The sequence below is a fragment of the Chroicocephalus ridibundus genome, chromosome 10 (genome assembly GCF_963924245.1).
Source record: "Chroicocephalus ridibundus chromosome 10, bChrRid1.1, whole genome shotgun sequence".
In the NCBI taxonomy this organism is placed as follows: Eukaryota; Metazoa; Chordata; class Aves; order Charadriiformes; family Laridae; genus Chroicocephalus; species Chroicocephalus ridibundus.
The window spans coordinates 15028443-15316800 of record NC_086293.1 but is presented as its reverse complement, the minus strand read 5'-3'; the positions used below and the strand labels follow the sequence as shown (position 1 = coordinate 15316800).

The 288358-nt window shown below is 40.7% G+C and overlaps 1 protein-coding gene across 1 annotated transcript; it reads left to right on the top strand.

Moving 5' to 3' along the window:
- Nucleotides 1-51080: 51080 nt before the first annotated feature.
- TAFA1 (TAFA chemokine like family member 1) lies at nucleotides 51081-283734 on the top strand. Its single transcript, XM_063348017.1, has 5 exons — nucleotides 51081-51940; nucleotides 54059-54179; nucleotides 233312-233452; nucleotides 274796-274920; nucleotides 279829-283734. Exons 2-5 carry the CDS (start codon nucleotides 54062-54064, stop codon nucleotides 279844-279846), a joined length of 402 nt encoding a protein of 133 aa, XP_063204087.1. The 5' UTR covers nucleotides 51081-51940; nucleotides 54059-54061; the 3' UTR covers nucleotides 279847-283734.
- The last annotated feature ends 4624 nt before the right edge of the window (nucleotides 283735-288358 follow it).

Sequence of the window (288358 nt, the reverse complement as noted above, 5' to 3'; positions counted from 1 at the left end):
AGGCCACTATGTTGTCTCTGACAGTCCTCAAAACCTGATACCTGGAAGGGGCATATATGTGATTCTCCTCTCTAAACTCTTGCCAGACTCCACCCATTCTCAGTATAAGTTTTTAGTAAACCTCAATGGATTTTGATTCCATGAACTTTCCAGTCTTCCCTCAAACCACCCTACCTTAGCGTCCTCAATACCCTTTGACAGAAGGTTTCACAGACCACATGCCTGTTGAATGAAGTACCACTTAGCTTTGTTCTAAGCCTGGCTCAGAATTTCCTATTTCCCCTTTCCCCCCCCTCCCAATTTGAAAACAGCTTATAGCATTTCTATGACCTCTTTCCTTCTCTCCCCCATCTGATAGTATGTAGCTCTTTGTACTGCTCTTACCTTCTCAACTCCAGCTTCCTGCAAATATTCTACATGGAATTAATAACCAACAGCCAACGAACACAGGATCTTCAAAAATGTATCTTGCTTAGGTGGTTCTCCTCCTTTAGCTCTAATAGGATACAGGTATTTAAGTACGGAATGTGAAGTCTATGTCTTTGAGGGTTGTCATTTCACCAGGACATGACGAATAAGATCAACTTGTTCCATGGTGGTTTGGTTTTTTTCTGCCACTGAAAGCATTGGAATTAGCTTCTTATCAGCCATTCAAAGACTATCCTGAGGCATTTCAGAAAAATGCATTGGAATGACTCAGCAGTAATAAAATATTACAGGCTCAGATGCAAAGCCAAATGCAAAGACATTTCAGCTTTAACTAAAGCCTTGGAAAGAGCATCCTAGTTAGGAGCTGAACTAGGCTACAGGTTTCTATCTAATTACTACGGTCTAATGCTTTTTCAGCTGACTCCAGTAGTATGTCTGACATTGCTTTGAGCACACACGGTACTTTGTGATACTGAAGAGGCCACAGTGGCATATTTTGTTGTTGTACATATTGGTAAATACTATTCAACTACCTTAGAATAATCCATTTGATGTCACCAACTCCCTACATTCCTCTCTCCGTTTAAAGGGGCTATCCTTGGTTATTAACCTATGGACACTCTGAATCCCAAGAATTTTGGAAGCTTGTCACATATATAAATATGAAGTCTGCAGGAGTAGAAGAACTAAGTATTTAGCTGTTGAAAGGGCTAGAGGAGCAGTTAGCTGGCAGGAGTGCACATGCAAACTGCAAAGGCAACCGCATAATGGTTAGGAAAGGGTAGAGAAACCAGAAGTGGGGAGTTGATTGCCTGAAAAGAAAAAGCATAGCATAAAAGTATATATGAAGGCCCTTAGCATCACAGAAGTCATATCGTCAAAGCCACTAGAGGAAAGATATAGATGTGAACTTTCATTTTACGCTTAGCACACAGTGAATTCTTTGGATTCCTCGGTGTTATGAAAAATACAAACAAGAAGCCGAACTTTCACACAAAATATGACCAACAGAGAGAAAGTCATGGTGCTCACAGTAACATAGAGAAGCTTAAAATTCCCGTTGAAGTTATTTTTCATGGTCACTTGAGTAGGAGAGAAAAGCAATCAGGAAGTGTCTAAAAGGCTGCAAGCCTATCTTATTTCACACCTCTGTCTCCAAAGTAGGTGTTTCCTCTCCAGTGAACCAATGGAAGGAGCCTGGTACCCCTCTGTCTGATCTTTCCTGGCTCAGCTGACATTCCTAAGGTCGTTCATAGTTTGGATTCCATGGGGAATGGAAGGGGAAAGAAAGTTCAGGGACTCATCAACAAGTTTCATCAACAGGTTTAATAGAATTCAGTATCAAACACAAAAATTAAATCAGGGCTATTCTGTATGCAAAAATTGTAAGGATTGTCCTTTTGTGATCAATAGGAAATACTTTTTCTGATACTTGGCTGAATGTTTTGCTGTTTCTGTTTAGTTAGTCTAGTTATCTGACCTTGGGAATGGCTGATAAAGATTGCTATTGGACATAGCAATCCTATTTCATCCAGGCAAGTGGAAACTCTCTGGATCTGGACAAATATCTGAATTCTTAAATACTTCATTCTTGTGAAACTTTACATAAGAACTGATACCCTAAACAGTTAAGCTAGCTGAGTTAAAGCTGGAAGAAGGCTAGAATGGCTATCTCTTAAAGTCCTTAATTTATTACTGGATGTTTATAACTGCAAGGCAAAGTTTCCTAAATAAATGGGAATGAAGGCTATCACTTACAATTCATCAACTTATACTGATAACATATCACTGTATTTATTATCCAACCTTACAGAGAGCATTCAATTCATTTGGTAGACAGGAGAGCCAGATGCACTGTCTTCCGTTAAAGTTGTGAGTGTTAAAATGTCACTCATCTTTAAAAAGAAAACTACTGAATGTTTTTGCATGTTCACCAGTTTGCTGCAGTCTTGTATTACTTGTGAAACTTAAGTGATGGCATTTCTGGGACAATCCTGCATGCAAGAAATTCAGCATTTCCATCTTCTAGAAGAGGCACATCCAGTGGTGACATTAACAATAATGCATAAAACAGCAATGATGAAGTAGGCATTACATTTCCTAGTCTAACTCTGAGTGATTATGCTTTGCGAGGCACCTAGATTTCTTCAGTTGTTTCTATAGCATCTTTGTATTTGTGTATAAAGTCTGGGTGTGTGTAGTTCCAAATCAAAGCTGATGAAGGTGGGAGGAATATAGAAAGATGGAAGAGTAATCTTTGCAGGATCTGAAAAAAGGAGAATTTCACTTATCTGGACAGCTGGATTGCTGTGGAAGGCAATATTTGATGAAGACCCATGCAAATGTCAGGCAAGAAAGCAATACATTCTGACAGCTATCAGAGATCTTACAGAAAGATGCCTCTGAAAAGTAAAAAGTGAACTTCTACAGCAGCAGCATCTTCAGCGTTTTCTGTAGAGTGGAGATGTGGCAGGTAAGACAGAGTAGAAATTGGATGCTTTGGTACATTTCTAAATTCTGTCTGAAACTGGACAGCAGGGAGGGGAATTGTTAAGCAGATTTTTTGCAGATCTACCAACCAGATATTTGAGCCAGACATTGTACAGCAAAAAAGGATACAATTTCTAGTGAATTCATTGCTTTTACATATTACTCAAAGCTTGAATAAGCAAGTTGTCAACTGTAGCTCACAGGGACAGTGAAGAAAAATGGAAGACAAGACTATGACAGGTTGGGGCGTTAGGACTGAATACAGAAAGGGAGGACATCATGTGAGCTGAATTTGAACAGAGTCCAGGCAACTGAGATGCAAACGTGTCACCTCTCAGTCTCTCTGCACAAAGGAACTTACATGGTCAAAATCATCTGGTACTGCAAAGAGGTGCCCTATTACTGCAGAATGGTTTGAAGAGGTATGCTGTTATGACCTTTCTACTTGGGAAGTCTGATACAGATATAGTAGCTCCCATTGCTGCAGTCATCCTTGTATCAAAAATAAATCAAGATTCATGCTTATCTTTCTGGATAACAGTTTATATTGTAGTGGGAAGGCCTCTGTAAATTAATCATGCTTCAAAGACCGTATCTCCTTGTTTAGTCCATTCTCCTAGGTAAGTAATGGACAGTATAATGCAGTCCCTGCAGCTTCTAAAGGATCAGAGAGCCTACTTTCCTGATTGTAGGCAGAGGGCAGCGTTTCTTTGAGTTCTAAGCTTGCTTTTTTAGGAAAGGAAGGGGCAGTATGAGTGAAATATCTAAGATGTTAAACTGGAGGAGGATTTTTATCACATGTAGACATGCTTCAGATGGGATAAGAGAGAAATTCTCAGTCTTGCCTACATAGGGAAGTATCAGAACCATAGATTTAAGGGAGGAAGCATCTATCTAGCATAGGTGCATTTCCTGGAATTTTAATTTTATACCTACATAAATTTCTGAGTGCTTTGTATGTAACTGTTTGCATGTACCCATCTGATTAACCTTTGGATAACTTTTACCTACAAGTGCAGCCAAGAGGGTAACTATTTAGAGCAGCACTTTGCATCAACACTCTGCAGTTTAGCAATGAATGGGTACTGTGTAGATTCTAAGATGTAGGTCAGATTATACTACAAGATTATGTCAGATTTTAGGAATTCAGGGATATAGTCTCAAAGCATGTGAATGTTTGAAAAACTGACTGAAAGTATAGTGCTGCCGTCCATCTAAATTTCCATCACTGGTCATCCAGGGTACTTGGTAATATGAAAGTCTGGCCGATATTCATGGTTTTTCATTTTACTCTTGAACCTCTTATCCTTTGAAGAGCATAAGAAGAAGAGGTTAAGCAGAGATTACTAGCTAGTTTTTCTGTCAGGTGGGCTACCATGTTATTTATACCAATTTATCCTGACCCCCTGTCCATCCTCAATTACATCATCCCTCAATTAAAGATCACTGTTAAATAGTATATTTTTATAACGTGAAGTAAGAATGATTGTTACCTGGCCAAGTGGAACCAAAATGAGATCCCACAGTTTGTGATAATAGCTTCATAGTGTGTGGGTAGAACTGCTGAGCCAGTGCAGTTCTATTGATTTCAGGATATTGCATACAAGTTCTTAAAATGTGTTATTAAATAGGATTTTCTCCTGTTATTTGTTATAAGTAGAATGTGGAACACCCCACAGAAAGTCACAGTGGAAGGACAGCTAAGGAGGCAGGTTAGTATGACTTGAGTCACTATAATACGGATGATGCCCACTTTATTCTAATGGAGCCGGGTTTGTGTGAAACACAGCCATAGCAGTTCACAGGTGGACCTCTCAATTTTGTTGCATGCCAAGTTCATACTCCTTTGACTCTTTCTTGAGATTTTTAATCCTGCAATTTAAAGGAAATGAATTTCAGCCATTGGCTTTTGCATTGCTTTCTAATAACTGTAAAATTGCCCAGGTTCTTTGGAAATTGCCCAAGGATCATGAACTACAACAAACCTTTGGAAAATATTGTTATAAGTTCCAGATGCTCTTAGGAGGGTTTCCAACAGCATTTAGTGATAAAGCCTGGAAACTGTCCAAAGCTGGTAAATGCATCTAATTCCCTCCAGGTCCAATAGCTACTACAACCTCCCGTGGAGCCTTGAACCATAAGCACACTGTACTTTTGTTGGGTAACTCAGACTTCCGTTTAGCAGATGATCAGAATGTAATCATGTTAGCAGTGAATTTTACATTAAAGCAATCCCAAAAATACTACCAATCATTTTAAGTTTATGAACCACATCTCTCAGAAATGAACCTGAGTAACAGGAATTGTGTAAGAGTCAGATAACCCTTCCAGCTGCAGAGAACTCTGCTAGCAATTGTTTTAAGCTGTTATTGGGGGATGAAAGCACTGCTTTAGCTGTCGAACGGTAATAAATGGGGCTTTTTCTTACACAGCACTTTTTTTTTCTCTTTTTTTCTGGCCATCACCTGATCAACTGTGTATTTTAATCTGATGCTTTAATGATTTACCTCAGTTTTTCTCTTACTGCTTTTCAGGCCAGAGGCATTTTACTTCATTTACTCACATCCTCTAACACTTCCCTGTTATGTATTTCCCATTATGATGATCACTTTTGTTTTGAATGGTTCCTGATCTGAAAGGTACTGCAATTATTTTACCCACATGAGTTTCAGCCTTGATGGGGTACAGAGCAGGATTGCTATTTTGTGTAATAGTAGGCTTTATATATTGAATCCTTTCCTTTGACCTGTACCATAGAGCATTCAAAACTAATAGCTGTAAAAATATTTGTCTGTGGGCCCATGACTGACTGTATTCTAGTTGTAACAGCTAACAGAGTCCACCTGCCCAGCCAAGGCATAGCTGAGGACAGTTATATCAACTCTGACGGCTCAGTCCAATTGGACTATCTGTTGGGAAAATATCTGTTCAGCTTCAGAGCTCAGCTAAGCTGTAGCTGCCAACCTGAGGTTTTACTCACTGGATGGGCCAACCTAGGCAGTCGTAGGTTTGTATGTGTGCAAGTCTAAAACATTCAGTAGAGGCTTCAACAGTCATCTGGGGGATTAGAATTGGATTGCAAGTGCACCTAAACCTTCCAGCTCTCTGCCTGATCCTGTTTGATTTGTGTTTTCCTTCTATTTGCAGGGACAGCACAACATTGTATGAAAGACTCCTAAAAGTATTCTATTTACAAGTCAGCGTGCTAAGTGAACCAATCTCAGGTTATCTAATAGACCAAACAGAAAACTACTGAGTCTGATGGTTCCTCACACGCCATCCAGTTATCCCCACAATGGTGACATCTACCATGCACGTGACAGGTGAAGAGCTGGGGGCAGTGACCTCTTGGTCAGGCAGAACAGAATCCACCCTGTTGTGTGGGGAACAGCCCCATGATTTACATTGACAGTTTAGGGGGTTGAGCATCCATGTAGAAAAACTTCCAAACTTATAATCCATAAGGGATCTTTTTCAGATCATGGGTTATGATCAGTTTCCTTCTAAAGAATTTGATCTCTGTGCATCTGCATGAGATTGTTGAGAGGTTTTCTTGCTTCAGTGCCTTTTCTGGCAGAAACTTCAGGACAATAAGATGATCTAGCTCTAGTTTTATCCAGATGCTATTTTAATCTCTCCTTATAGGAGGAATCTCAAAATCACTAAATGTTAGGAAAGGAAATAATGGGAACTTAATTCTTTTAGCATAACTTTTTAGGGATTTTTATTTTCACCTGTTTCCAATAACTCATTGGTACTTGGATTATCAGGCTTTGAAGGTGTGTACTTTGCCTGGGATTTAGGTTCCAAATATGGACAGGCTTCAAAATGGAGTGTTAGACTGCATCAACAATGTTTTTCATCACACAAAATCTAAACTTTGTGTGTATAAGTATTTATTTTTTCTTGCAATTTTTCTTCAGTGTTTGTGGTGACTGTAATGTCACCATCTGTTCAAGAAGAAACAGAATAAGGTGCCAGCTCAGATGTGTCAGAGAGATGAAAGCCCTTTCAAAATTTCATATTATGATACATCTACTTCATTTCATTTAATATATGTCTATACTGGTTATTGTTTATAGTCAGAATGCACAACTGTAAGAGTCATACGTGAGAAGCTCAAGACTGACTGGATACTTGGGGTGAAATCTTGGCTCTAGAGAAGTTGAAAGCAGGTTTTTTTCTGACTTCACTTTGCAATGTTTCTGAAGTCAGCTGTAAAAATTACCTGCTAATTTTGTGCCTGCTTAATAAAACACTTCAGTTCAGAACAGATATTGCCTTGGCAGATCAAGTTGTGTTCGATCTAGTCCTGCATTTCAGCTGTAGTGATCATCAACATTTGATGCTTCAGTAAGAGCGATGCTTCTATTTTACCCTTGTCTGAGACAGTCTGGCAGAGACAGGATTATCCTAGGTGTAAAGTCTTATACCCTGGCACATGCAGTTTTCAAGTCCAAGTGTTGCGACTAAACAATTAATTGTGCACACTTGTTTTATCTGGTGACTTTTGGGTGGGTACTGACTCCTCTGAAAAATTAATCATAGACAGTTTTTTTCTGCAATAACTTTCTATTATTAAAATATTTATAATGGGAATTATTTAAAGAAGTCCCTTTATGTGAAGGGATATTTGCCAAACAGATTGCACAGGAAGCAATGATTATGAGATCTATATGCAAGCTGCTTGTTTCTGTAAAAATATCCAACAGGACTGGATGTCCCCTTTGGAAACAATCAAACCAAACTGCAACCTGTGGGGGGACCAAATCCGACTACATTTTGACAGGATCCTCTTCTGGCATTCAGATCCATTAATCTGTATAATCTGATAGCTTCTAAACCCTTCTACTCATTCAGTGTCCAAAGCACATATGAGATTTCTTCTGCCATGAAGCATTCTCTCCTCTGACAGTGAGGATTAGCTGAATGCATTCCCTTGCCAAGGCTCCAGAATTTGTCACGTTAAATTTCAAATGACAGAAAAGAATGAAACTGTGGTAACGTTGATGCTTTCATCAACAAAGAATGCTGTCATCTCTGTGCATCTCGGGAAGTTCTCAAGGACCTCAGGCTTCAAAGCCTTATTAGGATCTTCCTTGTTCTGTCCCAAATAGAGTTTCAACCTGCACACTGTGATGTTGAATACATTCTCCTGTCAGCATGGAGCTAGTGCAGCTGCTGCAAGTTGAGAAGAAATTGTAGACAGCAGAACAGGGCGTGAAGGTCTGACTGAGGAACTGTTCAGCCTTGCAGATATTTTTAGATGGCTGAACATCTCACTTAGTGTGACTTTTAGAAATACTTTTAAGGAGATTTACATAATAGTTCACTTCTGTGTGCAGAAGGAATATTTCTCAAGATTAATGTTGCAGAAGTTACAAGCAATGCCTGCACTGACTACCTAATGATGACAGCCAGTGAAAAGTTTAGTGTTCAGATTATTCCAAGACTCTTCTCAGAAGTGTTTTCTTGCCTTGTCTTCTGAATCTGGCCATTGTTGGATAGAAGAATCAGACCTATTATAGGAAAGCCTATTCTCCTAAATACTGACGTGACCAAATAGAAATTGAAAAGACACAAGAAAAGAAATAGGCTCTCACATCTAATGGAGATAAGCGAAGTATTTGTCAGTAAGCACCTCACTAGAAGTTATCATATGTTGTCATTCTCCTTCAATAAACAGTTTAAATTTAAGGTTTGAATTCAAGAAAGGTTTAACAAAACTTCCAAGCACTGAATAATATGAAGATTTGAATCAAGCGTAGCTAGGTAGTAAAATTGCTTAATTTCACTCCAGTGTAAACCAGCCATCAAGTTAATAAATGCATGTAAATGCATTAATTTTCCTTCAGGCAACTAGGCCAATTTGTGAGAGTGCTGTCTGGTAAGAAACGGATGTATCTTGATAGCATGTACATGGTATCAAAATAGTTCCTTTTTTTGTGTATATAGCAGATGCAGCAACTACTCTGTGTAAGAAACCTGGTATGTACTCTAGAATCAAACATTATTTGGAGAAGTAGTTATGTTTTAGAACATAACTTCTCACTTTGAAGAAGAATCAGTACAACTCAAATGATCATTCTTTCTAGCTGGACGATAGGGTTAGCACAGTCCTGGTGAAAGGCAGCAGGTGGGATTCAAACAGCTTGTACGGTTTGGAGGGCAGGAATGCTCCTGAGATACTGCATCATGGAAGATTTTGTCTTCTCCTCTATTAAAACAAACTAACAAAGAAAAAAACCCACCGTAGCAATGCTAATAAAGTGCAAAATCTGTATGAATTGTGGTATTTAAAGTTGAATCTGAAATATAAATCATGCTTTGGTAGTTTACATTAAATGCTTTGATAGTTTACATTAAATGTAATACTTCAAATCCAGATACTTTAGTATCTCTGCAAAATAAAAGTAGGAAATTATAATCCTTAAAATTCCTAAGGCTACTTTTTTTGAGCATTTGTAACCAAGAGCTTAATCAGTACAAGGAACTGGGTGAAAAAGGCTTTAGGCATGTATAAGACAACCCAAAACTCATAGTGACAAATCTCATGAAATGGACAGGATCAGATGATACGTACAACCCTGTCAAAATCCTTCTTTACACTGAATGAAACAGAAGCCTCTGGGCATATGAACTCAAGCATGTGAAGAAGCCAGCAAATGTTTCTAGAGCAGTTTAGTTTTTTCATAACCTGTTGAGTTTGTTCTTTTAGTTCACTTTAGAGTAGGATACCTGTAGCTGTGTCAAGTACAAAGTAAGGGTACTTAAAAACTGTTGAGTATAGAGAAGACAAGAAGTGAGGTCAGATCTCTACATTTTAAAATAGTTTTGTCTCCTGTCTTGCTGTCAGTCATATCTCTATTAGTGGTTGGTACCTAAAAGCAGAAGGACTGAATAAAAAGTATAATGGTGTAAGCCAGTTGTCCCCTGATGTAAAAAGGGGGGAATTAATGTTTGACCCCTGTGAGCTGACTGGCATATGTCTGGAAGTATGAGATTTAATTAAACAGATGGTAGCATACATTACTGCTTTAGAAATGTGATTAATCATTATAAATGTTCTAGGTCCTTTAAAAGAACGACTAGAGCATCTGGCTATCCACACTGAAACAGTGTACACCCACCTGACAGGAATCCATCTCCATAACGTAGATGATACTTGTGTTTATGTTAACTACTTTGCATCTTTATGTTTCATGTGAATGGACAAGTGCTGGCACATTCTTTTAAATGAGGCAGATCCATTCTGAAGTTAGGCTGCATTTAGATTCTATCTAGTGTTGAATCTTAGCATCAACAAAAAGCATGAAGCAAAAAAATCCAGCCTTAAACCACCAGTTTTCAAGAAGCCTGGAGATAAAATTTGATGTAGACTTTTAGACTAGGAAAAGGCAAAGTGCTTTTACCTGTTGTGGGGGTACTTTTCTTCACTTAATTGTCAGAACAGTTAGGAACCGCATCACTCTAAATCCCAGGCAAGTGCAGTGACATTAGTCCTAATGTGTTCTAGTTGACATGCCTACCAACTCATTTCAAAATAGCCCTCATGTTACACATACATGTGATCCAACTTTATCAGCAGTCCATGAACAGAAGAACTGCCTGTCTGAACTTCTCTGCTTTTCATGTATGTCATCCTAACACTCATGACCACAGACCAGGTGTCTTAGGAGTGTTCTTTATGCAGGTGCTTGGCAAGTGCCTAACAACTTGCCTCTGTTTTTCTGAGAGGACACAGCATGAACTCAGGACAGGCTTGCTCATGCCGGTCAGCCCCTGATGGGGGGTGAGTACCTTTCCTTGGCTGGTTACGAGTATGGTGATTTATTTGCTTCAAATAGATATTATATTTTTTAGTCATCTATTTTTATCCATGTTCTGTCATTTAGTTCCATCTGCTGTACATGGGAAACGGAGTCTTTATTTTAGAATGCAGTTCTGCAAACGGCTGTCAGCTTGAGGCTTTCAGAGATTCACAATGCTTAAAGCTGGACAGGACACTTGTTTTTAGTCTGTTCTCTAAAGTGCATGCCTCTTAACTTAATTCGTGTTCCCCGATTGCACATTGCTGGCTGATTTCCAAAGTGTATAGCAATCATGCAGGAGATGTTTGGTGCCCTGCAGGATGGGGATATTCCCATGCAGCTCTCTGAGGTTCTTCTTCTTGGGAACATTTCAATCATGCTCAAACAAGTATGAGATGAGACCAGCTTGAGGCCAAATGATAGCCGTCAGGTCAGTAGCCAGTGTTGCAAAACAAGGACTGTAGACTGAACTGATAACCTAACTATACAGGTTTCTATACACGTTTTCATTTGCTGAAAGCTACATGAAGACCCAAAGATACTTGGACAAGCCAGATTGCTCTGTTTCTCTTGTTCAGCAGATCAATGGAATCAATGGATTAATACTCTGTCATTTTCATATATAAGCCTCTGAAAGGCTTACAGAAATAAACTTACTTTAGAGGATTACCTTCTAGTTTCTGTGCATTTATAAAGACCATCTGTTCATATCTGAGAGCTGGGTGTTATGGTAACCTGAGTCTTTTAAACTTGAGCTAATTGCAGAGTACATGCCCATACCCATGGAGCACATATGCACGCGGGTGCTTAATGCTGGCATCAGGATGGCGACAGGGAAAATCCAGAATATGGGAAGCCTTTGAATGGATCTTGCCTGCCACTGTGGTCTGGTTGGAAGTAAGGAGGTCCTCTCCTCCACAAGCCCAGGAAGCAAGGAAGGCTATTTGTAATATATATAATAATATATATATATCTCATGCCCAGAGAGTGAGTAACAAGGGCTCTTCTCTTAGGACAGTGTAAATCAAACTTTGGGGAAAAGATGAGGGCAGGGCGGAAGCCTGTATGCTGAAATTTTCTTTTTTGTATAAACTTTTAGATTTTCTTGTGGGTAATTCAATGTGAAAGTGTCAACTCTTCGGTTCATTCCATCTGTACGAAGAAAAGCTCGTGATTACTGTGGCCATGGAGTGAATTTGAATCATCAGGCACACGACTCTGTGCATTTACCGAACTTCTTAGGTTATTCTTCATAGAAACTAATTTGGCATGTGTACACAACATTTTCTCAAATGACTTTTGCTCTTAAAAGTGTCTTTCAGCATGTGGCCATTTAGATCTAATAAAAGTTAATAAAACAATTTCACAAAGTTACACAGGTACACAGCCTCATTCCCTGTAGTTGACTGTGGTATTAACTAGTATTCTGCTACTGTTTTCCTGCTTTGTGCATCCATTAATTATGGATCAATTATTCAATTCTTTAGGAACTCAGGTGGTGCCTGGGCTACTGAGTTGTGAAATTAAAGCAATGCCACAGTGAACAGGAAAGAACATGCATTTACTTTAGAACTATCATCCTACGATACTAATATTCCTAGGACAAAAGCATTTTTCTTCAATCAATAATCAAGCCAATTTGTGTGAATGTCCCTTTCCCCACACTGCTTCTAACTCTTCTATTGTAATGTTTATCAACACCTTCTTTCTGAGTAACAATCTTTCCGCATTTTTTTAATGGCACAATCAAAATGTGAGAGCCAAATGCCCGTTAGGCATAATTCACTGTACTCTATATTTTTCCTAAATGAAGCACAGCACAATTACCAAAAGAACAACTGCTTTACAAAGTGAGTCTTGTAGTTCAGTAAAATGTAGCCACCGAGGAACAGCTCAACAAATAAAGTATTAATTTGCTATTTGACATGCTGGAAAAAGTGTCAAACCAAAATGAGAGCAGTGGCTTCTCAGCTGATGGGACCAGGAGGAATAGCACTCTCCAACACACTGCTCATTTTGCAGTCGGTCTCTTGCTTGTGATTTCACCTAGAGTCCTGTAATATTTAGCTGCTTAAGTCAGTTCCTCTTTACCTTTGGGGAGTGAAATTTCTGATGACAAGTCTTTTGTTAGTAAAAATTGTTTGCTTTTGAAAAATGTCCTCTAGTGTAAGAACCTGAGTAAAATCAAAACCAAATATATAAAAACAAGCTAACAAATAAAGATAATGGCCTGGTTTTCATTGCCTTACCCATTGTTCAGTCATCTACATCAATCAAATTAAGCAATTAAGCTAAACACAATAAAAAAATCTGACACTTTACGGATTTTTTACATGGGGCAGAAAGGGAAATTAAGCTGATACTGTTTTCAAATATATTTTGCTGAAGTTCCAAGTCTTTAAAGAGTACTGTATTCAATGCCCAGCCTCCCTGGCATCTACTGCTATATTGTAAATTCTCTTTAACAATGCAGTGCGAGTTCGTGTTTGTATATACAGGCGGGAAGGGTCTGCGTATGTGTCTCCATCAGGACTGAAGCTGGTGGCTGTCTTACCACTTTGCTGCATTTACCCTGAGTGTGTGATGTACGACAGACCACACAGATTGCCACTGGGGCGAGCACAGTAAAAACTGCGGCTCCTAGAAATGCTTGCAAGTACAGCTGGTGCCATTAACCCTGGGAAGTGTGGCACTGATGGCTGTGCTGCTGAGAACCAACCTGCTGGTGTCAGAATTCTTTAAAACCTCAGAACAACGGGGGCAAAACAGTTTGTGCCAAGATTTTCTCCAGTTCCATCACAAAACGCTGCTTCTGTGCTATGTAGTAAAGGGTCGTTCACACCACCCCCCTGAGGCTGCCTTGGGCATCTCAGCAAAACATTACTCAGAGCCCCAAAATCTGGAAGCCTGACCTTTCTCTGTAGTTAGCTCACGACACCAAAATTAGGTGCTTGATGCTGACTGGGTTAAAAACCTCTTAACTCTCTAAATCTCCCAAATGCACACATTTCTTGTTCAGCTTTTGCCAAATCTTTCAGCCTTCAAAAATATTTTTTAGTGCCAACTCTCTGACGTATAGTTTAAATTGATGACCCAGAAGGTCAAGCTTAAAAAAAATATCAATTTTCTTTTTTTCCTGCTAGGTTACCTGGAATTCCAACTTGAGTAAAACAGCTGTGGCCTGAAAGTTACATTTGTGATTCAAGCTTATTTAGAAATAAAAATAGTTTCTGGACTTTTTGTTTTGTTTTGTTTTGTTTTGTTTTGTTTTGTTTTCCAGAGAGGAGATTATGACCTTCTGTGGTGGGAAAAGTTGTCTTCTCTCATGTGATCTGTGAAGATGTGAAGTGTATAAAATGAAAGATCAAACTGCTTCTTTTTTTTCTTTTTTAGGTTTTAGCATTTTAAATGGCACGAAAACTTACTTCAGAGCAGTCACATGGCAATGATTTTTGGATCATGTAAGTAGACTACAATATTGTGCTGTTTTGGCTGGGCTTGTACATAAGAGGTTTTGGTGAGCGAGAAGCAACAATGTGTACTAGGAATTCAGAGCAACATTTTGGCATGCATGATTTAATGTAGAGTTACAATAGAGAGAAAGGATTGATGGGAAATCTTTAACCTTTGAAAAAGCCATCTTGGAACATTAGTTTGTTAATTTAGAAATGAAGGAGTGAGGCTTCTCTTACTTTCTTTTGAAAGCTTCAGCCTACATATATTTGCCAGTTCCTTCCGAAAAACACTTCTCAGGTATAATAACTGCCGAAGGATGGTGACATGGTGCACTGCTCAGGTGGTTATTCATTCATTGACAAACTGCCTGCGTTTGGCACTAGATTTATATGGCCATTTAAAGAGAGGAAATTCAGGACCTGTAGACTAGACAAGAGCATCATAACGTGCTATTTCTCCATCTAATGGAAACGTCAGCTTCCCTGGTCACTATTCTGCCCAAGAAATTCTGTACCTTTGAAGGGCACAGAAGATGTGTTTTATATAGGATGAATCTAATGAAAAGGGCTCTTTTTTGCCTCCTGATGGAATATTTTTTGTGTCCATGTGTGGAGCTCTCTAGATGGGGACAGACCTGGGCAGGGTCTGAGCATTTGTTCATTTCCATGGTCTGGCTGGAAGGAGCACCAGTGAGCTCAAGTCCAGTCCCCTTCAGATTTCAAACCCATATCTCCCTGAGGTGGATGCAGACATCTTCAATTTAACTGTGTCAGAAGGCATAACGATCCCATAGATGAGTTTGCCCAAATCCGCTCCCAAATCCAAAATTCATCTTGCAGCACAGACAAAGTGTAATCACCTTTGATGTGAAGTTGATTGTTCAGGAACCAGGAACTGCAGTCTTAGAAAGGCTGCATCTCTGGACCTCAGTTTGGCAGTCTTTTTAATGGGGCCAATAAAGTCAGCTTTAAAAAGCAGCAAGAGCAATTTAGATAAGCTATTTAGTAGAAAGTATTATTAATAGACTTTTTCTGACAGCCAAACAGGGATGACACTTCACTGCTATATATTAAATGAGGGGTTTTCCCTTTTTCATGATGAGTTGGAATAGTGTTAGCAACCATGTCAAAACGCATTTCCTGATTGCTTTTTCCTTTCTTTCTAACTTCAGAATACAGCACTTCAGGGATTGTGTATCATTTACTGAGTTGCTTCTGTTTGCCTCCCCCAGCCGCCGCCTGCTTTGTCAGCAGTCTGGGATCCAGTCGGTGACATTTTTCACTCCTTGTCTCGGAGGCACGCGGTACTAAGTCCTGCCCGGATGCTCTTGCACGCCATTCTGTAAAGTCTAATGATAGAGCTGTTCAACTGAGCAATACTCATAGCAAGAGGGGCAGATCTTGAGAAGGAAAATCAGACAAAAAGCAGGTTTGCTTCAGATGTTGAAAACAGTTGGGGAAGTACTTGATTTCCATTTAAAGGGCACTTCTGCTTTGCCAGTTCTGAAATGCAACATGCGGTAATAAGAGATGATTATGCTGCACAATAGTCTGAATATAGTCACGGAAGCAGGGTGAAATTAAAAAAGGTTTCTTCTTATAAGGCATCATGTAATGTTTTCTGTCATGCTTACAACCATAAATGAAAACAGCAATTCATTACACACCAAAACTAAGCAAATAGTTGAGGCTGCAGGTAGTACATAAGTAATAAAACCACAGGCAATCTAAGGACCTAGAGGCTGAGTGCATTTTCTACTTTATTTATTAGTTTTGATCTAGACCAGAATAGACTAGACTAGAAATTACCATCCACCTGCTCTGAGCACCCTGCCAATTATTTCAATCTACAAAACCAAAATGCAATATGAACAGCTCATTGCTTCTAGCAAAGTGCAATACCCACTCAGATATTCCTACCCCTCCTTTTCCACCAATGCTTTAATTCATTTCTCCCTCTCCCGGTGCCAGGTCACATAGATGCATATTGCAAGCACTGCTGATAGATGCAATAACAAACTATTCTTTTCTTTTCTTTGTTTTTCAATGAAAAGTAGGGAATGTTGCCTAAAGTGCAATGAAAACATTTTGCACTCTCTGTTTTTAGAAGCAGGCTTGTAAATTATTGGGCTTTTGTTCCTTGTTCTGACTCTTCTTAAGTGACTGCTTTTTCTGTTCTTTTCTGTGCTTGGCTACTTTATGTAATATTTTGACCTAACAACTTCCTCTCTTCGCTCCATTCTACCTTTTAACTTACTAAACTTGAGAGGATGAGTAGCAATATTGCTTTTAGTATGAGAAAGGTATATGAAAATCTGCCAATGTTCTAGCTATTTAACCATCATGTATTTATTTCTTTTAATCTCACTAGAGGTTATATTCAAGAGTAAATAATATATTATTCAAAAAGGATTAACAACTTAACAATTAACATTCTTAATAATAAATTTAACAGGTGTTTCTATTATTTAGATATAGATCAAGAATGCAGTTTGGTTTTCCCAGACACAGAAGAACAATTCTGTTTTACAACAATATTTGTGAAGCCATAGATGAAATCTTTGCACCCTGGAAATCAATGGCAGAACTTCCTAGAATGCCAGTACCTAGATTTTCAAACAAATTAAGCGCCCAAATCCCTCTGGAAATATCAAATCACTCACAGGCAATGTCATCTCAATATACAGATGGTTTGGGGTCTGTTGCCTCACTGTAAATCCAGAATTACACTGCAAGGTAACCTCACAGCAGTGAGAGCAGAATTTAGCAAAGGACCACCAAAAGAATTTAAGAGACTTAGATCCCCATATCCATGATTACTCCTTCCAGTCCTACCACAAATATTATTGGCTCATGCCTCATCTGACTCCCCACAACTGGGTGTAAGGCTGCAAACACACATTCTCTTCTGGAGCATCTGTGCTGCTTAAGGAGGTTATGCCTCCATCCCACACCCATCTGTCTCCTCTCCCTCTTGCTCTCTCTCTAGTTTTCAAGAGTCAGCTGGTATCCTCCAAGTCTTCCAGCTGTCTGTCCAAATCTCACTGCTATTAGCAATAGCCACTGAAGGCTGGGTCACAAAATAGGAAATGAGGAATTCTTTCACTGAAAGGGAAAAATAATATTTTCCCTTTTCTAATCAAGGAAAGTAAGGGGAAAGGATGAGATGCATTTTTTCAGCCCAAAGTCCAAAACAAAAAGTGAATTTCTCATTGGCTTCACCTTGTAGTTTCCTTCATTTTTTGTATAACAGAAAAAGCAGCATGTTGAGTGTATGTTGCATTTCAGGTCTGCTCTGAGTTATGCTGCAGGGGAACCCACCCCTTCTCCAGTGGATGCACAGGATCCCCAGGGATGAGAGTCTCTGTATACCTTCCCCTCTCTCCCCCACTCTGTTAATGTATCCCTTAGGCTTTTGTACAATATATGTCATACAGGCTCTGAACTGAAACTTCACGTACATATTTTTTTTTCTCTTTCATTTCAGAACATGTGTTAGCTTGGTGCATAAATAAATCTGAAGGTGACTACTCCATACAAAATATTATTAAAAACTCCTCACTCCTGCTTCTACCATATCTTTGGTGAGTCTTTGCATCCAGGCAAACCAGCTAAGTGACTCTCTGAGCAGCAGCAGATGCTGCCTCTTCCCTTCTGGTCCCTCATAAGCCCCTGCTATAACTCCTGAGGCCCCGCTGGCTGCTCCCAGCAATCTTGGTTTCTGTGTGTGCTGCAGGCTCCTGGTGCTCTGCTGTGCACAGCTCCTTCTCGATCGCCACATGCTCTATTCCCTGAAACCTCTTTCTTGGACAGGAGCAATGTTCCCCTTCCCAAAATGGCCACTTGGCAATGGCAATGCCCTTTCAAAGGATCTTGCTGCACAGACTGAGAATAAACAGATGCTATTACTCACAGGAAACCTGAAAGCCTTTGTTTAAGCAAAAGGTGTAAAGGTATTGTACAGCCTGATTAATATTCATAAAATTGATTTTTAAGCATAATTCAGAGGGAGGTTTGATACACAACTTGCCTTATGTTTTATAAAAAGGCTGAAAAGTGCTTCTGCATTTCTAGACTGTTTCCTTCCATTGTTTTAGTGGCAGCAAACAGTGATGTGTTGCTCCAAAGTACCTTTGTTTGGATGCAAAACCATATTTGAAATGGCAGCGAGACCTCCTTTAGATACACTGGCAAATAAAAGGGGATAAAATCCAATTTATGGATGCAGATTCTAAAATTCCATAGTCAGTGCCCTTTAAGCATTGTGATCGTACGTTCTTGAGATTCCTTCCAGATATATTATCAGGCTTAGAACTGAGTAAAGATGAACTTTATTAAATAAGTTCATTATAATGGTATTTCATAGGTTTGGCCTTGCGATTAATGGATTGTAAATTTATACTTTAAGACTGGAAGAACATGATCATATAAATAGTCTTATTGAAATTAACGGGGCTGTTCTTTGAAGAAAAATGCCATTCAGCAGAACACTTAAATGTATACATAGCTCTAAGCATATATTTAAGTTTAAATGAAGTAAATCTATTTGGCTTTACGAGGGCTTGACTGTGCTTAGGTTCCTTGAAACATTTATAGTAATATATAGGGTGGCTGCTGCAGTAGCCTTGGGATGTCATTAATGTTTCAAAAACAACAGTCTTTCTAAGCATTCAGGACCATTAGCTAAAAGAACTACTAGTAGCTGGCAGACAGGTTAAGGCCTTAAAAACTGTCATTTGATATGTTTATTAAACTTTTGTATCTATTGTACAGATGCAAAAAGGAGAATTTAACTGTGTATCAGTTGCTGAAGACTAGTGCCTACTGCCAAATATAGTAGACAAAAAGTTGCCAGAGTGCAGTTCAAGAATGGTGGTAAGAAAAGGATTTGCTATTTCTAATTGTTCTGCCTAAATATTCAGTAAAAAAAAAAAAATGTGGATTTACTCTGGAAGTAATTTTCCTTGGGTTATTTTGGATTCTCCCTCTCCTCATAGCCTGTAATAGTACCTTCTGGAAGAATGGGAAAGAAATCTGGGGTAATAACTCTCTGTAGTGGGCACAGCATAGCACGATGCAGGAGCATCACTGGCACAGCAGCCACTTCAATGCATCTCCCTTACACCAAAAATCTGCACTGTATAAGGGTACTTTGAAGGTAGAAGTTCATTTATTATATTTCTGTAACAAAGATATCTAATGTCTTAATTACAAGAAATTGATACAGAACTAACAGGAACGTTCTACATTATTAAACCAGGGTACAGAGGTTGAATGTATTTTTTGCTCTATACACGTAGGACACTGTATATACAAAGGAAACTTTTAAAGTAAGCATTCCAAATCTAAATCTCAAGGTCCTTATCATCGGTAATCTATCAAGTAATGCAAAACAAACAGCACGCTTAATCCCCCTGCTTCTTAAGTGTATCTGTGGGTTATTTGGCAGTGTAAAGCAATCACATGCTCCACAGAGTATCCTTTCCCTGATGGAGAGGAAATCATCCCATAATTTTTTTCTCCCCTTGATTTCCAAAGTAATTTTTACAAGAAACTCAAAGTCTTTACGTATTTGCAGCCACCACTCTCTACAAAACTGAAGGATACTGCTACTGTCCTATTGGTGTCCATAGTCTGGTTCATACCTTAAATTGGACCAAAACCTACAGGCTTCCCTGTAGTAAGGAGTTTCACTGACATCAAAGAGGTGTTATAATTCCTTTGGCCTTAGGGTCCTTCTATCTAAAGTAAGAATAATGAATGAAAGAATAGCAGCAGTGATGATTGATCAAATCTAGCCCCTTGATATTTGAGCAAACCTTCCTTTTGGCAATGACCAGGTACATTCATAAAACTAGAGAGAGGGCGTGCGTGTAAGGATATAACCCAGGAGTCCTTCCTTGCCATTTCTCATCTGTAGTGTGAACTATGCTATATAACGCTTGGTTGCTGTTGTCTTGAATAACAACATTCTCATTTATATAAATGGGATGATAATCTGACTTTTTTTTTAAGTTAACTCTTTCCCATAAATGCACAAAAGTAGCAGATTCATATCACCATGCTTTATGCTGGACACGAAATGGTGCAATTCAGAAGAAATTCAGTAGTGCCTCTTTTTTAAAGCCATGCATAGATATGCACGAATTGAAAATAGCTAAAGTCCTTATCTTCCTGTTGGTATTGAGATCCAGTACAATGGGTAAATGTTGATTAAATGTCAGATACACTACACTGGGCAGTGCTTTAATCAGTTGTTTCTTTGAATTAAAAGCTCAGAAAAAAAAAGAAAAAAAAAAGACAGTACTGCTGTCACCAATAGGATGTAGAGAAATACCAGAAGTCTCATTCAAACATTTTCAAGCTTTTGAAAGCAAAGCTATGCAGGGCTTAGAAAAATATAATATCAGAAATGTAAGCTTTTAACATTGCTGTTCTGTTCCAATGAATGGCCATAAATATGATAAAGTTTTGTGTTTGTCATTCAAGAATCCAACATAAACCCTATTAAGTCTATGATTAGAAATATATTCTGTTCCCTTTTCCAGCCTGTACTCTGGAAGTCAAGGTGCAAACTTTCTATCACACACATTTGACGATAAAGATGAAGGCTCTGTGCCAAATTAGGCCCACATTAACACCTCAATAACTTCAGTTCCTTTCATGTGCCTGCAGAAGACTAAAACTTATTAAACAGATTATATGATGATAGTGCAAAGGAGGTAACTTCCATTCCACTCTTACCTCTGATCTGGTTCTCAGGAGCTGAGAACAATCAAAATAATTTCTGTCATAACAGTCAGCAGGATAAGGCAACCAGTGTATGAAAAGGACATAGGACACAGAAAAAGTGGTGTTCTTATATGTTCTTTTCCAACTGGAACCACATTTTGACTTGTAGCGGGTACTCTTTTTTACCTATGCAGTAAATTCTCACTGACCTGGTGTAAAGGAGCCGTGAGCAAGTTATCCTCCATACATTAATATTTGGTTGCACATAGAAAAGTAGAAAGTAGCTGTAGTCTGCTAGCAGCTGACCGGTGAACAGAGCTGGCTAGTATTAATCCTTAAAATGCACTGTGGTATGCAAAAATTAGGCAAGTGTGATTTCCGTTCCTTTAATCAAGCAATATTGCATCCTCATGCTCACTACTGTCAAAGTTCAGAGTTGTTGTGCTCTAAATAATTTTCCAACAAAAAGATGTAGATAATTGTTTTGGACGATCACCTAGCTTAACGTTTGTCACTTTACTTCTTACTGGATCATTTGAACATTTGGGAATCAATCTACTGGGATTTTTTAAATTAAGGTTTACAGAAATAATCTAAGGTTGGCTTGTGAGTCTTCTGAGCGTTCTTTTGTTTTCAGTTCTTCCTTGAATTAAAAATAAAGTTCTCGTGAATGGAAATTTCCTCTGACGGTGTTTAGAGAAGCATTTCTCTAGTTGCAGCTTAGCATGGATGTTAAGGAATAACAGAAACTTTTTAAATTATAGAACTAATTATCTACATGCAGCTGATCAAACACTTTGCACTTCTAGCTGTGAGCACAACTCACCACATCTGTTGGCCTCTCCCTGGGTAAATCTACGCTGCAGTTGCTGCTGTGAATATTATGGAGTGGAGGCACACCAAAGGCAGCATTAAACTAACAAGCCTTGGATTTGTTAGCATGACAGCACAAAGATAGTGGTGGCTTTTTGCCTGGAGCCTTACCCAGTCACTTGCTGGGTGTTGGAGCCAACGGAGAGTTTGGGGGTGCCACAGAGCTGGGCAGCTGCAACTGCTCTTGGCTGTAAAGGCTAGTACCGCTCTGTCCTTCACAGTCTCTTTCCTCTACTGCTTTTTTTTTTTTTTTTAAATTACTTTAGTTATACAAAAAGCTCACTGAAGCTACAGATTGCACTTAGTGTTCTTAGAGAACAAAGGGATGACAGTGAATTGGCACAATGTGAAACAGGGAGAGTCCAATCCGTCTATAAAGTATTTTATCCCCCCATGAAAAAGTTGAGTATCCTTGAGTTCTAGCTAAGTGAATGAGGAAATTTGTTGGGACAGATACAGTGTTCTCTGGAATACATTGTATTGTGACTATTATTTAATATTCAAAATATCCTTTTCTTACTCAGATCATGAGGACTCACAGACTTGCGGAATATCAGCACTATTAATGTACAATGTATTCATCCTCGCCTATCACATGGATGGACTGTATGAATAGTCTTTCATACAGTCTTTCAGACTGCATGAATAATCTTTCTGCAAACACAGATTTCCACATGCAGGAGTGAAAACACTATGATCCATATTCCTTGGGAAACCCTCCACTCATATCTTCTGTACAGTCTCTGACTTGTGCTGTACGTTCAGCTTTAACTATGCAAAATAATAGTAATAGAAAGACATATGATGTTCCATTTCATCTTTATGTATAATAACAGTGCTAGAAAGGTGCATGATGCTCTGTGTTCTCTTTGCAAGCGGAAGTGAAGAAGCAGTTGAATCCTTTGTGTTCAGACTCATGCCATTTTTCACCTTTCAGGATCAGCAATTGTCAGCCCATTGTTTAAAAATCCCTTGTACTGGTTCTGTTCGCAGTGCCTAAAGAGCTTGCTTTCTCTGACTAACAAAAAGCTTCTTTTTATTATTATATTTTCCTCCACTGAATGAGAGAATAAGGCCAAGCAATTTTTGATTTAACCTCCTGCTGCTGAGTTTTCAAATTTTAAAGTGTTAACAAAAGGGACTGCATGTTTTCAGTGCTGAAGGCTCTGATTATACTACGGCACAAATTTATAAAAATAAAACACAGGCAGAGAACAGCAGGCTAGAGATATGTGACTCTTTAACTGCTGCCCTCCTATAATAGAAATTGAACTTCTCAAGAAAGAAAGCTGAAAAAAAGAGACTGTTTTACCAAGTCTTAGTCTGAATCCATTTTTGATAGATTTAGTTAACCTACAAGGGAACAACAGTATTGACATATATCACTTTGAAAAATGCCAGCTGAACGAAATATTTTTGTTTCCTGGGCTACATGCTGAAGCCATGTCATTTGTTCTGATTTTTTTCTGTCCCTGCTAACACACTCTGTTCCTGTATTTTTTGATTATATGCTCACTCTCTGAACTACCCCAGGGATATTGATTAGATTTTTTGGTGAGTGAACAGTATTTCAAACAGCCTATGTGAAACTCACTTTTCTTCCTATTTACATAATTGTTTGGACTAGAAATAGAATTAGATGAGTAAAACTATTATCCTAAAGAGCCTCTAAACTTGGCAAATAATTTTTGATGGGAAGACTTCTGGTTCCATAGTTTTCCTCATCTGACGTCACACATGAGAAAGAGTTGCCTCCAAAGGAGAAAACTGTTGAGATTAGTGAATTTTGGGTGTTGCATCAGTGGGTTTTTCCTAAGAATTAATCACTGCCTGGACCTGTGCTTTTCGAGTCTCCTTCCAGGAAGGATAATGAATAATAAGGAAAGGAACCTTTGGGTTTCTGAGTTTTCAGTAAAACTATGGATAAAGCTGCCTGCTGAGGCATCTCACAATGCAGTCCCAGGACTGGGATTTTAAAATTCAGATCTGTTAAGGTTCGGAGCATGACCAGAAAACCAAAATGGTATGGACAATGTCAGCACAGATTTTACTTACAGCTTGTTTGGTGAGAAGAGTTAGGGGTAGGCTTGTCAAGAAAGTTTGATGTGAACAAAGCTTTTACAACAGAATTGTTCTCTTTTTCTTTCATTCTCTTTTCTTCTATTTTCTACATGTACAAGGAGCGGACGTCTGTGTGGGCAAAATCTGCTCTCATTGCTGTTTGCTGACACCCCATCAAATTTGTGTGCACAAGGCACAAGCACTTGTATGATTCATGCTGGTGTGGCTCAGGATGCTGATTTGAGCTCACTACTCGATTCTCCCTTCCCGGGAAAGCCATCGCTTGTTATTTAGGGAGCTGATAGTGTTGATAGCAGCTCGGAGCAGCTTTGCTCCCAGGCCAGTGCCAGAAAACAGATGTGTGATGTGCCATATCCTTAACAGATGGACATGCCATATGCCATTAAAAGTCTTTATCCAACTTTCTTTCACATTGTGGGTGAACAGCTCTTCTCTTTTGCAACAAAGCCTTAACAGGCAAAAAAAGTGTTAGTTCCTAGGGGAGGTAAATAACTCAAAGGAAAATTTCCCAGGCATCTTCTAGAGTTTCTCAGTGCTGGACAGTTGCGTGCCTTTTAAGGGCCTGTCTACCTGAGAGTTTGCTGTGCCCATATTCCCGGCTGTGGGAGGTGTCTTCTCTGACTTGCAGTCCTGGGATTACACTAATCCGTATCCAAGTCTGGGCTAATTCACTTTACTTTTCCTAAAGCAGGCTCGGAGCCTGGCTAATGTGGTTGCAGGGCGTCAGGAATGCCTTGGCATACACAAGGAGTGAGCTCCCATCTCCATAGAGCACAGACAGGTCTTGTAGAAATAAACTTGGATATATAACTGAACTCCAGTTTCCTTCCAGGAAGGCACAGAAAGTTGCACAATAGGCTAAGAACAGCTACACACGTAATTTATGTGCTGGTTAGATATCTCCGTTAGGTGGGACACTTCCAGGCCATGCTCCATGAGTACGTAGGTACTGAACCACTCCTGTGTTTTAGGCTCACAGCTACCCATGAATGATGCTATGGCATCGTGTGCTTAAGTGATTTGATGAACTATTGTATAGGTTCTTCTTGATGTTCAGGAGGAAAAAATATTGTCACAGTAGTCACTTGTGGCCTTAACAAGAAAGCTGAGATGATCCCATTTTTATCATTTTAGGGTACGAACTGTATCGCATAAGGGACTAAACCCATTTTGATGAATGGCTGAAAATGTTTGTAATGGTAAAAAGTTGCAATTATACTGAGAAACATAGGTTTTATAAATATAATTTCTGTTTAAAAGACTAGCCTCCTATAAGAAGCATAGAGTTCTGCTGGAAACGTGCCAAAGCAAGACTGTTTCAAAGCTGACTGGCGCATCGGTTTCATTTTCCTTTCACTATAAATTTGGTTCATTCAGATGAATGACTGAGCTTTGGGCTCGTTGGTATTTTAAGTGGAGATAATACAAAATTGGAGTTGAGAGGAAAAGATTTGGGGAAAATCTTCATAGGTAAAGTCTTCTTAGACCCAAGCCAGGTCCTGAGAGTGGTTGTTTTTCTGTCGCAAGTTATTCAGAGCCCTGAAATGGAGGAGGATTACAATGAATGGTTTTGATTTGGAGAGTCTACAGCATAATGTGAGACGATGGCCACAATAAAACCTACATAGATTGAATAATGCAGAATCAATACATGAATGGAAGTGTGTGACAGGGGTTGCTATGGCATCTCCCTTATTTAATAAAGGAATAAATAAAGGAATGGAAATCTCCATAAATGGTCTCAGCACAAATTAGAGCTATTCCTAACAGCTCTAATATATGCAGTAGCATTTTTGAAAAATTAATTATCTTCTTCCATAAACAAGAATGGGGTTTTTTTTGATCATGCTTAAAATGACTTTAATATGTCTTAAATTTATGCCAATTCCAGTTGAACTGTCCCTGAAGCTTCACTCGGGGAGTAGGGAGGTTATGAAAAGAGAGGTCTGTACAAGTGTTTTGTTCAAATGCCTTCTGCTGTTTTGTGCTGGAAGTGTAAGAGGATAGGCATAAGTACACCCCGGAATGTAGTTCCTTGGAGAATATGCAACCTAAATCTGCAAGAACTTGAGCCCTAAATTTTATTACTTGACAGAGAAGGGACAGTAACAAATTTACTCAGTGTGGCAGAACCAGGCTGAAGGCTGTTCTGGCAGCCTACCTGTGAATCCCAAACTGGCTCCCTGGCCAGGATGCCCCTGAACTAGAAAACCCATACTTAAATTCCAGATGGAGCTGCCAGGCCACATCCTCACGTGTTTAAAATCAGTGTCCAAGGAATTAACAGGATGACACAATTTGGGTGTGGAGAGATGAAAGGGCAAGCAAGTTATATGCAAAGAATAATTAATCTATGAAGTTAAGATTTGGTTTTGCTTGTCAAACATTGATTTTCTCATTTAGCCTTACTAGGTCTTGATAATATCACACGTATTTGAGTAGTTTTGCCTGATCTGTAACTTTCAGGGTATGTTATTTAATTATGTGTTGTTAATCATGTGGTATAGTTCTTCGTCTTGAATAGGACAGTGCTGTGTGTCACATCTTGTAGGTGTTCAGATATGTAATTTATTGACAACAAATATTTTCTCAGTCACATTTCCTATTGGTAAAATCTCAATTGTTCTAACAGTTGCATGCAAATGACTATCAAAGGGCCATATTATGGCAAAAGTGAATATACAGAAAATTTTGATAAAACTTCTTAAAATGTTTTTTCTTCCATTTAAAGGTTGAGTGGAGGTTTCTCTGTGCTTGAGCATTTGTTACCCCTTAAATGTATCACACCCACCACATCTCCTACTGTTCCTGGAGAGCGTGTCAACCTTTAAATGAATAATTTAAAGCTAACTTAACTTTCCTGAGAGGGAGTCTAATGAATAGATGTAACTGATGCCCGCTAGTTATCACATTCCAGGGTAGTTGGTGAATAAATTATCTTTTTTTCCCTTAGCATGAAACAGTCCTAATTTGTGGAAATGTATTTGCTAGTCACAAATATCCCTCGAAAAATGCACGCAACAAAATAGTATTTGTTATGTGCAAAAGGCCTTCACTCACTTGAGTCACAGGCAAGTTTGTACTTCAACAACAAAAAGTAAATACCAAATGAGCAATGATTAATGTTTGCGTAGCAGAAAATGTCATTGTTTGCTTGCAAATTCAGGCATTTTTATGGACTTGATTTAGAGCCTACCAGTAACCTGAAAGTCTCCCACCTCGTGCAGGTCAGGCAGATGAAGAACATCTCTTTCCCCAGATTTTTGTGAAAAGAGAAAACAATTTATGGGGATATTTAAACGTAGTAAAAAGTAACAGGTATAGACAAGCAAAATAAAGATAATTCAAATAGCTTCATATCTCTTGCTGTTTGTCTCAGTTGCAATACAGGAGAATATAGCAAATACATAAGAAAACAATTCATCTTGTGAGCTGTGGGCCAATGTAGCATCCTGGTTACAAAGGGGACTGCGCTTTCAGTTACGTAGAGTCAATGAATTGCTGAAGTTAATTAAAAGTATAAATATTTTGCAATAAGAGGACGAATGGGGCTGGGAAAATTATTTGTCCACATATTGACTGCAAGTGCATTTTTCAAATTCCTCACGATGTGATAAATCCCACAAGTGGCAAAAAAATGTAGGCCAGATCATTAGCTGAAAACTCAGCACCATTTGCATTGAATTCAGAACTGCTGAACAGTTTCACCTGACTCCATCTCTGCTCTGTAAATCAGCAAACAAAATTTGGCATCTGAGTATTTTATTCTCAAGAATGGACTATACTTGAGAATGTTTGTACTTACTCTCTTCTGTGCATTTGCACAGCTACACTTTTCTTTGGCATCATGTCACTTTTCAGCCAAAATGTATTTTGAAATTTAACGAGAAGCTAAAGGATGCTTATTAAGTCATTAATTACTTTTCATTTATCCATTAGGCTGCATTTTCGCCTTTTTACAAGAAGATGTTTGAACACCTTTTGGCCAAAAATATACAGTAGGAAAGGTTATAGCCACCCTGATTCACAAGGAGATTTTACACGTGCCTCAGGTAGGGACAAATAAACAACTGTTTTCAGTATAATATCACTTCATGCAACTTTCTCTTGCCACTAGTTAGGCTTTAATATACTTAGAAGGTTGCTCTTCTAATTTGAACTGTGTGAGACTTTGGCTGGAGGCTGCTTCTGTGTCCCAGTGATAAAAGAAGACATAAAACAACCCAGTGCCTGATCGTTCTCCCTGGCTGTCAGTGAATCATGTTTAATAGCATCTCCATTGCAGTTTTGGCCAATTTGCTTGCAATGGCATCCTTTTCCATGGGCTTACTGCTCAGCAGGCCCTGAAGCAATCTATGAATAACTTCCCAACAGATGCTGTTTATGAATTGAAGCAAATGGCTTCCCTGTTTCTCTTTTTTCTCACTTCAATAATTTTCAGTTACATTACGATGAATATTTATAGTCCTATAGCAGTGCATAAAAATGGGAACAAGCAGACCTGTGCATTGTTTCATACGTGAGTGCTGTTCTAATGGGTTTTGGCTCAATGGTTTTAATAATGTTCTGTTGATGGACTGAAAAGAGAATGCAAATTGTAGATCAGTCACTTCCATTCAGTTTTAGCAGACTGGGCATTGATGGAAGACTATATTAGGAGCACATATAGTGCACCTTATCTTCTGGAAATAATACACCCCCTAATACAAGCCTACAATACCTTTCTGCTCAGCTTTATTTCCTATCAGTAATCCCAGCTAACTGCATTGTTAAATGTAGGATCTTACACTACTGCAGCCGGTCCTTACTGGGTTTATCAGACTCTGGATAAAATGTCATGTGATTTATGATAAAATGTTTAGTGGTAGAAGTAACCAGTGTTACAAGTATGGCATTTCTACAAACTAAGTTGAAAAGTGCAAAGGGGAAACTGATTTGTGATTAGCCATCTTTCTTTAACGGAACAGCGTAAAATTCTTGTTCGATGCTAAAAAAGGCCACTTTACCATATTTTATAATTCTCTAACAGTTCTTCAATGTTGTTTTGCCAAGAAAAGTGGTTAGATTTACAACTGTAGATGTTTATTGAGTTTTTTCCAAGGGAACTGTTCTGGGGGCTGCTTCATTCATCTCCAAATGTCTGATCTACTTGTCATTTCTATTAAACAATAGAGAAGCTAAAGAAATAATGCTTTTACTGCACAGTAATTCCAAGATTAATAAAGCCCTCTCACTTACTAGATACATTTGTGCAAACATATTGTCTATAAATATATACTAGGTACAAAGCACGCATATTTAAATACAGAATATGTCAAATTATTGCATTTTCCATTGCTCTATAATAAATTAATTTGTATTATAAAAATAATGGGAAATATGAATGACCACACACATTATTCACAGTACACATCTTTAATACAGCATTTTATTCCCGAATACAGAACTTCAAAACAGGAAACTGTGAAAAATTTCTTGTATCCTAATATGACGGCACTCATGTGGATTACAGCTTTTAAAAAAACATTGTAAATAGGGCACACTAAATAAATATGACTCTTGTGCCTATGGAACTCAGATCGTGTAATTTCATCACTTTTGGCTTCCCATGAATAAATAAAAAGCATATAGCATGTTAATTTATATTATCAATTGCCATCTCAGGAAAGTAAACTGAGACATGCACCGTGTCCTGAGTTCTAGGTCATTAAGTAGCAAAATAATACAATTACAACCACACCAACCTATACTTCTAGAAGCATTTCTTTAACATTCTGAAGTCTCTTCTAAAAGGCATGTATTTTAGAAGGTGGGGATTTCTAATTCACAGAATAATTTGACTTTTAAAAATTTGTAACTGTTCCATTTTCCATCAAATCAATAACTTCAAGAGTTGTCACGTTGGATTATTAAGGTGTCAGGGTCAGGTCTGGCTCCCCACGCTGGGAGCTGCTGGGTGGAGAGCACAGACCTGTGGCTGTTCATAGAATTTGGCTCCAGCCTTCTCTCTCCATCTCTGGACCTGCTCTTTTTCTCTAACCTGTGCCATCTACTACAGTTTCTTTTTAAGTTCTTGGCAATTATTTTCTGCTTCTTTTGCACCAGGAGAGTGCATGTACCAGTGTCTTTCTCACATCTTTGCTGATGTTTTTTCTGGTCTTTTCTGAGCAGTCCTGCATACAGCGTAGAATCATAAACGAGTCCTTCCCTTGAGACTAGATTTTCTTAAGAAAGGTACCAAGAAACAGTAACAGAAAGGCCTAATTTGAATTTTTCAGTATCTTTTAAAAATGAAAAAAATGCAATAAAATGTTGACGAGGTATTCACAAAAAAATGTCTCCTCCCTGTCAAACACCCACAGTGCTTTTTAATTTAATTATTCCATATAATTTATCTTCACAATTCCCTCTACAACTCATTTCCACAGCTCCTTGCTTCTCGGACAGGTTATTGATCTAATGTGTATAGAGAAGATATTTTAAAGGCAGTCTTTTAATAATAATCACCTATGCACAAAATCAAGGAGCTCTTTAATGTAAGCAGTAGTAAAAATTTAATCAATGTGAGCATTACAGCATTAGGCCTTAAATTAATTGTTTCAGCTTACACTTTAGGTAACTTTGACATCACTTCAATATCTGGTCTTTTCAGAATTTTATCATGTAGGAAACGTTATCTTCATAAATCACTGTCAACCAACAAACTTTGCTGGAGACATAAAATAAAGTAAGTGATCTGGACAAATTTCCAGTGGAAGCTGGGGACTGAACTAGATACTGGCCCTGGTTTCCAGCCCCATGGTAGTGATTTAATATCTCAAAAATCCCCAGGGAAAACAGTAATAAAGCTCCACCCAAAACATTTGACAAAAAGTTTATAATGTGTTACAGAAGCATCACTCATAACCTGCGATTGGGACACAGAAATTAGCTATGCTTAAAAGGAAGATTGGGTCTATATCTAAGAACTTTTATCTTTAATTCACCATACACCTTCCTGCTGAGGAATATTGATACCAATTAAGTTTCATTTTTTGTTAAATTGGGGTTTTTTTAAACCACTGGACTAAGATCAAAAGTGTAGACCCAGTATCCCCTCCTAATTAACCTCAATGCTTTCTCAAATTAATCATAAAGGATTGATTTTTTAAAAGAAGCACCTGAAGTAACATCTAAACAATGAACTGTGGGGGTCAAGTGGGAACACATTTTGGCTCATACACCAGCCAGCTTCCCACTGGTCCTCAGGGATCATCACTGCTGGTTGCGAATATCCTTTAGTAACAGGAATAATGGAGCAAGAGATGTAAGGGCAATGGATGAAATGAATGTTCTTTCCAGGAGGAGGAGATACGTACATAAATGTATGTATATTCCTTCAAAGGTATTTAATGATTTGCATGTAGTTGTGATTAGCTTTCTGTACATTTAAACAATTCTAATGCTTAGTGTTTCTAATAAGTTGTTTATTACTGTGGACCTTCAATTTACCATGTGCTGAGCAGGCTATAAATATTGCTTCTATATAAATTATTAATGAAATCAACGTATTTTATCACTTTCTTGCCTGACATAAAGTATGATGAGCTGAAAGTCCTACAAATGCTTTTAAGCTCTCCCCCTGGTACATATGAAGAAAATATTTGCTTTTATACAACAATGGAAGTGCTTTTTCTGTGGCTAGAATAAATTTCCTCAGTATTTATATAGTGGATACTAATAACCAAAGTGCCTTTGTTATTACCTAACAAAAGGCTAACATGCTTAACTTTAAAAAATTTTATCTCTCCTATTGTCCTTTTCATCTCAGCCTTGTTTTCTGCTATAGTTAATTATTTTTCTCATAGACAAAATAAACTCCATTAGTACTAACAAGGGAGATTCAGATTAAGGGCTCACAGAGGCTTGGATCTTAATGTTAACATTGTTGTGTGAGCAGGAATTTATCAATTTGGGATTAAAAATTAATCACCAAAAATGTTTTAAGAGCATGATTCATAGTCAAACCAAAATACCAGAATGTTTATTTGATTCCATAGAAAAGACAGATGTCTTTATCTTAACTCTATGGGAATTGCACTGGAAAAATAAAAAGGAGTATGTCTTTAACAAAGCTAAATTTGAGCCATCACATGTGATAATTTTATTCCTTTTTTTCCTTCTTTATTTGCCTTCCTCAGTGTGACATGACTCAGACAAAAATAGCAGGATGATATCACAGATGTTCCTTTACACCAATCACTGGTTATTGCTTATCCAAATGATGTTTTAATACAAACACACAACTGCTCCTTCTGTTTTATTGCTGTCAAAATTTTGTTTCAAATTTAATAAATGGAGAAGTGTGAGCAGATGTGTCATTGACAGTTTGCTTTCTTCACTGGGCTGCATGGCAAGCTAGACGATGTTAGTCACATCTGCATTTTTAGAATATTTAATTCTGTGCCTTTTTCACCCAGTCTGGCACTCCTCAGTTGGCTGTTAGGGCCAGTGCAAATGGGCTGTGGCTGTGCAGCAGATCTGGAAAGCTACCACAAACTCAGAGCTCTAAAAGTAGTCAGCACCCATCACTAGCTCCTGCCACCTCAGGTACTTCACTGGCTTCTTGGAGAGCATTGGGTAAACTCACTTTTCCAGCCACAGATGGTCCCCGAAAACCTATAGATGATTGCATTTATCCCAGTGTTTGACATACTCCCGTAGCATCCCTAACTGCTGCGTGACTTTGGTTACGGTCCCAGCTGTGCTCTGGTAACGCCCGTGATAAAACTGCCTGCCAAAATAAGATCAATGGAAGTCTGCAGCTTCTGGGATGTCTGGGTCAGCAGAGAAAGCGCAGTTCTTGTCAGGTGGAGGTGTCTCAGGGCATATTGCTGTATGGATGAGTTTGGGTAGGGAAGTCAGCTAGATCCTGGCTAGCAAGCGTCCCCCAGCCTACTGCAATGGCTCGCGTATGATTCTGGGAACCAGGCAGAGAGAAATCCCGAGGAAGAAACGATCTTAGTACAACAACAGCTGAGACCATATAACACTGTGAAATAAATATTCTTTATAAACATAAACTGAAAAAATAGTCCCTCACTTCCAGTTTTATGTGATTTATGTCTTTAATTTATTTAAATCAGTGACCCATCAAATGCAGACACAAAATTAGAAATTCAGCAAAAATTTCAACTGCCATAAGGAAATACTGAGTTTTTATTTGCTCTCCTCCTGCAGCTGCCTTTCCACGTTACATGAATTTATCTCAAAATGAAGCACGATGAGGAATCATCTTGCCAGAATATTATTGATCTGTGATTTGGGTACCAGGCTCTATGCACTGTGGACACAGATGTGAAAGAGACAATTTACTCCCCCTCACCCCCCGATTTTTCAGAGAGTACTTGGTTTCAGATACATAAATCTGCAAGCTTTTCATAGCAGTTTTGTGACCAAATATATGCCACTTATATTACTTACGGGATTTTTCAGTAAACCAAGAATGAGTCAGTACCCTTGTATTAATCAGACGGTCATGGTTTGAAAGCTGCTGATATCCGTGTCACATGGCCCAAAGGGGTCCACACACAGCAAGTCTGTTCTGTAAGGTACCGAAGTGAAGGGTTTCTATTTTATTTCTTTCTTCTTTTTTTTTCCCCATTGGTTACAGTGGGATTTGGTTCAAGCTCAATAAATTCAACAAGAAGTACCGGATCTTCAGCTGGTGTAAATTTCACACATTTGCTTCAAAAGCAGCCACTGCCTTTCACGGTGGGAATTTCCCTGCTACCTTGGGTATACACAATTTGCAAGTGCTGAAGTTGGAGTGTCCAGCTCTATAACTTTGAAAAAGATACTGAGATTTTCCATGCTTTACTGGTGGCTGTACTCTGAACAGTACTTTTCTCCTCCTTTTTACTGTCTTTGTTCTTGACTAGTAAAATGATTATTTGTACAGGCATCTTCCAGAACTATGTGACCAAATTGTGCCTGCAGCATTTGAGAATAACATGGTCCATATATCAGGACAAGGCCAAAAATTCACGGCATGAGATTTTCTTTAGCCAGCTGTGCTTGATTTTCTTTTAGAAAATCATCGTATTTGTAACAACCTGGCCCTCCCTACCAAAATAATCCAACTCTCTTTCAATATTCGCCAGGAAAGCTGTACCAATATATCAATCATTAATTGTAGGAAACCACGTCTGAGCACAGGAAAAAGGGAGAGTTTTAATTCTCTTCAAGATATTGATTTCTTCTGTGGTCTCTGAGAAGTCAATCAACCTGCTTGCCCCTGTCGTAGCCACTCATTCAGCACATAGGTGGTGCAGGAAGGAAGGGCTGATGGGGCAGACTGCGTATGGGCACATGGCTTGACTGAAGCACCTTTATAAATGGCTTCATAAATAAAGAGCCAGTTTGCTTTTGCAGGCTTGGAATCGTACAAGCACTACTTGGAAAAGCTCTCTTATCTTCCATAGAATGGGGTTAGTTCAACTCAAGAGCTTCCTTAGGAAGATATCTTTAGGATTAGGCTCTTTGATGTGCAACAAAGACAAGCTGCATTTTCTAAAGGCTATGACATTTTGTGGCCATTTAAAAGATTTTAAAAGTATTTTTGTTAATAAATTGAGTCATAAAGATGAGATAATGGCATTCAAATATTTGTCCTTGTTCCACAAATATTACCTTATTACATTATCTATGTCAAGGAAAAGCTCTCACATTCATGATGCAAATTTTCTTCAAGTGATTCTTTATAATTATGCTCAGCTCTATGCAAAGATAAGAGGCTTCTTGAAGGCCCGTCAAATTCTGCTGTGTGGCATTTTGTGATGGTCACAAAAATTTCTTCCTCAGCATGACAGGACAAGATAATAGGATGAAACTATGATGATTTCTGCAAGATAAGGACCAGTAACTGTTACCTGTTGTACCCTACCATACTGTATGGCATGTGAGTGGTTCCCTACTATTCTAGGTGTATCTGTGCAGTCTCAGTCTAGAGGTATGTGCTATAGCCAGTAAGAATGGTCCTCGGCAGGTCCTCATTACTTCTTATATGTAACCCATGCTGACAGCAACAGGAGACAGAAAAGGCGTGCTAGTTTGTCAGTTATGCCAAAAGATAACCCAGAAATATTTAATCCAGGTTCTAGCATGAGTTCGAGAATCTTCATGGGTGAAAGATGGGATACTGGAAAACACACTCTACCCTATCCTTATCCAGAGGGTGGTCGAGTAGTTGCTAGCAAGTCCATTGCCCTGACCTCAGGGTTTTTTTCTTTATTGTCTCAGAAGTTTTTCTGAATTTCCCTTCTGAAGATACACTATTCCCAGGCTTTCTGACCGCATGCTCCTGCTCTATTGCCTGGTGTCACAGTGCTGTGCTGACAGCTCCTTCTACAGCTCTGAGAGTGATGGTCAACCAATGTGGCATGCAGCTGTGTCTCTGCAATTGTTATAGCCAAGTTTAGATGCAGATTTAATCTGTATCAGGCATGGACACTCCCTGGATTTGTGTCTCATTTGCAAGATTCCCTGATAGACAGCATATGCCAGGTTTTTTTGAGTCTTGGGAAGATAGATGATACCAGTATAACATCAGATCCAACACAACACAAGAGAGAGATCCACGATATATGACCTACTCTTGGTAAAATCAAGCCCCACTCAAACTTTCTAAGTGAGTATGAACTAGTAGAGTGATTTTATACCAGACTAGCTCTTTACATTTTCATCTGTGATGCTTTTGACTTAATACTAGGACTTCAGAAGCTGAATTTACAGTACCATCAAACCATAGCTCCAAGAGGAGCCTATAATTCTCTTTCCAGTGTCGTCTCTACTGACCTCAAAATGAGACTTGCTTTTGCCGTACTCCGTGGATTATGGAGCCCTCTAATGTCAAGAAGCTGCACTGGGTGAAACGTGTCCTCCGCAGCTCAGCTCCTCACCTTTGAGCTCATTCAAGATGTGGATACTGGCAGATCCATTACACTGTGTTGAAACCCAAGATAATATACTTTATGAATGAAAGACAGGTCTTAGGTATGCTAACTCTACATAGAGACTCCCAAATTGTGCTCTGATACCTGCCGACTCCGTTGGTACTTAATCAGGCCTGAACACAGCATTGTACCTTTAAGAAACTGATATTTTTCTTATTATAGATGTTTTTACAGCAGTGGTGACACACACCATTCCATCAAGTACTGATTGGAAAATGAGGTAAATAAACACTCTATGTTGTTTGACAATTTTCTTCGCAGAATAGAGACGAAGCAAATTTCTGGAAGAAGCCAGTAAGTTAAAGTTAGAAATGAAATCCTGCCAAACCCTTAAAGTTAGGAAAAATATGTGGTTACCAAAAAAAGAAAAAATCTGAAAAGAGCACCATGTCACTGAACCTCAAACATTGTCCAATTGCAAAAGCAAAAGTAAGCTATATCAGTAATAGAGAATTTAGCATGTAACAATGAGAAAATCTGTAATAATAGCTTAAAAACCAGTCTAATTTTCCATGACCTTACATAAGCCTAGTAATACTCATTAGTGTCTACATGAATTTGTTAAACCTTCTCAGCATTGAGAAAACATGACTTCTTTCAATTTGGATTTTTTTGGCATCTAAAGTTTTTATATGCTGTATCTTTCATGGGAGTGACAATGACTTATATTTGAGGATTAAGGAAACGCATTATGTATTCCACATCTCAGTAAGAGCAGCTAAATAGTGTAATCCACCACATTTCTAAAAGCAGTCGAAGGGACAGATCCCTGCCCTTTTAAGTAAGCAAGGTTCCTGTAAAAGAAGCATTCTGAATTTCATAATTAAATGAAAAATTAGATGAATGCAAGTGAGGCAGCTTGATTGTAACAACAGGGTCATTAATAGTTATTAAAGATAACTGGGATAAACTGTCAGATATCATCCATGTGTAACTAGGTAGACATGAACAAATGAGTAATAAATGCGTCTTGAAGAAAAAAAATCCTTGGCTGAGACTTTGAAGAACTTGCAAGCTAGGAGAGTAGATACAATAAAAGACAGAAACAGGGCATTTTTTATTTTTTTTTTAATTTTGGATATACTGTATTTGAATAAGGAACATAGCATCACACAATGGCCTGCCATGGAAACAACGATACTACGGATTTTAGAAATAAGTTGCAATGAAATGCCTCTTTTGGCTCAGAAGCCTATATTCACCCCTGACTAATTTCATTATGCTGCTCAAGCTGACATACTGATTAAAAGAAAGTCATTCCATTTACTGCTCCTTTTAATCATTAGGTAAACGTAATACGGAGTGCTTGGTACATTTGGTAAATATGAAGTAGATCAGTTATTACTCCTCAGGTGCTGATAGTGCTATCATTCTGGATTATCTCCTGTGTTATCAGCACCCCATTCTGCCATATAGCAACTTCCTGAAATTGCAGCATTGTAAACAAGAGGCCTTTGGGTATTTGCTCTTCTCTCTTTCAAACATGCATAATCTCTCAGCAATACCAGGATGGTTAAATTATCCTTAGAGCCAAATGACTTTGAATTAGATTTCTTTTCTTAACTACATCAGTTCCCCCACGCACCAGTGATATCTGTGGAACTAATACACAAAAAGATCTTCTCTGCTGGGGCTAAGTTTTGCCATTCGTTTCCAGATCAAGGTGCATAAATAAATAAATAAATGCATAAAGCCCCCTTGGTATCTCATGCTACTGTCTGCAGAGTACATGCTTCTCCGAATTAAGAGACAGCTGAGTCTGCCCACACTGATGTTCATTTCATGGCTGTCAAAGAAGCTTCTCCTATGCCAATGCTGTTGCCCCTCACAGAGGAGGGACATTTTCAGCTTATGTGTTTGACTCACTGTGTTCAAGGCAGGCGAAGGTATTGCAACAGCAGGGTGGGATTTTGCTGCGTGCTGACGTAGATCTAGCTCTTCTAAAGCAATGGGAGGTTTACTATTGATTTCCATGAGAGCGGAATTAGAGTACAGCTTTCCAAACCTCTTCTGTGCAAAACATGCAGAACATATTTTAAAATTTAGGCATAATGTAATGAAGGCTAAGCTAAGCTGAGCTGGAGCACTCATGAATCTCCTTCCTGCTATCTCACTTTTGGCCATGGAGAGCTGCTCCTTTCCTTGCATTTGCACTGTCACCATCTGACCTGAAAACCCAAGGAAAGCACTGGGTAGGAGGCACAGAGGAGGGGGAGGAAGCATTATGGCGCCGGCAGTGTTTTTCCTTGGACATGGCTGATCCTTTCCTTCAGATCCACAGAAGTATGGAGCCTTGGTATGTTGCCTTGCAGGGGTACCACACAGCAGGATGTATGTCTAAGTCCTGGTTAACTCTACTAAAAAGAAACAGCCTCCAAAGGGCCATCGGGTAGGAGTTTTGAACAGCTCTAACTTTGCAAATTAGTATTTTTCAGGCAGCTCCTGTCATATTTATTATTGCAATTACTATTACTATTATTGGCATTTTTGCCTATAGTTGCTCATGCAATTTCACAGAGCAAGGATAAAATTGGAACCCAATTAATTTTTCCAATTCTACTCTCTCACCTCTGAAAACCAAAAAATTCAGAAGTTGTCACCAGTCTGCCTATTATTTTGTTTGCTGCTTCCCTCCTGAACAGGGACATCAAGATGAGCTTATATTTGATACCTTGTTGTCATTTCTCTTTGTTTTCTGTTTGCAAGATGCTGATGGCTCATTGCAAATTGGAGAAGGCTCCCGGCATCTCAGCTGTCTGGACAAACTGCAGGAGCAGGTTAGCCGGGAACAAAACCTCCCGGAGAAGCAGGTTTAATACTGTTTGCATGGCTTTCCCTCTTCAGTTTGCAATCACTCTGACTTCAAAGAAGTGTTCTACAAGTTCCTACATTCAGAGCATTGTAGAGGAAAAGTATTTGTTCATTCTTCCCATCAGCTACTCCCAGAAACAGTCTTACACAGTTGGTAAAGGGGAGGGAGGCATTTTATTGTTCTGATTCCCTCAAAGCATCAACACCTTGCAAAACTGCAGGACAATTATAGGTCCTGCAGTGTTTTTTTTCCTATCATCCTTCCTAGCTTGTGTATTCCAGTTTAACATGTCCACGCAGCTGTAATTTTCCATGGGCATAAACAATATTTTGCCTTCTGAACGCATTAAGATGCATTTGCTGGTCTGTTTAGAGGCTAAGCCAGGAAGCATATTTTCTCACTTGGTAACATTTTAATGTTCTTGAGGAACACCAATCTATTCGTTAAAATTTCGTTCAAATAGCACCTCAACCAAAATTGCTATAACTCTTTCACATGCCTTGTTTTAAGCATGAATTTTCTTCAGGGGCTGTTGTACTTACTTATTAGTTTATTATTAAGGCCATTGCAGATTGAGAAAAATAAGGGCAAGCAGGCAAACCTGCAGACTGATGAGCTGAGAGACTGAAATCCTAATAACAACGGGTGTAGGGTCTGTTGCTAAGAGAAAAGTCTGTCCATGAACAGTGACAAAACTCACATTGTCTTCAGAAAGATCAGCATTTCTGCAGTGTCTCTCTTTTAAGGGCAGAGGTTTTCCTTTGACTGAACCTCGTTTCTAATTAAGTCACTATCAACACTTTCTCTGATTCCAACCTCATTATGAACTTCAGCTATTTTTTCCCTTCCACTAAAAAATTAGACTTCTTAAAGTGAACTATGAATTCTACAGAAATATTCTGGTTTAGATAAAATTGCTGTTGAGTAACTAGGTATTTTTTGTCAGAAAGAGAGTAAGATCATGGCACTGATTTTACACTGGTGCTGAGAAAATTTACCCTTCAGGCCCATGTCTAAGTCTCCTGTTTGCTTGATTCATTGCAGATTTTTCTCTTACCAGGTATGTAGTTTCACCATTTGATTTTATTGCTGGTTTCTTTCCAGATGCCAGAAGTACTGAGTATTTAAATATATATCTGAAGTTCAGCAGGAAATTGAAAATTGATTCTCTACAGCAGTAATCTGAGATACGGTTCAAGTTCTTCCTTCAAGTTAGCCAGAGCGAAGAGCTAGAGCAGTCCCAGGGGACAGCCAGCTTGGCAGATATTCTGGGGTGATTTCTCTGTCGTCTTTGAAGAGAAATTCAGAAATTGTGCATTTTTTAAACAAGTCTCCTGTTTATTGTCAGCCCTATTAAATAAGCATGGAGCATAAGAAGAGAACAAAAAAAGATTTAGAATTACATGCATAATATGCAGGCACCTGTTAGTGGAGACATAGATGAAGAATTGTCAAATATGGTCACGATCAGATTATGATTCCTTTTGACTTTCTTTAGCTGTGCTGTGCCATGGCCACAGGCTCTAGTCACCGCTCAGCCTACTGCTGCTAAATCTCATACACGCAGATCCAAAGGAGGTGGCTTCTGCCCAAAGTACTAACCTACGGGTTGCAATTGGAGTCAGCGGGTTGGACAGGACAAAAAGATAGGAGGACACAAGATGACAGACCATTGCTGGTGCTTGGATAGCCATGGAGACAGCCATCTGGTGTGTAGATGGCTGTCCCTACATGCGCACATCCACTGCTAACTGGTTGAAGACTCTTGGCTTGACCTCTGCCCTGAGAGTGAATTTCCCCTCCTTTCGTTTTCCAAACAGTTCCCAAGGCTGCTGAGTACAGCTGAAACAGAGGAGTGCAGTCCAGTAAAGCTAAGTGCTTACTGTAGAAGTACGGGGCATGACATAAAGTCGTATTTTGACTAATGCTTCTATGAATATGATATAATAACAGAGCTGGACTGACTCAAAATGGTAACCTTTGTCTTTCTGAGTTGTATATAAATGAATGGTTAAACCAGCACTTGGGTGTAGAGTTTAGTGATGTTTTTCTCAGCAAAATCAATGAAACTAATCTTGGGCAAAACATTTGCAAGAATATAAAAGGGACTGAGACAGTTCTCTGCCTAAGCTTGAGCTTGCTTCAGCAGCACCTCCAGTGGTAGCCTGTTAAATGTTACCTGGGCTCCAGAAGCCGTGATATGTGAGAGAGCTCAAACCCCCTTTTCTGCTCTGGCAGGAGAGTGAGTGCAATAATGGTTCACTATTACAGGCCAGTGTTAGTTCAATACAGATTGATTTGGGTTCTGTTTCCTTTTGTTTAAAATGCATTTCCACACAATTGGGTCTGGTGTGTTCAAACTTCCTAAATAATAGTTCCAACAAAATTCTGTAATAAATAAATTACCCTCAAAAATCTACTGGAATTAAAAATAAATCAGCAGATTCTCTGTTCAGCAGAAGCAATAAATTCTTCCTCTATCACATCATACACTGTTTACATTTGCCTAGGGGCTCTAAAATATTATGAGATGAAATGACTTTCCTGTTCCTTGGTGTCTGGCTGCCATAGAATTTAAGTGTTTCATGAATTTAATTGTGAAGAGAACAGTTTAACATTTTTCAGGCCCCTGTGGGGAAATTGAAGGAGGAGCCAACTGGATATTATACTGCCTGCAAAATGATTCATATTTAAAATTTAGCTGTGATAGCTATATCAGGTGAGATTCAGAAGGCCAGCAAATGACCCCATGTCTGTTAAAGACCCGCACAAACTGTCAAGAGGAAGCTTTGATATCATAAGTAGGGCCTAGCCGCCTGCTTGTGGTAGAACTGCATTCCAGGTTGCATAAATATCTTTATGCAACATTAAGCCTATTTTCAGTATTTTCCTGAAAATCTATTAGTTGCTTTCAGGCTCTCTGAAAGGTATCATATTTCATTGCATGAGAATTCATCTGTCATACTTTGGAGAGGGAGTTTATATCTTTAGCAACTAAAAGCTTGCAAAAAGGGAGTCCCAATCCTTTGCTAGAGCATAGACAGAAGAACCAAAAACTACTACTGTTGCTTTGATGTAAAAAAATTAATTTTTTCAATGGAAAAGATTATCCTGGCTTACCCTGATTACTGAAATCAAGGAAAACATATAACTTAAGTCTACAAACCATTTTTGTACAATTTAGGGAATGAGAGGATTGCTGTTCAAGATGGAAAAAAAAGCAAAACTACTGGTTGTGCCTCCTTTAAACATACACCCCTTATAATTTCATTTTCCAATCTCTATTTTCTCTTCTTGGTTCTCTTTTATTCACTTTCATGCTTTACAAACAATATGAGAAGGATTTCCGTGCCATTGTGTATGCTCACTTATTCTGACTTCTCTGCTTGGTGCACAGAAGGCAGGGTGTGACATGAACAACAATTTGATGTACAGAGCCTACGATGCCAAAAGAATCTAGTATTTTATTCAGAAGCAAATGACAACAAAGTCTTTGGAAACCTGAGAAGAAGGTGGGGTAGTAAAAGGGATGTGTGGGAGAAGAGGAATATAAAAAAAGGATCAAAGCAGATAAATTTCAGCTGGCATGTGATAACATACTCCTCAGTTTCCTAGACTTAAATTTGTAGCTTCCAGTATATTTTAGTGACGGATCTCGCATAGGAAACTTAACCTAAATTATCCATTATAAATTTGTTTCCTAAAAAAAAAATATTTAGAATTAAATATAATCTTAAAAATTTTCAGAATGTGAAGCAAAATCAGCAGTAAGACAAAGACTACTGCTGACAATTTCAGTGAAGAACAAAATCAGTCAAGTATAATCTTTGTCATTCCTTATTTACTGTGATAATTAGATCCCAACATTCTGCACGGTGATGTGCATGGCTTGCTTTGTTCAAGATGTTACCCACATTATTTCTTTGGGAGTTGTCTTCTTCCCACGCCACCAGCTTAATACACACACTTTTGGTATACATCTACCGAAAATGAGTGCTTCAAAAGTTCCTCATCGGCCCAGCACCTCTCTACGTGCATAACAGATGACATGGAGACAAACGAATCTGCTTCCAGGAACACTGCTGCACCAGGCATTGCTTTGGTTCGTTAAAGCAAACGTCTGGGTACGCGTTCAATAGATGTTCTTTATTACTGAATATTAGCAGTGGTGTGAATGGGTCTCTTGAACTTTGTAACTACATACAGGGTTAAGAATGACAGAATCTGAGTGTTGGGAACTGGAAGAAACAAAAGAGTAAATCTGAAAACAGAACAGACTGGAGACTGGAGCACTCCTGCATCTCTCTTAGGGTGGAACTGTGCATTAGCAGATGGCAGCCTAAAAACAATATGTGCTGAGAGAGCTCGAGATATATGGCAAGATTTTCAACACCTACGCAAACGTTCAAAAGAGTATTGTCTGTCAGGGATGTAGGAATTTACAAGTTGCTTTTGTGTGGATTTCTGAAGCTATTATCTACATATGAACAGCTATGAGAAGTTGGAGGCAAATTCAAGGCAAATTTTTACAAAATGGAATACGAGAACTAGTCACAATATTAATCCATATGTTTTGATGTGAGCATTGTAAAACTCATATAAAACAGCCCAGACCCTTCTTATTGGTAGACCATGTAGCTGCGTTGCTTGTGAGAGGCAGCAGAAAATTGCAACTGAAGAGCAAATCATGATCTTGCCATCTGCCTGGAAGGAATTATTATATAGGGTTCGCTGTCAATCAACCAACCTGTTTTGAAGCAAAGGCAGAACAGTATATGATTTTTTCCATGCTCATTTCATGCACTAATTCCTTACTCAGTAACTAACCTTTTCCAGCACTAGCACAGCACACAGGGCTCTGGCTGCAGCTCTCTGCCCAGCCAGGCAAACAAGTAGATGAGGTGTGGAAGAGAGTGCTTGGAGTGTTTTGCTTAAATTATGACAAAGTGCATAGCTGTGACAAGGAATTAAACCTGAAGGTATTGTTTGCTAAAGCGATGGCATCAGGGAAGTATTGGCTGTGTATATCACATATTCATGCTGATTTTCACTTCTTTTTGCTCCAGTGGGAAAGCCTTCCCCAATCTCTCATTTCTACCTCTTTAAAGGAGTCTTTTGTGTTGCCTTCTGATTTTTTTAGTTGGTTGAGGTTTTTTTCCACGAACATATCTGAAGTCTGAAATTGTCCTTGTCTGCCTGCTTTATCTTTTCAAGGATTTTTCTACAAACTCTAGGCTATACTAATGCACACTAGTGTATTTTATCCATAACCAAATTTCCTTATGTAGATCCTCTAATCTGAGGATCTCCAAGTATGCTAAAATAGGTGTGTGGAAGCCACACTGTGTCCCTGCAGAATCCAGGGCATTTTAGAAGTAATAAACTGAAATATAATTTAAGATCACATAGTGAATCCATTCTAAGAATTCACACTGCAGGGGGCAAGTAGCAAAGAAACCTCTCAACTTGTTAATGTTTTTTCCACCACAGGCTTGCTACGTGATAAAGTGGAAGCAAATATGCAGGTTTGCAAATAAGCTATTTGGTCAATCCCCTCGTGTAACATCAGAGCTGAGATTTCCTCTGCAGCTGGGGCTGATGCAGAATTAGTAGACTTTAAAGTGCTATTTTCAGGGTAGCACCTGGAGTTACAAGGACCAGAAGTGCAACGCAGCAGAGCTGATTTGGCTCCTTGCATTTTTCTTTTGCAGAGGTGCCAGCCAAAGCTTTCTTTCCAAAATAAGACATTTCTGAGCACAGGTGCTGGGTTGTGCCAGCATGAGCATTGGATGTGTACTGGAGCACCCAGGTATGCCTGGAGACATTTCACAGCCAGGAGAGAGGCATTAAGCTCACGGCAGAGCTCCATGCAGCGTTCCCTGGCTCACAGCGCAACCATCCTGGCATATTTCCCAAATTAGCCTGGTTGTGCCTTGTCACTGGGATTTACTCTAATCAAAAAATACTTTACACCTGAGAGGTTTTTGAGCCTTCAAAGGGTGCACAACCTGGCACAGGGATGAGCTGGTTTGAAGGCTCAGGTGGTTTGAGTTTATAGAAGTTCCCAATCTGTAGGAGGAGGGGAGAAGAGTGGGGTGGGGTTATGGTGGTGATTGCTTCAGGAGTGGGGGCAGCAGCTGCTAAAAATTTACAGACAGAAGTTTTTGACTGGGAGAGTGGAGGGATACACAGAAAAGAGGAGCTAGGCCTGCCGGTGAGCTCAGACCTGTTATTTCAAGGTTGGTGCTTGGGAACTAGACTTTTGGGGCTGGAGGAGCAGGTTCCTGGCTGTGTTCATGATTTGGGCTTTCATGGTGTGTTAGGGAAGCTCTTTCTTTTCCCAGTGGGGAGGGGTGGGGGTAGCCAGGAAAGAGCTGATGTGTCTTTTTGAGCTTTGGTCTGTGTGGGAACCTTTCTGCTATGGCTCCTGGCTGCTTCTCCTACTAGTTTAGTATCCCTTTGGCAGGAGAAGGCGGGAGGCTGGCTGGGCCAAGGGAGAATCTGCCACAGCACAGCTGCGAAGGGGAGGGGATATTGAGCTGAGGGTGGCTTGCTGTGATGCTATGGGGAGGAATTTGTTTCCTAGAGAGCCCTATTTCTATGCTGATGTCTGAAATATGTGAACTTGAACAGAAGTGGTTTACCTTAGCTGCTGTTGAAGCCTCTTTTTTTTCATTACCTGGAGATAATGGAGACCTATTGTTTGTTAAGCTCAATGGAAAGGTAGGAGCACGGCAAGCCTAGAGGGAGCGAAGACAGCACAGTGACCATGTCTGAACTTACCAGAGTGAATTTGCCTCCCAGAGTGTCTCAATTTCTTTGCTTCTGTTGGTTTTATTTTATTTATGTTGTGAATATTGAAAACACTTGTACCTTCTTGTAAAAATTGACTTTTCAGTAGCTAAAGTAAATACTAAACCTGTGCTTGGGGACTTATATTTGACATGCTGAAACTGATAAATCAAATACCAAGTGTCCTCTCTGACTGTAGATATACTAATTTTCAGTTCATGCGCTCTGGCCCATGATTCGTCTGCTGTAGGTGGGCCTCACGTGTAATGTGGTTTTAGCTGGTCTGGAAAGGCAACTGCAGACTGAGAACTGTAATAGTTTGTTCTGAAACTAGGAATATTTCAATAGGATTCCACGTAATGGATTCAACTAGGCTACTGTAAGAATGTCTGGGCTGAAGGCTCCTGAGTTTATGCTGTGCTAAAGTTGAGAATCAATGAGGAGATTCTGGATTTTCAGATCAGCATGATCTCTCCAGCTCATGTATAGCTGATAAAGGATAACGGTGTCACTATTTGACAAGAACACTGTGACCGGCATTGCTCTAGGGCTGTTTTAACTTACATTTCTTTGCTTCTTGGTATCTGTGAACTGAAACTAAATAAGCAGCTTGTCTGCATTATATGAAGGTTATGTTTACCTGTCATGATATCCTGAGCGCAGCCGTGTTTTTATTGTTGTATTTTGAATATACTGACTGCTATTGAAATTTTGTTGTATGGTGATAATGTACTGCACAGATAATTTGTCTTGTTAATCCTTAGCAAGTACTGATTTTGTTGGCTAATGGCAAGTTATAGATAAGGGTTGAGGTTTTTTGTGCATTGTCCTACATACTTTAAAAATAACTAGGACGCAAACTTTTTGATATAAACTTCCTTGACAAATATAGATGTGGTCTTTTTTCCTTTCTCTCCTCTCTTAGGCATGGAAAAACTGTAAGAAGCGGAATCTTTGCCTCTCAGTAATTGTGAAAACTAGACATCCCTTTAACAATGAAGAGCAGCACCTTTAAGGTAGGCTGGGAAAAATAACTGTGAAAATCTTCCTTTTTGTGCTGTCCTCTCACTTGTCCCTGCTTTGGTCAATATTGAGACTTGTTATTTAGTTCTTTATTGTTTTCCAGTACAAGCTACTTATGGTGCTCTTGTGGTTTGTTTGGGTTTTTTTCCAATGGCTTTGGCTATGACATCTTGCTGGTTGGATCCTCCCTGTATGTTGAGGGGGGCAGGCGGGCAGCAGCAGACAACCCTGCTGCTTCTGCCAAGCAAAGCTGGTGTGGCTGAGGTAGCAAGGAGAGAGGTGCTGCAGTGATGTGGCATAAGACGGTAGGAAGGAGCCACCAGGTTTCTGGGTGCCAAGTGGAGTTTTTCCATTGAGTGTGTTGTGCTGTTCCCTGGTGTTGCTGTGTCCTTGGCCAGTCCCCTATACCTACATAGCTGCACCCATGTTGGGAACAGAGCAAATTTCCTGGCACCCTGTACTTGAGGTTGGACGACAACTGCCTGAACCAGTGCCTGGACTCCCATGAGAAACGGGTTCCCTGCACACGTTGTTCACTAATGCTTCTTTAGGCTTTTGGTGTGTGTAGTCTGTGTGTTTGGCCAGCAGAGGCTGTAGTTGCAGCCAGGAAAATCACTAAATCTCTTTGATGTTCTTCCTTCATGAAAAATTATGTACTTTTCTGGCTGAACTTTGCATGGTCATCATGGTTACCTTTAGAAAATCAGAGCACCTTCTCTTGCCATTGGAAAATAAAGGCTGACAATACAGACTGAAGGATTTAACGCTGTTGTAGAAGACATAGGAAGGAAAGGAAATAATTTCAGTTCAGTCACTGAGGTTGGACCAGACCTCCTTTGAGAAAGGAGGAAAAGTGGTGGGGACTGAGAAAGGGAAGTCTCAGGGCAGGGAAGGTTTTCCTGGGAATATATCAAAAGTGCTAGAAAGGAAGCGGAGCACCACTGTGAGCATCTGGCTGAGCACAGGGGATGTGCATGGAAAATGTCGAACTTGTATGCATTGAACATGGTATATAAGTGTTTGTCTGGGCAAATCTGTGTCCACAGCTGATTTCTAGGAAGCCCATAAATTTTGTGCTCTCTCTGTCCCAAAAGAATCCTGTTTCAGTGTTTGTGCTCCCTGTGCCACTGGGGAAAGAAACCAAGGGCCAGACACACACAGGGAGGCTTAAGGACTTGGATGAGGGTTGCTGCTCGGCTGGTTTTACTCTGGGCTTCATAGCTGCTGTTCTGGCTATTACATGTAGGCAGATCAATCTGCACACAGCTGCTGGTTTTCCATGTGGGCTGGTTTTCAAGGGAAGACAAGCTGCATGGGGAGGCTAGGGGGCCAAGCAAAACTTCTGCTCTGTCAGATTGTAAAAAAAGCTTCTATAAATGTTGTTGACATAAGAGAGTCAGTAATTTGGCTTTCAGTGGAAGTAAGGTAAAACTTGCTGTCAGACTGCGTGGTTCAGCTGGGGTAGGAGCATGTAGGTGCTGAGGAGCTGCAATGTGCACTGCCTGTTGCCCAGGCAGCAACCAAGACCAAGTTTGGGTCTATAGGAAAGAGCTTTGTAGGGTGGGTGGAAGCAGCTGGGAGGGATGGAGAACACAATCTGTGAAAAGCAAAGATTCATTGTCCCAGGAGCACTAGAACTAATGAGCTTTGCATTTCAAAGGTGGCGAGCCTTCTTCAGACCCTGTAAAATACACGCCTGGGATTTGTCATGTTAAATCTTTACATGGAAGAGGAGTGTGTGGAGGAGGTGGAGAGAGAGGCAGAGGAGGCAGCATGCAGAAAGTAGAGGCCAAAGGCCCTTATTTGGGTGCAAGTACCAATCTGCTGTCTGCATGAGTCTGCCTGAGTTGCATATGCTCTCCTTTTCTCTGTGCACAGAAAGTTGTGATAAATAGAGGTTGAGGCAGTGAAGAGCATTTATTTTTATTTGCCTATTTTTGTCATTCAGTTGGCATCTCTAGATGAATGATGGAACCAGGAGGAACAGGCTAATCTCCTTGTGAATCCAGTCCTCATGCGTGTGAGGCAGCCTGTCTCAAAACCAGTTTGATGCCTGCTGACTCCTCACAACCTACCTTCCCCTTAGAAATAGCACACCAGTGTAATGGTCTGCTTTTGGCAACCCTGCTGGCTACCTCACGGAGCCTTTCCACCAGAGCTGTGGATAGGCAGTTTTCCATGCTCTCTGGTTAGGGTAGCTCAGGTCCTTGTCTCTGTCCTTTCTTCTGTTTGCCATCAGCTATCAGAGTAGAGATGGAAGGACTTCCTTATGACACTGTACCCCTCCCAGCAGCCAGGTGTAGACCATGTAACACAAAGGCTGTTCTGCCCCTCTGCAGGGCCTGGATCCATCCTGCCCCAGTGCTGGAGAGAGCTGTCACTGCACGGGATGGTTGACACAATCTTTTGCCCCATCTATCTTTTTTCTAGGGACAAGCTACTTTCAGGCTTCGCTTTTGATGACAAAGGATGTTAAAATGTGCGGACTGTTTGGTAGTGTCTTATTTTTCCTTCCTATTTTCTTTCCACTGTGTCAGTTTTAGTAGCCCCACATTCAACACGTGGGCCCATGGGCACATGTAAAGCATCATCCTCTTCCTGTCAAAGCCAGTGACTCCTGAAGTGAGGAGGCTAACCAAAGCATCTGCTGAAGATGACACTGTGCCTAGCTCCAAGTGGGGTAAGAGAAGCTGTTTCATGTCTTGTTGGTCCATGAAAAGTTAAAATTGTCAGCAAAGACATCAAAGCAGGTGTGAGGATGCTTCTGCAAGACTTGCCAAGGACTCCTCTGTTCCTGTGTGATGCTGGGAGCCAGGGCAGGGAAGAGGCTGCAAGCGCAGTCTGTTTAATATTCTCTTCTGTCCCTCTGATCTCCCCCCTACCCCGCAGAAGCAACATGTCCCATGTTTCTGCAGAGCTTGTCCTGAGCAATAGCAGCATCTGTCAGGGGTTACAGTGGCATTAGCCTCATGGAGCTGGGAGTTAGCAGTGCTTGGCAGAGTGACAGTTCTGCTGTACCTTACATAAATCTGTATCTTGCATAAATCTGTCTCTGCCTACTCTGTCAAGGTGTGTGGTCACAATTTGTCTGATTCCTCCTGCTGTCCACAAGGCCTTTCAGTTTCCTAGAAGATTTTATTTGCTTCTTGAGGCCCCTCTCCCTCTTCTTTCTTCACACCTCCCCCTCTATGCCCTTTCTCTCATAGCTTTCCCACAAGTCCTAGAGGCAATGTATCTTGTTAAAGCAGTGTTATTTTAAAATAAATTCCCATCACCTGCCCCTCTCAGGTGCTGCAGAAAGCTCCCCATATTCCCATGGAAAGGGGGAAGGTCTTGAGCCTCCCTTTGGCAGCAAACCACAGCAGCCCCCCGCCCACCCCCTTCTTCTATGGGCTGCACCCGATCCCAGGTCCTCGTTCCTCACTCATTGGTACTTAATGGTACTTGGTATGCCTTGGTTGGCTCTTAAGAGCTTTCTTGGACACTTCTAGACCTTCTGAGGCCAGAAAGTGGCAGCAATTGCCCCAGTCCTTAGCTTTCTTCCAGTCTCCAAGGAAATTCGTGGGGAAAACAAGAAAGTCTTTATTAAACAGACCGTGCCATGCATTTTCGTACAAAGCACCTGAAGAAATTATGACCTCTTGGAAAGCATCTCTGGTCACCACAAGGCTTGTCCTGAGCCACCCTCTCCTCTCCAGGGCTGCTCAGGGACCTGATGGGAGCCATGCTGTGGTGGTGGCCTGTGGTGTAGGGAGGGTCCACTCACCAGTACTCTCTCATGTCACTTTGTCACCTCCCCAGCTGCGCTATTGTTTCAAGGCTGTAATAAAGAGCTGCTCTGAGCACTGTGGCAGAGACCAGCGTAATGTTCCTGTTGGTCTGCAGGGCCAATCTCTTAATATGTATTACCCAATAAAATACAGCGGCTCCAAAGGAGCGTATGGTCTGTCAAGTAAGCTCATTGCACCTCTCTGTGAGAGTCTCCACTGAAATATGTGTCCTTGGGTGCTGAGAAGGAGGTGCTTGAGAGTAAGGGTACTTATTACTGTTATTATTTACTATCGTTTGGTGTCTGGAGCTGATAAGTGGTGAAGGTAGTACACTCTTCTACCACACGTTATCAAGGGGGGGAAAAAAGCAACCCACGTTTTGTTATAGCATGCACCCTGGGCTCTTAAAATGGAAGTTTCTGTTTTGTCTCCAAGCTTGCTTTCTTCTGTATGCAGACGTGAGAGCTGTAATGCTAAGTGAATGGTATGTATTAAGTCTATACAATGGCTCTTTAAAAAATAATTACATATGGTACAAGAGGGAGAGGAAATAACTCCATTCCTGTAAATGGCCACTTAAGATGTGGACAATAAATAAATAACCGTAATAAATAATCTGGAGTATATGAGTTTAAGCATTTAGGAGGAGTAAATCAGCGTTCTTTCTCCATTGTCTGTTGAGATGATCAGAAATAGAGTTGGAAGTAAAGATTTCACTCAGAGCTGTGGCGAGGTGTTGGAAAGCCCATGGGCGTGTGTAGGAATCTCCTGCCCTCCCCTGTCTCTCCCCTGGTTTTTTGTTACACTTTCCCTGCACCACCCCTCCCTGTTCACAAGCATGTGCTGTGTGCTTGTGAAATGGAAGAGACTCTCTTTAAGTCTCACTTGCGAATAAGTGCAAGAACAATGCCTGGGGAATAAAGCTTCCGCCGGCAGAATTAAAGCATCTCCCAGATTGCTCATTGGGTGTTCAGTCCTTCGCCTCTCCAACGGCTTTGCCTTTCCACTGGCGCTCTTCCACCCTCCTCTGCCCATTCATACCTGCTCCTCGCAGACGAAACCAGCCGCTCTTCTGGCTCTGTGCGAAGTCTGAGTGTCGGTATTTAAATGCAGCTCCAGTTGCTAAGCCCCGGTGACTAGCGGAGTGCCTAGCTGGGGCTGGCAACCGAGGGCTGTGTCGCTTTAAGGCATGTGATACTTTCCCGAGCAGGGATGTATTGAAATAGGCTACGGTACTTACAGCATCGTATAGCAGTGTACGTACAGCTGCCTTACTCTGCACCGCCTGCGCTGGAGTGAGGCTGCTCTGTCCTTAAGCATAAACTGCTCCTCGTCCTTAAGTATCCTGGAAGCTGCAAATTATCTCAAGATCACTTCAAAGGTCTCATCAGGCAGAAGGTGATGCTAGGAGATGATTTAAAGGTGAAAATGAGAAGGTTTCCACCCCTCAAACCTTGGCCACTCTTCTGACGGCAGAGTCTGAGAGCTCAGATGTCTTCTTTACTCTGGGAACAGGATTTGTAACGAAAGAGATTTTTTTTTTTCTTTTAATCCTGATAAAGAAGATTATTGGGAAGCCATTAAAAATCCCTTATTGTGATACAGATGGATTTAAAAAAGTGTTAGATCTTTCCAATGAACACTAATAGAGTGCTCTGCTCTTGGTTGGATTACTCAGGTAAGGAGCTTCTTTAGGATTTAAGATTCAGAAAGCAGATCTGGAACTCATCAGATAATAACTGGAGGAATACTTGCTGCTGTGGGTTTTTTTTACTAATGATAAGATGATCTGTGTGTAAAAGTGTGCATGTGGCAGCAGTTTGCTGACAAACAAGTGCATGAAGAAATGTTTGTAAGAAATGCTGGGTTTTGAGCAAAGGTAGTTTGAAATAGCATAGCTTGAGAAAGACTTTTTTTTTTTTATTTTAATAAAAAAAAGGGGGGGGGGAGGAGCAGAGAGCTAATAATAAAGCCTGAGTGGGTTAAGTCAGTCTGCTGTCCATGTGGTTAAGAATATGATGCCCGAGGAAAGACAGAGGAACGTTTAGCAGGCTGTAGAAGTTTGGCTTTGCTTCCCTGTTTGGCTAGGATTTTTAAAGTTTGGTTTAAATAACGTGAATACCTGAAATATCCCTGTGTGAGAGTCACCTTTCCCTCTTACCTTGTATAAAAAGCATGGGAGCACCAAATATGACAAGAAGGCACTAATTCCTGAAGACACAGGAAGCCTGGGAGCTCCCAGATCTGAGGGGATTGAATCTATTTTGCAAGATAAATAGGTCTAAAAAGAGAGGAGAAAAAGTACACTGTATGCTGCAAACTAAGCAGTTGGAAATGAAATTAATTATATGCTAAGCAGTGCATCAAACAGTACAGAGAAAGGAAGAGCCTCATGCTAATCAAAATAATGTTTTGGTATTTTCTTCTAATTATACTTGTCAGTTTATGTGGTTCTTTTCAATCTGACTTAAAATGCTTCCCAAAGACCGTGCTTATTTTAAAATCAGGAGCAAAAACGTATTTTATATGCATATATTTTATTGCAATTTTAACGTTGTTAATTTTCCTACTGCAGTAATCCCCCTGCCATATCATATACAGACTTTTTAAAAAATTTTTTCTTTAAGGACATGATTCTTCTATGTGAGCGATTTAATCTTTCAAAGTCTTTCTTGCTCTGTGAAAATGATGTTCAGCTGATTGGATTATTAGATAGAAGACGGCATCACGTCATTGGCTGTGAGGAGTGTGCCTGAAGTTTTGATAAATTTGGCAATATGAAATGCAGCAGAAGGTGTTGTTAAGGGAACTGGACGATGTGTAGCGTAGCTGAGCCTTGCAAACCTCCCGATCCTTGCAGGCATTGAGAAGGAGCTGTTGAAGTTAAAAAGTCAGAGGGAAATTTAGCCAGTTACTATAATAATGAATACAAGTATGAAAAATCACAGTTGCCTATATCAGGTGGCCAAGTATGCCAGCACTGGGAGACAAAGAAATTGCTCTTTCCCTTTGCAGTAGGAATCTTTACAATTTTGACACAATCTGCGTTGTGAAAAGATCAAATCTTCTGTGGAGTACATATGAAATTCAGTCTGGCCGTGCTCCAGTCCCTTTACACGCACAGGTCGAACAAAAGGAAACTGATTTCATCTGGGGATTAGAATGTAATTCTGAGAAACAATTACTTTGTTTAGCAGACAGCATCAGGATTAAAAATTAATGCTAGTAAAACTCAAAAACAATAAACCGTTACCTTCTGGGTCAGTATTAGTCTTCCAGTCTGGGGGTGGGGTATTTTTGAAATGCATCTCAGATACCCGAGTATGTTGTATGCCTCTCTGTAGTGTCTTTAAAGTAGTTTTGATACTGTCTGGACATCACGTGTATATTTTTTTAGCTGGCAGTGTGATATATTTTTTTTTAAATTTTTATTTTTTTAACTCCTTTGTAAATTCAGCTATGGAACAGTGTGGGGATATTTTCCAGCCTTCTATTTACATTGGGTTTTTTTAGTCCTCAGATCATTACAGTTTCATTATTACCACTGAATTATTAAAGTCATCCAGGCTCCTGTGTTGACATCTCTTACCTCAACTGTCCTTTCCGGCCATGACCTTTGTTGTATGACGGTTGCATCCTGCAGGGGGGGAATAATAACACAGAGACAAAAGCCATTTAGCAAGAGGAGTAAAAAAATTTTTAAAAATAAATAATTAAAATACTGTTGTAATGGAAGCTGACTATTCTGTGTGCTGTAAGGCAATGGATAATAATGTCTGTCTAATATTTTGTTTAGAGAATGGCAGTGGTCTCTGCAATGTCCTGGGTCCTGTATTTGTGGATAAGTGCCTGTGCAATGCTGCTCTGTCAGGGGTCCCTCCATCACACTTTCCAGCAGCATCACCTGCACAGACCAGGTAGGACTGAGATCAGTTGTGAGATACCATAAGATTGCAGGCTTTCTGCCCATGCTTATGTTTGTCTTGATAATTGATTGAATAATCAAAAAATCTGTTTTGCTATTTAAGTTTTATGAGTTGCTTGCCTCTATATTGCACAGCATCTTTTTTGGGTTGGTCTAACATGTGTTGTCCTTTGCCAGTCTGATATTGGAATAGTCATCCTTTAATGTTGTCTTCTAACAACTTCCCAACACAGGAATCCCGTTTTGGATAACTGTTCAGTTTCTCTGTCTCTTTCTCTGTCCTTATTCTATCTCCCCTTCTCCGCATTTTGTGCAGTTCCGGAGTGGGTGTGTAGCTCAAAAAACATTGTGACAGCACAGGTTTGAGTAACTTTGCAGTTATCTGACCCAAACTGGACATGGGTTTGTTACTTAAATTAATGGCACCAAACATCACTCGGAGTCACTAGTGTTTACTGGAGGTCAGGTGTTTGCCTTTAGCATAAATGAGAGAGTGAGTTATTCTCAGGTTCTGAAGTTTACCTCTGAAAATTGATGGGGTTGCGAAAGTGCAGCCCAGAGGAGAATTTGGGACTGTCTTTCAATGGAATTCAATACCTGTAAAGTCAGAATAAATCCCCAGGTTAGCAGTGGAGAATGCACCTCACTTTGACTGTTGTGATCCACAAAGACTGCACACCAGTAGTTTTACTGTGTTTTTATTAATAGAAATGGATCACATAACTTCTTCAACTGTTAATTGAGCTTTGAAGAATATGTGCCATGTTAAAAATTAAGGGGTTGGCATATTCTAGCACAGTATTACCATCTGGTTAAAATTAGAGGGGCCAAGAATGTTGCTTAACAAATTTGGATCCAAAGAAAGGTGGGAGAGGTTTTAAGAGCTTTAGAAATGAAAGATGCAAAGTGTTAACTTGCAGTGATGAATCATTTAACAATGTGGCAACTAATACTTTAATAGTTTTTCTTGATGTAATGGCATACCTTCAAAGATGAACAGTCTTGAACCACAGGTCTTTAGCAAACTTAATGACTCAAAGCTTTTCCAACTACTTTCATTATCCAAAAGCTGTAGGTGTTGGCATTGTCTTGCTTTCTTTATAAATAAAGTATGCATAGTATAGAGGAATAGACCAAAACCTTCGATAGACCAGCTCTCGGTAGCTATGGTAGAGGACCAGATTAATTAATGGTGTTATTTTTACTAGCTGGCACTGAAAGTTTGAAAGTATTTGAAGTTTGAGTGGCAAGGTTGTTATTTGGGACTTGCAGAGAAATGAACAAAATATTTATTAAAATGCATCTGTAAGTAACGTTGCCGGTTACTTGAGTCTGCCCCCCAGTAAAGGAAGTTGGGGGGGGGGGTGGGGACAGCCCAGGTAAACAGATAGGTAAAAGGAAAATGTAATCTCGTTTTGTAAAATCAGTTGAAACAAGTGACATGATGAGAAAAAATGAGAGCTGGGCAGATTCCGAGCTCTGCAACATTTGCCTAAGCTTGAAAAATCACCTTTTTTATGAAGCAAGAACAGCAAGACACTGAATGCATACCAAGTGTTGGGGAAATGTGAAAAATGACAAAAATCTTTCACTCAGAGATGCGATACAGATAGAATGAAGGTTTTACAGCTGCCTCATCACCTACTTAGAAACAGCCAAGCTTTCCCTCTTGCGAGCCTTTCTCAGGCAGCTTCTCCGCACCCTACGTGAGTAAGATTGATGGTGTTCTGATCCCAGGCAGCCAATTTCAGTCTCTCAAGAAATAATCCACTACGTTGACAGATGAGTGGAATTTGACATGATGTTCACCTCAGATTCAGATTGTGCTGCACCTGGGAAGTACCAGCTAGTGAGCGTCCTTTAGGGAAACTGTTAGAGATTTTGGACAATTTCTGCTGTCACAACAGAAAATCAAGACAGTGTTTTTTATAAGGCCATGAATTTGCAGTCTGCCAACTGAATGTGAAAGGTTGTACATAAAAGGGATGGAAATATGTTAACTAGCAAACTGAGTGATTTTAATGTATTCAACTGCAGTCCCTGAGCACACCCTATTTTTCATATTTATAATATTAGGAATGCGTCATTTACTTTTAGTTAGTCACTGTGTAAGTAAGATTAAAATGTTCAGCCAAATAAAAGTGAATAAAAAATGGATGCAGATGAGCCAGTGCATAGTTTCAGTAATTTAATATTTGGTATATGAAATTTCAACTTATTGAATCATGGCAAATATAGTTGTAATCAATAGCATGCTCAGCATACCTTTTCCTTCAGTTCGTGATCTTCCACAGATAATGAGATCCTCTGAAATAAGAGATTTTGAGCTGCTCAACCCCATCATGGGGCTACTTTCGTACAAGATAATTAAAAAGGCAGGTTCCACCCCATCTTGTGCTTCTTATACTTGATGCATAGAAGAGTCTCAGTGAGCACAGGAAGCTGCAGGTAGAAGATAAAATCCTCGTGGAGTGTATTTAACATAATAAGCTTGAACTGAACTCGGTGGATTAGCACAGTGAATATACCCATCTGTACTACTGCGGTTAATCCAGTTTTGAAACACTGGAAACAAAGGGCAATATATGAAAAGGTTAGGTCATCATCAGAGATTTCTGAGCTTGCTCTTTTCTTCTGAAACTTTCTTAAGCAAGGGTCTGAATGGGTTGAAATAGATTTCTACGCACTATGTGCAATCACAAAACCTTAAAGCTTCCATTTGGTGTAGTATAACTTTCAGTTTTATAATTCAGTACGTCTTTGTTCAGTTAGACATAGCAGAAGGTACAAACCTGAAAACAAATGCAATAAACCGCTTTATGTGAAAGTATTTGTAATTGACTGTAGCTTTATTTTTCTCTGAAATGTTCACAGGTGGGCACAGATAGTAAGGGCATAATAAACACTGCTTGAATATAAGGTGGATGATGCTGTATTACTTGTACTTGTTCGTTCTTGTCTCATTAACGCAATGAAAAGTTTGAATGCTATTGTTAAGCAGCCTTAAGTATCGGTGGCTGTTCCTTTTGGCTATGATAGATGTGGAGGGTAGGGTACATTTTTAGGCTGCTTCACTAGGATCCAGAGGAGACCTCTGAAGTAAGCTAGCCGAACACCACTGCAGCGTAATTCCCCTTGGGTAATATGTATGGCTTTCCACAGTTTTTTTTATGATTATATTTCATTTTCATGAAAATTATGTTAGGCAAAAGACGTATGAAAGCATTCACAGGAAATAACTTTATGTGGAAACAAATCTCCATTTTTTTTCTTCAAGCATGTCATTTCTGTGTGATTTAATAAGAAAGAGCGGTAATAAGAAGAATTCCACATTGGCCGTTTTAGGCTCTGATATACGCACAGTTGTAGAGCTGTTGAATTGGCCTGAGGATTAGAGTGGACAGGTTGTGATTTGCAGAGTTAGCTGAGTGCCTGTGATAGTCCGTTGATCATCTGATTGATGGGATTGACCCTACCCAGAGGTAGGAAATGAAGTAGATGCTGGCATTTGGCAAGACAGCAAGATATTAACAAAGCAAAGGGTTCAAGTTTTAAAAAAAAAAAAAACCGCTCCCCAATCATGCAATTTTTACCAAATTTTCTGGCTTTGTTCCATAAATTAGGGATGTTTTTGCTCCTAGTGAGGACGATCACCTAATACTGGATCACAGTGGACAGCACTGGCCATGTGTTGGTAAAAAATACAGAAAGCACATTAGATTCACCTGTAAGTTGATGCGAAATAATTAGCTACACATCAAGGATGCTAGGTTAGTCTTGCATACAGTGTAAAGATGTGAGGCAGACATAAGCAGAAACACGTACCTGCTGTAGCAATGCTGACATTTGCAAATACGTTAATTAAAAATAGGCCTCCTCAGAGGAAGAAATCATGGACTGAATCAAGGCTGGAACTGCATGTCTACTAAACATGAAGTACCTTTTATTGTGACAGTAGTTAATGATGTGCCCATTAAAAATCATCTCAAGAAGTGATTCTCTCTACCTCATATTACAATGAGGAAAATCCATCTCAAAGCAATTCTGCACAAACTAACAAGCAATATCAACCTAAGGATGCTCTGAGCAGGTTTCTCAGTAGGCAGCATTTTGCAGAAGCTTGAGTCTGTGCCTGTGAGCGAAGTATTTCTTAGTTCTGATCTTGGCCTTCCCACTGTTTTTTATAGCCGTGGGGGGAAAACACGTATTTTCATATTTCAAAAGGTCTGCTATTTTCATATGCCCCATATATGTGGCTATTCAGTTCAAAACAGACTGGGAAGAATGTTGGTCTGAATCTAATTCTCAGAAAGTGTAAATAAAATATTGTCTTCACTTTGCAGAGCAACTGAGATCTGGAAGATGAATTCAACAGGATTTTTACTCTTGGAATTGATAGAGCGAGTGTAGGACTAGGTAGTTAATATATAAATGTATACAGCTTTTGTGATTAGCAAGAATTGTATTACATTAATCATACACTGTGAATGCAAACTCTTGCCTTTAGTACACAATGTCCAAATTGTCATGCAACAACTTAGCCAGTATCCAGTAGATCACCTCACGGACGTGAAAGCTGACAAATGGTATTTCTTGCTGTATTAATTAAAATGAACAAATTTATAAGCTCTAAAGGCTGATTTGATCTCACTGTGCACAGGAGGCACCATATATCCTGGTTTGTTCGCGATCAGAAAATCCAGTTCACAATGAGCTATTCCAGTTGCTCGCTGGAAATCATCTCTCTCATGATACCTTTCTGTCACATACCTCTGTCCTTCACAGTCTGTTCTTGAATATGTGAAACTACCAACTGCTAAGTAAAGAAATCCAGGTTGGAGGTGCTTACTCAGTTCCTGGTCACATACAAAATACACTTGGATGTACGTGGACAAACGTATGTATTTTATATAGGCAGAGAATGTATGTAATGAAATCAACACTTAAGGATGAGGTAGGATTACTAGCAGTGTGATAGCCAGGAATTGCCTACTGTGATTGTGTGGTACACTTGTTTACAACAGCAGACTTTATTAGAAGTATCGCACACTGTGATTTTTACTTATTTTTTTCCCCCTCTAAAAACATCCAAAAGAGAAAAAGCATGGCTATAGGGTGTGTTTGCAGCCAGAGGGTTAAGTATGTGTTTTTCTGGGGTCTGTAGCCTGTTACTTTAAGGGGCTCCCCTCTCTCAGGTAAAGGGGAAAGGGTAGGCAGGCATTGCCAAGGAGCCACCAGTACTCAGTGGAGGGTCAAAGGCACGAGGACACCTCTCTTCACAGGAGAAGGGTGCGTAGCTGGGAGTCTCACAGCTCGGTTGCAGGTAGAGGAAAGCTGTCACCAGTCATGCTGCTGAATGTGATGCCTTGTTGCTTCTGATCCAGGTAGACGAAGCAACCTGAGGGGGAGCAGGTGTTGCAGCTTGATGGACTGTGAAGAACAGCATGGCTAAGGTGCACGGTGGGGCACTGAGCAGACCGCTGTGCCCAGCGCGGCTCTGCAGGAGCTGCTGGAAGCGTGGCCGTGTTCCCTGCGATTGTCCCCGCCACACACCTTGTGCTAAAGTGCAATGGCAAGGTGCTACCAGTGGTATTTTGAGAGAAAGGACATGCCTTTTGCACATGCGGCTTGCACTGGCACTGTCTGGTGCTCTGGTTCAGTCCTTCCTCCCAACCCTGCTTCTGTCCCTGTCCCGTGCCACTTCAGCTCTCAGGGCCGTCTGCAGGCAGCCACAAGCAAAGCACATCCCTCTTTACGTGGCAGAAGCTGCTCTGGGGAAACAGAGACCAGAAAGCGCCTCTTGCTGCGATGGCCCCAGCAGGCATCTTCTCCTCCCACACCCGTGTGCCGAGCCTCCATCTCCTAGTGCAGCCTGGGGGCCTTGGTGAGTCATGGAGGGACCTTTCAGTGCACCGCACTATTTGTAGCGCTTGCTGTCATGGTATTAGAGACTGTGAGAATTCATGCTATGGTGGTTAAGTCCCAAGGAAAATTTGGCACCTACAAATATAAACCCCAAAGGCAAACTACATTGCTCTGCGCTGAAGTATTTCTGCTGATAACATCAGAAACCTGCCTTTAATGATTAGCCTACTTTAGTCCAAGGCTCATTTATATTTTAAAAGGCAATATCCAAGTGCATTTCCTCGTAAGATAGATGTGTTTTCTCCCATTAAGTTTCATATTGTTTTATCCTATCCCGCCTATAATCTTTGTATTTCCTTTTGAATGTTTTCTTTTCCACTCTGCTGTGAAATCAACCTTTGCTGTGAGCAAGGTTTATTTTCCTGATGGGATTCAGCATTTTTGCGATTTCCAGAGATGCTCTGTACAGAACAGTTCTCTCCAGCTAAACAACTTCTTTTTTGGTTTTTTTTTTTTGTATGGCGCTGGTGCTGGAGATTTCTTTTCATTGTGCTCTAGGCAGGGACCGCAAGGACTGCAGCACAGTTGGACTCTAAATTTATGAGACTCAGTCAATGATGCACAATGGGGAATTGAGGGTGTAAATTAAGCTGAATGAAGTTACAAAGCCTCACGTATGTATCTGTGACTCATATTTCTATGCTCTATTTAGAAGATTGTTATGTGACATCTCTCTCTCTTGCCTTCTGTATTCCTATCAGAACAACGGGTTTCCCCTCTTCCTTCACAGTGGGTGAAGAAACCAGTCCTGCCCTTCTTGAATGGCCACGTCAGTGGCAGCAGGTGCAGGGCCACTGTTGCTATCATATAATTCTGTCATAGTATTCCATTGTAATCCTTATTTTACTTTGAGAGAACAGCTTTGCTTGGGAACTGAATTGGTGGCAGGAATGGAGGATCGTACTAGTTCTTGGATGATGTGAAAGTGATTCCTTAAGGATCACCAAGTGAAGCGTGATTCGTGGACAATCTGTTATCTCAGATGGCTGAATTTCCTTCGACCAGGGTGCCCTCATTGTGGTGTCTTTGAGCTACAAGTAATCTGGGAATAGTCTGCTCTACATCAGCAGCTCCCACCGACAGTCACGTGTGCTGGGCGCTATTTAAAATTGTGCATAAATATTTCTTCTGTGAGCTGTGAAGTTTTAATGCATATCATGCGCCTTACCTCTCACTAAATGAACAGGCAATTAAAAAGCAGTTTAAATAGTGATCCTTGTCTCTTGATTATTAGGAGAGCTGCTGGTTCAGATCAAAATATGCATTGAATCTGTCCTCATGCATGATCGAAAACTACTATTGGATTAATTTTGTTTTCTGTAGATGACAAATCTGAATTGAGAGCCTTCATTGTGAATCTATGAAACACAATGAGCAAAAATCACTTCTGTAGTTAACTTGTGTGGAAGTGAAGGTTATATTGATGGACAACTTGATTGGAAAACTCCCATGAACATAATGTCAGTTTATTGGAGTGTGGGGAACTAGGAATTGTGATTTCCTTTGCTGTAAATATCAGCAGCCAACAGGCACTATATATCAGCCTGAGTCCAGGCAGGAGCCTCACGTTCTTAACTGCACACGCTCTGATAAAACTTTATTATCTTTTTTTAGTGTCCTCATTAATGCTCTTCAAAAATGCTGTTAAATATTTCTGGCAAGCAAAACTTCAGCATAATTTTACTGTATTGTTAAGGATTTATTAATGATAATCTTTTCTTGCAGAGTCTATTTATATTTGATCATGACATTAATTGGTTGCCAAAACAAACTACAGTTAATTGTGTTTAATTAAGTGGTTGGGAGCAAGCAAGGATAGTTTATTTGGGAAATCGGTTTCATTGATTTATATGTTTATTTTTTAGAAGAACGTGAATAAATGAAGGGAACCTATTGTTAAGCCCCTTTTTCCGTACATACTATCCAGGAATCATCAGTAACACAGTTGTGACTTTGGACAGGTTCAAGAGTGGAAAAGAATTTGTATTCTATATATTTGCCTATACAAATCTGTTAGGAAGTCAGTGTTCACTTTCTGAATCATTCTGAATTCAAATAAAGCCTAAACCCAAGCAGAAATAAGCTCAAGTGACACTGAAACTAACCAGAAGGTAGTGTTCAGAACAACACATGTTGAAAAAATGCATTGCAGAGGAAAACTTAACTTCATTTCAGGTTTGGCGAAAGGTGTTTTGGATAAGGAAGGTGTGATAAAATACAGTAAGATATGAATAGATAAATGTTTTCTATGATAATTATAGTAATACAGTGTATAGTTATATTGTATTTCTATGATACAGTAATTTCTATATTTTCTATCATGCATTTCAAAATCCACTAATTTTACACTTCAGAAGCTTTTGAACACCAGCCTATTTCATCTTGTAATGTAAAATCAGAACTGAGTGGAGAATCCGGAGGACATAATGTTTTTTTGAGGAGTCAATTTCCTAAGTTGAAACTGTAATTTAAGAAAAATAGTAGTTTGGTATCTTTGTGCATTCCTTGTTTCTGCCTTGATATTCCTTTTTTTTTTTTTGGGGGGGGGGGGGGGGGGGGGAATAATCTGCATAAGGTTTCTGTTATCCCAGCATCTACCTGAAAGAAGGCATCCTGATAAACGAATAAATCCTGTCTGGAAGCATATATTCAGATATGCCAGCAGCTGCCTCTTTTTCCCAAAAGAAATCGAGACCTCACAGACTTCAAATCCAATACCAATGCAAATATGAGGAAGGGTTTGTGTGTCCCCCTAGCTAGTAGCAGCTCTTCTTTTGGTTTGCAGCAGAACTGAAATTAAAGGAGAGGTCTAATGTTTTCAGAATTTGCCCTTTTTCCCCAAATCTCTGCTGATTTAATAAAAGGTATTTCCTTAACTTGTGGTTTAAGCAAGATTTTTGATATCAGGGCTACACTAATACTGTTTGCTGTGAGTATCGTCAACTCATCAAGTTGCTCCTCTTGGTTACTTGCATGAGACGCTTTCGAATTTGGGTGGTCAGTCAGCCAGAAGTCACTATTGTGTGTCGAAACAGAAACTCAAGGGATGAGCTGAAGATAAGAGGCTTTTGAGTTTGTGATTGGTTTCAGTGTACCAGGGCAGGATCTGACAGAGAATGATTGTGTCTAAGCCAGCTCCCACATCTGCAGTATAATTATTTCTGCAGTAATATCATATTTTTGTGAGGCTTTAAAATGGAGCTTCTGTGTCGTCTGTCCCACCCCACCCCCCCAAGTAATTAGAAACTGTCTTTCCGTGGCTAAAACCTCAGTGCCTTCTCCATCAAGTCAGCCGCCTGGGTGGTGTTTATCTTAACCTTGTTGTGAGTTTCTCCAACAAATAGATGACTCCTTTAGTTCTAATTTAGTTTCTCTTGGTATGTCTATTATCTCTTTCTAGTTGGCAGGCAAGGAAATCAGTTGTGCATCAAATGAAACCATTTGTCATGGATTAGTGCATGCAAATGCCTTGATAACAGCAATAGACAAAAGCTGGCAAGTGTCTGAACGCTAACTTCGGAAAAGAAAATTAATAAGGCCAAAACACCAGTGACAGCAGTCCCTAAATGAGATTATTCAATGCCTGAGAGCAAGGTGACTCTTCTATCCCCTTCCTTGCCATTTTTTTTCCTCTTACTGAAATCTTAAGACATCAGGGTATTGCAGTGACCCCTGCGAAGTGGATGAGTGTCCGTGGGAGCCCCTGGCTTTCCCAGGGCTGCTTGATGTCAGGACCTTCCCTCTGTCTATTCAAACCCTTCTGTATCCACAGCAGAGTCGGGAGACGGGATTCATAGTTGTGCAAAAGTAGAGAAGACCATTGAGCAGAAGATTAGAGCGTATATCCCAGTTTGTCACAGCACACTGGAATTCAGTAGAGCTGCCAGGCGGGATACCTAAGTGAATCATGTTGAAGTGGAATGGATCTTCCTCGGTGTCTTGGTTAGAAATATTTTGCATTTCCCTTTTCCCCGAGGACAGAATTGGGTAATTGTTTAATGCTGATCTCCTACAGTTGATAAGACACTGAATTGAATGAGTTGACAGCAGCTATTAGATATTTATCTCATGCTTGTGTTTGTTACTCCAGGTTTTTTTTACGAGCCTGGTTGGACTCTTTTCAGTCCTAAAATTAAGTGTGGGCTCTGCCAATTTCCCCACTCAAAGGATGGTGTGAGGAAGAGCTGAGACAGTTGTGGGAAGGAATTTTGAGATGCCCTGACTGGGAGCAGGCTATGGACAACAAGCGTCTTTTGCACATTTTATTTCCAGCCCCCCCAAACCACTCTTATGAGAGCACCAGACACAGACACCGTAATTTAGTGTAAGGACCACAATGTAGACAGATTACCTGCTGTCTTCTCCTGGGGTTTTACCATGTTTCATTCCCCCGCCCCGCTTATTCTATTTCTAAATCTGTCTCCCTTCCCTTAAATCAGTTTCCTTTATTTTCTTTTAAATCTTTCTTTATGTAAGCTCTTATGGCTCTCAGTTTTAAAAAAGGCTCTCTGAACCTCCTCCTCTTAGAGTCAATGTACCTTGATGTGCTGTTTTAGCAATAAAATGCCGCTTGATTTCATCCCAATTAGAACACAACCCACACTTTTATGAAATAGTTTCAAACATTGTTATTTGGAAATAATCAAAATGGAGCTATTTGATCAAAATATTTGAAATGTTAAAATACATTTTTCACTTTCTGATATTGACACCATTTCTAACAAAAACTGTGGAAAATATAAATTATAATCTTTTTCACCCATAGGAAAAAAATTATTTCTGTTGATCAGAATTTTCCAGTGGGAAAAATTTCACAGGTACTTTGTGCCTGTCTCTGCAGCAGGCTGTATGCAAGGCAATATACTATCGGAGTTGTTCCTGGGTTTTGTTGCCCCCCCTCTGCCCCTATGCTTTGATTTTGTGTATTTGTGCTGGAAGCAGACCTTTGCTATTTACACCCCCAAAGTTTATCTCTGTTTTGATGCTGTAGCGTAGTCAAGACACCTTGTTGAGCCTGTGATGTTGCCACAGACTAACTGTGTCGGTCAGATTGGGTAAGGCAGGCTCTGGAAAGCAAACTCTTGGCTGAACAGGACTAGTTCTGAAAATGAACAAATGTCGGTGATAAAAATAGGTGCAAATTAAAGGGAAAGGGATTTTTCCTTTTAGTGTGAATCATTTGATGGTTTCCCCTAGTAAAACAGTTCCTTGACTTTTTAGATTGGATTTGAATTGGCTTTGAGCTGCCTGTTGCTGTGTGGCATTTTGTGATGATGTACCTTCTATGAGCAGTGTGGGATCAAGCAGTTCTTTTGTACTAGTCACACTCTTTTGAGGTTCAGGCTATGCAAGTCCCCCCTGAACCATGTTCTTACGTAAATTGAATTATTTGCTTAGTGTTTTTGTTTTCTAATCTATCAAAGGTGCAATCTATAGTGTCTAGAGATGGAAAGAAATTACAAAGCGGTATCGTATTTATGCTGAAGTCCTTCTGATAAGGATTGTATGTCTTTAGTATGCTGCTCCCTGCATCTGAGCGGCTGTGCTCTTTAACAGGTAAGAGGAGATTATCCCTTAGTCCTGACAGAATCTGTGAATCAAATTCTGTAAGGGGAAATTCATACGGAGTTTAAAATGCAAACCCACTTTCAGATGTAACTAGCAAAATCATTTCCTCTATGAATTAGTACCTAAAGTTTCAGAGGTCATGCTGTCAGCTGTGTCCTGTCTGCTTTTAAAGTGCTTTAATGTCCAGGTTTCACAGAGGAACCAAGCAAAGATATGAACAACATTCAAATATGCCTTTGTCAGGAGGGATTTTTCTGTATTCTAGTAGCACATACAGATCTCAGAACATCAATATTTGCTATAAAGAAACCACAGTTTTACAGGACACCCGACTAACACCTGCCTTCCTGTTTCGTTCTTTTCTTTCTCTTTATGCCCAGCCGAGGGCCAGTCGATCCCCCTGTGCAGTCTGTATGCAGTGTCCAGCAGTGGAATATATCATCTGAGGAAACTGAGATCTCAATCATGAACATATGCAGGGCAGCTGAGATGCAAATAAGTGGGGCTTTGTTATTCTGTTCCTCACGTAGCCTCGTTAAGTGAGATTGGTGGCTGCCAGACACTGTCCACCCAGCTGGTACCCGCAGCCAGCATCCCATCCCTAGTGCTCCCGCCTTGGCATGGCTTGGTGTGCAAGTACAAGCATCGCTGTGAGCTGGGTGATGGATCATGGAGGCTCTTAGCTCCCTCTTTTCATGAAATCAAGTGCTTTCGTGTAAGCCAACTTCACGCTGGCTTAAACTTTCATGGTAGTTAAGCTACAATCTATCAGACTGCCCCAGCTGTGAGGTGTAAAGAGCCTTCACGTTCACTTACTGTTACTCAATTGACAAACAAGTTGTACCGTTGTAGTGAATTTTTTCCCCTGTGTCCATGTTCTCAGCTGAACCACAGGCTCAGCGCACGCAGACAGGCAGTACAGCGGCTGCTTCAAATGTGGAACTTCCCACTTTTAACTTAATTGCTTCCTTTAAAAGATGAGAAGCTTGGGCCTGTCTTTGGACAAAAAGGCTCACACTTCAAGTGTGTTTCTCAGTTGAAGGCTACGCTTCCCACCAGAGTTTTGTGCAGTGCTTCCAATCTTTCACAGGCAGCATAACACTGATTCTGCATAACTCTGAGTGTAATTTTTTGTAACATGTCTGACTTGCAAATCTTGTTAACTGCACGCTGTTATCTCAATATGCTTGCAGGCCAGCTACAGCAACATAAAAACTTGTGGCAAGATAAATCATGTTAATTGTTTTTAATAGAGGGGGAAAATTCAGATCTCCTGATTGCTTCTAAAGACACAGATTGCTGTGGGGAAGGACCTAGAAGATTGGTCCCAGAAGAGGACTGTGCTCTGGGGCTCCTAGCTGGAAAATCACCTGCGAACATGTGAATGCTGTGGTTGGGTTTTGAGCCAACTACAGAAGTTTTGCTTCTTGCTTGCTGGGACCTAGAAAACCTCCAAGCTGGGGAAAGGTCTTCTCTGTTATTCACTTCTGTTTTGCCAACAGAGAGGCTCAGTGGTTATACTGCTATTTACCAGTGTCGTCATGTTTCCTGGCAGGATTTCATGCTGTTGTAGAGGCACAGCAGAAATCCCATGTCTCGGTTTATGTGGGATCACCTGGTTGGACTTGGGAGTCCTGGCAAGGGATCCTCTTCCACAGGGTCCTTTTCCTCTCGTGCAATGAAAAGGTGACTGAGCTTCAGCTGATGTCCACTGCCTGCCTTGCAGAGGGTGTCTAGAGGCTCTTGTTAGGCCTTGAGAACCAAACTAGGACTTGATTCCATCTGTTTTGCTGAATTGATGTGAGAATTCCTCATTTTAACCTCTTGTGGTTATAAGCTTTTACGTGCTTGAAGAATTGTAGCAGATTTTCTTTTCTATTGTGACAATTGTTTGTTTATTTTCGTAGGCTGAAGGAATACAGGGCGACACTCTGCATTTTGCAAAGCAGTGTTTCTTTTGTTGTGTGACTAAAGCAGTGTAAATAATTGATTTTTATTTTTTTTATTTGACAGCCAAAGCAAGATATCAAGTGTTGGTTTGGTGCAATATTTACATTTTTAAATTAGTTTAGAATAACTTGATTGTTTTTCTTACTAACTGGGAAAGAAAAAAGAAAACAAAACCTGAAACAATTTGTCAGATTTCTAAACACTGAAAGAAAAGCAAGGAAAAGGCCAGATTAAATTAATAATAATAAAAAAAAAAGCCTAGAGAAGGTACTGCTTCTTTCCTTAAACAGAATTGAATCGGAGTATCTCTAATCAGAAGCTGTGCTCTGCTGTAGGTGTTGACCCTCCATCTTCTTTCTCCCAGAAATAGAGCTGTGGTGTTAAGATATTCCTGGTACCTCTTGAGTTTTCCATTTTGAATAAATAAGTAGGTAATCAGGAGAGCAGAGATGGGACATCAGGATATTTTTTCTCTCATTTGCTATGAGATGGCAAAAAAAGCCAGTCCATTGCTGACAGTCTTCATGGCTAATGTAGTGTTTTATGTGAGGTTGAATGGGCTTTGAGACAGGCCCTACCCCTGCCAAAAAGTGAAGAGGTGGAAGAGGCAGTGCTAAACTCGGCCGCTAAAACTGAGCATGCAGCTCTGCTCTGAGCTGGTGGGGGCTCTCGTATGGTGGTGGCAGAGGCTACTCATTGAGAACTAAATGCATGTGAAAAGGAGGCTTTAACAAACAAAGGATGGGTATTTTAAAAATACCTCGTTGCATGGTTTAGCCTCCAGGAAGGGCATCCTTTGGGTGTTTTGCTTTTCTTTCAGAAGGAGGAAGCTGAACCACAGCCCGCTAAATCTCAGCGTGGTGCAGTAGGCATAGATTTTCTGCCATTCTTCTGCTGTGTTTGAACGTATGGCTTGAACTGTGGCTTCCTTCACCCTGCTTGCAGTTTGGAGGAGGCCAAGGCTGTGCCCCAGCAGAGCACCACTCCTCGCCTCTGCTCATCCATTCAGAAAGAAGCAGGAGCCCACAGGGAGGGACAGCAAAGGTTTGACAAACTGATGTTTGTCTGTGGTGCTGTTGGAGTGTTTTGCTGACTTCTCAGTCATATCAAGATCTTTGCTAATTTAATGAGGCAATTTCACTCGTCAAGGTGACAGTTATCCATGTCAGAGACCAATACTCCTTCTCCTTTACAATACGCTTGTAGGAGTGATTTTGCTGTCCTTGAAGAAACACAGACTGGAATATCACTTTGAGAGATGCTTCTAGTTTGTTTGTTTTGTTGTTTTTTGTTTGTTTGGGTTTAACTTGATAGCATCTGCTTTTGTCATTTTTATGTAAACTCAGCTCTGCTTTGCAAAGCACCACTGTTCTCCTCTTCTGGAGAAAATGTAATCATCTATCAGCAGTGTCGCTATGTCTGTGTGCTCTCATACTAACAACTGAATCCAGAAGTTATTTAACCTGTATTTACTTGTGCCTTTTTCATGACAAGTTCTTGGGGGGTGGGAGGGAGTGTGGTGGGATTCATGAGTGGCCATATTGGATTTTAAGTAAGACTAATTACAGTAAATTAGTTAGGGATTATGTGGCAGAGACCTTTAGTGAAATACAGACTTGTAATAAATAAATAATTCTGGTAGGAACTTACTTGGCAGTTTTGTAGTTGTAGGAACCAAATTTTGGTAAAGCAGAATGAGAGAGAGGCTGAGATCTAAGGTTAAGACCAGGCTGGACGGGGCTTTGAGCAACCCGGTCTAGTGGGAGGTGTCCCCGCCTAGGGCAGGGGGGTGGAACTAGATGGTCTTTAAGGTCCCTTCTAACTCAAACCGTTCTATGAGTCTATGATCTTGTCAACAACATGGCCCGTGGTGTGGTGGTTTGAGCACTTCCCTGGAAGCTGATTCAGATGAAGGACTTGAATATCAGTCTTCCACTGGGTTGTTGAGTTTGTCTGAATTTTTCCTTTCCTGGGGAGAAAGTCTGATTTAGGCAGCAAGCTGCCCGTTCAGCACACAGGGAGCTGCGGCATAGCCTGGCAGCAGCACAGCATAAAGACCAAGGATTGTTTTTTTCAGCAGCACAAAGCACAAACTTCTTTCCAAAGCCTTGTGATTTTTGTGAAATTACCAGCCTATTTCTGCATGATGCCTTTTCATGTTGTTAGCCAGCTCAGTGGACGATCTGTAGCTGTCAAATCTTGCAGAGCCCAACTTTCTGCCAGCAGAAATAGAATGGGGTGTAAAACACTTAGGGTTGGTTTTGACAGCCCTTCATGTGGAATAGAAAATGTAGATTCACTTCATAACTGACAAAGAGCTGATTATTTATGTTTCTTAGAAAACAACTAAGAATGTCTAAGAATCTTTTTTTACCATTATTTATGACTTTCCATGTATTTTCACGTCGTTCTTTTTGAATCATGACAAACTGAGATTAAACAACAAACAGCCCCTGAGATCTGTCGTTTTTTTTCAATGATTTACATAGGATGGTACCCATAAACTACGGAGGCAGCTATCGGATACTGTGAATGAACAAGTACTTTATGGTGTAGTTTTGAGAAACATCCCATGAATTCTGTCTGCAGAAGGTAATGGTGCCATCCCATAAAAAAGGGGGCTTAATGTTTCAGGACACAAAGCCATGAGGCAAAGGTGTAAATTTTTAATTTTTTTTTAGCATTTTTAACATAATCCCATGAGGTTTTATGATGGATTATATCACTGTCTGCCTATCTCTTTTCTCATTGCCTTTACCATGTTTTCTAAACGTCAAAAGAACAAAAACCCACCTCCTGTATCATGAAAAGGATGAAGATTTTTCCGTCTTGGTCTGGTGCTCTGAATACTTTGATGTCTGTAATATAATTATTTTTCAGTAACTAATTTACCCACTTTTGGACACCCTCTTTTGTCTGAAGCATCTCCCTCTTCTGTAATGGGAAGTTTTGGAAAGATGTTATAAGAAAAAGAGGCTTAACTTTGTTCTGCTGCAAAGCCTTCGTATTTATGGCTAATGGTAATTATTTTATATGTTTTCTTTCATTACTGTTTGAGGAGGATGGAGGAAGGTGGCAATGTATCGTCTTCCAAAATGAGAATTTGTGGATATGCATATGGCCAGACATGTCTAACCCTTCTGTTCTCAGTGGTGCAGGCGTATTCACATACAGACCTCTGTGCGCTACCTCATCTTGTAGTGCAGAGACCCATTTGTAGTGTACAGAGCTGGATTCCGCACTCATTTTCTTCACGGAACATTGTGCTTTGCTCTTTCCGTATTTCTTGTCTTCTCAAAATAGTCCATAGTGGCGGTATTCAAAGTAGCAAGGTTTAGTCAGTCTCATGGATAACTAAGTGATAAATGTTTCCCATCAGCTGACCAGGTCTTGCAGTCAGTTATTCAAATAGTCACAAGGGTTTGTGGTTTGGCTGTATTTCTGCTGGATCTTGACGAAGACTGAAATATTCCCAGTTTTGCTGTTGCCGAGGGCATCTTTCCTCATTGTACAAGTGCCACTCTGGAACAAGATGCTTCCCCCAGGACTGTGGTTTGTCACGGGCCAAAGTAGCAGTGGCGATAGCATTGTAAGGGGCAGCAGAAAACCCCTATGCTGTATTGCCCAGGGGAAATGAATGTTTCTGCTGCTTTCAGACTTCTTTTTTTGGTCCCGCCCCCCCCCCCCCCCCCCAAGAGAATTTCTGCAGCTACCCTAATAGCAGTAAAGACATCTGTTTGCAGCTGCAGAAGCAAGATGTGTCAATAGCCGCGCTGGGCAGGGCAGCGGCAGCAGCAATGTCACTGCAATGCTGGAAGCTCAGCACACGCTCATTTTCCGTGTTTCTTGTCCGTGCACCCCCCAGGCCAGCCTAGTCCCCAGCGCACAGCCCTGTCAGACTGAAGTGGTGCTGGCGAGCTGCGGTCCTGGTGGAAGGGGTGGTATGCGTGTCTCCTGCCAGCCCAAGGCAAAATCCCCAGCTGACCTGGGGAAGAAAAGGTGTCGTCAGAGGCACAGGGCTTCTCTCGCTCTCTTCAGTTCATATGCACTTGTGATCTGCCCCCCCCCCCTTTTTTTTTCCCTGACAGTGAAAACCTTCAGAAATATCACTCCATTGACTGGAAATATTTATCAGACTCCCTGGATCTTTATTATTTGCTTTGTTGTCTGCCTACCTCCACCCTAAAGAAAGAAGATACCCTTTTCTAACTCTTTTTTTTTTTTATTTCTGTGCTCTGGTGGCCACATCTAGGCAGACCTCAATGCTTTCAGGGACTGTGTTTTCTAAATGGAGTACTTAAAATCATAAAGGATAAATGTATGAAACCTGGGAACAATGTCAATTATCCTGCCTTTCTTCTCTAGAAACATTTTTCTTATTATATTTCGAATTATGATTCCTGTAACTAACTCTAAAGTATATACCTATTGATTCAAGTGTAGAAAATGCCCAAAGTGTCATTAAGTTTGCTATGACTGTTTCTGTCAGTATTTAATATTTGGGTAAGTGCAATTCCTGCTGTAAACAAAGCCATGGTAAATTGGTGGAAGGTAGTGCCTGTATGTGTACACATCCATACCTTTACTGTAAGCCAACTCATTTCCCTATTTACATTCCCCACATTCATATGGATTTCTTTTGTGGGGGTTTCAGGCACTATACGCTTCTGTACGTGTGGTAAGATTCAGAAGCTTCAAATCCACAAACCCAAGCTGCTTGGTGATCTTCTGGTAAATAACACCTGAGAGTTTATTGTTTGTTCAGCTTTGTGATAGATCAGAATTTGGATTTACAGCCGTTTGCCAGCCTGGTGGGCAGAGGGGTGTAAATCTCCTCCCCTCCAGGAGCCTCCAGCCTGGCAGCACCCGTGTGTCGTGCTCGGAGCCCAGCAGCGAGGGGATGCTTATGACCTCCCTGGGGAGGGACCGGTGCCTCCCTGCCCCGGCAGCTCCCGTGGCTGCCCTGTGCTGCAGCTGCCGCTTGACGTGGGCTATAGGGATCTGGTACTTAGCAGAGAGTGGGGATTTGAGGTAGTAACAGGTTTTCTTTACAATAAGCTTGCCAAACATTTTGGTTTCATCACACTTCTGGCAGTGATAGATGTATTAATTAGCATTTTTATCACATAATAGTCTATAGCCTGAAAATGTCAAATTGTGAGCACATTTGTAGATTAGGTTTAGCTATTAGTGCTTTTCCAGGAATTATATATAGATATGTATTATTTCCTTATTGGCAATATTAAATCATCGTAGATGGAGAGCTATACATCTGTTCTTTATTCATTTTCCCCACCACCAGAAACATGCAGGCACGACAGCATCTCACCCAGCTGTCAGTATTTAAAGAGGTTTTCTCTTTTTAACTATAACTTATAATATGGCGGAGTGAAGGATATAAAGGTTTCATCAGTATGCTTTTCTGTAACTTAATTTATATTTATTATTTTCTCAAGGAGGGAAACTTCCACGCCGACGAGGAGAAAAAGAGGTAGACTATGAAACATCGTTCTTAATGGCAGCAGTGAAAGTGTTTCGTGCTTTGGAATGTTAGGGCAAGTCTGCAGGGAAATGGATTAGTAGGCCAGGAGAGGGTATTGTGATCAAAGTGCATAGTAAATTAATTTACCTCACACTCCTGCAATTTATCACGTAGATATCACCTCTACACATGAAAAGATACATGAGTATGGATGCAATATTGCTTTAGTGCTTATATCTTATTCCAGAACTTAAATAATTTAATGCTCCTGCTTTAACCTTATTGAAATATTAAAACCCTGCAATCCCTTAGATTTGCTTTTGTTACAACTTTAACATTACACTTTTGTGTCATTATGACACGGGTTCATAATTGCAGCCCAGACAGGTCTTTGGCCATTTGAATAGAGAGTAAAACTGGTTTTGACTGGTAAATGCTAAGCAATTTCACCATGAACAAGGACACACGTTATAAAGAAGGAAGAATTATAGATTCAGTGACATCAGGAGCCTTTTTTTAAATAACTTTTTCATTTGTTCACCCTTGCAACTTTTGGCTTGCGGTCATTTCCCATCTATATAACAGTTCTAAGTGATTTTTCAAGTTGCAGTAGTTACGCTTCACAATTAGACTTGCCTGGTAAACAGTTCATTAAAAATGCCTACTTCAAAGAAAGATGAAACAAATCTTTCAGCGGTTTTGATGGAGAATGGGACAAAATAAAGATCTGTCTATTGGTGAAGGGCCTCTAGGTTGGGGGGGTGTGTGCGTGCAGTGAAATTGAGCACGGAAAATGCAGTTATGTCCTGGCCTGAACTGTGGGGGCTAAGAGTTGTCATTTGCTACTCATGGTCCAGGAAAGTGCTCTGATGAGGGCATCTGTGCCTTTGACCAAAACCTGCCTTGCTCCTGGGCAACTCTTCCCCATCAAAATTACTGCCCAGTGGCTCTCCTCCTCAAAAAGTCCTCCAAAAGTTTCAACCGTACAGAATATGTGCTATTGGATTACAAAAAGATTTCCTAAAAAAAAAAAAAAGTCCCTGTTTGCTACAGTCACTGCACTTAATTGAATTTAGCTGAGCTGATCCCTGCTGCTCATGGAGCTGCCAAGCACAGTGTTGCGGAGGGAGAGGGTCTGCTCCTCTCCTGCCATCCCATGTCCTCTTGCAAATGATTGCTTGGCTCCTGTCTGCAGAGCCACCAACTTCTTTAGCTGGAATCCCTTTATTGCCTGGGTTCCTCTAATTAATTACTTATCTCCAGGTCATTTAAAAACTTGATAATTGGTGTATGTAGCTGTCTGTTTCCTCTAAAGTCTGAAACCATTTTATGTACAGCTTATCTAAGTGTACAATCAGCTCAATTAATAGTAATTGCAATTTCTGAGATTCCCATGAATTCTTCAGTTTCTGAAGAGCAAAGAGTTTTCTCAATGGTTATTTCTGGGTAGAGGTCACGAATATCACTGTATTAATCTTTTTTGATTACTGAAACCTGATAACTCAAGTTTCTTCTTCCTAAAGTATTTTTGGTTCAATTAATTTGCTTTTACTGCTGGATTTAACACACGTTCTGCCATACTAAGTAACCTGCTAGTGAAACTACATCTTTTTAAAATCAGTTCAGACTTGCTTGTGACTGTGATTGTTCTTGTCAGACTTACATTTGAGGAAAAACATGTACCTGAAAACTTATGGAAAAGTCAAATAAAAAAAATCCAATTATTCGCATATTTCAATTTACCTGAAATTTCTGCAGTGAAATACTGTTACTTCTAAATTTCTTGTGATTTTGACACCAACACAAGTGGGTTTAACCATCCTTTGCATAATTATTTATTTTTTTAGCATAGAATTACTAGTGTTTCTTGGAGGTCTTTTTCTGTTTACTGAAGTTGTAGGTCTCGCAGCCTTTACCTTCAGTATGAAAATACAACACACACCAGACATGGGGGTGGATATGCTAAGGGTGCTCTTTGCATCTGGCAGTGATGTCAGATCAGCCCAGGCTCTCATAGCTTGGCCACACAGAACAAGGCAGATGCAATCAGCTGAGATCGGCTGCAGGGAATTGTGCGGGAGACAAGCTACACCGTGAGGGTGGCAGCGTTTCCAAAAGCTCGTTGAATGAGGTGGTGCAAACATTGGAACTCAGACTCCAAAACTGGCAAGAAAAAGGTGATGGAAAAGTTGCTACTCTCATAGAGGAGGAGGAAAGCTTTCCAAAACAGGCAGTTGGCTCTCAGTTGAGTTTTCATCGTAGTGTTACTCCATTGGCAGAACGTAGGCACCAAGTAGGACCATATTTATTCAACGGTGTTTTACAAACGTTGCCCAAAAGACTTTGGGCAGTAGACAGCTGTTTTCTAGGGTTATGTATAAAAGCACCTTTAGACCCTCTTACTAAATGAGATTCATCAGTGGCTCATGTGAGAGATTTCAGATGAGCGAAGCGATTCATCACAGAAGGGAGTAAATGGTTAATCATGACATTTGATCTTAACTGGTGCAAAATTAATCTCTTCCACTGAGGTAGAAAATTTGTCATGACAACTCTTGTTCAGGTCCACAAGAGTAAGCAGTATGTAACTAGGTCTCCAGGTGACAAAGAAGTGTTTGGGTTGTCAAAAGGGAAGAAAGAGGCAGCAATCTTCTTAGATTAGATGAGGCCAAAGCTACAGAACAGCTTTGCAATGTGCTATTCTAATCACAAATCAACGATATGCTGGGATTCAAAAAACAGATTAGAGATTTTGATGACTAATGAAAACATCTGCAGATATATTCAGATGTTGTTAGTTTTTAGCATATAAACCCCATTTTAATAGTATAAGCTTGCTATTCACCTCTTAACTTCATGTCTCTGGTGCAAATCCTGGTTATGCCTGCACTAAAACCTGCACCTGTCTCTCTGATGTCTATGACATCTGGCTTTTAACTCTGATGCAATATAGCTGAACAAAATTCTAATCTTATGGCTAAAGCAGGACTCCTCATTGTGTCAAATCTCACTTTTCAGTATTGTCCACTGTGAATAATTCCATCCTGTCTGTAAACATGGGTGTCATCTTCAGCTCCTCAGTTTCTGTCATCCTGGCCACCTCTGAATCATACTGCATGAGCCATCTAAGATGCAATCGTTCAAGTTTACATGTGCAGCCAGAAGTTGTCTTAAGGCTCTTATCTCATGCCCTGATTATTTCTACCTTGATTTGTCTGTTCCTAAGTTTTGTTATACTGTGCTAGTGTCTATCTGAAATGATGAGGCAAAGACCATCCTTAACCTGATGTACCTCGTCTTCCTTCTGTCCTGGTATCCCCTTTGCTATTGTATCAATCATAAACTGCTTGTTTTGGTATTTTTTTTCTATAATAGCCTTTTTGGTCTATTCCCAGCAGATTTATTTCCTGTTTATTGTGTTGCACCTGCTTTCATGTGCATCTCGCATTGTGCCGGCTTTCATGTCGTTCATTCACATAGTACTTTGTGTATTTTTTAAAGTACCAAGCCACTGTAGTGTTAGCTGCTGTTGGGATAATGGATCAGATGTAACAATTGGTCTAATAATATATATAATAACTTCTCTATAACTGAAGAAAGGTCTTCAAAGATCTGTACTTAGGGTAACAAATAAATTATTCTTAAACTCGGGCAACCGTGTCTGATCTACAGAGGCACCTCCTGGGACATACTGCTTTAGGAGCCCAAATGCAGGTTTGTACCCACTGTGATTTTTTTTTCAGCCAGGAGTTTTCAGGCATCTGGTTTAAAAGATCAGTTGTGTAAGGATTTCACTTCAACGGGTCTTAGTCCTCTGGATATGCCTTTCATAAAAAGAAGATTCTAGGCATATCCACACGATGCAAAGGAAAAGAGAGATGTCCTACTTGGAGCCTGTACTATCTCCAGGGCCAACATAGCTGCACCAGGACTTACTAGCTTGAACTGATTGCCGTGTTCATTTGGTGCCCTTCTTGCCTCGCTGGGCTAGTTTCTGTACTGCTCCAGCATCACACATGATTAAAAATCTACCTTCTGTGCTATGTTTTTCAGTATAGACTAGTTTTAAGATCTTTATCAGTTTAGGTGCTCATAAAAGTCAATATTTTAAACTTTATCAAAGATTATCTTAATTACACACATGCGTACGTGTGCTATGTGGTTCTCAGATTTTGTTAACAAACTGACATTATCAACAAAAAATTATTAAAAGATGTAGCCAAAACTTAATATTGATTGAATCACTTATGCATGTGAATATGCATAATATGGAGCACCCCTGATTTAATAATCTGAACCAGACTATGCTGCTCTGCAAGAAGGAAGATGTTATTAAAGGGAAGTATATGTCTATGGCCAGGCTATTGCCTTCCAAACTGTGGTGATAAACCTTGAGGCTTAGGTACTCTTGAAAATATCCCCTATAGAGAAGTGCGTGCATTTGTTTATAAATAATAGTCGGAGACTTAGAACAGGATTTCTGCTGGTGTTTGTAGCCCGTGCCCTGGCAGCACTTAATTAGCATCTAAACCCAATGTTAGGGCCTCGAGGGTGACCTTCAGTAGAGGGGAGCAATCAGACACTTTTAATTTCCTAATTACTGAGTGGGGCTAATGGATGTATGGCGACATCAATTCCACAAAAACTATTCTTGTTCCTCTTGGGTTCCTCAGACTCCTTTACTTCTATCGATTGCATCTCTGCCCTGAAAAACGTATAGGCAGTGTGAAAGAAAGCTATTTTGGCTTGAGGTGCTGCAAGATCAACGCTGTCATAGTATATGTAGTGATTTAAATGTGATAGTCCAAAAAACAGGACAAGATACTGTGCTTGTCTCCCCTGAAATAATGGTTATTAATAATAATATGTTCTGTTTTTAAGGAAATAAATGTGGAACAGGGAATTCCCTCAGAGTTGAGGGGTTTAAATTGCTCCAGTCAATAGTACATATAATACCATCAGTAATAGTTATTAAACACAAACCTCCGGAAAGGAGAAACTGACGTTTAAAAACATCCATGGGTGCTCGCTACTTCTGTAGCTCAGCTGCTGGCTTACACCTACAGTGTGCTCACAAAGTGTCCCTTCTTCGCTGAGGATGGCTTCCTGAGCACGGGGACTGGGGGCTGGTGCAGAGCAGGCAGGTTCTGGGTTCCAGACCTTGCTGCAGGTCAGTGACCTGCCGTTGGGTTCGGTGGCCACACAACAAACTATTTCCTTTGCAGCGCTGGGCTACAGGGTCCTGCTTTCCCCTCTCTAGCTTTTCTTACACTTCTTGGTAGCACAGCTCAAGCTCGTGTAGTGACCTAGAACTAAATAATTACTGTGCATAAAAGTACACATATTTACTGGAGTAAAATACTAATAAGTGTGGCACATAGTAATTATGCCACTTCAAAATTACCCATCTAAATCAATTTGATATGTGATGTCTTTTAATGCTTTTCACCAGTTTTGCATTATGAAGAATGGTAAATAACTGCTTGGTCTTTCATGTCATCTGCTATTTTTTATGCCTTCCTGTGTCCCTCCCCTTTATTTGTTCCTGCTGGAAATGGAGTGTTTAAATCTGTTTAGTGCCCTTGATTCCCTTCTGTCCTTTTCCTAGTCTTTCTCTCTCTCTCCTGTTTTTCCTCCTTTGCCTTTTTTAGGGTGTGAGTCTTAAGTTTTACCCTTTTTTAGTATGATTTAATTATATTCCTTCTCTACTAATTTTTTCTAAGCTATTATTTTTCTAGCTCCCTAATTGTCTGACATTATGGCTGAACTACCTTTTTTTTTCCCCACCTGACATTGTTTACTTTAGAAATATCTTAGAGAAGGTACAGCTGACTGTTATGACTCGAAGTGGAATTGCATCTGTTCTGTTAACTCTTGTATAATTTAATGATTTTTCCTCCTTTTTTTAAAAAACAAAAACAACTGAAAAAAAAACCCAATTGAAATGCAGTTCAATGAATGAAAATAACAATTAATGTTGGCTTTCAAAGTGAAGCAGGGGGGAGTTAGTGCCGGTATTCCCTCCAGAGCCCCAATGCTATTTTTCTTCCTTTGATAATACCAACAAAGTGGAAGCAGCTTGGGCAGATTTGTGTGGGGAGGTGTAAAAGTTGTGGGAGTGTGGAAATAGCAAAATAAATTTATCTTCATCCCACTACAGTGTGTCATTGCAGCTGTTTATTTCAGTAGTTGTTCCACATAAAATACCGAAGCAGAGCCAGCTTCTCCGCTGCCTCAGACTGGCTGCAGTACATGGATATTTTCAGGTAATGGGCCAGTAGGCAACAACAGGCCTGAATGGTGCCCGTATTGCCACATGTGCCTTGGGCTAGATGCAGGTCCTGCTTCCCCATCAGTTGACAAAAAAAACCCCACTGCCAGGAACTGTGCCTGCAAATAGCAAAAAATGTGAAGCCCTCTGAGGAGGAGCTTGCGGTTGGAGGATGCTCTTGCCTCACAGATTTGGAAACCAATGTTCTGCCTCTTTCCCCCTCCCCCATGCCCTTGCTCCTGAAGGCCGCCTTCCTCTCACCAGGAAAGCGCCATAGTGATGGTTTTTGTCAGAGTTAGGCTGATGGTTGGACTAGATGATCTGAAAGGTCTCTTCCAACCTAGGCGATTCTATGATAGTGAGTCACCGTTGTTTTTTTTAAAAACAAGAGGTGACTCCAGGAGTGCCGCTGCCACTATTGACGGTATGTGGGGTGAGCTCCAACGTCACTCCGATGAGCCAGCATGCCTGCCTTTGCCGGGCTGTGTATTTTGGCTCTGCTATAAATTAAAGGCATTAGCACTTCCCCAGGCCTCCTATGGCACCTGTGAGTTGTTGCATTGGAAAGCAACCTCGCCGTCTGCTCCCAACTTCCCATCGTACCTGGCCAGAGACAAAGTTTTAGCTGAGGGGTGACTCTGGGTAGTAGAAAGGGGAGAAGAGACTTTGGACAATTAAATACAGATTCTTTGGTGTTTCTTAAAATATAGTAACTATCAAATTTAAATAGAAATATAGCTGTTGCAAATGCAAATTTTTTCTAAAGTTCAGCTGCTGCTAAATGAGATTCTGGTGCTCCTATACTTAGAAATGCTTAACATAAATTATGACCTAATTAACATTTGCATGGTAATCTAGACTTCCTACAGCTTATTCTGCTAATTAACACATGACAAATGATCAAGAATTAATATTTCATTGAAACATAAGTTGTCCAAGAAAGCCTATTAATGCTGTAGACAACACTTCATTCCCTTATAGTTTTATACCTGAAAAGTGTTCTGTTAGTTAAGACTATTTTATAATTGTTGTCATTAAAATTACTCGTTATTAGAAAAAGTACTGTAGTAAGGATGATTACAGGTGTTTCAATAAATTCTTCTCAGGTCTATTTGAAAATAAATAAATACATGTCCTGACATGATTCACTGGGCTGATGAGGGTTTGGGGTAGTTGAGATTCTTCTGTAATACCCCACTGGACTTCAAACAGTCAGCTTCAAACAGGTTGAAACAAGAAACAAGTGGAAAACGGTTCCTCTGTTCTCGTTTGTTTGTAATGTGATAGTACCAAAGGGTGATATCCATTCTGTGTAATGCAGTGTTATGAGCAGATCTGCAGGTGAGCTCCAAGCAGGCTAATATGAGCACAGCATAGTGGCACGCACAGCTACCAGCTTGGGTCCTTAGCTGCTGGTGCCTCATTCGCTCTATGTTTCGTGTTTTCCCCTTTTTAAGGCTGCAAAACATCCTTGTGCCTTATCGCTGCTGCAGCGGGGCCAGGCTTCCAGCACCTTCAGCGGGACCCAGCTCCTTGTCCTCGCCTTTCCTGGGGAGATGGCTCACCTCTTTGCAGGATGTGAAGGTCTAAGAGCTCCCTCTTAGACTTTCTCATCTTAAATGGATGGCAAAGTACGGCTAAAATGGAGCGCCTACTCTTCAGAAAAAATGTTTTCTTTCGATCCACAGGAAAGTGAAAAGTGCTGGAAGACTTCAGTAAATGTGTATAGGCTAAGGATAATTAATACTTAAATAATAATTAACTGGTAACTCATATAACCAAGAAACTGAAGTTTTAAATCAAGGTTGTAATTAGGATTACATGATCAATGCAGCGCAAAAATCCAATGAGTTCCTTGAGTTCAAAGTGATTAAGCATTAGCTGTTCTTACCATGTTTTTTTCAAGCATTCCTATTTCTGAGCACTGATTACCTAAAATTTGAATACAGATGTGTCTCCTTGGGTTGAAACAGTAAGTTTGATTACCCTTAAAAACCCAAAACTTAAAAATAATCAAATGAAAACAAATTATTTTCTTCTGCTTCTATTCCTACGCAAATAATACCACTAAAAGCATTAGGTATTCTTTTGCAGGAATGGAAGTCTTGTCTTCATTTTTTTCTTTTTTTTGGTCATCAGATACATCTCTACAGGCACCACTTGCTCCATTTCTTTTAGATAATATATCATCATTTGTTCACTAAGCAATAAATCCTTAGTGATTAATCAGTCAAAATGCCTATTGGTTTCAGAAGGAATCTCAACTGCTTGCAAATACAGGATCTGCTCTCTAAGGAAAGAGCAGAAAACATGCACATATTAGAGTAACATTTGCTTTGTTTTAAAGTCAAATTAATTTTGCCTTGCCTGAAGCTGAGAAGGAACTTAATCATATATAGCGAGTCTGTAATAAATCCTGCTTGACATATGGTATTTCCCAATGAGCTTCCAAGAAGGAGGGGGACACAGCAGATATGTTGTTGAGGGACAAAGGCCTGGTATTTCTCGAGCACCAGTTGAACTCCGACATTTTGTATTTGCTTTTGTACTCCAGTTGTATGCGCTTTTCTTGGAAAGAGCTCATAACTCAGTTTTGCTGCACATGGCTGCTTGGCACCAGTCTCAGACGCAGGCGCAATGCAGAAACATGTATCTGAAAAATTGGTTTTGTGAGTTTGTCAGAGAGCTCGTCTCCAATGTATAAGGTCAATGTCTAAGGTTTGAGCTTTATGGCTGTCATTTTACAATAACTTGAATACTTATCTAATTATAAATTACTCATTTTTAATTCCGCACAGAGCAGTAAAGATATTTGGGTCTGTGTTATCGGGTTATGAGTATCTATCTTAACAGTTCAACATGCCCAAACTTCTTCAAATTTAGAGTTAATGTCTCAGACCTCTGATCATGAGGAATTGTGACTGATCAGGTTGGGGAGACTTTTTTTCTCCCTCACTAAATGAAAAATGGAGTATAAGAATATGGGGCGTTTTGGACAAAAGGGGGAATTGCTAAGTTTGTGTCTGAATGGTGGCGTTACGGAGCATATCATTTTGACTGTCAAATGAATACTGAAATGCTGAGAATCCTTGTGCAGTCGTTCTCCCATTGCCTTCTTGGGAGAGGCCTTAGTGAGTATGGGGTGTAACCCATTGTGTAATTAACTGCTGTTGCTTTAATATTGTAATGATCTGAGTGTTAGCTGAGTCGTATCTTTGAATTTCTTGTAGGGGTTACTGTTAGAAGAGTTTGCTTTGTCCAGAGATGGGAGTGCAGATAGAAATTGGTAATATTGATCTGCCAACAGTGATATATTCTACAACTGAGTCTGAAGCATATCATCCCTTTGAAGCTCTCTTTCTTCTTTAACTCTTTTTCCTTTGTTCTAGTTATTTTTTATGTTCTGGCATTGATGCCCACAATGCTGAGAGAACTGAATGAAAAGCCCTTCAGAAATACAGCAGTTCGTGCCTGTTTACATTCTTCTGTTCTACATTAGATATTCAAACACATTTGACCCTGAAAAAAGGCTTCCTTTAAGGCTTTTGATTCACTGTGACATGTTAACGTGCGTCTGCATTATGAAGGTGGCATCATGGCATTTGCCCTCTACCATACAGCTGGAGGAGAGAAGTAATAACATAAAACTTTGTGTTGATCACTTCAACTGTAGGTGGCCTTTCAGTGCTCCCAAAACCCTGATGTACATAACTTCTCCCCCAACTTCATCAGAAACAATAGAAGGTTACTAGTATAGGAGTTGTTCTTGTATCAAAATATAGTACCGTGTTGTATGTTTTCTTCACCTAATAAACGGACTCTTGTGTATGGAGAATCTTTGAGTCTGCTCTGAAACTACAGATTTGCTACTGTTTCTCCACGACAATCCTGTTGAATTTCCTTTTCTTTGACATCCGGAGGTTGTCTGGGAATCTTGAATTTGCAGTAGTCTCTGAACCTTTGTGATTTGCAGATTTAAATGATGTTTTAGTGTTTCCCAAGAAGGATTGGCACCTGCAGCACAATACAGATGGGATGGACCATCCTTCTGACCTCAGGATGCCCTGGGTGCGGGACCGTGTCAATGCTGCTGATGTTCCAAAGGCCTGTCATATTTCCTATTTGGTTGCCATATTTTGCATAAATCTACATTTACCTAGGCTTGTGTTGCATCACGTAATTGAAGCAATCTGATTTGTGCAGCAGAGTAACACTGAAAGCCAGTGGCTCACTTTTAGAAAGTAGTTTCCTTTAAATTCAAAAGAAAATGTCTTGAATGTCTTTAATCTATGACAAAAGGTCAAAACTTTGAGATGCAGGAGATATTGCATGTTGCCCATGGATTTGGGGGCAGCAGAAATGTCAGTCAGGCTCCTGACTGTTTGGCAGTAAGAGTGATTTCATGTCTCCAGTGATCCTACATCCTCCAAATGCAGAGCGCCCTCGCACTGGTATCCTCCAGCTTCTTTACTTTGAACTTCTGAAGGGTGACTGTAACTTGGCCTACCGACTGAAATGAATCAATAATTAACTCTCTGCTTATATGGTTATTTTGAATCAAACAGACTCTGATTCGTGTAGGTTGCTCAGCTTTCTTTATGCCAGAGTTTGGGGATTGAACATCTTGACACAGTTTTATTTTTTTTTTTACATAATGAGCAGCAATCTCTCATTTCTGCATTTTGTTATATCCTAGCTCCATTACATCTGAAGGTAAAACCACAGCCCTAACTGCTGCAGAAGAGGCTTTACTACTTTCCAATTGTTAGAAACAAAAATCATTTGCAAATAAACAGCAAGTTGGTAACCGTGTTCTTTAAGAAATGACCGGTCAGTGCAGTATGGAAGGAACTGCTCTTCCAATTTGTCTGTCTAAATGCAATTAAACGCTGCTAGATTTGCCATAACAAACTGCTAAATTGTCACTGTCATCTACTGAAAGAGACACCTCAAGTTATTGAGGGCACTGTTCATTTCCTCCTGGCAGATAAGGGATCTGTCTGGCTGTCAAGTGTCAGTTGTCATCAGGCGATGCAGCAATGTGCCCGGACTTCAGAGCACGCACTGTGGTTAGTGCTTGGATGGCATTTTTACTTATTCTTCTGCTTGGGTTTGCCGCTTTGGGGGTGCATATGAACTTTCAGCTTCCCAAAGAATGACTTCAGGTTGTAATGAGTCGCGGGTAACTGCTCGGAGAAAGAGCAGAATGGGAGCAGCACTTAAATGGGTAAAAAATTGGGATAGTTTGGAGACAGGGCCCAGCTCAGTTCCCTGGCCGTGGTAAAGGAACAAGCTGTGGATTTATCATTTTGGGTCTGGCTGCGTGAACTGGTAATCACAAGGTTGTTTGGTTTTCCTCACTCAAACTCATGCTTTGTTCTGAGTATCTCCATTTACGCAGACCTTGCAGACACAGCAAAGGTTAAACTGAGGGAGAGAAAAGAGTGTTGTCGTTGTTGATTTGGCAGTGAACGCATCATTAGATAGGCTTTTCTTGCTGAGAACAGAGGCTGTACTACTTGAATTTGGTCCGTCTCTAGCATTGAACTCTGTTGCTCTAAGCCATTCTACCTTTTTGCATCTCATTTCCCTTTTAAAATGGGAAGACCCCACCAGAGCGTGTTTTCAGCATTAATTAGTTGGCATAATTTGAGATGCTGAAGAAAGTCATGACAGTTCAGACACTATTTTGGGCTACTGCCTCTTTTATTTGATGTTGCTTTTTCCTCACATACTTATTTAGTGGCGGGATAAAAACCCTCCCCTTTTTCAGTTTGACGTTAGACTGACTCTTCTTTCTGTCTTCTCCCATCCAAGGCATCTGGAGCTCATGGAAGCGGCTGCCTGCGTGCCAGGCCACTACCAAGCGAAAGTGGCTGTGCACTGATGCACATGTACGCTTCTTTCTGACGCGTTCAGCTATATTGGTGTTGGAAGGCAATATTTTGGCCGCTGGAGCTGGTATTTACATTTAGAGCTGAACTGTCAGTTTTCTTCTTGGTTTGGAGATGTGAGGTTGTACGTCCATAGACCCAGCGCGAGTGTCAGAGAGCCCTTCTGCTCATAAGGAACGCGAAGGGATTGCTTCGCAGTGAGTCATCCAGTCATATAATCAAAATGTTTATAGTGTTTGTGTCTTGGCAAGGCCGTCTGCAGTGCCCCAAACACAAATTCCATCAAACAGATTGTTGCAGCGCAGCCATGTGTATTAACTCTATTTATCAGATAATTAATTTTGGTAGCAGAGAGAAGGGATGACCATAATTTACAATGTGATTCAGGGCCACGTGCAAAAAAAGAACAATGCTGTAGTATTGTGGGCTGCAAACAGGGATTTTAAGTATTGCCTTAATATTTCAGTTAATATACGAAATGCATTAGGTAAACTTCTAACCAGAAGAGTGTCTGTATGGTAACAGGGGAGTCTAGTTCATGCCCTGCTTCTGGCAGGACAGGACTAATTTTCTTTTATGGGTGTCTTTGGTAAACGGTGGGGTTTGGTTCTTTTGTTTGGGATGTTTTTTGGCATTTTAGTGTTGCATTAGTCCTCAAGAAGAGATATTATTGGTTGTCTGGCAGTAGTCATATTTTAATGTTTTTAATCAATATGATGTTTATAGGCCAGCAAAAAGATTTGAAAATTATTTTAAGCCACAAATCCTGATTAGATTAGAAGGTGTGGAAATAAATTGTTCCAGACAGGGTCTGAACCCTATAAATATATAATGAGCCCTGCTGCTATTTCCTGATGCATTTTGTTGCCAAGCGCCCTACCAGGGCCTGTTAGATGACTTTACCTCTGTTTCCCAGCTCCTTGCCGGGAGAGAAGGAGCAGACATCACCTGTATCTTCTGTGGAGCACATGGAGTGCTTCTGCCTTCTATCCCTCGGCAGCAGTGCGGATCCGAGGCACAGGGGCAGGCAGGAAGCATATTTATCCTGGAGATCTCCGTATTCTCTTAGTATCGTCAGATGCCGAGTACGCCCATTTGACAAAAAGTGTACAACGTGCAAAGCTTCATCTGATTTTTTCATCGTTGGGGTGACGTCTGTTTGTCAACAGCTCAATAATTATTGATATTACATTTCCTACAGAGCAGGTAACATCTTTTAAAATCTATTTTCCTTCCTTACAGTCTTCCTCCATTTTCTAGCTAGAGGGGAGAGAACCAAAATGAGCATTCAGTTTCATTTTCCATTCGGGATCCTTTTTGTTCCTGCAAACGCAGGTCACGCTGCAAGCGCTAGATAAATGGCTTGTTTTACCTCATCGCCAAGCGAAACGTTCTTGCTCGCTTTTTTTCCATAGTTACAAGTGTTTGGTGTTGTTCCATTTGCAGCATTTGTAACAAGTTCCAGTCTGACGACCTCCTGAGATCCTCTCAGCAATACCTGCAAGTGGTGCATTGTTGTAGCAAAAGAGGGAATGGGCAAAATTTCCTTTAGTGCTGCATGACTCCTTTCAGAACTGCCAGTACCTTTGGAATATCCTGCATTGTCAGTTCGCCTTTTATTTTGAGTGGCTACGATCAGTTGCACCAACTGTTGTGAATGGCCGCGATGAGGCAAGGCTTGCACCGGTGGGGGTGTCAGCACTGAGAAGATGACTGTGCTCCACAGCAGGTCCTGGGAAGGAGCAGCCAGGTGGGATGCCCCAGGCTGGGAGGTGCCGTGGCTCATGCTCGTCCAGTGTTCCAGCTGGCTCTTCCCTCTTCCCCACCATGGGTGGTGTGTGAGTCTCTGCAGCCGCTCTCTTCCAACAGGATATCAGGACTTGTGCTGGTTAAAATCTGGGATTTTCATTTGTGGTTTTTTTTTATTTGAAATAGCTTTTGTTTTCCCCCTTTTTTCATATTTTATTTATTAATCTTGCAATGCTTTTTTGTGAGTGAGTAGTGGTTCAATATTTGAACTCATCTTTCATGTTGTATCTTCTTTCATGTTGTTTTGGAAATCGTTATTGCCTTGCATTGATCAAATCACAGTACCCTTTATGTAGAGCAAAGTGTCTGCTTTGAGATGCAATGTAGGGTAAGTTTGACACTTGTACAAAAATCATGCATGAAGGCATTTCAATGGTAAAGTAGTGCAAGATGCTACTACTGTCATGTTGGAAAATGTGGGCATAATAAGAACCACAGAAATAGTAAAATATATCAAATTATTTTAATACTCGACTTGAAATTTGGGGATTTTTTTTTTTTATTTTAAAGAATACGTGATTGGAATGTTATATTCCACAATATCTTTGTTGATGTTTGTATTGAATTCAATAAAATTTGTAGAAAAAATCTTTTTTTTTTTTTTTTTTTTTGACAAAGACCAGTACTTGGATCCAAGACCCTACAAACAAACAAACAATATATCATAAGGGTAAAAAGGCCCTTCATGACACCCGGATCCTCACCAGAAACTCCAGAAGATTGGTGCTCAACACACTTTTTATTCTTGCTAGCTTTTTCTCAATCAGCCTCTATTGTGGGAGAGAGGGAAGGAAGAGCTATTCTTTCCTAAAGCCCTTTCATGATGATCTGAAATCCAAGACACAATCAAGTCTTTATATACTAGACAAGTGGGTGGTAGATGTCAACCTAAATAGATTAGATGAATTATTAATGTGCATATTTTTGAGATTGACAATAATCGGTAGAAGATGACAAATCTATTTTTGTAAGTAGTGTGCCCCCAGACACAGCACCAAATTGAGGGTCCATCGGTTTGGAGGGAAGAAGATTGAGGGGGATATGGATATGGACATGGACATGGCTTACCAAATCACAAGGGCAGGAGAGACAGCCAATGTGGAGCTGTTCACCACGTCTTTAAAAATTAGAGCTATGGGCACCTAGTGAATGAGCAGAAAACTGATTTTAAATGGAAGTTTGTCCCCTTGAATGTCCCCAGTGCAGGGCTGTAGGTGCTGGGTTAGGATGAGGGGGTGGGATGGCACAAATTGGCAGAGGCTCACTTGCTCCCCCAAACAACACCTAATTGCTGCCATGGGAGAGGGAGCGCTGACCCACGGGGCAATTCCTATCCTAATATGTCATCTCAAAAAGTCCTCAGTCTTTCCTTATTTTCTTGCCTTTTCCATATATTCTGGGAAGATGGGAAGGGAAATGGGCATATGGATTTGAGCTGAGAGAGAGGGTGCTTTGGTTGTTTTCTCAAGTCCTTGGAAAGTACCATTGTAATGATAATGTGGAGGAAAAAAAATCCTATCCAAGTTTTCCAACTTTTCTCCTTTACTGCCTTGCTGACAACCCCACAGACCCAGCTCTGGTCGTCACCAGAAGCTAGGTTGCTGCTTATGAAGAACTGGATGAAATTTCAATGATATGGACAAACACTTTTGAGATTAGTTTGCAATGTGCTTAGCTTGTTTCCAGAGTCACTTAATCTCAGATTATCCAATATAAAAAATTAATCTTCTGTTTAGCGTTCAGTTTCGCTCTGTATCGTATGTTCAAGCTTTCGACAAGGTATGCAGCTTTTGAGGGTGTAATACTGTCATGGCAAATGTGTGCATAATCTATCAAACCTATTAATAAACAAATACTGAATTATGTTTACCAACATTTGCTGTGTATCCAAGCCAGTCTTTTCAACTCAATTTATATAGATCTTTCATCCTGATTTCCACCCTTCCGATTAGGTGTTTTTTCGACCCATTGCCCTTAATTTTGTCCTTTGGAGCTGTAAGAATGACAGAAGTGGTGCTATTGGGTTGCTCTTTGGAGAGCTGATGGTGACAGTGGTGGTAGCTTTCATTTCAGGTCACCAAGAATCTTCAAGTCTGTGACCGATAGTCCCATATTATTTTCTCTCTCAGGTCAATTCCAAAAAAAAAAAAAAAAAAAAAGGAGCAGTTAATCCAAAAACTCAATCATCCCTAAAATGAGAAGAGTGTAAAATAAAGGCATTAACAGTTGGTAGAGCAGACACCTCTGCTGCCTTTTAGAGCTTCTTATTTTAAATGACATGGATGACATGGACACAACAGCTTTACACGCTGATCAGAAACATAGAGGTTAAAATTTAATGCAATTGAACACTATCTCACTTGTAGGGTTGTCATGAGTAGTATCTGCAGCCTACAGAATGAGAAGGATCTCCTTGACAAGATACCCCTAAATCCCAAGGCTGCATTTACTTTCTTAGAGGTGGGATTCTCCGATGTTTGCACACATTTTCCAGTTTGGCACTTGTGACTTTAAGAACCGCTGAAATATTTATGTGTTGTGCAAATGGTGCTGCTTAGTTACTATTGGATACCTGTTGCAGTACAAGGCTGGAATCAGAATTACATGAAGTCTGAATCACAAGATGCAAAATGAACCCCTGAAAACAGCCCCATTTTGTTCAAAGAAGCTGATCCTTTAGTTTGAGGCTGAAGGAAATTCCTAATTCTGTCCATTTCCAGAGGGATTGTGCTTTTGTCTGGATTTGCTGTATCAGGAGAAAGATGAACGCTTGGCAACATGTTTTGTGAGAACAGTAAAAACACATCTTGGCTGGCGTATTATGTATTCTTAGATCTACTCCACAGGGAAGAGCAGGTCGAAGGGACCATCCTGCCGGCTTTTAGCTGAGTCTCACAGTGTGGTCATCAGTTAACTGATGAAGAACCACACTCTGCAAGATGCAAGGTATTTTTTAGGAAAGGGTGATTACCTTCTTTTTTCCCTGGGAGCTGAAAATGCCGAGCATCTCACGTGTTACGTTCAGTGCTTTACAGGACTAAAGGTGACATAAGTATCTAAGGGCTAATTTTAGGGGCAAAGACCCACAGAGAGGGGCTAAAAATCATGACACTGAGATGATAATTTCAGACCTGCAGCTGTCCTACAGCACCTGTTTAACTTCTTGGTCTTCTGTGGAGATTGGAGACAGGGCCACACATGCAGGCATTTATGTATGCATGTAAAATGCAGCAGGATGCTCCCAAAAAATCTCCCTGAATGTTTCTTCCCTATTATTAAATATATTGCTCTTGTCACTCTGGCCCTTAAGTTGTGGCTCTTTCTTAAGCCTTTCCAAGCCCTGCCTGAAATAGTCTGTCTTTGTGGAAGTGTTTTGAGTTGAATTTCTGAGTCATGTTTTCACTTTGGAAAGTTTTTGACATTTGTGGCTTGGGGTTTTTTTATTATTTTATTTTTTTAATACTGTGAATTATTTCCTGCCAATTCTGGAGTGTTGACTTTTTTTCTTTGGAGCCTTGCAAGACCGATGAACTTGTTGTCATTTGATAGATACGTACAACTGTCAGTGCCATTTGCTCATTCAGGGATGAAGAAACCTTTAATAATGATAAATGGTTAATAATACCAGCTTTTAATGTCTACTCTCTGGAATTAAAAATCTTATGGAAGCTTTTACTTGCTTCCAAATTGTGGTCATCTAGTGCTTTTCTACTTTTACATACTAGGAATCTAGCAACTATCCTCTTTGTGCCCGTTAGATACAGAACTACAGTTGTCTGACTTCAAAGTCGTTAGTCAGAATGAAAATGCAAAGATTGCTAGAGCTTTCCTAAGCATTTGCTTAAAGACTTATTTTCATTTATATTACTTGGTGATTCTAATCTTTGTTTCAATTACTGTAACATGATGATAATACGATACCTGGCTATGGATATAAACCAAAATGGATGTATATGTGAATTTAATAGGTAGATCTACCTCTTTATCTGATGCAGAAAAATTTCCATGGGTATTAGTTGTCTATACAAAGTAATACTCCTGCATAATTTGCAAAACCAATTAGTGCATGGTATTACAACGCACATCTTTGGTCACCTTCTCAACAGTCTGTCCACAAACTTGTTGGTTCTGGAATAATGCTGGGTAGAATCGGCCTCTTGTACCTTAGCTGCTGCATTTAAATGAAGCCACCCTGGAACAGCTCTCTGGTATCTCCGTCAGTGTGGAACAGCGGGTGGGATCAGTGTGACCATGGGCACGAGATCAGTTGCTTCTGGATTCACTCTTGGATCTATGGGAGGGCTGAGGTGCAGCCTCCAGTGTCCCTGCTGGATTAGCAGAGCAGATGGAAACAGGATCCCTCTTTCGCAGACTGAGAAGTCATTCCATCAGGCCCTAAACAGTCGTATGTCACCTACCCTAAAACAAATCACTGGCGTATGGAAAGTTTCGTACAAAATTGTTTTCTGAAGTCTTTCAAATGGGTGTCAATGTACCCCTGGTACTAAATTCGACTAGGTGTTTAGTTGAAGCAAAAGAGAAAACTACCACAGTTAACTTTAAAACACTTTAAACTTTTTTTTGTATTCAAGTATTTTGCTTCTTGTAGTATGGATTAAGGTACTCTAAGGAATTTGCAGACGTTTCTCTAGGATGACCTTCATAAGTTCCTTGGGAGTTTACTATCTGCAATGGAGACATCCCCAAGGAATGCCAATTAAATATTTATACCACAACATAATATTGCACAGGTACAGTGGTCACCATTAACATTTCAGAATTTGTTTACAGATGCTGCATTCTCACCACAGTTATTTGCTAATTCAGGCATATGCACAAACAAATGGTATCTCAAATAACTCTAACTGTTGGAGGAAATACTAAATTTTTAATTGTGAGCACTGTATATACATGTGGTGTGTATTGTTATTCTTAAGTAATTGGGCCCAAAAGCCCCAGCTGAGAATAGCAATCCATTGTACAAACTCATGTAGGAATCTGGCCAAGTGTCTTTGCAAGAGAAGAGAGGTGCCATTCAGAAGACCTTCAAAGATTTCTGGGTTAACAAAGGTACCTGCTAATTGATGGTAGACTGAGGGCATTCATTCACAGATTGTGTCAGAGTGTAGGACATGAATTTAGGTAACGGAGTGTTTCTCCAGTCATGTTAAAACAGAAATAATGCAAGGTGGAAAAAGTTACTTTAAAGCTAGTGAGTGATGTGTCCTTACGTAGTTTCTTCTCACTTTGGATTGAGAGTTAAATGCAATTTACAGTCCAGTGCTTGTAGTGGAAATGATGTTTCTTTTAAGTTGCAGTGATTCCTGTGCTTAAAGGGTACAGCTTAATAAAACACAACTTCTCTTTGAAATGTCTCTTGTCAAAACTAAACACTTCGGAAATTTTCGAACAAACATCAGATGAACTCGCTGTAATTGGCACTAGTGTGTTGAATATAAAGTACATTACTCTTGTAGGATTTGTTTCACTCTACATTCATTTCAAGATACTGGGTTATTCTGCACGTTGAAAATGTTTAGTAGCGAGAAAAATAAGTGATGAATGAATGTGACTAGTGGCGAAAACCTAAAATACGCTAGTAAGTGTGCATTCATCATACTACTATGTAAACTTCGAGTTGGATAGACTCAATTCACGCACATTTTGCTGAGCACTGATCAGATTCAAGATTTTGGGTATTCCCTGTCATGTATTGTGGCCAATGGAGAGATCACATCCAGCCTAGTGATGAGCAAGTTGCGAATACGCATGGCTCATTGCTTTTGACTCTGTTTTAGTCCTCCCTCCAGATTTCTCAACAACATGGGCATGGCATCACTCACAGAATCTCCTCTTGAGCTTCTCCGTTGTCAATGGGACTGCCTCCATCTCTGACTGTTGCAAGATGCTGTAAACTCCTGAGGGTTTTTTTTTAAGGTATTTTGAAGTACTGTCATACTGTTGGAAAAAGAAACACCGCGTATCTCCTGTCCATAGATCTACATGCAAACACAGATGGCAGTTCAGCGTTAAGACTAAATTGCCTTTGGTTTCATATATTTAAGTAGCTGCTATTACCTCTGGCTGTATGGCTTCCTGGGGAGAGCTGGGCCGCAGTGGAAGAGCTGAGGTCCATCTGCAGCGCCCAGAGAGGTGTGCCCTTAAGTGGACCTGGGGTATGGCACGACTGGGAAAGGGAGATAGGGTGTGGCTGAGAAAGGGCTAAAAAAATCATAGTGGAAAGAAAAGCAAAATAAATCAAACGAACACATAGAGAAGTGAAAAGAAGACATAGCACCCCAGAGGCAGGGACATAAGAACTAAAATTAAATTAAATTGCTGTAAAGTATTACACCTGAAATATCCCTATTATCTAGTCAAAGAAAGAAGCAGGCCTTCAAGGAAGGCCAGTACTGATATTGAAAAGGAGAAACAAAAAAGAAAACCTTATTTCCTGAAAAGGAAAGCCATGGCATGAACACCTCAAATGTTTCCCCTGTTGTAACTCAGACGAGACCATCTGTCCCTTCAGAATACAATTCAGAAGATTATTTTTTTTCCTTTTTTGTCTGAAAGGAGATGGAGGGAAATACCTGGGAGCAATGCAGTAAATAAAATTAGTGCTGCATACTGAAAAGCAAAATAGTTAGGTTGTCTCTTGATTTTTGCTTCAGCTTGAAATGAAACTAAACTCCAAATGCATTCATGCTTGGTGGTGCAAGTCACCTCCCAGAAAAATCTGATAGGTGTTGTTTTGGGGTGGGTTTGTTTGGGTTATTTTTCCGGAGCTTACTAGCCAGGCTGTGCAATTTATTTCTATAAAGAGGGTGCCCCAGCAGAAGTCACTGGTTAAAAGCCTTTGGCTGCGTAGCAGTCAGGTTTGACTTAACCAACACATCAGGAATCGGAGAATAAACTTGGTGGTTCATCTTGGTGGCTGTTGGTGGGTTTCTGCACCACAGCGATAACAAGCATTGAAGCTGCAGTGACATGGGCACTGTATGTCAGCCGGTGATGCCCTGCACTGCAGTGGTTGTTTCTGGTGCCTGATAAATCCCGATTCACTCCATAGGTTATGCGATAGGAGTGAAAATTTCCCCTGCTGTGCAAAGGATTGTCTCTTTTTGTTTTATTTTGGTTTGGTTTTTTGCAGATCTTTTTAGTTGACAATAAGCATAGCATCTGTGTCCTAACTTCACTCCAAATAGAGAGAATGGTTGTAGAATTGACCCATTTCAATATTGCTGGAGAAGTGGTGGTCTTTCATAAACGATGCTTGTGTTATCTTTACACAAAGAAGTTTCTGCTCTGCTTGCTCACTTCTAGCCGGTCTTTTCCCTCACCCATGGAGTTTATCACTCACAGCCCCAGTCTTGCTTCAAAGAGCCGTTGAGGGCAGGTACCCTTGTGGAGGCACACAGGCTCTAGCGAGAGCAGACAGACACCTGGGATGGGGGAGGATTCTTTCCAAATTGAAGATGCTTTGGTTTAGTGATGGTTTTGGTGGTGTTAGGTTGATGGTTGGACTCGATGATCTTAAAGGTCCCTTCCAACCTAGGCGATTCTATGATAAGTGAATTTAAACTTTTTTTTTTTTTGTAAATTTACCCTTTCTGAAGGACTGTAGGCCAGCTTCTAGATCCGTTCTCAGTCTTGCCACTGCTGTGGTCCTCAAGCAAGCGCTGTCTTTTCACTCTTTCCTCCCTGATACACCGTGCAAACAGAGTGCACGTAAGCCACACGCACTCCTGTTCCCAGGAGTATCTCTCCTTAGGGACAGACAGAAATATCAGCGCAACGAAACGCGACGCGTGTTGCTAAAGGTACGTCACAGGCCTCAGGAAAGATGCAATCCTGGTGGCTGTGTGTTTGCTAGCTTCAGCCTAGCTGACGTGGGGAAGGTGCAGCATAAATTTCAGCACTGCCCCCTCTGCTCCTGGTTGTGTTTTTTTGTTCCCGACCTGCGTCACTGAGCTGCCGGGGTAGAACGCCCTGCTCTGCCCCGGGTGCAGAAAGGCACCGTGGGAGAACGGGGCTCTCTGTAAGAGCCAGACACAGCAGAGCTGAATGAATTTCACTCCTGTGCAATTAATCACTCAGTTCTCTGAGAATAATACAAATTATGTGCACTTGCATTAAAAAACCTCCTCCCGACAGTGCTGTTTAGAAATATGTGAGCTTCTGAAATCAATGTTTGAAGTCTTTGGTTGGGAAACCTGCCTTTTCTGAGTTCTTTTCTTACTAGAAGATGATATCAAAAGCTGACATGTTAACCGCCTACTAATGTGCTTCTAGTCAGTCAAATGATGAGTTTAGCTAAATTCCTTTTCCTCGTAACTGGCAGCATAAGTTAACATCTACCTTTTCTCCCTACACAGAGGCAAAACTACACAAATACCTTCTGACTAGGTGTGTATGAGCATTAACAGCTTCTTAAATAATCTGTTACCTAAAAAGCGGTAAACTCTGTTGCCTGTAGAGTTTCAGAATATTTACTTTAAAAACTTTGAGCAGTAAGCATTTGGGTTTATAGGCTTCTGGAATTTTTGTTTCAATAAAAGGAGTAGTTTTTGGAAAAATTGCTGTGAAAAAGTGGCACTTTCTTTCTTCACAGCAGTTCTACTCCTCAGGTGTATTCTGGATCGCCTCTGCAGAAGATGGTTACAAAATATGTTCACGCAGCTCAAAGTCACACATGACCTTGCCTGTACACCCATCAGGAATGGGGCAGAAATGTTTCCTGCAGCCTAAGCACTCCAAATAAGCATACCTGGAGCAGGCGGGATTACAGGGATATTAAGAAGGGCAATCGATTTAATACTGGTTCTATGAGAGAAGTCAAGCGCTCGCAGTGCCTTTCAGCTCAGAAGCTGAGTTTGTGGGGTGTGAATTTGGGAGGTTTCTCAGCCTATTAATACCTGGGAATTGCTGACTGGTGATGTGGAAGGCCAAAACAAGAGTAACTATCATTTGTCAGAGCTTTGAAATTAGTTTGTCCTCTCTTTGCATTTCGGGGTGTTTTAGAGGGCTAGGGAGAGGCAGATACACAGCAGAATAATTAGTTTGTAGTGCATAAAGCAGTCACATGGTGAAAGCAGGCAAATAAGTTCCTCAGGGAGGATGTGGGATGCACCCGAATTAGCCTGCACGCCCGACACGAGTGATAAAGCTGACCCCATCCTGGCATAGGGGTATTAAACACTCATCGTCACAGAGACATCAGGTAGTCATGCTGCAATTTGCTACAGTAAATCACCTGGTAAACGAGAAGCAAGCAGGTGAGCAGAATTTACACAACGCTGGTATGTCATCCTTTTACACAAATAGGCACTTAAGACGTTTGGTGCGGTTATGTCTTGTTCCCCTGGGAGGCTGGAGTAATTTTTTGTAGGGGTAGTTTAGTTCAGCTCTGAGGTTTGTCTGTGCTCCTTATTTTATGGCACAGTGAAAGCTGCTGATCTATGTTAGCCTGTCTTTGCTCGCAAGTGCTTGCTGTCGAGCTGCATGATACCTCCGTTTCCCCAGCAACTTTGTTAATTCATTTAAACTCTCTCTTGAAAAGCAACTTTTGCTGTCTACCTCAGGATAGGGAATTGCAGGGGAATTACAAAATCAATATACAAACCAAACCGAAACTAAATTTAGAGAGAACTTTGCCAAAACAACGTGTGTTTGTGTTCCTTATCTAAGATAGATTTACTTTTTGTGTTGTTCGCTTTGTTCTTCTTACATCTATTCCTTTATCCATCATATCAAACATAGGAAAAAATGCTGAAGCTACCGAGGTATGAGTTCAAGCGTGTATTTTAGAGTGTGATGAATCCGTGTTATTTTCTTCATCTAGCTATTTCTTAAAAGAAGATGCCAGTTTGTGTAGTCTGTATGGTACGTTTCTGTGGATATTTAGGAGGTACAGTGAATACTTTGAAGAGGTGAATTCTGTATGGCCGGACACAGTGCTGGAGGGAGAGGCAATCCCAGAGTTGAGCCAGGATGATTTACTTAGTTACAAACATTACATCAAAACTAGGGATGTCTGAATCTATTTTGTTGGTGACTAACTAGAGTATAAAAATTGCAATTCAGAGAAACCATGATATTTGGTGGATGCACAGCTAAGAGCTCTGCCTTTGGCTCTGGTTTAGAAAACATTGGCATTGAGATGAGAGGAGTTTCCCCCACAGTGCTGAACTCCCACAGTCTGCCCAGTTTGATTCCTTAGCACTCTAAATAAAACCCCCAGGGCGCTGGCAGAGTCTTGAAATTTCTTTGGAACTTGAGAAAATTTGAAAAATAATGGGAAATAATGGGCATTAGCCTTTAATCAATTGGCACAAACCCTTAAAAATCAAATCCTTTCCCTTTCCAGACTGTGTGACAAAGCCTCTTGGGTTGCAAGAGCTCTTTGAGTCCAGACCTTCATGGTGGCTTGACCGGAACTAGGCTCTGAAGATGTGCAAGATACCTTCTTGTGCTGAGCAGACACCAGGCCTTCTCTTGTCCGTATTTGCTTCCCAGACGCTGGAGAGGAGTGGCCAGGGCACAGCCCTCTGCCGCACACCCTGCCCCATGGCAAGTGGCATTTGCAAACTTTTCCAAAGTCAACGACCTCTGCTCTGTGTTTTATAGGCATTTCCTGGGAAATCAGTGCCTGATGGGGAAAGCTGGGCCGTGTTGTCTCTGCATCCCTTGTCTGCTTCTAGGACATGAAAATTAAACTTGCAGTAGCGTATCAATCCTGAGAAAGTTGTGCAGAAGCCTATTGCCTGCAGTCTGCATGGGGGCCAATTTCACCCTGCGTTTCTTCATAGCCCGAGGCTGTCAACTCTGTGCTTTCCCTGAGCCATGAGGATTCAAAGGAGAAATAAGATAAAGAAAACAGCTTTGATTTTTATATTTTTGCTACCACCACTGAACAGCATATAATTAGCCTTTCTTTTACATATTAAAGCTAGTCTGATGATGCAATATCCATTATAACTCTAAAAGCTTAATCTTAAACAGAGCAAAAAAACCCCAGAGGAGGATCATATGCCTGGAAATTAGCATAGGGTTTTTTCCTCTTTAGAGGAATGCCTAAGCGCATGGATGCTGAGAGGATGTGACTCATGCAGAATGAGGACAAGTTGTTCTTCAGCCTCTTGATATAGTGCCTGGGATATCAAATCAAGTCCAAGCCCTGATTTGAAACTCCCTTGGAGGACCAATTTTTAATTGGATGTGAACTACTTTTAATGATGGAAGGATACCTCTTTTGGTGTTATATTTATGGGGAAAAAATGAAAAAGCAATTTTATAGGAGCAATAACATACTCTAGGGCATGCAGTCACAATCAAATAGACGTATTTCCCAGTTGCTGGATTCACAGCTGAAGCATAGAGTATATAGGCTACATGTCGCATCTCACGCAGGGCTCGGTCCTTTTTATGCTGCTATTGCTATTTTCTACAGACAGCTTCCGTCTCAGGGCAGGGGTATTTTGCCATGTTTGTCTGAAGGAGAGACTAGATCTCCCTTGAATTTCCTCTGTTCAGTGCATGTGAAGAATGGATAACTGACTGACCCTCAATTCTTTTCCCCTTTCATCAGACCCAAATTTTAGCGTACAGGCTGTGATGGACATTTCACTGCTGTATATGCTCATTATCTTTCTCGTTAGCACGGTGTGGAGGTCTTGGCACCATCCCACTGGGGAATGGGGTATTGTGTTTGTGACTTATTCCTGTGGTTACTAAGTGGTTTTAACTGTAAAATGTTTTGGGCTAGCTTTTCTTCAGTGCCAAGGTCCAAGCTTTTAGGAGATGCCACCTTCCATCCTGTACTGTGCTAGAGTCCAGGCAAAGCAATCTTTCCACCCACTGGTTGTAATCAACGTATAAAGATTGTCAAACAACTCATGGGTAATTGTTACTCTTTTTTAGAAATCAGACTGTGCTGTTGGTTTTGGTTTTTTTCCCCCTCTTATTAACCAGATGAAGAATGGCTTATACAAAGCCACCATTTAGAACCTCCCCTTTTCCATTGGTCATGACAAGGTTCAATTTGAATTGCAGAGCACTGCTTTTGAAAGGAAAAAAATAACACTTGGTCTTTGCCTTGTACTTTTTCCTTTATTCAGAAATCATCAACAAACAACTACCTGGCTATTTAAATAACCTTTCATTCTAATAACTTAGTTATTTGTCTACCGTAACCTCATTATTTAACATTAACAGAAGTGTTTTGCTTTGCAAAATCCCAGTGCTCTTTCTACCCATTACTGCTGTTCTACCTGGGAACCCTCATACCAGTTGATTTTCTGTCTTTGTTTTTACAATATAAGTGAGTTTAATATTCTGCCCTATGCTTCCTGTGCCCTGGATGTCCTCACAGAGTTGTTATAGAGTTGCTAGGGCAGACTACATTTATAATTTGCTTCTCAGTAATTTTCCTGTGAGGACAAGTCCTAAAACAATTATTTTTGAACTAAAGGTCTTGGAAACTTCATTTGACTATCCAACAAGCAGAGACCTGATCTCAGGGGTGACTGCATCCATGATGTTCTTCCTATTCTCTACAGGTTTTTGTAGCCACACATCCACAACTGCACCTGAACGCCTTTATTTCAGTGTGTATTATGCAACATGGCTAATACCTGGTATGTATTTTTCTTCTCACCTGCTCCTTAGGAAGGAAAGTGTGAGCCACAGTGTGCCTGGGTGTCTTTGTTTGGTTTATGCAATATGCACATTTCTCTGAGTGAGTTTGACTCAAGTGCACGTTCTTGAAAAGAAGATGTTGAAGGGTCTGTAATTCCTGTTTCAACCTAGGAAAGCTCAGCATCCTGCACACATGAGCCTAATCCTCCTTACAGCATTTTTTTCCCCACACAATGAAGTCCTGAAGACATGGGTTTTAATCTGCATGCACCATGTGCTGCAGGAACAATGAAGCTCGGTTGTGTCAGGAGAGAGCAGTGCTGTGCACGCCTAGTGCCTGCTGGGTGGGCTCCCCAAAGCAGCATGGCCATGTCAGAGAAGCAATCTATTGCTTGTCCTGGTTATTTAGAGAAACTAGTTATAGTACCATACTGATACAGGTATTTGACTTCTAGTCTAATTAGCTGGGTGGGCACTGGGTGCCATGGATTCACGCCTTAATGTAGGTGGTCAGTTTGGATTCAGGCTGTCCAAGAAGGACTTTGAACCTTTCTGGGGGTGTTGGATGTAGAAAACAGAAGACTAATGTGATTTAGTTACAAAGGGATTGTTGCAGCTTTCTGTCCTGGATGGGATTTCTCTGACCAGTTCTTTCGGTCCAGGACATTTGCACCAGGTGTGGACCTGACTAGGTAGGACCAGGCTGGGATGAGAGTCCTCATCTGCACCATTGAGGGGGACAGGGAGCAACCTTTGTGTGTGCAGACACTTGTAACCTCAGGTTTTATAACCACTGTGAAACTCTTCTCTAGACAGTAGGACCCTTGAATCCTATTTCATCTTGGCCACAAAGGAAAACTTCTAACAAATTTCATTATTTCCTCACTGAGAGTTGAATAGACCTCATGTTAATTGTGACACTGCTTCAAATTTTCCATTAGTATATGCTGTATCATTCTTTCATGTCAGTAATTCTTTGTTCAGTCTGCCTCACTGCAGGAATATATTAAGAATCCTTATAGCCCAGATTTAGGCATGCTTAGGCATGATGATTTTTCATTTATTGTTGTAGAATGAACATTGCAGAGCAAGCAGGAGGCTAACCATTTAACACCAAGTGTCTTATTAATCAGCTTTTGTTTATTTAATTTAATAAGCAGCTTTTGATAGCTGTAAGAGTCTGGTTGTATGTTTAATTTAAGCAGCACTTACTGCTTGGGTCTTTGGAACATACGACTTCAGCCTTCCTAATACTTCGTTACTGTGTGGTGGCCTTTAGATCTCAGAAAGTTTGTTTCATCTTTTTTTCTTTTTCTTCTGAAAATGCAAGAAGTGTTTTCCCCTTAGGATTCCAGGGAGTCCACTTTTTTGGGCTGAAAGTTTTACACTGCCTTCCCCTTAATTTTGGGAGGCAAGCGTAGGCACACAAAAGCCAAGCAAATGCTTGCCTTTTGACTTCAAAACCCAGGGAAGCAAGTGCTAGAAACTTCTGCCTTTGAATCCTGCCTGGTCCTTTGGGAAGTTATGGAACCTTCTCAGCACCTTCCTGACAAAAATGAGCATTATCACATCTCTGCCTTGAATAAGTCCCGAATTATTTCAAAAGCGCTACTATAAGAGATAAGGACCAGAATCCACCTCTGAGAGCACTCTCTTACAGTCCTCTCGTCACATCAGTCCATGGGTTTTCTCATACATTTGTTCTATAGAGCCATTTAAAATGCTTCCCAACACGCAGCACGCTGCGTTCCTGTGCCTGGCACTGCAAACCTTGTCTCCTTAGGGATTTGGGGTCCAGGAGGTGGTCGTCACTCTGGTCCCACTCCTCAAAATTCCCCGGGACAGAAAGCAGAGACCTGCAGGGTGACAAGGCTCTGAGAAGCCTTTCTTTAGTTTCATTTGCATTTCATGTAATCATTACTTATTAAGTAATTAAATCTGGTTTTATTTTTCTGAACTAGAAGAATGCTGTGTGCTTTTGTATCTTCCGTTAGTTCAATCATGTCACATTTACAGGATGGGTTTGCATGTACAGCCTGTAGCTCCAATTGGCCTTGGGCATCCTTTCATGGATCCAGTCGCTGAAGCTGGACCTTGCTGTATCTAGTGAAAACTCAAGAATTCTCCTTAATATCCAGTGCTGTTTGATTCAATGAAATCTTGATAAATTGAGGACAAAATACTACTGAAATAAATATACATACATGTGAGTTCCAAGATATTGTTTTTCAAGCAAAAAAAGGATATAAAAAATCCTCCTGTTACGCATGATGGTCACGTTTGTGCATTTTTAAATCACTAGATTGACATGGAGACCACATACTTTATGTATATGCCGAATTCTATTCACAGTGCTGTGGGCTATAATACTGTGTTTTGAAAGACTATTCAGGATTAAGTCTCTAACTTCATGACTCCTTGCATAAATTATTTAAATACTGTGAGGGTAGGGTGGGGAAGAGAGTTCCAGAAAAATGGATAATGGTAATTGTCTTGATGAATCCATGTTGACAATATTAATGTTTAACTATTTGGTAAAACCTTTGAAAAAAGGTACTGTCTGCTGCAGTTGTAGGATCTTAAAGCAATCTGAGAAATACAGAGATAGATACGTGACTGTGGAGTGCTACATGTCCTTGGCTGCGGCCCCCATTACGGTAGCCCCTATTATGCCATTCTGATACCTAAACAGGATGATAAGTGAGGGACAGTATCGAGTTCTGAAAAGCCTAAAAAAGACACCCCAAAACAACAACAAAACCTCCAAAAACTGTTACAATTTCTTTTTATTCTGTCTATCTGAAAAACACCATAACACCCAAAATTCCGTGCTTGGCAGAAAGCCAAGGTCATGGTCCAATTTGATTTTCAAAAGCATGGGTATACAAGTAATTAACAAAGCAAGCTTTTAAACACAATTTGAAAGGGAAGAGGGAAGTAGAGTTTTGAAGAACATAATTCAGTTTCTCTTTCAGTTTATTCCCATGCTTTCATTGATTTTTAGGGGCCGTTGAGTAGCTCAGTTGTAGTCATTAGGATCCTAATTCTCTTAATTCACCAAATTGCTTGCTTGTGCCACCTAGTAATTCGCTGTCCTGAAATAAAAAAGAGAAGGGGCACAGTCTGACATCTGAATTGTTGTTTTTCCTATTGTGTTATCTGGCAGAACAGTAAAATCAGCATTTTACGATCTTTTCTTCTCTCTGCCCTATAATCAGAATGTAAGATATCTCTAGTAATGATGGAAATGTCTCATCTAAATGGGAATACTTAAGTGTCTGTTCCCATGATTTTTTTATCCATCCAGGAACAGGCATTATTATAGGATTCTTGGTATCCAGCTCCTTCTATTTCCAGATCTCCAAAGAAAAAGACCACTCTGTGCTGGAGCAATGTAACGTTCCTTTATCCAATAACAGTGGGGACTTTGACCCATGTTTCCAAGTAGGATTTAAAACAAAGACTTTAAAGGCTGATATGGGAAACTCAGCTCTTCACTGCAAGTGAAAATGGCTGTGATGTGGAAGCAGTCATGGAAAGTTATTTTCATATGTCCATCAGCTACAAGAATGGCCTGTCTCTCAACTCTAATGCTTGTAGGGCCCATGTGGACGTCTAAAACGTATTTCTACTGCAAATAATGTCAAAAGGTCCATAGGTTAATTATCTCTGAGCATTAAAGTTCCTTGGGGAGGCATAAGCACAAACCCAAATGTGTGCAGCAGACACAGCAAGTGCGGCAGTAATGTTTTCAGCACAGATAATGCTGAAGTGGGAAGCTAGCCCACTGCCAAGCCTTGGGTACCTTGGCTTCCCCAAAAAAACAAGTGGCCATCTGCAAATTAACCTGCGATGGCTCTGCACTCTAATGGAATAGCTGATATGCCGGAGCATCAACAAGTGCTTTTTGACAGAAGAAATCCTTGATAAAAGATGTCAAAAATAGTCCCTGGGGAGGAGGGAGAAATCAAAAGCTCAGGCTGGTGGAGGAGTCAGCTTTGTAGAGCAAAAGGCGACACCAAGCTCTCCGCATGGGATGATGGGCAAGAGCTGATCTTGAAAAGAGCTGGGGCCTGTTATCCTGTAGTGACCTGAAGGGATGTCAGTGTGAAGGAGCTATTAAAGGGCGGTGGAGGCTGAGGAAAGATACTCCTTTTAAGTGATAAATGAGTCATTTGAGGAATGAGTTTGCTTTTATTTTTTTATTTAATTGCTTTTCTCTCTGTCTCTATTAGCTAGATATCAGCTTTGAGAAATGTGCTATTTGGGCTTCTGGGAATTTGTCGGCAGTATTTCAAGCCTGTTTGTCTATTGGTTTTATAGATTGTCAGCAGAAAATCATGGGAGAATGCAAATCAGGAAATCTTTAATTGTGTGTAACTTACCAGTTCATTTCCATGCGTATTTCTCAATAATCTTATTCCCACAACACTAAAAGCATGTATGTATTTTATTTTCATTGTGTTTATTCATTGAAAAGCTGTGTTCTAAATAGAAAAGTGTTTTCCTAAATGCCATCTTGCTAGCGTTGTAATGTCATGTCTCTGGCGCTCTCAGTTATGCCAACAGGAGTATTTACTTTTGCCAGTTCCAAAAAACAAGTCATAGTTAGCTGCTCCCTGCCTGTTTCCTGCACTGGGCTTTTTTACCCCAGATCTGTGTAGAACTCCTGTGAGAGCTTCCCATCTTCTTTGTGCCTTTTGAGCCCACCCCTGCTGTTGCTGACCACCTGCCATGCAAAACTGCCACGTGAATCAAATCACTTTCTCTGGTGATACCTCCAGAGTCACTCCCCAGTAGGACACCAAGTGCTGCTCCAGGCTTTGTCCTTCCCTTGCTGCTTTTTTTCTTGTCCATCCTTTGCCTTTTTTATTTCTTGTACTCTTCAAAAAGTTTTTCTCTTCTAGACATCTCACTGCTGTTTCCTCTTTCCCTGATCACCTTGTCCCTTTCCTTTCCCATATTCCCATCCCTTAAAGGCAAACCACGGTGTTTCACCTACTCTGTCTCTCCCTCTCCCCCAGTGGTTGCTCTCCCAGTGATAACCATCCTGCTTTCCTTATCTTCTTTCTCTCCCCCTTTTTCCTGGCCCTCTAGCTTCTTTTCAGGGTGGTGGCTGACAAACAGGTTTACACGACTTTACCCGAACTAGATGAAATAGATGTGCAGCTATTTCTGTTCATAGCAGCTTATTTCAGTTTATATCAAAACTGCTCTTACACTCTAGCACAGTGGAAGCAGCACAGAAGAGAACCAAGAGAACCTTTTTTTTTTTTTTTTTTTTTTTTTTTGATGCTGAAGAAGCCACCCAAGGCATTTTGCTGACTGATCCCTGGCGGCTTTTGGGTAACCAGATGTGGGAGTATGTGGACAGGCTCCGAGGGCCGTGCTTCAGTTCACAGCCCCTCCATTACCTGACGCTTCTTCCACTGGTTTGTTTTCAGAGGAAAGAGACATTTCCCTTACGACTCAGCCATCTGCCTTGGTTGCACCACACTTTTTCTCTTCTATCTCTAAATGGAGTTTGCACCATCTGGGCCTTCCCCCTCTTAGTGTAAATATCGTGATGGGTTTTCTGGTTGGTTTCCTCACGACTTCCTTCTTTTAGCAAAAGCGTGGAATCAGCAGAGCAGTCACCTCATGCATGTTAACAGAGTCGCCCTCCTCAGCACCTCTTCTGCCCCATCTTTTTCACTTCAATTTGGGTGCTTGAGCTGGAATGGCTTCCTCAGTGTCTGTGCAAACATTACAATATTTAATGGAAATAGTAGTGAATAATGCTGTTAATTCCTCCTCTCCGTGGTTTGATTTCCTTTTTTTTAAGCGTAGCTTATTAAGACTGTAGTTCATTTTTAAATTTCTTATTATCTCTTAGTTTTCAACCTAGATGCCATCCTACTGCTGATTTTCTTTAACCTCAACGTCCCACTGCAGGTCTAATGGTGTCTTACTTGGTTTCTGGGTACTGCTGAGGGCTCATCTCTGACAGCAGCCAGGCCTTTAACACTCTACGATCATATAAATCAGTCTGATTTACCTGATTTTTATTGCTGTCGATGGCACGCAATGTCTTCATTTGTAATGATAAAATATACATTTGTACCCCCACTCTCAGCTTTGCCTTGTCTGGCTCAAGCCAGCGATGGTTATTTCTCACATCGCTCAGTTTGACATAGAGGGCAACTGTTGTTTTGTCTATAACTCTGGTTGTGAGGAGAATATAAAGACACCTATAGGACATTTGCTCGTTTGCAGAGGGATGGATTACCCCAGCCAGCCGTCCACTCGCAGACTCCGATGAATGGGCTTGATGCCTCCTTCAGCACTAGGTATTTACTGCTTCACTGAGCTGGTCTACTTATCTAACAGCACTGTTATATACTTTCAAATAAGTATCATTGCCTTCAGCTTAATTAATTAAATTTTCTAATTGTGCTCTCTCTTTACTGCTGTACAAGGTAATAACTGATGCTTTAATTGGGGTAATTCAAGAAAAAGTCATCTTGTTCTTATTACTGGGTTGTGGGTTGTGTTTGTTTATTTAAGGTTTCCCTCAATATAATACCGGTAACATTTAGATTGCTTAAGACCGTGGGAAAGCGTCTTCCATATACAACACAGGAAAGACGCCGAGAGTCCTGGGTGATGTGGCTCCTGGGTCAGGCTTGACTTCCTAACAGCCCTACAGCCGGTAATGTTGGATTTCATACCACTGCTGGGAACCCATATACCCCACGCTCCTTTTAGGATTAGTTTGCAGGATGAGGATCACGGGTCATTTAAGCCTGATCCCAATTTTTAATGATTTTATCGTTCCTCTGAAACGGATATTGGAGAAGAGAAATAGGCCCACTGGGTGTGTTATGATCATAGGGTGTAAACCGCAATCCGATCCTTGTGTAGTCTGTTTAATAGAACAAAACACAGCAGAAAGATCCGTTTGAATGGTTTTAAGATCATCATCTCTCTAAGTATTGTCCTTATTTTCCAGAGATGTTTCATAAATGGTAATTGCTGCTTTGGGAACAGGCCATTGAGAGTTTCTGTATATTTGGCAGCGACTGAAGTCAGAGGGCTTAAAGGCTCTTCCACATTGGGAAATTTACTGATGTAATTACACCAGTGTAATTATACAGCTGTAATTGTACCAGCATGAATACCCCATTTTTTCCAGTATGAGGGTTATTTTCATCTTGTTTATCGTGCTTGCACTGTGACATGTTGGGTGAAAAGGAGCAAACTTTGACAGGTACGTTCACCCTTACCGGGATGCTGGAGCTCAGGCTGTGCCACGTCCCAGCAAGCCATCCACAGAAGGCGTACCATCATCTACCGTACCCACAGCCACGCAGAGTTATGTCCCAGCGCCATGGAAAAATTAGGAAGGCTGCATTGCACAGCCCAGTGGGATTATTTTGTCCATGGGCTGTGCTTCAGCCGGCTGCATGGTAGGTGTTATCCCACTATTCTGCAGAATAATAGAAAGAGCTGTCTAGCAGGGACGTGTCTCTCTGGGTACCACAGATTCTGAAAAGGGATGGAACGACATGCGCTTTCAGCGAGATGATATTATAGTGTGTTATCCAACAAGCGAGCCATGGATGTCTTTTGAGAAATGTAAAAGCAGCGTGCTCAGCGAGTATTGCCTTCAGGGCTGGGAGGAGAACGCTCCCGGACTCAGAGCTTTGCTTTGAGGCTGGGTAAGTCAAGAGTAGAGGAGGCAATGCAAGTGAGGGAATTAATTTGCTGGAGTTTCTGTGCAAGGTGCAGTTAAAAGCATTAGGAGTCTTTGTGTAACCACTGTTATTTGAAGAGGCAAAACTCTAATTTTGCAGTTCTGTGTGTTTAGGACAAAGAAATGTTGCTTCTTTCTGCAAGTCAGCATCAATAGCCAGCTGGAACCTGCCTAAAAAAGTTTCTCTTTGGATTTGCAATTATTTTTTTTTATTAAATAAAAAAGAAGGACCTCATTTTGTTTCAAGTACACATTCTGCAATATTTCTGATGGTATGGGAAAGAGCATACTATGCACTTAAAAATTACTGCTCATTAATTAGCTTCTTTGATCCTAAGAGTGAAAACATGCCACCTGTGCTACAAGGTGGCTTGCAGAGTCTTCTTTAGAAAAAAGACTTTTGCTGAAAAAGCTTATCCTCTCTGCTGTGTTACGCAAACAATTTTTTTTTTCTTTTAGTAGGAGTGGAATATGAGGGTTTTTTTTCTTTTCCCAGCTTGCTAAAAATGTGTGATAACAAATTGACTTCAGTGGGAGTTTTGCATGGGTAAAAGCTGAAGGATCAGTCCCCATATTGTATGTGATTTTGCCCTAGTAATTATTCTTCAGTTGAACAGCTTCTCCATGGCAACAGCTTCAAATAAGTCTTGTAGCTTCACCTATTTTTAAAAAAGGACATATTAGGGTGTATGTTTTAATTTTTTTTCACCCTAAAAAGAGAGGCAGGAAAAGAATCGACACAAGCGGAAGCGGACAGGATTTGGCCAAAAATGTCCTTTCTTCCACTCACATCCCCACCTTTTCTCTGTCCTAGGAAGGGAAAAAGAAAAAAAAAAGCATATACAGTTGAAAATAAATTCTCTACCTTGTCTTTCCACGTCCCCTTCCTGAGCCTCTGAGACATTACGACGCTGACTTGATCAATCATCCCACGTCCACCCCAACAGCTCCTTAACACAAACTTTCTTCTTCCCTCTTTTTTTCAGCCACGGTCTGCTTTCAGTCTGGCAATTAATTGTCCTACTTCTCCTGTCCTCAGAATTGCGTTCTTGTCAGATGCCTCAGCTGAAAGTCAGGGCTTCTTAGCTGCTTGCTTTGTTTTGCGCTCTCTTACTAAAAGTAAAGAGAGGAAAATATTCTGTGGCTGGATATTCTCTTTCATATTGGACTTACCTCACAAATTGGTGATGCCTCCACAGGCAGTTCTACTCCTAAAGAAAGGGACTTTCCTAATTTTTTGCCAGAGACTAGAAAACATATCTGTTGTCAGCAATACAATAGTCAGGAAAAACATCCAATTATTTTAGACTTAATTCTCTACTTTCATTTTAGTATGGCAACTGTGCTTTCTAATAGAACTCCGAGAGCAACAGTTTCATAAGAAATCATCTTCATTTTATAGTTTTCTATTGTTGGAGGTCACTATCTTTTGAATTAATGCATCCTTTGGGAAGGTCCTTTTCCGTAATTCATTTCCAATGTGGGGTTATTGTTGTATGCTGGACATGCTATTTTTGTGTTCAGTTCTGTATGCTCTGCCACGTTTTAAAGGATAACGGGTTAAAATGGGCCCCCCTCCTTTCTGCTGAACACATGAATATGGAAGCTCCGGCAGGTAAGTTTGCCTGCCCCAGTGATGTTATTTTTGAAACACTGCTGACTGACAGTTTTGCTGGCAAGTTTTCACACGTGGCTTTTTTAAACTAATATATAAGGCCATGTTACATCTGTTTCACCTGAAAACCCACATCATGTGGCCTACAAAAGATGTTATCTAACTGGTTTCAAAAGGACCGCATCCCACGTGAGAACTGTTTTGTCATTTTTAAGGTTGGCTCTGAAAGTTTTTGCAGGTTGTGTCTAATATAAAAATCGCTGCTCAGTCTTGTGAGGCTCGGCAAATGCCGATGACTTTTAGTTGGTTTTTAGTAAATCCAGGATGACTGACACTGGCCCTGAGTCTTTCCTCCTGTAGCTGCTCGCCCCTCTGGTTATATGCTGCTCTCATCCTCCCTGTGATGCACGTGGCTTTTAGACATCCAGTCTGTATTATGACCCAATAAAGAGTTTTATCTGCAGAACTAAGATAGGCAGCAAACTGTGGCAGAAGGTGGGAAGAGTTTGCTGGAGGATAAGAATATCATAAAACAGCTTTCTCATTTAACCTGATTTATCACAGTACCCTGAGCCACAATACTCATGCATGTCAGCAGGTGCTGCTCAGTTTTCTTCTTTTCTTTGCAACTCTCAGTGTCAAAAAGAGAGCTCATCAAAAAGAGGGCTCATCAGGCAGCATCCACAAGTTTGACGGTGCACGATAAAGCCTTGCCTTTTGCTGTTTCCTGACAATCAGAGTAGAGAGAGTGGTTAATACAGCTAAACTAGTATTTTTCAGTCAGAATATTGACAGCCATTTTGCAAATGCCATCTATGCTCTGACATCTTGGGAAACAGCTTAATAATTAACGTTACAGTGGAGATTTTAACTGTCTGCCAGTTCTGACTATCAGCAAAACAACACACAAACTCATGAGATGTAGCAGCGGTACCTCAGGTGGGCTGGACATCAGGCACTGAAGAGCAGCTGTCATGTTTGATACGGTGCCATCAGATAGAAGAAACTCTAACTGAATCTTAAACAGGGTGCATCTATTAAGTTTTCATTATATATATTTGGCTTAAACAGTTGCAACACCCGTTTTTTGTTGGCATTAAAAAATTAAGCCAGCAATTAAAAATGAAATAAACATAACTAGCAGTGAAAAATCTAGGATTATTTTTTTTTTTTAGTATGTCTTGGCTGTAATAGTGATTAAATGGTATACTGTCAGTCAGGTCAGGAGACCAATTTGACTCTAAAAAGCTGCGAGACAAAAATTTCTTGTTACCCTCAGTTCTACGCTACCTGTTTTGTCACTTAGTCTAACACCAGAGTAATTAATTCCAAAGAGCTACCTTTGAAAAACAAATAGCCCTGCTTTCCTGCTGAAAATGATAGATATCACTCTATGGGGAGAAAAAAAACCCAAAACAATAGTTTATTTTTATCACAGAAATTTGGACCACTCTATTTCATTGAGAAGTATGCAAACTCTCCAAGTATTCTTATATATACTTAATGGGTAAAAATGGGTGTGATTTGGTACCATTCATCATTGGCTGTACTGGTCTTTTGGCCAACAAACCAAAAACTACAGAGGGTTTTCTGCAATGTTAGCTTTATTACTAAATTTTTAATAATAATTAAAAACAAACAAACAAACAAAAACCCCAACATCTACATTTTATGGCTTAATCTGGTTCCAAAGTGAAATGCTTACTGGAGCACCAGAGAAAGCTGGGACAGCAGGTGGGATCCTCACTGTGGTCCATGGAATGTCTTTGCTGAGAGTGCAGAATTTCCGTGGGCATTGCATTTCAATCAGGACCAGTTTCCCCACATGGCAAAGAAAAATACCTTTTTGCAGCAGCAATAAAATGATTGATGCTGTTGTTTTTTATTACAGCTAGGTCTTAAAACTTCCATTTATCCCGTTCGTCCAACCCATGCAGATTTCAGACAAAGTGACATCTTCTCCATGAGTCTCCCGAGCTTGCTTCTCTCCCCGAGGCAGGGCTTCCTTCAGTGCTTGTATTTTCCTCAGGACACCCATCTCTTTGCTTTGTGTAAGTAGGATAGTGAATGAAGTATTCTTTGGTGGGGAATTCAGCAAGTTTATTGTTTCATTTATTGCTGGATTTGGATTTTGAGCGAAGAGTGAAGCCAGAGGGACTGCACATTGAATGCTGAAGGGAAGAATAAATGTTGCACAGTCTGCATCATTGGCTGAACTCTACATACTGATTTGGGCAAGGTCCTGAGGAGCAGGGGGCGTGGAGTTATGTACAACTCAGGAACAGGATTAATCTTGTAGGATGAGACCTGACAGCAGATCGGATCCTGCTTTCTAAGGACTTGACTTTGCAGCTTTAGCATCCTTCCCAGTCATTTTGTGTCATTATTGCTTATGAAAGAATATCTTTAGAGACCTTCCAGCAACTTTCCTTCCAGTCAAAACCTTTTCCACCCAAACCAGATCTTGTGCCCCACTGTATTATAGGAGTTATACTTCCTGATTTCAGCTGACCCCCAGATGCGGCTATCCAAATGATGAAGAATGATTGTGTGTCAAATCAAGAGCCACGGCACAAGGGAGAAGGAGAACAGGGAATAATTTGTGTGGTTGGAGACCAAAGGAGGAAAGGTTGTCATACCTACTTTGCTCTCTGACAGTAATTTACACCACCTGTTCTATAGGTTTCTGCAGGTTAGTTTTCATTTCTTGCCCCTTAAAGCTGTCTGTTCATATTTGGAATATGTAGTTACTTGAAAAGTGATATTATTTAAGATAAGATGGCAAGTGTGTCTCTGTCAGTTGTTCAGCTAGCAACAGATATCGTAAACAAGGAGGCTAAAACTCTTTTCATACCATACCGTACCGTGTCATCTCGCTGTTGCAATTAACATCTAGCAAAACAGGTATTAGGTCTCTACTCAGATCAGAGCATCCCAGCTGTTATTACAAGTGAATGACACCAGGGCACCAGACTAGATGGGAAAAACTAATTTATCAGAAGTGCAGCTTACAATTTTGAGTCTTTAAGGAAAAAAACTGCAGACAGGGCTTTGTATGTGTTAATATCTTCTAAACTTAAAAATGCTTGTTAAGTGTGGTAAACCTAACACATGCTTCTGTCAAATTACATTTCTGGCTATGGAAGGTATATGAGAAGATTATAGCTTACTGTTTTTCTCAAGGTATATATGTTCAAGCTCCATCACAATGTAACTGCAAGGCCTGCTGTCTACATATATTTTGTTATATTTATATCCTATGCCCAGATGTAGGTAGCACGTAAGTGAAAATCTGTCATTTATTAAGCAGTTAAAACTGATCCTAATTTTCAAGTGTCTATTAGAATGCGAAAGGAGTCACGACATTTATCTTGCAGACTCATGCTTTTGAGATCTAAATGCATATGTAATATACAGTAACGAAATTTGACTTGCTGGGCTGCAGTTTCAGGTCACGCTGAATTTACGCTTGTACAATCTTTTCTGAGGGAAAGAGCCTTTGCTCGTATTTTTGAAGGGATGTGAGATAATGGACTTTTACACTGAGACATTTGTACTTCCAGAAAAGCTTTTACTGGCCAAAAGCAATGCCCAGGCACTCCTGTTGCTTGGATAAAATTAATTGGTGAAGAGGCATTCCACATTTAGTGAAAATGAAAAAACAATGTTTTGATAACTTTAGGGACTTTCTTCCTTCCTAAAAATGACCATTTGAGCATGCTGAGGAAGGTACACCGTCATGTTCGTGCTTTGAAATAAATCTCAGAGAAATATATTAGCAGGCAGGCAATGTAGTCGTGGATGTGGGCTAAATTATATGGCTGTGATTATAGTTACGGAGGAGAAATCCATGAGGTGAATTCCACATGTAGCTGTGTGTGCAAGTTAAACCTTTACAAAGTAATAGCAAAAGAAATAGCGTATGCTGTGAAGTCGGAGTTGAAAAATAGTCCTGCAAACTGCCTCCTTTTTAGTTAATGAAGACAGAGGAATCTTTATAATACATAGAAAATCGTGACTCTCTAATGTGTTGATTATCCTCCCATTAAACATTATCCTCGACATAGAAATGGAATATAAGTTAGCTTTATAGGGGAAATATTGACTAGACAGGCTGCTAACATAGAGATTAATTTTATTATTTAGGAAGGCAGAATATTAGGATACATGAGTGTTTCTTTTTTTAACCAAGATGCTATGCTGTCAGTGGTGAAATATTACTGCAGGAGAGTTTTCTTTTTATAAACAGTGGTAAGAAGTATGGCTTCCTTTCTCGGCACTTCAGCCACAGATGCCATCAGCTAGACCATCTGTGGTGACAGATTTGTGTTATATCACTTAGAAACTAAGCGAAACTGGTAAAGCCTCCTACTACAGGATATAAGTAGCTTCTGCTAAGGCTGGGATGTATTACGATTCCGTCTTTCTTCAGGGGGCAGAGGAGTGGGAGGATTGTGTGGATAGAAGCTCACAATAGCTTTCAATCATGTCTTCATCAAATCTTGAAATGCTGGCGTGGATCTTCTAGGGCAATGTCCACATGAAGATCCTTCTTCTGTGTCCCCACAGGGGATAGATCTGGATTCTTCTTGTGCGCTGTGAGCAAACATAACCAATCTGTGGAGGTCAAGTGGGACACTAAATCCAACCTCAGAGGAAGTCTGTGTATGTACCAGGCTGTCATGTGGCCCATATCTCCTCTAGAGGAATGACTCTGTGGAAAGGACAATGTCTCCTCAAGGTTATATTGTCTGAAAGGTGGTGACATTTTGGGTCATGGTGAGTTCTTCCTGCCCAGTTGTAACTTTTCTTTTTATAATCTTCAAAATGTTCTTAATTGGTGTTCTGAGGTTTCCCAGAGGATGACAACCTTTCATGAACATTGTAGTTAGCAATTGACCGTGGTGACCATGAGCACATTTGAGCACTGGTAGGACTGAAACCATTACACCACACAGGGAAACATGGCCACACAAGGGACATGCAAGAAAGGGGTGTTGTTGGCATGTAGTGTCACGCAGCATTTCTGTGCAGTGAGATGTGGTACAAGTAGGCATTTTGGCAAAAACATTACAGAAAGCTTTGCTGAGCCAAAAATAGAAACCTTCAGTCTTCACATCTGAAGGTGTTTGGAGATGTATTAGATGGGAAAGATATTATTTTCATGTCTCCATAAACACAAAAGAAATGTGGTTTTAGACTGAGAAACAATTTTTGCTGCTGAGAATATTGTAATGTCCTTGTTCTATGTTCAGAATCAGTGGGGTATGCTCAGATACCAAATGAGCACAACAGGATTTAACAGTATGAACGCACTCCCAAGTATCTTGTGTTGAGAATTACTGGTTCCTCAGCCCATAGCACTAGCAACTCGTTCCTCATCTCAAATTCTAAGGTTGAGCACCTTTATAGGAGCTAGCATTTCATGATCTCAAGCTCCCCACGTACAAAACAGAAGAGATCATCCATTTGGTTATGTAGAGGAGTGGCCATGACTTCTTTCAGTAATAAAACCCATAAACCATCCAAAAATAAAACTATGGCATTTTACAAAATCTAAGTGATAACAAACACCTACTTGTCAGTATAAATTTGCGAAATTGTCTTTCCGTTCTTTTAAAATAAAACCCTACTGATAACTTATACTTTAAATCCAGCACAGAGGCTTTCCAACAGATGATCTCAGGAAATTGTTTTTTATCTTTGTCTTTGGGAATTTAGGCTTGCTGCATCTCACCCACAATAATTTTGCAGAGGGAAATCATAGCAGTGGTTTTCTGGGTACTGTTCCTGCACACAGTGCAGCCAGCTAAAACTTTCCGGTTGGTAAGGCAAATACTGGAAGAGTCATAAAATGAACAGCTCTTTTCTGTGAAGTCAAGTTTCCTGAAGGATAAATCAGTAGTCAGTTAAGTCCCTAGTTGGAAGATACAGCTTACATGCTTGTTGGTATCTCAGGTGTTACTACTACTCCTTTTCTTAATTTGTAGCCTTTTTATTCTTCCCTTTATCCTTCCTCCCTGCTTTCATCCCTCTGAACTTTTGGACCCCACCTTTACGAAGACTTAAAGTAATGCACCCAGAATAGCTGTACTGACTACAGCGGGTACCACAGCTATGGCGTCTGCGGTTGCCATACTGCCTCTGAGCAAAATCTCCACTCAAGTTCTCTTCTTCCTTCTTCAAAACGTCCCAAAACACCACTGCAGGGTAGAGAGCATCAGAAGAGGTTGCTGAGCCCGTCTTTTAGTCATGGTAACACAAAGAGCACCCAAAGCATGGGTCATGCTCTGATTTCTCCAGCTCGCTTGTCAGCTAGACCCCTGCAGAGCTGGCCCCGGCATGTGCCATCAGGAGGGTAGGCAGGCAGCAGGTTTGCTATTGGGCATGGCCAACATTACATCTAAGGAGAAGGGTCTGTGTATAATGTTACGCAGGCATCAGGCTGCTCCTCCACAAGGATCTGCTGGTGCACCACAAACCCTACGTCGAGCATTCCTGTGTTACTGTTTTGGGGAACGCAGTCATCACTGCACTGAGTAGGAAACAACCTTGCCCTTGACCCAACACCCTGAACCATCTCTAAATAACACTGGAAGAAGACAGACCTGGAAGCCTCAGATCCTGTCAGCAACCTCTAGTCTATTTTAGGCACCTGCTTCTCACCAAGATCTGTTGCGACTTGGTGTGCTGGAATACTTTGGAGGATTTAAATAAAACTACTTAGTATAATAAAAAGATAAGATCAGCCAGTGTGCTGTACAGGAACATTTGAAATTAATTCTTTTCCCTTTTTTATTTCCAGAAAATATTATTTTTTGCTTTTAAAAACGTGAACTGGCTATCATCCATTTTAAAGCAAAATGAAACTGGCAACAAAGACTGCTGCATTTAATTATTTTTTTTTTACATATCAAAAGTATTGCCTACAATGGATGCGTATTATTTAAAAAGAGAAGAAACTGTGATTGGTTTTACTTCAGGATCGGTGGGTCTGTTTAACTAGGCTTTTTTCTTTATCGGGCATTTGTCAGGAGGGTTTGTCGTATGTATGCATGTGGTAGGATTAAGCTAAACTGAGACACAGCAGATTTATTCATTTAACAGGTTTTCTGGTTTATTGGGGTTTTTAGTTTGCAGTCTTCAATATAATTAACTTGTTGCTTGCTGGCTCTCTGCCCTGCTGCCCCTCATGTGAGGTGAGGGAGCTTTGTGGTGTCTTTGCAATACCTCGCTGCTCTAGGAACACACAAAGTCAAGACAGGCTTCCTGGTCCCTGCTTTTGGGGAGTCTTTCTACACAGACTTTGAGTTCCTGAGCACTTTCTTGATGCTGACATCCAAAATCCTGCCTTAGGAGAGGTTCCTTGGTGTCTGTGCTTGTCTGGTTCTCTGGCCAGCAGAGCTGTGCAGCAAGGTGGGGTGCAGTCCGTGGAGGGTTGCAGGAGGTCTGTCTGGGTTTGTCTCCAAAATTGAATACTGTTCTGTGCCGAACACTCCACTTCCAGCATGCGCATAAAGATATTTTATCTGCAGTAACTCTTCATACAGCTCAAGTGATCAATACTGGAATCCAGCTGTCCCTGATCCCCATATCCAGCGTGCTGTTGACTGGACAACGTATCGCCTTGGTAATATATTGCTATAGGGGGTGTTATAAATAATTAGAGTAGGGGGTGTTATAAATAATTAGAGATACAAGGAGTCAAACCCCAGGCTCTTCTCAGTTGGAAGGCACCTCTGGGCATCATCTAGTCTAAACTTCTGCTCGCAGCAGAGTATGTAGAAAAGCCTTCTCAGGACCTTCTCCAGTCAAGGTCTGAACAACCCATGCTACATGAGGTCCTAGCGAGGTCTGCGGGTGAAACTAAAACTAAATGCAGACAGGAATTACTGCAATAGACAAGGTCCTGCCAAAAAAAGGAGATTGTCACTATGCTATGCATAAAAGGGGAGACAGAAGAAACACAAGATCTTTGGCATAAAGTCTTCTCTCTGTTATGTCCTTGTCGTGTCCTTGAAGGCAGAAAATCCACCCATTGGATAACTTGGGTCAGAACCCGGTTCTGCAGCAGAGACACGATGATTCTTCTGGAGAGAAGAGCATTTTATTAACAACATGTTTAAGTTATGTCAACTATCAGCCATTCATGAACTTTTATTGACAGTTAAATAGAACCTGAATGGTTTGGGTTTTTGGCTGTCATTCAGGGGTGCTTTTGCTTTCAGGTCTATCTTAACCTGAAAGCATGTAATTTGTTTCATTTGTGGTGCTGCATAGGAAATGAACCTAGGTCTCTAGTGCTCAAAGGCAAATGCAGTAATCATCTGCATGACTTGATTCCTTATTCCGGTAATATGAAAATTGTCAATTATGGATGAATTATGGGCGCTACTGATACCTGTAATTTGGTTCTGCAGTTTTGTAAACATATGCAGCTGCATTTAATTGTATTTTACTAGTCATGTAATTCATTAAGGTGCACCTGCAGTCACCTAAGATACAGATATTAATGAACTGAAAAGCTGTATTTCATTGTCTACTATTTATATTGACATTTCTTACAATTGTTTCTTTTTACTCACATATCTGTGTATCTGAGATGCTGATATTAAAAAAAAATTAAATGATTGTGAAATAAACAGACAGCATAGCTAGCTGCTCTATTTTAACTTCCTGAAAGCACTTGCTAAATAATTAATTTAAATAATTGCTTTTTCCATGCAAAGCCCAAGACTGGAGGAAAGCTGTAGAATTGATTTTTGCAACAGTTATTGTGGTAAAGATGAATCATTAGATAGCTGATTCCAGGGATGGGAGCTGCTGAAGCCCTTACTCTGTATTTCCATGCTTGAGGGGTGATGGATGTTGTTCAGCTCTGCCCGAATATAGCACCTTTACCATTCATCTTCCAGTCCAAGCTCTTGGAGAAGTTATCTTCAGATTTGGGAACACACTTTTAAAATAGACATTATATTTTGCGCAGATACGTGCTTAATATGCAGAGATGCACAGCCTGTTCCTCCTCTTCTGCTTCTAGATATTCGTATCATTTGGAGTAAAACAAAAAATGAGTGGTTTTATTAGCCATATAAGCATCCCTCGGTTCAGTGCATTTTGCAGAATGTACTGGTAGAGCACTGAGAATCAGATGATGCAGGTCATACCTCGGATTTCTTTTTCCCCCTTCCTTCAGCATGTCTCATTTTGCCTATGGGGAAAAAACTCTGGTCTTATGGCAGAAGCCTGTGGCTTCAGCAGGTCTGGGGTAAACTCTGGCTCTGTGGGGAATTGTCATAACTTTACTGCACGGGGTAAAGATGGAAAAGAAGGTGACACAGAGAGCTTCAGTTACTGTCTGCGTCCCTGGGAACATTGCTCTGTGGCTGCTGTCTGTATGGGAGCGCACGGAGAAGAGTGATGAGCCCATTATCTGCAAGCTGCTAAGAGGAAACTCAAATCTTTCCATCAGCTCAGGAGACATACTCTGATCTCCTCTCAGTGTTGGTCTCTGCCTGTTCCTGCTCTGTGTGTTACCTACCTCTTGTCGCCGATGAAGGACGACGGTCGGGTACCTTCTTCCTGTCGTTACTTCCTCCTTGAACAGAGTTTCAGTTTTCCCTTTTTCCCTCTACGCTACCTCAAAGGATTGTCCCCAGTCAATCACAGTTACACATATTAAAGAAGCAACACCACTAAAGTTAAATAGCGTAGTAGCTAATCAGAATGAAATTACTGAATCTGAGAACGGTGTAGAGTTGCTTACCATCGGTTACAAATGTTGGAGTTCCCATCCCTGAATCAAAGGTATTGTATATCCTGAGAAAAACCCTCTTTTCCTTGAAGAACCTGTTGGCTGGTTGAGGATCTTTCCTGGAAACAACATTAAGTTGTTGTATATTCTCTTTTCAGTTAAATATTTTTTGTCAGGAAAGTTTTCTGAGCTCTAGCTGTTAGAATATGCTTTCTGCATTGCATAAAGTTGTTCCTGTGCCCTGTAATGTAGGTCCTGGGTCAATAATAGAGTGAATCCTTTTCCATATAGTTTTATGTTTTCAAGAATGTGTAAAATTTTTGTTGCAGATTGGGCGGGAGGGGTGTTAATTCAGTATTTCAGAAGTTTTTGCGGTCTGAGTGAGCACGATGATATGCTAAGAAATGTTTTCTGGCCTTATCATGAGATTCTGTGATAGCTGCTTTTGCAGTTGCAATATTTGCCACAAAATGGACTAATCCCATCACTCAGATGATGTACTTTGCGGTTTGGCACCATTTAACTACACAGTGATGGTTATTGTAAGAGCAGGCTAAATATTCTTCAGCCTATCTAGGATATTAAGCACTACCAGGCATCACACCTCCATTTCTGGAGGTGCTTTACAGATACAATTTCCAGCTAGGAAAACGTCAAGCAAGAAGATGAATTGGAAACTGAACAGCAAGACTTGTATAAGGGGACACAGGGTCCTCAGATGGAAAAGGCAGATTTCAGGACAGATGCTTAATTAGAAGGAATTAAGGATTAATGTTGTAAATAACTTCCAAAAAACACAGGAGTTGCTGGAATGAATAATCTGATTATGTCTGTCCTGACATCTGTGCAAGTTTTGGAGTGTCCAACAGTAAGAACATTTGCACGGGAACAATCAAAGTACTCATGTTCTTCTTATGCTAGAGTCTAAAAAGAGATGAAAAAGTTAATTGCGTGTTTATTCTGTTTCTTTGTTATGCTCATTAAGAACATCGCAGACAACTAAAAGAGAAAGTAAAGAAAAAAGGAACTGCCGTTGTTGGAGGGAGGACTGGGAGATATGGAAAGGTGGATGGGAATTTATTGTATGCCAGGACAGGGTGGTGTTATTCACTGGGGCAATACTGTTCAGAAGTCTGAGTTAATATGGCAACTTGGCCGTTTTATGATTCTGTTCTACTGACTGTATTGAAATGAGGTATTGAAGAACAACTGAAATGCAGAAAAATGTTAACAGTAGGCTACATTTTCAAATCACTTTATTCAAGCTGTTCTTTCCAAGGAAGTATAGAATAGATGAAGCATAGTTCCATTAAATTATTGTGTTGGTTGAGTCATTTTAAAGCCCTCTTTCTGCATGATACCAGAATTTGTAAGGATAATGAGGTGCCCAAATCCCGCAAGTTGGTTTATCTACCAGGCATTTTAGCCAATTCCATTTAGGGTCATTTTCTTCCTTAGACTCAGATGAAGTCTCCTCCGAAGTTTGGCTTTCACTGGCCTTTGGAGAAGTTATTTGGGTTACTGACATCTTAGCCACTTCGCTGTTCGAGGGAATAAGATTTAGCCCTTGTCTCTGCCTATACACATCATTTGAAATTGTCTTTAAAAGAGATGCTCTTCCAAGCCACATAGATACCTAGATTAGAGGTAAAATATCTCAGTCAATAAATGGTTCCTTGTCTTGCTGCACCTCATACAGTGTTGGGAATGGCTCAATTAATTTTGAGTTTGCAAACCTATTGATTTTCTGCTCCTCTCCCCCCTGTCAGGCAATAGACACTAGTTACGACAGCCCCTATCTCTGTTTTTATGAGAAAGTTCCATGTGCAGCAACAAACTTCAGAAATTAATGGCTTTATGACAAACTCACAAACTTGCATGATTGCGTTTACTTTGATCATTGATTTGTATACAGTCTGAAGTGTTACAAGAGAGGAGAGGTGTATCCAACTCTCGGCTGACCAGTAAGTGCCTGTATCTAATTGATTCTTTTGTGCCAAGTGGAAATTGAGTTTTCTTGGCTCAGAAAAAGGTATCTATTTCTGGAGTTTGCTACCATTTAAAACACTTCTGTTTATGCTCATGATGCCATTGCTATGGAGCATTGTCATTTCCTTTTTGCTGTTGGTTTCTAAGCATGCTGAACTAATGAACTTTAGTTTATAACCTTAATGCTTGTTTGTATAATTGGTTCTTGCTACATTGAACATTTACTCTTATATCTCAGGTCTTTTATTGCTGAACTCCACTCAGACACTTCAATGATGTAGGCTTATCCAGACCACAGAATGTTCGATACACAATATGGGTAATTCAGCGTTTGGTTTCCTGCAATCCACATCAAGGATAGTTATCCTAAACTGGGTTTGTCTTAAATAAGGGCAGAACTATGATTCTTTCTGGCATCAACAGAAGGCCAAGGGGTACAAAAAAAGAATAATTTTCTCTTTTTTAACAATACTGTGAATTTCAGGATACTGCAAGACATACTTTTTGCTAACTTTGCTTGCTTCCTGCTGTCTGTTCATACTTCTGAAAGGCTCTCAGAGCAGAACTCGCAGTATGAAGCACACAATGGCTGTGTATTAAACACAGCTTTAATTTGAAAATAAGCGTAGGATAGTTTGTAGTTTAATTTGTTTGTGGCTTCATCTGTCTAGGGAAGGTGGGAAGAGAGTATACAAACCGTCCTCCATTCTGCAGCTTGCTTAAACCTTCACTCTCAGCGAGTAGGCCAGGAGATGGTGGGTAGTTCCAAGGGCTGGGTAACACCTTGGCTCAGCCCTCCCACTCACTGGGTCAAAATAGCTGAGCCAGCACCTGTGTGCGGGGAGGTAATAATTTAGTCCTGTTATAGGCCAGTGGTAAATCACTACCCTTTCCCTCCCACGGGGAGTAGGTGATTGTGATTCAGAGATGCGTCTCTGAGTCAGGTGGCCTCCCGGGGCTCATCGTGGGATGTTCGCTCTCGGTTTAGCGTGCAGCAATGCAGAGGAGTCGATGCTCGCCAAAACATTGCTGAAGGAGCCTAATTGCATGCAGTTTGAGAAGAAGGCATGAGGAACTGCTTTGCCTTTTGGTTCTTTCCAACCAGTGTCCCATCAGCCCTTTGGTGATAAAGAAAGGTTTAACATCCTGAAGTTGAAATTTTACATCCACTCTTTCCAACTGTTCGTTTTCTAAAGTATATATTATAATGCATAGGAATGTAATCATAGTAAAGGCTGTGCACCTGCAGAGATGTCATAAGTGTTGTTTCACGCCTGCATTTCAAAAGGCAGCACTAACAAATATGAAAGAGGAATCTGAAATAGTTGAGGTTGTAAGAATTTTCTGGCAAATTACTTTCCAAAGGAAAATATCTTTCTTCCCAAATCCGAAAATGCCCATCATGAAAAATGTCAGCTTAATGCAAATTAATGTGGAAAAGAAAATGGGAAGTTTTCTCTGGTGTATCCCCGAAGGCTCTCCTGAAGGACCATGATGTTGCTGTCACTGCCTGTCTGCTGGAGGGAAGGGAACGTGCAAGAATTTTCCCCAGGGCAGCAATTTCAGCCATGCTTAGATGGCAGGTTTTTGGTTGGTTGGTTGGTTGTTTTTTTTCTGGAAACTCTTACTGGGGAGCACAGGGAATTATGTTTCTTTGTAGTTTACGGTGATTTTTGTAATTATCTTCCCCCCCACCCCCAATAGTTTTTCCTAATATAGGAGCAAATGTTCAAACATGAGCAGAAGGGCCATGGTTGTCGAACTGCAGCAGGAGCGTGCTGTGGGTGCAGAACTGTCTTTCCTCTGCACCTCACTTTCTGATTAGGTTTGTTTCTTGAGACTGTTTATTTCCGAGATTCTTAAAAAAGATAATGACACCCTCTTGTTTCTGACCACTTCTGCTCCAAGACGAGCAAACGTGCAGGTAGAAGAAAACCCATTTACAATCCACCCAAATACACAAGAAATGTCTTGTTTCTCCTCTACTGGGCCCAGTTATTCACTAATGATTTCTAGGCAGTCAGTGCTTGTCTTGATCAAAGGGAGCAACAATACTATTACTTGTAAATATATTACTAGTGAACACTTTATAAGCTAAAACGAAAGCATACTCAAAAACTTTCCTTAGGTGGGAGTGAAAGCAAATGAAAGAACAGGAGAAATTCACGATTTTGATATGTCTTAACAGTAAGTGACTCAGACTCGTACAAGGTACCTTTTATTCCAGTCTTTTGTGCACTCATGTCATGACGGATACTCGTGTCTTGTTCTCTCTGTAAAGCGGCTGTGGTACTTCTGAAACGGCTGTCATCAGTGCCAGAGAGAGAAATGCTGCGTGAAAAGTGACAGTAGAAGTTTTCCTGCTCCACAAGTGTCCTTGCCTTGATTTTTTAGGAGCCATCTAGTAGAGTAAAAGTAGTACCTCTGCTATTATGGGCCAGTCAAACAAAACTGACTATAAATACCTCTGTCAGCTCCAAGTATAGTGTAGTTTTTAACTGGAGGTGTTTGCTCAACCAGTGTCTCCTGACCATCCTCAAGCATCATTAAGTAATGTCCCTGTAGAAGAAGGGCAGTTCTCCAGAGAAACGCCTCCCTGCAAAGCTGGAAATTTAGTCTCTCTTAAAGATTCTTGGTGAGAATTATGGTCACCTTCATCTCCTAATGTCTCAGAAAGGATGGCTTGCACCTCCAAAATGATCTGATTGTTGATGGAGTGACTGTACTGTTGGCTGTTGCTGGTGTCAGTGTGGGGAGCCTGTGGTGGTCCCAGAGCTGTGTTGTTTCAGGGCTGCTGATTTCCCAAATGATTGTGGAGGCAATCCATGCAAACCCTTTGGAGACCGTTTGTCGGAGGTGTCCAACTTTCCTTACCCAAGGAAATTATTTTTCCTCTCTTATTCTAGTACTTGTGAACGAATCCTGTAGTTCTAATCTTAAAATTCAGGTTGAACACTAGACTAAAATTTCATTCTAATATAATTGTTTCATATGAGATCATTCCACTTCATAAAAGGTGGCTTCTGATGGTCTGGAAATAACGTTATAAAACAGAAAGACCCCAGAAACACTAATGCATCCCCATCTCTAGAACTCCGCTATCTAAAAAATACTTGAAGTGCCTTTCTGCTGTGCACTGTGTCCAGAATCAAAATGAGGAAAGACAAATTTTTAAGATAAATTGGTTTGTGAAAAATTTATGTGCACTTTACTAGTGCAGGCAGGATGTAATCTGTTTTGTATTGAATCTGCTTGAAAAAAAACCCACAATGATAATGAGATTTTTTAAAGGCACTTTTAAATTCATGCTGGCAAAAGACAAATAGTCATGACTTTTAATTTCTATAAACTTAACAGCTGGGGACAAAATAAAGCGTTATTAACTTACGGGGTGTAAGGAAGTTGCTTTTGTTTCAAGGACGAAATAAGTTATTCTATTCTCAGTGTTATTCATCTAAGCTGTCTGTCTGGTCTTTCTGCTGGTACGGCCAGGCCAGTGAGAGGTTGTATTTATGTTGCTTTTACTGTTAGTAGTGAGAGAAGAGGGGCCGCAAACATCTCCGGTCTTGTCTGTGTTCCCCGTCCTTGGTAATGCCTGTAAAAACATTGGTTATGAAGGAACAGGGGCAAGTTGCTCTGCTACTAAATGGGATATTCCTCGTATTCAAAACATAAATTGTATTACCAAATAATGAGGGGCTTCTTAACCTCATCTTAGTGTTTGGGAAAATGTTATTTGTCTCTTCTATCTTGACTGCCATTAATGATAAAGACATTTCTCCTTGTCAAACTGTGTTCTTACACTCATTTCAATTGCATTAAGTGCAATTTACTGTTATCAGAAGATAAATAGCAGTTATTTTTCTTTATCACCATATGTCTTATATTACAACTAAGAAGTAATCTGATTTTTTTTTTTCATTTTGATTATGAATTTAATGGTAATTCAAAGGCCAACGACAGTTTCTTCGTATTCTTATTTGCCTGCTGTTTGTTTTGCCTGTTGAATTGTATTCCATTTATATTAGTGACTTATTTTTACTGTGAATATGTTTGTTTGCCACCTACAGACTCCTCCTGTGTTTTCCCAGACTTCCCCATAGAAGAAGTTGTGGAGTATATTGTGTTAACAGTAAACCACAAGTTCATGTTTACATACCGAGGGGTTTCCCTTGAGTCCCAAGTCTTTACTAACTGATTTGTCATAGAGGTGAAGGGCACAACCTCTGTGTTTAGGAAATCAATAGCAGTTGCCATTTCCATTAAGGAGTCTTGGCTGAAGTTGTTCTATCTTGCATATTACACTGCTGTCAGTATATGCTTTTGTTTGCTCGTGGCCTGAAGCTAAAAATGGAGACAGACCAAAAAGGGTAGAGGGTTTTTTCTCAAATAAGTGTATCCTCTCAGTACAACTGGGGAAGGACTGATCTGAAGATCACTTAAGCAAAGAGGGAATACAGAAAAACTGTTGTGAGTAAATGTTATAAAAGGGTGTACTTACACATGCTGAGCTAAACCAGAACAGTGGAACAAAATATAGTTTGATCTAGTGTAGAAAAAATAAGCACAAGTGCCATAAAAAAAAAAAAAAGGGAGAAAGATCCCACTGCAGGGAAGATTTCTTAGTACATTATAGGGGTAACAGACTAATACGTCTGTTCAATAGCTGTTGGTATTCATAGGCATCTTGAAGAATGACCAGCATTTGAAATGACTGTAGGTGGAGCAGCAGCACAGAGCCACATGCCAGTTAGGAGCGAATGCATTGCTGCCGTTGTTTAGCTACCAAATTATGGCTTCCCCCAGGGGCTGACTTGGGCTACAGCCCTTTATTGGTACCCGCGCTGCTGTCCTTTTTCACTGCTTCTGATCATCAAGACATGTTTTGTTGCTGCTTACCTTTGAAGTGCAGGAATGCACACGAGTGCACCAGCGTGATGATGTCATCACAAAATGAACTTACATCACTGTAAATTCCAGGGAGAAAATGGACTGAAGCCAACCATAAGTACTTCTGAAGCCAGCATGTGAAATTACGAACCACATCTTTCATGATTTTGTATTGGCACATCCCAGTTGGCACTAACCATTTCCTCTGGGCAGGAGTGTCATTTAAAAGAGATTAAACTGCATGTGATAAGGCTAAACTCCCCTTCTCCTCCCAGGGAGCTACTCAAAGCTTACCTGCTTCATACCAGCATTCGTAACCTCTTCTCTCAGTATAACATCAAGTTGATTAGACCCTGAGGTCTCCATGGTAGGACTAGAGAGATGCTCACGGTGTGGGGGCACCGTCAGCAGCGCTTCTCAGGACTGTGCCGGAGCACCGAGGCGGCAGGAGCCCAGCCCATGGGTGCTTGTCTGGAGCGTCTAACACCCAGGTAGTGACAGGAAAAGATTTGTCCCCCAAGGCAGTGCTAAATTCACAGCAACCACAGTGGCGTGGAAGTGGACTAATGGAAAATTTGCTAGCTCTGCTTGTGTTTTATCATATTTCTGCCTGCAGAAGAACCACTGTGCCATTATTGCTAGGTCATATACACTGTCCCATGTATTTCAAATACTTTACTTTTAAACACTGACCACCAGCAGAATGATGCTACTGCTGAATGCTGTACTCACAGATAGGATAATCTTAGGGAAGATATGTTTCTACCAAAATTATTAAAGGGACATCTGATAGCAGTGTTTCAGTTAAGGCTTATTAAGCACTCTCCATTTTATCCTCCATTTTCAGGGATTTATAATTTTGCTATAAAAATTCACTCAACCTTGAAACTTGGCATCCATGATTTCGTTCCAGAAGATATTTTTAAAGATACAAAAGCAGAAATATCCTTATTCTGGCAATGGCTTAAATGGATATTAACTTGCAATCCTGCTGCACAGCACATTGGAAAGTTGAAAAAACTGCTAAAAATTACTGCTAAAAAAAAGAAAAAGAAAAAGAAAAAAGAGAGCCTTTACAGCAATATAGCTTGGATTATCCACTGAAATCTTGATGTCTTGAATGTGATCTTGTACATTTTGAAGGTTGTTATCCAGTTTCAGAGAGCTGCTGAGGTGCAGATACCTCTGCAGTGTACATCTTGCAGGGGGTGCAGCCACATGCTCCTTCTTCAGAGGGCCCATTGCCCCATGAAGGAACGGCCTTGTAGACAGGGAGGATGCCCAAGCACAGGCAGTCCTGGAAGCAGCGTGAGCTAATAATTTTAGCAAGGGAGCTTTAGCTTCAAGGGCTGGGAAGTCCTGTATTACATGAATGCCTGGAAATTTTATAAGATCGATAATGGGTACGGTTGCACTGAGTTTGAGTGCTCTGGAGAATTACAGAAAAAAATCTTTCTAATTGTTAAGTCTCAGAACAAATTGCTTCAGGTCACTGTAGGGTCTCCATCATCAGACCTCAAACTGGACAGCCTAGGCTAGGTATCTGTCAGTAAAGTAACATCTCAGGTACAGTTAATTCTGCCTTAGGGCAGAGGGAGAAACGGACTCTGCCACATGCCCCCCAGCCCATTTTTCACTCGTTTTTCATCATAAAATTTGCTACATACTTTGTCATTGGTGCTGCTTATTCCTCGCCCCATTTCACCAAGTGAGTGCTTTATGGTTGTCTTAAGTGAATCCTTATTTCTTAATGCAGAGCAAAGTTTTTTGTTCTCAGTAGAGGTCTCCGTTTTCCTGTCCTTTTTACCTAACACGTCTGAGCCTGGTGTCTCCTTGATTTCATTGGCATTTAAACTGCTTGACATCTTTAGCCCTCAAGGATGCTCTGAGCTGTAAAGGCTCCTTGCTGAAACTGCTGTTCTGGAGTTATAGGTGATGCGCGATTGGTTGGCTGCATCATGCGCTAAAGAAATCAAGCAGTGTGTAGCTTCTTCCATTAAAAATTAACGCTCTGCAGTAGGCAGTAAAGACCTTAAATGTTTTGTTGTTAAGGAGCAAATAATGGAAAAACATCACTTTTTTTGTTAAAGAATGAAGTATGCTTCAAGTTAGGAGCTTTTTCTTGTTATGTGGCTAGCACCACCTTGAATCTGACAACTGGAGAACAGTGGCCAGGAATGTGTAATTGTGTCTATGGGTTGCTCAGATGTTATTCCACCGTTCATAATCACACTGCTTCTACCAGAGATGGCCAATGTGAGTATGCAGTATGTTAAGAAGTGGATAAGTACCTATGTGATTTGACAGTATTTTGGGTATCATTTCATATACTTTGTGTGCGTGTAAAGTTTCACAGGGCTGCAGATGGCTAATTTGAAGAGAAGCCTGTGGAAAATTTGGTGTAGAGTGCATTCGCTAATACAAATAATAATAATTCATGTGGGAAAGAGAGAAAGGATCATTTAAAATGGAGCACTGGTTCCAAAACTTTCCAGACATCCGTGAATATCCTGGGTTAAGAGGCTAAGCTCATGGTGGGGAAACTGGGGATTTGGTAATTGTTTGGTGTTATGTGATGATGACGAATTGTGGGATGTCACTGTTCATGTCTATTTTCCACACTCAGTCTGCAGCGGGAGATTTGCCTGGTGCGTGGGGCTCTTGTTGCCCTGTTGTAGCTGTCTCAAGCTGTTCTTCACTCTCTAAAACAGCGATGACTTGAAGCCTGAGAAATGTCCATAGAGCGGGATGCAGTGATTAGAGCAGACCTGTGGAAAGCAGGCACGTTTCCTCTGTCTGCCTGAAATGGCATAATGGCTTTGGCAAGGACCACAGCGAAAGAAATGAGAGGGGGCATTCTGTCCAGCCAACTGTCGCTGCTCATGTCGACCTCCCCTCCGCGCCTCTGGTACATCGGCCCTCTTTCAGTTGTACCATCTAAATGCTAAATAGCAGGGCTTCTGCATGTCTGCAGCCATGCAGCGCTCTCTTGTTATACTCCATGCTGCTATCAGATGGGAAAGAAAAATAGTTACTAAGTAATTGGAGATTTAGGAGAACTGTGAAGCACTGCCATGCAAATAAGAGGAAAAAATATAATGTTATAAGAATGAAGTGTTTGGAGAAGCTCTCTAGAGTAATATAAAATGAAGTCTATCTATTTAACAGGGTTGCAGCAGAGGGGTCCTTCAGCTCATCTGGGATGTGACAGCGGCTTTTCTGGATATAAAAGCTGGTGCTCCCGGTCTTTGTCTAATTGGGAGTAATTGCAGTAAACTAGTGGTATAATAAAGACTAGTTAGAATAAATGCTACTAATGACTGTAACACGTGTTAACAGTGATATGATTATTGGGTACTGGTGGGTAATTGCTCGTTTTACTTTTAATTTTACAAAAGAAATCATGTATTGTCAACCACCCACTTGCCCAGTACAATGCAAAGGGAGGTAGTGAAGAAAGGCACCTGCATTTAGACTCCCCGTTTGCTTTACCCATGTTGCACCATGCTCCTCTTTAAAGTATGGCCACAGCCTCCAACTCACATCCTTTATGGAAAAAAAAGAGCAATGTCACTTTGAGACGGATCCACGGGGTTTAGACCAACTTTCCATTTCCTCAGTTAATTACCAACATAATCTCTAGATAATCTCTTCTCAAGTCTATGAAGATTGGCTGCCTTTGAATTCAGAGGACACTTGGTCTTTTTGGATCCTAGCCATAGATTAAACTTCTTCAGAGTGAAGATAGCTGTACTTCCCCGCTGTTGATTGAAACACGCCGCTGAACACTTCTGAAGTTGGATAACCCCTCCAGAAATGCAAACAATTGCTGGCCTCCCTGTGTCCTCCCAGCTCAGAGGTGCCAAATCCCATTATGACTCATTTCTTTGCAGACAGTCAATCGTAGCCTTGTTGTTCGATGTGTGAGAGGATTTTCCAGTTATGCTAGGAATGCTTTATCAATAGGAAATTGCACATTATGAAAAGAGCTATTTCCATCAAACTTGCAAAATTGTGTCTGTAATTGCACTGTTATGCATTTGTTGCATAACCCTAAAGAGAGGAATTTTCTCATTACGTTTTCTTAACTATCCTTATGTCCTGTGAAAGGAGAGATCTCCCATCTGCAGGAGACAGTAGTGAGGGGGGAGTCGGTCTCTTCTTCCAAGTAACAAGTGATAGGACAAGAGGAAACGGCCTCAAGTTGTACCATGGGAGGTTTGGGATGGATATTAGGAAAAAATTCTTCACCAAAAGGGTTGGGAAACCTTGGAACAGGCTGCCCAGAGAAGTGGTGGAGTCACCACCCCTGGGGGTATTTATAAGACGTGTAGATTTGGCACTTAAGGACATAGTTTAGTGGTGGACTCGGCAGTGCTAGGTTAACAATCGGACTCGATGATCTTAAAGGTCTCTTCCAACCTAAACCATTCTGTGATTCTGTGCACTTCTCATCTTAATGGGCTCACTTAAAAATGCTGGGATCTGACAGCATAAATCCATTTTGTGTCACTGTTGGGGAATAAAAATACTAATTTTCTAAAAACATTTAGTAATTTATGAGAGAGCAAGAGAATCAAATGCTTAATATATGCTTTCCTTTAGGGCAGCATTTTAAATTAAATTTTGCTTTTGAATGGGACTTACACTTCCAAACTATTTCACATCAAAAAAATGCAGATACCTGCATGGTCTTGTTAGTGGCATTTGTCTCTGGTTTAAGGTCGAGTCTGTAGCAGCAAGTCTGTCATTTAATTTGCTGATGTTTATTTACAAACTAAACCCTACCCATGTCTGAATGTAACTCAGTAAACGTCTGCGTGGTTTCAACACAAGATATGACCCATCGTTCAGATATCCATACAGTAATTTCCCATGAGCTCAGAGGAAATCATTCCATCTCCCAGTAGACATCCAGCACCATTTTCTATTGTACTTGAAATTTTTTCGCTTGTGAATATTGCATTTCTCCCCCGCCCCAGACACACACAGTCATTCCAGTTTCTGGTAACAAGTTTTTGATCAGGTTTTCTTTGTAGTCTCAGCTTTTGAAAGCTCACCATCGGGGTAAATTTCTCTTTCATCTTCGTGTAGCCTTCTCCTCCCCTTTTCCTCTGAAAACATCTGAAATTGGTAAGGAAGAAAGTTGCAGTGCAAACATAATTTGCTTGTTTAGTTTGAAATTGTAAATCCCCTTTTTTTAAAAATTTTCCCTACAGTCAAATGAAAAAAAAAACAAACACCAACCTAAACCAACAGGTTTTTTTTATCTTGTGACATTAAAATCTAGAATTTCTACTCATGAAGAAGGCAGCTTCACCAGCTGTATGTGTTTTTACAAATGTCAGGCTTAGTTTTGAATGAAGGAATGCATGCAAATGTAACTTCATACTTAAATATGGTGCCATAAAGGCATCTGAAAAGACAGAGTTGGGGTTGACACTCTCTGGGTAGAGGGAATTGGTGCAAACTTTGCTCCTGCCCCATTTAGGCCTGATATTTTGAATGTCGTCTGAAAAATACAATGTTGAAGAGTTTGCTAATCAAATCCTGCTCTCTACCAAAGTACTAAAGAAGTTACTATGGCTAAAATGTTTATGTCTGTGTGAAATGTAGACAAGTGGGTGAGAAATAGCTTTTAGAGAACAACAGTGATTTTGGTTTAAGACATAGGAAATTCAGACTTGTCTTTCTACCATGAAATAAATAGAAAATGAACTTAAATGCAACCTCTGAAGCCATTGACCTAACAGTCAGCAACATATGTGTTATGAAGTGTTAGAAAGGTTGACTCTGCATGCTGCCGTGGGATGGAGCTGTCATCCCTGGGCCACGGGCACCCCAGCTCACTCCTGCCATGCAGCTCCGGTTTCAGCTTGGCCAGTGCCTTGTCCAGCCCCGTGGCGGAGACTGCTCCAGCATGACTTTCCTGTACAAAATGCTCAGAAAAACTATAAGCAGTTAGGCTACTCTTTACTCGTGTTCCCTCTTCCCCACCACTGCCACGGAGCATCGATTATCCGCAGGTTGGGCATGTCTTTATAAAACATCATTACAGTAACTTGCTGCATGTAGTACCATATTTCCCCTCTTCTCCTGCCATGCTCTTTATTTTCCAAAGGTTATGAACAGCATCCAAAAATCCTGTGACCTGGACATATTCTGTTAATGACTATTCTTTCAGAGTCCAGAAAAAATAAAGGCTGTAGCAAGGAAAGGGCGTGCAGCTCAGCTCAGGCAGGTGAGCTCTACTGGCACTGCTGCAGCCACCTCAAATGCCACCAGCTAAAGCCCTAGTCCAGAGTAAGGTGTAAAGCCAGATGTTTCAGGCAGGGATGTCAGCTGCCTTTTCGTTTTCTGAAATGAGGACTGTGAGTAATCTTGAGGTTGCCATCTCATGAGAGTGTCATGAGTGGATTTAGTAAAATTTTGGGAAGCAGTGAGTGTGTATGAAGGTATCAAAAAAATTTCATTATTTCTTGTGCCGAGCTTGTCGAATGTAAAACCTCCCTGCTCCTATCTGGTTTGCTACACAAATCACAGTTTAAAATAGAATGTATGTTTTATGTCTACATATGCATGTGTGTGTTTGTGTGTACAGTGAACACTTTAAAATGTATGAATTACCTCCATTTGGTGGTTAAAAAATTCTTAAGGGAGAGAGGACCCTCCTGAATTTCCCGATCAAACACGATCAGTTCCTGTAACATTATAAAAGGTGAGCTGGATCCCAGCTGATGTAAACTGACATAGTCTCCGTGAAACCAAAAGAGCAGTTCAGATCAGAATCAGCTGAGAATTCAGCCTGTTTAATAAGCAAGTTTCAGAAATACACCGTTTATCCATTTTACTGTTAGAATATTTATTGTGGCAGGATGTTTTGAGGCAGCAAAAATAAGCAGCTCCCAAACTTGCTAAAAATAAAGAAGAGACTTAAGCACTACTAAAAGGTGTTATTTTTACTGAATGTGGTTTATTACTTGCATAATTGGCATAAAATAGAAAGCAGTTCATGATAATGGTATTGTTCATACTTCTGTAATTAAGATTGTATCAGTATTTCAAGGGCATAATACCCAGTTAGAAAAATGCATGCAATTATAGCATTAATTCCTTGGGAAGCAGACCTTCAGCCAATTTTTATGGGGAAAACTCCGTTTTGGTTGGCAACCAGGTAGAGGAGTCCAAAGAAAATTATTCTGGGTTCCAGCATGGCATCAGGTGTTTTGCATTCCTCACATAGTTAAAGCCTAATATGGAAGTGATGCCTTAACGGACTTAACTAGCAAAAATGCAAATATTAGACCGACTTAGTATGTTCCACTTTTACAATGTATTAATTGCTGTAAATATGCAAAGGTATGCAATTAAAAGAGCAAATGAGTATTTCTAATTAGGATGAAATGGTAGCACATTTCATCAAAGTAGGACACAGTGTGCTACTTAGCTGTGTATATGTTTTTGCCAATTAGTCAACAAGGAATTCTCGTATAACAATTGAGCCTTATATAATTGGAAAACCAGCACTGAAGCACCAAAGTCCAAAACCAACATTTATATTACCCTGTAACACAACAGGGTACTTTTGGCCTTCTTTGCATCTGGGGAAAGGGATAATTCATTGACAACACCTGCGCCCGCATGCGGGAACGTGGCTTCCTCCTTGCTGTCTGCTTCAGCGTGTGATGGGGCCGCCCGGCAGTGAGTCCTACTCGCCATCAGGCAGAGCGATGCACACGGGACTGGGGAAGCAGGTCCCTTAGCAGCCCAGGGCCAGACCTGCTTTCTGACTCCTTGCATTTGTTCGTTCGTGTGTGTCTTTCAGCACGCCCAGCACTGTAGCAAGTGTCCACAGAACGTCGCAGTGTGACATTGAGGATTGGAGCCTGGTGGTCCCAGCAGTGTCTTGCAACTACCTGATTCTCAGTGGCAGAATATCACACAAACATGTTCCCAGCCCTTTCCTAGAAAGCATTTAGAAACAGGTCTGAGCTGGAAGCATAATGGAAATGATAATGGATGAACAGGGAGCTCCTGGACACACTGTCACGCAAAAAGAAACTTTATAAGGAGTGGAAGGAAGGACAGCTAGAATGGGGGGCATATAAGGAAGCTGTCTGAACAGCAAGAGATCTGGTGAGAAAAGCTAAAGCTAAGTTAGAATTAAATCTAGCCAAGGGGATCAAGGGAAACAGCAAAAATTTCTATAGGTACATTAATGGTAAGAAGACGACTAGGGAGGGTGAGGGCCCCCTCAGAAAGGAAACGGGGGAGCTGGTGACAAGTGATATGGAGAAGGCCAAGGTTCTCAACAACTTCTTTTCCTCAGTCTTCATTGGCAAGGGCTCCAGCCACACTCCCGGAGTCACAGAAGACAACGGCAGGGGTTGGACAGAACTGCCCATCATAAGTGAAGATCAGGTTCATGACCATCTGATGAACCTGAAAGTGAACCAAGTCCATGGGACCTGATGGGATACACCCACAGGTAGTGGAGAAACTGGCAGATGAGGTTGCTAAACCGCTATCTATTATATTCCAAAAGCCATGGCAGTCTGGTGAAGTCCCCACTGACTGGAAAAGGGGAAACATAATCCCCATTTTCAAAAAGGGAAAGAAGGAGGAACCAGGGAACTATAGGCCAGTCAGTCTCACCTCTGTGCCTGGTAAGATTATGGAGCAGATCCTCCTGGAGGCACTGTTGAGGCAGAAGAATAACGAAGAGGTGATTGGGTACAATCAACATGGCTTCAGCAAGGGCAAATCGTGCCTGACAAACCTGGTGGCCCTCTGTGAGAACATCACAACGTCAATAGACAAGGGGAGAGCAACTGACGTCATTTACCTGGACCTGAGCAAAGCCTTTGACACTGTCCCGCATGACATCCTGGTCTCCAAGCCAATAAAATATGGCTTTGATGGACTGACAGTTCAGTGGATAAAGAACTGGCTTGACAGCTGCACCCAGAGTGGCTGTCAATGGGTCCATGTCCAAGTGGAGGCCAGTGACAAGTGGAGTCCCTCAAGGGTCAGAACTGGGACTGGTCTTGTTTAACATCTTCGTCAGCGACATGGACAGTGGCATAGAGTGCACCCTCAGCAAGTTTGCCGACGACACCAAGCTGTGTGGGGCAGCTGACACGCCGGAGGGAAGGGATGCCATCCAGAGGGACCTTGACAGGCTGAAGAGGTGGGCCCATGCCAACCTCATGAAGTTTAACAAGGCCAAGTGCAAGGTCCTCCATCTGGGTCAGGGCAATCCCAAGCACCGATATAGGCTGGGCAATGACTGGCTTGAGAGCAGCCCTGAAGAAAAGGACTTGGGGGTGCTGGTGGACGAGAGGCTCAACATGAGCTGTCAGTGTGCACTAGCAGCCCAGAAAGCCAATCGTAGCCTGGACTGCATCAGGAGAAGCGTGGCCAGCAGGTCGAGGGAGGTGATTCTCCCCCTCTTCTCCACTCTCGTGAGACCCCACCTGGAGTACTGCGTCCAATTCTGGAGCCCCTACTACAAGAGAGATATGGACGTGCTGGAATGTGTCCAGAGAAGGGCCACGAGGATGATCAGAGGGCTGGAGCATCTCTCCTACGAGGACAGACTTGAGAGAGTTGGGGTTGTTCAGTCTGGAGAAAAGAAGGCTCCAAGGAGACCTCATAGTGGCCTACCAGTATCTTAAGGGGGTCTACAAGAAAGCTGGGGAGGGACTTTTTAGGATCTCGGGTAATGGTAGGACTAGAGGGAATGGATCAAAACTAGAGATGGGTTGATTCAGACTGGACGTTAGGAAGAAGTTCTTCACCATGAGGGTGGTGAGACACTGGAACAGGTTGCCCAGAGAGCTGGTGGAAGCCCCATTGCTGGAAGTTTTTAAGGCCAGGCTGGAGGGGGCATTGAGCAACCTGATCTGGTGGGAGGTGTCCCTGCCCATGGCAGGGGGGTTGGAACTAGATGATCTTTAAGGTCCCTTCCAACCCTAACAATTCTATGAAATAAAACTCTTGGCTAAAATAATTTTGCTCTGATCTCCTCCGTAGAGCTGCATCTTTGTTGGGTGCACGTGTGGGAGAGGGGCAATTCCATGGGGTGGCTGTCTGTGGGATGTGCCAGGACTTCACGGCCGCTTGGACCGTGGCAAGCGACCTGCTGGAAGACTGGTGTAGCTGAGCACCATGCCAGCCGTGCAGCCCTCAGGCACAGATACTAAATTCGTATGCTGAACCTCACATAGTGGGGAAGCAAACAAATTTTCTGTGCAGTCCAGAATATCCCAGTGAATGCTCCACATTTTGGACAAGGGAGCACTCAGAGCAGGTGGAGTTTCTCTTAGTTGATGCCATGTGGCGCGTACACTCCCCTGGGAAGATTTGTGTTTTGTGATTTAGCAAATGAACTATTTGGTAATTTTAAGACCAGTTCACTTCTTTTTTTCTCAGGTGAGGGGAATAGGATTAGATGGGGAATAACTTCGGTTCTTGACGAACACCTCTGGGGGAAGCTGTATGGAAAAAGATGCTACTGATACAAATTGGAGCCACAAATATATCAGTCAAGATGTCAGTTCAGACTGATGTGAGGTTTGAAGGAAGAAGCATTTAGCCTGCCTGTCGTGGGAAGCTAAAAACCTGAAACTGCTTTGAAAAGCCCTTGAAGGGGCACCGGAGCATGAGAAGGATGAGAGGAGTGGTGGAGCACACAGCAAAGACCCCAACCCAAGTGCTTGTGGGAGCTGCTCGGAACAAGAATGTGCCTCTAGTCTATGAAATGTGTTGCTGGGTTTGGGGCTGCTCTTGCCTTGCTTTTGGATAATGTTTCCTTGTGTTTGTGAGAATTCAGAATCTGTGTTTTGGATTCAGTAAGTTTAAGGAGTTCATTTGGGGGAAGGAAAAGCCATCTCTCCTTCGTATAATAATACAAATACACATAGATACAGGCTGTACTTAAAGAACTGACAGTCTCTGTGACAGACGAAATAGAACGTTCTGGGGTTGCAGAATGAAATAATATAATTCATACTGTACCGGGCAGCCTCCTGCCCTGAGCCCTGACCCCTCAACAGATATTCTTCCCATAACCTCCTGAAATATTCCCAGAGCCTCTTTCATGGTGAAAGGTAGCTTGCTTAGTGCTTCTCCTATGCTCAGAAGGCACTGGCCTGTAGCTATAAATAATTACTGACTACTCACACTGCCTAGCACAAAGTTCAGATTTGAACTTTCATTCGGATACCTCTGTGCCTGTTCGTGCTTGCTGCATGTGGTGAAAGTTGTATTTTCTACATCCACCCCGTTCGCTCCAAGTTAAAGTGATTCTGTCATCTGGTAGAGATGCTCAGACAGGGAATTAAGTTGTGGGCTTTTTTGGTGTGTTGTTTTTTTTTTTTTCTTCTTTTCCTGAGGAAAGTTTCTAAAACCTTGTTCTTTCCAAAAGAAAGGAGGGAGTGAGTCAACTAACTCCAGGTTATCGTCGTGGGACCGTTTAATTCCCTTGTGCTCCATTTGAACCACCACAACCAAAAGACTGAGCTGTGTCCTACAACTGCCTTTCACAGGAATTAGTGAAGTCGCTTGGCACCCAAATGGAGCGGGGAGGGGGGGGGGATGAGCACATGAAGGTGGGTAACATCTACGGGTCTCTCAGTCCTGAAAATCTTTGAGTCCTGGCAGCTGCCCCAAGGTAGGACATTGACCTTCACACCACCTTTGCAGAAGCCAGGCTGGAGGTGGCACAGCCATGAGGAATAGGGATCCTCTCTGCTGGGCTTAGCTGGAAGAAGGGTCTCTCCAGGCTGGCCTCCATCGAGGGTGTACTAACTGATGGCACTTGTGTAAGATCCTTTATACATGCCCATGGGGCTGCACGTCTGTTTCCTTTTAAAAAAGACCAATTATGTGTGGTCATGGCTGAGTCTGATGTGTTGATAGCTGCACACGCAGATGATGCTTCGGCAGAGTGAACCGTCTTCTCCAGCTCTAAACAAACCTCAAGGCATTTTACATCTGGTTATTTGCATGCTGCTATTTTGACAGACCTCCCACCCGAAATGCTTTGTATCAAGCTTGCCAGATATTAAGCTTTGTATTTTGAGTGAGGGTAGCTTTCCTGATGTATTGAAGGTGTTTAGTACTTTCACTTGACCTTAGCTTTAACTTGCTCATATTTGTCACTGGAAAGAAAGGTGATTAGGAAGATATATGGCACTCTATACTGATGGCAGACAGTGGATATGCGGGGCTGTCAGAGTGGGCAATTGCTGATAGAACTGTTTCAAGTTTAGTACAGTTGGGATCTCAGGCTCACATCTCTGTCAGCTCCATTTGAATATCTCCTAGCACAATTTCAATATTTACTTCATGCAGAATAGAGAACATCTGGGATTTATGCGGCTTCTCACAGGAGTAAAGCAAAAAAAAGGGATTCTGGGGCCTTGCCTACAAAAGTTTCCACTTTCTGAGCAAAGCTAAATGGTGTTTGGCAGCGCTATAGTAGAAAATTAGAATGAAAATGGTATAAAGGCTCCTGTTGGTACCAAAAGAACTTGTATTTCTGCAGAATTTGGCATCGCAACATCATGCATTCCCAGAACTCTCCCTATGTATTCACAAATAATGAAGTGAAAACAAATTGGGTTTGTGGAGTACATTATATGTGCCAGCAGGCTTGTTTGTGTGTCTCTGAGATAAATGTGCGTGTGCCTATGTGTATGTGAGGTAATTGTTATCTGCTAAATGGTGTGTGATCCCCCTCCCTCCACGAATTTACATCACTGCTGTATGCTGCGAATAACAAAGAAATATTGGGTACTACCTTTTATATGTCTGGACTCAGTTTCCATGTAAAGAGGCTAATCCTAGCTAAGAATTAAGTGGTCTTCCCTTCCTGCTACTTTTGAGGCATTTGGGAATATTTTTAATCCCTTTTGCTTTTAATTGCTGTTGTCCCTGCTTCATCCTCTCCCTTGGCGCCGCTTAGTCCTTGCTGAACTGAAGAAATGGCTTTTACACAATGTTCTGTAACTATTGAGATCTTTGATTATAAAAGGTACATGCTGTTTCTGCTGCCTTCCGTAACTGCAATTTGCACAGGGAAGTAATGGTGAGGGTTGCATCGAGGGGGTGGCCGGAGCCTTAGGAAACCAGCTGACATGAAAGTGCTGCTCTGCTTTGCACGGGGTGAGGATCTGTGTCTCTTCTGTACCCTCAAAGGTGGTTATTTTTGTCAACAAAATAGGGCTTCCCTACAGTGTCAGGGCTTTATTATCCCAGAGGAAGTCAGCTGAATTTCAGGACAGCACAGAGTCTTCCCAGATGTTTGATGCTGTGATAATATACGCTCTATTGACAGCCTGCATTAGAGCTGGTGCTTTGCACTCAGTATATTAAGAGCCTAATATGCTCCAGTAATTGCACAACAATTCCATTCTTACGTTGCCTTTTTTTTTTTCCATGAATCCTGATTCCTTACGTAGTTCAGAAAAAATTATTTGCATTGGGCGGTGCCTGAGCCAGCTGTTCTGTGTGAGGTAGAGTCGCTCAATGGAAGAGTCCTTGCAAGAAGTCACAGCACCTTGCTGCTAACTCGGAACTGCTGATACTATGAATTTCCAAATTCTACTATCTGTCCCATCTCCCGTATTCATCATGAGTCAAACTTCAAGGTATATGTCTGAAGATTTATCTACTTGTTTTCCTTTTCAACTCTATAAATTTTTCAAAGTAAATTTTGTCTTGTTATATGATATTTTTTTTACAGCTACACAGTAGTCATTATTAATCTCAAAGGACCATCAAAAGTCTAAACTATATCTAAGCACTAGCATACATCAGTTGAGTGTTGTCTCTTATGCATAGTCCTCTCTTCTGCTTTCCTAATAACTCTGACACATCCCTTTTTTATTTTTGACACGTTTCTCCATAAGCATAGTAGTAAGATGTACCTCCCTACATGAATCTTGGTTTGTACAGACTTCCATACTCAGATTTCAGCATTAATTTCCCCTTAAGATAGTTACAGGTTGTCACTGTGCCTAGTCTAGGTATATTATTTCCATATAGTTTTTGCATGGATGCGGTGATATTTATTCATACACAAACAAAGCCAATAAAGCACATATCTAGTGCATATATTATTACTAATGTAACATTTGCAGCATTTTAGTATTAACATAAAATTATGGTACACATATAAAAAGCAAACGTTTCGGCATAAATCACTCTCAATGTTCAGCCAGCATGACCATCTCGTGTAATGTTTCCATTTATCAATCAATATGCCAACACGCCTCGATGCAGCAGATGTAAATTATCATCTAAGGTATCTTTAACTCCTCAAAATGTCACCCATTGAACTGAGCTCATTCAAGTTCACCTTTTAACTTTTTCCCTGAGATGCTCACTGTCCATCAAATACGGGAAGGAGGTCAGAGGTTAATGAATCTTAATTGGACTTCATTACGTGGTAATATAGCACCTCGAGTGCCTAATTATGCCCCAGTGCTGAAGAGCAATGTCACAATGTAAGGATGTAATGAAGTAGAAGCCGTGCATTATCTGTAGCACTTCGTGGCTTGCTGTGGTTCTCTGCAGTGTCTCCAGTGAGGGACAAACCTTGGTGCATACTAATACAGTCAAATTTTAGTTTTTAGAAGTCTTTAAAACACATTTGCAAGTATGAAGACTTCTGATTGATTGGATTATGCCGTAAGGCAAGCCCAGTGCTAGGTAACTTCTGTCATTACTATAATCTGTTGTTCTTCATTGCCTGTGATGGTAGAAGAGAGATTGTATTCCTTCACTGCAGGTAGGGCAAGTCAGACTGAAAAAAAAAAAAAAATCCTTTACTCCTAAATTTTATGGTGTTAATTTGCCATGTATTAATTTTCATGTATCATTTGAGAGCAAACAATTAAAATAGTTCAGTAATAAAACTGTTTTATTCAGAGTTGTAATTAGGCTATATTATTTTCAGTTTCCCTCTGGAGGGTTGGAGGCCATGAGCAGAAAATGATTGTACTAGTGTTTCATATGTCAAAAAGTCTGCTTGTACACTAGCTTTTAGCAAAAATGGGTGTAAGATACTAGTGAAGTTAGCAGGGTGCTGCAGGATCAAAATATACTGGAACAGTAGCGTGTCTTAGGTGCATTGTAACTACCTCTGTGTGTATGTGTGTGTATATATATATATTTTTCTGCTTCCCAAAGTTTCATGTTGTGCATCAGGTGCATTTTGGCAGTTCTTTAGCAGTCGCCAGTTATATAATCAGTTTGTCCCCTTACATAAAACGGGAGCCAGGTACGATGTCCGGTTGCTAGAACCCGTATTCTATCAATAAAAGTTGTAGTAGAAAGTTTGCAAACAGCTTTTCACAGAGGTCTGTTCGCTAGCTTGGGTTTGGTGTTTTGTTTGGGCTTGGGCTTTTGGTTTGTTTTTTTTTTTAGTCATTCCGGAGCAAAGTATTTTTTCTTAGTGAAAGAAATCAATGACTTCAGGCTACCTAAAACATTTTGTTTGAATAAAAATGATGTTTTGTATTTGTCCTTAATTGTTGGGTACAATAACTGTTCTGGCGTTTTTTAGAATGGTATAAGCCAGATTTTCATTTGAAACAGACAAAAAAAAAAAAAATAATTTTGAAATTTTAAAAAAACAAACACCTCTTTTAGACAGAGTCTTTATGGACTTCACCCCAGAAGAAAGGCAATTTTCTGTGTGTAAACTATTTACTTTGCAATTTTTAATTTCTTGGATCTTGTATTTTTTATTATTTTTTTTCTTTTCACCTTCAGAGATTCTTTTTTTTTTTTCAGGGGAAAACCCAACCATATTCACTCCTAACATTATCTGTTTGGGCTAAATCTTGCGTAACAGTGTGTGTTATTTGCAAAACCAAAACAAATGCAACGCAAAAGATGACAAACGGTAGGGCCACTCCAAACGTTGCTTCAGAGAGAGAGAACTTTAGTTTGGCTTAAGAATTGGGCTGATTTTTCCTGGTATTGCAAATGGCAGCTAATTTACAATTGTTTCATAAATAAATGATTTTCAGTCAGCAAAAGAACACCTTCATTTCTAAGCTGAAACTGGTAATTTTCTTGTGGACTTTCTGTTGTTAGGAAATGAAACTGAGTTATACGCTGCTGCCTGTAGCGTCAGGTATCCTGCTTTGAATCCAATAACTGAGTTCAACAGCCTCAAAAGGATATTAAACATCAATATCCTTTCCTCAGCGAGAACTAATCAGTTCCATCTCTCTAGCTTTTGAGATAAAATGAGGCTGCCTGGTTGCTGCAGGATTTATAATATTTATAGCTGCATTTTATATACTCTGTTTATACCTGTCTTTGTTTCCATCTCTCTCGTTTGCTGTATTTACATAGGATAGGCGTCAGATGAATGTAACACTACAAATTGGTTAAAGCAACCGATCTGTAGGACGTATCTGCCTCAGGAAAGGCTCCAGCGGTTTTACTCAAGAACAGCCATATATCTATCTTTATTTCTTATTTTCAATTTATAATAAGAGCCCCTGGGGCTAAATGGCCACTGGGGAGACTCTTTGGACACAGCAATGACGACTTAGTCATCACCTCTCTGGAAGCGCGCATATATCCTGGGAGCCTGGGCTGCAGTTGGGGCAGAGCTCTTCGGCGTTCGCAGTATTTGATATGGTCATATGCTTAGGGATAGTGGGCAATGCAGATTTCTGCTATCACTAAATGTAAACTGTGTCTCCTTTTCTTCTTCCCAGGGTCTGTTCTGAATTAAATCCAGCCGTGAGCCCTGCTGGGTAGCAAGCCTTCCTCTTGCTATGTTCTTACAGCCCATAACACAGTGGGACCCTGGTCCTGACCAGGCTGTCGTAGGACTCTTGTAATGATGTGTCTATTTTTCATTGCATCAACTGATAACTTAGTTCAGAGAAATGATTACATGAAGAAAAAAACCCCAAACACCACAAAACCAACACCCCACCCCCACCCCTGCCCCGGCATATGTGGTGTATCAATCTCAGCCCTTATTAATTTTTAGGCTGTTAAAACCACTTTCCTAGAGCATAACACATTACTATTGTCCCTGTCCCTAGAATGTGAAATGTAATACAAATAACCAGTGGCAGCGAGAGATATATTTGCTGTATGCTCAGGTAGGGTTCACGTGGTGGAGTTCTATCACATTCTGATAGATTTATGACAGTTCAATCAGAAGTACAGCACTCGTGCGCGTGTGCTCCATACCTGCAGGGACAATACAGATCTCAGGAAACGCAACGAGCTTCCCGGCAACAATCACAATTCAGGACAACAGTGTCTTCACTCTGGATATCAGTGGCAACATCTAATTATAAAGAAGAAAATGTCAATGCTTTCCCTTTATTACTAGCATTGTGGCTGCATTAAATCTAACTTTATTTGACAGGGACTACTCAAAATTATCTCCTACAGAAATGTGCTATCAGACAGCAAGAGTATATCTTTGTCAAAACTGCAAGTAGTAGCTGCTGTTAAGCAATTTTGCAAATACGGTACCTTCAGGCACATATACTATATTTCATTCTGCATTTACTGATATGACAATTAGCCTTCAGTGTCAAGATAAAAAAGATTATGGATGCAAATATGGCTATTTCTTTTCTTCCGGTTGATTGTATCTGATCACAGCCAGATACTACTTCTCAGAGTGATGAGTTTAAATATGTTTTACTTTTTTCTTAAGGAAAAAAATGGAAATTGACAGCAGAGTACTTAACTGCTGAGATTCATATGCTCACTTTATGTATATACGAAATGTAATTCAAGTGGCTGCAAACATTGACTAATCCAAGAATTCAAGCTTATTTGAGTTTTCTGTAGAGAAGCTTAGATTAGATCGAGTTGATGAGTTCTTTTGAGTTGCATATTACAATGTCATAAAAGACTAACTGAATTCACACCAAATGCGAGCTGGGCTTCTGCTCTCAGCACTGCCAAAGAACAGAATCAGGATTTGCATCTTCTCTCACAGACAGCAAATCTCCTTTTTGATTATTGATGGTGTTTTGGCAGGTTGTCTTACTCCGGAGCAGCAACATAACATGAAAAAGCCTTATAATGGAGTCAGTCCTTATATGCAGGTTTTCTCATTGTCGTTTTCTATGTTGTATGATATAAAAATACGAGCTGTTCTTCAGTTTGGCAGCCTGGAGGTGGCTTAAACTTCTCTGGGAAATTTAGTGGCAAATGTGTCTTAACAATATTCTGGAAAACTAGCTGGAATTATAAAAAAATATATAGTTAAAATTAGTCACTTCAGACTCCTCTATCATTGTAGTTCAGCCCCGAGGAGCTCTGCTGAAGGACTGGTGCCGTCTGAGCTTGGCCTGGCAGTTCGGTTAAACCCAGCGGGCTTGTTCCCAAGTGTGCCAGGGAGGGGCGGAGCCCACCGTTATCACCTCCTGCTCATGATACTGCAGACAGCAGAGATTGTTGTGCAAAACCGGCAGTCTTGAGCACAGTCTTTGTAATCAGAGGCCCTTTCCTTTGTATCTACACCAAAAACCTAGTTGCATTATTTTTTTCAGCTTTATTACCTGAAAAAAAACCAGGCATTACAATGGAAGGAGTGCATGTGATAAGGAGATGGAGTCAGGAGCTAAATAAAGAGAACAATAAATGCTGCTGAGATTATGCTGTTGGCAAAAGAACTGGATGCAGTTAAAAATCCAGCAGATCAGTTTAGTAAGATGAAATTCATTGAAGGATGCTAGGCAGCAATAAGAAAAATGTGTTCCAACCACAACAAAAACTGAAAAGAAAACACCGAGATGGCCACAGCAGGTGTACTTTATACTGCTGGCACTTGTGAGACCTGCCAGAGAACATTATAGACATGTGGCAGCAGAGCATTTGAGTATAAAAGGAGCATAAAGTTGCCTTGGCATTCACATCCAATTTAAAAGAAAAGCACTGCTTGCATACATAGAAAATACATATCTTCCAAATATTTCATATGGAGATTATGGTGCTTATGCTGCTCTAATCAAGAGGACATTCATGGAAGAGACCAGTAAACAGCAGGCTTGAATAAATGCTTTCCCAGCTCCCAAGTAGGAATTATTTTTAATCATAAGACATAAAGCATCCATTGGAGTTAACCCCTGATCAGAGTCTTGCTGTCATGTGAGTTGTTCCATTGATTTCAATGGAGCTGTTAAAGGTAAGCACATGCTTGGCTGGGTTGAATGATGAAGAGGATACGTTATTTTTGCAAAGATACCTGACAAAAACTGCACTCATTTGCAACTTAACTCCCATTTCATGGTTCTGTCCTTTCAGAAAACATTAATTCACTGAGAATAAGAAAAAAGTCATAGACCAAAGCTGCACCAAACTAGAGGAAGACTGTTTTCCCTGCAGAGATTTCAACAATGTGCAATGACCTCCAACAACTTTACTTCAAGAGAAAATGCATACAGAAGAAAACAGTGCAAAGATATAGCTAGGGCTAATAATTTAGTTCAGCATTAAAAGTCAGTAAATCAATGTGCTTCATGAAAAGCAACTGTCAGTCCTTGGCCAACAACTACAAAACATGCTGTGATGCACTGAAACATTAGGGGGGACAAAAAAAAGTAGCTTTTCCTGACTTCTTAAAGCTGGGCACACAGTTCATATTCCTTTTAACTACCTAAGGGAATTAATTAATGAGGGGAAAAAACACCACAAAGCCAGAGTCCACTGGGAAGTTAATTACAGGTATCTGCTTTCCAGATCACCTGCTGCTTTGGCTGTTTCTATCCAGGACTGCCATCGTTAGCTGGTGCTGACCTCACCGTGCGAGACAGTTGTACGGGCTTGCATAAAATTCAAGATGCTGTAACCCGGCGTGGCGTTCACCTGAGCTGGCTTTCCCGTGATTAATCCAGGGTGGGTGATTATCAGGGAGCAGCCACCTTTCATTTCACATTAGCTGCAAACCTACAAAATTTCCATCTCTGTTAATGGACGCGGGACTAATGGACTTCTCTGCTACAGGGTTTCACTGTGTCTCTGCCCCTCCAGCTGCTTCTTCCATTGATTGCACCTCAGTCCTCTTTAAAGATACCTTTGGGGACTCCTTGCTTCCCCCTCAGAGGGATGGAAAGGCTTGAGCTGGGCAAGGGACACTGTAGGTGTTTAATCATGACCTATCTTTATCTTGGGTGCAGCCACAAAAAGCCAAAGCAGCAGTACGTTTCTTGACTTCATCTGCAAATGGTGTCTTCTGCTGTTGAGGTTTTTCACCTTGAGCAAATGTCATTCAAGAAAATATTAGGGCATGCAAATGCAGATTACTTTGTAGGTTTTTCTGCAATTTTCTGGAAAAAAAAACCTATGGATTTTTACCCCAAACTCTACTCTGTATTTACATATTTGTTGGAAACTTCTGTAATGTGTAGTGATGATCAGGACAAAGGGCTTTGTCCGGGATGTCTAAAAGTCACCTGAATTGAAAGAAGTGAGGAAACAGCAATCAGCAGCTCACGCACCAGCATCTTCCCTGCTTTGGTCCTGTGCAAACACTCCTGCAGGTGGGGAGAGAGGTTTGTTTGTATAGAAGGGGATGGGTACTGCCAAATTAGGGAATTAAATTGTAAGTAACCAGGTTGGCCAAATTATCTATAGTTAGTGCCTGAAAGTTACTGTTGAATTCAAGGCATGTTTGCTTGTTGGCAGCTCTGAGTGGAGATACCCTTTCTAGGCACTAATGGAAGCGATAGCATCACTTGAGTGGTGTCAGCTGGAGTGATATTTCTCCTTCCTTCACCTAATGGAGACTGAAAGGGCGCTGAATTCCTGGATTTAGTTGTGTGAAAGCATCAGGTATGTGGGAAGGAAAAGGAAGATAAATATAGGAACCAAGAACACTACAAAATCAACAAAGTGTAAAATAAAGATCAGTTCGTCCAGGGTTGGAGCCTGCCTGTAGCAGACCTGTCTAGTCCAGACTAGGCCAGGACGCAAATTTAAAGAAATACTATAAAAAAGTAAGGCTGAATCTTGGGGATTTATCTATCTATTGCATTGCTTAGCTACAGATCTACATGACTAACAGCGTTCTAGTATGAACTGGACGCGATCGTTTCCCTATAAGGATGCTTTTGGAAATACAGATGGCTTGATTACAGAAAAGTAGTTGGAGAGACCTATTGAGAATTAGAGCAGGTTTGCTGTACTCTTTGTTTTGTTTACAATGCAAGGTGAATTTGTTTTATTTGAATGACTCACTCCCATACAAAGTATTACTGCAAATACTGTGTCTGAAACTGAATAGCCAGTGGTCCTGGAAGTATTTATTTCACCTTTTAATCTATGTGTGTAGATTACAGTTTGCAAATTAAAACATCAAAGAAATACTTTTATTTCTTCTGAATAAACCACCAAAATGTGTTTCGGTGTCAAATTTCAGTTCTAGTTCCAAGCAGTTTAGTAGAAGTTTTACCAGTGTAAGGATTCAAAATTGAGCTCACTGATTGCAGGCTGACACTTCTCTGGTAGGCACAGTGATCTCAGAGAAAGTCTTCTGGCTGTTAGTGTGACATCCGTAGTAGTACAACCGCATTTCTTGTTGAAGTGTTTTTCATCTAAACTGTATCATTTAGCAAATAAAAACCATTTAGTAAGATACAGTAGACGGATGCTGAAATTGGCCTATTAAAGATGCTTTAACAAATGGTATAATGAAATTTTCTGCAGCTGAGACACTAAGCTTAATATGACTCAGAATAGATAAAGCAAATAGTGACTAAGAGTAAAAGCACTTTATAGGAGATAATTATCATTTAAGTAAGATATTCTGCAGATGTGAGGAATGTCTGTGATACACTTCTCTTTCTGCTAGCATTAAAGGTAGTTTCCTCTCGGTAGTGACTCAATGTGGAGCAATTTGTTTCATAACTTGAGAGTTTAAAACGTAGTTTGGAGGTTTGCAAAAATGTCTCAGACTCTTCATTTTCTGATGCTTTGAAATAGGCTGTGTATTTATGAATGATTTCCCCCTGAGTCTTTATTAACTATCAACCACAAGTCTCCCTCATCTTCCAATACAAACTCCTGTGAGTAGTAGATTTTCTTATTTCCTGAGTAGTATTTTCATATGCTACAAGAAGCTCTGCTTTATAGACAGATACTCCAGTAGAATTCTGGCTGACTAATAAGCTGTATGATTTAAGGTCAGATTTCAAGTAAAAGTTGGAGAAAACCCTTTTTTTGCTTACATATAATAGTTGGATGAGTGTACTAGGTCTGGCTGGGTTAGAAATATGTGTGTGTCTTATAAATATCTATCTGTTCCCCCTGTGTTATAACTATGATCTCAGTAGCCTTGTAGCCTTAGCTTGATAGCTCTTTCAGACACATGGAGACCGTTGTCAATTCTTTATGAACCAGGTTTTGATTTCCAGAATCAAATTGATTCCAGTTGTGCTAGTTTTTCCTCTCTGCTGTTGTGTTCAAATCAATGACTGAAGTTATCCTCACATATTAGTGACTCCTTAATTTTATCTGTAGATAACAGTAAACTAAAAGTTAAGAGTAAGTCTGTGTCTAGGTCATACATGGTCAAGGTCCAAAGCCTGGCCTAATCCAAAGCCAAATGAAATGACAAAGATGCCTCATGAGCTGTTCTTCACAGTCCTTTGAAGTTAGCTTTCTCTTCTGGGCAGAGGGACTGCTCCTGACTAGGGCTTCTGGTGGGACAAGCTTCCCGAGATGAGGTGGAAAAGGTTGACACACATAAATCATTTTACCTGCTTAAGATGTCTTCTGAGATACATGATTACTGAGTCACTTTTTAAGTAGGTGACTTACTTGATTAATTAGTTTTCTGCAATACGTGTTATTCATGAGCAGCTAGGAAGCTTTTCCACTTCATGACAAAGCACTTCTATTTTGCCAGACATTATTTTTGTTTAATATGCAATCTATTCAGCAACTGATTGCAGTGCCCCATACAAGACTTTTATAAGTGTTGCTGTATGTTTTAGTAGTCAATGTAGTTATTGCAAGGTTTAATGTTCTCAGCACTTCTGAAACAAATGGCTTTTCAGTGTCCATATTATTTTATCATATCAGTAATAAGCTATTACATGAATATGGAACAAGTTTTATGTGACACAGCAGAGAAACAGTATTAATTTCCCATACCATTACATTCTCATTTTGAATTAGCAGAGGTGTGACTGAGAACCGTTTCTACAGAAGACATTGTGCCATATATTGCTGTATGAGGAATGTCCTGATAAGGAGTTGCTGCAGTTACAAAGAGGATAAATGGAACCTTGATTTTAGATGAAAATCCGTTCTTTACGTATCTTTCTCCATCTGTGATGCTGTAGAGCAGAGTATGACCATGCTGTTTAGATGCTGGCCAGGTGGCCCACGGGAGTCCTGCAGTAGTCGCTTGCACGTTCAATTTAATTTCTCCCAGGCACATTTGATTTAATTTCTCCCAGGCTGAATCCCATAGCAAGGTGACTCTGAGATCTCCTCTTACCCACTGCTTTCCCATGCAACTGGTATATTTTGTACCACTGCCTGTAACACGTCTTGCCTGTGGCTTTCCACCTTGAAGGGGCTCTACAGCTTGCACAATGAGTGTTTCAGGTTAAGATTAGATTTAGGGTTAGGTAAATGTTTTTCAGGGATTAAGTTATTCACACGCAGAGGTTGGAGCTATCCCAAAACTCCTCACCGAGAGTTTAAAATCAAATCTGCTGAATAAAATATTTCAGGCTAAATCCAACTGGGGGCTTGGGCTATCAGCACACAAGGAAAAATTCTGCATTTAAAGGAGAGCAGAAAGCAGCGTGAGGAGGAGGGTAGGGGCTGCCCTGGCTGAGCATCCTTCTGACCTCACTCCACGCAGCAGCCGGCGCTGCTCTGCACACGCTGCTCGGCAACGTCTGCACGGCTCCTGCCCTCGTCCAGACACCCACAAAACCTGCCACAGACTCCCCTCATTTTCACTTTGTGTCGCACTGTATCTCCAGAGCCAGCTGAGTCCCAGTTTGCACTGGCACATCAGATTTGCCTTCCACACAGTGGTACTTCGCACTCGTCTTCAGTGAATTTCATTTTCTCTGTTTCAGTCCGTTTCTTCAATTTATCAAGATCGTTTTTCTGTGCCTGTCCCTGAGAGACTTCCCCGTCTCTCCCAGCCTCTTGTCATGTGCATGTTTCAGCAGTGGGCTCTCTTTTCTAATTACTCACTGTGTAAAAAGCAGTACTGTCGCCATTGATAAAGAACGGTAATCATTTCTTTGCAGCCTGCAGAATTTAACCAGTGTTGCACTTCTGCTCTAGAAAGCTATAAATGGGCTTAAAAATCTCCAGAAGGTGTATAATTATTTATTTAAATGGAACGGGCTTATCGATTCCTGTTGAATCCAATTGATTTCATACCTGTTAAAACCCAGGTAACTAAAGAATGTAGCCTCTTTGATAAATTAATAATTGAATGTAATGAATTATTAATCACAGCTCTTGTTCTGCCTTTGGTGACACAAAGTGCAAAGACCCCAATTAATTCCCCCCCCCAGTTTCATTCAGTGAGCAGTTTCCGCACCAAATTCAGGTCTATTATAAATCTAGCAGCGGAATAATATTAGATATGCTGTTGGTCTATTTAGTCTGTAGAATGAACTACATATTTGCAGTGTTTGAGGCTTACTGAAGTTATTTCAGGTTGTTTTTTTTAACATACCAGCAGAAACTCTTGTATTCCGCAGGTGTAAGTTTCACTGTATGGATGTTATCATTGGGTGTGAAGATGGGCATTCATTCACCTCCGAGTTATGGATAAAAATTACAAGTGTTCCAAAACAATCATTAAAATTATAAATCAGATAGTTATGTGGCAGAAATAGCTGTGTGGAAAAAAAGAAAAAAGCCTGAAAAATCAGGTCTTGAACATCGTGTAGGGCAATAAGTAGAAGTCACCCATGGTACAAGAAAACTTGGCTTAAGGAAGCCTTGCCCGTGTTACAGGAGAAATCAGCCAAATGCAGCGCACTCTGCTATTGGCTTCCATTTCAACATCACTGTTTGCTCTAAAGACCCCGTTTACTGCAGCTGCACACATCACTTTTTCTCAGGATCTTGACTTATCTTCTTATTGACCTAATGGGGAGAACTCAATATATTTTCTGGAAGATGGGATTACAGACAGCACTGAACAAATGATCTCTCCTTCTCTTATCCTGGCCTCAGGTACCAGGTCCCTCACTGGCCTAGTGACTAGCAAAAGGTGCTGCTCAGCGTCATCGCCTTGCCTTAGGAAGTGGTAGCCCTCCTAAGTGTTGATCTTGCCAAAGGATTTTTAAGTAGAACTACCTCATTCCTAAGATTCTTTTCTCTTTCCTCTGAATTATTTTAAACCAAGATATTCTCTAAAAGGATTTATAACTTACCATTAGAAATCCTCTTCATTGCTTTTTAGCCCTTTAGGATTTTGTCAGGATTACTAACGGGATTTTTATCACTAGGGAAATATGGCTTCCGACATGATACCTTAAAAAAATAAATCTGAAGCATAGACTGTCAATGAAGCAGCCAACAAATTTATATTCTTCTCCAGAATAGTTTGCCTTGTAAACCAGAGGGTTCTTTGGCAAGGTGTTTTAATTTTTTATGTGTCAGAATAAAGCAAATTTCTGGCTGAGGAAAACCATCTGTATAGATGAAAGCTTGACCATCCTGGCTTACTGTTTTGCTAACATGTACCTGCCACGTAGGTTTAAAATATTTCACCATGTTTTGCTGCAGCTGCATTCTTACTCGTTCTTGTCCCATACTTAAATATATTCTTAAGTCTAGCTCTGCTCAGCAGTTCATTCAGGATTACAAGCATGTACCTAAGTAAATCAAACAGTCTCTCAAGCATTCCCCGGCGTCAAGATCTCTCTTCTTGTGTATAGAGGATGAGTAAAGAAGGAATTAAGGACATTAGTTCCTTCTGTGCTAGACCCAAGAGGCACTGTAGGGTAAAAAGCATTCAAGCTCTCCCCTACATTTATCTCTGGGCGTACAGATCATGGGGCAAAAACTTGGGTGGGCTTGAATACAAAAGGGAACAGTATATATGACTTCATTTAATGGCTTTTCTACACATGCTTCTTTGTCTTGACTTAAGGTTGTTATCATCATCCCACCTAGAGGAAGGATGATCAGCAGGTTTTTACAGCCTCAGCTTACTGCGTACCCATTGTAAATGCCCTGAGGGAGCAACGGAGGCAGCTCACCTGCAGTATTGATGTAGAGACCTGTCTGTGACCTTGTCATATCTCCGTGTTACACCTAGTATATCGATAGCTGGGGAATGGGAGTCAAATTAGGAAGGAAACGGTCCTGAGGAAATGTTGCACTGCAGTAGAAAATGTGTTAACTTTAGATACGGTCTTCAGGGACACAAGAGCTGAAGTCCATGCAAAAGCAGATTTTACTTCAAAAAACGCTTCCTGATGACCAGATTCCTCTCATTGTTTGTCAGATGAAGCAAGAAAGAAATACATTTCCTCTCCTCTCCCTTTAAGACTGTCCTCACATGGTGTTTTAGAAGAGCCCTGTGTCTTTGGTAGGCTATTTCTGCCTCCATTGCCTCCTGCCCAGTGCAGACTGTTGATCTGGAGTAAGGAAGGCTGGACCACTGTCACAGCAGAGCGGTTCCAGGTTGGAGCTGGAGGAGGCCCTTAAAATAGGAGGTAACGAGTCTCTCTTTCTGAAAGTGTTTTTTCCAAGTCTTGTTTTTGCCCAGGGGGTAGGCTCCCGTGGTGGGCCTCTGTGCTCCAGGTTCGCTGAGGCTCAGCATGTTCTTGTTGTAAACTGGTCAAAACCATTTTCTAAATAACTGCTTTATTTAGAAAAATCCTGTGGGTTTTTCTTCTCCTGTTTGGTTTTTTTTTGTGTGTGTTTTTTTTTCTGATCAATAAACAGCATAGTTCATTGGTTAAAATGCATGACACTGCAGAGGTTAGGGGGTCACATAAATCTTTTAGAGCCAATATTTGAAAAAGCTTATTTAAAATTGTGTGTCTGGGCATGTACTGTCAAGGCTATTTTAGTTCCATATCAACTATAATTATTTAAATGACCTCTGATCTGTTACATCTTAGAAAGTCTAAAATGCAATAGTAGGAATGACATCCTGTGAGTACAACCTTTCTAGCCCCTTACAGGATTATCCTTAGCAATTCTCCAGTGCTTTGGGAGGTGGGGATGAACAGACCTTTCTGAGATATTTTCCTGTATCATTGATAAAAACTTTCTGGATCACTTACACAACAGGTTTGGATTAATTAACAAGTGCAAAATACAGAGATTCCTGGGAATGACAGAAGAAACCCAAGAAATAATAAGCATGATCCATCCACATCCAAGTGCCGAGGGCTTTGTCAAGCTGTGACCATATGATGTCCATGAGCTGCATGCTCATCTTCCGCTTATAGCAGTATTTAGGATGTTCTCCAGCTCATCTTCATTTGCCTGAAGAGTATAAAGAGGTTTTGCAAAAAACGGTCACAATAAAGTACTATTAATTTTTAAACTGATGAGTACAAGCCTCACAGCTGGTAGCTCGGTGCTATTTACAGCAGAAGCGATCTTTCTGTTTATGTATTTATAACAGGCCAGGTAGTGACTAATGTCTGGGGCGCCGGGGGGGCAGCTTGCCTCAGCAGGCACTTCCATCACAGGGTCCCTGGAGCAGAGTCCCTGCTCCCCCCGCCTCGCCCAGCCCACCTCACCTTTGTCTCTCCGTGAACTACACGTCCTGCTCCTGCACCGCTGAATTATGGGAGTCAAATATCATGCGATAGGATTAAATGCGTGTGATCTTTAAAAAGAAGTCTGTGTCAGGTAACTTTTATTTCCATCCTTGGCTTTGACCCTCCAGGCTTTAATCAGCTTTCATTTTCAAACTCATCTTTGAACCCACAAAGGCTCTCTTGTCAAAGGCGAGATATTGTATCTAATCACTCGATTTCAAGAGCTGGGCTTTAAAATTAAAGTACCAGATATTCAAGTTCACGATAAGGACAGGAAAAGTCATCCTTAAAACAAAAGTTAGCAGGACTTCTTTCATCCTCTTCCGTGCCATCCCTGAACCCACGGCACAGCCCCGCGGCCGGAGCCGGCTGTCGGCAGCACCCGCGAGGGGCAGGCGCATGGCAGCTCCTTTCCTGAGTCAAATTTCACGAATACCGAACTTGGCAGCTGGCCTCATGCGCGGGGTTTGTTTTAGCAGGGGAGCAAACAGTTTAATTGCTCAGATTCCAGGCCCTGACCTCAGCTAACCTTAATTAATTAATTAGATATCGGCACAAGTCATCAAGCCTGTAGGTGAGGAGAGGAAAAAGCTTCTATTTTGAGGCCTGCTCTAGGACCTTCTTGGTTGTCTTTGCCAGAGGAGGGGAGTGGGGAAGTGCTTTCTGCTGCTGTTAAAACAAGACCTGGCATGGCTCAGGTGAGGGCGATGTGGACTTTGGACTCTCCTACAGCGCCTGTCATACAGGAGGAGTTCATGTCGCTCCTGTCACCTCAAGGAGGCTAACATCCGTGCCCAAGCTTATTTGCTGATCAGAGTAATTGATTTTTTAGAAACTAAACATGCATCAAGGCAGAAGGGCTGCAGCTGGAATGGATGTTAGGTGCCGTCTCACACAGGAGTTGGTGGTAGGCTGTCCATCAGAGGCTGGGTTGTTACAGGGTAGACTTAACCCCAGGTGGAGGATTGTAAGACCCTCTAGGCTCTCTGGACAGCAAGAAGAAAAAGGTCCACGCAGTAAGGAATTCAGGAGACAGGTTCAACCGGACAGAAATCCCCTCTCTTGCTTACAAGGAGTCCTGGAGCTGCCCTCCTGGGAGCAGCAGCCTCTGCAAACATGTCGATGGATGCCAAGAGGGAGATGGAGGAGTTGCAGCAATTGCTCTCATGCAGCTCGGGGTGGCTGTAACTCAGCAGGACAGGCTTGTTCGTCTGCAGGCTCAGATTTGGGACATAAAAGCTTCTTTTGGGAAGGGAAACACAGCTCTCCTGAATAATCCATGTTTTTTTCTTAATTATTCAATAATAGGTGCCCATTTTTTGGTGTTGAGATCCAAGATAAAATGCCAACAGTATATTATGTCTCTAAATCTCATTTTCTGGAGCAGTTTAAGGCCAAATTTTCAAGGTTATAAAAGCATCTTAACATAGAGATAGCAATTTTCAAGACCGGTATTTAAGCTGGGCATCTAATTCCCTAGGAGCACAACCTCTGTAGGCATTTTGTAAATGTATCTTTTGGCACCAAATGACCTTGGCGTCTTTCTCAAGAACAGAGAACGGAGGGACTTTGGATGACTTCCTATGGCTAAATTGCAGTGGAAGCCTTTGTTAAATAGGAAATGCAAAAAAGGTCTTTTGGCATGTTTATTTTGTTAGCTGCTCTCTTATGATGCAGCAGAAAAGACAGGTCTTGTAAAAAGCTGAAGTGACAACCAAACCTGTTATTTTGAGGGTGAAAAAATAAGTAATGCCATGTTTTTTCCTTCTAGTTCATTTAAAATTTTATGTCTGAGACTATGGTACCAACTTGATGTGGCATCATTAGAATATCTTTGCTTAAAATAACTTTCATTTCTTAGAAAGTCTGAAATGCAGCTAACAAATGCTAAATCTTTTAAGCATAGTCTTCCCAGCTGCACAACACTACTACTTGTCTTGGCAGATTCCCAGCATGGCTGCGAGTCCGCTCTCTGCTTCCTGTCCTCAAAACATTTTCTGGATCAGAGCTTTTGACAATTAGAAACTGTGGGAATGTCATGTTCGACAGCTCCAAAACATTAGGAAGAACTTGAATTGGAGTAAATCAGCATTCCTGCACTGGCCATGGTAGTGCTGTATTTGTTTTGGTTGGTTGAGATCCATTTAAGAAAAGATTAAATTTAGATGAATGTTTTAAAGTGTTAATTGATGAGGAGTTTACATAAACAATCTCTTTAATGAAATATTGCTTTGGTTCACGGATTTATACATGTGCATCTTTTATTTACTTTATAGTCAATTAAATAATAACATAAACTGTAACAACTTAATAGAATGATTTAATAAATAATAGAAAGCAGCGGAGTTTGTGATGCTTTGATTTCCGTTAGGCTGGAGTCTGAGCACCCCACTGCTGTGCTCCAGCTGCCTTGTGGAGAGGGAAAACCCCGTCCCCTCTCTGCCTTTTTGGGGACCGGCAGGGAGCGGGGGAGCTTTCTGTATTCCCCGGTCCTGCCTGGTGAGCTGCTCAGTCCCAGGAGCAGCATGGCCATGTCAGCAGGCACTGGGAGCAGAGTTAATTCTGCTGGTTGGTCTCAGCTTGGGGATCAATTGCGTTGGATATTATTTATAATATAGATTTGCCCTAAGGCTCGAGTCTTTAAATGTATTTAGGAACCTAAATATGCAAGTGGTTTCCTGATGGACTTGCCCGAGATCCCAGATGAGGACTGTGACCAAATGCTGTAAACCTTTCTAGTCCCCAGAAGGAGAGCAAACATTTCTGGGAATGGCAAAGTGTGTTGGACTATGTTAGCATTCTGGGAAAAGAAAAATATTTAATTTGCAAAAGGGAACGAGAAAAATTCACATAACCCTGCCATGAAGATTATCTAGCCCCTGCTGAGCGTGTGCTAACCACACACCACTCCAGCTTCTGACATTGTAAACTTGCAGCTGATCACTTATGAATAAGCTAAAGCACACTAATTATTTACAGAAATTATATGGTAAATAACTGTGCACAACAAATATACTTGCTTAAACGATAATCTGCTCGTGGATAATTCACAAAGAGGAAAAATGCGATGCTTTATTTATGGCAAATTATTCACTACTGTGAAGTCGTTTGCTAGTGAAATGCCGATTCTTGCCAGGTATTTATAGAGCTGTGGCCAAATTTATTAAATATTTCAAGAAAGAGTCACGAGAACATTGCATAGCAGAGTTAGTGCTTGTGCGTAAAACGCTGGTCATGATCGCTTAGCATGAAGGTTTGGCTCAAGAAAATCAGCCAATACTTTACACCAGTATTAGATTTTTCTTTACGTACATTTCAGATCAGAACATCGCTGCCTTGCTAACTTTAACTTGTATGTGGAAAGGAGGGGAAAGCAAGTGAAATGACAAAAATAATTGTTTGCCAGGCTCTTGCTTCAGAAGGGCCTTTCACAAACATCAGCTTTTGCAATAGGTTTCTCTGGTGCCCAGATTAACAGCAGCAGCTCCTGGTAGTTGGACTGCCCTGCGTGTTACTTGGCAGCTGTCAGTCAATCACTGCTGAAGTTTACTTCTTTTTTCTATGTATTTTATGAAAAAAATGGGAGACCATTCATACAACCTAAGTGGACTTCATTAGCATAATGACAATAATGTAGCACTTCCAGAGGAAAAAACAGCTTAAGGGAAGTTTAACCTGCCTTCCAGCCCAGTCTCTGCATAGAATGGGAGTTTTCTAACCAAAGAATTGAATCTCATTTCCTAAATCTCTAGACTGATAGTGGAAATAGTACAGGGAATAGAGAGGTGATTACTCCGTGTGGCTGGTTATTGCCATTTGAATCTGAGCAGGACACTTGCGAGATCGATGCCAGTGGAGGCTGGCTTCTTAATTGGAGCACTTCGCCTTCTTACTGCCTGGCTTAGTCTTATGAAGATGGTTGTGGCTTTTGTCTCTGTTTTACTTCGTGCTCCTGGGAAGTGTGCTGAGGAGCCTTGCCTTGATTCAGCATTTATAATATACTTGCATGATTCAGTTAATATTATCTGGATGTTCAGAATTAACACTACAGCGTGCATGTCACATAGGTGTTTTGTCACTAGCTAAGTCAGCAGCACTAAGGCTGTAACGACAATACTGGTGATAGCAAAGCCCTGTTCAGGTCAGTAACCACGTAGTCTTCAACTTCAGGGATCCCTGAATTTCAGCTTGCATGAATTGGTGTGTGGTAAAGCTAATTTTTTAAGGCTCTAAATAAATTGCCCAAACTGTTTGTGACATTATATATTGTAGTGAATACAGAGCTATGCTGATTTTTCCCAGCTAAAGACTGACAACCTAGTCCCGGTGCTTTGAAATTGCTTTTCTGACTTTTTACAAGACTCCAAGGGAAAAAAAAACTGTGATGAGAGGCCCAGCTTTGAAAATGTAGCAGGATTCCTTTTCTGTGGTAGCTAGGGAACAGGCTTGAAAGTCAAGTTTATCCATATATATGCATATATACGTGCACGATTGAGATGTGTATATGTATATTTTGAAGCTTTTAAATATATACTTATATATTCACAAATATATATTTGCATTTATATGTTATACATATGTATTTTTTAAAAAATCAGTTCATGCTAAATCATTTATAATCCTTAAATGAAGAACCAAAGTTTTCTTCCTTGCACGAGATACAACCTATATAGTGTGCCAAGCAAAACACCACAGTTTGCGTGCCAAGCTACTGGAGGTTCTGCCGTTTTAAGGAAGTTAAATATAGTTGATTTCAGATGTTTAAAGAAGATGCTTGCTTTCTTTCACACTGGTGCTGTTTATTTTTGTCAAACTCTGGCTGGTTTGTTAAATATCACTAAATGATATTTACAAGTTTGCAGTGCTCCCACGGACCAGGTGCAAAGATTTTTATGTATCTATCTATCTATATATTACATATATATAGATACATATATAATGTAATAATACATACATAAACAGTCTTGATTTGCATAATCAAAAGGAGAAATTAATGACAAATTCCCACTTACCCACCATCAGGCACATCACAAATATAATCTCATTTTATTTGTATTCAGTTTAATGCTCAGGGAAATGGATCAGACGTTACAGCCCAAAAGACTGAATATCAAGTAGTTGTCTATGAAACTTTCCAGCAGATTCAGGTTTGCATAACTCTGTCATGGACTCATCCCTTTATTTTACCAGAAACTTCATCTCAATGCCTATACAAACCCACAGCTGCTGATGTTTGAATTCCCTCCTCTTTGCAGCCCCAGCCATCTGGAAGGACTGGTGTGCGTAACTCTACTGCGATAACTCTCCATCTATTTTCAAATATCAGCCATAAATACCTTCTTCCCCTTGCCCATAACCCTCAATTTCTCACCCCATCTGAAGCCACATTTTAAGTGTTCATTTTGCAATTGGACTGTCTAATTGTGGATCGCGCTTTGAGACGTGAGTTGCCGTCCCAGGCAAGGAGGTAGATGTTTGGGTGCCTGCCCGGGGAGCACCCAAGGGAAGGACCACAGCCACCAAGGACAGGGTCCCTTTGACCCGCTCATGATCCTGGTAACTTCAGCTACTCTCCGGTGGCAAGCTCAGCACTGCGGGTCCTGTCAGTATCCCTGCAAGCTTTGTGTCCCAGATGGCTTTTGCCATTATTTGGATGCTTCCTTCAAGTACATTTGAAGAAAAGTGCATTTTCAGCCAGTTCTCTTTGTTGTCCTGAATTATGGAGAGCAAATCATTTTAACATCATTTTTCCCAAATTGCCAGTTAAAACTATTTCTGAATTTTCTCATAAAAATGATGATGTCAGTTTAATTGATTACCATATGGCATCAATCAAACACTAGTCTTAAAATATTTTCAGGTGCCAAACAGAGTAAACGTAGCCACTAAGTACCTTAGCCTTTACTTCTTCAAAGAACTCTGTGGGCGTTAATAACTGGCACGTTCATCTGGGCTGCCCAGGGCCTTAATACGCATGTCTGACTCCACCTGCATTTATTTCTTAGCAAGGTTACAATACATTATGGGATGTATATGGTGGTCAGTGCCACCTCAGAATACCTTAGAGCACATCAGTAAACAGTCTGCAAGGTCAGAATCAAGTTTTTCTGCTTAATTCTAAGGCATTTTGGATGATCCAAGAACGAGGTATCACATTCACCACATCAGTGAAAAATTCTTAATTCTTGCATGGAAGCGTAGTCAGTATATCAAACGCTGAAGATAAATTTATGACAGCAATTCTAATTCGAGCCACGTTCTTGAGTTCAGTCCACCTGAGCACAAAGACTATTTGATTGATAGAAAAAATGTGTGATCTATCTGTCTCTAGGGTGCCGTCTTTTCCCATTGTCCCTTTGAGCTCTTAGTTCTGACACAATCGAAAACAAGGGGTCAGGTTACTGCTCAAAACGGAATGATTTTATGCCACTTACTAATGCGATTTCCTTGTAGGCCAGCCAAAAAAAGATGGAAGAGATTGACATGCTTTTATGCCCCTTGAAATGTGGTATTGAAGACCGTATTAGCATACACATATTTGCTCTGTCTTTCTTCTAATGTACAGCTAACATGTTCTAAAATTAGTCTGAAGCAGGTTTCTCCTAGAGTTAGGAATATGCTTATTTGAAAGATTTCTTACCTTGATTTCTAACGTAAAATATCTGAGCCATATTTTAGATTTAGTTATGAATAGATAAAGCTTATTCATAGACAAATGATACCCCTGATGCTTTGCCTTCCTGTTATTTTGACATTTTGCTTGTGATTGGTGATTGTGAAACTTGAAAATTAGCAAGATGGAATTATCTGATACATAGAGAATACATTGAAATTTCTGTTACTGAAATGGAATAGAAATATATCTGCCACCATTTTCCTGTATTTTTTTTTCCAAAATCATTTCAGGTGGGTGTTTATGTTTCAGAAACTGCAATTTATTCTGCATAGCTCCTTTCATCCAGAAGAAATGGACTACAAGGTGTTTTATAGTCTGTGGTAATTTAACTTACAGCGGTAATATAGGCACAACATGGCAAACAGACCTTCTAACTGGCAGAGCACTTAATTCATGCTGAACATTAAGCACCTCAGTAGTCCCATGATGAAATCCACTTTGAGACCGCTGACAGGCCGTTCTGATGTTAATCACATGCTTACAACCTTTGCCGTATCAAGGACTTAATTTACCAACACTTGAAGAGTATGCAGCAAAAGAAGGAGAAAATAGGGAAGACGGTAAGTAATCATTTCCAGATAGAAAGCACACTACACTTCAAAAGTTACTGAAATGGTCACACTTTCAGAAATCTTATTGGCGCTTGACTTTATGCCAGGATGTTGTTATTTCCCTCAGAACCAAAACAAGATACAACAGGTGAACTAGGGAAAGGCAAAAGCTTACTCCTTCCATCCAGAAACCCTTCACTGCAAAATTTGGCACCATTTGGCTTTGTCACAAGCACCGGTAAGAGCAAGATCTTGCTCAGTCTTCCCTTTATGGTAAGCAGTCTCTCTTGTGGCATTAGTATGTTGAATCCCAATATTCTTGACCTCATTCAGAGTAGTCACAGTCCAGCTGTTTCCCTGTAGCTCCACAGGCAAACGAAAAATGCAGCCTGCTGCCAACACAGCGGAAAGGGTAGGAGTCAGCCTTTGCCTTCGTGGGGACGGGGTTGTCACCAGTCGAGGGGAACAGAGGGAATTCTCTAAAATATCTTTTCATTCGTAGGTGAGAAAATGCATCCTTCACTAAGTGTGATTACTGATAGAGATGATGTTAGAACTCTAGCATGTTGAGTTTAGGGATTTGGTGAGCAAATGGAAGGGAATATGATGAATGAGGATCAGAGTTGATCCTCCTAGATTTCAGGCAACGTGTGAGATTTATGCACTGTCAGTGGCTGCTGAGAGATTTCTGAATCCTTAAGAGATTTCAGTGACGGAAACAGTTTGGGGTTTGGTTTGCATCCTATTGTGTGTCTAATTGAGTGTTTTGTAGATTTCTTTTGTAGATGTCTTCAATTTCGGAGGGTTGAATTCAGTGGTTTTGGCACTTCCTCACTTGTTTCCTTTTAAATATAAAGATATACCCTTTTAAAGATACATAGATTAATCTTCTGGGGGAAAAAAAGCCCCAAACCCAACATTTCTTCTCTTATCATTACAAATACAAGTGCAATCTAAATGAAATATCACACAAAATGGAAGACAGAGAGAAGATGTGTGCTGACTCTATGCTGACAGCAGTAAAACTTTTGCAGAACGCATTTAAACTTCTGTCACTAGAACTATTTTATTGCAGCTGGGAATAACAAGAACAGTGAAAACTAATCATTAGAGACAATAAAAACAATGGTTTTTTCCTCCAGATAGGTAAATCACATTTTGAGAGGTAATTGATAAACTAATGCTACACAGCCAGCTGTAAGTAAACCATCCATCCCAAGGATGAAATATATACTTTCTTCAGACACAATCCTAAACCTTCATCAAAGATCTAATTTCCTCCTTTTAGCAGGGGAGAATACAAGCCTTTATGAAACAGTAATCCTTTTAACAGAAATGCCAATTAAAACTACCCTTTTCTTTATACTATATGGGTTCATACCATCTGTCTTGCAACTCTGTACTGTAAATAAGACGGAAAATAAAAGGATTTTCTGTTTATTATAGCTTTAACTGCAGGAAACAAAATTCAAGCGTTCCCTTGATGTCAACAAATACCTCTCTTGGCACCCAGTGGAAACATGATTGTACTCTTGCGCTTCTGCTTGAATTAATGAATTTGAGCTTAGTGCTCAGGGTGCAGGGCTGAGAGCCAGAGGCTTGTAACCTATAATCCAGGGCTGGAGAGACTTTTCTTCACCGAGGGCAAACAGGCCTTTGAAATGCCTTTGGCAGACCACACAGCAACACCTAACTGGAGTGGCAGTCACCATGACTTCTTATTTGGAAACGGGATATCTTTCCAGGGTATTAAAGCTCGGAGGAGTCTTCTGCACTTTTCTATGATGTTGTACATTGAGTCAGAGCAAGGTCATGGATCATATTTCGAAGTAATCTCTCTCTCTCTCTCCTTTCTCTATCATGCCTACATAAATGCCTATCCCACTGCTCAAAACCAGGAGATGTGATAGCCAAGCCCATCCAAACTAATAGCAGTTTAAAAATGAAGTTAGAGTCACTACTTCTTGAAGCTGCAGCATATTTTCAGAATGGTACCATGAAAATAGTGCAACAATTTGCAAAGATGCTCAAGGCATCACGTATAAGCATATTTTGAGTGTTCCATGACCCCTTTTCTTTCATTTTTAGCAAGTGATGCATAAGTTTATTTCCATGTCCTGTGGGACTGATGTCCTCACAAGCTTTTTCTGTTCTGGCAACAACCTGATCAGTTGGCCAAGAGGAATCTGTCTGTGTGCAGAAAAGCTGCAAGCCTCCAAATTTGGATGAGCCGTAAGCTGTGATGAAAAATGGCATTAAATGTTATTAAAAATGGGGTCCAGAGATTTGTTTTTCTTACTCACTGTGTTAGTTCTGTTTCCCAGAAGTGCCCGTGTTGTCTGGCAGTGGCACACAGTAGTTAGACAGCGGTGGACTATGGTGTGATGTGGGAGTGAGTGTGGTGCAAAGGACATAATGGGTAGCCATTGCTTAAGCTGTGACATTGATATTGGTTTTGGTAGATAGATGAACTCATTGCAGTATGGGGAATTCAGCATTTTATTTTGGGCCAGCTCCTGTGAAATTGTTATAAATTTGCAAACAATTCAGGGAGGGAAGGTTGCATTTGATTGTGTGATCAGGTGGAAAAGTAATCATATAAAATTTCTCATTTCAATTAAGATATCTTTTTTACCCCAAATACCTTTTTTAAACCCTTTTTAAGATCTAGGAGATCACAGAAATTATACGTTACAACAGGTATTAGACTGAATTTCAAGGAAAAAAGTATTCTCCCACCTGCGTGCAACAAGAGAGATGTCTACCTTCATACCTTTATTCAGGACTTAATTAATAATGTGCTTATCAGTGTTAAAAATCTTAACAAAATTACCTTCTTTTTTTTTTTTTCCTGATTTTTCCTGTTCTTTCAGCTTTGCTTCTGTTGGCCTCATAGTTTTGCTGATTATTAATTCTGCTTCAGATACACCTTGTGTAGACCTAACCATATGTTTCTCCAAATTGTAAGTCAGTGCCTTCTCCTCTGGGACTGGAGTGGCAATGCCTTAATTCCCCTTTGCATTCGGGAAGTCCACGGAAAGGCTTGCTGCCAAGCTACTTCCTATCCTTTTAATAACTCCTTTAACTCTCCCATCTCCAGTTTGATGGCTTGTGTTTTATTGCAAAGTGAGCTTTCCTCTTAAAGATAATGACACCCTTTGGTTTCTAAGTACCTAGTAAATTGGTCCCAAGGTGTCTTACGACTTTGACTTGTTGAAACATCCACCCTGTTCCTTGTACTTATAGAAGTATCTTTACCAAGTTTGTGGCAGTGATGGAGTTTCCCTGTTGCGCTAGTGATCATGTCATAATTGATTAATAATCTGCACATCTGTAACGTTGAGATGTGTTTGCTGCTTCCTGTACACACGCAGAACTCCAGTCAACGTATATACCTAACACAGACAAAAATTTTATTAATGGAAAAGACGTTCTGTGCAACATAGAAATTACTGCTTGAATTATTTGTTAGATGTTTCTCATCAAAAAAATCTAAGAAATGGGAGAAAAATAAGATAAACTATTGAAATAATCAAGTCCTATATACCAGATCATACTTCCACCACAGCAGCCCCAATCTTATGGTGAGCCTGAGGAATATGATATGTTTTTCAGACAAGACCAGTCTGAAATATCAGATCTATATTCTGGTGTAATTGTGCTGCCTAGGAAGTCTGATGGTGTATAAGGGCCAGTGTCATATGTGATCCTAGGTGGCAATAAATGTTAGGATATTCCTAGTCCATGAATATGTATAACCAAAGATAATCAAAACTGTGCTATATTTGTCTCAGAAGAATATAAAGGACTTCAGTTCCCTTTCCAGTAATGTGTATTAATGCACTAATCAATGTAAAATGTGAACCAGAATGTCTCCATGACAAAATACTGTAGTGTCTAAAAAGGACTCGCATCCTTCCCATGGAAAATTTAAACCAACTCAGAAAAATTCAGAAGAGCAGATACCTCCTTCTAAATGCTCTAGCTTCTGCATAGCACACATAGGGTTTAATTTCATAAGAATTTCATAACAGTAGCTACAGGTGTCAATTTACTTCAGACAAATGTAAGAGAAATTGGAAATTCTTTGGCAGAGCACCAGTTCTGGTGAGGAACGCTACTGTCTTTTTGGCAAACTTCACCAGATCAATTGATACTCATAAATAGTAATTAATTAGAATAATTTACTATATAACAAAGAAAGTGGCTTTCTTGTGAACATTGTGTAATGAATATAATTAATACCACACGGAGGGGGTTGTAAATTCTCCTCAGTACCCCTTTCTGAATACTTTTCTCTGAACGATCCACTTGGCCTGTCATTCTTGTGGTTTTTGAAATAAAACACTCCTCCTTGTATGAACACTCGGTGTAATTACTAAGGCCACTGCGTAAATGACTCTGCTGGAGTCACCCCATCTGTGAACTGCATGTGGCTACGTAAAATAATTCACTACACATGTGAGAAGAAAGGGAGAGACATGCAGGAAAATTGCAGATAACCTGGGGGCTTAGCAGTAGGTCTACTACAATTAAATAAAAGATTTTCTGAAGGTGACCTTGCGGATGTTCATTTCTTACTCTTGTCAACAGTGGGCCATGATGACAAGGCGGGCAGAAGGTAGTAATGAGACAGTTTGATTGATCAGTGAATGTCAAATTAATTCAGCTGGAAGCTCGCCAGAGCAAAACACAAAACTGCATGGCGGAATAAATAGAAGAGCGGATTTGATACTTTGGCTAGAACAATGCCCTGAAACCACTGCAAAGATGGCTTGGGCATGGAAAGGTAAAAAATGAATTCTGTAATGAATTATTTGTCATTCAAAACAAATTTGGTTTTACAACAGGAGATAAAACCTATACGCAAATCTTAGCGGCTTTGCCAAAAGGAGAAGCAATATATTAGAAAAATGTTAGTGGGACAGGTGAGAAATATTCATTTATCTTCAGGCAATCTGCAAATTCAGCCTCTTAGATTAAAATCAAAAGCATCAGTCTGGAGAATTCAGTAGTTTAAAACATGAAGGAAAAAAGCCCTTTTTTTACTTTATTTTATATGTACAAGCACGTATAATTTTATAGAGCTTCTTCACAATCAATCTTGAGAAGATTGGTCTATTAAATATATTTATTTGTATTTGATTGCAATCATTTATGAAATGTTTATGGTCTGCTTTATACACAGAGGGAAACCCCGGTCTGCGGAATGAATGGCAAAGCCTCCCTGACTTCACTAGGTGCTGGGTATTACTGCTACGCGTACAAGGGAAAATTGTCCCTGCTGAAATCAGGGTTTTATCTGATAATCCAATATATTGGCTATTTTGAAACTTACTTAATTCAACCCACTTCACTCCTATTAGCATAAGAAATAATAGTCACCTCCTTAACAATACTCTTCCTTGAGAAAAAGTATCCCCATAACTTATGCCTTAAAATAGCACGTTGCTCCTGTTGGGCAGCACCCTCCTTTTCCATGTGGCTGCACATCCAGAAAACCACCTGGCTCCTCAATGTGGGTTTTTTTGATGTAATTTTTTTTGCATGGAGTTTTTTCCTTTTGGAGGAAGGAAAGTGGTGGCCTTATGGAGAGATGGGCTAAAAGGTGGGAAAGCCTCCAGCATAGCCCTATCAGCTGTATCATCCCATCTTGCGTTTCCCCAGAGCTGTTTTCCGTGGATGCCCGTGCTGTTGTCAGGTGCTGTCTTTACAACCATCTTTAAAACCAAAAAGCTGGCACAGCAAACGTGAAATCTACACCATAGAAATGTCCGCACGTGAGTTGTATCAGCTACCGGCAGCCTGTAATTACATAGCTGTACGTTGCTAAATATTTATTTTTTTTTCATAAAATAAGTAGCATTGTCCTATTTAGACTGTAAAGGTACTTATATGAGCTTTGTGTTGTGAACATAAGGCCTACAGTAGGAATTTGCTACAGTTTTACTCAGAACCGATATTTACGCTGCAATTTCAAGACCTGCTTTTACCAGTGTAGAAAGATATCTAACTGGGCTTCATTATCAACCCTTTGTGCATCTGCTGTTCTGCTGGAGGTAGAAGAATTTTTCTTCTAAGTGTAATGCTGATGTTGAAAACATGGAGAGAGCTGTTATAACTAGGGTTAGTTCAATTGCTCAGTGTCTCCTGGGAATATTCATGCCATCGCACTTGTAAATTAATTTCCTGTGGCTATTCTGTGTTCCACTTCTGTTAATTTTCTATGAACGTTTCTACACTATGGTTTTATCAACACAAATATTCATAGAATGACTGTTTCTAAGCCAAGGCATATTTGCAGGGGCTACTCCTGGTGCTCATGCATGTACCTGTTCTGAAAGGACAGAGTGCTTTTGTATTGTTTGTAAGAAATTCTTGTTTTTAAAAACGCCTACCGAAAACAATAGCAGCTTTGACAAGTAATTTTGCTCCAGTGTTAACAGAGTTTTAAGGCTGCAAATGTAATTTGCTGAATGCCAGGAAAGGCTGATAGTAATATTTTTTGTGCGGTCACAACTCCATCATCTTCGGTGTATATGCTAAAAATCAGGTTTTGTATCCAAAGGGATAGAAGCAAATTCCTCGAGGTGCGCTGCTTATGCTGGTGTTCGTTTGCACCACAGGACTGGCCAAAACTGGAAGTTTGATATTGTGGAGGCTCAAGCACCAGGAGCTCATTCTGCACGGTGCAGAGGGAGCGAGGGGAGAGTACGCGGTGGTGGGACATGGGTCCTGTGGGTTTTCCCCACAGGCACTGCTGGGAAAATCCGCTGGTGCCAGCACACTTATTCCAACATGACACGGGACTGCTGTGAACACATCTGGGCCTCACGGCACAGATTAGATGGTGGGTAGGAACCAGACAGGGGAATTTTGCCACCAACTTCAGTGGGAAACAGATCGAGGTGTTGTCTTTTTATGCATTTATCTGCAGTGATTAATTTTTTAGGGAGTCAGGGACAGCCAGCTGCCACTGAGCTATCTGTTCCTAGGCTCCAACTGTTCGATAACTTCCCAGCCGGAGAGGCCTTTGTCCCCACCTCATCTCTTTTTCGGTCGTTCACATTATTACTTGATAAATATCTCATGACATGATGCTCTGTTTTACCCAGATCTGCACCTCAGAGACCTCCTTGCAACTTCTGCCATCTCAACCCCAGGAATGTAATGCATCAATAAAAAAAAATAATGACTTGATGTGACATGAAGTGAGACCTGAAATACCCTTGATATTGTGCGTTAGGTACATTTCAAACCTTCATGCGCTATGGGGTTTAATGGCTTACTACAGTTCTGTTGAAAAACTTCACTTTTTTCATCTGAGTAGAAATTTGTCATATACAGAGGAACAATTAGTCAACCTGATAGACAAAAGAGTCTCTTGATCCAATCTGGATAATTATACGATGCATATTAGATTCTTAGCTTGTTCTTTTCCTGCAACTGTATCAAAATACTTGTTTGAGGCCTACCTGCCTTTGATAAAAACTCCTACTTTTTTTAATAGAGGTCAGCACACCCTGTTAGCGCAGTGAAATACCCTGTGGATGAGAAACTTCAATGCAAAACCTCAGGCACCCAGTTTGAATGCCCTGCATCAGGAGCCTGGGCTGAGCCTGGTCTCTGATGAGAGGAACACCTTCAGGAGGTGCCAATTCCTTTCCACCATGAGGGGAAGCTCATGAGTCATTTGGGTGCCTGAGCGAAGAGCTTAAACTATGGATTCTCTGCAAAGGGATACAATTTTGAAGTGGTCTCTAAAACCGCACAGGCCACCTTTCCTCCGGGAGCAGACATTTGCACATTGGTAAATCTCACTTGACTTAATTTCAGCACAGAAATGGTATCTTGTTTTTAGTGATGCAGATTCCTCACGCGCGCAGGGGAAAGCACAAGCCTGCAGTTGCACTTTCAGCGATTTCCACAGAAAAGTGGTCCTTTGGAGCTTGTGATCTTTTAACTCTCAAGGCAGGAAACTGCTGCATTTCAAAGCAATCATTTTGTTGGTCTGAGTTTGCTCCTCTTGAAGTCTGTCACTGAATTCAATGGGAAGGATCTCAGCCCACCCACTGCCTTGAAATACCACCTATTCTGTCCTGGAATAGTAATAACTAACTTTTTCTCTGCTGTGATAATCCTGTTTAACTCTGCAATTCGTTTACAATAATATCCTCCCCTAATATTTATTGTACGTGCTGATAATTTTTACTTGATCTGCATTTCCAGATAATGTCCATATGTCCATATGATAATATTTTGATTTTCCAGCTGATGTACGCTTCTCAGTGCTGCAGCGCTCAAATGCATAGCTATTGCTCTGAACTTTGAAGAGATATCATAGGACTGAAATGAACCTAAAAGTCACTTTAAAAGCCTCTCTTATCTATAAACAATTCCCACAAAAAGTCAAGTACAGAGCATTCCACTGATTAAAGATTATTTGGAATGTTTGACTAGCTTTCCAAAAAAGCCACATATCTAAAACGTTGTCACATTTCTGTAAGCCTGTGCTGGTGATTCTGACATGATTTTTATTAATGTTAAAGAAGGGAAATGATTTTGATTTTTCACGAAGGAAATACCAGGTTTTAATGCGGTGAAAGGACAACCATGGTTTGCTGAGATTTCTGTTGCTGTGACTCATTTACTTGTCCTCCTCTTTCAGTAATTAGCCTAGATGAGCTCTCTTTCTGCCAGTTGGCATCCCCAGAGCGTCTGAGGGGAATCCTGGCGCTTTTCTGTTTGCATCAGTTGAAATGAGAAAGGTCCCGGGTCGCTCCTGAGCACAGACTTTGGCATCGTACCCCACTGCGCAATCAGCCCGGCTCGCGGGGCTCGCTGCCTCCCCGGCTCTGTGCTCGTCCTCACCTCCCGCTAATTAAAGTGTCGAGGCAGAGCAGCTGGCTTCGGTAGGGGTGTGCTCACGCCAGGGATGTGGCATCTCAGAAGGGGCACCTTTGGGGAGGGAACATTTAAAAACATATGGGAGGAAAATGCTACTTGGGAGATTTTTGACACCTTGTGTTTCTCAGTTGGCACTTGGATATGAGGAGAGATTACTGCAGTGAGGTTTTCCCCTTCTTCCTAAAATCCTTTGCCACAACATTTTGCAGTACAAAGCATTTTTTTAAGTGGAGGGAGAGGGAAGGGAGGGAAGCGTTAAAGATAAGGGTTATATTAAGGGAAGTGGCCAACTTCGGAAGCCAAGCAGCGTGACAAGATTGAGGTAGAAGAGCAGAGGCTGATTTTTGATGTGGGATAATTTAACTTAAGACCATGACTATCACTCACAGTTCTACACATTGTAATGAATGCAGGCATGCGGCAAGAACAGTTTGGGAGCATCTGATACATGAAAGCATGAATATGATATTAGCCGCTTTTAATTGCTGAATTCGTGGTGTCTCCGGCGCTTTTTTAATAATTTCCATTGTTGTTATTCTTTTTTAAGAAGATATAAGGGTGCTTCTTAGCTGTACAGAGTGTGTTGGACATGGAAACGTAGAAACCAATTGAATTGTTTCTATACTTTATGCTACTAAATGATTCTTTTTTGTACGAGAGCAGCTTTTGTAATGCGTGTCCCTAATTAAGCTACTTCAAGCACCCTTCTAAGCGCAGTGTATGTTGGCCCAAATTCAAGATCTGCTCAGTGCAAAGGAGGGGTGTACCAGGGAGCTGATTATGGGTCTCAGACTCCCAAAACCCATCTGCTCCGGCCTTGATTTCAATTTGAGCATCTGAAGGGGTGGCTCCAGGTTGCACCAAGTTGTTTTGTGGCCTCGGAGACTCTCAGCTAGCTGGGAACTGAGGAAATGGAGATTTCTACCCATTATACACATTGTGGCTGGGTCTGTGACAGCTGATTGTTTCCCCAGCTGGGGCCGTACTCAGGATGTTCTCTGTCAGTGGCTGGGATGAGTGGGAAGAAGAAGTGGCCCTTTTATTGTAATCCTACTTCACTTACATCTGTCTTGTCTCAACAATGTCCGTTAGTCTCAAACGCCTTGATGTGAGATGAGTGAATACTGCTCTCCCCAGGCTTCCATGCTTATAATGAAGTAATTACAAATGGTATGAAAATTTAGTCACAATACTTCAGAAGTTTCCTTAGGATATGTTTCTAAACGAATTCTTTCATAAAGCGCAGAGAAAAAAGTGATAGCTTCACTGAATTCAAATGGGGGTCTGTGATGTGTTGATATTCTTGGTATATTTCTGTCAGAAGCAGAAGTTTGGCTGTAACTATTTGCCAAAAAAATATTTGAGATGCACTGTTGGGAAGACAGATAACAATCTTGGGACTGGGGGAAGATGCATTTATTGAATAAATGCTCGTAAAAAATTATCCACAGAGCAGTTCTAAATACAGTTGATATTTGCAAATACCATATTAACTTAAAAAAAAAAAAGAAAAGAGAGAATCTATTGTCCTTGCTTAAGTGAAATCAAGTGTCTGTAGGCTGCCATTTTGTAGCTCATTTACTGACACCTGAGGCATTTAAACTCACCTGTGAAGGCTTCTTGCCAAAAGAGGGTTGTGCTTGAGCAGCTCTGAAAGCGGCACTGGTGATTGGAAATTGTAAAATTACTCAAAGAAAATCTTCCTGCTGGAAGTATCAAGGGCAAACCTGAAGTTAAAGGGAATTGAATCAGATTTTTTTGCAAATTATACTCCCAGGCTACTTAAGAAGAAAGTTTTAGGGATGTGAGGAAAAATAACTCCTTGAGCTTGATATCTACCATTTCCGAGATAGCTGGTGAGGGCTTTTATTGTGAATGTGTTTATGTTTTTATGACTTGTGAGGAGATTAAAAACTTTGAACTAGTTTAACAAAATAAAATCATAGCGGGAACGCTTGCGGAAGGTGCCAGGAGGCCACTAGGGGACTTCGTCAGCGCTGGTGGGTCTGCTGGAGACTGTCCCTGCACAGTTTGTGCAACGAGCATCTTTGCTGGAAGTGAAACTTCCAAACAAATGTCTCTCTCTGATCTGCAGAAATCTTATTTTGTATAGAGCTCCCAAGTGTCTTTTGGTAGAATTCCCCAACACATTGAAGCAGAAACATCTATGTTTCTGATGGAGTTTATTCTGTCTCTAAATACTGACAGATTGTCCTTGCCAGAGACACCTTACACCTGAGCTTGGTAAAAAAAGCATACATCAAAATGTTCTTTTTCTCTTTGTGGTTTTTTTTTTTTTTCATTCTTCAATAAAGTAAATGAAGGGTATTTACAGTAAAATAGATCACCAGAAGAGGATGCTTTTGGTGCCATAGTATCCAGTTCTCTACCATCAATATCCACAGGATGATATCCAGGTCTAACATAGAAACGTTAATGAAAAAGAGGATCTTAATAAAAGCAGCTTTTTTGTATTTGGTTTTTTTCAAGTTGCAGAGTTATTGCTTTGCAAAAGCCATTAGAAGGCTCCTGTAACTGCATTCTCTGTTGGAGACGGATGTCATGTCTAAAAATGTTGTCACCTTCAGAATCCTGTGAAAGTCAGGGGCAAGTTATTTTAATAAGACAGTGCTAGAAGTTGTGGGTAGAATCACAATGGAAAAGCAACGTTTTCCTTTCTATGGCCGATGCAGTAATCTCAGCTTCTCTGGGGAGATGCTAAGAATTATGTGGATGGTGAGGTTAGTGTATTACTAAGGCGTTTAACAGCAAGAACAGCTACTGTGTTACCTCTCTAATACATTAATAATACTTGGCGTTTCTGAGTTGTATAACCCATTTCTTTACAGGTTTGTTATACCCAGGCTGCCTTCCCTGCAGTCAGCTCTCGCTACCTTGAGAGACAGCGAAATAGGAAGGCTTTCTTAGGAGTGATTGATTGGGGTGAGATTGGGGTTCCTGCGGGAAACGATGGAAGCTGCCAGGCTCGTGCCTTGGAAAACGCCACTGAACAACATTGCAGTTTCCATAAAGGAAGAGACTTTCTGGTAGGGGAGAGATGTTGCATTGCGCAGGAAGAGCTTGATGGTGATTCTTGGGGGAAGGGTTAATAGGAGAGTTGTTTTGTAGCCAACATAAAACTCGGCTTGCGTTGATGGCTTCTTCACTTGGAAAACTCGTTCTTTCTGCAGGGGAAATCACAATAGATGAGAGTGGGAATAAAGGAGATTTCTTACCCATTCTCCTCTGACTGACCCCAGGCCTCACAATTTATGCGTTGTGCTCTTTTCTCTCCCTTGCTCCATTAGCTGCCCCCACCAACGCTGATGCCAGTAGTTAAACTGCTTCCAGTTCGGGTTTTTCACAGGCTTTGCTTTAAAGTTTCATCTCACTTGTGGAGACTTCCATCCCAGATTCCCTGTACTTACTTATTTATGCATAAAAGCTGCTTCTCAGCAAAAGCGCAGACCTGGGAAGGAGGCACAGTGACACGTCTAATGTTTCTACTGTCTAATAGCAGGATTGCTGGAGGGGTCAAGCCAGCACAGCAGACGCAACACACTTCCACAGGGCCCAGGCGATGCAGAGGAGAGCTCTGCTCAGGCTTGGGTTTATTTGCAGTCTCCGATTAACAGCATTACCATCCCGAGTCTCCTGCTGTGTCATGTCTTGCTTGCCTGTCTGCTCTTAACTGAGACCCAAAGAGCATCGTGTTCTCACACAACCTTGGTAATTATCCCGGCTACCTTGGCTCCTACCTCCCAGGACAAGGCTGCCAATCTCTTTTCTATCACTGGCTAGCCAGACTTGCCTTGTAAGTCCTCTTAATTGGCTTTTTGGGATAACTGAAGTTTACCTATTCTGCCTGGCCAATTTGCTAACAAGGCTCAGCTGCCTCTGCTGGACCTTGATAGGCTGGAAAAGGACTTTCAGGGCTTGGCTGAGCTCAGAGCCTTTGGAACAGCTGCCAGTAGCACCTGAGGGCTGCTGGTGGTGGTCTCACCTCTTCTGGAAGAGACTTCTTTTGCGTCTCCAAAATGGGGATTTTTCTCATTGAAAAAAGATGGGTGAGTGTTCCTTCATCATCCCCTAAACATTCTCTTTCCCTTCTCACAAAACTGTACAACAAGTGGTGTATGCTAAGGAAAATAATGAACCTGTATGGCATATTTTACTCCTGCTTTTCTATCCATGTATACTAAGTCACATGTATGAAAAGTAATGGGATTTATAACACTGTTATGGTTCTGATAGTTGGCCATATCTATGGCTAATCTTATTTCTTATCTGAGCTCCACTGTCCTTTGCTGCACTCTGATTTGATTTTTTTTTTAATGTAGTGATACCAATCTCTAGGAGGCAATGTTCTGTCACAATTAGAGTTATTAGATGGCACTGTATATAAAAAGAGGCCAAAGTGACTTGATAGTTATTTCCTTTTTTTTTTTTTCATAGCTATAGACTCATTAGAAGAGCCTCATCCACTTGTGGCAGGCAGGCTAGAGCATACCTTATTAGTGTTTAGTATGAGAAAATCCTGGCATGCAGCACCAAAGGTTAGTTACAGATGTATTTCATGATACATCTAACGCTCTCTATTTTAAACACTTGCTCTAAAGTAAAGCTACTGAACCGTGGCTCTGTATTGCAGTACACTAAAATGCAATGATAATTACCCTCATTATGAAAACATCTCCTCATAGCTCTTGCAATACTTGCTTCAAAAAATGTATTAAGAGGGAGTACACTTGGAATGCAATCCACAGAAGTGGGGGGTGAAGGCTCGGGAAGCAGGAAAGGTGGTGAAGAGATGTCCCTCCCTGACTGAATCATACTGCAAGCTGCTGTCTCTCAGAAAAGGTCTAATTCTAAGGTCTAAGCACTCGCCAGTCAGGGGTTTCCCCTAGTCCCCCCTGGAAACAGCACTCCGTGAGTCCCAGTGGTCCCTGTTTGTCTTATACAGGTCTGGCATAGGACTGACCCATGAAATGGGTTTTGTGTAGGTGCGTGCCTACCTGGTACTCCCTCACACAGAATTTCTGCTTTTGGTAGTTTTGAGGTGACAAAGTGAAAGGTGTTTTAGCTGAAAACAGAACTCATTAAAAGTTAGGTTTGTATTTCCAGCCTGTCCGTGCACACAGGGGGAAAAATAATTCTTGTACGTAATACGTAACCCACAGGATTTGGTTTGAAGAGCTGTATTAGCCTGGAGACAAAAGAGGGAAGCCTTAATTAGAAATAAAACAAGCAGGCTTTCAACCACCCCGCACTTGGTGGGATACAGAAGAGGCCTTGCAGTAAGAAAACTCCTTCATCAACCAAGTTTCCACAACTACCGCTGCCTCAAAAAGCTGTTATGTTGAGTAAGAGAACAAAAATAGGATCTATCTCCCCATACCAAGCAGTGGTAAGGTTTTCTGAAATGTGATTCTTAGCAGGGGACAGCAGTTTGATATGGATCAACATCTGATCCTTACAGTTCAGAGGAAAACTGTGATGACATATGTATGTCTTACAGTTTGTTGCTTGTTCGTAGCTTCCAGGAGACATACGAGCAGAAAACCAGCCAGTTGGGTAATCGTGGTAATTAAGAGAGATGTAAACTTTCAAAGTAGCTGACACTTAGTCATTACGCCAAGCTGCCATGCTTGACTGAGCTAACGTTAATTTCGATATCCCATTATATCCAGCTGATATCAGTTTAAAAGGTAGCTGCAGTGTTTCTTTAGCAACTTGCAGCTACAGTCATAAAAGTATTGATTGCCGTGCACGTTTGACAGATGTGAGATGTATTTAAGAGAAATTGTGCCATAGATATTATTTTACTTAAACTGCTTAATGCCATATGGATTCCAGATAATCGTTCTGGATTTCACCAGTAAGGTCCTGTGGAATCTACCTAAGAGGTGCAAGATGAAGGAAACACCTTCTTTTGGGCTGCATTTTTAGTTTCTTAGCATAGATTTTTTTGATTTTGGTATCTGACTACAGAGGTGATGAAAAATGGGAGAACAAGCAGGTTTTTTAGCCAGCTTCACCATTTTCTTTGAACCTTCACCACATGTTAAGTTATAGACCTCAGCCAAAGTGCAGTCTTCTAATTGACTTCAGCAGCCTTTGATGGAGGGGCTGAGCACTGAAGTTTTCTATTCCTTGGGAATTATCCACATATTTAAGAGTTATTTTATCTTGTCTGTCTTTCGGGCATCAAATAGATTTCCCAGTAGTGAATTATTATTTTTGAGATCTTGTTAGATTTCATTAGATACTAAAACCTCAACTAGTGGAAGCTGGTGGGAGCCGTAAGGGAGCTATGGAGAAGTTTTCACTTGGAAGACATAAACTCTATGGAAGCGGCAAGCAGGGCTGCTCCCAGCAGACTTCGTTCTTACAGGTGGCTAGAGGATGTGAAGTTTCTTTGTTCAACCCTTAAATGACTTCTATTTTCTTTTCCTAAGTATCCCACCCCTTGCTATCTTGTGAGCTAAAATAAGATTTTTTTATTAGACAATCCATTCTCAGTTTCTTCATTTCTGCGTGCAGTTTTGAATCAGTCCGTGTGCCCACACTGAAGCATAAGGAAAATGCTGGCAATTGTTCTAAGATAAGAAAACATAAGAAAAGAAAAAGATTTTCATTTCCCTTAAAAAAATTAAAAAAACAGCAACTTGAAAAACCCAATAAGCTTAATTACTTTTATCTCTTTCTTTAAAATTATGTGCTAGCTTATAGCATGGCAGGAAGAAAGTCAGGAGCAGGCCCACAAACTTGCATGAGAAATGGGAATAGTGAAATGAAATGGCAAAAGAATTATTCATAGATTTATTTCTCTGGGTTTGGCAAAAAAAATTGTGACTCCAAGGGCTTTCACAGAGACAGGCTTGCTGGCATTATGAAAAAAAGGCCAAAGTTCAACTCTATCTAAAGATTCAAAAGCTGTCATCAGATGAATGTATGCCTTACAGTGTAGCTTGCAAAAATCGTTTCTCAGCTAATATCCTCAAGGACAAGATGTAGTTTGATTTGGCTCTTCCAGGAGGTATTCTTGACTGCTTTGGAAAGCAATATTTTAAAATGGGGGCGAGGGAGGGTGGTGTGGAGTTTTATTTTTAAAGCTCTGCAAATCACATCAGTCAGCCGTGAGGATGGCGACTCTTTCTTTCTTCATAATATGAATCTTGAATCTTCTATTTTATGCCTAATTGGGAATTGTTTTAATGAGTTTATGAAAATCAGTCTGCCTTCCAAAATGTTTCTGGGGTTGTTTTTGTTTGGGTTAGTGCCGCCTTCTGTTTGTTGGTTTCTACACTGCAATGTAGAGGGGTTTTGAACTTTTTTTTTCCTCTTTTTTGTCAACCTTTGCATTTGTTTCTTATGTGGATAGACCCTTAACACTGTGTAAGTAGATTGGCTAGCAAATCTTATGAAAAACTGCATAGAAAGATGCCGGAGACAACAATCTAGTATTTCAGTGTTCCTGTACTGAAGCATTGCAGAGACCAACAATTTACTGCTATTTTTTTTTTTTCTCCCCCAAAGCTGATTGACACGGAAAATGAAAATGGTAAATAAATGTTCATGCTAGTTTATTTAAAGAGGCGCACAGGCTTTTGGCATGCATCCCACAGGTTATTTAATAAGATTTGTGCACAAGGTTCCCCCACAGTGCTCACCCCCTGATGGGCAAATATGCATGCTACGTGGCTACTTTTAAATGCGGGAGTCTAAGAGGCCTAATTCCTATTTCTTTGTTCAGTCAGCAGTGTCATTATTACTACTGAAGAAAGGGATCTTATTTTGAAAAGCCCCAGTCTTCCCCCCACAGCCCTACCCTGGCACCGGTAGCTCCAATGAATCACATGTGAGGAAGTTCTGATGGAGAAGTACCTGCTTTAAAACTTCTCAGGAAAATGCTTACAGAGATGCTTTTGCACAGGAGACCCTACAAAGACCACTAAAGTAACAGGCAGCTATTGAAGGTCAGAGTTTTCTTTATTTTGCTCTTGGTCTGATGAGAGATTTGGTCAGAAGGCAAATTCGCAGTGTGCTGGTAGTTGACTTAATTCATTAAGCAAAGTCTTAAAAGGGCCAGGGTCCCAGCTGACCTGTGCTTGGCTCAAAAAAGGAAGAGATCCTGTGAATTTGAAGTGTTTTACAGCATAGTCTTGCAGATGAAACTAAACCAGGGACAGGATTTGAGCATACCTATAAATGGCTGCTGATAGTGGGAGAGCTGTTTTCAGGGGCAGTGGCACCCATCTGTGTGTCTACATTTATCACCTTGAATGCTTCTACCAGCCCCCTTGCTTGGTTTGCTCCTGTAGCTGATAATTTCACATTTTTAAAAAAAAAAAAAAAAAGGAAGGAAGGATTACATGGCTGTTTTGCATCAACTGGAGAAAGCCATTTTTTCCCAATTGTTCTGGCCTTAAAGTTGTAATGGAAAATGTGTCTCATCACTGGAGTGTCTGGAGGATACATCCAGCGTACACAGCTGAACATCAGTGCAGGGAATCTGAAAGAGCAGGTCCTGTACGGGAGTCTTTTTAACAGTCTTTGTAACCAGTTAAGATACTGGTGGACTGCTACATCAGGACTGGCCAAGCCAGATTTGCAGAGCCATCCTTTATAATGTGAAATGCAGAAGTAGCATGCAGCGTAAAGGAAACAGCAGGACAAAATTCCTTTCTCTTCTCCTCATGTATGTCACTATAGTCTACAATGGCACAAATCAACATTGATTTTTCCATCTCTTTACTAAAGTGGATTTCGTCTGCCTTTTGGTAAGATGTGGAAATTCCTAAATGTTCAAGGGTGTACATCAGCATGGAAAGCGTGTCTGTGAGAAAATGAAGCGCATGTTTTTAACAGCTCTGTTTCCTATAGGAACTTGAAATTGTATTTTTTTCACTTAGAAAAACTTCTAAATGTTTGCTCTATCCCGGCAGTGCTGTGTAGTAAGGGCATCCATGGAAGTGAGCTGGTTTCACCTCCAGCCCTGGCTTTGTCAAATTAACTCGGGCCGTAGTTTCCCAAGTCCCTGGAGCTGTTTCTGCCCCTCTGACACCAGGCTTGCCCCGGGTGTGAGCTCGCAGGAGTGTCAGGCCTAGGGTGCTATTGGTTAAAGAAAAAAACAACTTGGCATCCAGCTCCAAGATGGTAAAAGTTACTGAGAAGGAGAAAATTTGTAACTTGGCAAGACTTGGCAAGGCTTGCTTTTTTTTTTTTTTCCCCCCCCAGTTACTTCTCTGAGTGCTGCTTCACCTTGTTGGTTTAAAGGGTGTTTGTCCTCCAGATCCTGGTGCTTTTATCATTTAGGGAGAGTTGAAAAACAGATTTTATAAAACTCGACAATTTGAACTCGAATATAATCACCTATAAAAAATGCACCCTTAAAGATGTAGGTATCTTTCATTTAGTGTCCTGTGCAATGATACTGGGCTGATAGTTGTAATTGTTTCTCACTCTTTAAGGTGATCGATACGGTAGCTAACCGCAGTTCTCTCTTTCAATACCATTGATTGAAACAGCTCTGACTGACAGTCGCTTCGTGTACATTACAGCTGTAGCAACAATTAACATGACTTCTGAATGGCTGGGGAGATTTAGACTCAAAGGATGCTATTCGTCACTGATTTACAGCCCTTACAGTATTCCTGAGGCTACACAGAATGTAGATCAATGGAGAAGTTGGCCTAGGTGATGAGCTAGTCCATTACAGAGAAACATTTCCATTTTGGTGTATTTGCAGTACAATGCACTTAGCTCCTCAGGTATTACCTCTAAAGTGAAGTAGGGGTGCAATATTGGCATTGAAAATTAATAAAACCTATTTGTTCTTTGAACACATTCACCTACAAAGTTATTACTTGCCTTTTTCATGGTGTTTGAGTAAGCACGTGTGCACAAACATCAGAGATGCAGTCCTGCCAAACTCCCTTCTGTCTGACACCAGTTCACTGCACGCACCTTACTTTTATACTCTGTGCTTTGCTTACTTGCACTTGGAGGATTATTCACATGAGTGAGCTGTGAACCCTCTCTGCAGATTGCTGTCCTTCGGCAGGAAGATCCCGAGACAGACCATGGACCAGTTAAGTTTGCTTTGAGCCATTTCATTTTGCCGTCGGTCAAAGGGCTCTCAATGGATCTGCCCAGTGGTAGGGTCTTGCAAACACCTGGTTTTATGGCAGTGCTCAGCCTGTGATACCGGCACTGGGGCAGGACTTGGATGTGTACAGATCACCGAAATTGCTTCATTGTGTTTTGGGCCAACCCAGCTCCAGATCTGGGAGCAGATGGATGTCAACCTTTGTTTCCTCCAGACTTAGAGAGTAGATTTGTGTTCTTGCTCCTTAAAAGTTTATTCCTTGGTTTGTTGGTTTTGGTTTTTTTTTCTTGATGATGAGTATGAATAGTGGTAGTTAATTACCTATCAGGATGAAGCTACTGCTACGCCCTCTCGAGCCCTGGCCATTAACCAGGCTGAATGAATTGATGGTAGTGCTTCAGTTGTTTATCAACAACTGTAAAGTTTCTCCTCAGCCTATGCACAATGCTTATCTGGATTAGTGTGGGGGTCTACTAAATAATCTATTAACACTACAGGTTATTGAAAGATCACCTTGAAACACTTTTAAATTATGTTTGTGGGAGTCGGTCTAGAAATAATTGACTATAAATGTTTTGAAAAAAAAAAAAATACTCCCCTCTCACCCTGTTGAGTGTAGTTGGTTTCTGTGCACTGGGCAAATCAAACCGATCAAAGTAGTGCTGTGATGCCACTGGGTGACAGGCTGGTTGTGAAGTAGGTTTGTGCATACATGGCCTTGGTTTGTACAGCCTACATACCATTCCATTGGTACGATGCTGTCCTTCACCGTGTTTTCAATAGGGCTGCAGCTTTGTCACTGCAAAATTTTACAGTGTGTCCCCTCCCTGAACACTGTGAGATGCAGGAGTTGCACCACATGCAGCTGTTAGAAGCTGTAGTAAGAAGAAAATAGCTTAGAATTTGTTGGTGCTGTTGCCACCAGTCTTGGCTGATAATAGAACAAATAATGAAAAGTAGAGTCTCCTGCCCCATGGATGCCAATGTAATCATGATTTCTTTTTACTGCTTGCCTTTTCAAAGCCAGCCCATGTCAAAGTTAGAGTCATGGTATTGAGCGGCCCAGAGCATGAAAAAGCAGCTGTCCTACATAAAATAAGTTTTGTTTCTATTTTTCTTTTCTTTGCTGCTCTTACCTCCTCAAATCACTAATCACAGGCACGGAGACGAAATCTGCCCTCAGCCGTATCTATAGACTCCCACTGACTTGTAGTGAGAGATTATACAGTGGGACCTGAGGCTAGAGGTTTTGCCTTGGTTTTATTTTTTATGCTGTAAAAAAAAACAAAGCAAGGGACTAGTCAGAGCTCAGAATTGGAAATTAAAGACCCCAAATACATATGTGCACCTGCAGCTTGAAAACAGGTTGTTTTCCTACTTCTTTATGTTGGTGTCTCACATGCTGATAGCCTTATTAACAAGCTGATGCGATCTCCACTGCTGAATAACTGAGCAAATGAGGATATTGCTACATATGTGTTACTTGAAGGACATGCTTCAGTTGGGATTTCCTTCAGCATCTCGTATCTTTGAAAACCTAATGAAACTGCTTTGTATTTAGTGCTTGGAATGGTGCTTCTGACCTTTTGCGCTTCCTCTCCCTTCTTGGATAAGGCACCTGCATTTTGGACTGACTTGCCATGCATGTAAATAACTGTAAGTGGTGAAATGACTTTTCCCCGATTTGACAGAGAGCACTAAGTATTGTGCTTTTGTTCCCCACGCTACTGAATATAAGAGTTGGCTAACCATCCGTACTGTGAGAGCTATTGTATCACGCTGTTAAAACCTAAGGAGCTTTTTATTGGACTTTCATGCTAAATAACTTTAAAGGTACCACCTGGTGTTTTTATATAAATTATAAATGTTTTAAAAATACATCAGAAAAAATACTTTAATAGCACATTTTCCCCACTGCGCAGTCTCACGCTACGTAAACTTTCGATTACGGCTATTTATCCCTTCCCCCACCAATGACAGTCTGTTTCACGAGATTCAATTACAGCTATTTATTCAGCTTGAATAAAAGATTTCTTTAGATATTTGGCCTTGGAGCATTCATCTTTATTTTGTATGTGTGGTAGGAAATACCCACAAACATGATTTCTGCTGCAGTCCCGCAGATAGTGGTTGTTTGTGAAACTTGGCATAAAGACCATCATAAAATAAAATCACCTGCAGTTTCAGAGAGGGACACCGAGTTTTCTGCGAGTTTGATCTTGCTCAGTTTTATTGGGAGCTGTGACGCCAGTAGCTCTGGTGTTCAGAACTGCACGACTATCGGGAGTGTAGACCTGCAACAAATCTGAAAGATCGGTTTCAGTGGTTTTCCCACTGAAACAGAAATCCAGTGGCTGATGCATCTCCTGAAGCCTCCCCCATTAATTATTAAGCTGTAATAACAACATGGTCAGTCAGCTGAACCCCGGTAACTGTCTACAGTCTTTGTGGCGAACACAAGGTAACAGAGCTTCTCCTAAGAGCCGTTTCCCAAAGGTGTAAGAGAAGCTGCATTAGCTTGTACTCACCGCGGGCAAAGAGCACACACCTAGATGGTCAGTGCACCTCTGCTAGCCTGGTGTAACTTGTTAAGCCACAGTAACTTGACGGTAAGTCTAAAATGCAAGTCACTGGTGCTCCTCAATGATAAAAGAAATGTCCCAGGGTCACGGAGTCTTTCCTGTTTGCCTTTTATGTAGGGGATTTGCTTGTTATCCTTCTGCTAAGGATTGTTTCAGAACTGTCTCTGATAACTCCTAGGACAAGAGAAGCTGCAAACCTTCCCGCTGCAGGCAGAGGTGGTGAGCGAGCCCTTCGCCACGCGCGGCTCTGCATGCGGATGAAGGCAAGCAGCATCACTTCTCGCCTCGCCGCAGGCATGAGGGAGCGTTTTATATGTGTGTTTCTCTATTGAGCTGTGCTGCCCTGGAGTGAACATTTGTGTTGGCACCTCTGAAAACGGCAGAGAGAAAACCAGGTTGACAAAACGCGCTTGGTGTACTTGTAGGTGATACATAACAGGCTGTGACGTTAAGGATGGCACAAGGATGATGCTCTCCTGCAAGACAGGCTATATGAGACCAACGTTCAGTCCTCATAAACAGGACTGAAGCGCTGCCCACAGGGCAAAAGTCACTTGCCTTTTTAACTTTTATTTTATCTAGACAATCTTTCTTCCTCTACTTTTCTGCTTTCCTTATTAATGTTGACTTTAGGGTAATCCTTTGTACCCCTTCTAATGAATATACAGTCTTTCATACAAAAGTCTTTGTGCGTGCTGGGGCTGGGTATGTTCAGTCAGCTGCATTTAGTAATGGAGCTTCAGCAAGGAAGGGGGATACTTCGATCCATCATTTCCAATGTGGTCCACAGCCTTCAGGTGGCATTCGGGTGGTGGTGAAGCCGGATCGTCTCTATACCGCTGAGTTTGGTGGTGATACTCAGCAAATACTCCCGAGTATTTGCATATCACTGGCCTAGGTGGTCTTGTGAATTCAACAATAAAGGAGACTTAGCGAGGCAGCTGGGCATTTGATTCCAAATAAAGGCTTTTCCTAGAATAGGTGGCTATTTTCTGTACATAACTCTTGTGACCATCAGCTCTGCGTGGGCTTACAATACACTATAGATCAAAGTATTATTCTTGATGGCCTCAAAACTGCTGCCTGGAGTGAGATAATATCTGCAAATGATGCATTGTAACTGTTGATATGGGAAAACTGTTTCGCAATCTAGTACAGCAAAAAAAAATTTAAAAAAGCGACCGTAGAACTTGCAAATCCAACAGTCCTGCAAATATTATTTCTCTTTGCCTTCCTATTTATTCATACATTTGTAAATGCCAAAATGTCTTTTATCTGCCCTTTCTCAAGGGCAGTTCCCCAGTGTCATAGTAATTGAAAATTAAGAATTTACAGTATCGTAATTAAATTCTACCCTTTGAACTCTTGTAGACTGTAGCTGCATATTAACAACATCCCACTCAGATCATGAGTGGCAAGAGGTATTTTGAACACCAACTGCTGCAAGATAACATAACAAGCTCTGACAGCTCCCTAATTACCAGACTACCCACTAGTTAAAAATTCTTTAATACTGTAGCAATTCTCTTCTTCACACATAAGTCAAAAGGTATAAGTAATTTGTCCTTTAATTGATATCTATATTGCTGTTTAAATAAAGGGCACGTACTCCCCCAATATGCTTAAGCATTAATTTGTCACCTATGAACTGAATTTGGAAAATAATTGGAATGACTGTAAAGGCTTCTTTCATTGGTTTTTATCACTTTCACCAGGAAACTTTTACCTCCGATTTGATCATTAGTCATGTTAAGTGATCGGCAAATCATGTAAAGTGATCCTAAGCAAAGCTGAAGTTCAAATGCTTCTGTACGTGTAAAAGATTCCCACCACGCCATGTCCTAGTGCTTGTAGCTGAGTTGTAAAATAAATAATTAGGCCTAAAATAAAGGTTGCAGAGCCATGGTGCGGGTAGGCCTATCCCCAGAACAACAGCAGAGGGAACAAAGTCCTGCCAGCAGCACAGCACCCCATTTCTAGTCTACAAACCTAGCAAGATTATACTGGTGGCTCACTGGGGGTTTGCTCCCCACAGCAAGGACTGGGCGATGGCACTGCTGGGCTCAGCTCCTCCAAACCCCACCGAAACTGGCCCCCTGTCCAATACTCATTGCCGTCTCTCTGCTTTTCCTGACGGTGGTTATAACTGAGGGAAAAAAAGAGGTTCTGATGGCTTGCCAGTTTGGAAGAAAGAGTGGGAAAGTGACATGGAAGCTGCTGTAACTCGATTTTCAGCACAGACACAAAAAGTGAATTCTGGAGGGGTCTGAAGGTAGAAGAGGGTAAAACAGTATGTCCTGCTCTTAGCAGTGTAGTTATTTCCAGGAGAGACGAGGACATCTGAAAGATGTGACCAGGACTGCTGTGCAGCCTCTCCGAAGGAGGCAGCTTGCAGAGATCAATACATGTGTCTGCCTGAAAAGCTGCTAGAGAAATGCACATCTCTCCCAGGGCTATTAATGAATATGCTGCGGGTTTCTGAACAACTTCTGGCTTTGTCTTCTTCGGCACTTTGTGATCGTGTCATGATTGAAGCCTTTCCTTAGATTGCAGCTAGAGGAGGTGGGAGACCACTAATGAGGCTGGTTTTTTGGGACGTTCCTCACGCTGTGTAAATACTCCTCAGAGAAAGTACTATTGGCAAAGATAGTAAATGCTGGTTTCATTTCTGCTTTTCTCTTTTGTTCAATACCTGGTATGAATTTAATAGCAATGTTGCTTTCAGTGCATGTAAATACAATGTTATGTTTTGATGAAGTTGACTAAGATTACCTACGTTATTAAGGCAACTAAAAATGCAGGGAATCGCTTCTGAGAGCATCACTCTGTGCCTTGCTCCCATCTAGGCTCCAGCAAGAGCAGAGGTTCAAATGAACTCACATGTACTAGGTGTACCTTAGGCTGCTTCTGACTTTAAAACCACTCCATCCTTTTCCTCTGCCTTTTACAATACAGAAAACAGGCTCTACTGTTTATATGAATCTTCTCCCTTCAACAATACCATATCCTTTGCGTGTATTCTTTTAGTGTATCACCAATACATTCAAACTGCTTGCATTCAGTCAGTGAATGGTACAACAGATCTATGCTCTTACAGTACACATAGAGGTTTAAGTTCTCTGAAGCACAAAAAAGGGCTCAAAATGTTTTTCAAAACTTTTTTTTTTTTTCATGCTTCAGTTTCTCAAAATGGCAGGGCAGAACATTATTGATCTAGCTAAGAAAAGCCTCTCCGTAGCAGAAAAATAACAGGTCACCCAGAACAAGAATATGATGACCTGTGTATAAGTTATTCAAGAGAATCAGTAGTTAAAACTTTAAATTATTTTGGCAATCACTTTTTCTTTGTAAGGAATTTCTGGGTCATGCTTGTAGTTCTGGACAAAGCAGAGTCTGAACTGACTGCAACTTGGGATGGTAGCAGTGAGGAAAAATGTAATAATTGATAGAGGAACAGCTGATGGGGGGGAAGTATCATTGTGGCTGTATGTAACATCTGTCATTAAAATGTTTTTAACAAGCTGCATTGCTACAAAGGAATACTTATGTCTGCTTACTTTTCCACTGTAAAGAGATAGAAAATATCAGCACAATGTAACAGGAGAAGAACGGCTGGCAATCTGAGATTTTGGTAAACGTTCACTTATGCTGATCAGCAGAAAGTCCCCAAAATTCATTTATGAGTGAGCCAAAAGCTCAAATGTAGACCTGACTTAATGACGCTGTGGAGAGGAAGAGTGGATGCTTACTCAAGTAACGGATTTATATGCTCATATTCTGTAATGAATGTTAGCCCCAAGTGGCACTGATTATAGACACGCACATGACCATTAAGTACGGTATGTTGTGTACAATGTGTGTGTGGGGCCAGTCCACTGCCCTGGTTACAGAAAATCTAATGAAAGTCATCTCCGCGTCTACCAAAAGAAGGAATATTTCTATATAGCCTGTGACAGAAGGTTTATATTCATGTGGTTTTTCCACTGCTTCTGTGTTTGCTTTGGACCCTTTTGAAGTCTCTTTCCTTCTATATGCCACTACGGGTCATGTGAAACATAGATTGTCTTAACACCTTTGCGGGGTGACAAGTTGGTCATGGCCCATCTCATCAGAACAAAACCAGTAGAGCCAGATGAAGGGAGGGAAGCGAGGAGATACCACTGGTTTAATGAAAATCCCAGTTCTCTCTGTTTTTCTGGATACAGCAACCTGGCTTTTTGTATCGACTGCTGAAATGTGCAGTAATCATGTAAAAGGTACCTCTAGACAGAAATCTATTTTTTGTTCCTCCTCTTCTTTGTATTAAGTGAGCTCTTTTGTAATGTTACTTTTTATAGCCTATAATCATGGTAATTATGTTTTGTTGAATCTTTCACAGTAGTCTAACATTTAGTAACATTTATCTCACTGTGCTGGGACTTGAAATCTTCCCTGCCATCAGATGCTAATACGGTTATATTATTGTGGCAATATGGGAGCTAAGCCTAAGTACAGTTGTTACTTGTTACCGTTGTTACCTTTGGCAAATTACTTCTGGTTATTATGAGTAGCTGAAATCAGAAGGTCAGTGTTAAGCAAACCGTGAAGAAGATAAAAGCAATAGACGTGTTTAAATATCCACACAAAGCACGTAGTCGTTGGGATCTCTAATGCATTGGTTAGCATCCAGCAATCAACAGGGCTTGCTTTCAGCATTGTGCTCGTTGCAATGATTATTTCTTGTTGAAGATCCCCTCGTGTGCTTTTTCAACAGAATGCACATGTGTCCAAAGCTAACTCAACCAGATAAATTCTCCTAAATGCTAATATTAGTACGCTCCTGCCAGCTTATTTCTATAAATGCTGAACTATATAGCATCCTAGTATCATCAGATCGATATAAGGAGGTAGCTCAAAGGAAAGAAATTTAGAAAACGAATACTGTAGTTTCTGTAACGTGCTCTGGGAAAGGGAAATGCATATCCCTTTCTCGCCCTGTCATCTGCTCACTTGCTGTCCCACTTTATTACTGGTATTGCACTCTGTGCTGTAAACAATCACCATTAAACTCAATTGAGGCACTTGAAGACAACAGCAGAACTTACACCAAGTGTTTATTTCTCGTTATGTTCCCCCAGCCTGGGCTGCTGTCGTTGTTCCAAGGCAAGATCCTCAGCTGGCAAAAATCAGCTGAGTAAATTTGTGTCAGTTAGGATGTATCCTGTAATAAATGTGCTTTTATAAAATGCTTATCAGGTTGTCGGGTGCTTGAGCTGGTTGTTCAGAAGCCACAAATCCTCTCAGTGGGAGAGGCGTGATCCACCCAGATCGTGTCTGCTACTCGTAGCTCAGTAAGTTACAGCATGGACCTTAATGTTTTCATGTTCACATCAAGCTGGAGTAACATTGATCAAATGACTGACATTTAACTAAAAGCATTGCTGCTACTTCTTTTTCTCTTCCTTCTACAACCTTTTCTCAGATGCTCATTAGCTAGGAAACATAGTCACTACGGTCTCTGCCCTGAGGCGAATCCTGTGATATACCCTGCACACTTAACAGAGAGATACTGCTTCGGCAGGAGAATAAAGGGAGAGATAACACCTCTGCCTTATATAGGATGACACGACAGCGGTTCAGAACAGCATAATTTTGAGCTTTTGTGGGTTTTGTGTGACAGAACTGAAAGCCCTTTGAAATCATATATCTGTATTTCCACCTGGACCCAACAGGTCCATGGTGCACCCAGGAGGGGTGGCCAGGGCCTCCTCTTTGCCTTGTGGAGTAGGGCCCACTTGCACTCAGGGCAGCACAAACACTCACAGAGGCCTGACCTGACATCTTGGGTAATTCTAAATTATTTTTGAACTGCTGTAAAGGCAAATGGGTTTCAATGAAGGCAGGTTGCCATGGGTAGCGTACGGTGTGTCATGACTGTCTGAGAACCAGAAAGGAGTGTCTCATCACCTTTTGCAGCTCCTTCCAGGCATCGGTTGGCATCCTTTCACCAAGAGGTTCCCCTTCCTCCGGGTTTTCTTGAACTTGTCATCCTTTCTGTCTGGAGGCACCAACACTTCTCCCTATAGGGTTTTGGTTTCAACTCAACATGGAGAGGGAAAGTGAACTTCACATTCCCTGAAGCTGCCGTAGGGAGTACGGTAATTTGTGACATGCTGGCAGAAAGATCATCTTTGCGGTAGAGTTCTAAGGAAACACAGCAGAGTGAGCATCAAGATGCAGTGTAATCATGGTAATTTTTTTCCCTTTTTTTTTTTTTTTTTTAATAAGAACATCATTCAGATGACCTTGCTGCTGCTGCTTTCAAGAAAAGCCTGGTGATGCCCTGGGAAATGCAACTTTCCTTCCTCTAGAAGAGCTGGCTTAGCACCAAATCTCCCAGTGCTCTGTTCACCGATAGTGTCTCTATGCCTCCAAATTTTATAAAAGAACAATGATATGTGCAGCATCTGATTGCAGAGCTTTGTGCTGCAACAAACTTGTAATATAAGAAAAGTTGTTATTGATTTGTAGTGCTATCAGAGTTTCTTTGCCCTCTCACCACTCTGCTTCAATGCCTCTGACAAGCAATTGGCTCTCAGGTCCCCGAGTAGGAACGAACAAGACAAATCCAATAAAGGATTTAGGCATCACTGTAAGGATCGGGCAAAATTCAGGTTCCTGTGTCTGAAATTGCAACTTTGAAAGCTTATCCAGCTACTTACTTCTGGGGATACCTAAATGCTTTGGTTTAACAGCATGCCTTGAGTGATTGGACAAAATGTGCCAGTACCTCTGGAATCAGGGTCCAGGATCCCAGGGCTCCTACTTTTCCAGAGGTAGTTATCAGCTTTGTCATTATCTCCTCTACCCAGCAGCATGGGGCTGCTCTGCCTGTCATGTAGTGACCAGGGTGTTCAGTAGAGCTGGGTGATGAGGAGGACATCTGTCTCTCTGCTTTGCTCGTTGAATACTGTAGCTGCAAAACTTCTGTGCAATAAAAAGGAAAGTTCCAGCACCATCAACTACATTTTAAAAGCTAAAGGACTGATCATAGCCCATGTTTTGAAAGAAAGGAGGTGAGTGCATGTGTTCAGAGGGTGTCCTGGGTGGGACCTTACCACAGAAATGAGCTGTGAGTTGGGCATTTGGCGAGTGGGGGTTAAGATCTGCATCTGCGGATGGCTAGATAGACACGAGTGCTGATTTCAGATGCTCTGTGGCCCAAGCATGGGATGTTTCATACTCATTTGGATGCACTGTGTAAGTGTAGGAGTTGTGGCACCAAAGTCCTTCACTAGATCTGCTCAGAAAATTAAAATATTCTTCTTGCATTTTATCTGTCCAAGAAATTCTTCCTCGTTTCATGCTTTCTAACTATACTTTTAAAAACGTCTGAAAAACATTAACTACATATCAGTGAAGGACAAATGCAAGTTGTAGCATCAGCCATAATTATTTGCTTGTTTTGCTTGAAATGCCGTTTTTAGTCACTTTCACACATTATACAAATGCCTTCCATGCCAAATCACCCATGGAACGTACAAATCATCTCAATTGTTAAATTCATTAACCTAACAAACTGTGGACTAAAAGCCACATTTAAAGCATGCGTCCTAAATAGTATTCTCATTATGTGGAATCAGATTAGTCCCTAATCAAATTTGACTTGGAGCTTGGAGCAAAAGGTAATGGAGTATGACCCCTGATGTAAAACAAGGATAGGTGAAGTAAGTATCTAGCTCCACGATACCTCCATTTTGTGCTGTGCCAACTAATTCCATCCTTTCTGAGCATTTTGATCATTTTGTAAACAGATTTGTGCTTGTTTAGCTCCTTACCTCAGCTTCTTGCACACACATGACATCTGCTGAGATATTTACAGATATTCTTCCCAGCAGCTTGATGTTTTTGCACATTTGTGTCACTGATGTAACTTTAATAGCATGGACCAATAATAATTATAAAGTCTATGATTGTTGTGCCAACAGACTGGGCGTTGATGGGACACCGTGGTTTGAGACACAGCACAGACAGAACAGGAGAAAGTCTCTGTTCAAGAAGTTTGCTGTGTAAATAGAAAAGGCAGGAGGGGGTAGAACATGCAAAGAGAAGGGGGAAAAAAAGCCTAAATGGAGACAAATATCACAGTCAATTACTTCCATCCCAGAAAACTATAGAGAGATCAGGAGAGAGACTCACAATAGAAAGGAGAGGAATTACTGGGAAAGACGGACCATAGTCATGTTACGCATTTGGATGCTGGATTTTCTCCAGGGATTTCCAGGCATGTCTTAAAGACATTCCTTAAAGAAGATTTAGGAAAGCATATATTCCCCCTGAGTAGTACTTCACCAGCTTGAGTTAGCCAGTGTAAGGCCCTCTTCCCCATCTGTTGAACAGTTGGGACTCCAACGTGGGTTGCTTACCATCAGCACCAGCCTGGTTTATGGGAACACCACAATGGTAGGAGAGGGTTTTATTCCCCACCTCCTCCAGACTGGGATCAGTAAGCCGACTCTGGCACGTGGTGGGACCATCCTTACCTGCCCATTTTCCTTCCAGTTGAAATAGGAGCGTTCAAGGGGACGACGAATAATATCCACCATGAGGTGGTGTACACCAAACCCAGGAGGTGGGATGATGCAGTCTTTGGTCCCCTAGTTAACTCACTGGGGTGTCCTATTTATTTCATGCAGGAATGTTCAGTGTGTATTAAAAAAAAATCAACACCTGTCCTATAGCTATTGTAAAGTACCTACATACAAAAGACTGGTTTGTGTTGAGGTTTTCTACTGGTTTTTAAATCCTTCCTTTTTGAAAAACTGCTGTTTTTTCTTTTTCATCGAATGCTTTCTTACAGCATCCTTTGAAACTGTCCCATTTCATGCACTGCCAAAGGTAATTCTTTCATTTGCCAGCTCCCCGTTGGCTAATTAAAGCTGTAGCTGTTCATGTGATAAATGAATACCATCAAACCGTTGGTTTAGCTCTTTAGTTGTGTATTGGTAGTAAGGAGGAATGGACTGCATCTATAAATAAAAAAAAAAAAAAAGGCAAAAATAGTTAATAAATTAAAAAACCCCACATCCTTATGATACTCAGAAGCCCCAGAGAAGAATTGTCAGTTCTTTGGAAAGCAACAGCCAAATACTTTTAAAAAGCATGGTCAAGGACATAAGATGAGCTTACCGCAAAGCAATTTAGCAGATAAGAGTGTGTGTGATGGTGCTGAGGTCATTGCAAGCCTGCTCGTGTGCTGTTAGCAGGCTGCTTTGTGATAGAGTTTTAGATACCTAATATTTGTTGCTGTCTGTCTGCAGCATTTAATGCTCTATCCTATGCATGCTGTCCTGTGGTAGGGTAATATACAGTTCCTTATTCTCCCTACTCGCTGCAATCGACTTGACTGACAGTCTCAGTGTCTGTTTATGAATTTGCAAGTACTTGTTCTTTTCTCTTTTTTAATTTCTATCATTTCATATGACATTGATGATTTCAGTATGTAAACAAATGCTTTCAAAAACCGTTCTGGAGGCAGCTTGCATTACTTAATCAGATCTGTAGTTGTGGTACAAGGTGCATCATGTGATTCTAAACATCTCAGTGTGATGTTTGGTGGGTTTGGGTGTGCTGCAGCCACCACAAAGCCATCATTAGTAATCTGGTGCAGACAGCAGCTTTTGCTAATGAAAGGGCAAGGACTGAGTTAGCACAATTTCCAATTATTTTTTTCAGAACTTGCACCTAAAAGTAAGATCACTTTTTCCTTTTTCCCCGCAGAATTAAAAGAGTCATCCATTTGCTTTACCTCTTTGCAGGTCATTTCTTTTCTTCAATCTTCTCAAAAAAATTGGAGATTAAAAAAAGCTTCTCGGACCAGACTCTTCAGACAGATCCAGTAAATGAATGGGGTAGCTGGCTCTCATATGATTCTCCTTTTTAAGCTACTGAAGTTTTAGATTTTTAACTTTTTGGCCCTTCTAAGTAAATGGGAGTTTTGATTTTTGACTTCAATAAGGTCTGTCTTTCTCCTTCTAGAAGAAAATGTGAGTTGATAATTTGAACTGTATCAAAACCTTTCTGCTTGCTAAAATAAAAGAACCTGTTTCTGCCAGTTTAACCATTACCCACAAGTAGTCTTTGCGGCCACTTCTGGAGTGCTATTTGGTGTCAGCAGCTGGGCAAGAATTTGCCTCCAATAAATTGCTTGAGATTGAAAACCATAACACAACATGAATGTGGAAAAACAGTAGGGGTAGAAAACAGTAAAAAAAAAAAAAAAAACCCAAACCTGAGCGAGCATGCCGCGGTCGCTGCTTTGCAGCTCATAACACAGCTCCTCAACAAAATCCAGATTTTGTTCTGGATATCTGGTTCAGTTAATATACGTACTAGGAGAAAACTTGGTGGCTCTTATATCTCAAACCCTTCTTTCATTGGCCATAGAAATATGGCCGTTCCCATCCAAGTCCTCACCCAGTGCACAAGTTGCTGTTTAAATGCACGGAAACTCATGGGAATTAGTGGCATGTGTTGCAAAAGAGGGGGTACAGCTCCAAATCCCAGCATCGGGGCCTGGAGGATGGCAGAACAGGAGCACTAATGTGATTTCATAACAGATGCTTGGGCTTCGACATATGTATGAGGCATGAAAACGGTCCCTGCAGGCTGACGTGGGGTAAGGAATATGTCATCAAATAAGAGAAGCTGCATTTTGAAGACACCGTTTGTCTATTCCGAGGGCCCCTTCTCAGGAAATCTTTTGAAAAATAGAAATGCAGTAAGAAAAGGCTTATCTTCCCATTGTTCTCCCTTTCTGGGGTGTTAAGAGTCTTTTTTTGACTGCTTTCTTTAAATGACTAAACTGATGCTACCTTTAGATCTGGGCACTACTTTAGTGGACAACTAATAAATTAGTTGAAAAATAGGAGCTGGCTGGGGAGAAGAGAATTTGGGTCAAATCCCATAAATAGCTCCTGATGAAAAATATAGGAACAAGAGAGAATTCAAGACCATTTCATGGGAAATGCCAAAATGTTTCATTTCAGCGCTTTAACGATCCAACTTCTTAGTTTTTTCTTCAAATCAGCGTTTTTTAGTTTAAATAAAAAAAAAGCTCTACAAACTAAAAAAAGGAAACAGTCCTTTGTTCAGGAGTTAAATAAACGAAAAACATAATAAAACACTTTTTATTTTAGGTTAAATGAAGCATTTCAGATTGTGCCTCTGCTAAATGTGGAGGCTTTGTTGTTGTTGAAAAAGCATATATATATTTTGACCTAAACCATTTTCCTTCTGAATCTCAGAATTGGCTGGGAAACGGCAGAAGCTATTTTTTCTCTCTCCTTCTCCCTATTCCAGAATTCTTGAAGCATTACGTTTCCTTAGCAGACTTTTTGAGAGTGGACAGGCTTTCCTGGAAGCAAAACTATCTGTCTGCGACGAGCAAGAGAATTTCTTCTGCTGAAATATTTTGCATGTGTGTTCTTTCTGAGACAGACTCTGTTGCTGCGAAATACTTTGCAGAGCGGTTTCCTTGGACAGGCACTCAATGAACGGTTATTCCGTGTTTATTTTTGTTAAAGCTTTGATTATTATGGCAAATGCAGCCTTTAAATTGCTGTAATATTTTGTGAGCAGTAGAAACATCTCCGTTGCCTTTGGACTGCAGTCTTAGGGGTCAAACGATGGGTGTTTGCTAACCACCAAAGCTCGCAGGTTAGCACTGGGTCATCAGGATTACTGCAGAACCCCTGCAATCACATCCAATTGTTTTCCAGCTAAGTTGGCTCCTGGTTGGAAAACACACCTCTAAAAGCTGCCCTGACACTTTCAATGATGTCCAAGTGCTGTAAAAGTTTAGTGCCGCACTACAGTATCCTTATCTCTCACTCTGGTATTCTTATCTCTTTCAATAATGTTGAAAAATACTTCAGGACTGTGAAGAGCAAGGAGTTGCAGAGGCAGAGAAGACAAAAATGGAATGTTTTTGCTCAGGACGCAGCTGTTCAAGTGGGTGCCACATCTATTGCTTTGTCTGCAATAGAGTGAGAAGGCGGGCAGCGCTCCTCTGTTCTGCTCTCTGTAACTGGCACGCTCCGCAAATGGGGGAAAAGCAATGCACATCTAGGACCCCTCTTAAGGTCCTCTTCTTATGATGGCTGAGAGGGTAGCAAGGTGGTAGAAAGGACGGCTAGATAACCAAAAAGAGGGCAGCTGATGTTGTCCTAGTTACTCACAATATTTGCCTTTTAAATTTCCCATATGACCTGGGACTGAGCATGCTGGGGGATGTGATGCAGGGAAGCTGAAGTCACCTGGGGTCCAGCAACAAGCTCCCAGCCAGCCCCACCAGGCTCAGGCTCACACCCAGAGGGTCTGGCAGAAAGAGGAATTAGCCCCAAAACTCTAAGTGATGTCAGCGATGGGCTCTCTGTTGCTCTTCTCTGGCACAGCTGAACACTAAAATACAGCCCTAATAGTACAGACGAGTGCTGTGGCTTTTTGGTGAGTTATCTGTGCGTTCGCATGCCTTCACAGCGCAGGATTCCTTTTAATTCAGTCTTTGCACCATCTTACCATTTTTCTGTTTGAGAAGAGACAGGTCCATAGCTGAAATCAAATTTCTGCCTACTCTTTGCTGCTCTGCCGTGACTGCGTGTATAGGGAGGAAAAGAGAGGAGAGAAAATTTAGGCTCTTGTGATGTTATGGGAGAAGGAAATAGAGAAAATGTTCATGAGGAAAAAAAATGATTTGTGTGCATTTACTGTAACTTAGAGTAAAACATTTCCTAGATGTATGAATGTTATTATCTAGATCAAGAGTATTATATGGAAATATCATTTAAGTTTCATGCCCAAGTCCCAGTTTAACTTCCACTAAGTCAATAGAAAAGATTGCAATGTGTTGAATGGAAGTGAGATGTAGGTCTATAAAAGAGGTTTTCTTTTCACAGGGGACATTGCTTTGCTATTTGTACTCTTTGTTTCTCAGGAATGTCTCTCAGAGGTACTCCCTCTTTCATTTCTCTCGTCAGAAACATGTGATTAATGATCTCTTTTTAAGCTTTATTATTCAATTTAGCTCACTAATCCAGTACACATGTGCATAGTTCTGAAACCCTGAATTGTCACCACATTCATCCAGGCTGGTATATGTAGACTTGCAACTATCCTGGAATCTGACAAATCAAATCACTTTAATGAACCACAGCAAACAGTTCATGTTGAAACAGCTGTAAGCACAATATGCAAATCATGTTTACTGGTAGCTTATGCTCCAGAGAAATAATCTTTATATGACTGCTTTATTATTTACAGTAGTTCCAAAATTTAATTTTAGTCAACATTGACAGATGCCATCCATGTTAATACTTGGACTGCTATATAAGGAAAATGCTAAACATATGCAGAGATCTCATGTTTGTGAGTTGATAATGTGGTTGACAAATGGGTTTAACAATATCCACTCATTTCTGAGCAGTCGGCTAAAATTCACCTGAGGTCTGTGGTAACAGAGTGAAGAGGAAGGTCAGAGGAATATGAATGAAGAAGAAATAAAGGAATGACTCTAGAGAGCGGTGGGTATAATAAAAGCATGACAGAGGATGATTAATTATATTTTAGAGTCAGATAATTCCCAGAGAATATGTGCGCATGATAAAACTTTCTAACCTTTCAAGTTGTAATTAAATGAGAGATACACTAATCTGACCAAGTAGAGACTATTCTGTTCCTAAAACAGCACTAATGCTTATATTAAAAATGTGTTATTTTAAATAAGCAATCCTACCTGGCATGAATAAAGTCAGAGGCATTAAGTGCAAAAGACAGAACTGAGAGTAAAAGAGCTAAATTAAAAGAAAAGTAAAGGAGATTTTGAGATGTGAATTACAATGTGTAAGATGCAAGGAACAGAATTGGTAGGAACAGCTACTGCTGGAAGATAGGGGTGAAACCCTCCAAAATTGTTCTCTACTTATTATCCTGTGTCCTTTGTTTTGAAGGTGCCCATGTAAGACTTTGCATGCTTGCTGTCAGTGAGTTCGGTGACTCTATAAGAAGCAACATGGGTTTCTCTTCAGCTCTTGAGCAGCTGGCAGGTTGATTTAGAGAAACATTCCGAAAAGACTCGAGAGTGTAAACTAGTTCATATGTGTTCAGCAAAGTAAGCATGGAACATAGAGCGTGGTTTCTCCTCTTTGACTTGTTATTGCAGTTCAAAAAGTATCTTAAACTATTTCTGGATCTTGACATCAGCAGAGCTGCTCCTTTAGCTGAAATCTTAGAGCAGGGTCGGTAGGAGCTGTTCTGGATTGCATGGGCATGGACCTTCAGTTTTCAATTATTTTCTATTTAACTCTATTCCTTAATATCAATTACTGGGGTGCTAGAATCTCGGGTACAAAACCACCGTGCTTTAATTCTTAATTAACCCCAAACGAAGAGCTTAAGTACAATGAGCCGTGTCCCCCTATTTAGTGGACTTCACTTTAGTAGGAGTCAATATGTTTGTTTATAGTTAATGCTACAAGAGACGGTACAACCCTCATTGCCCTTCTCTGGTTTTAGTACAGGGGCTGTGTAAACCATGTTTGCAGTGGACCAGAAAAATTCAGCTTGTTCCCAAGGGAAACCTGGTTTCAAAGTTCATGCTCTCTACTGCAATTCATGCTGATTTTTGAAGGGGAAGACTATGAAATCGAGGTCACACTATTTCGAGATAGATGTGCTGGTGGTAGACTGGTCTTGTTCTGCCTTCATAAGAAACTGTTAATTGCCTTTCTCTCTCCGTTGGCTGAAAACGTGCAGGGGAAAGTGGCCATAGCAAATGACTCCAGTATTTCTGTTGTGGCTTTGTTCTGATTTGGTAGCAGTCCTTGGGAGAGGAGTGCCTGAAGGAGCTCAGCAATCCCACCCTTTTCCTCCAGTTGACCTTGGGGCCATCCCCTTTCCAGCCTGTGGTTTCCTCTCAGCCTCCTCACTCTTCCCCTGTGTGTCTTGCTGTATGAGACACCAGCTGGGGACAATGATGCTCTTTATCTTCTTCATTTTCAAGTTGTTTCACTCATCTTCTGTGCCATGTTTCCTGGAAGCTCAAAGCTGTTCAACCCCTGCTTTGTGGTTATGGCTGCAGGTCAGGTAAAGTAGAGATGCTCCTAAGATGTTTGCAAGAAGTGCAGGATCTTGTGTTTTTCTTTTTCTTCATCTTCTTCGGGATGACTTCTGGTAGTAAATTTGCATAGCAAATTAGGGACTCTTGCCAAAAGAAGTAGTTGAAGAATTATGTTGGGTCTTCCATTTCTCTTTGAAATTAATATTGAAATAGTAATACGCTGTTGACTCTTTTTTAAGCGTATTAAAATAGGAAGCATTTCATTGAGGTGATTGGTCATGGCACTAAAAAAAAAAAAGAAAACACAAACAAAAAACCCACAACAAAAAAAAACAACAAACCAAACAAACAAAAAAAAATTCCCCAAAACAAACAAAAAAACCAAACCCCAACCCCCCAGAACCCCTGAACTGTTGTATTTGAGCAGGAAGATTTCCTTTTTAATAGATCTGGATGTATCACAGAAGCACTAGCATACAGCAAGCCTTTATGTTCATGGTCTGCTTAACAGAAGCCTATCATTTGGCATTAAAATCTGAATCTGTGAAATGGTTAAGCACATGTTTAATCATAATGGATTGTGGACCCACTCACGTATATCATTCTAACATTTTTTCAGCTTTCTGAAGCACATTTTTCCTTAAGTTTTAAAATAATAATGCAGTGAATTATGCTGATTTCACCCTGATCTCACATTTTTAATGTTGCAGGCTTGATCAGCAAATTTTAAATCAAAGCATTTCCTGTGGCTTCTTAGATTAAAGTAAAAAAAAAAAAAAAATGTAGCTCAGCTGTTTATATACAAACATGCAGCAGTTATAATGAAAGAATTACCCACAATGCCAGTGTCACTATAGTAACCTGCATTCATAAAGATCTACATTTAGCGGTGGTTAAAGCCAAATACATATTTGTTTCACATAGACAATATCATTTTTGCAACAGAACACAACATCAAAAAAAGGACCTATGGATGCAATCTTTAGTTAGGGGTGGAGTTTCCTTCAAAATAAACTCTGCCTTTGCTGACAGTGTGCACCCTCCCGGGCTGCTCCAAGCATGTCAGAAGACAAAGTCATTCAAAGTGTTATGTCAGAAGACAAAGTCATTCAAAGTGTTATTTCAGCACGAAGTCAGCTGAACACCCAGTTCTCTCAACCCTCGTCCACAGCAGTCTCCACTGGGGGAGGCCCCCTTCTGCACAGAGCACCGCCGACTTCAGGCAGGATGGTGCGGGACCAGTGCTCTCTAACCTGCAGCAACTCCTGCGTCTGACTACTATAAATGTGAAAAATCGGGTGTTTGACTGGCAGAGCTGTTATTGATTCTAAGCCACGGAAAAAGAAAGTAGTAAAAAAACAAACAGAAGGCAGATAGAGGAAATAAAATAACGAGTGGATGTACACTGTAATCAAAAGCTCCTCTCTAGTTTTGATGCACTTTATGATGATGCTCTGTTAAAGACAGGCAGGGGTTTTTCAAGTTGGTGGCTGATTGCAAGCAAAAATAACTACTGATCAATAGAAACCTCCACTGGGAATGGAACATTGCCTGGAAATGATCTTAGCAAAACTCTCTGGCTTATTGCCTTGCAAGTTTATGCAACTACTTCGTTATAGTTGTTTCAATTCCTCTTGTACGCAGAAAAGTCACTATTGGCCTGTATCCACCTTTGTAGCTTGGTAGTTTCAGGGAATATAAGGGTACAAAAGATGACTATTTCTTCTACTTTGCTCTTAAACTCTGTCTTTTTAGTTTTGTCCAAACATCCTGCACTGAGACTGCAAAGCATTCAGGACACTAATGGTGTGTGGTTGGCAGAGGACAGGAGGGAGGTGGGAGTCCAGGTGCCTTCTGAAGTGGAAGGTACTTGGATGATCCCAGCAAGAAAGCCTCACCTCTCCTAAAGAGAAGGGCACAACCATCCTGCAAGCCCTGCAGATCTGACACAGGGGGGAAAAGATATAATTATTCCCAGCCCCAAAACTGGTAAGTGAGGAAAGCACAACAGCAGAGTCTGTGAACGCGTGTTCTCTGTGCCACCTCCTTTGTTAGTCCACAGCAGCCCCTCTTCAGCAGCTGCGGCCCTGCGCTCATCCTTCAGAGCAAGATAGAAGAAAACCCTCAGATTTTATCTAGGCACTTGTTTGTTTCATAGAAAGAAACCAAAATAATAGGTATGACCGGGTGTATCTGAGACAAGTGAGTGGTTTCAAGCCTGGAAATACCAATACAATATTGACCAAGGATTCTCAGGGTTCAGAATAATTCTGAACCAGTGTTTGTTCCAGCAAAACTTAAAGCATGCTGTATTTTCCACAAGACCCGGTTGTTATATTATATCGTAATATTATATCGCTGTCATATTCATGTGTGTGTATCCCTTTGTCCCCAAATGTTGGTTTCCTATTCCCAAATATGTGGAGGAAACGTCAGGGTATAAAATGGGTGTGTAAAAGGTTAAAATCGAACACCTGCATTGCGGGTCAGTGCAGATTTTCATAAGTTTGGTGTGGTAACCTGTATGGTTAAACCAGTTTCTATAGTGGCCTAGCATGGAAGATCGTGGTAGCCGGTACCTTACCCGCCTGGCTGATGTGGTACCCACTTACTGCTGCCTTGGCTGCTGACGTCCCCTGGCGCAAGGAGGCGTTATCTGCACCAAGAAGCTGTGTCCGCATTGTCTCTGTGACTTTGAAATAAAAAGGCAATATAAAGCAGCTTGAAATTAGCTGCATTTTGTTATAGCTGAAAACAAGAACATAATTTCAAAAGAACAGCACAGAGCTGTCAGTTGCTATGTTCTTTACATCTAAAAGTTTAATGCGATTCATTGTACGTGAATGAAGAAAAAGAAGAGAAAGAAAGTGTGTGTATATGGAGGGAAGGTTAAGGGCTGACAGGTGGAAAGGCCTGTTCTTTAGTACATTTCCATCAGATCTGAAGTAAAATTGAGATAGTGAGTAAAAATGTAAATGACTTATATAAATAGAAAGAGAATTGAAAATAGACAAGTAGGCAACAGTACAGCCGGGATATAATATTCATAATGACGTGTTCACAACATAGGACAGAAGTTTAAAATCTTGTTCCTAAATCAATAAAGAATAAAAAATGGCATACTTTACTCCAGTCAAATAGCTTTTTGAATTTCCATTTCAAATAAAGTGAAAGCAGGTTGCCATGGCTACTGAGTGTTATTGAATGTCTTCATATCTGTATAATTGCTGAATATTTGTAGACAAACAGTTGAAATGCATCTTTTGCTTTCACTTGGAAACTTGGAAGCTAACTAGTTGTTAATGTGAGTCCCCTGGTGTCTTTGTGAATAATTGGCTCAACATTAAGCTACAATTATCTCTATCCAGACAAAAAGATAGCTATTCAAACAGCCATCATACATATATCAGACCCGGATGTCATTATGTGTTAATGTACAGTATATCTTAATTTTACAGAGCTTTCCCCATTTAGATAAATCAAGGGTGTCTAACATGGTTGACGTGGTTTTATGAAGCTTGGTTTTGGGCTGTTTGATCTTTGCTTCCAAAACTCAATAGCTTTTCTCAGAGAAGTGGATCTCTTCAGCACAGCTGCGGAGGTCCTGTGCGTGGAGAGCTGGTGGCTTCCTTGGGCTTGTCAGGGACCTGCCATGGGGCTATTTCGTACAGTGTTTGCCCATAGTGTTTCCCCTCATCTGGTAGGTGGGAGATCAGATCTAACAGGCATCACTTATGATTTACTTTTTTTTTTTATGTATATATTTGTAGTGAAGATTTTGGTTAAACTGCTCACATGCAAAATGACATGTGGAATTTCCACTGTCTTCATATATTATACATACATACGCTGCTCCATTTGCCTGCTAAATGCAGCGCTTCCCACTGTCATAGAACTAATTGATGTTTAATCCTGTATAAGCAAGAATAGCCCCCAGTGAAGCTAATTCAGATAGCTATAACTTTCAACAACAGTACAAAACTAAAATTTTTATTAATTGGTATCTTAACTTAATCACGTGTAAGTTACCTGGTTACCTGCACAGTTTGTACTTAGCGTTCAGCTTTTTTTTTTTTTGCCTCTTTTTTATTTTTCTCCCCTGTGGCTTGCCTTTGAGAAGATCTGGTCCTAAAACCAGAAGGAAAATATTTGGAAAGACAATAAAATCACCTTAATAATTTCCTTGCTTTTCATCCAACTTAGAAATATAACTAAATGCTAGGAAAACCAAAAGCACTGTTACTCCTGTCCGGGCAGGACTTGAGGTCTATATATAAATCAAGTTTACGTTTTACTGTCTTTACATAGTTCCAATCCACTAGTAGTAGAAAAGGAGTGCTGCATTAAGGTCTTTGGCCTTCCTACCAAAGGTCGTTATGCCTCTAAAGAGCACTTGGTTAGTTCTCTAATCACTTAGAAGTTTTCTGTCAAGCTGTATTAGTCTCTGTTCAGGTTCCGCTAGATTTAAGTTTCTCTTTCTTGGAGTTTGCTTAATAGTATGAGTGGAATTTCTTTTCCCTTGCACAGTCTTTAGAGAAAGCTCCACACCTTGAGCCTCAGCATAAAATAGCCCGGTTGTCCCCAAGTGATACATATTTTATTGCTTCTTTGACTAATTCTCTGCTCTTCCTATTTTGCAACCTTTTCTCCTTCATTGTTGAGCTCATCCATGCCTCTGGTGTGAGGCAAATGGTTCTTTTGAAGAAGAGTTTATACAAATAGCGCTGTTATTCATTTTCCTGGGGTTTCTTCATAGTCGTGGGCTTTCCCTTGTGACTCTACAGAAAGCAGCTTGGGTAGCTCCATGTATAGTGTGCCTTCCACCTCACAAGCCCCTGTCATCCCTTTGTAGCTCTGAAAGCCACTGGAGTATCTTTGTTGGCCCGTTTTAGGCTAGGAGAAACTCAGTCTGTGGTACTTGGGCCTGAACTATGTCTCCAGCATTTCGTACATGTAACTCAGGTGTTTTTTCCCCAAGTACTGATAAATTTCATACACTTTTCCCTTTTTCATAATAAGTAGTTTCTGCTTTATCATTGTAATGAGAATAATTTATGATATTTTGAAGTATTTTCTTGTATTATATATTGACACCAGTGAATTAGGCAGAGATATAATTACATTGAATTCTAGACTTTATCCTCTATGTATATGAACGTCTTTAATATCTGAACAATGGAAAAAAGGAACTAAGTTAGAAAAGGGAATACATGCAGTTAATCCTTTCAGGGTTCATGGACTCAGTATTTCAAAGATGTGTGAAACTTTTTTTTACAGTTATTCCATTGACTCAAAGGTTTTTAAGGTCAGAAAGCGTTACTAGAATTATGTATTCCATTCTCTTGTGTAATACAGGTCACAGGATTTCATCCGGCTGTTTCAGTGCTGAGCCTCATAAACTCTGTTGAATAAGCATATTCACTGAGGCATAAGTCAATGAACTGGAGAAATGAACTGAGTTCTCCCCTCTCAACCTGGCAAATCCCCATTTTTACTCAAAATGCCCATCTTCCTATTAAAAAAGTATTTACGTACACAGAGATTATGTCATTTTTTTAGAACTAGCATCTAATGTGTTCTTTATAGCGAAGAAAATACATATGATGTACTCCTCCGAATACACATGTGCACACACATGCTACTTCCTCTACTTGGTAAAGTCTCCCTGAGAATAAATAGTATTGGTTCTGCAAACATTTGTAATCCCTCTGTCATGATCATCTCTGCATCTATAATCCATTTGTTTTAGACAATGGAAACTCTTCAGAAACTTCATAAAAGCTTTACAGATCAAATTTACAAGGTGGAGAAAATTCTAACTTACAGAAGTAACACTGCTGGAATGAAGAACAAAGGTATGGGGTCTGTGCTTATTTGTATAATTTTCTGGGAACAAACCTTTGGTAAATTGTTTAGGACATCTGCAGCTCATCTGTCCACTAGCTTGAAACATTGCAGTAAAATGCAGAGAAAGAAATTATTCTCTAATTATGTTGAGCTCTCAATATGGTAAAAAAAATAAAAATGTGTCCCTTATCAAAGGTGCTCTGCTTATCGCTAATCCTGTCACCTGAGAGCTGCTAAACACTTCTGAAAGCTCCAGCATGGTTCCCCAGGTGCCACTGATGGCCAGGCATCCTGTGTGCCTGCTGGCTCCGAGAGCGCCCTGGGATGCTGGTGGCCAGCCTGATGCTTTCCAAGAGGGTAAAGAAGCCTTTGGGCCTGAGGTGGGGTTCTTCCCGGCCCGTCCCTGGTAGGGAGGTGGCTGCAATTCATTAGGTGGCAGGCTGGGGTTTGAATGGTGTTAGGTGAGGAGCTTGTTCTGTGACCAAATAGAGCAGAAGCTCAAATGTCACCATCATGTGGCCAGCACCATGCTACAGAAAAGCACGCAAAGGTGCTTTATGTAGTTCCAATGCAGAAGGGATGATAGATACATTGCATTTTTTTCATTTTTACAAGTTATCAGCTACACTGCAAAATTCATCAGTTGTGCGTGTAGAACCTTAGAAAAAAAATAAAAGAGGAAATATAGGCCCTGAACCTGTGTCTGTAGAAAGTGCTGATAAAGCTCTCATTTTCAATAAGTCTAATACCTCGGGAAAATTTCAGGACAGGTCCATATACCCAAAAAGCTTGAAAGCTTTTAAGCTATTTTGTCCGTAAATAAATAGGTACCATACATTTCTCAAGCGTATTATTATACCATATCACACTGTGGCACTGCGTGTATATTTGGTAGGAGGTTGTACAGAGGTTGTAACCGCCCCCCTGCTACGTGCCTGCTGCGGTGGCTCGTCCTGGACAGGGGGACGGTTGCCACAGCGAGCAGGTGTGGTGTCAGCTTAAAGGAGCGATATTTGTGCTGATGCACTGAAGCGGCGCTGCAAAGGCTGGCGGTGTGCTGGGAATGGCGAGCCAGCCGAAGCCAGTCTCCCAAATGGCTTTCCCACGCAATGGTGCACTTCTCTACTGAACTGGCTGCAGTGGGCGAGGGGGAGACCACATCGTGCCTTGAATGCAGGGGCTGAAGTTTAGCAAATGCTGGAAAAGCTTATGTCAAGGCTAAGCACTACTTAAAAAAATTTATTCTCTTGTGTTAAGCATAAAATCTTGTTGAAAATAAGATTTTCCATGTCTTAATTGTAATACAGAAAGTGTCTTTTCTTCTTCCTATGCTTGAGATAGCAAGGTAATTCCAGAACTGAAACTGATTGTCTCAGACATTCACGACTCAAATATTTAATCTAAAGGGTAAAAATCCCAGAGTACTTCTCTCATCATTTCGTAGTTCTATAGAGAATAAAAGCTTCAGCTTTATATGATCTGATATTATTTCCATTATTGGTATTATGCTGGAGGCAAATATCCTTCAAAAAGCAAAATCCACTTCCCCAGTGCTCAGTAAGTTGAGCACCACAAAGGCTCTGTCTCTCCTGTGCACTGTGTTCTGGAGATGCCTTGTAATCTGCTGAGAATTTAATAACAATTATTTTACTTCTTGTAGTGAAGAACCTTTAAGATGTAATATAAAATATTCATCTGAAATCTGATGTATCCAAATTTCAGGGCGGTTTAGGACTGAAGGATGAGTTTTCCAGCTAACTGAAGAGTTTCGGTAGTAGTATGCCTCTACGTATGTGCACCTGCGTACCTCTCCCCACGCGTGTGCGAGGACTTTCTTTGGCACCACTCTGGTGTTATTGTTCTAATATATGCAAAGACTGTGATAAGTAATAGCTTACTCCTAAATGGTTCATACGTTTTGGGAGCTCTGCCTCTGGAAACAGAAATAAAAATAAGCATTTGCCTTAGTGGTAAGCAAAGACATCACATTCTTTTTTTCCAATAACCCCTCAAATTCTTTATCTCCTTAATAACACCTCCAAGATTTTTGTGTGATCCAAGCCCAATTGCTTCCATCTGAAAGCGGTAAGAGCTGCTAAATAAGAACTTCTAAACAGCGTGCAGTGTAATATGACAAAGTGTAAAATATTCTGCAATTGAAAACAGTGGGTAATACAACACACCTTACTTGTAATACAGAAAGGACTTCTTAATAATATCAGACAAATTCTTGATGTCTGTCTTTTCAGTTCTTACTGAGTAGAAATCCCATTGACTCTATCACCTCAGTGGGGCTGCAGGATTTTATCCATCCTGCCTGCTATCGTAACAACATGAATATGGATTGCTTTCTATATTTATTGTAATACAAGGGAATATGCTTTGTAATTATGCGTAATGAGGTCTGTAAGGCTATGAGGTGTGTGTGTCTGCGCATTAGCCACAGACAGGCAGGCAGGAGATGGATACAATTTCTCTGCTATCGATCATTTCTAAACATAAAATGAGATGGTAGGGAAGATTGCTTACCACCGTTGCACAAAGCAGTTACTGCATCTACAGAAGGAACTTCTGCAAAGAAGCATTTGCATGAGTGAAGGAGTGAGGACCAGAATAAATACATGAAAATTCAGGGGCACGTGGTTGATAATTGTATAATGGTATATAGAGGGAGCAGCAAGATCAAAGATTAGACTGGAACATTGAAGTAGGCAAAGTCTTTGCATCACTAAAACTTGTTGCTTTCTGTATCCAAAATATCTTTGAAAAACATTACGTGCTGCATGTAATTATCACACAACTAATTTGTAGATGACACAGTTGGGCTTTGATCAAACAAAGAAACAAGGGAACTGAAGACCAGGAATAAGCAATCGTGACTCAGGTCTGTGCAACAGACTGCGAAAAGAGAAATTGCAACCTGTGCCAAAGAACGAGAGCATTAGTGTGTGCTTTGTATGAGTTTTCCGTAGCAGTCCAAACCAGGAAAGTGGGAATAATTCAGGGTAGATGCTAAACAGTGGCAAAAAAATAAAATAACAAAACAAAACAAACCCCCACAACATTCCCTTCTGTGTTACGACAAAGAGAAGAAGGATTTATTTCATGGTGGTTTCAGTGGTTACAATACAAACGTTTACATCTGAGCTCAGAGATCCCCTTGCAGTCGAAAGCTTTGCAGGGTGTAATGCGCAGAAGGCTACTGCCAGGCAGCAGGTGCCTGACAGTGTTGCTAATGCCATGGAGATAATGCAAGACAACCCAAGTAAGTTGCAGATGTTTTGTATATATTGACATGCTAAAACAAAGACCTGAAAGACGCTAATAAAGAAGAGAAACACCAAATTGTGTTAGAAAGGGCAATCGTTTTGCAGGAGGTGCTGCATCTAGTCCATGGCAATTTTAGCTTTGTGGACCAGATTTTAAATCACTGAGGTTATATCAAGTAGATATATCAAGCAGTAATAGCTGTGATGATCCTCATTAGCCATGGATCCGTTTCAGGATTCTGGTTCTGGTATTTTTCAAATAGTAGAGAACAGAAAAATAATCCAATGAGTTATTAACTCTGATATAGTTAATTTACATAATAGATCATCGCTTCTGCTATCTGGAGGTATGTGAGGTTAGTATTCATTGGGTGAGTTACGTTTATCACCAAAATGTGACATTTTATTGTAGAAAATGATCTGTATATTCAATTTTTTACCTAAGTTGCAAATAGCTAGTAAATGTCAGAATATGCCAGATGACATTAAGAAAGTTATTCAAGCAAAGATGGTTTGAAACACTTACTAGTGCCTGTGGTGCTTTTAGATGGAGAGTAGAAGACATCACTCAGTTTCCTCTGATAATAACAGCAGGTAAAGGCAGAGTGGTTTTTTGAATGTACCTGAAGCTATCTGCTAACTGCATATATCTTTCAAGATAGTCAGGGACTCCTGAGGAAAATACAATTGAATTTTAAATTCTAAGCTAGCTGAACCTCTGTGCATATATATGTTTAAAAATGAGTATGTGTTTATACACCTGCATGCAGACTTTCGAGATATTCACTCTGAGTATGTGCAAATACATCCTTAAATGGCATTATAATCTCCACTTAAGTAGAGAATATGCCCTGCTTCAAAGTCAATACATAACATTCCTCTCATTCTCCTTTATTCGCTTTTTTCAAAGAGGATTGCAGAAGTGAAGTTACACTCAGTCTCTGATTTTATAGGTGAAAGTAGATAATATCATTTAGCATTAATTGATGAGCCTTTTATTATGTTCTGTTGCTTGGTCTTTTGAACAAACATAATGCAGCCTACTGTTGCATGAAAGTCGTAATTACAATTGCTATTTGTTGGCTTGAAACAGGTTTCCTCAGCTTTAGCAGAGCTGGTATTTCTCAAGTGGTTTTGTGGTTAAGTATTTTATTTTGCGTTTATAGCAGCTACTTGCTGCGTTATCTGGCTTTTCAAGGGACAAGACTCTAGGAGACATCAGTATTCAGGAACAGTTGTCGGACAGTGCAAGGATTAAAAAAGAATTAGAGGAACAGCAAGAAAGCAGCAGATAAATAATAAGAGGCATAGTCACTAAGAAAATGGGTTTGCCACCTGTGTTGGGAAGAATGATGACTAAATGTTGTGCTCCATGTACAAAATACCCCCACAAATAAAAGCGCTCATTCTCATTTTATTTGGTGAATAGGCTCTACAGTGACGGACACCGTTCAAATTACGTTGATGAATCTACAATATCTAATTAGTGAAATTACAGAATAATCTCATGAAATTCCTGGGGATGGGATCAAATTTGTTGTGTGCATGTTGCCATTAAACATCTTTATATTTTGAGGAAGAGGCAACAACTCTTGCTCCCCTGGACCATTTCAGAAGCTGGTCATGAGGGCGTTTATGGGGTTAGGGGAGCATCTCCCCCATGCTGGGAAACGCTGAGAGCTAAAGAGGGTCCCAGCCCAGGCAGGAGGAATGAAGTCTTGCAGGGAGTTGTGAAGTTTGTAGGAAATCCAGGCGATGCAGAGCATCAGTCACCTTTAATGAGACAGGGCTTTTTATCTGGATTTAAAATAATAAATGAGGCAAGCCCAATAGAAGCCATTATCAAGGTTCCTGACTTTTTTAGTTAAGATATAATTATTACTTTGTTATAATAAGGACTATTTTTTTGACATGTTGTAAATGATGTTATATATATGTAACTAATGATAACTATATATAGTATATATATAATTATATAGATTTTATATGTATATAACTAAATTATAACTATAAATGCTTTAATAGTTATTTGCTTGAGCTGGAAAACAGCAAAACCAACTGAAAAAGCATTTACGTTTTAAACATTTTGCATTACTGCCCAACTCTTGTAGTAAAAAAGGGGAAATCTCAGCCGTACATGCTAAGTGCAGGAATCAAAGAATCAAATCCTTTCTGAAACTCTGTTTTCTTTCCAAAATGAAACAAGCTGCCAAGTAACTTCCAGTCACTCTTGCTGTGGCAATAACCTTTCTCAAATAAATCGATGCACTGTTGCTTTATTAACTCGTCCAGGTTGAAAACTGTCTCCAGCCAGCCAAATAAGTGCTCCTTTAAGAAAATACAATAAATTTAAGCATATAGCAGGGAGTTACTTCATGCTATGATGGCCACAGTAGATCACTAGGAAGAGGTGATACAGTTGTTCATAAAGCAGTTAGTGTGGGATACACGTTCCTAAAGATGCTCTTCCCTAGCAGTGATCACCTCGTGCAGCCATTAGAGATGTGATGGAGCTCTTCAGCTAGGGATGAGTATGATTCTACAACATCAAAACTAGATGATTCCGCAACATTATTTCTAATGAAAATTAGGTGTTTGGGGTCTAATGAGAAAGTTTCCTGCCAAAAAGGAAAGCTTCCCAAAAAGCTTTGGGAATTGTGGTTGTATAATTGCCCAAATACATAAATACACCATGCAGGACCAACTGGTTTCAATGTTTTATACCTGATGCCTATGAATTTTCTTAGGAAAACTATGGCAGTGTTTCAATTTTCTGTAATATTGTCATCAGAGTCAAAAAAGTAAATGTTATGATATATGGATAGTGTTCATTATTTTCACACATACTTTGGAGTAGTTTTGTAAGGGCTGTTGAAGGAAGTTGTAAAGGAGTTTGGATGCTGCGTGGACACAATTAGGACACTCTTTGACCCTGTTTTGTACGTAATTGGCTGTAATGTTTAAGCTGTTCCATAATAAAGCTGGAGGACTGAAGAGCAAACATCAAAGCATATAAATTGGTCACCTGAACACCTAAAATGCCTTTTCTGAGAATGCGTACCTCATCAGGGACTGAGCTGATTGCTGCCTGGTTAACTTCTGCTTTTCACGTTGTTCCAGGTGTAAGTGACAGGACTCATTAGTTATTGGATCTCAGTGGTATTATTGTCATGGCTAATTCAAAACTTCCTTCAATAACAAGTTCCCAACTTGCATTGTCACCTGCTAAGTATTGAGAGACAAAAGGGTCTGCAGCTGGAAGAGACAGGGCAAAATTTGCTTTGTTAGTTATTCGGAAGATTTGTGCTGTGATGCAATGGCTTGAGAATTCGCTAAATTTGTATTACTAGTCTTGTTCTAGTCACTTGAAATACATTCTGTACAAATAAATATGACATATGCAACCGTTTAAATTCACAGTTTGGCATCAGGCTAAGACACAAAGATGTTTAAAAGACTGATTTATGTGTAGATCTTACTGGTTTATGCCGAACAAGAAACCACTGTCCTACACATTAATATGGTTACAGTATAATGAAAGAGGGAGAAAAAAGTTTTATCATACTTTAATGAAAACAATAATGTATTTACTTCCATAATGGTTTCCATAGGCTTGGTCAATACTTTATATTTTTTGAAATCAAATTATTAGGGGTTCATAAATCAACCGTGGTGCTGTTTCTGTTGTTCCTGTGTAGCATTTTACTGATGGAGAGTAGAAATCCATCACGTAAAAGGAATCCACAGGTTGTGGGAGGAGGCATCCCTTAATGACAATATAGCATTGATTTATTTATTTTACTCTTGCTTATAGTTAGAGTAGGCACCAAATTTACTCCAGATTAAATATTAATGGAACTAAGAGTAAAGCCTCATCGTCTGTTTTACTCAAGCAAAAACTATCAGGGCATAATTCAGTTGATATTTTATATTGTAGGTAATGCTTGATATTAAAAGTGAAGCTTCTGCAAAGGTCATAAGAATACTGTGGGTTTACTGAAGTTTTCAGGAAGCACTGGTTCACATCATTTCGGGGCATTGCTTTAGAAGCAGTGAAGGTTTGCAACGCTGCCTTTATTAGAGTAGGTTTCTTGGCTGGATCCCGTCAGCTGCAACAGCCAGACATATCGATCTGGTGTTGCATGTTCCTTTGAACGTTTTATTTCATCCTTCCTTTCGCTTCCTTGAACTATTTTGCTAGAAAATGAAAACAATAAACCCATCCAATCTTGGAGGCTAACACATATAGAAAGATACAAGTATGACAAAATTTACTAGGGAAAGACCTGGATTCCTGGGAGTGTGGTGAATAAACTTTAGAGACTTTTTGATGATGTCCTAGTAATTGAGTCATTTACAGCCTGGAACAGGGGAGAAAGGAGCAATTCCACAAAATTAACTTTCAAATTCCACTCTTGCATTTAGAGGTTGGAATCCTTCACCAGTGGCTGGAAAAAGGCTGCACAGGTAGAATGAAGGCAGATTAATTTTGTGCAGTCCACATTCCATAAATAAGGCATTTTGCAGTTTAAATAATTAGGTAGATAGAGTGAAGTCCTGTCCACATTTGCCAATTTCTTCAGTGGGACCAGGATTTCACCTTGAGATTTTTGTGTGTCATGCAGGGAACAAATTTGTTGTCAACTTTACCACTATGAGCTGTCTTGATGAGTTAGTTTTCTTTTCAGCTACTTGAATTCCTGACAAGCGTCTTAGAAAGGTACTTTAGCGTATTTTGCTACGTATGCTCGGAATAGCTGGGGAAATTCAAAGTGAGTGAGAACTGAGCCAGAGACAGAAATGTCTGTATTCTTCAAGTTCCTGATGCTGCTGAATGTGAAATTCAGCTTTTTTTTCTTTCTCCGTTCCACTTTTTCTGTATGTTATTGCCACCTGATTAGTTAATTATTGCTATTGATTCTACTGCATTATCAGAGAGACAGCTTTTCCCTTCTGTTTTACCTGTGAATTATGTTTAGACACCCAGTAATTATTTTTATAATAGTAGGTATAGGAATGAAGGAATACCTCCTCGCTCCATATGTAACACCTAGCTTGAGGCTGAGAAGTTGAAGCTGAGTGCTACAGATCCTTATCGGTGTTGCTGTTCAGTTAAACTGACGTGCGTGTGGCCCGCTGCAATCAAAAGAAAAATCGGAGTGGACAGGAGCTAGTTTGTGAAAAGGCTGAAGCATAAGGGCATTAACTTGTTCCTGTATTTGGGAAAGGGAATCAACATCTCTTATTTACAATCTAAAGTATGTTTTAAAAACCGTATACAAGGGTGATAGTGTTTTATCTTTTCTCCAGTTGCTCTTTGATGATTGGCATCAAGAATCAAGCAGTCTGGCTGAAAGACCTTGACGTATCCCTTACTGACATACGATACCTTGTAGGCATGAATGGTATCCAGCAGAATTGGCTTTCCATGAATAAAATTCTAACGCTTCCACGCAAACCCCCGATGTCAAATATCTGCCCTCCACAACTTCAGATGTAATACACAGCCTTCCAATGACAGCCCCAGTTCACAACTCTGTCTGAAATATTGTCATTCTGGCAATTAAGTTTGCGAAGCTCAAGGCAGTAATAGTAAAACACAAAATATGCAGTACACAGTGTTTAATATTGCTTAGCGTTACTGTAAGAGTAGCCTAGTGGAATTATAGATATGTGAGCATGTTTGTGCATGTATTTAATGAACTGAGCTAAAAATATATTATGGAACATATTTTAATGCTCTGAAAAAATATAGAAAAATGTACTGCTCATCCCTAATGAACACAGATTTTCTGTAATAGGCCCTATGGGTATAACATGGAAAACTCTTTATATCTGCACACAAACCACAGTCAGGCATGCTGAGCACTGACGGCTGCAGACCTGGATGGATGCTGATGTGCACAAATGCCCACCCTGTGCATGAACATCCAGAGTTTTTACAGGCTGATGTGCACAACTGCTGCTCAAAAGAGTGTGTGGATTTTGGTCTGTGCTGTAATACGAAGTTCTTTCACACTGCATGCAGGCCAGTCTTAAAATTAAACCTCATGTTTGGGTAGCCAAGACAATGTAAAGAGAAATAATGCTCATATAACAGCGTGTGTACATGCGGGTGTGTGTATGTGCAAATAATGGAATTAGCTTCAGTAATGCCTTAAATGTGGTAGCACTACTTTCAAATATTTCCAGAGGTACGCAGAAATATTTGTTACAGTTATATCTTATTTTTAATGTTAATTAATTAGCACTAAGAGATGTGTTTACCATAAATTAAATTTACTAAAGGTTTGGGCAATGATCTGGCAAGTCTGGAAAAGTATGGCATAATTATTTTTTTTTATGAAGCATGTGAAGAGACTTGACTTAGACTGATACAGTTGACAATCTTGGGTGATGGAGAACATGACTAAGAGTTTCACAAGGAATAAGAAAACTAGATGAATGAGTATTAAAAGGGCAGATGACTTTCAGTGTTGATAAAACCAGGAAAAATAAAACAAAAAATGTGTGCGTAGGAGGAAAATCACAAAGGCTGATTTTAGCCTTGGGGCATTATTCTGCCTTTATATTCAATGGAGGGAGATGGGCATTTAAAGTGCCACTTGATCATCTGTGAGCTAGTCCTCGTGGATGTCCCTCGCAGTACTGGACTGTAATTAAATCCTAACTACTCAATTCAAAGACCTGATTCATCTCCTGAGCAGAACATCTGCTCATTGTGCACTATAGTTAACATGATCCAACGTGTGATGTGGTTAGCAATATTCCACTCTGAAAATGAATAATGGAACTATGAAGGATCATGTAAGTGAAGGACTAGGGAAGATGATGATGTCAGGATGTAAACTGCAGAGAGACAAGAGCACCCAGGGGAACGTGTGGTGAATTGTTTCTAGGGGTAGCAGAGACTGCAGAATAGCATAACAGGAGTTCAAGCCCAAGAGGATTGGAAGAAAATAGAGAAAGAGGCCAAGAATTACTAGAAAGCAGAGCTAGGGTAGTCCAAGGGGTGAGTCACCATGGGCCCTACTGCTCTTCTAGTGGTGAGGGAAAAATCACCCGTCTGGTGGAACTGCTGAGGATGATTTATTATGAAAACATTGGTTATTGGCAAAAACAGTGTCAAAGTGAAACAGGTGTGGCCAAATTGGTGACTACTGAAATGCTTGCTCCGGCACGCTAGGATAAAAATGGGACGGGAAATACTGGATTGAGTACTGAATTTTTGAATCATAGAATCATAGAATTTCCTAGGTTGGAAGGGACCTTTCAGATCATCTAGTCCAACCATCAGCCTTACTCTGACAAAAACCATCACTAAACCATATCTCTAAGTATTATGTCTACCCGTCTTTTTAAAACCTCCAGTGATGGTGAGAATTTAAGATGTGTCTACTTAGTGATTCACATCCCCCTTTCTATCATCGAATGCAAAGCACCAGTGAAAACTAAAAGAGGAGCCATATAATAGGTTTGAGAGACAAGGAAATAGCTTTATATGAGCAAAAATTGATGTGTCAGTGACCACATACAGTAGAGAAAAACTCGTGAAGAGGCATGAAACAGAACAGCAGACTAAGTTCTACTTGCAGCTCTCTCAATGAATGAGTGTAGACACTCAAGAAATTTAAGGATTTGATGTAGGGAAATAGGTTTAAAATATTTATTAATACAATGTGTAACGTATGTGAAATGCACAGCGTACTAGTAGTACCAGGGGCATAAAATAATACAGATGTTTTGCTGGATCATTTGAACATCGTGACTTTGCATAAAATGAAAAATGTTTCCAAAGGAATAAGAGCTCTTATTCCCCAGGATATAAATGTGTAAGCAGGCTATATTGTAATTGTCCTATTTTTGGGCTTCTTTAATGTTCCTTTGAAGCCCTTTGTGCTTCATCTGTCAAGAATGAGTAGAGAACAGGTGATGGACAATTGTTCTGATCTAGTTTGGCAGTATTTTATGTTCCAGGTTTGTACATGTTTGAGGGCCATTTAGCAGTGACCCTGGGACGCTCTGAGGATTTCTCAGGTGCATGGGAGATTCATCCTTAGCCTGAAGCCTAAAGCAAAGAAGTTTTGCAGAGGGAGTGGCTCGCAGCACAAGTCGAAGAACTGGGGAGATTTGGGGAATGTGCATGACAACTTTGACATTTCCTTCCTTGTTCTGTCCTGTAGCAGTGACTCTGGACAAGGCTCTGCAAAGCTGGCTGTCAGATGATGACTGGAATAACTAAAACTTCAAGTGTGTACTTCTGATGGCATTTCATAGCACAAGTCTTCTTTTGAGAGAGCATGTCAATACTGATGTAGTTTGAGTACAAAGAGAACACAGGAGATGGAAGCGTGAAGGAGATTGTCTCTGGATGAGAACAGAAATAATGGAAATGGAAGCCCTGCAAAGGGATATTAAATTCCCAATATATAATTTATGTTAGGAATGCGTGTCCTAAATAACTTGGTGATACTTTGCAGTGGGTTGCTATTTTCAGATGACTAGAAGAATGACCTCTGGGACATCAGGACCATCTCTGGGAATATAACAACCACCATACTAGGTCAGGCAAGGAATCCAGTATCTTGTCTCCTGTAGCGGTCACAGCACATGCTAAGGCAGAGTATAGGAGTGATAAACAAATGGGGAGAGTTTGCCCCTGGACCTTTCCAGTTTTCAGTAGTTCGTGACTTGTGGATTGTGTTTAGTAACTCTTAAAATAATTTTCTCCCATTTGCTTTTCTAACCACTTCATGAGCTCATGGAAAACTCATGTCAGTTTGTGTGCCTTGTGTGACAAAGTCTACGTTACTTGTTTGAACCTTCAACTGCATATTCTGTCATGACTCCTGGATTTGGTACTGTAAGACACGGTGAAACTTCGTATTTCCCTGATGTAGAATCATAGAATGGTTTAGGTTAGAAGGGACCTTAAAGATCATCTTGTTCCAACCCCCCTGCCCTGGGCAGGGACACCTCCCACTAGACGACGTTGCTCAGAGCCCCGTCCAACCTGGTCTTGAACACCTCCAGGGAAGGGGCTTCCACAGCTCTCTGGACAACCTGTTCCAGCAGTACCCTGATTACACATCATTTCAAACCACACCTCGTGTTCAGAACTCCTAATAATAGTCTTTTCCAGAAAGTCTCTCTTATTTTGGTTAGAAATATTCAAATTTTGTTCTGACCTAATATTAGTCACCACCAGTTTAATATTTACTTTTTACAGTTGGGTAAACCTAATCTCCTCATATGGGGCTTTGGGGGGTGTGTTAATGAGTTGTAGTTGACGTTTTGTCCTCTTTTATTCATTTTATATTGTTTTGTTAACAAATGTTTACTGGCTTCATTATGAATAAAGTCAGACCTAAGGCAAACACCTTCCAGAACAGCGAGTGATTTTGGAGGACTGTTTTGGAGCCAAAATGGAAGTTTCTGAAAGGTGCCTTGTTTTCAGCATCTTTGACTCAGGTCACTTAGCACATCTCCAAGTAGACACCCAAAATCAGCAGATACTGTGGGAAAATTTAATTTAGTTATTCTTTTAGCTAGCAGGGTCAGTGGAGAATTGCCTTGTTCGCAGGAGTTAAGTGCTAACATTGTGTGCAGGCTGAGCGCTGCAGAATTGCTGTTATATGTCACATCAGCTGTTCAGAGGACTGTCATGTGTAGCAGCTGCCCTTATAACTGTCATTTACTGTTCCTGAGAGACTAAAAGTATGTTCAAAAGTTTTTTAAACACAGAATTATGAACCTTCCCTTGAAGAGATAAATATATATATATAGGTACTTTCTTGTAGCTTGTATTTTTTCTTTCTGAATTTTGAATGAATTATAAGCCCCAATTTTTACCCTTCTCTAGTAGTGGCTTCCATGTTAAAATCTCAGACCTCTACAAATAAGAGAGAAAGCATGTTCTTTATATAACTACATTAATTTGAGAAGTCACATCAGGATACGTTAGGTCCATTTGCCGAGTAAGCTTCATAAAAGATGTTCTACCTCATGTGAAGGAGTAGGAAATATGTAACGTTATTGTGAATCGTGCTATGGTGCAATCTTCTCTGTGGTGGGACGTGGTGACACACAGCCAAACTGCAGGCAGTTCCAGGAGCGAAGAGAAGAGTATATTCACCTGCATCATGAATTTAAGTGCAGTGCAATTATCCAAGTCAGAATCCTGTCCCTTTTCTAATGGTTTATATTGGCATTCACCATCATAGTCTATAAGGGAACATTCCATAATGTTCCATGAGAAACATTAACACTGCCATCTTCTTTGCCTCATGGAACAGGCTACTTGTATTTTGGTTTTCTTCATTTCAGTTCTTATAGCATACAGAAGAACGTGAGTGGTATCTGCTCTGGCTTTATGGAAGGAAACTGGGTAGAGAGGTTGAGTCTTTTGTGACGGTGAATGTTCCTAAATCATCTGGAAATGAGTTTCACAATCTAATTTAGCTCTTCAAAGTTTTTGTTTCCTGTTGCACACGTACCAAAGCCACCTGCTATCAGGAAGCAATGAGTGAGGCTGTGGTGGACATCATGGCTTGATAACGAGGTTAGTGAAGCCTAATTCTATGGAGGGCTTTCAAAAATCTGCAGGGTTTCAGCCGGGAACTAGACCTTGCTGTCTTATGGGACTGATACAAAGAGCAGTGCACAATACTTCTCAGAAAATAATCATGATGAAATCATTCCTACCCAAGGTAATCTGGCCAAAACAGGACATTTGATTTCATCTCTTGCCATTGACATTTGCAATCTTAAATCTTTTTCAAGATGATCGCCATCATCTTTTGCCAAAATTACTTTTTTCTCTCCCGCTCTTTTTCTTTTTTTTTTTTTGGTTAAATCAACAGCCAAAAGTATCTGGGGAGTTTAGCTTAAACATTCACTTTAACTAAATCTGTATTTCTTCAAGAAATTTCAACACCAGTTTACACTTTTCTTTCTTTGCTTTGCTCTGATGCCCAAGTGCTTACTCTCTGTCTCTTGAGGATCGGAAAGAAAGCCATAAAACCAAGAGCAGTTGACTGGAAAGCCCATATGTTAAGTAACTGGCCAGAAGGGATCAGAGCTATCATCAGTCCATCATGCTGATGACCATCTGATGAAATTCACAGCATGATAAAAGGCATTTCTTACTGACTGAGGGTCAGTGAGTGAGCATCAACAGCCAAGAGCTTGTTTGTCTAGGGCATTGATCAGTGCATATTTTCAATCATCTTAAATATCAACCCTGTTGAAGCAGTCACAGTTAGTAATTTATTTAGGACACAAAACCTCTAACATAAACAAGGATTAATCTTGGAAGAAAACTAACAGAGACAACGGCTTTGTGCCATTTCTTTTGTTTGTATAATTAATGTTCAACATTAAGTGTTCACTCGGCTGATACATGCATGGTACCAGCAAAGTAAATTCATTCAAATGCAAACAGTTTCTCTTGTATTGTTTTTGGAAGTATATGGTACATTTGTTCAGCTCCCTGGTAATACTTTAAAAGCTAATTACTTTGAAAAGTAAACAAGTATGCAAATATACATCAAGAAGTGCCAATTGGTTGGTTTTGAGGTTTTGGGTTGAAAGAGCCCAAGAAGAGAGAACCATGGATTTGCTGAATTACTGACAGTGCTGTATTTTTTATTTTCTGTTGTAGCTCTCTGCAGTAGTTTTTTTCTATTGTCAGTCTCTACAATACTTTCTTTATCCAACCTAGTTTAAAAAGAACTGGAATCAATGCTTCAAGATCGTGCAAATTTTCAGCTGAAACAAGTCAACAAAATAGTGATAGTGTGGAGGACACCACGAATGCCCATGAGATTTGATCTGTTTGGAAAGCAGCAAGCAGTGGAATATTTATGCACCAATTGAATAGACCTCACAGATAGCGTGCCTACATTGGCTGGGGATGACAGGCTTTTGATTGCTGCAATGAAAACATGAATGAACAAAGCAGGGAAGGAGATAGGAAATTTGGGGCAGCTGTGTCCCATTGTGCCTCTTCCCAGCCTAGCTTTCTCTCGTGCACTGAGCTGAAAAGTCTTGGGGTTAAGGATTCCCTCCCTGACTCTGCCTCTGCTGCAGCTCAGGACCAGGAGCTCAGACGTTACAAGCCCATGTGCTTTCTGCTTCATGCCCTGTACACAGACACCATTATCTTAGATGCAAACGGGAAGGCACAGAAATTTGCATTTCACTAGTTGCTAGTTATGCCAAACATCTTAGTATTCAACTGTGCCAATGAAACATCTGCACTCAAGTGTTCTCACCAATCTTGCGTGGGTGGAGGAGACCATGTGCTCATCTTTGCTCCTTGCAGGTCATCATCAGGAGTATGGGAACCACAGTTGTTCCTGGATCCCCCACTGGTGGTACTGCATGAGGCTGTTCCCCAAGCGTAACCAGTGAGCAGGGGGACAAAGTTTAAGCCTTCCAGATCTAGCCAGAACCTTAGATTTTTCAATGATAAAACCATACACATAACACTTAGAGACTGGACAATGTTCAGTAACTTCTCAAAGGCAGATAATAATAATAATAATTCATGACCTTGATATAAGGAAGCTCATGGTTCATGTTTTTAAGGGAGTAGTCAGATTATTAAATCCCTCGTCCAAAACCTGTGCCCAGCAGCCTCAGCATCTTCTGACATAACAGTTATTTAGGACCTGGTGCTATCTCACTGAGCCAGAAAATTTCTCACAAGACCGTCTCCTGGTCTCAGAAAGTCCTGCCATAAGATTTCTGTTCCAGCACCATTAATTCACTACTCTGTCTCTCAGTATGATCCTGTGCTTGCATATCAATCCCTCAGAATGGTCTTAAAGTCTAAAATTCCGTTTCCAGTATGGATGAATGTTGTTTATTGATGTGAAAAGAAGTATCTGATCCTGAAAGTATTAACATATATATTCAGATATTGAAGAGGTGATTTGTCCCACAGAGAAAATTATGCTTTCTAAATAAGAGAAGGGCTACAATGCATGAGACTGTGAGAAGGTGATTGCAATATCAAAGGAGGAAATGGAATAAATGAACTTTCCAATTATTTCAGTAGCTTACCTGCTTGATAGAGTATGTAAATTATTGTAATTTATTTAGATGAAATTTGTGTAAGCAAAAGTATTTTTCTAGATACACTAATTTGTCAGAAGAAGAATTTTTTAGATGTTTTCTGTGGACTTCTTTTTCTGGTGATTGAAATAAGACCCACGTCCTAAAGCTATTATTGTAGCAACATGGATTTTTCTGGCTGCATTACTTGTTCACAGATGGTTAGCCTTTGACATGGCAATGAGATTGTTCACTTCTGCAAGATGTTAGCACAGATCAATAAGAAAACTGTCTTACAGAGAGAACACCTGTTTGTCAACCAAGCCTGCCTTAAAGGTATTTCTGATATTACATTTTTGTTTGTTCAGTGGCAAGTCAGTAGTTTCCCTGGCTGCAGGGTTAAATTTCCTCATTGCAGTTTGATAACACTAAGGAGAAGGCTCTTTCTGGAAAAAAAGGGAAACCCACATCTTTACAGTGCTGGATATCTCAGCGGGTTGGGCTTAAAACTCTGTTCCCCTTACTCCATTTTGGGCCACAGAGTCATTGCAAGTGTTAGTTTAGTTTTCTGCCAAGCAAAAAATCACTTTCATCATCCCTTTCAAGTTTTGAAATAAATATTTGGGGACTGCTTTATCCAGGTTGTGGCTCATAGGAAACAGAGCCTCCGCCCCTTTACCAGTGATACTAAAATATGTGTTACCACAGATGTCACCGAAGTCCAAGACTCATAATAAAAAGGATCAGAAAAATTTGTAGGCCCAGGAAATAATGTGAGTGGAACTAGAAAAATGTGAACTAATATATCTGGGGAAAAGAAGTATTCAAGTATTAATGCTGGAAAATTGCTAGCTGCTACAGCGGGGATGAAAAAAAATAGGAAAGTGATGGCATTTTCTCAAAGAGCAGGAGGTAATAGTCTCTCTCCTTGTTGAGAACACTGCTGGAAAGCACAGAGCGCCATTTCAATTAGATGTGGCATTCCTCTTCCACACTCAGACTGTTGGCTAGATTTTCTATTACATAGCATCTGTCTCTGTTTCTGTCTATCTCTTGTTTTTCATTCCTTGTCTATCTCCATAGTGCCTATGTGCCTAAGCAGTAATAGATACCTGTGTATCTGGTAGTTTATACACTGATGCTCAAATATTTTTGAAACTTGAGCAACTCACGTTGGTTGTCTATGTTTTAGGTATCAGTACGGAAAGGCAGACTAGAGATAAATGCTGGGTTGGGAAAATAGGGCAGATTTCCTCTCTTAAATGGAGATAATAATAGTCATCAACTTAAGAGCACAGAATTTCTATCACTGTTAATAATAATGTTATTGTTACATAGTGGAAGCTTAAAAACATCAGTACCAGTGATGTCAATGATGCAGAGAAGGGCTATAGACATAATTAAGGTGATGGAGGCAGGCTTATGAAGAAAGATGAAGAGAAGCAGCAAATGCACAGCTTGGCTAAGTGGTGATAATGATGATGGGGGATGTGATGACCATCTAAAACGTATCTGACATCTGTAAACATAGAATAGGGAATAGCTGTGTTCAGTTGGTCATAGCATTACAATTAGGGTTAATGAGGAAAACTGAGCAAAAGAAAACACAGAACATTTTTTTGCTGTTCAGCCCAATGGTAGATCACATTAAACGCTAGGATGGTATCTTCAAAGGATCCCCTGTTGCACCAGCAGAAGCCCAATTGCTTAAATAATGTGAAAATAAATTGAGCAAGATGCTCATGAGTGTGCAGAGGGAAACATTTTGATACTGGGAAAGGACTGGGCAAGATGACCTCTTCTGCTTCTAATTTCCAACACTCTATTAGAAAGAGTTGGCAGAGGTGCCCTATTTCTAGTTTGCAGTCATTTCTCATTTTTTTGTTTGTAATGAGAGTCCAGTTTATATCCAAAATTATCCAAAACTTTCAAGATTGGAAATCCAGGTAGCTGAAGTGAGGGTTCAGAGCATTAGGGTAGTTTCTCTGGTGGGGCTCGCCTGAAGCTGCGCACTCCGGATGCACGAGCCCCACGGATGGCAGTTAAACCTGAGCTATCTGAAGCAAAACATTTGGGGTTGAATTAAAGAATGTTTTTCCAAGAAGCTCGAAAGCAGAGAAAGCTGGACATATATCAGGACAAGCCTAAGAAGAATTGAGGGAAGGAGAACCATTTGCATGCAGTGTTGGCAATTGGCACAGCATCTGCAGTGCGTTAGACGAGCTGCTTTTCCTTAGGAAGTTGCAGTACGTGCATAAGGACACGTGCATATTTTTGTTTCTTTTGCATGATTGCCTTGAAATATTGTTTGGTTTATTTTGGACTAAAAGTTGATTTTTCTTTTTTTTTTAAAATGTAAAACGTCTGCTCCATGATGGTAAGAGAGATACTTCAAGTAATTTCCAGTTTCCTTCTCTGTCTGGACTTCAGCTTTCAAGATGCTTTCCCTTTTTGATGAGGATATGAGTGTGTCATAATGTTTCTTGTCTGTAGTACTGTACAGGAAAGAAACTGGAAATCAAAAAGTAGTTGAGTTACATGAATTATAACCCTCCCTGAGACACAGGGATTTCATCTTGAATTGAAATTTATTGATGTTTGCCAATGCAGTGTCAATTTAAAATAAATAAATAAATATTTTTAAAAATCTGTTTAGAAAGCAACTTTAATTTTAAAAAGCCTACTCCAGATTCTCAGAGATAGTATTTGGATGAATACTGATCATTACTAAGGGTAAACAGGAAAGAGAAAAATAAATGTATTTTATGCCTGGCCTCCTTTGTTCTGCTAACTACAGAACTCCCAGCGCACTGCTGCTGTTTAACTAATAAAAAATAAATTAATATGAATTTCAAGCCAATGCTGTAATGTATCACACCTTGCTTTCAAAGTAGGAAATTATTTGCTCGCTAGACTTCATGTATTTCCACTCAAGTATGCAGTCCTTTTTATTCATATTATAAGGGAACAGAGTGAACTGAATTGCACATGTATTCAAAGAAGCAGTACAAATCTGAGCAGGAGCCAGATGATCAATTATTAGGAGGTAGTACTGCATTGTGTTGTTCACCAGGAGCTTCAAGAGAGATGAGAAAGAAATTGTCAAAGAGAGAAACATTCAATGCAGTTACATAAAAAAGGTAAAAATAGAGAGAGAGAGAGAGGGGAACCAGAATAAATCACAGTTAGAATTGTATGCTGAGAGCTGGAGCAGAAAGACAGAGCAAATCAAGGTGACAGGAAATAAAATATTGCTCATCAACAGAAACAGGGAGGAGAGAGACATCAAAACATGGAGACTCATGCAAAAAAAGGCAGCTCAGGATAGTGACTGTGGGAAAATGTAGGGGAAAGGAGGTCTTGGGAGCTTTTGGGAAAAGAGAAAATCAGTCAGACTCCTTTTCTTTGAGGTGAATGTCATTGAAACAAAAGGAAGAAAATAAAAGGAATCAAAATTTATCATGAAATAAAATATTGCCATTGTCTTCTCCCTTAAAACTTTGGTGAGGAGGAGGCAGCCACCCTTCCACTAAGGCTTCCCATAGAAGTGGCCACAATGAAGTGTTAAATTTTGAGAACAGTAAGGTCTGAATCCCGGATCATCCTCTGCTTCCCTCCCTCTTCCTCAGAAGTAGTTTGGTCCTGACCAGTTGTAAAACAGCTAATCATGCTTGGGTCTGGATGGCATAGCTTATTTTGAGGGAGAATTTTTTTAACTTGTTAATTTATAACTACAGTATAGTAGCCTGAAAATTAAAATATTGCTGTTCACATATCCAGTCTGTAACATTTACTGAAGTGTTTGACTGTGCTTGAAGCTAAATAAAGTTCAGTAATGAGTGTGCTATAAATTCCTTAGGCTGGAGACTACCAGGTTCTTCTGCTATGGATAATGTATGCAGTGTAAAATGCTTTCCATGCAAAAACAACTGATTGCTTCTGTTCCTTTGCTTCCATCCTCTGCCCTTTTGTGCCATTGTACAGTCAGTTCCTGGAAAAGGTATCATTTTCTACTCAAATGTAGGACCAGCTGCTAGTGGTCACGGTGTGAGTGACTCTAGGAATCTATGGGGTGGGATAATGTGCACACTTGTCCACTGAAAAATGACTGAGAAATGATTGCTCGACATTGCTTAGCTGCAGCAGAGTATAGAATTTACTGCTGCCGTGCGTGGCACACAGCACCTGTACAGTGACATTTTCATTACACGTGCTGTAACTCATGGTCCTTTGTTTTCCTTTTTGTGGATTTCATAACACGTGGGCAACCCCATTGATGAAAATGTTACTGCCACTATAGCAAGACAACTCGTCTGTAAGACATCCTATTCAAAACATGGTCTTTTTGATCCCACCCTAACATCCTAGTTTTATACATTGGCCAACTTCTTTTAGTCCCATTCTTCCTTGTTGTTTTATTTATTGCCATTCTTTGGAAGATTAACGCAGCTTCTGCACTGGGTGTAATTCTCCATATCAGCCTGTCTGTAGCATCTCTGCAATCCTAGCTCTTCATCACTGTACGTTCTTTATGGATCACATTACTTTCACCACCCCTTATCTAACTACTTCATAAAGACCACCTCTCACATTTATAAAGCATGACAAGAGTATTACCATAAACTATGTTACTCTGCTCAGTAAACACATCATAGACTCTCCATAGGCTAATCACCTTAGTGGGTAAAATTACCTGGGGATGAATTTATCTGCAGCAATTGTATCAAAAGACAAACTGTAGAGAACAGCACTGTTCTGCTTTTCCATCATTTTGTCTCGACTGAAAGCCTGGATTTTAAAGTTGGTTATTGCTGATCTTCTTTGTAAGCAGTAGACTTATTTGTGAATATTTAACAGAAATCCTCAAAGTGTGAGATTTTCGTGTATCTCATGAAACAATAAAGTTATGAGTGTAATAAGCAATTTTGGGTCTCCTTTGAGGCTGATGGGAAAAGTAATAAAGTTTCCCAATTTGGAGAGTAGGCTGAAGATAAAGGCATTTAATAAAAGGATTAGGCGGCTTTAGAGAACTGGAAACATCAAGGTGCTTGGGGAGAGCCTGTTGGGCAAGAGCGAGACTCTGGCAGGACCAAACAGTGCTCGCATGGTTGACATAGCATAATTTCTAAATCCTTTCTTAGTACCTACTTCTCATGCACACTTCTATATTCATTTCTCATCAGCAGCTGTGCCGAAATCACATATTTCTTACCAGTCTAATTATTCCATCTGAAAGGAGAGTTATCCTGTCTTTCTTTCATTGCGTGCCTTTTCTAAGACTCATTTAACTTAACATCCATTTGGATGCCTTTTGCTGGCAGCATTTAGAAGAACAACATTTTGATGCCCTAAGAACTATATTCTGTGGTTCACCCAAATTTTGTTGCTAGGATGTTTTCAGGCCTAATTCCACTTAGGATTTTCCCTGTGCTCTGGCAAGGAACCGGAGAAGCCAATATTGGAAATGTTCATTTCTGTTCAGCAGCACAAATGTTCATTTCTCCACAGCTTTGTTACCTAGAAAATTTGTTCTGGGGAAGAATTGTGCAGCTGCAAAGTGATGATCAGAATAGCGTAGTAGGTCTTTTTAATCTCTAGTTTTATACTGCTGCCTGCAGTTTAAGTTATAGGAGGAGCACTGCTTCAATGCAGGCATATTACATCTATTTTGCCCAAACTGGTTTTTTTATCCTCTCTGACAAATCAAATATTAAATTTTCCAAACCACCCAAGTAACTAAGGGCAAGATTTTTTTAAAGATACTTCCAGATTTCATGCTCAGCCTTACTTAGGTCTACATCATTTAGAGCAAAAAATCCCATTTACAAGTGATATAGACCTTTAGGAGTGTCATATCTCACTGAAAGTCGATGAAATTTAGAGTCATAATACCTATTACTTTTTGATATGTTACTTTGATTGATAAATTCTTCTTTTTCTGAGTTTTCAAAGTCCTGTCTCTTCACATACATCTCTCAATGGCGTTCCAGAGCTGTAAATCCCACCAAAACTTCTAATTTCTAACCTCCATTTCTCAAAGTTGCTCTAAGTTGATCTCCCTTTGAAGTAAAAAAATCTCATTAAAAGACTGAAGATACCTCCACTAAGAGAACATTGGATTCTCGGCTGCCTCGTGGGTTACATATCTGCTTTTTGTAGTTCATCAATACAAGAATGCTAATAGTACCTATTACAATTCACTTTTGATACTCCCTGTGACAAAAAAAAGCAATCAAACGTATGGGGTTTGTGTACGGTCCTCTACAGGCAGCTCTGCCTGATTGCTTGGGCTCTGCTGTCTGTCAGGGCCAGCACAACACACACGCAGCACGTGGGATTTTCTCATAAACTCTCTCAATTTTGTGTTTAGGTATACTGTACACGTGCGTGCAAAATCATAATTAAAACTACCCATAACTCTGCTTCAGTAACAGCTAGAAGCAAATTCCTCATCAGCATTCCTCTCCAGCCACTCTTGCCCTCTTGTCCTCCTGAATGCCTCAGCCGAGCTGGTTATTGCGCTGCCATCGGAGACGCCATGTGCCAGAGGCAGTGGTTGCTAGAAGACTGCCTTGTTTTTCTGGATACCATTTTCTCTTTGATTCATCTTTAAGAGATTTTTTTTTTTTTTTTAATATGCATAAGAATAAGGTCCTGTGCAAATTTCTCAGGAGATCAATTTGCAAGGCTCTTTAGTCGAAAGACCTATTCTCTAGTGTGTATATTGGTTTGATATGGAAATCCATAAGCCTGCCCTAGATCCACCCACATCTCATACATTGGTGTGCTCTGGGTTTTCTTTGTGAATTCAAGAGTAGAATCCGTGCCATTTCTCCTTTACAAAAAATACTTATTTTTAATTTCTGCGAATAAACCAGTTCTTGAGGATCAGAGTCTATTCTGTGTGTAAGTATAAGAATCTGTAAATCTCTCAGATAAAAAGCCTCCTGTGGCTGATGGTAGGGAGCATTAGTAGAAAGTTGTAAAAGACTACAAATCCATGTGCTAATTAGAGCTTTGCATATCTCTGTTTCCCCTATTATACTGAGTGGGAAATAAAATACAAATGAAAAAAAAGAAGAGTTAGCATTCAAATGAAATATTAACATTCTGCTGAACAAAATATTTTAAAGATATTGTTTTCCTCTAGAAATTCTTCTGTTATGGATTTTTGTAGAAAAGTTTGATTTCGTAGAAATAGCCTTTTGTGTTGAAACTGGTCTTAGAAAATTAGCTTATACCACCATAAATAACCAGAGGTGCCTGTGCTGAATGCACATTGCCCCTCTCAGCTTTCAAATTCTGCCTTCAGAATCTTTCAAAAATTAGGCTTAGTATGAAATTAATTTCCATCTGTAGCTGACCTCCTTTGTCCAGCAGTTCTCCTCCAGACTCTGACCGAGTGTGCATTGGGTCAACACGAAGGGAGACAGTAACTCTTCTGGTCTTACTAGAAATAGCGTTGTTGTATCAGTGATCCAGGAATCAGGGCCCGAACGCAACGGGAATGTCGCACCACCCCCCAGGAAAGAGTTCCGTGGGCTCCCGGCTGAGCTGTGAGCTCCACGAGTACTCTTTTATGTGACCTCGACATTGGAAGAAGCTTCAATAGGAGTTTGAAATGAGCCATAAGATGCAAATCCACGGGAAACCAAATCTCACTAGCTGCACTCCTCATGGAACCGCTTGTTCTGGTCTTTTGTAAACAAAAAGCGTTTTCTTTAGAGGGGATACCCTGTGTCTGCAGAACCCTTTCATAGCAACACCATTTGAGAAAATAATATCCCAACCTAAAACTTAATGACCCACAGCGGGAATCGCTTATGTTCCTGCAGTTGCATAGAGCCTTCCCAAACTGAAAGTAATATATATCCCATATAATGAACAATGAAAATACTGAATATTAATGAAAACATAAATGTAAATTCAGGAAACAGACCACTGCAGTCTATTCTGATCCACTGGGCAAAAAAAAATCCGTTATATAACCAGGAGGCTTGCGGAGCATGTGCTGTTCGTTACAAATTCCCACAATTATTTTAACTCCATATATAATGAGTAGCCCATGAATCTATTTGTATCAGTTATCATAATGAGAAAGAATTAACTATAGCTTAATGCTAACTTTTTATACTTGGGTCCATTTTTTCATGGTACCTTTGTGCTACTTAAAAGTTCATGGGCCAAATTCAGCAGTTTTGTAGCGTCATTGGAACTGGTGTCCCTCTGGCAGCTGGGGCACAGTTACCCTCACGCTTATAAAAATGAATGCAAACCCTAAGCCTGTCTGATGGCTCTGCAGCCATTGTCACTCTCCATGCGCAGAAGTGCGCACTCCTTTGTGTGCAAAAATGCATCCCGTAGGCTTGATCCTTTTCCCTCTGGAGCAGATACAGAATGTCAGAGAATTATATGTAAAACAAAAATTGGAGTGTAATTGCACTGTGACTATGAGGAGTCTTTTATTTGTTCACTTATGAAGTGGCTCCTGGAGTAGCATGGGACTTTGTTTTTCCATCTGTTACATATTCCCGTCAGAAGCAAAAATGTTATTTTGTAAGTAACATAGTAGTGGCTTATTATTTCTTAAAGTAAAGTATAGTATTTTCCCCTGAGCGCAGTGTAGTCTGTAGTTCTGGCACATTAGCTGGCATAAACATTTTGATTAAAGCTTATGAATGTATTAATTACACCTGGGAAGTTTCCAAAGCTTATTCAAACTGCAAACTCTTCAAACTGCAGCCCCCAAATCTGCGTTCTTTTTAGCAGATGTAAAAATGGCTATCACATGATTGCCTTTTCTTTCTCTAGAATGTTTATACAAAGACATGAGGTGGCAAGGGTGCAAATTTTTTTACCCATTAGTTTCTGTAGGCACTTTTTCAGAAAGTCTTCAAGTGTCTGAAGAAGTTTTTTACTGTCACGTTGTTAAACGTTTGCTTGAAGTCTAAAGAACTTCAATTCTCTTTAAAATTTTCTGTGATCTCCTTGGTCTAGCAACATCTGCACGTACTTAAGCATTTATCAGAATAACATCACTGGGTGTATGACCCCAAACAGGATGACAGCACTGGAACATAGACTGTCTAGCTGAGTCTCTAAAAATAAACAGAGCTAGGAAAACCAGTAATAGTTCTAATGGACTCTTTGAAGTATCGATAGAATTGGTCCATATGATTTCCTTTGCTCATGTTCCCATGGTGTGTTGCTTATGGTGTAACAGAGGGTAGAATTTGACCAGCAAAGCTCATAAAGTTGTTTGGGTATCACTATTTTTTTGCGAGTAACACGAACAAGTTCCTACAAGAACCTTCAACTGGATTAAGTTGCGTGGTGCATTGGCAATGAGATGGAAGCAAATGTAACAGAGGATCTGAATTCTAAAATCACTGGGCGTATGACCCCAAAAAGAAAGGCATATCTTATCTATCAACTGTCTGTGCCTCCGCCAAACAACCCAAGAAGTCTCACCTAAGCGGTGCTTTGCTCATGCATTCATGCACGCGTGCATTCATTATGACTGACCTGCCCTAGGAAGGTCCATTAAGTGGAATTCATTTCAAGCACAGATGGTCCTGAATAGCTTAATGTCTGCCTGGTGGCCAGAATAAGTGAATTCTTGATGGCCTTAGACTTCTGATCACATACATGCAGCCAAGGAGAAAATGAAAACATGTTTATCATTTTGATAAACAACCTCTCTCATTGCTGCAGGATGCTCCACGTAACTCAGCAGAGTCAAATACTATTAAATTGTCATCACTGTCAAAGAGAGAACATATAAGTTTTGCTACCTGAGTCATAGTTAATGACTTCCACAATGTATAACACAAATCAGTACTGCCGTTTGCCTTTTTTATGTTTGTTTACTGATAAGTTCAGGCTTGGCTAGAATAGAGAGGCGAGTTATAATTTTGAAGTGCAAAATATGCTTTTGTTATTACCTCTCAGTTAGGGATATAAAAGCCAGAGATGACTAGAAGATGGCTTTTTGGCTTCTGGCAGGCATGCACTCAGACCCTATAGGTGATTAGGTATTTTAAATCACAGCCACCCACAGTGGGCTCACACGTATGATAAAATATTTCACTCTGCAGTTTGTAAACTCAAGGTGGCTTTATAACAGAGACAAAAATGAACATGTTTTCAGGCGTTTAGTGTCCTCCAATTAGAATTAAACCATTTGCAGGAGTAACAAAAAGTTGTCCCTGTTCTACAGTAAGCATGATGCACAGTTTCTGCCATTTCACATTTTAAGCCTATGCACAACAAAGACTTCCAGAAGGCTAAGAAATATGAGCAGAGTCGTCATGCCGCAGAAAGCTGCCATCTTCAGCATCCCAGAATCCTTCCCAGCAGCCAATTCCGTCCCTGTTGCTTCGGTGTAGGCATCACATTTCCTTCGGGCAAAGTTCAGGGCATCCTGTGAACTGAGCACTCAGAAAGGGTCAGCTGTTCTCACTGTCAAGTTTTGTGTAAAGAGAATATGAGTTATGTTAGGACATTTTCATTCATCTCTGAAGCTTCCTGAAGAAAGAGCAAAGCTATTCCTGATTTGCAAGTTCCTGTTTAATTTCTAGTCTTTTTTCTTATTTTCTTGGGGCAGGAGGGAATTAAAAAAAACGTATGCTATCTTTCTTACCAGGTGGACAAAGCGGCCACTTCATGAAATGTAACTGTCAACAAAACGTTCAGGAGACACTTACTTAGAGGATTTTAGGGCCCTTCCCTCTCCTTTTAAGATCAATGGCAAAGCCACTATTGACTTCAATGAGTTGGATGAGGCTGTTATTGTGGAAACAAAGCAAGAAGCTACCTTAGCTCAATCGACCATAAAATTCCAAAAAAAAAGACATTTCTGTTCTTTGTGACAAGGATTTAAACTTTTGCTGCACTCACAGCCTATCGGGTCAATAATTCACATTTTTTTCAGGGCTCCCAGCACTGTAACATCTTGCCAGGTCTTCCCATAATCTGGAAGAACGACTGAGAAAAAAATCACTGGCTCAGGAGCAGAAGTCCTCAGATATTGGTATTACAGCATTTCTTGGCACTTCCCTACCCCCCAACCCCCTCCTCCCCACCAAAAAAGAGTTGGAAATAAAAATTAAGAATCACAGAATAAACAGGTACTTCACTTTTATATGTGAACATATTAATTCTTTTTCAGTGGAACCGAAGACTGATTCGTGTTCCTCTCCCTGCTCTAAATTGTTTCGTCGTTTGCACAGCTGAAATACAGATTTAAGTTGCAACACACACACACAGTATATTTGTGGTTTATATATTTCTGTGAATAACGTAATCAAGAGTGTGCTTTTTCAATGAGTTTTTTTCCTAGTCTCACTGTGTCCATTTGTATTTATCTGGGAGCCTCTATCCCCATTTTGTATATAGCTTTTAAAAAGTCTAACATGTATCTGCATGGTTGTGAAATATATACCAGTAAAACACATTGCATGCAATGCTATCCAGTAATCATTCATAGGCTAAAGATGCTTTAATGGAAAAATCTGATCCCACGTAATAAATTTTCCAGGAAAACCGGGTGTGTAACATGCACAACTTCCTCCATGTAAGATGGATTTTTTCTTCTGTGTCAGCTCTGGGAAAGGTCTTTTTATTATTGTTATTATTATTTGCATTACAGTTATAGTCCATGCAGATAAAAGTTTCAATTGATGTACTTAACTGTCTAGTGGTAAAAAAAAAGTGGGTTTTCATTGCTTTTGTAGTTTCATTATGTTTTGCCACTCCTAAACAACTATACACTTTGAGTTGAAGTCTTTATTGCCGCAGCAACTCGAGCTTCCACATAACAATTAAAGGTGTTATAAAGCTCATCTACCACAACCCATTATTTTGAATAGATAACCAAATAAGCAAGACTAGCTCATGTGGTTATTAGTAATAGCAAATTAATAGAGCAAATAAAGCATTTAGCATATTCACAGATATTTACCACACAGACTATGTCGTCTAAAATTAGAAATGCTTATTACTGCGTACATTATCTTTATTGTTGAGGTTGCAATCAATAAAATCACAAATCTTTCTTCTCTTAGGGCATGACCATAAGATAAATTAAACCAATGAGAATCTTTTCATTGCTTTCAATATGATTTGGATGGGGGAACAGGGAGTTTATCTGAAGAATTACTTCATAGAAAAATACGAGCATTTGGGGCTGAGTTGATTGTCAGAATTCCTCTTACTCCTAAGAGACACTTAAAAGACCATTTGTCAGATGATGGCTTTCTGAATTGTTGGGATCTCTATTCTGTGGCATCTATGGGCTTTCAAAAAGCTTGTGTCAGCAGGCCAAATGCACCTAATAACTAATACATGAAGCAGCGTTTCTCTCCAGATGAGTTAAATATTTACTGCAGAGTTAGTCTTGTCTCAGGCTTGCAAACTCGTTGGTGCTTAACCCCATGACCACGCAACCTCAGCTCATTTACCCTAATGGATGTTCACAGGTTTTTCATCTGCTGATTCACCCTGGAAGGTCAGCGGTTTGAAAATTTAATATTATAAAACATTTCCACGCTTTGCAGAGTCCCTCTTCATTGGTCATTGTTGTACCGCTCAGTACTGTGGGTCCACCTCACGGCACACCACCATGTGACCTTAACAACGTATAGTCCGGGGAGATTCCTCCCTGCCCTTCGTACACAAACCTTCTTGCACACTCTGATCCTTAATAGGCTGTGCACAATGTTTTGTGCTAAGTTTAAACAAATCCTGCCAAATTTATTCGGCAATTTCATAAAGTAGCCAAATACGTGTGGGGAACAGACTGGCACTATTAAATACTTGGTGATTATCAGCTAAATACAATCTGAACTGAGGAATCAAGAAATTATCTGGGCAGTGCATAAGCCCGTGTCTCCTCTCCTTGCACTGCACTGCGAAGGTGAATGGCAATAATACACTTGACGCTTTGTTTCTGTGCGTAGCATATGCCACAAACACCGACTATTCATAAACCCTAAGCCACCATCTATCTGTCTGTTACTCCTTTGTGTTCTCCACCTAATCAAACTATTGCAAATGTTCATAAAGAACGATTAGGGAGAAGACAAGCCTGGTGATGTTGCACACAATGGGAAGGTTTCCTGCCTTAAAACTGCCAGTTTAGCGAGTGGGGTAGCAAAAGGAAGTGGTGTTGGACCATCCTGTAATTTGGAGAGGCTGATTGTCATCCCCTAAGGGCTGAGTACTGGCATAGAATCAAAATATTTAGTGAAAAGGCTTATTTCTAGATGGATTCCCTTGGCCCCTGTTCTTGTGTGAGAGAATATTTGAGGGAAGTGGCCTCCAATATTACAAGCGTAAAACCAGCCAACAGTTGTTGCACATTTACTGTAGTACGTTACCTACATTGCTTCAGGCCTAGACCCTGACACCGTCATCTTTTAAGCCAAAAATTCTGCTGATGTCAGGGAAGCTTCTAATATAAGACAGGCAAGCTGTATCTACTGTAGAGGTACATTTATCTGCATTTCCTATTAAAATTGAAGTATAGCAGCACCTGGCTTATTCAGGAGCACGCATAATGGGGAAATGACGCTGTAATCCCACCTGTATAGAAGCCGTGCAGAGACGCAGACAGCAGCACGCCTGGGTGCTTTGATTAGCCACTGCTGCTCTTCCTAATCAGAGTGTCAATATTCTCTTTTTCTTTTTTTCTTTTTTTTTTCTTTTTTTTTTCTTTTTTTCTTTTTTTGCCAGAAGGAGGAACGTGTGAAGTTATAGCAGCACACAGATGCTGTAATAAGAATCGAATTGAGGAAAGATCACAAACAGTAAAATGCTCCTGTCTACCTGGGAAAGTGGCTGGGACTACGAGAAACAGACCTTCCTGTGTTGATGGCAAGTAGCTCCTCCTGTATATATGTCTCTGTTTGTGTACCATCCAGTAAATAGCTTTAAGTTTATAGATTCTGCATAGGAATTTTGTTGTATTCTCTGTTTAACGAAACGGAAAAACTATAAAGCATAAGCATACATTTACACCACCTTGCCTGCTACTTTAGCACACGGTTCTGTGCACGTGGGCCACGTTAAGATTTACTCCCAAAAAGGAGAGTACAGTACAGGCACTTAGATAAATATAACAGATTCTGTGGCAGGATCGAGCCCTTAATAAATAACTGGACAAAATTGCGTCACTTCACAGCCCCTCCCTCCTTTGCCACATTAGTTTTGAATCATAAATATTTCGAAAGACAACAGCCATTCGTTTTGATTTAATTCACCATTTTAGTCAGTGGCAAAAAAAAGATAAATAAATGAATCCTGTGGTCTTGTCCTGTAACAAACATTGCAAAAAGCTAGGAAAAAATCTTTATCTTTTGAAATCACTCGTGCCATTTCTTGTCATGGGGATTTTTTCGCTGAAAGAAAAACACCGTGTTATTTGTGTCTGGGTTTCATATCGGGTCTAGCTCCACAGCGTGTATTCCTCTCTGGGGCTCCGCTGCCACCGCTGCAGGGTGAAACCATGGAGCAATCGTCAAGAAAGCCACGGCTTGGAAGTGCTTAGCAAAATATAAATCGCATAAGAAGACGGGGAGTAAGTGGTGCTAATCCCATTAGTTACCCTTCCCAAACAAGCGTCTCTGTGTTGCAGAATCCCTCTGTGCAGCAGCTTTGTGAAACAGAATATCTCATCGAAATTCCTCACTACTCTTTATGGTACATATCTGGTGCCACTGTTTTATACCATCCCACAGCCCAAAGGTGCTTTGAAGACCCCAGGGGTCATTTCAGCCAGAGTTGAGGTGGGCTCTGCCGTGGGCTCTGCCCTGGGCTCTCCTCATCCTTCCCACAGCTGGACTTCCAGGGGTGGTGGTGTAGCTGCAGGTTTTGGAAGCACCCGATGTTTCCTCTTGGGGGTCTGTCATTTGGCATTCAGCCTGCCCCCAAGTGAGTGAGAGGGGGAGCTGTACAAGCAAACACTGGGAAAAATGGTTTCTTCTGGGTACCTGTCCTCCATCGCATCCTGAAAAGGCAGTAGCAAGGGAGCAGGGGCTGGTCCAGTTGTAGCCCTAAGTTAGACAGGAGTATTGGTGGGCGCAGTGGACTCCGTAGACGAGGCTCTGAGGCTTGCATGGTCAACACTAAAAACATGAGAGATTGGGGGTGCCTTGGAGGAATGAGAATCTCATGTGTTCTCAGCAAGTATTTGTGGTGTGTACGTATCTGGTTTATAGATTAAGGATAGAAAGAAAATATTTTATTATTTTAAAAATGCTTTCAAATTTTGAAATTATGAGATGAGGCAGTAATTCATAGCTTGTTGCATTGGGAATGCGATTCAGCTTCTGAATTCGTGACTAAAAACACGCTATGAATGCATCTGTGAATGATTACACTTTAATCCACATTCTGTCATTCTGTTATTGCTTAATTACCCTGATAAAAAGAAGCTTTTCTTTTCCTGTTAAGCACACTCATAAAACTGTAGGTGAAACCCACAGCTGGTCTGAACCAAAGATCAGCTGTACAAGCCTTGAAGAATTTCATGTTCTTCAGCAGGTCATGAAAAACAGAGGCGCGAGATAGAGCAGAGAGACACCATTAATTCAGATCTCATAATTCTGTTCAGAGAAGAGGACCTCAAAGAATGCTGTGTTAAGAAAAAAAGTTGGGTGCAGGTGTGGACTGGAGCCTAATTGCTCTGTCAGGATTACAATGAAAAGAAATGTTATTGTCTGGAATTTTGAAAGGAGTAAGGATAAAACAATGACTAATATAAAAGTGCAAAGCTAGTCCCATTGAAGTCACTGGTAAGACTCACAGTGACTTCAAAGCCAGCAAACCTGAACTACAAAGGAATGTCTTCCCCTTTCAAGTTTAGTTGTTGTAGTCAGCCCATAGCTTCTTTTGTAGATGGCTGGTGAACAGTTCAAAAGCCCAATATGCTCCTTGTAAAAATTAACAGAAGGGGCATTTTCCTTGGCCTTTGTTTTATCCCAGACTTTGCTTTGTGACTTTTGACATACTGACCTGTTTTAAGCCAAAACTTTGACCTATTTAGTGGTTCTGTTCTTGCTAAGGCAAAGCTCCCAAAACTTCCCATGGGAGTCCCATTGACGTCAATACTTTAACTCCCACAAAGATTTGGGATTTGCTGTTTGTTTTGTACATTAAGCCATTTCAAAAGGTCATCTGCAACTTTTTACCTTCTTTGCCTACCATATTGAAAGGGTTAAGGCTGTTTAATCTCACACTGTATAGGATTACAAGCCATAAACTATCATTAAGAAAGCTTGCTTGGATCCATTACTTAAAAACCCATGGATGCTCAGGTACAGCAACACACTCGCAGCCAAACAGACTGATTGCCTTTGAGAGGTGACAAGGACTGGGAGATCCCATGTTAGCAGGTTGACTCCCATCTGTGATTATTGCCTTGAGCAATCACCACCTGACGGCTATTTAGTTGACATGAACCTCAGTTCTTTCCCTGTTTATACTGTTGGCTAAACTGTGACTAAATGGGATCAGAATCAAGCTTTTGGTGTTTCTCAGTCCAATTTTGTCAGAAAACACCTCATCAAGACTGATGCTTTGACAGTTTGAGTTCATGTTACAGAGGAGAGATTGCATTGCCTTCTACTTCTACCAGCCATTGCTCCAGGACACAGCTGGGCTGTGTGGGTGGGACTGTGTGGAGAGCTATCTTTGTTTTCTATTTAAGAGAGAATACAGTTATATGTAGAAGTCAGTTTAACCTTTTTATTAAGTATCAAGAGTGATAAACGGTCCTTTTGTCCTCTTGTTGTGAGATCTCATCCTGGGCAGCACACCGTCACAGTACCTGGGATGCACATATGCAATCCTTCTGAACGGCCCGAAGTTCAGGCTGAGTATGTGTTATTGGTACTGTGAAGGGCGGGAAGTTGCTGTGTATTCCCAAGGATCGCTTCCTGACAAGTCCAGCAAACTTTTTCTTTGGAGCCTCATCTTAAAAAAGTACAGTGAGTCCAGGCTGTGGCAGCCTCTGAAGTTAGAAATTATTCCTTGCCGCTCATTCAGTTGACACTGTCCTAAAACCTGCCTCAGTCACCAATGAATTATGTAGTAGCAACAGCGAGAGCAAAACAAAAGCAAAATCTTGTCATGAAACAGAGATGCCAGTTTCTGGTTTTTTGCCTCTTCTGTCCCTTCACTACCTCAAGGTCTTTTTTATTTTTTTGAAGGATGATTTGAATGCTCCCTTCCCTCCTTACAATTTATCTTGCGTGTCACTTGGCTGTAGCTCATAGCGTGGGCATCAGTCTGTTCAGCTCTCTGTCGTGGCTGTTATTATTTCCTCCATTTGCCCAAATACCTCTCCAGAGCAAGTCCCAAATGGGTTTAGTTCATGTGTGTTACAGCACCTTGAGAGGGTCCTTTTTCTGGGGGGGAAAGCAGGGTCGAGCATGTCCAGGGAGTCCCCAGCCCTCTGCCTCCCGAGCACGAGGGACTGTGCAGCTTAGAGGGGTACTGACCCACCCCGCGGCAGTGCTCTCGGACACAGCGTGTGCATCGGCTGTCGGAAGGTACCAGAGCAACTCATCTACCGTCCTGCCCACCCACTTCAGAGATGGTCGGGGACACCAAATGGCTCGAATTTGCATCTCAGACTAGCACGCAGACCCCTCTAGTGTCATGCTTTAATGGACCCGCTCTCTCTCATTTTCCTCTTACTGCAGACACTTTGTGTGTGACATGCAGGTTATTTCTGCAAAGGTTTCTTAGCCATGCTTCTGAATTCGCACCTTCCCTCTCTATTGTGCTTACAAACAGCTTGTCTTCCTCATTTCAGAAGCCCATGAATTTTCCTCCTCCCGCAATAGGCTCTGTGGGCTTATGAGGGCACTCAGGTGTCAGCATAAAAATAGCTGGGATTTGTCCCCTTGCTAGCTGTCGCGTGGCTGGTACGATTTCTCCTGTGGGTTCAGGTTTTATTCCTTTGTCTTTGTTAACTGATTTCTCCTTCTGGTACTGTGGTTATCAAAGAGAGATGTTCCCAGTAATGTCCTCTGCTTCTTCATAGCAAGTTCTCTTGCATCTTCCTGATAGGGTCAGTGGCCACATGACGATCGTCCTTTCGGCGTCAAGCCCACAACCTTTAGGAAATCTGTTGACCCCTGTGAATAAAGATCAGTCATTGGCTCCAAAATTTTAGTTGTTGTTTCTTAATTTAATTTTCTGTTATTCCACGTAAAACTGAAGAATACACTAAAATGAAAAAGAAAAAAACACCCTCTTATATTTCTCTTTTTTGAAAACAGATATTTGGGGTTTTTAAGAATTTTTCACCATTCCCAGTACAACTTTCACGTTAAGTGGGACCAACATTCCTTCTGGTGTTCATGGGTAATGTGGAGTTATCCTTAATCTTGTTCATTACTTCATCAGAGCTTTCTTTTCCTGCCCCATCTTCCTTCTCAGTACGGAACGCACTGAGCACAGTGAAATTCTGATGAAAAAAACGTGGCTTTTAAATACCTTTAAAATTGCTGTTTGAACGTTTTCTACACGTACTCAGCATATTCTCAAAATATTTAAATACTGTTGGGGGATTTGCATTCACAGTGCTGCCACAAAAGCTGTTTTTATTTTGTTTTTGCTTTTTTACAACCCAAGACACTTTCTTCACGTAAATGGCTGCTGACTGCTCCAGGTTTGGTGGTTCTACCAGATCGTGGCATCATGTGAGGTTTCATAACATTAAAATACCTTTGTTGTGACAGTATCAAATGTAAAGCTTGTACCAACGCTGTCATATTTGGGTCAGGGCTGTAATGTCCACCTCTTATTCTTCATTGACCTAATCTTCATGCAAAATTGATGTCACCTTTCTGAGTGTTGTTCTGCAGCATGAATAAAGCTGGCTGCGTGAGCTAGAGAGCAACAAGGAGCAAGTGGCAGCAGTAAATTGATTAATGCACTTACATCGTGGTGTTGTTCTCTGTGGCTGGTCTGCACATTGCTTGCAGTTTTCTTTGGCTGCTTCCATTAGCTAAAGAGTCTTGTGTCCACTTCATTAATTTATTTCTTTGTTTTGGTTTGTTGTTTTGGGTTTTTTTAAGCCGTTCGTTTTTGAACTCAGTATAAACAACATGAATGGTTGGATGTGGGAGTCTCCACCTTTTCTACACTCTAGTTGGAGGTATGCAAAAATACTCCTATTTGGAAGTTTCCCATTCCCTGTAAGGACACACACTTTTACTTTCCAGTGCACTTTGCAGCGGCTGCTCACGTTCCTCCCAGGATCTCGGTAAACAGGACAAATAGCCAGTGAAGGAGGTGGGAACAGAGGCCAAGTGAGCCTGTGGAGTTACTGAGTAAATATTAACAGAAAAGCTCTGATAATATTCTCTCAGTTCTAATACTTCACATGATTGCTATAAAAATGTGATAAGAATACAAGATATTTATAATTTTAATACTGTCACTTTTACGCTGTGAATAATGTGCTTTGTACCGTATCATTTACAATGATATTGAACCTTTCTGTACAATCAGCAGGTGGTTATGTCTGTGTGTTCTTCGAGGCCTTTAAATAATATATAATTTGTTCATCTATACTGTAGTTTACTGTGTTATGGTTAATGATGCTCTCAGGCACACTTTTTTTTTAATGCTTGAATTTTTTGTTCCCTTCTCTTCAGTCTTCTTCTAGTCTTTTTTAAACTCTTTCAGAGGCAACCTCAATATTTCTTGCACAATTATCTGTGAAATTTGTTGGACCACAGAGTATGGGATATCAGAAAAGCACCTGCACTGCCTTTTGAAATCCATCACAAAGGGACTTTCATGCAGGCTGTGCATGTTGCCAGTGCTTTCAGGAAATGAGGTGGTTTTAACACTGGTCAAAACCAATGAGGAAAAAGGAAGGTGCTCCTGAAGTGCTGTGCGATATCTCTCTCTCTCTAAGTTATTCCTGCAAGAAAGGTCTCTGCAGAGATCTGAGATGATCCGATTCCATGCTGTACACAACAGAGGATTTGAAGCATTAGCTGTGAGGCAGCAGGACTAGTGTTTTAACTCTCCATGGCCTGCTGTTGTCCTATTTTATACCCGTCATGCATCAGGGGAAAGGGAAATCACTCACTGATACAAAACAATAAAATGAAATGAATCCAGTATTTCCCTTTCTCACAGGACTGGCTTTGGATCACATCAAGTTTGAAATCATTCGGTAATATATGAAACACTATGGTGCATGTACATACATACTTCAGATTTCTATTAGTTTGAGGATTATCCATCACTAGCCACCGTGCTGCCCTGTGAATTTACATCAGGCTTCATCAGGGCAGCATTAACAAAATAAGATAAGTCTTAGTGACTGATGAGAGTACTGTGACTTTTAATGCCCCTCTGGGCCAGCACCTCACAGCTCCCCAGTCATGCTCCGGGGTGGTTGGTACCGCTCATCCTTACGTTCCCATGTGCGGCAGTGGGAGCAGAGAGAGGACAGCATTCATCAGCACACGTTCCCTTTGCTGGCCTTTGCCCTCCTGTCTCTCACCCAGGACCTGCAAACGAAAAGGTCATACCTGCTATGTCACGCCTTGGGCAGACAGCGAGTTCAGCCGCTCTGTTGACATGAGCTAATTTATTTTATTTTTTAAATTATGGATAAGATGCCTACAGTAGGGCGAGCATTCACGATTCAAGGGTGCTGTGTTGCTGCAGCCCAGAGGTGTAGCGTATCCCTCAGCCCACGCACCCTCCCACAGCTCCCGTGCTGCCCCACTCCCACCGCTCAGAGGGACATACGGAGAGTTCCTGGCTCTCCCTGGAGTGAGTGCAGGATTCGAGCCCTGTAGAGTCAAATGAAAGACTCCTATTGACTTTGGGTCGGGTCCTTAGTAAATGCTTTGTTAGATATAATCCTGTATCTATCAGCACTTACATCAAGTGAAAGCGGTTCACAGTCACAAAGCCAATAGTTTTCTATTTATCTAATGTGTACTTTAGGTGGTATCACCAGAAAGCCTTTTTTTTTCTCCACTCTGTGAAAACACTTTCAATCAATTCTTATTTCTCGAAGAAAGGGGGGAAAAATGCTTTTTGAAATCCAAGGAGTCAGCTTCTCATCCTTCTAGCTGTGCTTCGGCCTAGATAAGAAGAGATCTCAGGGTCCCATATTATTAATGCACTGTCTATATGAATAACGAGCAGGCTTGGTGAATTATTCCACACTCCTGGGAAAATCTATAACCCCGTCCTTCTGCAGCACCACTGGAACTAAGCAGGAGACTCGTATTTTCTTGATTTGCTGAATTCAGATGACTTCATTTGTAAGGAGGAAAAAAATGTAGCTGTTCCCCACTGACACCCATTTAGTAAGCTCAAAAAAAATTCACGGCGTGTCACGTGCGCTATTAAAAAAGGAGAAGGAGAGAGAGAATCCCAACTGTGCAGTGGAATATTTTAAGACTTTGCTCTTGTCCAGAAACGTGTCTTCTTGAATCGCCCTTGCAGCCACCCTGAAATTGCAGCCAGATCCTGAGAGGTGCTGACTTCGGTGGGAGCAAAAGCAAAACTGGCAGTGACGACGCAGAGTAATTAGTTCATTTACCAAGGCACAGCGGCTCTCGTTACCAGTTTGCCTTCTAGTCTGCAGGGCAGGGGCTGAACGGAGCAGATGGGAGGTATGTGCCTGACCCTGCCGATGGTGGGTGAGCTTTTGTGTCAGAGCACAGTAGCATTTCCTGAACCCAGACCGTCAGTGAGCAACCTGGGGAGAGCCGAGAGGCCACACTTCTCCCTGAACAAGCATATCTACAAATATATATATATGTGTGTGTGTGTGTGTATCTGTGCACATGCTGTAGAGTCATTCTGCCATGGGCAGTGCATCAAAATGCTGTTCAGATGCGTATGTGTGTGTTTCCAGTTATTAAGGTGCAGAGGGGGAGGATATGCGAGGGTCAGATTTGTAGCCAACCTGAGCCACATTCGGCAACGAGGGCTGCTGAATTAGGCGCTTCCCCATCTCTCGGCGAGGGCTGTGTTGTTTGTGCCGCATGCAAACATCTGCCAGGCATTAGGGAGAAGTAGACGGATGATGATGTCTTTCTGGTGTGAAGATGGTGCAACTAATGAGATCATCTGACTGTGGGTTTATGTGAGTACATCTTCATTTCGGCTATAATTTATCTCCCTACCTATGTCTTATATTTCTTTCTTTTCCAATTGACATTGCGGTTTCCTATGTAGCAAAGCAACCACCCTTTTAATATCAAACCCATACAACAGCTGACTAATCCACCCCGATGAAGTCCAGAGAGCTCACTTAAATCCCAATTTCTGCAGAAAAAACATTTTCTTTTTCTACTTAAGAGGGGAAAAAAGCCATAAGTCATGGCACTATCTCCATCTGCGTGAGGGGTGGTCATTTTTCCAGGCTCCAGCTGATAGGTTTCAGTGCCGACACAGAGGGGGCAGAGTCCTCGCAGCCAACCAAGGTGCACAAGCAGCAGCCTTACAGTGAAATTAGAGAACAGCACGGCCATGAAGCAGTGTGAAGACACTCAGGAACATATAATTACTTCACCTCCATACAGAAGAAAGTAACCTTTCTCTAAAATACTTGCAATAAGCCTGCTAGAGGTTAAGGAGAAAAACAGTAGGAGTTTTCTCCTCTTATAGGTAGCATTAAGTGTTAATCACAGCACTGGAAAGAGCCTGGTAAAGGGTTTTGGAGGCAGCAAGCGCAGGCATGGAGGGTAGCCGGCAAAAAGAAGCACAAGCTAGGTGGGGAAAAAGCCTAAAGTAGAGAAAATTCCCTTGCGGGGGTGAAGACACAGGTAAGACCATGCAGGTGAGCCCCGTGAGTTCAGGTGGGAGGAGGATCAGGCATGCTGCCTGGCCAAGCACGGAGAGCAACCAGGAGAAGGGGTTTTCACAGCTTTTGTGTGCACAGATCTTTTGTGTGCGCCAGCCCAGATTAGCCCAGAAGGGGGGCAGCAGCCCTCTGGTAACCCGACAAATCTATCTGCAAATCTACAGATGGTAGTTGTAGGGGGGGAAAAATCTTCAGCGATGCTGAGGAAGAGATTTCCAAATGTCAGGAACTAGATGGAAAAAGCCTGTCCAAGAGCACATCACAAGGCTGGGGTGAGCAGAGGTGTGTCGGAGCCAAAAAGCTTTGTTTGGGGGGGTGCCACAGAAGTAGCTCAGAAGAGTAAGATCTGGATATCTGGGAGGGACCTGTGTGTAAGACCCTTGATGTGTCCGCATCCATCACGGCCACCATGAGGTGTGGAGCCTGTAGCTGCCCTGTGTGGCAGCAGCAAGGCAGCGAGAGAAAGAGCTTTGCTACCACTTTCTAAATCTGCGTGGAGTGATGTTGCCAGCTGATACAGGATGTGTGGTGTCTTAGGCGCAAAAGGCTTAAACCTTTATACCATGCCTTTAAAACAACACGGGGTCTCTCTGTGTCTTGTGTGACAAAGCGCACGTGTGCAGTCCAAGCACAGTATTTAAGATGCACTCAAAAAGCGGACTGACACCCAGAGACAGATTTTCAGCTGGTGTAAACTGGCTCTTAAAATCCCCAGTGAGATGCTAGTTTGTGCCAAATGAGGACACGGTTTGTTGAGTCTAGGAAAATGAACAGAATGGCAACTGGCTATTAATCCTTGCGCACGGTCTTTAGGGAATATATGGGACCAGCGTTCAGCTAATCAGTGGCCAAGAGTAGCTTAGAGAAACGTTAAAGTCAGGTTGGCTTCTGTGCTCTATCCCCTTACACCAAACCTCTGCAGCAATTCAGATGATAATCTATCTCTGCCAGGAAGGACCGTATTACTAGATGGCTAATTCTGCATAAGCTCACATCATACTTTTTTTCTGCATTGGATACTGTATTTTCAGTGCACCCGGGCTGTGAAATGCTGCTTGTCTACAGGAGGTTCTAATATATTATAGAAAATATGTGATCAGAGTATTGCAAAGCATTAAGTCTTTTTTTCTTTTCTTTTGAAGCTACCTTCTATCTATAAACATGGAGCTAGTTCACAAGGCTTGAATGTGGTTCGTAGGATTAGGATTCAGACACAAAAGAAGTGGATGATTAAGTAAAAATGGAAAGTGCTGCTACATAGTGTGTTCTCTTTAAATTAAGAGACAAGAACCTGAAGTTATTACACACTGAAATTTTAAAGAGACAAGGACCAAATCTGTGTAAGAATACACTTCGTTAATCCTTTTATTGATGCAGTGAGTTCAAATAAGAGTCACTATTTAGCACTGGGATTCTCCGTTGTGTTGAATTACATTAATTAATCTGGCAACTGCAACTAGAGGCGGACAAGTCAAGAAGTGTTTAACTGATTTCAGAGGATTGATTATCCATAAAATTGATCACAGACACATTTCCAGTTCCTCCCCTCAGAATACCGCCAGGTAGCTGTAGCACCCAAACCCCGCAGCAGTTTGTCAGCCCTTTAGTCTCTTTAGCCTCTTTTGGGTGATTTTCACGCATTAACGTTGCAGAATTGCCTTACATTTAGGGATCAAGTAAGTACATGTCAAGTGAGGGATTTATTTCAAATCTTAGACTTTGTGCCGAGGAAGTACATGTACACAGCCTGCAGGTTTTGGAACGGGTCCCTATACGTAGGTGTCAGAAAGCAGTTTATTAATCCAGTATCTCAAAAAAAGAAGCATTATTCCCTTTTGGGAGGTGTTTCCATAGACCATTCAGTTTACTACAATAACTGCTCAAGGTTAAGCAAGCACAAGTGCTGATGTAGTATGCCAAAATTCAATAATTTTTAAAAAGTGCTGCCTCTCCCTTTTGAAACTATCACGCAAAAGACAGCGGTGTGGAAAGGAGCTGTGCTCTACCATTTAAGCATTCTGTCCTGTGTCATTAGTACATAAAACCTGTTCTGCAGGCAGATGGATTGTTTTTAATATGCGGTCTTGTGTAATCATTTCCTTTTGATTACAGTTCCTAGGCAGCAAGCATACAGCAGAGTTTTCAAGATGCATGTGCATGGTCAGTACATTTTTTTTTTTTATCTTCCTAATGTGCCCAGAACTCACAAACAGCAAGGTGAAACATCAGCACAAACCATCACTCAGGAACAAAATTGAGAAGCAAATGACACCGTCCTAACTGAGGACAATGGCAAATCTCCCATTAACTCAAATGAGAGTAGAAAACATATCTCTGTATTGGTTTTATTATTACAAAGTGCCCTGTCCTTTTTCTTCAGGCCCCTCCACGAAATACCATCAAATGCGGTTGCATGTAATATAGTTATGCAAATACAAAATGAACTCTGTTTCCTTGGGAAATTTCCTTTCCTCCTCTTGAAAATAGCTAACTGGATGGACACGTTTTAAAACAAGAGCAGCTGTAGTCCCTGTTAAATAAAAAAAACAAAGCCCATTAGTGTAATGAACACTTGTATCCCATTAGTGAGATCGTTAGCCAGGGACACAGATACCCATTGCTCTGAGCAGGACAGGGGAGAGGAGGGTGAGCACTACTTTGAACCACAGAGCACAGGAACGAAGTAGTAAAGGAGGAAATCCATATAGTTTTTGACAGGTTGTGTTTCCTCTGGGGTTCAGCTCAGTAGCAAAGTCCCGGCCTCATTATTGCACTGGTGTTGTTCATTTCTTGTTCGTCTGTGTGTTGTGATGAATTTGGTTCGTCCGGATGTCAGTCAGGGAATCAGGCGAGGAATTTGTGGCAGAGCGGGAGATGCGTAATGCTTCTGGGTAGCACGGTGACGGGTCCTTTCCTGGGATGGATGCGCAGTTCTGGCCACTCAGCTTCAAAAAAGGAGGTGAATTAACCTGGAGGCCCCGGTGTGGAGAGAGGCTTTGGATGCTCAGCAGAGTTCGCAGCCTCTATTGAGAGAAAAGAGTTGTCGGGCGGCAAAGCAAAGGATGGCGTATGAATGTGCTGTCAGATCAGTGCATGAGCACCAGGAATGAAGGCTAAGAAAACAGTGGAGGATTTAATAGATATAAACTCCCCATCACTAGACGTAGGTCGGAAATTAGAAGAACAGTCCTAACTCTTAGAGGAGGTTGGCAACAGCTTCCCAGTAGGATGCCAGCTAGTTTTGTAGACTTCCAGTGTCTTTTGACGTACCCAGAAAATGTAAAGAAATTAGTGTTATTTCATAAAATAATACTGCAGCATACTAGTGAAGAATGGACAGACCCCAGTCTGACATAAGCCAAGAAAAAGAGCTGTAGAGCAGACTCATAAGAATTCATTCGCGTGTTAAGAGACGCAAACAACTGTATATACGCTTTGTCTTTAATATAGCAAGAATTGATTCAGTCTGGGCCAAAAAAAAAAGATCTTATAACAAACAAATCACATTAGTGTTCAGGCAGCTGCATTTCATACCAACTAAAGGGTAAAGTCTGGGGGGATTGTGTGATCGTTCTTGAAATGCAACTTTTGAAAACAAAAACGGTTTGTCAATGTTGTGAATTTACTAATAAAAGAAAGAGGGGAAAAGTTGCCAAGCAGATATATGGAAAAGTTTCATCCTATTTTGAAGTCTTCAGTTACAATTTGACTTTATTTGATACAGTAATTTTTTATTGTTTGGTTGGCCAACATGGATATTTTTTTTTATCCATTTATTTGCAATAACGTGCTGATAAATCAGTTTTAGCAGTGGAACCAATTAATTCTCCATTGTAAGTATTGACTTAGATTTTTTTTTAATCTGTTCTATCCATCGGAGATGGCAGTGCTGTACTTCCCTGGATGAGCGATAATGAGGGTGTATTGCAGAATCCATCTGAAACAGTGTAAGTTCTGTGTGGTCATTGCAGGGAAAAAAAAAACCATTTGCAAACACAAATTAAGTAAATTATAGCCTTGCTACCTGGCTTGTGTTCTTCAAATGACCCCTGGTGCCCACAAGTGGGGATTCTAGCAAGAAGTATCAGTTCGAGATTGCAGATTTCCCATCTGTGTTTGCTCATTAAAACACTGCAGGATGGAAACTATGATCAGAAATGACCTGTGGTTACAATGGATGTGGTCTAATTGTATTGTGTAGAGTCAGGTTTGGTAAAAAAATGAATGGGGGAGGTTTTGAAATTCCTAAAATTCAAATGTAATTACGTACCACCCAGATCTGTGTTCTGCTGTTACTGTTTACTGGCACTGAAAACCTTTTGAAAGCTGATACAATTTCCTAATAGAAGGAATAAATTGACAAAGCAGGTTAGAAGCTTGCACTCCAAATGTAGCCACCTTTATGCAAAAGCCTTTAGTGAAAACTCCTGCAAGTGTGGGCTGTATCGAATCAGTATATTTCTGAAATAATCAGGAACGCTCATTTGTAACAAGCTTTGGATTAGACTCTTTCCATGTGAACCACTTTCACTTTAAACTCATTATTTATGGTAAGCATCGCCACACTCTTCATGCATTTTGCATATTCAATTTTCACGCCAAAATATAGGAGCTGCATTAGCTTCAGTGCTCCCAGCAGGTAATCAGCCTCCTGCAGTATCAAACCTTATGTCACCCAACAGTAATAGGCTGAAATAGTCAGAGCCTCGTAAGGACTGTGCCTGCCCAGTTCCTATTAAAATTAATGGGGACTGGGCATCCATTCCCTCTAGGCAGCTTTGAAAATACCAGCCAAAATGTAGTTGTAAGTATTAACCTTTAGGAAGTTAGTGTTGGCAGCCTCCCGCTGCTCTGTACTAGTTTCCAAAACCAGTAGCTCCGATTTGGCACGAGCCCTGCGTGAGAGCATCCAGCTCCGGTGTGATGGGACCATGTCCTCAGGGGCTCCTGGTCCACAGCTGCCGGTGGGGAGCAGCTGTGGGCAATTCCCACCTTCAGGCTGTTTTGGCTGAGCGGATCCTGGGAAGTCAGAAGGCAAATTGTGAGCCTGCTCTGCCACTTGTACCAGGAGCAGCCTGAAGTGAGCCTGGTGGGTCTTTTTTTCCTGGTCTTCAGAAGCAAGGAAGCCAGTCCCATAAAGGTCAGTAGAGGTGGTGTGAAAAGGCTACCCTGACTCTGAATATAATGCAATATGGAACTTTGGGGCAGAAATGCCAAAAAAATTACAGCCTAACTGTTAAACATATTTTGTATAGGAAAAAACCTGCCTGTGGATGCTTTTATATATTAAACCCTGTAAGGAACTTCTGCCCTGCTGATTTAACCTTCTTTAATTAGGGTTTTTTTCCCTTTCCTGTCTGTATTTGTAGAGAAAAATAGTCTGGCATTTGAAAAGAAAAAGGGGATTAGAGTCATTTATTATTGGATCACTATTAAACTAATAGAAATAGCAATAGAAAGTCATGTTTTTAAACAACTTCCAGGTCTCGGGTCTAATCCATGCAGATGATGACCTGTGAGGAAGTAGTGTTATAGGAATAAATTGGCTGTGGTTTAGACGGGAGGATTTCAACCCAGCTACTAAACTCTCAGTAGGGCATGCCTGAAATGTTACCACAGTAGCTGGAGACCAAACTGTCCTCTTTTTATATTTTTTTCACCAAATAGTTCTAAAATAACCAAAGTGTAATCACACTCCGTGAGCAGATTGTTCACGGACACAAAATGCATTCCTGAATCAAATAAATTGCCAACTGTGAAGCATTTCCTAGGCTCTGCTTTGCGTAGTAGGAGATAAGAAGCAAATATAACGCGCTGGTCTCTAATATTGACTGCTATTAAAAATGCAAGGCGATAAATGTTCTCTTTCTGTTTCAACGGTGCATCATTGGTAGAAATCCTGTAAGGACCGACTGGATCTTAATGACCTGTTACACTGCATCTTTGGCACCTTTGTGAGTGCCAGCTCTGTTTTTTTTGGTGGATAACTGTGCCATTTTAGGAAGTACTAATTGCGTTTTGCTGAATTTTGCTGCATTTTTATTCTGACGTTCTTAATTTTTTACTTTCCCTTCCTAAATATGACTGCCTAGATGTCATGGACCTGGAGGAAATGTGTAGCCAGGAACATTAGCAGTGCTGGCAGATCTCAGAAGCAGCAAAAGTGCCAGCCAGAGCCCTTCCTGGCTCTGCTGAGTCCACAGGTTTTGGGTAGAATTGTGGGCAAGGCTTACTGCAGTATCCCTGTGCTTAGGGTACGGATCGTGCGCTTGTTCTGCTAGCTTTTCCTGAAATACTAGGTCTTGCTAAATGTAGCTTTCTGTAGAATATAAATCAGCTACGTTAGTGTAGTGTCCTGCTTGTGCAACATATTTTGGTTATGTCTACCCTTATATTCGCTCCCTTCACGGCATGCTACGAGATGTCAAAGAAAGTAGATGCTGCTGCTTCCTACCACATTTTTCAGCTAAAAATGGCAGGTGCCTGGAATTATTACAGTCGTATTCTTGTTTGTTTTTTTCACTAAGAAAACGACACCGTAGATGTTGAGAGGTTCTTGCCAGGAGTTTTGCAGAGACCAAGGGGATTATATTTGCGCTCTGCAGCCTAACAGGGAACCACAGTCTACCAGCTTATGCTGCAAAACGAGGTAGGCATCCAGCGAGGGCAAGAGCACAGGCTTTTTGTAGTGGAAAAAAAAAAAGAAAGATGGGGCTTTGGGCACCACAGAGGTGAAGAGAGGTTACGCTGCGGAGTGGGAGCAGACTTGCTGTTTTAGGCAATACTGGATAGAGTGAAAAATCTCAAAGATTTGGAATTTTTTTCTTTCTTAGAAACCTGAAAAAGTGTGCAGTAACTACATAGATTAAAACCATACACTGTTTGGATCGCTATTTCTGTATCTGTAAAGGATGAAAGAAAAACATACAGCATGGGGGGCAGACCCACAGGGTCCTGTTCTACACGCAGTCTGGGGAAACCCTAAAGTAAAAGGAGATATTCCTACAGCCTGCTTTCTGTTCCTATCCCAAAATACTCTTTCTTCCAATTTGTCTTTGGTGTCAAAATAAATGGAAATGTTTCATAGTGATTAATGGTGTGCTGGCTACACAGTGAATGCTGGTAGGGATACAGCCGATCAGTGAAGAGGAAATTTTCAGAAAACCTCATCATATTTTGTTTTGACTTTATGCTGACATGTTGAATTTTGGCAAAGAAGTGATGAAATTCAGCCAGTTACATAGGCATGCATGTGTGCACATAGGCACACACAGAGGGAGAGAGTCGCTTGACGATTCTGCTCCTGGAAGGAGATACCTCTCTGGAGAAATACGCCATTGCTTGACCCATGCTGGACTGTTGGTCGCTATTTGCACCTGGATTGTCCTCTTGAAGGATTATGTCTGCAGGACAGGACTGAAGGAGCATGCCTGTGGTCCTCAAAGCCACCCAGTGTTGCGTGGCACTGTGGGATCCAACAGTGGCTGCGAGGCAGGTTGATGGAGGCTTACCTGCCCCTCACCTTCCTCTGTGCACCTCCTCCTGAGTCGCTTTTGGGAATAAAAGGAGGTGACAAACGCCACCCCATTCCTGTTTTATTTAGGAAAATGGCTTATTTAAACAGTGCTTATAAGGTTTTGCAGAGAGGTCCAAAGAAACCTGCACCCTAATGCAAATCAACTCAAAACTTCTTCCAGGTTTTGATAGAGCTCATTATACATAGTCTATACTGTATTTATTCACCTAGAGACATTAACTATTATGTACAAAAAAGAACAACTAAGCACAATATTGTTTCTTGTGCTACCATTGATCTTTAGTTTCATAATTCAGTTTTGCCCTCTAGATTAAGGGTGGGTTTTTTGTACTGCTGTGTATGTGAGATGTTTAAAACTTCCTTGAGATTTCCACTTCCAGAGGGTTCTGCGAGACTGAGGTTGCAGTTTATCTAATATTTTGACAATGTCCAAGCTCTGCGTTGTAAAAATCAATTTAGTTTTAAGTTGTTGTTTTCACCACTACAGTGAATAATCCAATTTTTAATTATTTTATGTGTTATTTTATTATTTTTATGTATTTTTAGCTTAAAATTTTGTTGTTTGTCATTATTATAATTTTAGTGGAAGGGACACTGGAGGAACCAAGCCTTGCTGGAATAGATTGTTATCCCGTGTAATGTATTGATCAGGTCAGGCAGTAAATTAACAGGAGCAGAACACCATTAAATTTTGAACTTAATTGCCTTCTACTCTTAATTTCTATTGGATATAATCAATAGGTGCCAGAGGAAAGTTAAAAGAGTTATTTAGCTAGCCGCTATTTCCTGCAGCATAATGGAAAACTACTGTTTCATCCTCTAGTTGATGCAAATAATTTGCAGTTCAAGTGTAGCCACTTAAGCGTTTTATCAAAGACTCACTTTTAGTTCTGTCTTGATTAATCTTCATCCCTTCCAGAAAGAAATGTGATTTCGTGACGCAATCTGTTTTGGTTTAGCTGCCCCTTTGGTCTTTGCACTTACACTGGTGTTGCAGCAACGCCGCTTCCCTCCAGGATTTCTCCAGCCTGTATTCCTGTCTCTAGCCCTGTACACACAGCGTGTCTTCAGGGGGATATTCTCGGGCCAGCATCTTTTAATATCATTTCCTTCTCCAAGGAATGCAATGTTAAAGCCAGTGGAAATGAAGACCATAACCTTGGTCTTGACTTTTCTTCTTGGTTCTTCTACTAGCTTGTTCGGGCAAGTTGCTCATCTCTCTTATTTTCCCTACCTGCAAAACACTAAGTTAATGAATTGCCTTCACCAAGGTCTAGTGTCAAGCTGATGTGTTGTACTCTCTTCTCCCTGTGCCAATGATACACCTTGTTCTGTTCTCCAGCCTACTGTTGGGTTTGTTGCTCCTTGTGTCTCACGTTTCCCTCTGTAGTAATATTTTAGAAACTTTTTTTTTTTACTTGATGTTGAATTTAAGTATTGCTTATCCTGCTGTAATCTAAAACCATTTCCTTATAAATCAATATCTCAGTGCTATTATTATTTTTACACCTCTTTGAACGCTCTTTCCATTACCTAGTCTTTTGCTAATAAAATACTGCAAAGGAAACACCATATTTCAGGTGGCCCCCTGCCAAAGCTGTGTGCCCAGTATCACTGCCCTGTGGAATCACAGGGACATTAAAAAGCCATTGACTGGAGGATAGACATCTTATGCAAATTAGGCGATTATTGCAAACTTTGGTGGGCCTTGGAAGCTGTATTACTGAAGCAGCATGCAGAATAAAACAGGCCAAGGTAATCATACCTCATATTTTACAATAGTGTCAGTTCTGTGCCAGTGGTGCTATTCCATATTTATAACTTTATATTGGCATAAGGCAATTCACATTCAAGCTAATGGGAGTTTTCCAGGAGTGTTGATTCAGGTTCTTGATGAGAAATGAGTATAGCCCCTTTTGCACATCTTTACAGCAGAAATAGCAGTTAGAGTAGAGAAGAGTCTACTTGAGATTTTATGAAGTGGTGCATAATGATGCACCAAATGGACAGACCTTCACAGAAGTCTCATTTTCTGAGCTGACCCGTACTCTTTCTGAAAACCAAATATCTTCAGGGAGTGGCAAGTTACCCACCTCAAAACAAAGTCAACACATCTAGTGAGTCTTGCTCTGAAATCTTGACCTGTGTCTGCCCACAGTTCTCTCCATTATGAAATGTTGATAACGGGTATTTTACTGTGAGCACCTTTGATTTTATTCAAGTCCAGTATGTCTGAAAAAACATTTCTTGCTGTCTATGCAAATTTAAAAAATGCCAAATCATCAAAAGCGCTGAGTATGAATTTACCTCTTTGACAATTATTCCTTGTCACATTATTTTGTTTAACAGGGAATTCATCACAGGGGAGAAGAAAAAATAAAGCCTCTTGACAGCTACAAGGAATTAACTGTGCTTACAATAATATATTTTCCAAGAGAAGGCTGGAGGGCAGAGTTTGACAGTGCTGAAGCTGTACCATGTGCAGTGGTGTCCTGTGACTTTCATTGTCCTGGACTTAACCTCGACAGAGGGAGGACTTCGAATCATAGAACTGTTAGGGTTGGAAGGGACCTTAAAGATCATCTAGTTCCAGCCCCCCTGCCATGGGCAGGGACACCTCCCACCAGATCAGGTTGCTCAGAGCCCCGTCCAGCCTGGCCTTAAAAACTTCCAGCAATGGGGCTTCCACCAGCTCTCTGGGCAACCTGTTCCAGTGTCTCACCACCCTCATGGTGAAGAACTTCTTCCTAACGTCCAGTCTGAATCAACCCATCTGTAGTTTTGATCCATTCCCTCTAGTCCTACCATTACCCGAGATCCTAAAAAGTCCCTCCCCAGCTTTCTTGTAGGCCCCCTTAAGATACTGGTAGGCCACTATGAGGTCTCCTTGGAGCCTTCTTTTCTCCAGACTGAACAACCCCCACTCTCTCAAGTCCGTCCTCATAGGAGAGGTGCTCCAGCCCTCTGATCATCCTCGTGGCCCTTCTCTGGACACATTCCAGCACGTCCATATCTTTGTTGGTCTGTGTTATAGACCAGCATGAATTGTGCAAGACTCGCAGTCCCAGCTCCCAGGAGAGGCTGAAATTCTCCTGTTCTGGTCATTCCACCGGTGCCCATTCACTGGTCCTCATATTATGAGCAGGCAGAGAGAAGAGTTGGTGTTGTGCCTACAGTGTATTTAGCAAACTGAATCGCAAAGCCCAGGTGCCCACAGAAGCCTATGGCCAAGAAGGGAATTGGACGTGGGGCTAATTGAGTATCTCTGGCCAGGGTGGTGTCAGCAATTATAATAGCATTCCTTATTTCCCATGGAGAAGAGCTTGTCCTCATGTTCCACGCTTCTGCCAAGAAAAGGATAAAAGGAGATTTTTCTCTGTGTCACTGAGGAGAATCCCCTTTTCATCCAAATGAATTATGCTGTCTCCAAGGCGCCAGATTAATCTGTCTATGATATCCCTTGTGTATTGTTCCTAGACTAACACATATCTGTGTTTCGTCTTTCATGGTCTAGTGGTACAAACGAAAGCTAACTCACATGGTAGTCTTTCGCTGCTACTCACTGCCATGAAAAACTACAGGAACGATTCAGCCCTGTGGAAGAAGAGAGGTACGGGTAGACTGCTCACTAAGCAAGCAAAGATTTGCTGTGCATTGGGGTAAAGTTTCACCCTTGAGTTGCCTCGTAAGAAGCCTCTGGAGGAGATGCTTTAAGCATCTGACACGGTTCCCTGGAAGAGCAGCAGAGGCAGGCAGCTGAGATGATATTGCGAGCCTGTGCCTGATCCTCTTGAAACTCCCCTGGCTTCTTCTGAGCCTCTTGAAAGGGAAGTAGCTGCCTGTGCCATGCAGCAGCCTAGGTCCAGTCCAAAGTTCTACATGAGCTAGACATTTGCAACAAACCCCAACTATGTTGGAGTAAAATGTGGATAACAGCACAACATTTATGTTAAGGCTGATGATGAGGACGGTTTGGCTCCATTGAAGCTCCTTCTCTGGCTTGTCATCATCATAAAAACCTTGTGAACTATAGATTATTGCATTATAGGTATGCACACCAGGAGAGGTAGACAAGGTAGGAAGTCTCAGAGACACACATGAATTAGGATTAAATAGAGCAAACTAATTCTCAATCAGATCTACTCACCACTAAAACGAAGAAGATAGAAAGAGACAGAATCAAAATTAGCGAGATAACAGATTGCATTTCTGGTTAGGAAGAAGTCCTGCATTATGAAAGGCTGGTGGATTTAATGTTCAATTCTACCCTTATTTGTCATGCACATTGTAAAGCATATTTGCAGTCATCACCTTCTAGTTGAATCAGGGCAGTGAGTTTTTGTTTTTCTTAGAGTACTTTATGTTTTATAGCTTAGAGCCTTGGCAGAAGTCCATCTACAGTAATATATGATTCACATCGTTGTTGGGCTGGGGACTGCAATTGTTGCTGTTCTGTCTGTACTCTGCTGTGTTTATGGAAGGATCAGAATTAGAGCCGTGAGGTTTTTCTCATGATCCCTAAATCCAGAGGTGTATTTGCACCGTTTTTATCCCTACAAGGTTATCTACTGCTTACGACTCGCTTTCCTGAGAAATGGTCAGACAAGACGTATTGGAAAGCAGCCTTATTTTGTGAATTTATACCAGAAATTATACCAGACAGTAACCCTGTTATGACCCAAAAAACCCACCACACAACAATAACAACCCTTCTAAAAAAACACTACAAGAAATGAAAGACAGACCACCCCCAAAAAAACCAACCACCCAGCTCTTTGGAGGCTTGGCAAGACAGTTCTGGGAGTTTCAGGTAAAGATAATATATTCTTCGCATAATTGTTCAAATTGAATGTGTTGACTCAATATGTAGATTGTTTTCAACTCTCTCTTGTCGTTCAGTCTGAAGATAGTTTCAGTTGCACCTTGGTGGAGTTTCTCAAAACATTGGTACTGGCAGATATAAGATGGCCTGCTTCATCTGGAGGCAAGTTTTCTGGGGAAAACTTTGCCCTTAATTTCATGGCCAGCAGACCTAATAAATCATGGCTGCAAGAAAACTCTGTAACATGCTGCAAGTGGAAAGTTCTTTACACTGCATCACTGGAAATACAACATGAGTGTGAAACCCCACCACTTATATGCACACATCTTCCAACAGTTTCAGCAAAATCAGGGGATTTCCAGATCTTTGTCCTGAATGATAAGCAAGCACATTTTATAAAGATGTGCTCAACATCCCCATAGATACCAATTTCTGTGTTTGCCTTTGCAAGCCATCATCAGAAGGTGAAAACTACTTCACTTCCTCATTCCTATCCTTCATCTGCCCACATAGCTGTAACAGCATGCATGTAAAAATGCATTAAAATTTCAGCCTTGCAATTTGAATGTCGAGTCTTCAATCTTATCCCAGTACATTTGGAACCTCTTTTGCATACAGTATGGCTGACTTCTTACAAATCTAGTTTTCTTTAAAATGACAGAAGATGCGTCTGTGGCCCTTTCTGATAGTCCCATTTGTTACTCTACCCTTGCAGAACAGAAACGTAATGCAGCGTGCTACGCTGAGAGATCGGCCACAGACAGCCCCTTAGGGATATTAAACAGATAGTTATGTTGTCTTTGTGGAGCTGATCTGACTCCCCTTTGCTTCACTAAAGTTTAGCAAGGTCTCACTGAAATGCTGCTGGGATTTAGCTTCACTGTGATACAACCAGGCACCTCTGCATGGGGAGATGATGTCGCAAAGGTGTGTCCCTGTTGCCCATCTCTTTCAGTGCCCTGAAAAAAAGAAAAGACAGCACAGAAATATATATGTGTATATATATATATATGTAATCTATTTCACAGCTATCTAGTTGTCTAGATTATTTTTTTTCTCCCATCCTGTATGATTTCCTCAGGTATATATTGAGAGAAGGTGTTTGCAGTCATGCTGAGTGATGATCTGGGGGGGGGTTGCACAGACTGATGAAGAAAGACCCGGAATACAGGCACAACAGGCTGCACTAACGAAGCTGCAGACGTAGCCCATTCCTCTCTCTCTCTATAGCACAAACTAGTATTTAGGATCTCACTTTCAAAGACTGAGGGCTCCCAGTGAGTCATCCAAGTTCCACATTTGGGCACCTAAATTACTTACCCTCAGTGGTTTTCTAAATTAAAAATTACAATTTAAAACAAAACAACTGTACAATTTGTTTTCTCAGACTCATTCCATTTGAAAGTTATAGCAAATACAATGACTTAAAAAAACAGGTTTCTGTAACTTGTTAGCTTTTGAAGAGTTTCCTTCCAAAGAGTAATAATAAATGTACATGTGTACATTGAGAGCTCTCTCTTGGGTCAGACATTTTTAGTATTAGAAAAAACTTACTTTTATAGCTATATAAAATATTACGGCCATTCCTAAAGAATTCATGAGTGCTTTTTTATTCCACTGCTCACAGAAAGTGGAAGGGATCTTTCCACTAATCTCTCTCTCCAGCCAAGAGGGCTCAAATATAACCCAGTATTTCCACTGAAGGATAGTGGATATTTTTACCATTTCTGCCCACATCCTTCGGAACAGCTTGTAAAATCCATAGTGATCCAGGGACTGGAATATACTTTCTCTTCCACCTTGGCAGGGCTTTACTGTGTTAAGGCAGAGCTTGGAAACTGCTTTGAGCCCCTTGCAGTTGATGGGATAAAAAGACACAGGGAATTGCCATGGCCTGATGATGCACCAACTTTGCTGCAGCATGAGCCTCCCCATTACTACAAAAGCCTTTCGAGGTCAAAAGCTGTCCTAGTTTGACTCTTTCTACCTGCTTTTTAATGAACAAATGCTGATGCTGTTTGAATAATTCATTTATATTAAAATACAAAATCTTGAAGCACATCAGCCACTAAAGACGCTTTATTGCAGAAGACGTTCTGCATTTCCCTGTCCAGGACTGGTGCTCCCTGCAAGGCAGAGCTCGAAGGGCTCCCCATGAGCTCCCAATGCAGAATTGAAGTCTTGAATGCGCCCTGGCCACGAATTGAGCCCCTGAATGCACAGGGACTGAATATTCATTTTGTCCATTCTTCAAAAAAATACTTACAATTTAAAGTACAAGAATAGCTCCATTTATAAGCCGCTATGCGAGACAAGTCTCTGTCACCGGTGCCGTATCTACATTTCTTAATAAGAAGTGAACAAAGCCGATATATTGCCACGTATAAAAATAATGAAAAAAAGATATCCAGAGAGAGAAATTACCTTTTTGTCATAAAGTGATGTGGGTTGATTATAAGCATGCGTATTATTTCTCTTTGTTGTGCACTTCATTGTGCAGTCCGGGAGAACAGGGAAGCTGTGTGCTCCTGCTGTATGGCTGGATGATATTAGGGTTTCAACGTTTCGAACAGCAGATACTTAGGGTAAAACTTTCCCCTGATTTGAGCTGAACTATTCATCACACACGTAGCTGTCATTAATCTTACATGCAGAGCCAGGCTTCTCATATTTCAAAATCTTTGGAGAGGCAGCTTTTTAATCTATATTTGGTTCCTCTTTTTTCCCCCTCTGAGATTGATTTCTCTTTGCATATAATGCTGTAGTAGTTTCAATTTAAACAGAACCCTGAAATAAAATAGTTGAATATGAAACCTTAGCAGAGAGAAAGGAAACAATTATCTTGAAATTCTTTTTATTTTGGAGGTAAAAAACTTCAATGACAGCACCGCTGACTGACAAAATTGACGTGTTATTTTAACTTCTGTTTCAAGCGATGGATTATCTTAATCACAACAAGAGGGCATATACTCCTGGATGGGGCCATAAATTCAATTAATCTCAGTAGTGATTCTCAAAGTAATTTATTTTAATATAATGCAGCACCTTGAAGTATCTAAATTACAGCAGCTGAAGCTGGTTAAAGATGAGAGGCAGATGCAGAAGCTGCCCAGCAGGTCCTGGTGGCCAGGTCTACCTCCTCCTATCTCTGCCACACCAGCTTGGGCAAAAGGTAGGGTTGCTGGAGCTGATCCTCTGAGCCTGGGCAGGAAAATGAAGGAAAAGGACAAGGAAAGGAAAATGGCAGGGAAAACAGGAAAAAAGGCAGAATGGATGTGAGGGCAGTAAATGGTAGGGGGTACAATCTAAGCTTATTCTAAAAAATTTATGAACTATGATAGCTGCAGGTTATAAAGTAGCTCTATCAAAAGTTTCTGGTGACTCAGAGCAAAATTTTTAAGTGGTTTGCATATCTCTCCGGGCTCTTGAGATAATAATACTGCTCTCTGTTCCGTATTTTGTAGGCCATTTTTACAGCTCCTAATCTAAACCCTTCTCTCTGCTAATACTCAGAAAAGGATGTTATTGGAAACCCAAACTCCTTGCCATTTTGCAGAGCTGAACCTGGACACGTAACATTATAAATTCAGCAATGTGTGTCACTATGGGAACTGTTTCTCCTGCCAGACAGCGTTGGGAATGAACTGGGAACGGGCTGTTTAGACACACGTACATAAACATTCAAATGCAGATATATAAATTTTACCATTAAGTGTTTCTTTGCTTCACCATTTTTTCTTATTTTGCTTCATTTAGCATAGATTATCTCTGTAAGTCTGGCAACTGGTCAATTACTGAATTCCTTTTCAAAGGAAGGAAAAGGAAGATTACTAAATTCATCAAACTAGCATAAATCACCATATCTTCCCCACCTGAGGATCTGACCCTCTAACGGTAGTTTCTTTCCTCTTTATAAAGGTAATTATTCTATTAAAATTAATAGTAAAATGAATACTGCTGTGACTGAATTACATGAGATAAGCGTGAAATACTGTGATCTGTTCTGCTATGAATTAGTAATTATAGTGTGCCCAGTGAAATTTGCATACTTTCCTCTCCTTCCCTGCTATCCACCTTGGTTTAGTTGCTAAAACTCTCTCCAGGGTTGGAGCTGGAGATTGCCGGTGGTTTACACCAGCGCAGCAAGTTTGCAGAACGTGATACCCCTGAGTTTTAAGACAGCAGAAGAAGCTACAAGATAAGCATGGATCTGTTTGGTATTTGAACTATCTGTGATTGCCTTTCTAAATATGGTTGGGGGGGGGGGGTGTGCTTATATAGATGAGGTGAAAAAAAAAAGGGGGGGGGGCAGGAATCTGTCTCCTCTCCACCTGCTATTTCTGCATGAAAAGTTTGGCTTCATGATATGACTTTGAGTTCACACTGCCTGGAGGAGGGAAAGTAGCTGGTATCTCAAAGGGACATCACTCAGGATAAGGGAGCCCCCGAACTCATGCAGGGGTTCATGGGCCTGCGATAGCTTCTGTTTCAGAAAGAGCTGCGTGCACCTGCTTGCACTTAGGTGGTTCGTGGAAAGTTGAAAGTTAACCTTGAAGTGTGTAAATGATAGCGGGGCAAAAGGCAACCTTTCCCACACACGTCTTGACAGAGATGCCTTGAGCCAGCAATAGCAATTACTTATTAACTAGAGGACGGCAGGAAAAGACAGTTTTTTCAGTGCTGTGTGGATGTAGGGCAGAAGTCAAGTGTGGGGTCCGGGCTGGTTTCTGAGGACGAGAGGGAGCCTGCCCCGCACCAGCAGGGAAGTTTTGCCCTGCAGCCTGTCCAGCCCTGCTATGCCAGGGTACGCACTCAGCTCGGCGAGGTGGGCTCTTCGCCTCAGCACAAGCTAAATAGCCACAACCTGAGAGAAAGGGACATACGGGAGAAGATGGATAGGGAGAGCTATTTCCTTCTGACCCATGGTAGACTGAATCCTTGCAAGTGTCTGACGAGAGCTGTGTGTTCGACTTTGTTTCAGAGGCAGAGGGAGGAAATCACTGCTGCCCGGGCAGCCTGGGAAAGCCCTAGCTGGCTGGAGTCCCGTGAAGTAATTGCTTTTGTTAATAGGATTTTATTGTTATTAACCATATTAGGATGGTCGCAGACTGGTTTAGATAGCCTATGCTTAAATAATGATCTGCTGTAGGGATAAATGCAAACTTGTCTCAATGAATGAAAAACCGTTTTCGCTTTCCTAAGGATCGTATGCAGCCACAATTGCTCAAAACAAAAGAGAAGAAGGAAAGAAAAGAGAAGAAAAAAAAAAAAGACATATTGACATGCTTAATTAATACAGTGTATTTTGTTTCTTTGGATAAACCTTGATCTTGATGATCCCCAAGCTAATAGAAGGTCATCCTTTTTTCCGTTCTAAAAGTCCTAAATAGTCTGTGCAGTGCCTAGCTTAACCAGCTCAACATAAGCACGTTTTCACCCCTAGAAAGCAACCTCAGACAATTTGTAAAAAGTTCATATAAACTTTAGTTGCAAGCCATTATTTTTAATTCATGTGGTCTATCTGCGTTTCCTAGCACCTGAACAGTCCTTCCTGCAAATTACATTCTTTTTGTGAATATAAACAGTTTATTAAAACTCCTGTATTAATTATTTAAATGAGTTTATAAATATTTGAGGAAGCCCATGCAAAAGGCACTCATAATAAATTCTCATATTCTACCTTCATTGAAAGTTAAATTACAAAACTCTGAAGACTGCCTTCTGTAACAAAGACATTGTGTCATCACAAGGTCCAGTGTAAGAGCATTATCTCTAGGGAACATAAAAAAAATTAAAATCAGTACCTGATGTTTAAAGGGAAATAACAACAGTTCGGTCTTAGAGTGGTTGTACTAAATGTGACACACAATCAAATCTGTGACTGTTTAATTACCCATGCTCAATGTCTTACGGCAGGAGCCATCAGTTTCCAGCCTTGACTTTGAGATCACAGGTGTGGAGACTGAATTAATGAGCAGAAGGGGACATAGAGGTACGGAGGAGAAGCCTGGAGCAAGTGAAACAAGAAATCATTCACACAGATCAACTGATTGAATGAGAAGTCAGATGCTGTAAGTGGTAGTGGAAAGAATATCAATACTACAACTCTATGGCAGATCAGACTGAACATTGCAAGGGGTTTTCTTATATGAGAGGACAGGCAAAAAATAAAAATTAAATTAAAAAAATAGCAGCCCTAGGATAGCAAAAACTTCACTGGAGAAACTGTTGGAATTCTTTTGCAGATTGGCGGAAGCTTCAGCTTCAGAGTTGTTGGGTTTGCAGAGTTGGTTGGTAATGTGAACACTGCCTTTGTAGACATTCCCATCTTTTGAGTCCCAGTCGCCATGCACATGGTCGTGTCTGGCTGTCAAGGACATTGCACGTGACAAATAGCAGGTGCCAATCAGGACAGAAGCACTTCTGCAGAATTCAGGTAATGGATAATTTAACTGGTTAAACAGAAGGAGATGTCTGATGATGATCCCCTTCACCACGTGCTTGTGTTTTAACCATCCTGTGTTCCAGGAGGCTCTTGAGGCAGACACTCGCATATACTGAGAACTTGATAAAGTCAGTTTGTGATCATGCAGGATAGACCAAGAGGTGCTCCTGCTGTAAAGCCTGAGACTGTGAGCTCGTGACGGTTGATAAAACCAAAGCACTTGTAAAGATGGACTCACCTCTGTGAGGAATGACAGTTCAGATTAGCTCCACATATCCTGCCTTTACAGTTTTCCCAACACTTGTCTTCTCACCTGCTTCTTTTCTTCATCCGTCTTCTCTTTCATTGGTGATCACTGCTAAAGCAGAAAATCAGAGATCTTACTAGCCTGGGGACTGCAACGTAATGCCCAGATTTAGGGGCTTCACTAGCCAATTATCTTTCCTATTTGATCTACTTTAAAGTATTTGTGCAGGTGACTGTTTAGAAAGAAAACCCAGCTATTTCAGCCTTGTGCTGTTTTAAAGTGCTTTCTTTAAAGTGTTCATCTTTAACAAAGAGTATTATAAGATTTCATCTAAAACAACTTCCTTGTGGGTCTGCTGGTAACTATAGCAATTCTCAGTACCTTTGTTTAGCTATTCATCTTTGGAGGGCTTCTGCTTGCACACATTTTGCAACTGGCAGAGCTGATGATATTCTGCAAAGCATTTAACACTAATTCATGCCCAGATCTGTAAAAGAACTTGCACCAGGCATGCTCAGGCTCCGTTTACATTCATTTTGTATGAGCATTAATGAGATCAAGTAGAACAAGGACAGATGTTTGTGAAAAATAAAATGTTAAACTCCTATTTGTAGTGATGAGAACAGAGCTTACGGCTTCATAGCTAAGAATCATCTGACCGGAGTGTGCACGAGATTCCTGGAGTATCTGGAGTCTAAGACTCACAGCTCCTTCCATCTGGTTATTTTTTTCAAGAGCACATCTTGTGCATTACGTAGGATATAATGATCCCTGTATAAATTCAGGATTATTCACTCTAAGGACAACCCAGTAAGGTCATCATATAAATTGTTTATAGCAAAGACTTACCTAGAAGTGCAATCCAGGGACTCTTCCAAGGTAAAAAAAAAAAAAAAAAAAAAAAAACCCCAAAAACAAACAAACAAACAAAAAAACCCAAAACTAACCCAAAAAAAACCCCTGTAAATGGTAGTGAATTTTCGTCTTTTAAAATAATAGAACTTGGAGTTAAATTGAATGGAGGCAAAGAGACATGAGCTGTGCCAATACCAACACAGCCATGAAATTTCAAGTGCCCATTAACAGACTTCTCAGCTCTGTAAAACGTTGCAGAGTAAATAAGCATTATGAGCACTGAAGGAAAACATAATTTCAAAGAAAAGCTTGTCAGTTAAGGTCAGTTTAATATCCAGTCATGAATTTCACTCTTTTTAAGTCTTGCTGATAAGCTTTTATAATTGAGTTACTTCTCTTATTCCATGCATATTGAAGCAGTAATTAAGCTATGTTATGAGATACAAAGTATCGTGTGCTCAATTCATCAATTTTTGTTCAGTCTCGCAGTTCTTGTTCCGATTGTGCTGGCATTGTTGCACTGAAATATCTCAAAATCTATCATGTCAAGATTATGCATGATGTGGTTTGTAATAGTGGCTAGGGATTTGTTTACAAAAAAACAAATGTTCCTTTAATCTTTAAAACAAGATTAGACTTGTCTTACATCACAGAACAAAGAGATTTGGATTAATACAACAATTTTAATAAATCAGTAATTACCTTGTGGAGTGGCAGTTGGCTCATTTACCTTAACCTTTGAAAACAGCTTCCGCCACACAGATTTTAAGCTGTGCCCTTCTGAGATAAATTTTGATAGCTGGACCGTAGATTTAAGTGCTCTATAGGTGTATTTTTTTATACCACAGCAATTGCCAGTTCATGGAATTTGGACCGTACCGTCTCTTCGCCACACAGATAATTGCAAGTTAATGAAACTACCTCTGAAAGACTTTTGCAAGCTCTGCTTTTGGTAGCACCGTGCATAAAGTGACGCACCACGTGGGAGTTCATAGTACCATCATTAGGACAATAAAACCTGCCTTAGTTTATCATTTCAAATTCAATTATCCCTATGAGGGGAGCACAGGGCGCCTGACCCTAGTTGGCAGCGTGAGTTTGTTGGTTGGTGGGGCTTTAAGTAACGCTCCATGGGCTGTAAGCCAGTCCGCCATAAGCGTGTTTTTGTAGATGATATGGTCTGAAAATAGCTGGTGGGTGCAGACAACAGCAAAGTGCTGCTCCCATCCTTTCCCAGAGCACCCTGGGTCATCTGTGGTTACACTCGTCAGGGCTTTGACCCACGTCACTTTGCTCTGAAAATCAAATAGCCACATGCTAACAGGCGATTAATGAAGGCTGCGGTTCTTCTGCATGTTGGATAATAGATTTGTGCATATTTTATTAGGTTGCAGGACAGGCAGAAAATTTTTGGGGAAAGAGAATGTACCAGGAAGGTATTATGAGATGATAGGTCAAGCACAGATGAACTTCAGCTACTTGAGAGGTGTTTTAATCACCAGCCATGAACCAGTTAGGCAGCTTTACTCTACTAGACAGGACAAAGACATGAGATGGTGGGTGTTTTGGACATAAGGATGGCTGCACCAGCAGGTTCTTACACTGGTGGGACTAAGGAGAACAAGAAGGTCCCTCCAAAGCCACGTCCTGCCACCGTGGCAATGCCAGCAAACAGCTGCTCGCACCCCAAGCCATCTTCATACGGGGTTGGCCTGTCTGAAAGGGTGATGCCTCAAGCAAGGCTTCTCCAATAAAATTGCAAACCTGACTCACGAAAGTGATGGCTGAAATCCGTATTTGATCAGACACCTCAACGTATTGCTGAGCCTGGCCCTACCACTCAACCCAGGCAGAAGCTCAGACCAGCGGTGACGTGCAGACCCTTTTAAGACATTAGATTCTTATAACGAGCTCAAAATTATGGAGTGTTTTGATTCAGGAATTTTCCAGCTCTGATTATTATCCTATTCTCGTCTGTTTTAAGGGAAAATTGCAGATGGCTTCATGCACGTCACACCTCTTAACAGTCTCTTTTTCCAAAAATTCCTTGATAGACAGATTTTAGGAGAAACATCATCCTTTTACTGCTCACACCGATCTCTAATTGTTGTCCTTTCAGTTCTTTTGCCACTTCTCCTGTCCTCACACGCTTTCTTCGGCAGCAGGTACCCACCTGACAGCCCTCACCATTACAGAGAGACACTTGGAACCCCAACCACATAGTTCCACACTTTCTAAACGTAGAGATTCAGCTTTAGGCCTTTAAAGCACAGAGAATTTTGTAATTTTCACAGAAAAAAAAAAAACAAACCAAAAACCAAAACCCCAAACAGCAACAATGTAATAGCTTGCATTTAAGAAAATAATAATTCTGGAAAAACATATACAAAGCTTAAAAAAAAAGGTGTTTTTCACTGACCAATAACACATAATCGTATTATGTATTATTAATTTCTAAATATTCAATAGAAGAATTTTCCTTATTTATTTGTTTACAGGAATCTTCTCGGTGGACTGGAAACAAGAGAGACACACTACACAATTTATACCCAAGCAGCACACCAGATCTTAATTTCATAACGGATAACTATCCAATATATTATGCATGCTTTGTTATGCCTTATAAATACATTATAGTTATATAATTTATTCATTTTCAGTGTTCTTTCATAGAGTGCTTTGCTGCTAAGCTGTGTTTCTGGCACCTCATTCAGTCAAAATTTTGTCAGACTTTCACCCTTCAGAGCCCATCTTGCAGCTTTTCCCTTCCACCTCGCTAAACCCAGCCTCCTGCGGCGCGGGGGATTCACGTCTGAGCAAACGGCAACTTTTACAGACACCAGATTTGGTCCAAAGCCTGCAAAAACTAAGGAGGATTTTTTTTCCTGTTTCTTCAGTAACTCTTGGATCAGACCCTAAACACGGATCATTGGTTTCTAATGCAAAAACAGGCAATAATTGTTCCTCTTGGGTGCTCACTTCCACCATCATGAGGGACGGAGCCATAGCAATTATATCTTTGGTTCAACACAGTCATTTCCCAGCAATACTGGTTGTGTGAGCAAACATCTCCACAGCAGCATCAGGACCACAGCAGCCCATCATATGTATTTTTATATATATATATATATATATATATATATATATATATATATATGAATGACTTAGGGTCCCCGCAGCCACGGGAGGAATAGCATTGCAAGGCCACCCAGAAACCCCTGTGTACCTCCGGTATCCTCATCTCACAGCCTGGCTCTTCTCTCTCTGCATTTCAACTCATTCATTTACTTTATTAATGAATTATTATTAATGAAAAATTAACGTTGCATGGAGACATTTTTCTTCTTTGATGGCACACCAGTTCTCAACCCTGGCCTGAAACATGTGTGTGAATATTTATAAGCAGCTTGCTATTGTCCTTCCAAAAATGTATAATTATGCTGCACTTCATTGGCATTTCATTAAATATATAACAATAAGATTAAGCTTTCACTAGGCTGTCTAGAAGCAGTTCAAATAGGGTGTAAATAACACTGCTACGCTGCACAAATATCTTATCAGGCTGCTCTCGGCTTTGTTCTGCAGCGAGGGACGGATTCAGTTCCAAACTTCAGCAGCAATGGGTCTCCCTACCCTACCAGAGAGCGATTTTCCCCGTACGGTTTGGGAAGGGATCCTCAGTCACCTGCATTCATTTCAGCTCCCTGCACGTGACCATTTCGTGTTTTCATTAGTCTCATTAGCACTTATTAGTGTCAGCAGGTTGCTCTCAAATGACCCACTGTCTTTGCAGCGAGGTTATGTCAAACACCAATGAACTCAGTCGCATACCATTATAAATAAAGGCGGGCGGCTCAGCACGTGCCTTAGATGCATGATGCTGTGCGTGAATTCAAGAATTTCCAAGAAAAAAAAATGCAAGGCTGTGTCCTAGCACTCTGGAAGGTCATAGAATAAACTATGTGCTTTCGGGGAGACAAGTTTATCATACATGGTTTATTTATCATTTCACGTCCTTTCTTGCTGCCACAGATATCTGCAAAAACCTGTTTTGCCGGGGCTTGCGCTGCCTTGCATTGTAGAAATCAAGTTTCCAGACAGATAATGCAGTGGAGGTTCAGTTATAATATCAACTGCGATCCATAACTTTCAGAGAAAAAAACCTGAAGCATTGGTCGTGTCTGAGCTCAGTGCAATGTGGAATAATTAAAAAAGCTAACGATGCCTTTCAAGTACGGTATTAGCAACTAAGAACCGTACAGGGGGGAGAGCCAGCTGCCAAGCACAATTTGGCTGACCTGGGACCTGCTGACACCTCTGGGAAGGAGTGCTACAACCTGCTGGCCTCCGAGCCTGACAGCTTCTGGTGGCTCCATTTTTTATTTCCTTAAAATCTGAGACTTCAGAAAGATCTCACAAGTTGAACTCTAGGGACCAAGAAAAACCTTGATTGCTTTCCATTGGCCTGTACTGGGTGCTGCTGAGATTTCTGAGATCTACCCAACTCAGAAGATAAATATGCAAATCCTACGAGTTCTCCTTAAAATCTGGGTGTTTACATCTGTGTACCTAGCTAACAATGAAGAGTTTTTTACCCCTGAACAGCAGTATACACTTCATAAGTACTCAGAGGACTTGAGTTCTGTCATTTTGGTGCACTCATGGAGGTGAAGATGCACATTCACTCACCATGAAGGTGCCACCCATGAGAAATCGTGGTCCTACTTCAGTTATGGATGCCCCTCAGCCATATGTCTGAGCAATGTTTGTTTCCAAAAGTGCAAAGAGGGGGCCATGGAAAAACGACAAAGCTGCAGCGTATGACCCTCCCAGGCTGAACAGCATTGAGGGCTAGAAATTCCTTTGCAAGATCTAAGCTATTTTGTATGAAATCTCCTCTTTAACAGACCATGTCTATTCAGCTGAAAGTCAGGCATGAGCTTAAAAACCTTCTGGCAGCGCACAGACTTCATATAATTTTAATGTTATTATTTATTGTCGTAAACCTAGGAAACCCAGGCTCAGGCTAAGACACCGTTCTTCTAGTTGTACAAACGCAGAAAAAAGGTCAGTCCCAAATTGCTGCAATACAGTGTTGGAGCTCAGCAGGTCAGTAAAGACAGAGGGGAACATACAAGGAAACAGTGCAAAAAATAACTCATCCTCTTAAGTAAATAAAGTTACAAATAGAAAATTGGTTTAGCAAGAAGATGATTTACCTGCAGTAATAGAGAAAGTCAGAAGCAGAGCTGGGATTAAACGAGCCTCAGGAGTTTCTGGTTCCCAGGCCATTAGCCAACACCATCTCCATTAGTCATATCGTTATGAGGGAAGTATACAACATGCTTGTGCCATTTATTCCAATTTACCTAACAGTATGCCAACTGTTAGAAAATGGCAATGTAAGTGTTTTTTCACTGGTGAGTCTTCTCACGCTGTTGAATTAGCACCCTTTTTGCTGATTTATGCAGCCCTTAAATGGAAATTCTTCATGGATTCTTTGTGTCTAATTTCCCCTTTCATATTTTATGGGTATATTTTAGTGCAGCCCATAGGGTTGTTCAGACACATATTACACTCTTAAAAGTATCCCACTCTGGCCACTGAATATATTGCAATGAAAAATCAAGAATTCTGGATAAAAAAATTACAAAAACCTTAAATTCTTTCTAAAGTTTCTGCCAGTGAATAAAACATTGTTCAAAAACCTGGAGAATATTGCAAAGATCAGAAAGCTCTAAAAGAAAAAAAAAAATTAATATGATGATCTCTTTTTAATGTTTACTACAATTAAAAAATATTAAATTAACTCAGCAAGACTGGATCTGAGGCAACTAGGAGATAGGAGACATCACTTGCCAGACTGATTGCACTGTGCTTGTATTTTAAACTGGAGGAATGTCAGTTTTCCCAGGGTTATGAGAGGTCTGTTATCAAAGTCTGCAAAGTATTACACTGCCTGAGCATTAGATTGATGCTTCTAAAATTGAGCAAGATGGAATTAAAGCAGATAGTTGGACGGACTCCCTGTAGGAAGCATCATGTATTTCTCCTAGACAGCATTATTCAACCTGAAATCTTTTGTTTCGGATTTCTATTCTTTAACTTATCAGACTACTGCTTTACAACTCCCAGAGTAAATAGTATCTCAGCCTGTTTGTGAAATACATAACCCTTCAGATGACACGTTCTTTCACTCCAGTTTTTTCATCCTCCTAGAAAGTGTGTTCCTACCCCTGTAATTCATTCTGCGCCCCATGACATCCCCATAAAGTAAGAGAAACTACATGTCTCATTCAATTTTCTGAGATTTTGTTTTATAAGGAATAGGTGAGCTCAGGGTTACAGATTCTCCTGTTCTAGTTTATAGCAGTTTTTTTTAAGAAACAAAACGGCCTGAAAGATTTTACCTACCTCTGTGCTATTCCCATTGCCAAAAGTCTCCATCAGTGCAAGAGTCTCTCGCAGGGAGCTTGAACTTTCCTTTAATCTAATCCATTTAGAAAATGACTCACAATTTATTGAATAAAGTGGAGAAAATTGATATCTTTTCATTAAGCTGACAAAGTCTTTTTCACTGCTGGCATCTGTGAAATGTGTTCTCTATTTAAATTTTATTTATATCAATCTTCTCTGGCGGAAACTAGATTAAAATGGAATGCTTTATACTTACAGTAAAAACTTTCCCATCCTGCAACGAGTGCCATGCTGGTATTGAAAATGAACTCTGTTTCTTATTCCTTGGAGTAACATGATACCTATGATCAGGAGGAAGCGCAATCTAATATCTCTACCCCTTTGTATTCTATTTCTATATAAACAAAATGTGTACGCTTTATCACAAGCAAAAAGAGATAGCTGCAGCGGCTTTATAATGGCAAATGCAGAAGCAATCTTGGAACATTTTAATACATAGCATGTTCCCTCTAAACTGTTGAAAAATGCATGATGATGCTTTGCTCTGTTTTCGTATTTCAGGGTCTTCCATAAACATGAATTAAAGATATATATTGGGCTGTGAGTATTGTCATATTGTTACATTGTAAAATATAATGCCTTTATACTTATTGTCATATACAGTTTGTCATGTTGTTAATGCAGTTTCCTAGATACAAATGCAGAAAAGTTAAAGGAGAATTCTATCTGCAAAAAAAGTCTTTGCGTTTTTTTATACACACTGGAGTAGCAAACGTGACACCAGCAAGTGCCTGCGAGTTTCTGGGCTTGTGTGCACGTGTTCTGCCAGACCACCCTCTGCCCACGTCCTGATAATCACCTGTACGGGGGCAGTTAGTCACTGCTTTGAATGACTGAGTAGCTGCAGTTTAATGCAAGAACTTGAAGACTGAGAAATGTGAAACTCGACAAGTTGGGGACTTTCAAGAAGTAAGGAAGTTTTAATCAAATGGGTTGTGTAGTTTTTTTTCCAACTGTTGCTTGATTCGAGAGAAAGATGATGGAATGGTTGGTGTTGCCATGTCGATTTGATCTCAGTTTAGGTGCAGATATTTGAAGGTGTTCGGTGCATTTTTACTGGGATCCCATAATAGAGTAATTTGTTACGGAAATTCAAGGGGGAAGCGTCCCCAGCCAGCTCTCTGCCTGCACCAAACCTCTGTGCTCCAGATGGTGCACAAGAACAAGTCAAAACGCGGTCACTACTTGCAGGCTGAAGGCCATTGAAGTCAGTCTAGGCTGGAAGTTCCCTGCAGCCACCTAAGATCTGGGCATTATATTTGGGAACAAATTCATTTTAAAATGCAATAGAATTGTGTAAACACTAGCAAACATAAGCTATTCTCTTGCTCTTTCCCTGTATGCAGTCTGATTGCCAGATCTTTTCTCTGTAGTTTATTTCTCTGTTTGGTACATGATTAGCAAATGCCATTCCAACCAAATGGTTTTTTGTCTGTTAATCCATGCAGACTAAATACATCAGAAGTTAAATATTTTGATCAAAAATTTTCTATAGCTTTGCAAACAAAGATTTAAAAAAAAAAAACAGTGTGAATTGGACTGGAAAAAAAAATCTCTAATAATTTTTTGAAGAAAGTTGCTCCATTAGTTATATGATTAGAGTTTAATATTCTTATAAAAGAGGCGTTTTCTTGAAAAGAACTCAGATATTAGCAATCCCTTATTTACCCTAGCAGGAGGTGGGTAAAAAAACCCAAACCAAAACAAAACACAGACAAGGCAGGAGCAGCCAAGCCTCTTTTATATCTTTTTTTTTTCCCCCATGGCTGAGGGTATCTGTCTCAGTCAAATCAGCCTTGCATGAAATCTCTATGCTTCATGTATTCCCTAGACAGTGAGAAGTGCACAACGAAAACCACTCCAAAACGTTACAGGCATCTAATTCAGCGTGATGTGAGCGCTCACAGCCTGGAATACCTGGTGACTAACGGGAGTCTGTAATTCGTATCCAGAATTAGCAGTTCGGGTCACCGAGATGCTCAGGTTCTTCGGGATCTGGGAGATCTTGAACACACACCGCCCCGAGGGAAAGCATCTTAACTTGAACAATTCTGTCTCTCACACGACTGCTTCGGCACATCTCAGAATCTCAGAGTGACATAACCTAAATGTAGAGAAGCTGAATTGTATTCCCCAGGGAAGCTTTTTCGGTCCCTCCCCCCCTCCCCCTACAGGTGTACCTAATCTCAAACGCAGCAAACTGTGATTCATTTTAAAGCTTTTTCCTGCCTCTTTGAACAGAGCTGGAGGTGTAAAACTTTGAAATCAAGTAGACCTCAAAGGATCAGCAGTGCCCAAGAAGGACAACTGGTCCTAAAGATTAAAAGGCTCTTAATAGAAGAGAGAACCTATAAACACAAGACTCAAAGGAAATAATTTTCATTGGGCTCTGGACGCCTCTACCACAGCGCGGTGGTGAGGACTAGACTACAGCGAGCTTTGTAGTGCTTCAGACTTACAAAAGGATTTTGCCCACTTACATATTAGAGACAAATAGGAACTTTTCATCTGCAAATGGCCTTAGTTTCCCCCTTTATGAAAGAAGCCTTGTCTCCAGCCCAGCTATGCTGGGTAGGGACAGGTGAGGGTGCTCACTGGTGGACCTGTGGGTGGGCGGGCTACCCTGTGATTGCAACTGCACTTTGATCACAAATTAATGTACATATATATATATATATGCTAACATCTGCACAGTATTACATGAATCAGTTGACATTAGGGTTCAGCACTGACTTTGCATTCGATTATTTTTCAAGGTCAATGCGCGAATACTTGGGCTGTGTTTAACAGCATCACTAAGCAGTTAAATCATTTTAATTGCTATGAACAGCATTGCTTCTCCATTCCGTCTCTCAGTCTGTATTCATCTCCTGTCTCTGTTTTACATTGTCAACTCCCTAGGCCAGGGCGTTCAGTTTTGTGGGTTTTAGTACCTTGCACCATAGGATCCTTCTCCATGGTAATTTAATGCTACAGCACTGCTACTAGTAAATAATTATGATCATGGCTTTTGATTCCATCTAGCAGGATTCTCCTCACGTACTCTGAGGATGCTCTGTTCTGATGATTGCTGTGAAGGCCAGTATTTAGCAGGATATGGTTTTTCAGTTTGCCCACTGCACAATCTATTATTAGAGTGCAGATTCAGCCCTCATGTGCCTTTTCATGCATTGCAAAGAGAGATACTTCTTTTCTCCACTGTTAGCAGCATTAATGATACCCTCCTGAAAATGATGTGTGAATAGCATCACTAAACTGCCTTGCAAGCACAGGTGTAAAGGGGGGGGTTTATACGTATGGAGAAAACATAAATTACATGATAAAAATGAGGTATAAGCTGTGAGAAGGAATAGGAAAGACAACACTGAGAGCTAGATGATCATTGTAGATCCCTTCCAACTACTATTCTATTCTATTCTATTCTATTCTATTCTATTCTATTCTATTCTATTCTATTCTATTCTATTCTATTCTATTCTATTCTATTCTTTCTGTTCTGTTCTAAGCTTACTTGCTCCAATTCACTCAACTCTTCTTCCAGACCAAAGGAGTTTTCAAACTCAAGGTTTTTCTCCCTGTGTTTCAAGAAAACTCAGCAGGTGAAAACTATCTCCCTATAGGGACAGTTATTCAGCAAGTCTGCTGGTATAATCACATACCAAGTGAACGCCTATTTTAGTGATATTCACTTGGACTTCTGAGTTGCAGGAGCTTCCCATTAGAGTTAATTAGCTGGCCCAGAAGTATTGCTTCTCATTCTGGTTTATTTTTCACTAAGGTGGGCTATACTTGGGTGCACTCCAGCATGGCCCACCAGATATCTTGACCATATGCCATTCAGATCAACCTTGTACACCAACAAGCAGCGGACGCTGGTTTATCCAGCTTATCTGAGGAACAACGATCTCACCTTTCTGAAGGACATCTTAATTGCACTTTAAATGAAACAAAATTGAAATTTAATGCCTTGACCTTCTTTACAGAATTTCCCACTCCATATTTACCATTTTTATTTCCCAGAGTTTACTACCAACTTACATAAAAAACAGCTTCCTTTCTGGGCCCGTGACATATTTTCATGTTTGTTTAACCAAACTAAGTTATTTCTCTCTGTTACATTCTTACCTAAATAATACAGTATTTGACTTAGTTTGGGTGTAAGCATGTGTACGTAAGTCTCCCATTTGTAAATACACATTTATAGTATTACACACCTACATGCCTCCACCTCTGTGTGTGCTGTTTGTTAGTCTGAAGCAGAAGCAGCTGGATCAGAAAGTGAGGGCAACGTTACGGAGAGGGAATTATGTGAGACTGCCAGACAAAGTGGCTGAGGGCTGGCCCCTCAGAGGCTCATTTTTCATCGACCACAATGGAAAACAACATGCTAAATTGGAAAAGGCTTAACGAAAACTTAGTTTTCCTTTCAGAACTAAGATCAAAAGGCGAACCACTCCTAGTAAATTAGGATTGGAGCAATGAAGTCAGCTGCCTAGGTGGGATGACAGGAGGTCTGCTGAGACAACGTGATGGGTATAACTCCTGTAGATAATGCTGATGATACATAACTTTGGCTCATGCCCACCTCTCCTAACCTGAAAATGAGAGTGCAGTTCAAATGGAAGTGCTGGAGTCCCTCCATTTTGCCTTGTTGAGTTTCTTTCTTCTACAGTCTCCTGCTCTGGTGCCGCAGTGTGGATTGTTCATATGTTAGAGATTAAACAAAAAAGGGACTTCATCTGTGTATCTGTGAATTAAGGTAATGGACATTAGTAGCAGCTGCAGATACATCTTTAGGTGTTTCCTTAGGACTTTGTGAGCATAAACAGATTACAAGTAGATAAAAAATAAATCACGACTTTAATTATAAACTCTGAAATGTTGCATGCACAACAGGGCATTTTCCATAGCTGAATGGTGTGATAGAAAGGTAGCCTGCTGCTTCAAAGGTATTTTATGGGCTTGCTGCAGCTATGTGGGGAGATACGAAAGGGTTAAGCATCTCTCTTGGAGCCAGCGTGAGAAGCTTTGACAGTTAGGCTTCCTGAGTGCAACCATGAAATTAATTCTTGCCAGGGAAAACAAACCACAGAGAGAGCCACTCATGCACCAACTAGTCACAGTTTGCAAGGTTAGCTAAAGTTTATCAAAATCCCCAGACAAAAAATGTCATTAAGATACAGTTAAAGTTATAGACAGATACCAATTCCCAGGCAAGAAACTTCATTAAGGTACACTCAAGGTTGTAAACATACGTGCCAATTAAATTCAAACAAGAAGATCCAAACTCTGTCATTATTTACAACGTTAAATATTTGGAAATTAAAAGTTACTGCTAGAGATAATATGGTTTCTATAAAATTCATAATCACGTTTCAACAAACTGAACTTCTGGTGCTGTTCAGTATTACCTTACCTTCTATTTCTAGTTGTGATGCTCTCTGCCATGGGATACTGTGAAAGCTAAAAGTCTACGTGGATTCTGCATGAGAATTCTGCAGACATTTGTGGAAGAAAAAGGCAGATGTAGGTACTGAAAGCAAAGCAGACACCGTTTATTCTGGAGTACCCTGAGCCACAAGTCCTGGAGACCTGAAGAATATTCTGGGGAAGATCTCTTTTGACTTGCCTTGTTCTTACATATGTCCATAACGATCGGATTGGCCACTCTCAGAGACAGGCTGTTGGCGTGGATGGTCCTTTGGTCTGGAGAAGCGTTGCTGTCATCACGGCATTCCCCGCAGTCCCAGCATGATCGCAGAGCAGATCTCGCGTATAAGGAAGCTACGGCAAGCAGTGCACTGTCTTAGAGAATATAGGATGCAAACCAAGTAATTAAATGTGGAATCCTTGCAACGACATTTCAATTGAAGGGTTTAGAAGGGACACTGCCTCTTAAATGCAGTGTTAGACCCTTGAGATATTATTAGATTTTTCATTATAACATAGTTGTAAACATTGTCTTTTTTTCTTTTAGCTTCAATAGTGATTGGGAAATGGTGGTGTGAGATGGAGCCCTGCCTAGAAGGAGAGGAATGTAAGACATTGCCTGATAATTCTGGATGGATGTGTGCAACTGGCAATAAAATCAAGACCACCAGAGTAAGTCTTTCTGCCTATACCTAGGAGGTATTAATAGGAAAGGGAATCACTAATAATTGCTCATACATATCTTTTCCATCATCATGCCTACTGTAAAAGTCTTAAAGATCACTGCATACCTCCTCAGCCACCCAGTTCTTCTGGTTGGGTGAAATTCAGTGAAAATTTGCATGGATTCAGGCTGGTCAGCTGAGTCCAGGCTTGATAGCCAGCAGCTTGGAGTTGCTGAATCGCCAGGTCACTTTCTTACAGACATTGTCACCTCAGGAAAAAAGCTAGTGCACATCACTGGGTCCCTTTCTGGTGGCAAAAGGGAAGAACATTAGACCTAAGGGATCCGCTGGATCCCATATCCATTCCTTGGCTGTTCCAGGCCACATCTGTACCAGCAGCTGTGCAGGTGTTTAGTAGCATGAAACGATGTTGAGGACTCAAATCTGCATTTCAGGTCTTACGTCATGGCTCTAGCCCCGTGCGCCCATTAGTGACATACTCTTGAGATGCTGAAGATTCAGGTAACACAGGCCAACAGGTGATGACAATTTTCACCGCATATTTCTAGGAAAATGCAGAGATACAGCTGCAAAGAGAGCAAGCGTGAATGAGCTGGCTAAACTTCTCCTATTATGAGATTACCTTTGGAGAAAAAAGTGTTTTTCCAAAATAGATTCTAGCTTTACTTTTGCATTGTGCAATTTTTTCACAACCATTTTCTTAAAACTGCCACCTATACCTCTATTCAGCAATTTTTAATTAAAATATTTTCACACCACAATTGAATATTTTTCCAAGAAAATTACGTGGTTGCCAAGATATTATTTTTTTTTATAAATGAATAAATTTTGCTTTTCAATGAAGTGGAAAATAACTTTTGAAACCTGCTAAATGAAAAAAAGCAAATTTTCAAGAATTTTCCTGTGGTTACGAAGAAGTTCTACATACTCATACACAGCTACTAATTCACACAGGAACGTGAAGCTCAGTGCTATGATTTCCTGACTTCTTCCTTTTTCTACAATCCTAAATCTAGTGTTACGATTTCCTGACTTCTTCCTTTTTCTACAATCCTAAAACCAGTCATTTTTTATGCCTTCTAGGCCTTTTGTTGTAGGAGGAGGTTTTACCCCAGCTGATCCCCATGCCTTCTGAATTCTTTTCTTTCCCTGCATATGACTTACCCAAGGATGAATGATTTGTGCTGCAACTCTAGTTCCTTGAAAGGTGCCTTCTGCCACGGCTAATCTCACTGCCACATCAAATTACCAGGATACGTATTATCAGAGGAGGTTTTCTTTGCAGAAGGCAGTAAGTGGCCTCTGAAAACGGGATGCATATTACCTCTTTGCCATCTCCCAGAGCAAAGGAGAAAGTACATTGGAAACTGTGATTCCTTGGCACAGTTTCTTCCTGGAATGTCGTTGTTGCTGCAAACCACTCTGTGCTCACAACTGAACCACCACGGGAAGATTGTGCCCTCCCAAATGTGCCTTGCAGTGCGATTGAAAAAAAAAAAAACAACCAACACCCAAACCTACTACTTGCCCTTTTCAGTGAGGCAACATTTTTCTCTCACTGAATTAGGGATTTAAAATGGAAGAAAGTGATATTAAAGAAGCAATAAGCAACATGAAAAAGAATGTTATACTTTTGTTAAATTACAATAATTCAGTACTTCTGCAGTCTGTCTGCAAATTATATAATTTAGGAATTGCATTTGCTTTTTTCTGTGAAATTGTCCTGCTCTTAACTCCCCCAACCCTCATCATATAAACTAGTTTTAGGCGATAGCCTCCATCTAGAAGTGATTGCTAGAAATTTAGCAGCTTCATTAATATGCAGATGCATGGTCCAATCTATTCAGTATGCATTATTGTATTTCATTTAAATTAAATACTTACAGAGTGAGTGCTCATAACTGAAAAAATATTTCTTCATTTACCCACAGGAATTATTTTAATTAGCTTGTGAGGGGAGTACCTTATGGTGCTGCTTCCAGTAGAATTTTGCTTTGTTGCTTTAGAATATCATTAAGGAACCCAACTGACAAAGGCAACATGACAAGATGTGTTTAGCAACCGTCTCTTGCATTTTCTAAGCAAAAATTCTGCTTCAGAATCCCTGAAACTTTGCTTGAATCCGTACCGCTGCATCAAGTCTAGCAACATAAATATAAAAGAATAGAAGCAATCAGATCCTGAAACAGGCATTTTTTTTCTTTGTTTTGTCATTTCAGATGGCATCAGAGAAAGAGATTACACTATAATCTGTACTGACCCCAGTCCGGGCTGCAAGATTGGGCCATGTGTGTCTAATTTATGTAGTTAAGGAAGTTAAGAAAGCAGAAGAAACAAGACAAATCAGTCAACATCCTAGATAGTTCTGTGGTGATTAGCCAGAAAGTTAGAACAAGTCACCATGGGCTGTAAACTGTTTTCATGAAGCCTCTTCCTTACACTAAATACATTTACGTTGGGCAGCTGCTGTCCTGACAAGGGAAATATTCACATTTATGACTCCCAGGATTAAAATATCTATTAGTATATTCTTCAAGGCCCACAGTAAATCACAGATAAGCATGTGTGAATGTGTGTATATATATATATACACACACACACACGTATATATACACAATATATGTAATTTTACAGTGTCGTATATTGTTTTGTGGTTGGTTCTCGGATGTGATTAACACTGATTAGTGTCAGAAGGTAGACAACAGATCCAGTGAAAGCTTTACCAGCACATCCTCCATTCCTTCCTTTTCATGCAGTTATTCCTGTGTTTAGTCCTTTAGCATAGCTCACTAATTAAGTTGTTAAAGCCAAAGATATAAAGCTCACGGCCTCTGTAAATCGATTTGTTTTCTATTGATGGTCAGAGCAGGTGACAAACACTGGAAAGAAATCATTTTGTAATTCAATTTTTGGAGCAGTTTCAACACTTTTTTTAATCCCTATTCACTCCATTTTTTTTTTATTTTTTTTTAAGAATGTAAGTTTCAGTGCTTTCCTTAAAAATCTGGGGCTCTTGGAGCTGTACTAGGACCTGGCTGGAGATCCCTCACTACATTTCAACAGAGCAAGCGACACCGGGGGAAATGCAAGAGCACGGTCTCAGTTGGGATGCTGGGAGATGGTGCCCACAAGGGCACATAAATGCCTGTAAGAACCAGAGCTGCTGAAAACACATGGAGTCATGGCTCTTCATGCAGCCCATGTTTTGTTACTTCCCACCTGAGCAAGGGAGTCGCTCACAAACGCTTGACATTGGATTGGCGTCTACACACAACTTCCTGTGGGCGCTTTGCAGGGCCCTCGAGGAGCGCGGTGCTCCCCCCTGGGCTCATGTGCACGCTGCACTGCAAAATGCCCTTTTTACGTAACCCACACTAATATCACCTGGTGTTCATGTACTAGCCCTCTGAATACTTCAACAAGTTCAAGCTGTTTTTCTGCTGATACTGTGGAGGATGGATATTAAAGCATTGAGCACTTGGGGACCAGCAGAGAAGCTCAGCTCGGAGCATCTCTCCAGCTTCACTGCCTGCACCCTCCATGACAGCCCACCCACCCCCCAGTTTCCAGTGCAATACTTGGTTTACCCTACGTTTTGCCATCAGAGAAATGCAGGCCATTTTATGGTGCTGAGCATCCATTTCTTAGCAGCCACTGGTCATCTCTTGCTGCAGCAAATAGGACCTGAGGTGCCCAAGGCCCCTTGGCACCATGGTCCCTTGTCATTCCCTGCTCCTACTCCAACCGCACAAACTCGTGAGGCAGTGTACAAACAAGAATGGGATGTATTCATCCCAGAGAGAGAAAACCCAGCAGGGTCACTCGTCAGTGGCAAACCAGGAGAGCAGAAAATGGGAACTGGGGGAAGAAAGGAAATGGTAAATGAACCCAGAGTTTCATTTTCTTTTTCTAAGCTGTCCAACTCGGTTAATATGTCAAATGATTTCCAGATTAAGTTTTTCTTTAGAGCACTGAAGAAACCCCTCTATTTTTTTGATAACAGTTCCTGCAATTAAGAGGTCAGTTCAAAGCAGTAGAGCACAAGATAGTAAATATCTCTTGCTATAAGACTTACTGCTGCATTTCATCATATCACCTAGTGCTTAGCTAATAATTTGTAGCCCGGATTTAATGCCCGAGCCTGTTCATATTCAAGTCTATTTGAGTTTCATTGCTGACCTAGTCATCTGGCAAAGGGCTGGACCCCTTGTGCCATTGATCTGTGTGTGTCAGTGTGGGAAAGAAACAAAAGCCTTATGTCGAGAGAGCTATTTTTGCTTCTGGTCAGTCATTCTTATTTCAGCATCCTAAAAAAAAGCCCTCTGGGCGGTGGTGTTTCCTCTCCAAGCCATTAGTGCGCTCACTCAGATCAATTGTGGTGTTAGTCATAAAGAGCGACGGTTTTATGGTCTGTTGCAGGCCGTGTTATCTCACCCGAGGTGACTAGATGAAGTTGGTCAGAGTTTCCAGTCTATTTTATAGCTAGTCACTGCTATCCTGCCCCTCTTTGGGGAAGTGGGTTTGTAGGGGTCCAAATGAACCTGAAAGATGGGTCCGTCTGCATGTCCTTGTCTAGCAGAAGCTACTAGACTCTGCGAAGGGGAGGGTGGAAGGCTGGGGTGAGCATGGCCCCATGCCCAAAGCTGTCGTGGCATCTCCTGCACCACCAGCCCAAGTGACGGATGCACATCCAGGGTCTCCCAAGCTACAGGCACGGTCTGCCCCGAGCACATCCTGAAATCCCTGCAGCCCTGAGAGAAAAGAACCCCTCCAAAATATTGCTGTTTAAACTCAGCTATATCATGAGCAGGGCAAAGTGCCACGAAACCTAGGTCTGTCTTTCCTCTCATAACATATTTCATACAACTGACTCTTTCGCACTTCCTTACTGCAGATCCACCCGAGGACCTAACAGAACGCCAGCTGCATGGAGACAGTGAAAGCCCTGCTGATTTATGAGGACAAAGTCGTGAAAGTTTAAAATCATCTCAGCATTTACAAGCCAAATGGATTTCTTATTTGCACTTTGACTGTTTACCAGATAACAACAGTGGCTTCACTGTGTGAAAGAAAGTATTCAGTGGAAATAATGCCCCTGATTTTTGACAGCTGAAAATAAAAATGAAGAAAATGGTTCCTTTGGTAAAGTTTCTGAGATTGCGAAGTACAAACAACAGTATAAATTTGGATCTACAATTTACTTTATACCAGTTGAAGTATATATATAGAAATATATATATATTAATATACGATATTTTGAAATAAAAGCCTCACTCTTCAAGAAGTTGAATAGTACCACACTTTGCTGCAGCTGCTGTAATTTTTTTTTTCTTTTTTGTAATGGTCTGGAAGATCCCTACCTGTATCAGAGAGAAATGTGGCAGTGAAGAGGCAAAGCAAACCTGCTGCGGTACAAGGACGCCTAAGAGCTACACGAATCCTACCAATGTGGCATCCAGAGCTTCCTGTTCCCTTCGGCAGAATTTCGAGGGCATTTGTTGTTCCACTTTGTGTTCTGGAGGCTTTTCCCCTTGTGCAATACTAGCATGCTGGCTTTGCTTCATTAACCATACTTGATTGATATATAACAATGATAATTCTATCCTCTTCCAAGAAAATATTTTTAGAGCTGTTAGATATTCCATGAAGAAGAGATGGACAACTACTGAGTGAAGTACAGTATGTATTAAAAGTTTATTTGGCAGAGTTTGGTAGACTGTGAGCTCCCTTCTTATTAAAGATGTACTGTACATACAATGTCTTCAGACTTTGTATAGCTCGTAGAGACTACAGTAAAAACCCAGAAACCAACTCCACAGCTTTGCGTTGTTGGCTCACTAGTTCTTTGAAACAACAACAAAGCTATTTCTTTCCAGACCAACATGCGAGAGGGCTTTTACATACGGTTTGGTTTTTTATGAGCCCATTTGCAATTGGTGAACAAGCATTTCAGCTTAAGTGAACGCCTCTGTCGACAGCTCGAATGCTGAGGCAGACCCTCACACAAGGGACTGCCTGGCCGTGTGCTCTTATGCCACAGCACACGCGGGAGAAAAACCTAAATTTGACTTTCCCCATTGCAGGCCAGGCTAATTCTCATTGAGAATTCTCATTTGGCAGCAGCTAAAAGCATACACCTGGGCAATTCCATGGCACAGCAAAGGCACAACAGTTTGTGGTGAGCAAACTGTGTCTGAGCCCTGCTCTCGTTTCAGGAATAATTTCTTTCAGTTTAATTTTAATCTTTTTCTTACTAAGGTGAATTCAGCTGAGCTGAGATGCTCTTCAGCAAGGATGCGTCCACAGAGCCACCGATCTACGCGCTGCGAGTGGTTTGAATTCACACTCGTAGCTAAGCTGTTGCTGTTCACCATGCAGCCTGGGCCTTGCGTTGCTGAAGAAAGATCAAATCTGAGCGCTGAAATCTGCAAGCCTAGTTCACATTCCCAGGCACTTTTGTGAGCAGTCCAATTAATTTCAGGGGGTTTATTCGTGTGGAAAAGTATCTTGCTGTCACGCATAAGTCTTTGCGATCTACCCTTTGGTACACCTAATGCTACCAAATCAAAGAGGAATAGGGAATTGTAAAACTTGTTCTATCCAGTCGAGCTTCATTTCTTTAATATTTCCAATTTCTTTTCAGCCTGCTTACCTGTCTCTCACAGGACCCCTTTGGCCATGCTCATTGCTTTTAATCCAATGCAGAAGAAGTGCTGCACTTCCCGACTTAGAATTAGTCAAAATTCTCCCACTAACTTTCTTTCTCCTTCAGGGCAACCATTCAATCCCTGATGCTTCAAGAGGCAGAAATTTGTCACTGTAATTACACTGTGTATTAAAGCAGCTACATGACGTGTCACGCCATACTCCATGCAGGCTTTCCCTGCTGGTCCTTGCCTGATGCTCACAGTGGAAATGGATGTGCTGTTTCCAAGTACTTCTGTTATTTCCCCTTCAAAAAGATATGAGAGTGAAAAGCGTCCAGGGAAAAAATTTGTTTTTATTCTGTGCACAGAAAGACTAAATAGAAGCATGAGCCTCACCACCAGTTGTAGGTCCTGTAGATGGAGACCAGCGTCACTGGTGGCCCAGCTGGACAGGCCATGTATTTTCTGGCCACAGCCACCTGCCTAAACCACAGAAAATACCTGGACCCTAGACTATGTTTTAGATACAGTCTGTCACAGCCATGTGTCCCTAGTGCCATCATCTCAATTCGGAGAGGACCACTGCCTGCCTGGTTAACTTATAGGTAGGTGTGGTCCCAAAATGAGATCATCAGACCAGCTCTAGGCTCACCTGCCACAAGTAAGGAGAAACTCCTCCAAAATAAATCCTAAGCATTTCTCCATTTTACTAGATCAGCGCTTCAAAAACCCCAGGACCCTGTAGGGCTCGGAAGCCCTTGGTGCACTGGGAGACAGACTCTGCCACCAGGAGATAAGTTGATTAAAAGCCAGGGTATATTATAACCTCTTTAACAGTGGGAACTGAGGCACACAAAGCTAAATGGCCACTCAAAATCACATTGGAGGTCTATGGAAAATTGAGCAGAAATTCAACTTTGGTTTCTTTATTCCCAGCCTACTGATATTCTGTAAGATGATCCACACACAACAAATTAACCTCTTTGCCAAAGCCCGAGGTATCACCGTTGAGAGGTATCTACCCCATCGCAGTGCCTCTGACACGGCTCACACTGCGAGCAGACAACAATGCTTATGCCTGTGTCTATGAAATATGCCTGTTGAGATTGGGAAATATTAGACTTGCTAAAATATAAGGAGGAAATGTTGTCATTACCACAGCAAAGTTTCTTAGACATGTTTATGAATTTTTCTTTGCCAGTAGGCAGCCTCAAATATCACCACACCAAATTCAGCAAACATCTGCGTCTCTTTGAAGTTGCTTCAAAAATCTGCTCATGAAGTGCGGCACTGAGAAGTTGCTGTTTTAATTAAAATGTTTTAGAGGGGAATTAAGGCCTTTGCAAAAAATAATGACTAATAAAACGTGAAGTCAAATTAAGAGCCGGATGCAGCTAACCTTCATTGTTTCAGTGCACCAAAGTGAAAATAATAATAAAAAAATTCAACCAGCCTGGAGTCACAATGATCATGTATTTCAGTGATATGCACAATAACACAGTGTGTAGTGGGAAGATGTCAGAGCTGCTTACCTTGGCCAATGGAAGCCCAGTTCATTTCAGTGGTGGAGTGAACGGGTCCCACATCCTCATGAGAAAGTGTGAGTCGTGCCATTCTCTGCACAATGTTAAAAGGTATTTACATCAACAGAAGAGAAAGTTAAAGCTCCTGCTTTCTGGCAGAAGTCTAGATATGTCAGGGGGGAAAAGAAAAATATTTGTAAATGCATCAAAGATAAACTTAGATTTATGTCAGTGTTTCTTCTTCAGATATGTGAAACCAAGTTATGTAAATCTAGAATGTACAAGTTGGAAAAAAATACTGAAAAAAAAAGAAAAAATTAGCTACCATCTGCCTATTGATTCAGAAAATCTAGATTATGTGCTTCTGTCCAAAAATCTCTGGTAATAAAAAGCTCAGTGTGGTATGACTTGATATTGCTTTGAATATGCTACATGCTATAGTTGAAGAAAAAAGACCCACAGAGAAAGCCCACTGCTATGGCAAACAATTATGAAGTGCATGATGTGCACCCAAACCTGGCATTACACAGAGAAAGGCCCATGAAAAATTACTGAAGGTGATATAATTTGTGATGCGTGATGCTTTTATCAGACCTATTGATCGACCATTAACAGGGTTTGCAGATACTTTCAGTGGTGTATTGCTTGTATGTTTTCCAATTATAAAATGATTAGTTATGTTCCTAACTCTCCTCATTTGCCACTTTTCTGTTTCACTGTATGATCCAAATATAATTACAGATGATAGAGAAGTTGTAGAGATAAACATACCATAGCTTGGAAGGCGCATCCACTTCATCTGAAGGTGGCAGTCTTTGTTTCTTCTTCAGTGACAGGATGAATATTGTGGCCTAAAATGAGCTTCTCTTGTATCAATACCTCAGTCACATCCCAGTAAGCAGGGTTTAGAGCTTGCCTGACAAAGAAATGGGTCATGCTTCTTTGCTTGGTATTCTATTTTTTGTCAGAGAAAAATAGAAATACATTCCACAAATAATCTTTCAGGTAGACAGAAGGAGATGTGTGTACAGGGCAGTTGGTTTAAGGCTGTCAATGCTTTTTCTAGTTCACCGGTTTGAATTCAGATCATAGGCCTGACACATATTTATGGTTCCTTCTCTGAATGCTCACACAGTCAAAACACTTAACTTCACAACTATTTATACTTTATAAAACTATGCTGCTCTGAAGAAAAGAAACTGAATCCTCTGCTTTGCAGGTAGGATACAGACTCATAAAATTTGAGACCTGTCCAGGGCTATGCTAAAAAACTTCAGCAGAGCCAGTAGTAGAACTGAGGACTCCTGGATTTCAGGTCATCATCGCAGATGGTTCACCTACGGTTCACATCAGTGAAATTTCACTGACAGCAGGCCCTGGCTTTTAGTCTGGGTCACAGAGAGCAGAATTAGGGTGCCTGCAGTCAAGTGCGGACAATCACTCCCTTCAGCTGGGATTTGCAAACCACTGATGCATGGAAGACCACCACTGGACCTACTCCAACATCTTCTGCTCCCACAGGGACACAGCCCTGCCCTAGTTTGGTTTCATGGCCCCTGAGCATAAGCTGCTTCGAGCCTTTCAGAGCAGAACAGAGATGAGAAAAGGCACAGAATTGGCTGTGCTTAATCCTGGTGGGATGAGAAACAGATGTAGCCAACAGTCCTTCTTTTGGAGGTCAGGATTTCTCAGAGTTGCCGATCTGATAGAACAATTTTCAGGTAAAAGTTCACTTTGAGCAGAGATAGCACACATTCCCTGACACGAGGAAGTGCCTGAACCAGCTAACAAGAAGCACAAATAACTAGGGAAGTAACTAAGTCATGGGGGAAAAAAATCATTTTGTTTTTGACAAATGATCATCTGTGAGCACACATGGCAGATCTTTGATAAAACCTTTTGCTGTTGCTTGACAAGTACCTCTAATTCCTGACTGTGTCTCAAAAATATACAGAGAGCTTTCCCACATAACAGGCCTGGGTATCACATCTTTTCATCCAGCACTTATTGTCGGATTATTTTTGTTTTCCCACCATGTGGCAATATGGTCAACTTTGTATGCCCAGAAATACTATACGTGTTTGACCATCAGGTTACTGACCCACTTCCCATTATTTCTCATCTCCTTTCTTTGTCAGATGACTGTCCTTGATTCAGTTAGAAAGGAGGGCTAGCCACCCACCTAGGTTTGAATCAAACTACCCATAACCTAAAATATTGCTCAGGTGAATATGCAATTTCTTCCTCCCACCTGCCATTCCTCTTCATTTCCTATTTCATTTCATTTTCTTTTCAACCCATCCCCTCTCTTTCACACCACTTAATTATTTTCATCCATCTCTATTAGTCCTTTATCAGCACTACTACCCCACAGACTAAAGAAAAGCAGCTGCGCTGTCAAGACCCAATTCAAGGAGCTGTTCCCCCCACCAACAACAGCAGTGATTTATGTGATCTTCTTTCTTTCCCTTTTTCCAGTGTACTGTGCAAGACGAGATCCTGACCTCGCTGCAGCTGCTGTGCTGGCAGCTCCCCGTATTTGCACTGCCCACACCAGCAATCCCCAGCTCAGGGCCAGAGGGTCCATCTCAGCTGTGCCCTAGAGTGCAAAGCAGATGCTACTGGTACCTGATTTGCAGCAGAGGAGTTAATTGTCAGTTCCTCACCTTCCCTGAACCTGTCCTGTTTGTTGCTTTTCCTACAGTCTCGTGTACCTTGACCAGAACGGAGAACTCAGCACACTGACTATTGAGGGCTTGCCATTAGTTTATGACTCTGCAAGAGGAAAGTTTATCACTATTGATTTGATCAGAGTTTTCTCAGACTTGAAATAAAGAGTGAAGAAAAGGCGGCCAGGTTGCTGTTAAATGCACAATATGGGTGCCAAGCACAGACGCGTTAGGCTTTTTCTGGCCTCTTTGTTCCCCTAGTGCTCTTTCAGTTACATTTTCTTTCTGAAAGACACTGCTATCTAGACATGTAGAGCCTACATGGTGTCTCACGTAAAGTGGTCCAGATTTTTTACAAATCTGGAACCAAGTCCCTAAAGCCCTCGTATCTCACAGAGAAACAGTTAGCCTGAAGACAATGGTCTCTGTCATCACAGAATCATGGAATGATTAGAGTTGGAAGGGACCTTAAAGAAAGGCAAGGGCAGGGGGGAATTCTGGCATCTAGAGCCCCAAAACTGTTACAAGCCTAAGGCTATAGTGGCCTTTTCTGCCCAGCTGTGCTGAGATGTGACTATTATAAGAATATCATGTTCTCTGTTAGCTTTTCTACTCTCTCAGCACCTGATTTCTAAATATTATTATAGCCTATTTCCTTTTCAGGCCATCTCCACCCTGCCTTTGTCCTAGGCAGAGAAAATGATATTCTGCTTACACTAAAGCCTATTATTTTACGCGACATACAAAACAAGACAGATGATAAGAGCTCGTTGGTCTTATTCAGCAAAGCTAATCTCATCACTTGCTTCACTGGGGGGTTATAAACAGTATTCCATCCTATCCCCATAATCGAAACACCATTTTTATATCACATCTTTTTTTTTAATGTCAGACAATTTTTATTTGTTTAGAGCTCTAGATCCTGTAACCTGCTTCTAATTTTCTGATTTGAGCAGAATTGAATGGAGATTTCAAAATGGCAGGCCCAATCTTACCATTTTTCCCTGTAGATGTTGCGGCCATATAATCTGCGACTTCCACCTTCTGATGCTCTTTCCAGCAGCGTCTTGTTACAGTCGACACCATCCCTGGGTAATAGAAACCAAAACAGACAATTCTGAATTGAATGTCCAGGCATTCACATATTTTACAATATAAAATACATGTTAGACAGATTAATATTTAATGCTAGTTTTATCCTTTAGTGACTGACCTCAATGGAGGGTACAGCAAAATTTCACCAATGCCCAGCAGGGTTAGGGGAAAGATAGGGACAGGAGCTAAATAGGAAAGCGTTACCTACACATATGGATTTACCTGCTGCCTAGAAAGATTCCGCAGACTGAAGTTACTGAGTTCACCCCAGAGGACTGAACAGTAAGGGTCAACACCCGTTTTCTGCCAAAAAGTACTTCAGTTTCCCTCATACGTGGATTTGACCCACGGTATTTGCTGGTTCATAATGTTGCTTTGCAGCCCCACTGCTGAGTTAAAAATGTCCTTTTTTTCCCCCAACAATTATTCCTATTGTGGCTTTTGGGACTGCTTGTTACATATGATCTATGAGACCTTGGAGTTAAAGATGGCCCTCAAAAGTTCTCAAATGTGTCACAGGGGGGTTTCTCAACAATAACATCTTGACTGTGCATCTAGCAGCAACACACAAAAAATACTTATGATGGGATCACAACACATACCTTCCTCCACCATGGAATAAAGCTGCAAAGGAAAATAAGGATGACAGAATTTCTTACAGTCAGTGCTGTTCAAGATCTGAATGCAAAATCAGGAAGAGCAGCCCAAACCTTTAAAAACTGGCTTAGCACATAGTTGTCATTGATTTCTAGTCCATGTGCTCCTCCCTTAATATACACCACAAATCTCCCTGGAGACTACAGGGACTCCACCTTGAAGCACCTCCTGTAGCAATACCATTCGAAGCCTTGACACTTGCAAAGGAGACCCAAAAGCCACCCACACCACCTCAAGTGAGTGTAGACCTGTCAGTGCGTTGCTGCCTCCAGTTTCCCTTTCAACTGCTGCCCTCCCACTCCCAGCAGAATTTGACCAGAACAGCTACGTTCTCCACAAACTGCTGTGAGACATGAAAGTCATCTTATGCCTGAATAATTGAGGCACTTGTCTCTACCAACAGCCAGTTGGTTTCTGTAGTCCTCATTAACCCACAGCAGCCCTATTTAAACTGATCTAATTAGTCCCTTGCAATCAAAGGCAGTGGTTTGGGTAGAAGAACTGAAAAACGGGAGTTCACAACAGGTAAAGTCCTTGATCAGGACGATTATTATTTCTTCAAATCAAACCCAAAGTTTGATAATGAGATTTCTGGGAAGATACTACATAGGAAATCCTATTACATAGGAAAATCAGTTGTTCATCACTAATTGACTCCATCCTTCTCAGATGCTTTTTCACAGACACCTAGAATCAGGATTTCTGAGCACATACAAACCTAGCATTAAGTTAAATGAAAATTGAAGAACTGACCTGAAAGCAAAGATTACCAACCTTAACTTTCAATTTACCGTAACCTTGCCATGATTTAAACACAGGCTGCTCTGCTGAAA

What these genes read in the sequence shown, in the direction of transcription:
- TAFA1 (XM_063348017.1), top strand. Translation starts at nt 54,062, where the DNA reads ATGGCAGTGGTCTCTGCAATGTCCTGGGTCCTGTATTTGTGGATAAGT. An exon ending in GCATCACCTGCACAGACCAG is followed by an intron (nt 54,180 to 233,311) that starts GTAGGACTGAGA and finishes TTTTTTTGCCAG; the next exon opens with AAGGAGGAACGTGTGAAGTT. An exon ending in CAGACCTTCCTGTGTTGATG is followed by an intron (nt 233,453 to 274,795) that starts GCAAGTAGCTCC and finishes TTTTTCTTTTAG; the next exon opens with CTTCAATAGTGATTGGGAAA.